This window comes from Heteronotia binoei, chromosome 6, assembly GCF_032191835.1.
Source record: "Heteronotia binoei isolate CCM8104 ecotype False Entrance Well chromosome 6, APGP_CSIRO_Hbin_v1, whole genome shotgun sequence".
NCBI lineage: Eukaryota > Metazoa > Chordata > Lepidosauria > Squamata > Gekkonidae > Heteronotia > Heteronotia binoei.
In genome coordinates this window covers 131,719,507-132,006,361 of record NC_083228.1, presented here as the reverse complement: position 1 = coordinate 132,006,361, position 286,855 = coordinate 131,719,507, and the positions used below count along the sequence as shown (strand labels likewise).

At 47.0% G+C, this 286,855-nt stretch overlaps 3 protein-coding genes, 3 non-coding genes and 1 pseudogene across 11 annotated transcripts; 4 read left to right on the top strand and 3 right to left on the bottom strand.

Moving 5' to 3' along the window:
• The first annotated feature begins 2,290 nt into the window (after positions 1–2,290).
• On the top strand, positions 2,291–31,759 carry LOC132574250 (methylcrotonoyl-CoA carboxylase subunit alpha, mitochondrial-like). Its single transcript, XM_060242586.1, has 13 exons — positions 2,291–2,443; positions 2,728–2,839; positions 4,001–4,082; positions 4,843–4,970; positions 6,682–6,865; positions 10,103–10,212; positions 12,363–12,579; positions 18,056–18,142; positions 21,030–21,079; positions 23,512–23,649; positions 25,346–25,453; positions 29,059–29,130; positions 31,529–31,759. Exons 1-13 carry the CDS (start codon positions 2,325–2,327, stop codon positions 31,646–31,648), a joined length of 1,527 nt encoding a protein of 508 aa, XP_060098569.1. The 5' UTR covers positions 2,291–2,324; the 3' UTR covers positions 31,649–31,759.
• Positions 10,759–10,860, top strand: LOC132574534 (U6 spliceosomal RNA). The gene has a single exon (XR_009555612.1). It is a non-coding gene; the product is annotated as a U6 spliceosomal RNA (small nuclear RNA).
• A 12,142-nt stretch (positions 31,760–43,901) lies between the features above and the next one.
• DCUN1D1 (defective in cullin neddylation 1 domain containing 1) lies at positions 43,902–71,984 on the top strand. The gene is made up of 7 exons (XM_060242585.1): positions 43,902–44,054; positions 57,587–57,803; positions 58,585–58,753; positions 62,157–62,287; positions 63,923–64,005; positions 69,221–69,317; positions 71,593–71,984. Exons 1-7 carry the CDS (start codon positions 44,052–44,054, stop codon positions 71,670–71,672), a joined length of 780 nt encoding a protein of 259 aa, XP_060098568.1. The 5' UTR covers positions 43,902–44,051; the 3' UTR covers positions 71,673–71,984.
• Positions 71,985–79,466: 7,482 nt separating this feature from the next.
• On the bottom strand, positions 79,467–212,392 carry ATP11B (ATPase phospholipid transporting 11B (putative)). 6 transcript variants are annotated; one of them, XM_060242583.1, is made up of 31 exons: positions 212,058–212,392; positions 187,949–188,065; positions 184,586–184,675; positions 177,060–177,140; positions 173,176–173,283; positions 172,589–172,717; positions 169,956–170,059; positions 167,918–167,965; positions 163,583–163,647; positions 161,125–161,206; positions 159,605–159,755; positions 157,337–157,534; positions 154,760–154,918; positions 152,821–152,996; positions 150,882–150,950; positions 146,870–146,943; positions 146,416–146,519; positions 137,187–137,368; positions 134,101–134,304; positions 133,103–133,256; positions 132,156–132,258; positions 130,751–130,896; positions 129,701–129,760; positions 127,423–127,550; positions 126,031–126,169; positions 120,362–120,427; positions 118,300–118,403; positions 115,739–115,904; positions 108,903–108,988; positions 91,859–91,992; positions 82,462–82,660 (listed from the first exon to the last, which is right to left on the bottom strand). In XM_060242583.1, the coding sequence occupies exons 1-30, from the start codon at positions 212,082–212,084 to the stop codon at positions 91,890–91,892; spliced, it is 3,423 nt and encodes a 1,140-aa protein (XP_060098566.1). In that variant the 5' UTR covers positions 212,085–212,392; the 3' UTR covers positions 82,462–82,660; positions 91,859–91,889. The 6 variants fall into 6 exon arrangements, with proteins under 6 accessions (XP_060098561.1, XP_060098566.1, XP_060098567.1 ...); XM_060242581.1 differs by lacking the exon at positions 82,462–82,660 and adding an exon at positions 84,755–84,879; XM_060242578.1 differs by lacking the exons at positions 82,462–82,660; positions 108,903–108,988 and adding an exon at positions 79,467–79,828 and having other exon boundaries at positions 212,058–212,391.
• Positions 135,792–135,974, bottom strand: LOC132574545 (small Cajal body-specific RNA 16). The gene has a single exon (XR_009555622.1). It is a non-coding gene; the product is annotated as a small Cajal body-specific RNA 16 (non-coding RNA).
• On the top strand, positions 187,701–187,772 carry TRNAG-GCC (transfer RNA glycine (anticodon GCC)). The gene has a single exon. It is a non-coding gene; the product is annotated as a tRNA-Gly (tRNA).
• A 6,423-nt stretch (positions 212,393–218,815) lies between the features above and the next one.
• On the bottom strand, positions 218,816–227,457 carry LOC132574354 (tubulin alpha-1 chain-like; annotated as a pseudogene).
• Positions 227,458–286,855: the final 59,398 nt, after the last annotated feature.

Sequence of the window (286,855 nt, the reverse complement as noted above, 5' to 3'; positions counted from 1 at the left end):
AGGGCCAGCAACAGGGCAGAGAGGCCGAGGCCTTCATAAGAACATCAGAAGAGCCCTGCTGGATCAGACCAGTGGTCCACCTAGTCTAGCATCCTGTCTCACTCAGTGGCCAACCAGTTCCTTTGGAGGGCCAACTACAGGGCAGAGAGGCCGAAGCCTTCATGAGAGCATCAGAAGAGTCCTGCTGGATCAGACCAGTGAGGGTCTACCTAGCCCAGCATCCTGTCTCACACAGTGGCCAACCAGTTCCTCTGGAGGGCCAGCAGCAAGGCAGGGGGGCTGAGGCCTTCCCCTGATGTTGCCTTCCTGTCACTGGGATTCAGAAGTTGACTCTGAGTGTGGAGGTTTTCTTCAGTTCCCATGGCTAGGAGGCACTGATAGACTTGATTTATCTAATCCGCTTTTACAGCTCTTTGTTCCTAGGGCCAAGACTGCAACTTTTGGTAGTGAATTCCACATTTTAATCCCTTGTTGTCTATGTAAAGTAAGTCAGTGCGGCATCTAATAAACAGTGTGCTAGGACCAGGATTACAGAAGTTTGAAACAATAGAAAGAATATTAGACATGATCTGCCTAAAAATGCAGAATGTGGAAGTACACCAGTGGAATAGAATGAAGAAAGAGCTAGACCAGTTTCCCACTCGCCTTATGCCTCTCTCATGCTCCTTTTCTCAGTGGGGCTTCCGTCCGATTTCACACTACCTGCTCCGGGGCTGCAACTAGCTTTGCCTTTTTCACGCAGCAAACAGAAACTGGTTTTTGGAGGTTTCTGTTCACCATGCGAAAAAGCCGAAGCTAATTGCAGCCCCAGGGCAGGTAGTGTGAAATCGGATGAAAGCCCTGCTGAGAAGAGGAGCGTGAGAGCAGCGTAAGGCGAGTCGGAAATCGGTCCTAGATAACACTTAAAACAAGAGCTAATGCATAGCATACACAGGGGTCCCCAGCCATTCTGAGTCTGTGGGCACCTTTGGGATTCTGACAGAGGGTGGTGGGTGCAATCTCAGAATGGCTGCTGCAGGGGGTGGAGCCACATTGTCATGATCCTGGGCCCAGGGAAGCCTGCTTAGGAGTTACTGGGAAAAGCCTACATCTCCCAGGATCCCCTCTCCCCCGCTGATTGGGTAGCAAGGGAAACAAGCCCAGAGAGGGGTGGGGCCTAGGAAGAGAATATATAAAGGCCAAGCCTAGGAAGTGGGTGTTCTTTCCCTGGAAGGCTTAGCTGGAGGCAGGCTGGCCTGGAGAGCTGGAAGCAGGGGAAAGGCCCTTACCCAAGGGGGTAAGTGTTAGTATTAGTTTAGGGACTGTATACATAGACGTGTTGGGGCATTTGTTTATTTTCCCTTCACCCTTTTACTGTTTTATGCACCTTGTTAATTTATATTGCACTGAAATAAATCTTTTTGTTGTCGTTTACTCTGCCTGGTTCTCATGCCCATTATTTGGCCTAGCTAAGGGAGGTCTGGAAGGTCTTGGGAGGGTACTCTGGGCCTTCTCAAGGGAGACCGGTAACCCAGAGTTGTGGCTGCAATTGGTAAGACCTCCCTGAGCTGTGACACACATGCACAGAGGGAAGCACAAGTGCCAGGAAGAAGAGGCGTAATAAAAAACGCACTGGGAAAGAGGGGTGGGAGCATAAACCTGATACTTCCCTGGAAGCTGCCCCTCATTCAGTGTTATTTTAATCTGTATAGCTGATCTCCAATGGCCAATCAGACAAGAGCCCCATCTCTTCCCCACCCACTTCCTAAGAACACTTGGAGGGCACCAAGAAAGGTGTTAATGGGCATCATGGTGGCTACAGGCACCATGTTGTGAACCCCCGGCATAGACAGTGGTACAGTCCACATTCCTGTTCCCTTTATAAAGCACCTTCCAGAACCTCTCTGTTATTGTAGCCATGACCCTTCTTTCTCCTGTGCAACCTCGTCAAGAACTCTGGGATACCTGCCATACTTTCTCTGTTTTATGAGCTCACTCAGTAGCCACTGATTTGTAGTTAGCAGGGGTGGAATTCTAGCGGGAGCTCCTTTACATATTAGGCCACACACCCCTGATGTAGCCAATCCTCCAGGAGCTTACAAAAAGGAGCCTTGCAAGCTCTTGGAGGATTGGCTACATCAGGGGTATGTGGCCTAATATGCAAAGGAGCTTCTGCTAGAATTCCACCCCTGGAAGTTAGTAAGTTGTACTGATGGTCCCTGGAGCTAGCTTAGCAATAAATATGCTTGCTTTGGGAGATCCTGTTGCTTTTTCTCCCCCCCCCCCCCCAATAACTCTCCCATTTCTTGTTTTTGTAACAAAGTGGCTGTGTTCCTTCCCAGGGCATGAGAATCGCTTTCTCCGAAAAAGAGTTTCAGGAGCAGTTGGAATCGGCCCGGAGAGAAGCAAAGAAGTCTTTCAACGATGACGCCATGTTGATAGAGAAATTTGTTGATAATCCAAGGTGACCAAACAATCTTACCCCGTGTGTAGTCCTTTAAGGGAATGTGCAAAGAAGGAGGGCAGCCAATGCGTGAAGGTTTCAGGTCAGAGAGAGTAGGAAAGGCATCATTTCCAAACATAAAAGACACAGTATGCAAGAAGCACACCAGCTTACCAAGCAAAAGCATTTGTTCAGCATTGTTCTGGTGGCATCTTAGTCTGCTCTATCAGAAACAGTTTGCATTAGTGAACACAGTTGCCATTGTCATGATCCTTCACTCATTTATTTTTTAAAAAATGCAACAGGCATGTGGAAGTTCAGGTGTTCGGCGATCAGCACGGCAATGCAGTCTACTTGTTTGAAAGAGACTGTAGCGTACAGAGAAGACACCAGAAGATCATTGAGGAAGCTCCAGGGGTAAGCAGCCATTTTCTGAAAAGACCATTGAAGAACTTGCAAATCCCCCCCCAAAACTTTTTTTTTTTTTTGCTTCTCTAATTGGCAGAATTTTGGTTGCTTTTTCCTTGTGCTGCCCGATTCACAGACCCCAAAACATGGGAAAGGGCCTTAACACGGAATTTCTTTTTTAGTTGTATTTAATTTTAATTGATGGTCTAACCCAGCATTCTATTTCCAGGCAATATGTAACTCGTCTCCCTAGAAGCACCAAGCAAATTGGTCTAGCAGATTCTGATCATTTATCGGTGGTATACTTGGCTGTCAGAGGGTGCAGTTAGATTTTTTTTGGGTGGGGGGAGAGATCTGTGACTGGATGTTCTGGTGTGTAGTTTCAAAAACAGCTGCGGGGAGAGGCATTGTAAGGAGAGGTGGGTCCAACCAGTTAACTTCAGGGGTCAAAATAAAAATAATGCAAGTGATGCCACAGAGAATGTATCAGCAAAATCGAGATGACCTTTGTGGGAGAATTAAGTTCTGTTCAAATAGAAGCGGACAGCCCTGTCCATGGCATGCAGTACACAGTTCCAGGCATGCTAAAATTGTAGTGCAGTCATTTACTTCAGGGGTCTCCCAAGATTTTTGGGAAGTATTGCCAGGTTCCACAGTGCCCTCAGGCAGCATGTTGCAGAACCTTGCTTTACTTAATACTAACAGGGACTTCTCCATAGCTCTGATATCATAACTGTCCAGCAATTGTGGTCTACAGCCACCTGCAGATGACTTCGAATCCAAGAGTTGGAAGGGGCCATCCAGACCAACCCCCTGCTCCATGCAGGATCAGCCTAAAGCATCTCCGACAAATAATCATCCAGCTGCGTTTTGAAGACTGCCAATGAAGGGGAGCTCACTTAGGACTTCTTAGGCTTCAACTTATACGTTAAAGACTTTTATTGTATTAATGGGTTTATTTTATTTTATTTTAACAGAGTTCGGGAATTGGCAAGTCCAGTTAGGTACGCCTTCTCCATAAGTCTAGTTCTCTGTGGATGGTCATATGTTGAAATGTAGCCTGTAGAACTATGTCCAAAGACTAGACAACATTTTAGTATCCATTTTTGCTCTGTGGCAAGAACAGAATGCTGCTCTGTGTAATCAGACCCCTGTCTCATTTGTTCCTAGCCAGGAATTAAACTTGATGTGAGAAGAAAACTCGGAGAGGCGGCTGTCAAGGCTGCTAAAGCTGTGAATTACGTTGGGGCAGGTACTGTAAGCTTCCCTGGATGCTCCTGTGGTGTTGGGTTCATGCTTTGGTTGTAGTTTGTAGATCTGCTCTGCTAATGGCCGTGCTCACTTCCAGAATACAAGAAGAGACCTGCCAGGTCAGACCAGTGGTCCATCTAGTCCAGCATCCTGTCTCACCAGTAACTCTGAAGGGCCAACAACAGGCCAAGGCCTTCATGAGAACATGAGAAGAGCCTTGCTGGATCAGACCAGTGGTCCATCTAGTCCAGCATCCTGTCTCACACAGTGGCCAACCAGTTCCTCTAGAGGACCAACAACAGGCCAAGGCCTTCATAAGAACCTAAGAAGAGCCCTGCTGGATCAGACCAGTGGTCTATCTAGTCTAGCACCATGTATCACACAGTGGCCAATAATTTCCTCTGGATGGTCAGCAACAGGCCAATAACAAGACCTTCTGATGTTGCCTTCTGGCTCGGGGTTTCAGAGGCTTAATGCCTCTGGATGGTGGGGGTGAGCCACCATGGCTAGGAGCCACTGATAGACATCCTCCATGAATCTATCTAATCCCCTTTTAAGCCTATTTATATTTTGATATTTGAAAGACAAATACTGATATCATCTTCTTTTTCTTCTGAAGGATTTTGAAGCTCATTGAGATTATCGTTTTGTATTTCATTTAAGATGAACTTTATGCCAGGGACAATGACTGTGTTACTTTTGGACTTACCTGGAGAAGGCATTTCCCACCTCTGTAATATTCCTTTCCTTAAATATTCCAGGCACGGTAGAATTCATCATGGATAGCGAGCACAACTTCTACTTCATGGAGATGAACACTCGGCTGCAAGTGGAGCATCCAGTCACAGAGATGATCACGGGGACTGACCTGGTGGAGTGGCAATTGAGGGTAAGGACTGGCAGGTAAAATGCAGGAAGCATCAGTGCCGAGGTCATGTCCAGCAGCCCTTATTTTGCATATGCAAGCTCTCCCCTTTGAATTGTCACTGAATTTTTGCTCCTCTTGCCTGATTCTGAATTGAGCAGGGAATGAAGAACTGTGAGTTGGATCTTCTCCAGATTGTGTCTTAGTGACTTCTCCTTCTCCCTTCTCTTCCCTGCTTTGCTAACAATGTAGAGCAGAGGTGGCCAAACTGTGACTTGGGAGCCACATGTGGCTCTTTCACACATATTGTGTGGCTCTTGAAGCCTTCACTGCCCCATCAGCCGACTTGGAGAAGGCATTTCTCTCTTTAAAACATTTATCCGAGACAAGCCAGCCAGCAGCTTGGAGAAGCCATTTAAAGTTAAAGTTGCTTTCTTTCCACCTCTCCCTCATCTATTTCCTTCCTTCCTTCCTTCTTTCCTTCCTTCCTTCCTTCCTTCCTTCCTTCCTTCCTTCCTTCCTTCCTTCCTTCCTTCCTTCCTTCCTTCCTTCCTTCCTTCCTTCCTTCCTTCCTTCCTTCCTTCCTTCCTTCCTTCCTTCCTTCCTTCCTTCCTTCCTTCCTTCCTTCCTTCCTTCCTTCCTCCTTGCGGCTCTCAAACACCTGATGTTTATTCTATGTGGCTTGTACATTAAGCAAGTTTGGCCACCCCTGATGTCGAGTAAACCATCATATCAATTATTGAGGTGTAAGATAAAGGTAAAGATAAATGCTTGCAGGGAGCATGGGATGTCCTCCTGTCCCTGGAATAGGGTGGTGGTGGGAGGTGCCAGCTGACTTACCTGACTGACAGCAGGAGGAGTGGTCAGTTGACCTAGAAGAGAAGGAGAACAGACTTATCTGTTGAACTGCTGTATACATTTTATGGATTAGTTGTCCCCTTCCCGTTCATATGTGATGTTCTGTCTTTATGAGATGTAAATTTTTGCGATGCGCTATTAAGAAATTTAAGGTTATTTTTTTCTAATTTTTCAGTATTTTGTATTTATTTCTTTAAAAGTATTGCTTGGATATTCTACACAGAAGCGCAGTTTCTCCTCTTTGCCTCATCTAGGACAGCTTAGCACAGAGACATTTTGAATCTGACAAAGGGTAATTAATAACCCCTAATGGAAGACCGTTGATCTCTGAGGCTCCAACTGCAACTGTCTATACAACAATTGTAAAAGCTGGAGAGTGTCTAAATATAAATGTGAAGGAAATACTGGGTGTTTCATTATTGAATTCAAGGCTTTCCCTAGTGTACTGCAGCCTGAAGAAGGTGAATGAAACGGATAGTTAACTAGGCAATCCATTGCTGCTGCTGTAGCTGTAACATCAACCTTCTATTGTAATTTTGCCAATGTTAAAATCTGGCATCTAGTGTGTAGGGTTTTTCTGTCAATAATATTGACAGAATAATAAATTGTTTGTTTCAAAATATAGAGTAGCAAGCCAAGACTTGCATCAAAAGTTGTTACTTTTATACAGGTTTTTTTTCCTTTTGTTAACAATATCACTTTTCTGTATAGCCATCTCTTTCTGTGTATCATCTAGGACAGTGGCTGTAATTCTTCAAATCGTAGTGTAAACGTTAGTTATTATTCACGGATTTTTTTAAATCAGTATTTCAGTTTGCGTTGTGTTCTTTATCCATGATCCTTTGATATCAGGACTTCCTCTTGCTTCCCTTTGTAGGTTGCTGCAGGAGAGGAACTCCCTTTGACTCAGGAAGAGATCTCATTCAAGGGACATGCGTTCGAAGCCCGGATCTATGCTGAAGATCCCAACAACAACTTCATGCCAGGCGCTGGTCCTTTGTTGCATGTGTCCACGCCGCTTGCCGACAGCTGCACCCGCATAGAAACTGGGGTAAGACAAGGTAAAACTGGAAAGCCTTCACTGGGAAAACGTGCAAGGAAGCCTTTTCATGCTTAAACATAGTTTCCTTCAGAACTTTATTGGTGGTTATTAGCCATCAGTGGCTATCAGCCACAGTGTATTGTTGGAACTCTCTGTCTGGGATATTCTTGGTGCTTGAGGGGTGGGGGAACAGTGGGAGGGCTTCTGGTGTCCTGGCCCCGCTGGTGGACCTCCTGATGGTGCCTGTTTTTTTGGCCATGTGTGACACAGTGTTGGACTGGATGGGCCATTGGCCTGATCCAGCATGACTTCTCTTATCTTCCTTCCTTCCTTCCTTCCTTCCTTCCTTCCTTCCTTCCTTCCTTCCTTCCTTCCTTCCTTCCTTCCTTCCTTCCTTCCTTCCTTCCTTTGGAGCAGAGGTCCATCAGTGGCTATTAGCCACAAGAAGAAGTTTTTGGATTTATATCCCGCCCTATACTCTGAATCTCAGAGCGGTCACAATCTCCTCTACCTTCCCCCCCACAAAAAACACCCTGCGAGGCAGGTGAGGCTGAGAGAGCTTTTACAGCAACTGCCCTTTCAAGGACAGCTTCTATGAAAGCTATGGCTGACCCAAGGCCATCTCAGCAGGTGCAAGTAGAGGAGTGGGGAATCAAGATAGAACTCTCTCTCTGGGCCAAGTGATGCTCTGTATTCTTGGTGCTTGGTACTTGGCGGGGGGGGGGGGCAACAGTGGAAGGGCTTCTGATGGACCTCCTGATGGTGCCTGTTTTTTTTGGCTATTGTGTGACACAGAGTGTTGGACTGGATGGGCCATTGGCCTGATCCAACATGGCTTCTCTTATGTTCTTATGTGACAGAGTGTTGGACTGGATGGGCCATTGGCCTGATCCAACATGGCTTCTCTTATGTTCTTATGTGACACGGAGTGTTGGACTGGATGGGCCACTGGCCTGATCCAACATGGCTTCTCTTATGTTCTTCTGTGACTCAGAGTGTTGGACTGGATGGGCCATTGGCCTGATCCAAGATGGCTTCTCTTATATTCTTATGTGGTGGTAGAGGAAGATGCCACCAAGTCACGGCCGAATGATGGCAACCCTGCAGCGTTTTCAAGGCAAGAGACAGTCAGAGGTGGTTTGCCGTTGCTTGCCTCTGACTTACAGCGACCCCGATGGGGTTTTTAAGTCAAGAGTTGCACAGAGGTGATTTGATATTGCCTGCCTCTGTGTAGCAACCCTGGACTTCCCAGGTGCTCTCCCATCCAAGTACTAACAAGGGCTGACCCAATTTAGCTTCCAAGATAAGGCTAGCGTGGGCTAACTAGATCAGGGCATTCTTCTGTGTAAGAAGAAGAATTGCAGATTTATACCCCACCTTTCTCTCTGAATCAGAGACTCAGAGCAGCTTTCAATCTCCTATATCTTCTCCCCCCACCACAGTCACCCTGTGGGGTGGGTGGGGCCAGGAGAGCTCTCCCAGCAGCTGCCCTTTCAAGGACAACCTCTGCCAGAGCTATGGCTAACCCAAGGCCATTCCAGCAGGTTCAAGTGGAGGAGGGGGGAACAACAGAGCATAGAGGCTGAGGCCTTCCCCTGATTTATCTCCTGGCTCTGGGATTGGGAGGCTGACTACCTTTGAATGCAGAGGTTTCCTTTAGCCCCCATGGCTAGTAGCCATTAACAGATCTGTCTTCCATGAATCTGTATAATCCCCTTTAAAGCTTTCTATCCCTGTGGCCAGGGCTTTTTTTTTTAGTAGAAAAAGCCCAGCAGGAACTCATTTGCCTATTAGGCCACACCCCTTGACACCAGGCCAACCAGAACTGCATTCCTGGGCATTCCTGCTCAGAAAAAAAGCCTTGCCTGTGGCCATCAGTACATGCTCTGACAGCCTTGCTATCCTATGGGACCTTGCTGGGTGACGCTGGCCCCGTCACTCCTTCTCTCAGCCTGACCTACCTCACAGGGTGGTTATTAGGATAAAATTGGAGAGGGGAGAATCATGTCGTAAGCAGCGTTCCCTGTAAGCCGAGTTCGTTTTTTTAGCCTCTGGCTCACACGTTTTTGTCTTAGCTCAGCCTGCTCAGGAAGGAGGACCCCAGAGCGCACCAATTTATGCAGCAGCAGCTCACGGTTTTAATGCCAGTAGCTCACAAAGTAGAATTTCTGCTCACAAGACTCCACAGCTTAGAGGGAACATGGGTTGGAAGCCACTTAAGAGCTTCATTGTTTGTTTGTTTTGTTTAATTCATTTGTACCCCACATGGTGGAGAAAGGTAGGGTGTAAATATCTCATGACAGCAATAATCCAGGACTATGGGAGAGTGAGCAGGCAGCATGCTGTGTAGGGAGGCTGAGGCAGCCATATCCCCATTCAGATAGGCAGTGAAAGAACTGCCCCAGCTGCAGGCCACAGGGCAGATCTTGGAGAGCACTGTGGAGAGCCAGTTTGGTGTAGTAGTTAAGTGTGTGGATTCTTATCTGGGAGAACTGGGTTTGATTCCCCACTCCTCCACTTGCACCTGCGGGAATGGCCTTGGGTCAGCCATAGCTCTGGCAGAGGTTGTCCTTGAAAGGGCTGCTGCTGTGAGAGCCCTCTCAGCCCCACCCACCTCATGGGATGTCTGTTGTGGGGGAGGAAGGTAAAAGAGATTGTGAGCCGCTCTGAGACTCTTCGGAGTGGAGGGCGGGATATAAATCCAATATCTTCTTCTTCCCAGACAGCTTCAGCCTTTTGTCGGTTCCATCCATTGTCTAGAGAGAGCCAGTTTGGTGTAGTTAGTGCATGGGCTCTTATCTGGGAGAACCAGGTTTGATTCCCCACTCCTCCACATGCAGCTGCTGGGTGATCTTGGGTCAGCCACAATTTCTCTCAAGGCTGTTCTCTCAAGAGCAGTTCTCTCAGAGCTCTCTCAGTCCCACCTACCTTGTAGGGTGTCTGTTGTAGGGAGGCGAAGGGAAAAGAGATGGTAAGCCGCTCTGAGACTCCTCCAGCTAGTGAAGGGCAGGGTATAAATCCAATCTCGTCTCTCCTTTTTCTTCTTCGTCTCTTCTAGTACAGATTTCAGTCCACCAGGTATGATAACACAATCTCATCAAATATTTATTTTATTATTAATCAGATTCTTCTTACTTTAAATTTCAGATTGATCAGATTTATCAAATAAAATGGGAGTCCCTAAGCAGGGAAAGTTTGCATAATTCCAAGGGACTTTTTCTGTTCAAATTTGCTTTTCCATGCCTTTTGATTGCAGGAGATGAGGTTTCCATACACTACGACCCTATGATCGCTAAATTAGTAGTTTGGGCAGAGGATCGTCGAGCAGCCTTGAGGAAGTTAAGATACTGCCTTCGACAGTACAATGTGAGTATCAGAGGTCCAGCAGGATTTGAGAAGGAATTAGATTAAAAAGTTACTGTGTATGGTGAGAGGCCATTTGTGTAAGCTTGTGTGTTTGTGTGTATGTGTTGAGTGACATCAAGTCTCTTCCAACTCACCGTGACCCTATGAATCAATATCCTCCAAACCGTCCTGTTGTTAACAGCCTTGCTTGGATCTTACAAACTTGAGGGCCACGACTAACAGCTGCCTAAGTAGTGATAAAGAAACAACAGCAAAAGCACAGTAAAATTGAAAGCGATGTTAAAATGTCTGGGGCCAAAACAGCATAAATTGAAGCACATAAAAAGCTGAGCAAAAAGTTTGAGCGGATTTTCTTAGCACCTGCAGAGAAGTCATCTAAATAACCTGGTGGTGGTTGTCGGAAAGGCGATGGATTATTTTATCTACCACGGAACTCGAATCTAGCCTGGCTGAAGTGATTCATGCTGAGTGGTGAACAGAGCCAGTGCGGGGCAGTGGTTAGGGCGTCAGACTAGGACCTGGGAGATTCCGGTTCGAAATCTGGGAGCCAAGCACTTTGCCAAGTCCTAAGTTTGGAACAGTACAGAGAAGGTTAGCATGGCCCCTGCTTAAAAGGAATTGAGTCCATTGGATGAAATCCATGTTGCTAGAGCAAATAAATGTTGCCAAAAAATTGTAACGTTTCCAAGTTGTTCACATAATTAGGCCTCGTTATATTTGGAGAGCCGTTTAAATCCATACATTGAATTAAAACTGAAAGTCTGGGTAAGTCTTTTCCCTTCTAACTTTAAGGGACTTATTTTCCCCTCCTGACTATATTGAAAATGATTAAAATTCCACAATATTTTTTCACAGTTCAAATAAGATTCAATAGGGCTGCGTTCAGGTGCCATGATGAAGTTCCCGATTAGCGTCAGTTCATGCTGAGTGGTGAACAGAGCCCGTGTGGGGCAGCGGTTAGGGCGTCAGACTAGGATCTGGGAGATTCAGGTTCGAATTTGTGCTCTGCTGTGAAAGCTGGCTGGGTGACCTTGGGCCCTTCACACGCTCCCAACCTAACAGGCCTCATAGGGTTGTTGCGAGGATTCAATGGAGGCAAGGAGAAGGTTGTAAGCCACCTTGGGTCCCCATGGGGGAGAAAAGTTGGATATAAATGAAATGAATAAGATTAATTGTGGCTAACAGTACTATTTATTGAATCTGATCACATTTAGTGATCCAGAATGAACCCGCCTGCCTGGAAACTTAAGTAAGAAACACAGTTTGCCGGCTGCTGTTGAGAGCCAACAGCTGCAGGAGTGGCAAAGGGGGTTTTGTGCCTCTCTGGCACTGTGGCGCTGTGCCCTGGGGGCAGGGCCACCAAACAAGCTAGGATTAAGCCGGGGTTCCCGCATCTGGATGAAAATAACCCGAGTTAGGCTAGAACTCAGGATCCACGACCAGTTAAGAATCCTCGTTTGTGGGCCTCTTGCTAACCAGAATTTCTGGGCTGAGCAGCATACGGACATGCTAAACCAAAACTTATTAGCCACTTCTGAACGCAGCCTGGGTTTCAGTTCGCACCCACACCGATTTCCCACTAGCCTGACCTCGCTCTCGCGCCCCTCTTCTCAACGGGGCTTCTGTCGGATTTCGGACAAGCTGCCCCGAGGCTGCAACTCGCTTTGCTTTTTTTTTGCACAACAAACAAGATCTTCTGAAAAACAGTTTCTGTTTGCCGTGCAAAAAAGGCGAAGCTGGTTGCAGCCCCAGAGCGGATAGTGTGAAATCTGATGGAAGCCCCGCGGAGAAGAGCATGAGCGCGGCATAAGGCCAGTGGAGAAAACCCAAGACACCATCCGCAAACACTGGCAAAGATTCTCGCACCAGGCTGGGTCTAGCAGAGAGAGGCATCGGCTTCCAGAGAAGGTTTCTGCCGATGCTGAGGAGCTCCTGGAGGGGTTCCTGTGCTTCAGTGTGGAACATGCCTTACCAGCGTAAGACATTTAAAGAAATGTGTTTTTAACATGGCATTCATATGCGAGCGTCCCATTCATGACTGCTGCGTTATTAAAAGGCGTGTCTGCTCATAGAACGTATGAATGAAAAGTCCTTACCTGAATTCTTGTTTTCACCTAGCGCTTCTCTCCCCCCCCCCCCCCTCCGCACAGATTGTAGGGCTGAGCACCAACATTGATTTCTTACTGAGTCTCTCGGGCCACCCGGAGTTTGAGGCTGGGAACGTTCATACCAGCTTCATCCCTCAACACTACAAGGAGCTCTTCCCGCCCAAGGAGGCCGTCTCTAAAGTGGCCCTGTGTCAGGCAGCCTTCGGGCTCCTGCTGAGAGAGAAGGTGGCAACGGATGCTTTTGGAGTGCGCTCCGGAGGTCAGTCGTGAGTCGTCTTTTTCCTTTTAGAGCGCATGGTGCCTCTTACCATCGTGGAGAATGTTGTGTGTGTGTGTGCCATAGGGCTTTCAAGGCAGGAGATGAACAGAGGTGGTTTGCCAATGCCTGCCTCTATGTGACGCCCCTGGTATTCCTTCGAGGTCTCCCATCCAACCACTAACCGGGGCTGACCCTTCTTAGCTTCTGAGATCTGACAAGATCAAGCTACCCTAGGTTATCCATGTTGGAGGTGTTAAGAAGGGACCTGGTATGGGGGAGGGGGGGGGGAAGGACAGACAGGCATTTGAACATAGTATTTTTTTTCCTGACCCAATAACAATTTACAGGAACTGGGGTTAAGAGTTAACTTTAGCTTGGAGAAACGTCGACTGCGGGGTGACACGATAGAGGTTTACAAGGTTATGCACGGGATAGAGAAGGTGGAGGAAGAAGTACTTTTCTCCCTTTCTCGCAATATGAGAACTCGTGGGCACTCAATGAAATTGCTGAGCAGTCAGGTTAGAACTGATAAAAGGAAGTCCTTCTTCACCCAAACGGTGATTAACACATGGAATTTAGTGCCACAGGAGTTGGTGGCGGCTACAAGCATAGCCAGCTTCTAGAGGGGATTGGATAAACATCTGGAGCAGAGGTCCATCAGTGTCTGTTAGCCACAGGGTATAGATGGAACTCTCTGTCTGGGGCAGGTGATATTCTGTATTCTTGGTGCTTGGGGGGCAACAATGGGAGGGCTTCTAGAGTTCTGGCCCCACTGGTGGACCTCTTGATGGCACTTGGGTTTTTTTGGCCACTGTGTGACACAGAGTGTTGGACTGGATGGGCCATTGGCCTGATCCAACATGGCTTCTCTTATGTTCTTAAGAGCAGCCATATCTTAGAGACCAAAGAGAATCCAGCAGGGGGGACGGGGGGGAAGGTCCAAGACGCAAAGCTGCTTTCTTCAGACTCGCTAAAACATATCCTAAGAAACCTTGTTAATCTCTAAGAACTGCTGGACTCTAATCTAGCTGTTCTGCTGCTGAGTAACAGTAGCTGCTCTCTGATCAGAACTGGGGTTGCGAAGCTCACATGTACCCAAATCCTTTGCTTGTAAAAGCTGTCCTGTGTATGTCAATAAAAACTTCCATCTGAATGTGCACACGAGGAAGGGTGTGCGTTTAGGTGGATTGGGCAGGCCCTGCTTGCAACAGTTCCACGCACACCTCACAATGCGCACGTTGACCACGTAAGAGAGTGGCAAACAATACAGGCACAGTTGTCTACTGTTAAACTAGGATCTCCTGAAAAGAGTTCACACTTGTAGGGATGCCAGCCTCCAGGTTGGACCTGGGGATCTGCTAGAATTACAGCTCGTCCCTAGATTACAGAGCTCACCTCCCCTGGAGAAAATGGATGTTTTGGAGGGTAGACTCTGTGGCATTGCACCCTGTTGAGGTCCTGCCCTTCTCCAGGCTCCACCCCCAAATCTCCAGGAGTTTTCCAACCTGGATCTGGCAACCCTAGTTCACAGAGGTATCAGCAGGACACATTCAAGATGGACGACCTCGCTTGGGCCTGATTCAGAGAGAGAGAGAGAGAGAGAGAGAGAGGTAGATGCACTTAAGATGCCCTAGGCATCTAGTTAACTTCCTTAGATAATTTAAGTCCTGGCAAGAGACATGCCTCAATAACGTTTTAAGTTCATTATGGGTACAGCAATAAACAAGTGATACTGTTAGAGAATCTTTGCTTCCATTCCAGTGCTTTATTACAGCATAACTGTTTTGTATTTTTAACTCAGTAGACAATTAGAACACATTCCTAGCCCGACTCCCTTATAACCTATGCAGGAAGAGGGGTCACCAAGCCACCATCACCCATCCACCCGCCCCCCCGCCCTCCCCCCCGCAGCAAGAGCAGCCAACTGCATTGAAAAAGAAGATTTCAAGAAGGTTTGGGACAGTGTTCCCTCTACGCTGAGTTAGTGTGAGCTAGCTCACAGTTTTTTAGCCTCCAGCTCACACATTTTTGTCTTAGCTCATGAAGGATGGCCCCAGAGCACACTGATTTATGCAGTTGCCATATCGCTCACTTACAACTTTAATGCCAGTAGCTCACAAAGACAAATTTTTGCTCCCAAGACTCCACAACTGAGAGCTGAGGTGTTAAACACACGGCCCATGGGCTGGATCAGGCCGCAGAGGGCTCCAATCAGGCCCTCCAGCAACTGGCTGTCATCTGCTTCATTTTCCATTGCCTGCTTTTTTCTGTTGCCATTTTGTGTTTCTCCCTGGATGCCAGGCAGCAAAGCAGCCTTTCCCTCTCCCCCCTCCCTTTTCCCAAAGGAAGGAGGGAGGAGCAGCCTCAGCCAATGAGGGAGCTTGGCTCTATAGCTCTGCTGGGTGATTAAGTTTGCCAGGCTCAATTAATCACCCTGCAGAGCTACTGAGACAAGCCTCCCTTCCTTCTAATGAATGGCTGAGGCTCCTCCCCCTCCTCATGCCCCGGAGAAGGAAAGAAAGAGCCAGAGCATCCTTTGCATAGTCCCCACCATCAGGAGAGCTACAAAGAGTGTTTTTAAGACTAGCAACGTTTTAGTGAAGGTATGAGCTTTTTGCATTGCTAGAGAAAGAGAGAAAGTTTTATTGGGCTTTTTATGGGTGTATCTGGGTTCCCCTCCTCTTTTTCACTGTACTCATGCCCTCCAGTCTTTCTCAATAGGAAAGCATGTGGACTATTTAGAAGAGAAATATCAGCATTAGGCTGAGAGTGTGTTCCACCCCACATTTACTCAGCAGATGTTCCTTAATTTTTCTTTCACATTTTCCTTTGATTGGGGGTCTTGAATTTAGACTTCCCAGATAGTAGGCTGACACTGACCACTGTACATGGCTGTCTCTCTGTCCTTGTAGTTATTTTTTGATGGGAAGTTGTATTTTTTTTTAGTTAGTCATTTTTCTGGGGAAAATTATAGTTTTGTAGGCAAGCACATAGCCTTCAGTCTGTGCCATGGTGCCTTCACATGTTCTTGCCTAGTATGGGAAGCAACTTCTGTACAAAAGCTCACAATGCCCAGCTGCTTCATGTTCCTCTGGGTCTTAGGCTCAAAGCATTGACCATGAGATGTCTGTAATGAATGTCAATGAATCAAAAGTAGGTTTGCAACTTACAGATGTGCACACCTGAACAGTACATAAGAACATAAGAGAAGCCATGCTGGATCAGGCCAATTGCCCATCCAGTCCAACACTCTGTGTCACATAAGAACAGAAGAGAAGCCATGTTGGATCAGGCCAATGGCCCATCCAGTCCAACACTCTGTCACATAAGAACATAAGAGAAGCCATGCTGGATCATGCCAATTGCCCATCCAGTCCAACACTCTGTGTCACATAAGAACAGAAGAGAAGCCATGTTGGATCAGGCCAATGGCCCATCCAGTCCAACACTCTGTCACATAAGAACAGAAGAGAAGCCATGCTGGATCAGGCCAATGGCCCATCCAGTCCAACACTCTGTGTCACATAAGAACATAAGAGAAGCCATGTTGGATCAGGCCAATGGCCCATCCAGTCCAACACTCTGTGTCACATAAGGACATAAGAGAAGCTTTGTTGGATCAGGCCAATGGCCCATCCAGTCCAACACTCTGTGTCACATAAGAACAGAAGAGAAGCCATGTTGGATCAGGCCAATGGCCCATCCAGTCCAACACTCTGTGTCACATAAGAACATAAGAGAAGCCATGCTGGATCAGGCCAATGGCCCATCCAGTCCAACACTCTGTGTCACATAAGAACATAAGAGAAGCCATGCTGGATCAGGCCAATGGCCCATCCAGTCCAACACTCTGTGTCACATAAGAACAGAAGAGAAGCCATGCTGGATCAGGCCAATGGCCCATCCAGTCCAACACTCTGTGTCACATAAGAACAGAAGAGAAGCCATGTTGGATCAGGCCAATGGCCCATCCAGTCCAACACTCTGTGTCACATAAGAACATAAGAGAAGCCATGCTGGATCAGGCCAATGGCCCATCCAGTCCAACACTCTGTGTCACATAAGAACATAAGAGAAGCCATGCTGGATCAGGCCAATGGCCCCTCCAGTCCAACACTCTGTGTCACATAAGAACATAAGAGAAGCCATGTTGGATCAGGCCAGTGGCCCATCCAGTCCAACACTGTGTGTCACATAAGAACATAAGAGAAGCCATGTTGGCCCATCCAGTCCAACACTCTGTGTCACATAAGGCCAGTGGCCCCTCCAGTCCAACACTCTGTGTCACATAAGAACAGAAGAGAAGCCATGTTGGATCAGGCCAATGGCCCATCCAGTCCAACACTTTGTGTCACATAAGGACATAAGAGAAGCTTTGTTGGATCAGGCCAATGGCCCATCCAGTCCTACACTCTGTGTCACACAGTAGCCAAAATATATACACACTGTGGCTAATAGCCACTGATGGACCTCTGCTCCATATTTTTATATAACCCCCTCTGCATATTCAAGCCTGGTACAGCACAGACATTGTCTGCAGTTTTTGATGCAATAATTCATAGCAAGAGGTGACATTTATCAGAGACTGTAAAACAAAATATTGCAAGCGTGCTAATATTTTAAGCATGTTTTATTTTAAGTTTTAAAAAATCTTTAATTGTGTATCTGTGCCCTTTATAAAGTTTATATGTCCGCTGCCTGGCATTACATTTTATGACACACATGGCCCGGCCCAACAAGGTCTCATTTATGTCAAATCTGGCCCTCATAGCAATTGAGTTTGACACCCCTGGCTTAGAGGGAGCATTGGTTTGGGATAGGATCACATTGGAACATAGAGCCAGTTTGGTGTAGTGGTGAAGTGTGCGGACTCTTATCCGGGAGAACCGGGTTTGATTCCCCACTCCTCCAGTTGCAGCTGCTGGAATGGCCTTGGGTCAGTTATAGCTTGTGTAGGAGTTGTCCTTGAAAGGGCAGCTGCTGTGAGAGCCCTCTCAGCCCCACCTACCTCACAGGGTGTGTGTTGCGGGGGGTGGGGAAGGTAAAGGAGATTGAGCCGCTCTGAGACTCTTAAGATTCAGAGTATAGGATGAGATAGAAATCCAGTATCTTCAATAGTGGGCTTGTCTTGATAGCACCTGTGCCTGCAGTGGGTTTTTCCTTGGAAGCTCTTCCCTTAAGTCATGGAGACATTTCTGCATTGTCTCACTGGTCTCTGCAACGGAGCACCAGCTCTTGCTGTGTTTTTCCATCTCTTTGAGTTGGAGTTCAGCTTTGTAACGAGGCTGCTTTTGAACCATGATGGCTGAGGCCAGGTACAGCTGCTACAGACAAGACTGACAGTGGGGTGACGGAGCTCCGGATCACGGCTGTGTATGTTTGGGAAGGATGTTGCTGGGGGGGGCGGTGTATGTTTGCTTTTTAATCTGTTGTCTTTAAAGCGTAAACTTTGCGTTTTTGAAAATATATATTCTAGATAAGTTCTCACCATTTGCATCCAGCAGCGGCAGGAGACTAAACATGCCCTTCGTTAGAAACCTGATTCTTCGAGATGGTGAAAACGGTAAGTGGCTTTAACGGTGAGTAAAGGGAATTTGACTGACGGGTTTTGCTCCGGTTTGTGCATAGGAAAGGAAGGCAAAGAGATACGAATATCAACACAGTGTTGTTATGAACGCACAGCTTGCAAAGATCGCTCAGCGCTTCTTGGTTGGCGCAGCACTTGGCATGTCTTGCACACAGATGTCCCATTCTTTTCACTTCCATAACCACCTTCTCTTGCAAATCCCAGTTTTGTTTATGCTGCTGCTGCTGCTACTACTATAGGTTTTTCTATGTTTCTTAACATACATTTCTATCTTTCTTCCTGTTTTTTTAAAAAAAAGACTACTGGTAGAACTTACAGTCAAATAGACTAAAAAACAAGAATGAATGCAGTGGACATACGAAGCCCCAAAACAATCAGCTTCAGTAAAACAGTCAAACCGTAACAACTTTCAGAAGGAAGGAAGGCCTTAGTGGGCCTCCTGCATGCTGGTAGTCAAGCCCCTCTGAGCAAGGTGTTCCAAAGAGGGGGCCCATGGCAGAGAAGGTGATCTTTAGTTAGTCATGTAGTGGGCTCTTCAATACTCCCATTTTTGTCACACATGGCTTCATTTTTTTTCTTTTCTGTATGTGTTTTGCTCCCTCTACTGGTCAGTTTGATATTACATGGCTATATCTCCAGCCTATTTTCCTGCAGCTTTACACTGTAAATATGCTGGAAATATGTGATGTAATATTGAACCAGCCACTAGAGGGAGCCAAGCTTGTGTGTGTTTGGAATCTGCCCCCTCTTCCATCTGCGCAGTTCATATTAATAGAAGAGGCAGGAAGGGCGATTTCCTTCCCCACTGCGCTGCAACCCTCTAACCCAGGGGTGGATGTCAAAGGGGACACCTCCTTCCTCTATCACCAGCAGAAAAGCTGGGTTGGATTCAAAGTCCATCTTCCGTTAGCAGATTGGAGTAGGGGGCTTTTGTTTGTGTTAGCCTCCCGCTGTTTATTGCACAGTGCTTTGGGGTTCCCTTGACGCCCTCCCCCCCCCCCCGAGCATTATTTCCAGGGACCTGGTGGTGCAGGGGAATGCAGCAGGGAGGGGGAGCAGCAGGAAAGTTCTGCTCTGCAATCGGAGAATGCTGTTTATGTAATTTTGGTGCTGGTCCATAGTTTTTTTCCAGTTCACTAAAGGTACTTTGGAATTGCTGCTCATGTTGAGCACTCTCCTTTCCCTTTTCTTTCTAGTAAACAGGTTTTGTGGGTTTTTTGTTTTGTTTTGTCATCTTCTCTCACGACCACCTTTGTGCCTTCTGCTATGCATTACCTTCTGCCCAAGACAGCTTCTCTGTCTATCATTCTGTTTTTCCTTCTTCCCCCTCTGAAGAGAAACCATTTTTCCAGGAGCACTGCATGCACAGACTTTTATCCTATCACCCTTAATTTTATCAAGGTCATGGCACTGGGCCAGGAGCCTCCCTCCCTCCTTTCTTTCCTCCCTTCCCCACTTCCCTCCCCTCCCCTCCCCTCCCTCTTTCCTGATCTAAATCACACACCACTCTCCACAACTGTAGTTTATTCCACTGGGGGAAAGTGGGCATTTTACTTGGTGGAAAGTGCCAACTAATGGCAACCCTGTAGGATTTTCAGGGCAAGAAACATTCAAAGGGTGGTTTGCCATTGCCTGCCTCTGTGTAGCGACCTTGGACTTCCTAGGTGGTCTCCCAAGTATACCCTATGGCCAACTCAGCCTAGACAAGATCAAGCTAGCTGGGGCCATCCGGGTCAGGGCCTTTTCCCTAGTTAGGCAAATAGAAGATGAAGATATTGGATTTATATCTTGCCCTATATTCTGAATCTCAGAGTGATCACAATCTCCTTTCCCTTCCTCCCCCACAACAGACACCCTGTGAGGTAGCTGAAGATACTGGATTTATATCCCGCCCTCCACTCCGAAGAGTCTCAGAGCAGCTCACAATCTCCTTTACCTTCTCCCCCCCCCACAACAGACACCCTGTGAGGTAGATGAAGATACTGGATTTATATCCCGCCCTCCACTCCGAAGAGTCTCAGAGCAGCTCACAATCTCCTTTACCTTCTCCCCCCCCCACAACAGACACCCTGTGAGGTAGATGAAGATATTGGATTTATATCCTGCCCTCCACTCCGAAGAGTCTCAGAGTGGCTCACAATCTCCTTTATCTCCCTCCCCCACAACAGACACCCTGTGAGGTAGATGAAGATACTGGATTTATATCCCGCCCTCCACTCCGAAGAGTCTCAGAGCGGCTCACAATCTCCTTTATCTCCCTCCCCCACAACAGACACCCTGTGAGGTAGATGAAGATACTGGATTTATATCCCGCCCTCCACTCCGAAGAGTCTCAGAGCGGCTCACAATCTCCTTTCCCTTCTCCCCTCCCCACAACAGACACCCTGTGAGGTAGATGAACATACTGGATTTATATCCCACCCTCCACTCCAAAGAGTCTCAGAGCGGCTCACAATCTCCTTTATCTCCCTCCCCCACAACAGACACCCAGTGAGGTGGGTGGGGCTGAGAGGGCTCTCACAGCAGCTGCCCTTTCAAGCACAACTCCTACGAGAGCTATGGCTGACCCAAGGCCATTCCAGCAGCTGCATGTGGAGTGGGGAATCAAACCTGGTTCTCCCAGATAAGAGTCCACACCGCTTAACCACTACACCAAACTGAAGATGGAGTGAAGCTTTTAAATAGAATGGATGATCCTAAGTCTGCATCTCACTAGGTGGGGTGGGGGAAGGGGATTTTTAAAAAGTCAAAAGTTTACTGATTATATGTTATATAGGATAGTTCAGGTAGTTCTATGTTGAGCTGATATATTTTAGTAATTTAAATTGAATGTCAAAACTTTTTTTTGTTTTGTTTTTAACAGATGTGAATGTAGCTATAACCTACAATCACGATGGGTCATACCACATGCAGGTAAAAGTCTCTGAAGTATAATTAAATTTTCCTGGAGAGGGGTCACAGGGGGCACCTTTGAAATCCTGCACCGTCTTTCTTTCCCCGAGTCTTGCCTTTCTGTGTTGTATCAACCAAGGTGAAGTCACTGACTTCACTCAAGGGATTTTGGACAAGAACATTATGAAAGGCGGGGAGGGGGAGGCGGTCAGCCACGGAAGCACTGAGGTGGGTCCTGCTCCACAGAAAAATGCCGATGCATCTCTTGCATTGCTGCCTTCTGCACAGTGTTTGCACAGCTTGCGCAATCGAGCATGTTTAGTTGCATGTCTGTAAAATGGATCAGCCAGGCCGAGGGATGCCCCCCTGCATTTCTCAAAGCTCTTTGCAGGAACGGGAAACAGAGAAATTCTAGCTAATAGGATTTTCCCATGCTATATGATGTGGCAGCGCTGAAGGACCATCTCCCCCCACAACGTTCCTTTCCAGGAATTAAGATCACAGGGAGAAGCCCCCCTGACTGCGCCATGAGTCAAAGCAGCTCGTTTGGTGGGTGCATGAGAGAGGGCCTTTTCAGTGGCAGCCCCATGATTATGGAACAGCCCGTCTGGAGAGGTGTGCCTGCCTCTCTCACTTTTGATCTTTAGGCGGCAACTGAAGATGGTTTTATTTAGAAGAAGAAGAAGATATTGGATTTATATCCCGTCCTCCACTCCGAAGAGTCTCAGAGCGGCTCACAATCTCCTTTAACTTCCTCCCCCACAACAGACACCCTGTGAGGTGGGTGGGGCTGAGAGGGCTCTCACAGCAGCTGCCCTTTCAAGGATAACCTCTGCCAGAGCGATGGCTGTCCCAAGGCCATTCCAGCAGGTGCAAGTGGAGGAGGGGGGAATCAAACCCGGTTCTCTCAGATAAGAGTCCGTACACTTAACCACTACACCAAACCGGTTTATTTAGGGCTTTATTTAGGGCTACAAGTGGCTGAGTAGCAGTCCTGAGTAGCAATTTTAAATTTTGGTTTTATGTTTCGAATGTATTTTATTCTGTGTGTTTTATATATGTTTGTAAGCCACCTTGAGCCCCGTAAAGAAGAAAAGTGGCTAATAAAGTTTTAAATGAATTAAGTATTAAGTGCCTTCCCCAGAGTTTCAAAAGGGCTTTCACTGAGCTGGAAGAGAAGAGCAGGAGCGTAGTGGTTGGAGAAATGCAAGTTCTAAGCATGCAGTTTGTTGGATTCTGGTGGGGCTGAGTGTCTATCCTGGCCAGTGTTCCCTCTAAGCTGAGTTAGCGTGAGCTAGCTCACAGATTTTTAGCCTCCAGCTTTGTCTTACCTCAGGAAGGCTGGCCCCAGAGCACACTAATTGATGCAGTAGCTCACCACTTTAATGCCAGCAGCTCATAGCTTTAATGCCAGTAACTCACAAAGTAAAACTTTTGCTCACAAGGCTCTGCAGCTTAGAGGGAACATTGTTCCTGGCCATCCTAACCAGAATTGCACTCTTCCAAGCAGGGCTCTCTTTTTTTGGTAGAAAAAGCCCATCAGGAACTCATTTGCATATTAGGCCACACCCTGTGATACCACCATTGTTTCACACAGGGCTTTTTTGTGTAGAAAAGCCCATTAGGAACTCATTTGCACGTTAAGCCACACCCCCTGGCACCAAGCCTGCTGGAACTGCGTTCCTGCTCAAAAAAAACCCTACTAAGTTCACTGATATTGATGGGCTTCAAATGGTGTAACTTTGCTCTGGATTGCACTGTATAGGTGGGCATGGAAAGGACATACACTCCTGTGTATCACCCATGGGGGTTGGTGTGCATGGGTTTAAAGTGCCATCAAATCACAGCTCTTAGGAGGTTTTCAAGGCAAGAGATGAACATTTGGTTCCATCGCCTGCCTCTTTATAGCAACCCTGAACTCCTTTGGTGGTCTCCCTTCCAAGAAGAAGACTGCAGATTTATATCCCGCCCTTCTCTCTGAATCAGAGACTCAAAGCGGTTTACAACCTCCCTGTATCTTCTCCCCCCCCTAACAACAGACACCCTGTGAGGTGGGTGGGGCTGAGAGGGCTCTCACAGCAGCTGCCCTTTCAAGGACAACCTCTGCCAGAGCTATGGCTGGCCCAAGGCCATTCCAGCAGCTGCAAGTGGAGGAGTGGGGAATCAAACCCGGTTCTCCCAGATAAGAGTCCGCACACTTAACCACTACACCAGACTGGCTCTCTAACCGGGGCTGACCCTGGTTAGCTTCTGAGATCTGACAAGATGAGGCTAGCCTGGGCCATCCAGGTCGGGGCATGGGGGTTCGTGGGGTGCACTTATTAGTCAGATTACTGACAGAGGAAGAAATGTGTCTTCCGCAGCACATCCACCCTCCAGATGCAGGCATTTGGCCATCCCCAGCTTGCTTGCTCAGAAAGGGTAAAAAGCTGTGAATACAAAATGTATTTCAGATCCAGGATCAGTCTTTCCACGTTTGGGGGGACCTTTCAGGCGAGAACGACTTGGAATGCATAAGATGCTCGGTGAATGGAGTCGTTCATCAATCCAAGATGGTCGTCGCAGATGATGCCGTTTACCTCTTCACGCTGGTAATGTTTCCTACTTCATTTATCAAGGGAATGAAACTCCCAAGCCGTGGAAATGTAGCTAGATCGATAGAAGCCGCAAGCAGCGATGGGTTTAAATAAATGTTTAAATTTGTTTTTTTTCCCCAGTAAGTAGCCCATAAGCTTTCTGTAATCCTCGACAATTTATGGCTTCAATTACAGAATGCTGTTTAGCCAGTTTTGAACCTTTCAGGGAATAAATTGGCCAGGAGAAACTGAGCCCTGCTTAATCTCACTTATGCAAGTTTCAGTTCTGCAGAAGGGATTGGGGAGAATATTCCAGATCAGGGGTCCCCAGTCTTTTGGAGTCTATAAGAACATGAGAGAAGCTATGTTGGATCAGGCCAATGGCCCATCCAGTCCAACACTCTGCGTCACACAGTGGCCAAAACCTGGCGCCATCAGGAGGTCCATCAGTGGGGCCAGGGCACTAGAAGCCCTCCCACTGTTGCCCCCCCCCAAAATGGCTGCCACAGGAGGTGGAGGGCAGCCAATAACAAGCCCTGCCTTACAAAGGCCCCTCCTACTTTCTTTAAAGTTTGACAGATGCCAGGATGCCTACGGGCACCAAGTTCGGGGAGGCCTGTTCTGAACAAATTGCAACAAGTTACAAATCTACGTGAGCTTTCCCGAAATGGGAAATAGCCATATTAGGAATTTAATTCACAAAAGGTTAAAACGCTTGGGGCTCTTTAGCTTGGAGAAACGTCGACTCAGGGGTGACATGATAGAGGTTTACAAGATTATGCATGGGATAGAGAAGGTAGAGAAAGAAGTACTTTTCTCCCTTTCTCACAATACGTGGGCACTCAATTAAATTGCTGAGCAGTCAGGTTAGAACGGATAAAAGGAAGTACTTTGTCACCCAAAGGGTGATTAACACATGGAATTCACTGCCACAGGAGTTGGTGGCGGCTACAGGCATAGCCAGCTTCAAGAGGGGATTGGATGAACATATGGAACAGAGGTCCATCAATGGCTATTAGCCACAGCATATTGTTGGAACTCTCTGTCTGGGGCAGGTGATGCTCTGTATTATTGGTGCTTGGGAGGGGCAACAGTGTGAGGACTTCTGGTGTTCTGGCCCCGCTGATGGACCTCCTGATGGTGTCTGGTTTTTTGGTCACTGTGTGACGCAGAGTGTTGGACTGGATGGGTCATTAGCCTGAACCAACATGGCTTCTCTTATGTTCATATGTTCTTAAAGATTGATTTCTAATTCATCGTATCACAGAAAGCACATGGCACATTATAAAATTGGAACAGAAACATGTTACTCAACTAACATGCATCATTTCGTGATACTTGGCTTTTTTTGTGCATTGTATTTTGTCATTCCCATTATCGTTAGCACAGCATAGGTAAGGGCTGGGGAATAAATTCAGATTGATGTAATAAATTACGTTGGTAATTTTCTGCACTGCTTTTGCAATCCTGTTGATAAAGTGGAACATTTTTCGAGGCATTCTCAGAACACTGTTGGCAGTTGATAGCTGTTGTTCCAATAACTGTGATTTAAGGCTAATTAAAGTGATTCTATGACGAATGTAAAAGCTGTGTCACTAAATCATGTATTTAATTCCCGTTCCATTAGCGTCTGTCCTTGTGGAATTTTTTTTGTGTAAGTTGTAGAAGTGTTGTAATGTTACCTACACTGGCCCGATTTTGTTTTCTCTAGGAAGGCAGAGAGCAGATTGGGCTCCCAGTACCAAAATACTTATCTGGAGTGAGTGCAGCCGGAGATCCGGGTGGGGCTGTGGCCCCTATGACGGGAACCATAGAAAAGGTAATTCTGGCAGGCGGGGTGGGGGAAGCACAAGAAGCATTTGCTCCCAAGATGAGTAACTGTTTCTGCCTCTTTTTGCCCCATAAATAGTACAACAAAGCAGTTTACAAGGATGCTGGGCACGCTGTGTATCTGGCACTTTTCCTGTTGGTCGCTTACAGTCTGTCCCTACTTATATTTGAATGAAATTGCCCTGAGGTTTGTCCCTTAGCTTGCCACTAGCCTCTGCTTTCAAACTCTTCGTCTAAGAAACCCACTGATGGGTTGCCATCTTTGAGCTGGGAAAATTCCTGGAGATTTGGGGTGGAGCCTGGAGAGGGTGGAGTTTGGGAACTCCGGGAAGGTGTAGTGCCCTAGAGCAGGGGTGTCAAACATGCGGCTTGGGGGCCGAATCAGGTCTCCGGAGGGCTCCTGTTAGGTCCCTGAGCAACTGGCTGTCATCTGCTTCCCTCTTCCTCTCTCTTGCTTCCTTCTGCATCACAGCTTGCTCAATCACACAGGAACTACAGAGCAAAACCTCTGTTTTCATTGGCTGAGGCTCCTCCCTTGGGGAGGAAGCGGGGGGGAGGCAGAGCTTGCTTTGCCAGGCTCTCTCAATTGCACAGCAGAGCTACTCAGCCAAGCCTCTCTTCCTTCTATTGGCTGAGGCTCCTCCCCCTCCTGGCCCCTTGGGGAAGGACAGAAAGAGCCAGAGCTTCCTTTGTCCAGTTCCCTGGATCCCATGGGAGAAATACAAAGAAAGCACCTTTAAGACCAATTAGTGCTAAATGTTTTGAGCATGTTTTAATTCCCCCCCCCCCTAAAATATTTAATTGTGTTTTCTGTGCCCTTTATAAAATTTATATCTCTGCTACCTAATCTTAAATAGGTACACACACAGCCCGGTCCAACATGGCCCGGCCCAGCAAGGTCTCATTTATGTCAGATCCAGCCCTCTTAACAAATGAGTTTGACACCCCTGCCCTAGAGTCTGACCTCTGAAGCAGCCATTTCTCCCAGAAAAACTGACCTCTGTAATCTGGAGACCAATAGTGATTCCATGAGATCTCCAGGTCCCACATGAAGGTTTGGTTTCCTTCACTGAGAATCTAGACCACCTGCATCACTGGTTGGACTCATGCCTCTGTGGAATTGCATTTTGAGCAGTCGTCTCAAATGTGATGGTGATTTGAAGAAGGGAGAGCCTCTGGAAACATGTCTGGTTTAAACCCAGGAGACGTGTCATCACTTATCTAAAGCCGAGAGCTCAGAGGAACACCCCTGGAAATTGATCAGTTTTTTTGAAACTGACTAAAAACTTCTAACATGGACTTCTTTTCTGCATTCTAGACATGAATTATGGCTCTGGAAATGTAACTTTGTATTGTTGAGTGCATGAGCGTGTGAATAACAATGATAACAATCTGATTTAAGTAAGATACAGACAGTGTTGTTTATTTTGTGGTTGCTCAGCATGTACACTGTAGTTTCGTGTTTTGCTAAGTACCCACTTGAAGGGGGGGGGCAATCCTACCCTGCTAGCCTCTGTTTGCAGCAGATTCCAGGGCAAGCCCTGGGGCAGTTTGGTGTTCCTACAGGGCACTGCTCAGGCCCCTCATGTCTCAGGGCTGGTGCACACGAATGCAGGGCGGGGTGGGCAGGCTAGCCATATATCCAGGGCTCTTCCAAGCAGAGATGTGAAGTTTCCAGAAATTCTGAAGCTGGGGAGGAAAAAAACTCAGCACTATGCTTTTTATTTCTGGGAAAGATGAAAAGATACGGTATACTTACTTTCCTATCAAACCCAGAGCCATTACACTGCTTTAACAAGATAAAATGCATCATGTATGACTTAGGATATAAAATCATATTACTTTGCACATCGATGGGTGTTAAAAAGCATGAGTGCCTTAGTTCCTCTACAAGCAAAATTGCAAATATATCTGATACCAAAATGAGAGAGCTGTAAATAGCTGCCCTCTGTGCTACTTGAACACATTTCGCTCATCCCCAAAAGAAAGGAGATTCATGGGCATTTCCTTCAGAGCTCTCTAAATTTTCCAATAGAAAAGGTTGCAGATAGCCAGTGTGGTGTAGTGGTTGGGAGTAGGTTCTGAGAGGCCTTGGTTCGAATCCTCTGCCATGGAAGCTCACTGGGTGACCTTGGGCCAGTCACACTCTCTCAGCCTAACCTACCTCATAGGGTTGTTGTGAGGAGAGGGGACAATGTAAGACTCTTTGGGTCCCTGCTGGGGAGGAAGGTAGGGCATAAATGAAGTAAATCAATAAATGTACGTTTTGATTGACTAAAACTTTGTCTTAAAAAGTATTTCACTCAGTCTGGGGAGAAAGATCATGGGAGATCGTTCATTGGTCCCCCAAATATCCCAGTTTTCCCAGCTTGTATCTTATTGCTTTGATAGGCCAGTGTACACAGTCAACAAAATCCCATGGAAAAGCTTTTGAGCTACAGCTGAGAAGTCACATTTGAATACTTCCCTGCGAATGAACGCCAGTGTGGAAAAACAGAGGATATCCATGAGAAGATGAAGCTCATCCCTTATCCTTCTTAATCATTTTCTGGGTGCAGGATGGTTTCTCCCCCCCCCCCTCCCACATTCAGACCTGCAGGTCCCAGCATTATGTAGCTCAGAAAAGCTTTACCATGTGATTTGGCTGATTTGTGCAAACTAGCTTTGCGCTTTGTTCTGCTTTGAGAACTTAACCTGTGTTTAGAACCGAGAGTAAATGCAACAGGTACTTCTTGGATGAAGAAGAACAGCTCCTCTGCACATTACTTGACTGGAAATGCATGGTTGCTATTGCATGCATGTGCAGACAGGAACCACACCGAGAGCCAGTTTGGTGTAGAGGTGAAGTGTGCGGACTCTTATCTGGGAGAACCGGGTTTGATTCCCCACTCCTCCACTTGCACCTGCTGGAATGGCCTTGGGTCAGCCATAGCTCTGGCAGAGGTTGTCCTTGAAAGGGCAGCTGCTGTGAGAGTTCTCTCAGCCCCACCCACCTCACAGGGTGTCTGTTGTGGGGGGGAGGAAGGTAAAGGAGATTGTGAGCCGCTCTGAGACTCTTCGGAGTGGAGGGCGGGATATAAATCCAATATCTTCATCTACCTCACAGGGTGTCTGTTGTGGGGGAGGAAGGGAAAGGAGATTGTGAGCCGCTCTGAGACTCTTCGAAGTGGAGGGCGGGATATAAATCCAATATCTTCATCTACCTCACAGGGTGTCTGTTGTGGGGGAGGAAGGTAAAGGAGATTGTGAGCCGCTCTGAGACTCTTTGGAGTGGAGGGCGGGATATAAATCCAATATCTTCTTCTTCTTCCTGTCTCTCTGGTACCTGCATCAAACTGTGGGAACACAGGGATTTTTGCATGCTCTTGTTACATTTGTATGAGCACATTTGTATTGGTGCACCTAAAATGGTGTCCTGGTGGGGGAAGCCCTTCCAGGAAGCGCACTCAGAAGCTGCTGCTCAGCTTTGCATAAGGAATCTTTTGTCCGCCTCCTCCTCCTCTTCGTCTGCAGAGAACCCTCCCCTGGTGATGTCCGTATAGCAGGAATGTGACACCCTGTTTCGGCTGTTCTCACTCTCTTCTCAATTCGTAGGTGTTTGTGAAAGCCGGCGATAAAGTCCAAGTTGGGGATCCACTGGTTGTGATGATAGCTATGAAAATGGAGGTGAGCATCGCGATAACACTTTAATTGCTAAAGATAATCTTCCCGGCTTGTTCCTGCCGTGACAGACCATGGCAGCTCTTCACATCCCACCGATGCCCCTGAAAACACTGTTGCATTTTCGTGTTGGCACAATTACTCCTTGTAAGTGGCACAAAACCTTTGCAGAGCATAGTGCGAATCAGTTCTGCTGGGTTCCCTGAGTGGTCGGTAATAACCTCAACTACCATTTGCTCCGTTGGACGTACTAATCAACACCAAATTATCATCTTGCACACTGAGTGCTGTATAAATAGCAGTTGTTTTGTGCCAGGCTGTCTAGTGGGTCATCTTGATGCTAACTGAATCTTTTCCTCCTATCTGGTGCTAATGTTTGATCCAACCGCTGGATAATTATTTGTGCGTGACTCATGTTCAGTCGCAATAATTAGCCTCGGAGCACTCAGCCCAGCCTCCAAGGGGAAGAGAAGTTCCCCACCGGTGGAGACCGCCGATGAAAAGCACGCTGACGGATGCTTCTGCATTCCACCAGAAAACCTGGCTGAAGCGTCGTTCGCTCCTGCTGCAGCAGCTAAATCCTGGCGTACATAACCCATTATACGATTTGCAATAGTAAAGCTGTGAAAGTTAGTGGGCCAGTCTGCTGGTCTCGCTCCAAGGTAGCGTGATCATGGCAGTCACTCACTCCAAGGTAGCATGATCATGGCAGTCACTCACTCCAAGGTAGCTTGAACATGGCAGTCACTCACTCCAAGGTAGCTTGATCATGGCAGTCACTCACTCCAAGGTAGCGTGATCATGGCAGTCACTCACTCCAAGGTAGCGTGATCGTGGCAGTCACTCACTCCAAGGTAGCGTGATCATGGCAGTCACTCACTCCAAGGTAGCTTGATCATGGCAGTCACCCATTTGGGAAGTAGGAGGAGGCACCTTGCATGTCAATACTACTTCCTCCCCAGCAGATGATCCAGTCATCTGAGCAGCTAAGTGGGAGGAGTCACTTGCTGACCACCAGGGCTTTTTTTGTAGCAGCAACTCATTTGCATATTAGGCCACACCCCTCTTATGTAGCCAGTCATCCTGTGGAGCTTACAGGGCTCTTAGTCTGTACTGTAAGCTCCAGGAGGATTGGCTACATCGGGGGGGTGTGTGGCCAAATATGCAAAGGAGTTCTGCTGCAAAAGAAAGCCTTGCTGACTTCTATATAAAAGATAATCGGCATTCTGTTCCCAGTTCTCTGAGAACTCTCTCAGCCCCACCTACCTCACAGGGTGGCTGTTGTGGGGAGGAGGAGGAGAAGGAGATCGTAAGCCGCTCTGAGACTCAGAGTGAAGGGTGGCTGTAAATGTAGTCTGCTCCTCCTCCTCTTCCTCTCCTTTTTCCTTTCCCTCCAGCCCTGCCAATAAGTTCCCTAGAAGCAGTGCAGGCTGCTCTTACCTGTTTTGGGGAGGGAGAGGAGGAGCCTGAAGTGAGCCTTTGATGCGACTGGCTGTCGTTTTCTGACCAACAGAGGATGTAGCATCGCCAGCACAATGCTGGCGATCAGTGGGAGACTCGAGGTGGGGAGGGCTCTCAGAGGCAACATGGTGGCATCATGTTCAGGCGCACAGGAAGTGATGTCAGCACGTCAGGGCGCTGCTTGTCACCCTTCCCATTTTCCTCCTTATTGTATTCCTGTTCCCCAGGTAATTGGCAGTGGGAAGGGGACGGGATTCTCTGGCCCCAGCAGGAACCTCATAGTCCTAAGAATGTGTTATACGACACATGTGGGGGATGTTGGAGGTGCTAGTTTGATGTAGTAGTTAAGTGTGCACAGACTCTTATCTGGAAGAACCAGTTTTGATTCCCCGCTCCTCCACATGCACCTGCTGATGTGACCGCGGGTCAGCCACAAGTTCTCTCAGAGCTGTTCTGCTTAAGAGCAGTTTCTGTCAGAGCTCTCTCAGCCCCACCTACCTCACAGGGTGTTGCCTGTTGTGGGGAGGGGAAGGGAAAGGAGATTGTAAGCAGCTCAGATTCCTTTGGTAGTGAAGGGCAGGGTATAAATCCAATCTCCTTCTCTTCTCCTTCTTTGCATCCTGCTTAACAGTTTTTCAGCATGCTCACCCCCCCCCCCAAAAAAAAGCAGGATTTAATTTGGATATTTAGGGCTGAGATTTGCTGGATTTTTTAGAACATTTGCCCCTGCATGTCTCGATTATTTCCTTTGAGCATTAAGATGCTTGTAAGCATCCTGCCCACCATTGCATGTCCCACTCAGGCATTCTGAACTCAGTATAGGAATATTCTGCATATTTTAAATCCTGATTTCATGTGTGATACTCATTTATAACGTCATGTTGCACTGGGCTGGAGTTACAAGAAAGCAAGACTGATTTACAGTCAACTTCTTCCTTTGCAGCACACTATCCGGGCCTCGAAAGCTGGGATAATAAAGAAGGTTCATTACCTGGAGGGATCACAGGCCAGCAGACACGCTCCATTGGTAGAGTTAGTGGACGAAGACTCGGAATCGGAATAATTCCCAGTGAATCAAGGTGGTACATGTTGATTCGATCTTTTCCCCCTCGCGAAATCATCTTAAGATTTTTTTTTTATTTATTTGATTACTAATAAAAGCATTTTCCTATGCTCTCTTGGTTATTTTTCCATCCTGGCTTTGTTCAGCTACCTCAAAGGAGCGAGGTTTGCTGATGTTGAATGAAAGATATGAACACTCTCAGCCACCTCCTCTCCAGGCTGAACATGCCCTGCTCCTTCAACCTTCCTTCAAGTCCTAAAGAAAGGTTGAAGGAGCTGGGCATGTTTAACCTGAAGAGGAGATGACTGAGAGGTGATATGATCACCATCTTCAAGTACGTAGAGCAAGCGTGGGGAACCTCTGTCCGACGCTCGAGATCACTTGGTCCGGCCCTCGGGGATTGCGGGGCTGAGCCAAGCCACGTGGTGGCCTCCCTGGGGCCTGGCTGGCTGGCAAGGATTGTGGGGCCCAGCTGCTCTATGCAGCAGCCTCTCAAGGCCCCGGCTGGTCAGCAGGGATTGTGGGGCCCAGCTGTTCTGGTTGGCGGCATCCCTGGGGCCTGGCTGGCCAGCCGTGGTTGTTGTGAGGCCTGGAAAAGTCACTGTCACAGTTCAGGTAAGTTTCCCCCTCATTTATTTATTTCCCTTTCTATTTCTTCCCTCCATTTCTTTGTTTCCCTTAATTAATCTTTCTTCCCCCTTTCTTTATTTCCCTTTCTTCCCCCCTTTCTTTATTTTCCTTCATTACCCTTTCTTCCCCCATTTATTTATTTTCCATTCTTTCCCCCCCATTTCGTTATTTTCCTTTCTTTCCACTTCTTCCACCATTTCTTTCTCTCTCACTCGCTCTTGGAGCAGCTGCAGTTTCTGTGTGAAAGGAGGGAGGGAGGGGTGGCAGAGGTGCGGGGTGGGAGCCAGCTACCACCAGTTCAATTTGCACTTGATTATCCCAAATGGTGTGGCCTAATATGCTCATGAGTGTGTGACCTTATATGCTAATGTGGGCTAATATGCTAATGAGTTCCTGCTGGGCTTTTTCTACAAAAAAGCCCTAGACCTAGGCATTTGCCTAGGGCGGCGGGTCAGGGGGAGGTGCATGCCAAATTAGGCTCTCCCCACATGACTTCAAATAGAAAAACAATTATTTACATTAATTTTGTAAGCCTGAATAGTTCTCTCTCGGCGGAGCACTGTTTTTTAATTTGATAATTTTGTATGGCCCGCAAATGATGTTATAAATATCCAAATGGCCCTTGGCAGAAAAAAGGTTCCCCACCCCTGACTTAAGAGGATGGTGTGGAATTGTTTTCTGTGGCCCCAGAAGGTAGGACCAGAACCAGTGGGTTGAAATTGCATCAAAAGTTTCCGACTCAACATTAGGAAGAACGTCCTGACCGTTAGAGTGGTTCCTTAGAAAATCTACAACAACCGGTGGTCTCCGGCCGTGAAAGCCTTCAACAACATATTGTCCTCCTCTATATTAAAAAAGTTTATTCCCATCAAAAGCCAGCATTTGTGGGAGAAAGGTTCTAGGCAGGCCTTCTGGATATGCTAGCAGTTTCTACCAAAAAAAGAGGATAATTTTTAGTATGAATGGTTTCCATACTAAATTTGTAAATTTTGGCAGAACAGGAGAGGGAGGACAGGACAGGATGAGCCAGGGTAGTGCCAAATGCCCTTTTGGGGTTAGGAAGGAATTTTCCTCCAGGCCAGATTGGCCCAAGGACCCTGGAGGGTTTGTCTTCCTCTGGGCACAGAGCAAAGGGTGGCTGAGTTTCCTCTGTTGTGCAGGGGGTTGGACTAGATGACCCATGGGGTCCCATCCAGCTCCATCTTTCTGTGCCTTTTGAAGTGGCATAACAAAGAACCGGCATCATTTAGTGTATATCGCGTCAGATGAAGATCTGGGAACCCAGGTTCAAAACACCACTCTGCTATTAAGTGTACTGGGTGACCTTGGGCAGTCACTCACTCTTAGCGTAACCTACCTTATAAGGTTATTGTGAAGATAAAATGGATATCAGTGTAAGCCACTCTGTGTTCCCGTGGGGAGAAAGGCACACTATAAATAAAACATGTAGAACTATGTGATTCTGTTGCATGTGTAGATCGATGTCACCTAAGATGGCTTTTAAAATGATAATACACGCCCATGGAATCAAAAGGCTCAGAGGGCACATTAGCTGCAATGTACTAAGAACGACAAATGGAAGGAGGCTAATTGCTGGATGCTGAGAATCAGCAGGGGATTCCCATTCTCTACCATGCCTTGCTCGGAAGCTCCCCGGGAGGTCTGCCGGAGGAGAAACGCAAGTGCTGGTCTAGCTATGTCTTTGGCCCGATCCCCAGCAAGCAAGTTTCAGGTGTGTTGGACGAGGATTATGATTCTGAACCGCACAGAAGCCATATAGACAAGAGGGCTTGCAGTAGGCCAGAGAGGTTTGGCTGAGGGGGAACTAAGCGGCAGGACTCGGGCACCAAAGCCAAAGGATGCAGGAGGGAAAGGGGCTGAACGTGAGGGATGAAGCGGTTATTTGAGACGCAGCAGTCAGAGGATGCAGTGGACCATTTTAGATCTATTGTCAACTATGATTGACAGCTCTGGGTTGGGACATCCATCCCTAGTGATTTTGGAGGTGGAGACTGGGGAGGGCGGGGACTGGGGAGGGACCTCAGTGGGGTCTAATGTCACAGAGTCCACCTTCCAAAGCAGCTATTTTCTCTGGGGAACTGATCTCTGTCTCCTGGACACCAGTTGTAAACCTGGCATGCCCCCAGCAACCCTATCAGGGATTTGCCCAGGAAGATTTCTGCGTCATTCAATGGTCATGTTAATGCTTAAACTTGGTCTTGGCTCCATTGCCAGGTTTCCAAGCCATATTGCTTTCATTTATTGGAGGTGCCTGTTGAATATATATGATGTAGATCAGGGGTGTCAAACATGCAATCTGGGGGCCGAATGAGGCCCCCGAGCAACTGGCTGTCATCTGCTTCCTTCTCCCTCTCTCTTGCTTCTTTCTGCATAACAGTTTGCTTTGCAAGGCTTGCTCAATTGCACAGGAGCTACAGAGCACAACCTCTGTTTTCTCCATTGGCTGAGGCTCCTCCCTTGGGGAGGAAGGTGGGGGAGGCAGAGCTTGTTTTTCCAGGCTCTCTCAATCACACAGCCAAGCCTCTCTTCCTTCTGATGGCTGAGGCTCCTCCCCAGTCCCCTGGGGAAGGAAGGAAAGAGCCACAGCTTTCTTTGCCCAGTTCCCTGGATCTCATGGGAGTAATGCAAAGAAAGCACCTTTAAGACCAACGAGTGCTAATGTTTTTAGCATGTTTTAATTTTAAATATATATATATATATATATATAATTGTGTTTGTATATTTTATAAAGTTTATCTCTTTGCTACCTAATCTTAAATAGGTACACACATGGCCCAGTTTGACATGGCCGAGCCCAACCCAACAAAGTCTCATTTATGTCAGATCCGGCCCTCATAACAAATGAGTTCGACACCCCTGAATTGTAGACTACGTAATCCGCCTTGAGTCTCACCGATAAAGGCAGATTATGAACGTACATGAATAAATGTCACTCAAACTATCTGTAGAGGGAATCTTTTTATTTACACACACTTCATCAATACAGTCTCCTCCCACACATTCAGGCTATGTTTATCCTAAGGCTCTTCCTCATGGTGAAATTAATTTTTTTTCTTGTTTTGACAGAATCATTAACAAGCATGCAACATTTAATATTCTTTTTTTCCCTTTTTTGCAAATATGCCTATTCGGTCTTACTAATGACTAGGAAGAACACACAACTAACATTACAGCAGACTCTCATTTGTCACACTTCACACCCAGATTACTTAATGGGTTTAGTACGTGGACATCAATCTGCGTTATGTTACCCGTCGCTGTTATTTCAGCCCAGTTAACACTAACAAACACCAGACCCCGACTTGTGCTTCTTTTAATCTGCTAAAAAACATTTCCATGACTCTGCATACTAACTCACTGCCCATTCTCTATATTTAGGACTACTTGCCATCCCGTACTTTTGTCTGATGACGCGTGCTTCTAGCACACGAAAGCTTACGTTCTGAATAAAACTCTGTTGGTCTTAAAGGTGCGACTTGACTCTTGCTTTGTTCTACTGCTTCACACCAACACGACTGCCCACCTGGATCTATCCGACACACACTGCGATTGAAAGGAACGCTCCAAGAATGCCATTCCTAAGCAGACATTGAGACCAGGAGAGATTTGGGGCTGGGGCTCCTTTGTGTGTTCTGCTCATCGCTGCCCTTGCTTCGGTTATCGGTTTTGATTCCCAAAGCAACACAACACAGTACCAGCACCCGCCATTTAAGACGGACTCCCAGTCTGCCGCTCTCTAATCTGCCATCAATTAGTACCTGTATAAATCGTAATCGTTCTGATTAATCTATCCGGCTGCGGGATTGCGTGCTCCTTGGAGGAAGGGCGGACTGCAGCTGTAATGAATAAATAGGCATTATTTCAAAAGAGAGGGGGGAAACCCAACCCTGGCAGCCTCGCCTGATGTTAATCAGTGACTCTGCCTCGCGGAATCTGCCCATAGCAGAAGGGTAATTAGGTAACAACCGGGAAGAATTCTGTGAGGAAGCCCTGGTGAGATGAAACGAAGCGTGAACACCCTTCCCTGTGACCTACAACCTTATAAACCTGGAATGAGTCCTAAGCTAGAGGACTCTTCAGAGGAAACAGGAAGAAATGGCTTGTGCCAGTCCTTTGTGTTGTTTTGAGTGCCAGTTTGGTATAGTGGTTTAACTGCATGGACTCTTATCTGGGAGAACAGGGTTTGATTCCCCACTCCCCCACTTGCGCCTGCTGGAATGGCCTTGGGTCAGCCATAGCTTTCGTAGGCGTTGTCCTTGAAAGGGCAGCTGCTGTGAGAGCCCACTCAGCCCCACCCACCTCACAGGGTGTCTGTTGTGGGGGGAGAAGATAGAGGAGATTGTGAGACGCTCTGAGTCTCTGATTCAGAGAGAAGGGCGGGGTATAAATCTGCGGTCTGCTTTTGAAGGGAAGGGCCTTAGTTCGGTGGCGGGGCATCTGTTCTGCAAGCAGAAAGGCCCAGCTTCAATCCAGTTGAACAACTAGGCAGTTGGTGATGGGGAAAACCTCTGCCAGAGACCTGGGGGAGCTGCTGCCAGTCTGAGCAGACAATATTGACCTTGATGGCTCAGTGGTCTGATTCAGCAGGAAGCAGCTTCATGCGTAAGGACTGTTAGCGCTGCTTGAATTAGTTTCAGACTGAAATTGGCCTTAAGGTTAAGTGGAGGGCAGGAGTAAAGCACACTACTGTGCAGTTTGTATAGGTGAGTGGGCCAGTATCAAATCTCGAAGAGGAAATGGAAAGGTAGGAAATAACTTTGCATGTTTACGGTGGAAGCACAATTGCTTTCCTTTCTTGAGCATTACGGACCACAGATGACAGTGCTCTTGTTTATCTTTGAAATCTGGCTCCTTCACAAGACTGATAGGTCCAGAATGTATTTTTAAAGAGCTGATTGCCAAATTGCTGGGGGAAGAGTAAAATGACATTTCCTCCTAACAAAGGGGGGGAAAAAACAGTACAAAGGAATCACTGCCATATAAGACAGTGTAGAATTAGAGGTGGGCGACCCAGGTACAAATCGCTTCTGAGCCAAGAAGAATTGCAGATTTATACCCCACTCTTCTCTCTGAATCAGAGACTCAGAGCAGCTTACAATCTCCTTTATCTCCTTTTTTAGAGCCAGTTTGGTGTAGTGGTTAAGTGTGCGGACTCTTATCTGGGAGAACCAGGTTTGATTCCCCACTCCTCCACTTGCACCTGCTGGAATGGCCTTGGGTCAGCCATAGCTCTGGCAGAGGTTGTACTTGAAAGGGCAGCTGCTGTGAGAGCCCTCTCCAGCCCCACCCACCTCACAGGGTGTCTGTTGTGGGGGAGGAAGGTAAAGGAGATTGTGAGCCGCTCTGAGACTCTTCGGAGTGGAGGGCGGGATATAAATCCAATATCTTCTTCTTCTATCTTCTTCCCTCACAACAGATACTCTGTGAGGTGGGTGGGGCGAGAGAGCTCGCCCAGAAGCTGTCCTTTCAAGGACAACTCTTGCGAGAACTATGGCTGACCCAAGGCCATTCCAGCAGGTACAAGTGGGGGAATCAAACCTGGTTCTCCCAGATAAGAGTCCGCACACTTAACCACTATACCAAACTGGCTCTCAAAGAAGCTCCTTGAGTTACCTGCATTTTAAGCCTACCTGGCAGGAATGTTGTAAAGACAAAGCAGGTATGGTCGCCCTGACTGAACAGAAAGGCAAGATATAAATTTTCTAAATCAAATAAATGGTTATTTAAGAACATAAGAGCCCTGCTGGATGCCCTAGATCAGGGGTGTCAAACATGTGGCCCAAGGGCTGGTTCAGGCTCCTAAAGGGCTCCCATCAGGCCCACGAGCAACACACTGTCATCTGCTGCCTTCTCTCTCTTGCTTCATTCTGCATCACAGCTTGCTTTTCCAGGCTTGCTCAACCACACAGGAGCTACAGAGCAAAGCCTCTATTTTCTCCATTGGTTGACCAGCACATGAAGCAGCTTACGTACAAAAGCTTGCAATGCCCAGCCATTTCATGTTTTCCCCTGGGTATCCGGCTCAAAACATTGCCCATGAGAGTTCTGTAACGAATGTCACTAAATCAAAAGTAAGTTTGCAGCTTGCAGACATACATTTGAACAGCATACTCAAGATTGCTACAGCACAGACGATGCCGCCAGATTCTGATGCAATAATTCAGAGCAAGAGTTGTCAGTTATCAGGAACTGTTAAGCAAAATATTGCAGGAGTGCTTATCTTTTAAGCATAGCTTGTTTTACGTTTTGAAGAAATCTTTAATTGTGCTTTTGTGTGTCCTTTATAAAGTTTATATCTTCACTACCCAGCATTATGACACACACGGCCCAGCCTGGCAAGGTCTCATTTATGTCAGATCTGGCCCTCATAATGAATGAGTTGGACACCCTGCCCTAGAGAGCCAACAATAGTGCATAGAAACTGAGGCCTTCCCCTGATGTTGCCTCCTGGCACTGGTATTCAGAGGTTGACTGCTTCTGAACATGGAGGTTCCCTTTAGTGATCCAGGCTAGTAGCTATTGATAGACCTATAACCCATCTTAAAAAAAACCCAACAACTCTTAATGCTGAAAAATGCTTTTGAAATGACCAGCAATGAAAGGGAGAGAACATGCAATAAAATAAAGAAATGGACTGCCATAAGATCTGATTATCAGTACAGCCCTATGTATAGTTACTCCACTCTAAACCTGTTGACATCAATGGACTTAGAGTGGAGCAGCTCCGTATAAGATTGCTCCGTAAGTAGCCTCGTTAATAGCCTGCACACTTCTCCAGTTTGAATCACCGAATTACCAGGAACCAGAAGGATCCAAGGCAAGATCTGTTCTGCAGTAGCTGAATCAATCCAGTTCACACTGTGCCTTAAGTGAGGAGCCCTGTCTTGCTATGTTAGGTTCACCAACCCTATCGGGATTAATGGCTTTACGTGGGCCTAACTTTGCCCTGCCCTGGATGGCTCAGGTTAGCCCTCATCAGATCACAGAAGCTAACCAGGTTCAGTCCTATTTAGTGTTTGGATGGGAGACCACCAAGGAAGTCCAGGGCTGCTACTCAGAGGCAGGCCAAGGCAACCCACTTCTAAATGCCTCTTGCTCTGAAAACCTTACATGGTCACCATGAGACAGCTGTGACTTGATGACCCTTTCTACCACCGGCTTTGCACAAAATACTATTTGGTACCTCCAGACTACATATTCTCCTCCAAGGCAACTTGGAAAGATGAGAACAAAGGCTAGAACAGGGGTGGCCAAGCCTGCTTAACGTAAGAGCCACATAGAATAAGCGTCAGATGTTTGAGAGCTGCAAGACATGAACATCAGAAGTTTGAGAAGAAGACTGCAGATTTATACCCCGCCCCTCTCTCTGAATCAGAGACTCAGACCGGCTTACAATCTCCTGTATCTTCTCCCCCCACAACAGACACCCTGTGAGGTAGGTGGGGCTGAGAGAGCTCTCCCAGAAGCTGCCCTTTCAAGGACAACCCCTGCGAGAGCTATGGCTGACCTAAGGCCATTCCAACAGCTGTAAGTGGAGGAGTGGGGATTCAAACCCGGTTCTCCCAGATAAGAGTCCGTGCACTTAATCACTACACCAAACTGGCAGGAAGGAAGGCGAATAGATAGGGGAGAGGGAGAGGTGGAAAGAAAGCAACTTTAACTTTACATGCATTCTCCAAGCCACCAGCTGCCTTGAGTTGGAGAAATGATTTAAAGAGACAAATGACTTCTCCAAGCCGGTTTGTTTCCCCGTTTGTAGTCAAACCAATAGCAGATGCGGACTGGGCGTGTTTGGAGAAACTTTTGGTGGATGTAAGTTCATCTATCTCTAGACAGATAGCTAAATTCTTGTGAAGTTCCATACCAAGAAACAAGAAATTGTAGGTTTTGTATGATCTGTTTGAATTTTAGGTTATAAACGATTTTATATATTTGGATTTAAAGGATTTTATATTAATTTGAACTGATTCTGGATTTTAAAATTGGTTATATTTTAGTTATCCCCGACCTGTATAGGTGCGGAAAAGTTTTATGCATTTTATTGTATTTTAGGAGGGTTTTTTTACATGATGTGTTATAGTTTTTATATTGGTCTATGACCGTAATAAAAAGTTCTCTCTCTCTCTCAAGCTGGCTGATGGGGTGTCAAGAACCATACAATATGCATGAAAGAGCCACATGTGGCTCCCGAGCCACAGTTTGGCCACCCCTGGGCTAGAACATGTCAGCAGGCTCCTTTCTCTTACTTTGGCGATTGTGTGTTCCACTTTCAAACATTCCAGGTATTGCAGAGAAGAGGTAGGATAGCTGGAGGGAGAGATCCAGCAGGAGGTGGGGCTGAAACATCACTGCTACCTCTAAAGGCAAAAATTAAGGTGTTAAGACTTTCTGTCCAGATAACCACTTCTGGAATACTTTCCCAACACAGGAAAACAAAAAAGAACCTTGTGTCATCGTAAAAGACTAAAAAAAATTTGCTGAATAATCTGATAAAATGGGTTTTCATTCAAAAGAGTCTATCAAGGAGTACTCTTTCGCTCCCAAGGGTGACCTAATTCAAGTTCAATGGAATGAGCATCCCCCCATTTCTCAGTACTCCCCATGGAGTCAGGATTCCCCCAAACCAATGTCCTTCTAACTGTCCTTCTATAAGTGCGAAATGCTGACTCTGCAAGAATCAAGGTCTGGCCTTCATTCTTGGCAATCACATGCCCTCACCCAAAACCTAGAATCCCTTCCTTTTACCCCTGTAATAAAGCATATCTTTGCTGTTGCCTTCAACAAGGTTGGGGTTTTCTTCTCCCCAGAAAATGTGAACATGAGCTGCCCTTCTGGATCAGAACAGCAGCCCATTTAATTCAGCATCGTTTCACACAGTGGTCAGTTTGTTGCCCTGATGGACCAATAAACAGAGCAGAGACTAAAGGCCTTCCCACTACGCTGTTTTCTAGCGCTGGTGTTCATGTTTACTGCCTCTGGATATGGATGTTCACTTTGATCACTACGGCTAGTACCCACCAATACTCCCTCTAAACTGTGGCGTCTTGTGAGCAAAAATTCTGTTTTGTGAGCTACTGGCATTAAAAGTTTTGAGCTGCTGCATAAATTAGTTTGCTCTGGGGCCATTTTACCTGAGCGAAGACAAAAATGGGTGAGCCAGAAGTTAAAAAAACTGTGAGCTAGCTCACACTACCTCAGCTTAGAGGGAACATTGATGTCTACACATTGAAGTGCTGTTAAGTCACAACCGATGACCCCAGCAAGGGGCTTTCAAGGCGAGTGAGATGAAGAAGTGGCTGGCCATCGCTTTCCTCTGCAGAGCCTTCCTGGGTGGTCTCTCATCCAAGTACCAACCAGTCTGTCAAATCCCCCTGTACATCAGTTGACACTGTCAGCCATTACTACATCCACTGGAAATGAACTGCAGTTTAATTATTTGGTGGGTCATTATGCCCTCCCTTGTGCCCACCCCAAATTTTGCCTGGGCAACCTTGCAAAAAGGAGGCAATGCTCTACTTTCTCCATCCCCTGCAAAACTTTGAAAACCTCTATCATGTTCCCCTTCACCTTAGCCTTCTTTTTTCTAAATGGAAAGGTCTCAGATTCTCCTCATAGCTTTTCCTCATAGGAGAGGTACTCCAACCCCTTATTCATCTAGGTTGGGAAATGCATGGAGAAATGTCGACTGCGGGGTGACAAGATAGAGGTTTACAAGATTATGCATGAGATGGAGAAAATAGAGAAAGAAGTACTTTTCTCCCTTTCTCACAATACAAGAACTCGTGGGCATTCAATGAAATTGCTGAGCAGTCAGGTTAAAACGGATAAAAGGAAGTCCTTCTTCACCCAAAGGGTGATTAACAAGTGGAATTCACTGCCACAGGAGGTGGCAGCGGCTACAAGCATAGCCAGCTTTAAGAGGGGACTGGATAAAAATATGGGGCAGAGGTCCATCAGTGGCTATTAGCCACAGTGTATATGTGTATAATATATATGTGTGTGTGTGTGTGCATATATGTGTGGATATGTATGTACACACATATTGGCCACTGTGTGACACAGAGTGTTGGACTGGATGGGTCATTGGCCTAATCCAACATGGCTTCTCTTATGTTCTTATGAGATTGGGGGAGGGGGGAGACCCTGGGCAGGGTGGGGTACGGAAAGGGAAGGAGAGCCAGTTTGGTGTAGTGGTTAAGTGTGAGGATTCTTATCTGGGAGAACCGGGTTTGATTCCCCACTCCTCCTCTTGCACCTGCTGGAATGGCCTTGGGTCAGCCATAGCCCTGGCAGAGGTTGTCCTTGAAAAGGCAGCTGCTGTGAGAGCCCTCTCCAGCCCCACCCACCTCACAGGGTGTCTGTTGTGGGGGAGGAAGGTAAAGGAGATTGTGAGCCGCTCTGAGACTCTTCGGAGTGGAGAGCGGGATATATATCCAATATCTTCTTCATCTCAGCAGGGTATAACGCCATAGTGCCTCCCCACCTCCAAAGCAGCTATTTTCTCCAAGGGAACTGATCTCTGTATTCTTAATTAGGGTTGCCAACTCTGGATTGGGAAATGCCTAGAGATTTGGGGAGGGAAGAGCCTGGGGAGGGGAGGATATAGAAAGGGGATTACCTCAGTGGGGTATAATGCCACAGAGGTCTCCCTCTTGCTGCTATTTTCTTCAGGGGAACTGCTCTCTTTCACCTGGAGATGAGTTGTAATTCTAGGAGATCTCCAGGCCTCAAGTTGGCAAAATGACACCTCCGGGAGATCTCTAGGCTCCACATGGAGACTGGCAAGGCAACCCTGCAGACTAACAATACCCCCAGGGGGTCGCCAGGATAGACCCTCCCCAAGCAGGGGCTATCCCTCTCTTTTCTTTCCTCCCCAAGCAGGGGCTATCCCTCTCTTTTCTTTCCTAGGGTTGCCAAGTCCAATTCAAGAAATATCTGGGGACATTGGGGGTGGATCCAGGAGCAAGGCTGCGACAAGCATAACTGAACTCCAAAGGGACTTGCACATCTTTCAAATGCCCTCCCTCCATTTGGAAACAATGGAAGATAGGGGCACCTTCTTTGGGGGCTCATAGAATGGCACCCGTTAGTCCAATCTACTTGAAACTTGGAGGGTGTTTAGAAGAGAGGCACCGGATGCTATGCTGAAAATCTGGTGCCTCTACCTCAAGAAACGGCCGTCCCCCCCCCCCCCCCCGAAGCTACCAGATACCCACGAATCAATCCTCCATTATACCCTATGGGAATCGGTCTGCATAGGGAATAATGGAGTGCCCAGCAGACACCCCCTCCGCGCTTTCTGATGACCCTGAAGCGGGGGGGGGGGGAGGGCCTCCAAGCCGGCGGATCCCCTGCCCCCACCTGGGGGTTGGCAACCCTACCTTCTCCTTCCCTCCGAGGCCTGCCCGCTGCTTCCCGCTCCCTCCTCGGGGCCTTTCCCTGCTGAGGCGGCGGTTGAGGGAGGGAGGGAGGGAGGGAGACCGCCGGCCAACCTCATCCCCGGCTTCCCGGGCCCCTCACTCCGCCGTCGCCGGCGCGCCCAGCCGTCTCTTCCCCGCCTCAGTTCTCGGTTCCCCAGCCCGGGGCGGCCTCGCCGCAGTGCGCATGAGCGGGTCGGCGGCGGAAGGCAGGGCCCGCGAGGAGGAGCCCCGGGAGCCGCCGCCGCCGCCGCCACCGCCTCCTCCTCCTCCTTCCCTCCCTCAGTGTCCGCCCGAGCCGGCCCGGGAGGGGAGAGAGGCCCGCAGCCCCCACCATGGTGAGAGCCCGGCCCGCGCGGAGGCCCAGGAGGGAAGCGCCGCCATCGCCTGGCAACGCGGGGCCTAGCTGGGGCGGGGGTGGGAAGCGGGGCTCCCTCAGAGGCACCCGGGGGGGGAAGGTGGCGGTGGGGGGGGGATAGCCGTTTCTACAGGTGAAATGGGGGCGAGGGGTATACGGTTGCCAATCCCCAGGTGGGGGCAGGAGGTCCCCCGGTTTGGAGGCCTCCCCCTCCCCCGCTTCAGGGTCATCAGAAAGGGGGGGGGAGAAGGGAAGTGTCTGCTGGGCACTCCATTAATCCTGATGGAGAATGACTCCCTTAGGGTAGAATGGAGAATTGAGCCGCGGCTATCTGGGCTGGGGATGTTTTTTTTGAGGCAGAGGCACCAAATTTGCAGCATAGCATCCAACGCCTCTCCCCAAGATGCCCTCCGAGTTTCAAAAGGATTGGACCAGGGGGTGCAATTCTAAGAGGCCCCAAAGAAGGTGCCCCCATCCTTCATTGTTTCCAATGGAGGGAAGGCGTTTAAAAAGGTGTGCCGTCCCTTTCAATGTGATGGCCAGAACTCCCTTTGGAGTTCAATGATGCTTGTCGCAACCTTGCTGCTGGCTCCACCCCCAAAGTCTCCTGGCTCCACCCCCAAAGTCCCCAGATATTTCTTGAATTGGACTTGGCAACCCTAAGGGGGGAGCTGGCAGGGCCTCCTACTTGGGTTGGGGGCAGGTAGCTGCACTCCAAAGTCTGAGGCAGATGGTCTTTTTGGGGTGGGGGGAACCAAGGGTAACTTTTCTAGCTGCAAGGACTGCTGTTGCTAGCGGGGCAGTTTGACATGGGGGGTCTGTCCTTTGCTTGGGGGAGCTTGGGCCTCTCTCTCATTTTGTCTCTGGAGGAGAAGCCTTTTTATGGACCTCTCTGTGTGTCTTGTAGGTCCGTCTGTTGGTAAATGTATAAAGTGTGTTTGTGTGTGTTCCAGACAGGTGGCTGCAGCCAAAATGACCTCTCCAATACAGTTTTGTGGCGCTTTAAAAGGTCATGGACGATATCATTGTGGGAGAAGCTTTTTGTGGCCCAGGGCCTGTTTTTGTCGGAGGGGTGAACCTTCACTGGGCAGGGAAAAAAGGGCATTTATTGTCATGCTCTAGTAGTCTGAATCTGGCCTATAACAGAGCAAGAGAAAAGAGCAAGAGTTCAGTAGCGCCTTAAAGACTAACAAAATTTGTGGCAGGATAAGAGCTTTTGTGACACTTCATGTTTCAGATACTTCAAGTGAGCAGCGATTCATGAAAGTCACAAATTTTGTTAGTCTTTAAGATGCTACTGGACTCTGTCTATCATCTCTATCCATCCATCTATCCTGTATATCATCAATTTATCCTGTATATCATCTGTCTATCATTGATTTATCATACTGCTGCAGACAGACTAAGTTGGCTACCCATCTTGTTCTGTAGTAGAACAATTAGATTAAAGTCCAGTAGCACCTTAGAGACCAACTAGAGTTCCGTGGTCCGCTGGACTCTGACTTTATTCTAGGGTTTCACGGTATAAGCTTTTGAGAGCCAAAGCTCCCTTCATCAGACACTAGGGCAGAAATGGAGCTCTGAGTCCTTTTATCCTCGTCAGAAGGGGGGAGAGGTGCCATAAAGAATGTTTGTAAAGGAAACTATCCTATAGAAACTATCCTCAAAACTGCAGTGCAGGTGATGAAGCAGACTGTTTTGAAGAGGCATCTATTACAGGGCAGACCCAGAGGATAAAGTGAAAAAACACCACTTGTTGGCACTCCTGATTGGAAGCAATGCCTTTAGTGATCCAGTTTCAGAGGGTAGCTGGGTTGGGTCTGCAGTAGAACAGCTAGATTTGAATCCAGTAGCACAGACCAACAAGATTTTCGGGGCATGAGATTTCGAGAGTCAATGTGTTGGTAGAGGGAGCTTTGACTCTTGAAAGTTCATATCCTGAAAATCTTACTGGTTTTAAGGTGCTATTTGGACTCAAGGTCTGACCTGGATGTCCCAGATCTGGTCATAGAATCATAGAGTTGGAAGGAACCTCCAGGGTCATCAGCGCATAGTGTGGGAAATGCACAGATACCTCTCCCTCCATACCCCCAGTGACACCTGCTCCGTACTCAGAAGATGGTCAGGTCTCAGAAGCTAAGTAGGTTTGGCCCTGGTTAGTACTTGAATGGGAGACTGCCGTGGAAGAGCTGGGTTGCTACGCAGAGGAAGGCAGTGACAAACCACCTCTGAACTTCTCTTGCCTTGGAAACCCTATGGGGTCACCATAAATCAGCTGCCACTTGATGGCAAAAAGAAGGACTTGAATCCAGCTGTCTAGCAATTCAGTGATGGTGGGCCTTCCTTGTCTTTGGATTGGATCTGGTAGAACATTCCTATTGATGGCAGGGAGTTCTGTCAGCAGAGATTTCTGCCAGCAGAACAGCACTTCCTTAACCACCCCCCCCCTTCTGCAGTTTAAAATGCCCCCTGAAATATTGCTTCTGGGAGTACAGGGAAACCCCTAGGAATAGCATAAGAGGAGAGTTAGAGGTCTGTAGCGGAAAGGGGGAGATTGGCAGAAATCAACAAACTCATTAGCCAGCTTTTCAGGCAGCACTATGTTGCAGATCCTGACAGCATCCGTCACAGCGTCAAGAGAGGCCCAATCGCCTGCTCCATCTTTCAGTGTCATAATTGACATCACCCGTTGATGCCCTTCAGTAACAAGTTCACCTATGTGCAAGAAAATAAGTGGACGTAAATCTGACTTAAAAATGAAAATGTACACAAATGAGTGGGAGAATATTTGTGTCTCCCAGGATAATCTGTTGCATGCCTCAAGGTCGCTATCAACAGAAAGATTTCAAGGAAATTGCTGCTTTAGAGTTTATTAGTAAATTTGATTCTGTCAATGTGGACTTAATCTGGTGGGGAGGGTTCCTTTCTGAACTGCTGCACCGTGTTAGCATGACATAATAGTATTCTCACCAGTAACAGCTGTTGTGAATGGGTCTTTTTGTTCTTCTGTTGTACGTACATGGATTATGCACGGAAATATCACAGACCCACAACAATTGCCTTGTAGTTCATGGTCTTTTGGCTCTGTTTACAATTTTTTTCACTGACCTCAGATGCATGTGATTGTCAGAAGAAGAAGAAGAATTGCAGATTTATACCCCGTCCTTCTCTCTGAATCAGAGAAAGAGAGGCTTACAATCTCTTTTACCTTTCTCCCCCACAACAGACACACTGTGAGGTGGGTGGGGCTGAGAGGGCTCTCACAGCAGCTGCCCTTTCAAGGACAACCTTTGAGATAGCTATGGCTAACCCAAGGCCATTCCAGAAGGTGCAAGTGGAGGAGTGGGGAATCAAACTCGGTTCTCCCAGATAAGAGTCCATGCACTTAACCATTACACCAAACTGGCTCTCAAGACATAAGTCAATGGGAGTGAAGTTCTGCCTACTGAAGATAATCCTTCATCCATACAAATGGTATGCCACACTATAGCCGCTACTCTTCAATACCAAAAGATTCTAAACTTTTTTGTTTTGTCTGTATATTTATGTGTTGTGTAGGAGAGTCAGTTTGGTGTAGTGGTTAAGTGTGCAGACTCTTATCTGAGAGAACTGGGTTTGATTCCCCACTCCTCCACTTGCACCTGCTGGAATGGACTTGGGTCAGCCATAGCTCTGGCAGAGGTTGTCCTTGAAAGGGGAGCTGCTATGAGAGCCTTCTCAGCCCCACCCACCTCACAGGGTGTCTGTTGCAGGGGAGGAAGATAAAAGAGTTTGTGAGCCGCTCTGAGATTTGGAGTGGAGGGCGAGATATAAATCCAATATCATCTTCATCTTCTTCTGTATATGCCTATACATTTCCTTCTGATTTTGGTGGAACTTCCATTCAAAAAAGTGTGATCCAGGCATCAGTCCTTGGTGTAAGTCTAATGGAACCTAGTGTGTATGATTTTCAAGTAAGTACACTTAGGATGGGGCTTTAAGGCAAACTTGCATTTGTTTACCAGCATAGCCAGGTTATTGAAGTAAAGGTGAAGAATGCTTTAATTCCCATTTATTTTCTTGCCTTTAGAAATCCTTAATAAAAGAACAAAAGCAGTTTTCTCTAGACCAGTTTGGCCAGGGGTACTGGAGGTTTTTTGCCATCTTCTGGGCGTGGAGCAGGGCTCATTAGCCTTGGGTGTGTATGTGAGGGAGGTATCTGTGAATTTCCTGCATTGTGCAGGGGGTTAGACTGGATGACCCTGGAGGTCCTTTCCAGCTCTATGATTCTAGGGGGTGTGTGGAAAGGGAAGACTTCTTAATAGCTGTTTTATAGGTTGGCATCCCCATGCTACTTTTGAGTAACCCCTTTCAAATCAATGGGACAGTGCTGTATCAAGTGGCTCGAAAACTGCAACCACGGTAGTTTAGTTGCAACAGAAGATTGTTTCAGAGGGTAGCCTTGTTGGTCTGCAGTAGAAGAACTAGATTTGAACCCAGTAGCAGAGACCAACATGATTTTTGGAGTATAGGCTTTCAAAAGTCAAAGCCCCTCTTGTCAGTTATCTGACAAAGGAGCTTTGCCTCTCAAAAGCCAGTGCCCTGGAAATTGTGTAAGGTCCCTAAAGCGCCCCTGGAGATGAATCTAGCTCTCACTTTCAAATTATTGTATTAATGGACTTTTGAGATTCCTTTGAGTGCCGTCTCCTGATTGCTTGACCTTGCTACTTGTTGCTTCAGGTGTGTTGCATAGGGTTCAAAACATCGCATGCGACATTTCAGGAAGTACAGAGGGGAGTGTTATCAAGGCTCATGTTCTACTTAAGGTGCTTGAATGCATTTAACTTTGGCCTCGGAGAACACACCCAGGATGTTTTAGCCTTGACACTAATTTGTTGTCAACATATATATTAAATGTCCAACTTCCTGGGAAGAGGCTAACACAATGGAGCGTTTATCCAGTGTGCATATAACTATCGACAAGGCACTTTTAGGCCTTCGTAGGTGTCTCAAGTGGAGCAGGGTGTCTTCCTTTCATCCTCTGAAAGCAGTCAAGGCAAATAACCAGGAAACAATTCAGTGTGTCTTGCCCCCCTTCAACTTGTTTGGCTATACAATAAGAGTGTAACGGTTTGTTCCTGCTGTCAGAACTTGAAGTTACAGTAAAAGGAAAGTCAATATGATGCATTCTTCCCTTGCGCACAGGATGGCTTGGAACCATGTACCACAGAATAAGTCTGCTGTTGGTTGCAAGATGACTATGTGTTCTTCCTGTTTATCCCCACCTCCCTTCCCCTCCCATTATGCTCCTTGTAGCAAGTTCTAGACCACGGGTGGCCAAACAGGGGCTTGGGAGCCACATGTGACTCTTTCACACATATTGTGTGGCTCTCGAAGCTTTTCTGCCCCATCAGCTGGCTTGGAGAAGGCATTTGTCTCTTTAAATCACTTCTCCAAGCCAAGCCAGCAGCTTGGAGCGTGCATTTAACATTAAAGGTGCTTTCTTTCCACCTCTCCTTCCCTCTTCCCATCTTCCTTCCCCTCCCCTCTTTCCTTTCTTCCCTCCTGGCTCTCGACTTCTGTTGTTCATGTCTTGTGGCTCTCAAACATCTGATGTTTATTCTGTGTGGCTCTTATGTTAAGAAGAAGATGAAGAAGATATTGGATTTATATCCTGCCCTCCACTCCGAAGAGTCTCAGAGCGGCTCACAATCTCCTTTACCTCCCTCCCCCACAACAGACACCCTGTGAGGTGGGTGGGGCTGGAGAGGGCTCTCACAGCAGCTGCCCTTTCAAGGGCAACCTCTGCCAGGGCTATGGCTGACCCAAGGCCATGGAAGCAGGTGCAAGCGGAGGAGTGGGGAATCAAACCCGGTTCTCCCAGATAAGAGTCTGCACACTTAACCACTACACCAAGCTGGCTCTCCCATGGTTTCTGTTAAGAAAGTTTGGCCACCCCTATTCTAGACAGTGAGCACCTCAGAGCAGGGGTCTGTCACCTTATTTTCTACAGAATCTTTTTGCGTTGAAGGCGTTATATGAAAAAAACTGTCTGGATGTTCTCTAAGGATCCAAAATCATCCGGCAAATTTTATGGGATCAACCACTGGCAGACTGTCAGGTTGCCAGATTACATCCTGAGAGCTCCTGTGCGGTTTTAAGTTCCTCAGTGCAGGCTACGGGCGGGGTCCCAGCTTCTCCCATCCTTTTCCTGGCCTTGTCTGCTAACTCTGTCCCCCCCCCCCCGCCCCCCATTCTTATGCAGGCGAGGAAGGGGGGCAGATGGTAGGGAAGTGGGTGGGAAAAGCCACAGTTGCCACATCTTCCACTCACTTTAGGAATTCAAAGTCTATGTGTTTCCGGGTTGCAATCTGGTATTCTCAATAGGGCAGGGTATATGTATTGGTTATGCGGTATCTTCCTGAAGCTTCGAAAGAGTTTCTGCTACTCAAAGGCTACCTCTTTTGCTTTCAGAATTGGTAAAATAAAGGGTCTCTCTGGGGGGGAAAAAAGAAGAAGGTTCAGCCTGTTCTTATCTAACTGCTACAGATCAGTAACAGGTTCTTTGAAATGGTTCTTGTGGCTGAGCAGCTGGCAATTGGGAAGGCAGACTTTCTGCAGCAGGGATCTGAATTTGGTTTAAAAGCTTAATGGCTTGTACTACTGCAGGGGTGGCCAAACTTGCTTAACGTAAGAGCCACATAGAATACATGTTAGCTATTTGAGAGTCGCAAGACATGAACATCAGATGCTTGAGAGCTGGGAGGAAGGAAGGAAATAGAGGGGGGGAGAGGGGAGGGGGGGAAGATGTGGAAAGAAAACAGCTTTAACTTTAAATGCATTCTCCAAGTCACCGGCCAATGGGATGGTGGGAGCTTTGAGAGCCACATAATGTGTATGAAAGAGCCATATGTGGCTCCTGAGCCACAGTTTTGCCACCCCTGCACTACTGGAAAGGCACTTCTGTTTTCACAAGGAGAGCAGGCTGACATGCCAATTACCACTTCCTTTGGTAGTGTGTCAACCCCCCCCCCCCACCATTCCCAGGGGTCCCTTGATCCTCAGGACCTTTTTACAGGCAGGATAGGGATCTACAGCAGAAAGATGTAGTTAGTTGAGCTCCACATGGCAGTAGAAGAAGAGGAGATTGGATTTATACTCTGCCTTTTACTCGAGAGTCTTAGAGTGGCTTACAGTCTTCTTCCCTTCCTCACCCCACAACAGACACCCTGTGAGATAGGTGGGGCTGAGAGAGCTCTCAGAAAACAGCTCTGCAAGAACTGTGGCTGACCCAAGGTCACCCAGCAGCTGCATGTGGAGGAATGGGGAATCAAACCTGGCTCTCCAGATTAGACTTCGCTCACTTAACCACTAATACCAAACTTGTTGGATCCAAGCCAGTGTCTTGATACCATATTGTCAGATACTTGAGGTTCATGACATCACTTTTGAAGTTCAAAGATGAATGCCTGTCTGTTTATAAAGTCACTATGGTTGGATAGAGCCAGTATGGTGTAGTAGTGGTTAAGAGCAGTGGACTCTAATCTGGAGAAGTGGGTTGGATTCTCCTCTTCTCCCCATGAAGCCTGCCGGGTGACCTTGGGCCAGTCACAATTCTCTCAGAACTCTCTCAGCCCCACCTACCTCACAAAGTGTCTGCTGTCGGGAGAGGAAGGCAAGGCAATTGTAAGCTGCTTCGAGACTCCTTAGGGTAAGTGGGTAGGGTAGATATACCTTGGGGGGGGTATACCTTTCTTCTCTACTGTTTAACTCTCTGCAGAGCCAGTTGGAGTCTGAATACCCCAACATGCCGGATACCTTTCTAGGTGGACATCCTGTGTTGTTTTTTTTCCCCCATTGTAAAAATTTTTGATCCCTATTTCTCAAACTGGAGCCCGAGGACTGTGCAAGACTGATGCTGTTGCCATCTTCCTGTTTTTGGGCTTCCTAGAGGTAGCTGACTTGTTTGGCGTGACCTGGTCCGTGGGATCGCAAAGAGTCGGACTCGACTGTGCGACTGAACAACAAAAGAGGTAGCTGGCTGGCCACGCTGTGCGAACAGAATGCTGGGCTTAGATGAGCCTTTGGACTGATCCAGCGGGGCCTTACTCCAGAAGTTCAGCGACTCCCACCTTATGGAACGGTCTGCCTGAGGCTGTTAGGAAGGTCCCGACACTTCCGTCATCCCACAAAATGTGCAAAACAGAATTGTTCAGATGGCAGTTCCTGTAGAGGGAGTAGAGCTGTGATGTCATGGATGAACTTAGGAAGCGAATTCTGTTAGCAGTATTTGTATATGTGTGTGTGTGTGTTTTTGGGGGGGCTGGTTCTTCCAGTTCCTCAATCCCAGTCCCTCTGTATTATATTGTTTTATTAGGAATCTTCGCTGCTAGACTCAGATATTGCCATATTTCGAAACTGGTTTACCAATTGACTGAATAGTTGTGTTGTATTTGTAATCTGCCTTGAGTCCCAGTGAGAAAGGTGGACTGTAAGTGAAGAATGGGGATTTTTTTTTTTAAGGACAATGGGTGAGCCCCTCTCATATCTATCTGGCTAATGCAAAAATTGAGCCCTCTCAGTTTTCTTGGAATGGGCAAAGACTCTCAGGGGAAGGGACAGAATTGGCTTCATCCCTTTTGAAGGGGAGGCACTCAACAGAACCATTGTTACCTGGCTTCCAGATCTCCTTGAAGTACTTGCTTAAAAATAATTCTCTTAGTTGCCAGGATCTAGTGGCTCCCTCCTAAGACATCAGATTGGCTTAGTGAACGCCAAAGGAGTCCTGCCATCGTAAAATCCTCATAGACCCTTCAGATATGAAGTTGAATTGGTTTTCCTGGTATTTTCCAAGGAAAAGGATTTTCCCATTGAGAAAGCTGCAGTCTCTCGTTCATAGACAGTAATAGCCAATGGCTGTTTTCCACTAAATGGTGGATGTTCAGGTTTTGTGCATGTCCTCTATTTCTGTGGCCACTCTGAAAAATCTTTACAGGCCCCTTCCCACCCCTGTTCAGCCATCCTCTGGACAGACATCATTAACCAATAACAAAATTTCTTGCTGTCTTTTCCAGTCAAGAGGTGGAGCAAAACTTGGGAGGCACCACACCACCTCTTCCGCCCATCTGGGTCCCAGGCAGATGAAAGAAGCAGCGCAGCCTCACTCCCAAGTACCACCTCTTTAACTCACTCCGAAACACCATCTCTTTAATTCACCTGAGTCCTGGGTGGGTGGGTGGGTGCGGGGGCAGCACAGCAGTGACCTCCACCTACCCCTCATTTAAAGACCCCCATGGGGGCGGGCAGGGCCTTTAGTCCATACCAAAATGCAGGGCCTTTGCTCAGCTGCTTTCCTGGTAGGCCATGTAAAGACTGGAAACGTTTTATTTCTGAAACTTGCTTTTAAAAGTGTAGCTGGTAATAGACCTCTGTATTGTTTTGATATTAGAAGATGGAGGCCTCCATGGGGGGGGAGGGGGGCGAATGCCTTGCCATGCACTCTCGAAGAAGGTTATGCTGTTGAAGGGAGCAGGAGAGGGTTTAATGGTCTGAATTTAAAAAAAAAAATCGAAACCAAGAGGTCTTCAGGTTGCTGAAGTTTGAGAACTGTTGTCTAGGGTGATTTCAGAACTGTAATCTTTTGGCTTTTGTGTATTAGTCTTGTCCTTGAGGGAGGGACGATGACTCGGTGGTAGAGCATCTGCTTGGTAAAGCAGAAGGTCCCAGGTTCAATCCCCGGCATCTCCAACTAAAAAGGGTCCAGACAAATCGGTGTGAGAAACCTCAGCTTGAGACCCTGGAGAGCCGCTGCCAGTCTGACTTGAATGGACAGAGGGTCTGATTCAGTATAAGGCAGCTTCATATGTTCCTCTCCTCGAGCATTGTTGTCTCCAGTCATTTTTTGGCAGGGAGACCCCCAAGGAGTACCAGGGTGGCCATGCAGAGGCAGGCCGTGGCAAGTCACCTCTGAACATCTCTTGCTTTGGAAGCCCCACTGGTTGCTATAAGTCAGCTGTGACTTGATGGCAAAAACAAATATTGTGTTTTGCAGTCATGAGTGTTGAAAAATCCATTTCCCACCATGTACGTCTTTCTCCATTTCCTTTGGTTTACAGCAGTTCAGTATAATATAGTGGAATTTGGGGGTCATATGTTTTGTACGTTACTTGACCCAAGTAATTGTGGGTACAGCAGAAGAATGGTTTGTTCCCTGCTGCCTCAAAACAAGGCTTTCAGAGGAGGAATTGGAAAGTAGTTCCACAGGTGTTAATCCATCTCGGGATATAAACTCCTCTTTGCTCAACAGCCTGTCCACAGCACATCTGTTGAGAAGCCGCTGTGGCTACATTTGGGGCAGTGATTTGTAAACCAGATAGTGTTATCCTCAGCTTCGTACTCCACACCCTTATTGTGTGACACTTTGGAGGTGATTCACAGGTCCTTACACTGAGGCGAGCTCATTAAAATAATGTTAGAGCCAGTTTGGTGTAGTGGTTAAGTGCGGGGACTCTTATCTGGGAGAACTGGGTTTGATTCCTCACTCCTCCACTTGCAGCTGCTGGAATGTCCTTGGGTCAGCCATAGCTCTGGCAGAGGTTGTCCTTGAAAGGGCAGCTGCTGTGAGAGCCCTCTCCAGCCCCACCCACCTCACAGGATGTCTGTTGTGGGGGGAGAAGATATAGGAGATTGTAAGCCGCTCTGAGTCTCTGATTCAGAGAGAAGGGCGGGGTATAAATCTGCAGTCGTTCTTCTTCTTAAAGGACAAAACTGGGGACATGAGGTCACTGCCCCCAAACAGCCATGTTGTGGGAACCTCACACTGTTCTTTCTTCTGCCAGCTACCGGTGTGGTGTTGGGGAGGAGAATAACAACATGGGGATGTCAAAACATGACTGATTTATGGGTGGAAAGGGAGAGCTTGCCAGGGGGGGTGCCATTTTCAGTGGCATCTTTGCGGCTTCACCCTCAGAGATCTGCAGAACGCCTCCTAAGAATTCAGGTTGGCACTGCCATCTTCAGATCACTGCTCAGGTGGTTTGGGCGTCGCTGGAAGCTCCGTTAATGAAGGCGTTCAGGTACCAGTCTTTTCCACCCACCAAACAGACCGCATGAGGCTCATTCATCTTAAAATACATTCTTCATAGAGAAGAATACAGTAGATGATTTCTGGGTTTCCCCCAAACTCATCTGGAAGTTCTAAATTTGTATTGACCAGCATTCTCACAGTGCAGCTGGAATCTCAGGAATGACATGACTTATTCTGTGTGTTCGAAGTGGATTTGGCCTTCTGTTTCTCTGCCACCAGTCCGTACCTAAATGCAGGGCTTTTTTGGAGCAGGAATGCACAGGAACACAGTTCCAGCTGGCTTGGCATCGGGGGTGTGGCCTAATATGCAGATGCGTTCCCGCTAGGCTCTTGCTTTAAAAAGCCCTGTGTGAAACGGTGGTGACATCAGGGGGTGTGGCCTAATATGCAAATAAGTTCCTGCTGAGCTTTTTCTACCAAAAAAAAAAGCCCTGCCTGAATGTGATGGAAGGTTGACAAGTAATTTGTCATATGGCATGGGAAACCTGCCTTTCAAAGAAAAATAAGTCGTTCTGAGCACTCTTCAGCTCTGGGCCTGTCCATAGGACTCTGGCTTGCTAGAGCTGTATCCTACGATAAGCGTGTTATCACTCCTTTCCATGCGTGAGTTGATACAGTAAACATGCGCTTTAAAAACACAGCCACACTGCAGCCTTCAGCATTTTGGAGTCTGCCTGGCATATTTTGTCCCTTCCCATTTTGTTTGGGTGATATTCTGTGTTTCCCACCTTTTGCGCTTTATTTGTAAACTGGTTTCTCTTAAAATACACAAAGCAATCTAAATGAGGGGTAGGCTAAGGTCACAGCAGCACTGCCCCTTCTGCCGGCCCGGGACCCGAGTGGAGGAAAGAGGTGGTGTGGCCTTACTTCGAGCAAGGCCCTGCTGCCTCTTTAGCCTGCCCCTCACTTATAGACCTCCACCGATCAGCTGATCAACGGGGGGGTCTTTAAATGGGAGGGGGAAGCAAAAGCAGCCCCAATCTCCCTCCCATTTAAAGACTCCTGTGGGTTGCAGGGATGTGGCGTGGGTGGGGGGGGGCAACCTGGGGTGGCAAACTCTCCGGCGCTGCCTCCCCCACCGGCCCATGGAAAAATTGTCTTCCACAAAACCAGTCCCTGGCGCCCAAAAGGCTTGGAGACACTGAATTAAAGGACATGAAAAGGAACACATTCAAATGAGGTTCTGCTTATCTCACGCGTGGCTCTACACATAAAGCAGGAAAGACCTAGTAGCCATATAGCGGAAAGGTTTAGTGGTTTCTCACTTTTGTAATGTAGGACACCACTTGTTTTATCATGTGAAGCCTTGGCAGAGTAAAGGTTCTGTCACCTGGTGATGCTATTCTGTGTCCTTGTTTTCTGGTAGCTGCAAAACACTCCCCATCCCAATTAGATAGAATGCAGAATACATTGTTAGTCTATTCCCGCATACTTCAGAGTCTGCAATACTGGGAATTGTGTTTTTTTCCAACAAGTGAGATTTCAGTTAAAGTATATGCTATGATCCATAGGGACTTGGGTATGTTTCCTCCATGCTTTTGAAATTTTTTTTGTTTGGTTATCACACTTTTTTTTGGATGTTGCCGTCTAGTATAGCCCCCAGACAGAACCGTTCTTTAAACTCCGCTTGGTGGTTTTTGAGACTTTGCATGAGAACATTTGAAAGGGAAACTTGCCGCCTTGGGGACCCTGTTTTAGGGGAAAGGAGATGCAGAAATGTTTAAACTGCTTCCAGGCTGCATTAGGGGTTCCCCCCCGGGGTCCCTTTAAATTTATGAATTCCCAAACTGTCTTTTGAAACTGGGGCAATTTAAAGAGCACTTTGTAGATTCCACAGCCTTTTGTGTCACAATTTTGCAGTCCTTCTCCAGTTACCTGATGTGTTTTTTGTGGGAGTTTTTGAAGATGTGCGATGTAAGTATTTGTAGAGTTGCTTTTCCTGTCACAAACAAGGAGGATGTAATTCAAGGTTGTAGGGAAGAAGCAATCTTACACGCAACAGCATCAGGGGTGGAATTCTAGCAGAAGCTCCTTTGCATATTAGGCCACACACCCCTTATGTAGCCAATCCTTCTAGAGTTTACAAGGCTCTTTTTCGTAAGCTCTTGGAGGATTGGCTACATCAGGGGTGTGTGGCCTAATATGCAAAGGAGCTTCAGCTAGAATTCCACCCCTGAACAGCATGAACCAAGTTTTGCATGTTCTCTCTCTTATTCCATTATGTGAACTTGTGTGCAGGATTCAGCAATGTTATTTGGAATTAGATCCTTAAATAAATAAAATTTATTTATTATTATTATTAAATAGAAACAGCCTGGACAAGATGAGGAACCTTGTGCAGGCATTCACATGAGGTTTTTGGGGAAAAGTTAGATGTTAGATGTATCTCTCCAGATAAGCACAGAGGGAAGTTTTTAACCAGCGTGCCATCTGATATATATTTCTAGAACAAGTTGAAGTCATCGCAGAAAGACAAAGTTCGCCAATTCATGATCTTCACACAGTCCAGTGAAAAGACCGCCGTGAATTGCCTGTCTCAAAATGACTGGAAATTAGATGTTGCAACAGATAATTTTTTCCAGAATCCTGAACTGTATGTACGAGAAAACATAAAAGGGTCGTTGGACAGAAAGAAGTTAGAGCAATTATATAATCGATATAAAGGTAAGTACCACATTCTAATGTACAGCTCTTAGCTTCAGATGCGGTACCCGGGGCAGAGTGTTTTTCAGAGCACCCCAAGAAGGGGGATGCAGAAGAACAAGCATGATGTGGTGGTTATAAGAGGCAGACTAATCTGAAGAACTGGGTTTGACTTCCCACTCCTCCACTTGCAGCCAGCTGGGTGACCTTGGGCTACTCACAATTCTCTTTGAACTCTCTCAGCCCCACCTACCTGACAAGGTGCCTGCTGTAGGGAGAGGAAGTAGATATGATTGTAAGACTCATTAAGGTAGAGGCCAGTGGGGTATAAGAACTAACTCTATCTTCTTCCCCACAAGTAGGGTCTGATGAGGGGAGCTTTAATTCGCGAAAGCTTCTACCTTGGAAAATTTTGTTGGTCTCTAAGGTGCTACTGGCCTTGCATTTTTTCCCTACAAGTGATAAACCATTCCTCCCCACCCCTTACCACAGTGCTGTTAAAATTACAGCCAAGGAATCTAGTTTGCTTTCCTCAAAATTGTATGATCAACGAGGGCTTTTTTTTGTAGCAGGAATTCCTTTGCATATTTGGCCACACACCCCCTGATGTAGCCAATTCTCCTGGAGCTTACAGTAGGCCCTGTAAGAAGAGTCTTGTAAGCTCGGCTACATCAGGGGGCGTGGCCTAATATGCAAAGGAGTTCCTGCTACAAAAAGAGCCCTGGGTGCCTGACTGCATTCCTCTTAGTAGAAAGGGACTTCAATGAGTTGGTAATTCTCCTTTATTTTATTTCACTTCCAGATCCCCAAGATGAGAATAAAATCGGTATAGATGGTATACAGCAGTTTTGTGATGACCTAGCACTGGATCCCGCCAGTATTAGCGTGTTGATCATTGCCTGGAAGTTCAGAGCCGCAACTCAGTGCGAGTTCTTGAAGATGGAATTCATGGATGGGATGACGGAATTGGGGTAAGTGTTCCACTAGAGTGTACAAAACTCACCCAGTCGTGAACTGTGGTTGTGCAAGAAGCAGAATCTTTTGCTAGCAGATATGGGGAAGGTCTGCTTAGCTGTGGGCACACATGCTCAGCAAATGCACACACCATCGATTTCCTAATGCTGATTCCAGGCAGACTTTTGCGTGGGCAGTCACAGCCCTGAATGCTCCAGGCTGTCATGCAAGGAACTTTGGCAGTTCGCTCTGCCCTGCTAAAGCCCATCATGACTCTGAAGCTGGGATCGTTCTTCCAAATCCTGTGTGTCCAAGCTCAGTAGAGAGAGGACAGGGCTGCAAATTGAAATGCAGAGAAGGTATTCGATATAGCCTGCTCCTATGTGCACTTCGGAATGTAGAAAGTCACAACGCCTTTATTGGCATAACAAGGCAACACCATATGGATAACAATAGAGTCCATGGTCATAACTTCGGTTCATACCAAACACCAATTGCCAACTGAACTTTGGGTGGTCCCCTACTTGTCGGCAGATGTCAATCCTCAAACCGCCTATTTTGTTACAGATTTTTTTAACAATAATTTTATCTGTAAAACGGCAAAATCTGGATTGATCTGATTGTAATAGAATCTGGTATATATTTAGGTGAATGATAGGTTTTATTAGAAATTCCTGTTTTAATATTTTATTCACTTTGAGTAATGTTGTATATCCATATATGTTTCGATAATTGATATATCCTGGTTGAGCTTAAGACATTTGGTCATGGAAGCTAATAAAGGAAAAGAAAAGAGTCCATGGTCAAAAAGAACATCTCCTCTTGGAAGCATGGTAAAAGAATTTTGCTACAGATTCAATGCTTTCAGTCTTGTTTGGTGTCATGAGCCCTGATGAGGAGGAGTTGGAAGACAGACCTGGAAGCAGCCAGTTCCTCAGCTGAACAAACAGCAGCTGGCCCATCAATCACTCTCCAGGCACCAGTGTCAGCTGTTGACGATCAGTCTCCTCCAAGCTCTCCTCCTTCCATCTCAAGAGTTCGAAGCAGGCTCTGGAAAAAACTTTCAGAGCGCAGACATGAGGCACGTCGATGCTTCAGATCTCTCAGCTCTGAGTTCCAGCAGAGTCACTGCCACCCAGGGAGCAGGCTGATTGAGACTCCCATATAGTTCCCACCCAGGACCTGGTAACCTTGTAGAAGCAACAAGTCTATTCTCTGGCTTGCATCCACACTCCTTCCTGGTTCCTGATCCTGACCTGCTTGATTTCATTGACACCCTGACCTTTTGGCTTTTGGACATTGACTTGTGATTCTGCATTGGTGTCTTGGCTCCTGCTTGACTTCCTGGACTTTGACCTTGGACTGGCTTTGGACTCCTGCCTGCCTGCACCCTGAGAACGTGACATTTCAGGCCACTTCAGAATGAATGAGAATATATATAAGTAAAGGTAGTCCCCTGTGCAAGCACCAGTCGTTTTTGACTCTGGGGTGACATTGCTTTCATGGTTTCATGGCAGACTTTTTTACGGGGTGGTTTGCCATTGCCTTCCCCAGTCATCTACACTTCCCCTCCAGCAAGCTGGGTACTCATTTTACCCACCTCAGAAGGATGAAAGGCTGAGTCGACCTGGAGCCGGCTACCTGAACCGGCTTCTTCTGGGATCGAACTCAGGTCGTGAGCAGAGGGCTCTGGCTGCAGTACTGCAGCATTACCACTCTGCACCACAGGGCGCTCTCTCTTGGAGCAGAGGTCCATCAGTGGCTATTAGCCACAGTGTGTGTGTGTGTGTGTGTGTGTATATATATATATATATATATATATATATATATATATATATATATATATATATATATATATATATATATATATTTGGCCGCTGTGTGACACAGAATGTTGGACTGGATGGGCCATTGGCCTGATCTAACATGGCTTCTCTTATGTTCTTATGTTCTCTTTCTCTCTCTCTATAAGTATATATTTTATAGCATCGAATTTATTGGTATGAGGCACGTGAGCTTTGAATTGTAGAAAGAACATATGGCAGTGCAGCTGCCATTACACTCCTTTTGGTATTCTTCAGCCCATCTCTGTTCATAAGAACAGGGCAACGAAGCACCCCGAGATCATTTGAATCCAGTAGCACCTCTTCTGCCCCCAGTAATTTCCCATCTGATTACAATGTGCGTTGTTCCTTTCCATTCTGAGTTCCTTCTTTGCAACACAAAGGGAGTTTTGACTCCTGAAAACTCATACCCCCAAAATTATGTAGGTCTCTTAAGATGCTACTGGATCCCAATCTGACTTGTACTGCAGTCCAGACCAGCTACACTCAGGAACTAGCTTGAATTAAATAGTCACATTGCTAAATACTGTACTTTAGATATTGGCTGGATTTTTTTGTTTTCTGCTGTGTGCCTCTGTAACCATATTCACGGTTCTGAGCAAAGGAAGCATTAGAGCCAAAAAGAGGGGGGTTCTTGGTGTTTTTAAAATTTATTTATTTATTTATTTGTTTAGCCCATCCTTCCCATAGAACAGGCTCAGGGAAGGTTATGTCATAAAAACAATCAACACTAAAAACAATAAAAGACCAATTTAAAATACATAAAATCTAAAACTACAGAGTGACAATAGAGACTAAAATGGCAAATTCTGCCACACAGACATGGCCTGTGGTCCAGGTCCAGCAGATCTTACAGCTCTGCGATGGAATGAAGAGGGGAGGCTGGTAACAAGTGCCTCAGCTGAAAGCCTGGCGAAGGAGCTCTGTTTTACAGGCCTGCGGAATTGGAGCAGATCCCGCAGGGCCCGGATCTCCAGGGGGAGCTCATTCCACCAGGCTGTGGAGTGAGCCAGATGGACATCTCCGGGGCCTTATCAAGGCCACAAGGACATCTCTGGGGCCAAGTATTACCAAAAGTTGTTGGGTCGCTGATTGTAAAGGCCTGCGGGGCTCATACAAGGAGTGGCGGTCCTGAAGGTATGCTGGCCCCTGGCTGTATAGGGCTTTAAAGGTAAGTACCAACACCTTGGGCCAGATCTGGTACTCAATAGGTAGCCAGTGCAGTTTACGCAGCACAAGATGGATTTTATTTTTGTGAAAGGGGCCTCAGCTTGCCCATCCTGGAAACAGTCCGGTTTTTGGCAGCTGACGTAAATTGGTGTTGTCCTAAGATCATGAGAGAAGCAGCATGCTTGCCAGAGAGTGGTTTGGACTGTGTGGACCCATTTCTGCCAGCGATGGTGCTTTCTGGAGGAAAAGGGCTGCACAGGATCCAACTTAGTCTCTCTCTCCCTCTGCCCTTTATTAATGCAACTGTTTATTCATAAATACAGTCTGTAAAAGGTGCTTTGAAAACACTGCGTGGCGTGACATCTCACGTACAGATTTTTGTTCCCCCCTCCCAACCCCAATACAGATGTGACAGCATAGAGAAACTGAAGGCCCAGCTTCCTAAAATGGAGCAAGAATTAAAAGAGCCGGGAAGATTTAAGGATTTTTATCAGTTCACTTTCAACTTCGCAAAGAACCCAGGACAGAAGGGTTTAGGTACGTATACTTAGCTGCTGTCCTTTCCTGGTCCCGAAACAATGGGAAGGGACAGTGGCTCAGTGGTAGAACACCTACTTGGTAAGCAGAAGGTCCCAGGTTCAATCCCTGGCATCTCCAACTGAAAAGGGTCCAGGCAAGTAGGCGTGAAAAACCTCAGCTTGAGACCCTGGAGAGCCGCTGCCAGTCTGAGTAGAAAATACTGACTTTGATGGACCGAGGGTCTGATTCAGTATAAGGCAGCTTCATATGTTCAAGTGAGCCAAACAGTGCAACGTATCCCTGCAGGGCTGCTGTGAAAGCTGCTGAGCGAAAAGGCCCTGCATCTGGTGATCAGAGCGACATCAGAACAGAAGCAACCCACACACAAAGCTGCTTTATACTGACCAGGGGTGGAATTCTGTCAGGAGCTCCTTTGCATATTAGGCCGCACACCCCTGATGTAGTCAATCCTCCAAGAGCTTACAAAAAAGAGCCTTGTAAGCTCTAGGAGGATTGGCTGCATCACGGGGTGTGGCCTAATATGCAAAGTTGCTCCTGATAGAATTCCACCCCTAATACTAATCCAGACCCTCGGCCCATCTAGTTGAGTGTTGTCTGCTCAAACTGGCAGCGGCTCTCGTGGGTCCTTCACATCACCAGCTACCCGATCCTTTTAACTGGAGATGCCAGGAACTGAAACGGGCCTGCTGCATGCCAAGCAGAGGTTCCTCCGCTGAGCCACAGTCCCTCCCTCTGAGCTTCCTGGCCTAACGTTTCCTTGGCCCTCCTGAACATATGAACATATGAAGCTGCCTTATACTGAATCAGATCTTTGGCCCATCAAAGTCAGTATTGTCTTCTCAGACTGGCAGCAGCTCTCCGGGGTCTCAAGCTGAGGTTTTTCACACCTATGTGCCTGGACCCTTTTTAGTTGGAGATGCCGGGGATTGAACCTGGGACCTTCTGCTTCCCAAGCAGATGCTCTACCACTGAGCCACCCTCCCTCCCCTCCTGGAAGTGTTCACCTTACCTGATCTCCTGCTCTGGCCTCAGGAGCTGTCAACAAAGCTCTGCGTGCCTCGTGGCGCTTTCAGATTTTCTTTTTCCGACTTCCTTTGCCAGTGGACAACTCATTCCACGGGCTTAATGCCAGTTCAGAATGCCGCCTTTACTACTGCGTGAAGAGCTACGAGGGGTGCAGAGTGAAGCTCCAGCTCATCGCGTAGAGCCTGACCCACATTAGCTACAGTCTGTAGTTGCAGCTGTGGCAGAGAAGCAGCTTTACAGATCTTGGGGCCTTTGGCGCTCCCGTGCTGAGCTTTCTTTGGTAAGCTGCAGCCAGTTTGGTGTAGTGGTTACGTGTGTGGACTCTTATCTGGGAGAACCAGGTATGATTCCCCATTCCTCCACTTATCAGCTGCTGGAATGGCCTTGGGTCAGCTGTAGCTCTCGCAGAGCTGTCCTTGAAAGGGCAGCTTCTGGGAGAGTCCTCTCAGCTCCACTCGCCTCACAGGGTGTCTGTTGTGGGGGAGGAAGATAAAGGAGATTGTGAGCCACTCTGAGATTCAGAGTGAAGGGGGGGATATAAATCCAGTATAAAATACAGGCTTTGTTTTATGTGGTTTCTTTATTAACCCACGTTTTACGTTACAGATTTAGAAATGGCCATCGCCTACTGGAATTTAGTACTTCACGGAAGATTTAAATTCCTAGACTTGTGGAACAAATTTTTATTGGTAAGCTGAAATGTTAGTAGCTCTCAGATCTTGCCTTCTCTCGCTGTCCGGCTGTTCCAGAAAAGACGCAGATCAGCCTTTGCCCTCAAGTAGCTGTCCGTGGCTGAGGTCTTTAAGGCGGAGTGTGGCCATTGTCACTAAGCCTTTTCTTGATTTTAAGCTCACATGACATGAATTTGCCTTATACTGAATATCAGACCCTTGGCCCATCAAGGTCAGTATTGTCCATTCGGATTGGTAGTGGCTCTCCGGGGTCTTCTGCATCACCTGTTACTTGGTCTGTTAACTGGAGATGCCAGGGATTGGACCTGGGACCCTCTGCGTGCCAAGCAGGTGCTCACCTGCTGAGTCACAGCCTCTCCCCAAAGCTCAAAAGAGGAAGGATGGGTGTGTGGGATTTTTAACATGGGACTGAGTCAGAATCCCCAAGCTGAATGTACCCCACATGACATTAAGGTACCTGCCTGCATTTACTGTTTGACCGGGCTTGCAAAACCAGATGGAAATGTGAAACACCGCCTGACAAGTGACACTGTGCGAGGTCATAGGTCAGGTCAGAACGCTGGCCCATCCAACCCAGTGTTGTCTTCTGGACAATGACTGGCAGAGGTTTCCAGGGTTCTGGGCAGCAGGCTTTCTTGGTCCTAATCCTTGAGATCCTTTTAACAGAAGATGCCTGTAGTCCTCTGCCAGCCCCCAAGCCAAAACATTTTGGGCGGAGGGACCCAGGAGCGAAAAAATTTGTTGGGGGGGCCGCGGGACTTGGCCGCTTCCCTCTCTCCCTTGCTGTTGTGCTCTCTCTCTCCCCCTTGTTCTCTCTCTAGCTGCCCCCCTCTCTCTGCCGCTCTCCCCCTCGCTTCCCCCTCTCTGCCGCTCTCCCATTCTCTCTTGCGCCCCCCCTTTCTCTGCTGCTCTCCCCCTCGCTTCCCCCTCTCTGCCACTCTCTTGTTCTCTCTCTAGCTGCCCCCCTCTCTTTGCCGCTCTCCCCCTCGCTTCCCCCTCTCTGCCGCTCTCCCATTCTCTCTTGCGGCCTCCCCTCTCTCTGCCGCTCTCCCCCTCGCTTCCCCCCCTCTGCCACTCTCCCATTCTCTCTTGCGCCCCCCCTTTCTCTGCTGCTCTCCCCCTCGCTTCCCCCTCTCTGCCACTCTCTTGTTCTCTCTCTAGCTGCCCCCCTCTCTCTGCTGCTCTCCCCCTCGCTTCCCCCTCTCTGCCACTCTCCCATTCTCTCTTGTGGCCCCCCCTCTCTCTGCTGCTCTCCCCCTCGCTTCCCCCTCTCCTGTTCTCTCTCTAGCTGCTCCCCTCTCTCTGCTGCTCTCCCCCTCGCTTCCCCCTCTCTGCCGCTTTCCCATTGTCTCTTGCGGCCCCCCCTCTCTGCCACTCTCCACTCTCCTGTTCTCTCTCTAGCTGCACCCCTCTCTCTGTCGCTTTCCCTCTTACAAGTTCAGCCAGCGAGGGAAGTTTACAAGCTCAGGCAGCGGTGGTATGCTCACACAGCACACCCTGCTACCGGCTGCCGTAGCTCCTCCTCACCACGTCTGTGCTTGAAGCTTGAACTGAAGCACAGATGCAGCGAGGCAAGCGGGGTTGTGGCAGCGGGGCGCGCTGTGCAAGTCGTGGCGCTGCTGGCTGAGCTCGCCCACATTGAGGGCAAGGGTGGAGGAGGGGTGCTGTGTGCTGGGCAAGGGCGAAGAGGGGATGCCGTGCCTGGGGTGCCGGCATTGCCTCCAACGGTGGGGCCCTATAGATGGAAGGGGGGTTAAATAGAGTGGCCAGCCCCCCACAATAGCTACGGGCCTGTCCTGTGCAAACCACCAGTCTCCCTGTTGACGAGGAACAGTGTAGGGAGGAACAGCGGTCATGAACATGAATAGTTTGCACAGTGCAAACAAGTAGGAAACGACTGCACACCCTCCCCATGACCACTAGTGTTCAGAAAGCAGCATTGCTCGTCACATGTAGGGGTGGGATCCATGCGGGCACTTCCTCTATGCGCTCGTGCTGGGCAGGCGATTCGGTGATTGCACAGAAGGGGGCGGGGCCAGCGTGCAGATGCCTGCTCTCTCCCCCCCTGTGGTGAATCATTGCGAAGACTCGTTGGTTGCCTGGGGCTAGAGACTAACCGTGTATACCTGCAAAACATGTGGTCTGTCTTACTTGAATGTAGAGACCTAGAACTGGAAGAGACCTCAAGGGTCATCTAGTCCAACCCTACACATTGCAGAAAACCCACAGCTTCCTTCTCCCTCCACAGTGACCCCTGCTGTATGCCCAGAGGAAGGCAAAAAAGGTTGCCTGGGCCAATTTTATCTGGAGGAAAATTCCTTCCTGACCGCAAAGTGGTGATTGGCATTCCCCTGGGCATAGAAGAAAGGGTCCCAAGAGCCAAGCGCCAGCTCATCCCTTCTTGCCCCCTTCTCTTACGCTCTCCCTAAAGCCACAGAATAAGCACCGCTGTCAAAGGGCCAACTAACCCCTGCTTAAAAACCTCCCAAGAAAGAGAGCCTCTCCTCCACCTCTCGAGGGAGCGTGCCCCACTGAGGAACCGCTCTGACTGTCAGGAAGTTCTTCCTCATGTTTAGCTGAACATCAGGAGAAAGCTTCCTAAAAGAAGCTTCCTTCCTATGAAGAAAGGTTAAAGCGCTTGGGACTCTTTAGCTTGGAGAAACGTCGACTGAGGGGTGACATGATAAAAGTTTACACGATAAAGGTTTGCATCTGGATAGAGGTGGCTCGGCAGTGCTGATGTTGTTAGACCTGTCGGCAGTGTTCGACATGGTCGACCATCAGCTACTGACCTGTTGCCTCGCCGACGCTGGGTTCCAGGGGTTGGCCTTGAAGCGGCTCTCCTCCTTTCTCCAGGGTCGGGGACAGAGGGTGGTGTAGGGCCTGCAAAATGGCACTCTTCTGCCAGGCATTTACATGAATGGTAACATCTGCAGCAATGGGACTGGCCCATAAGAACACCACCAATGGCCTACGTCACTTCTGCAGATGTTACCATCTGCCGTTTTGCAGGCCCTGCGGAACTGTAAGAGCTCTCGCAGGGCCCTAACCTCCACCGGCAACTCACTCCACCAGCTAGGGGCAGCAACAGAAAAGGCCCTGCCTCTCGTTGTTTTGAGCTTTGCTTCTCTGATGCTGGGAACTGTCAACAGGTTTTGAGACCTGGACCGAAGTGCTCACTGGGGCATGTGCAGGGAAAGGTGGTCCCTAAGGTATGCAGGACCCTGACCATATAGGGCTTTAATGGTAATAACCAGCACCTTGAAGTGAATCCGGTACATTATCGGTAGCCAGTGCAGCGCTTTCAGCACAGGCTGAATGTGTTCCCGTAAAGGAACTCCCATAAGCAGCCTGACTTGTGCTAACTATTTACATTTATTTACAAGTTTTACAGTTATAAGGCGGCCCCGTGGCGCAGAGTGGTAAAGCAGCAGTACTGTGGTCTGAGCTCTCTGTCCCAGCGGAAGCTGGTTCAGGAAGCCGGCCCAAGGTTGACTCAGCCTTCCATCCTTCCGAGATCAGTAAAATGAGTACCCAAGTTGCTGGGGGGAAAGTGTAGATGACCGGGGAAGGCAATGGCAAACCACCCTGTAAAAAAGTCTGCCGTGAAAACGTCGTGAAAGCAACGTCACCCCAGAGTTGGAAACGACTGGTGCTTACAGTTATGCTGGTACACACTGACAAAGTTCTTTGCCAGACAACACGATGGAGAGCAGAGGTGAACTGTACAGTCTGTTCACAGTTATATACATGCAGCAATACAGAAGCACCAATCAGCACGCAATGCTGAGTCACCCTGCGTAGGCACAGTAGTCTGGACAGAACTGGTACGAACCAGATAATGGAAGCTGTCAGGAAGTGTCACAGATCACTGGCATCCAGCAAGCATATGCTGACAGGGCAATCCTGAGACCTCTGAGTATAGCTAACCGCCAGAATTTAAATTGCTGCCTGAAATTATGATTGTCGCACCCGCAATTGTTTTAAATTGTTTTTATGTTGTATGGTTTTATTGTTGTTTTATTGTATCGGTCACACTAATGTGTTTGTGTCGACCCTTGGTTTGTGAGCCGCCCTGCGCCTGCCTTTGGTGGGGAGGGCGGGATGTAAACTAAATTAAATAAATAAATAAATTATGCATGGGATAGAGAAGGCAGAGAAAGAAGAACTTTTCTCCCTTTCTCACAATACGAGAAGTCGTGGGCTTTCCCATGAAATTGCTGATAAAAGGACGTACTTCTTCACCCAAAGGGTGATAAACACACGGAATTCACTGCCGCAGGAGGTGGTGGCAACATTGTAGGATCTTAGCGTACAGCTATGTAAATAAAAAAAAACGCTATGAGACACCATAAATTTTAAACCACAAGACAGTGTAACGTAGAGGTCATTGGTGTTCTGACCAAGCTTGCACATGGAACTTCAAATAGACAAGAGCATGTAGCAAAAAGACATTCACAGAAGACAGTTCAATCACAAAGGGAGTAACAATATCCCAGTATTTAGTTAATAGGACTAAAAGAAGCCCTTCCAAAGACGTCTGTTCTAGATATCAAGATGTTCGTCTTCCTTCACTTTGGAGGCTTATTTATCACTGGAACCCAGTCTTTACAATACATTCACAGAAGACCCAACAAGGTTCACACCAGCAAGGTTCAGAACACGTGTTAGATTTCCAAGCTGTCCACCAACAAGGTTCAGAACATGTCTGTTAGACTGGATAAGCATATAGAACAGAGGTCCATCAGTGGCTATTAGCCACAGGATATAGATGGAACTCTCTGTCTGGGGCTGTGGTGCTTGGGGGGCCACAGTGGGAGGGCTTCTAGTGTTCTGGCCCCACTGATGGACCTCCTGATGGCACCTGGGTTTTTTTGGGCCACCGTGTGACACAGTGTTGGACTGGATGGGCCATTGGCCTGACCCAACACGGCTTCTCTTATGTTCTTAATGCGAAAGCTGCTTGACAATGGATTCGGTTACAGGGGAGAGAGTCAGAGGGGGCACAGGGCGTTTTCTCTCGCTGCAGGTCTTTATGCAGCCGCTGGACCTCCCTCTGTAGCTTTGGATATCTATCAGTGAACAAGCACTCTAAAGCTCTGGTTTGCTGCAGTTTCTGTGTTTCTACGGTGGCCTCTCTTTTGGGCCCACGGAAGATTTTGTGCCTAGATCTCCCTTCTGATGACGGCAGCCTGCTTTTTCCCACCCGCAGGAACATCATAAAAGATCTATACCGAAGGACACTTGGAACCTTCTTCTAGACTTCAGTACGATGATAGCGGATGATATGTCAAATTATGATGAGGAAGGTAATGTTACTCCCTTAAGACCTGTTTAATATTTAGAATGCTTTTTGTTCATGTCCCCCAGCAGCACCCTAGTCCAGGGGTGTCAAACTCATTTGTTATGAGGGCTGGATCTGACATAAATGAGACTTTGTCAGGCCGGGCCGTGTGTGTACCTATTTAAGATTAGGTAGCAGAGATAACGAACTTTTTAAAGGTCACAAACAAACATGACTAAAGATGTTTAAAAACATTCGCACTTGCTGGTCTTAAAGGTGCTTTCTTTGTATTTGTCCCATGGGATCCAGGGAACTGAGAAAAGGAAGCTCTGGCTCTTTCCTCCCTTCCCCAGGGGGAGGAGCCGCAGCCGGTAGAAGGAAGAGAGGCTTGGCTCAGTAGCTCTGCTGTGCGCTTAAGAGCCTGGCAAAGCAAGCTCTCCCTCCCCCACTTCCTCCCCAAGGGAAGAGCCTCAGCCAATGGAGAAAATAGAGGTTTTGCTCTGTCACTTCCTATGCAGTTAATCGAGCCTTGCAAAGCAAACTGAGATGCAGAAGGAAGCGAGAGGGAGGGAGGGAAGCAGACGACAGCCAGTTGCTTGGGGACCTGATAGGAGCCCTCCGGAGGCCTGATTTGGCCCCTGGGCTGCATGTTTGACACCCCTGCCCTGGTCCTTCAGTGCATAAATTTTCCTTCCTTGGGACTTCTGCAAAGGTTCATCAGTGGCTATTAGCCACAAGGTATAGATGGAACACTCTATCTGAGGCAGTGATGCTTTGTATTTTTGGTGCTTGGGGGGCAACAATGGGAGGGCTTCTGGAGTTCTGGCCCCATTGGTGGCCCTCCTGATGGCACCTAGGATTTGGGCCCCTATGTGACACAGAGTGTTGGACTGGATGGGCCATTGGCTTGATCCAACATGGCTTCATATGTTCTTAACCTTCTGAGGCACCCTGTGACCTCTTCATGGGTCCCACTAACTTCCATTACAGGCCAGTCACCTGTAGGGGCAGGGGATGCATTGGGAGCCCAGGGAAGTCTTGCCCCAGGTACTCCTTTATAAGAGCTGCCTGGGGAGGAGGAGGCCAGGTCTTGTCCTCAACAGCAGGGGGCAGGCAGAGAGGGACCCGAGGTGAAGGAGTGTGTCCCTCCTCTCCACTGCTGAGCCTTTGCTCACAGACATGCTGGAAAAGAAGCTGGAAGACAAGCACCTTCTGGACTCCACTCCCCAGTCGGCGGAGCCTGACAAACATTGGTTATTCTAGCAAACGCCATGAACAGATCGAAATATTTTAGGAAGTTTTGCCTCAGAGAGACAGGTCACGTTTGTTGGGTCGGGACTAAGAGATCTGCATTCGAGTCCCTGTCCCACCGTGAAACTCGCTGGTTTGACTGTGGTCCCAGGCACTTCCTCTCTGCCTAACCTACCTTGCAGGGCTTTGGTAAGGAGCAGTGCAGGAGGAGGAGAGAAATGCGTGTGCTGCCCAGAGCTTTTTGGACTAAGGGTGGGATAAGAAATAAGTTGGATAGGAACACAGTGTGACTACGGGTGGGGTGGGGTGGCCTTCCTTTAAATTGGCTTAATTTTAACGATGGATGATGTCCCGCACAGCAAAGAGAACGGCTAGTTTTGAGTCCAGTAGCATCTTGGAGACCAGGGGTCATTTTGTAGCAAAAGAGGTACTAGAGCTCATTAGCACAACTCATTTGCATGGGCCGCACCCTCCTGACATCACCGGAAGGTGTGTTAAATTGTATCAGCTCAGCATCTACCTCAAATGCTTCTTGAATTAGAAGGGTCGTCATAAAACCTTACTTCCCAGCACACTTTTGAAATTACTTTCTCCTGTGGCACGATAAAAGATTTCCATCTATCTGCTTTCTATGTTTTGGCTGTTTCCCCATTGTTTTGTGGGGGGAAATATGAGAAAGTTTGTTAAATCTTAGTGTTCGGCAAAATTCTCACAGGGGGGCTTGAACCATGGAGCCCAGAAGCAATTATTGGGGGGGGGAGGGTTAAGAAAGAAAGAGCACAATAAAATTTAGAGGTTCCAGAGCTCTGCTCCTGTGAGCGGCTGCCCAAAGTGAGGTCTATTGGAGACCACGATTTTCACAATATGAGTTTTTGGGAGTCAGAGCTGCCTTCATCAGATTAACAAAGGGAGCTTTAACTCTTGAAAGCTGATACCCCAAAACTCTTCTTTTTCTCTGAGGTGCGCCTGGTGCAAGGGTTTCCAGTTCTCTATTTTGTGAAACGTTTATCGAGGCGTACTAAACCTGTCCGCCTTTCTCCTCCTTTCAGGGGCCTGGCCGGTTCTTATTGACGACTTTGTGGAATTTGCACGCCCTCAAATTGCTGGGATAAAAAGTACGACAGTGTAGCGCTAAACGAACCTTCTGGAATGTACATAGCCTTGTACAAATAAAAATAAACGAGGACCGATTGCACAGTCGATTTCCGCTGGCAGGACTGAACAGGACTGAAGACCAATCCTCGCAAAGTGAAGGCTGAGGGTTGAGACCAACCTTTTAAGGATCTCCCTTGGACCATATCAGACTGCGGCCATCTCAGGCTCCTCTCCTAGCCCGGGCCAGCCTGGCTTATTTAAAGAAAAAAACAAAAACTCCAGCAGTGTGGACTTTTTTTTTTTTTAAATGGAGGACCCTCATCATTCCCATAAACCTTAAAATGTGTTGGGTGGTCATTATTTTTGAAATTTCTGGTTCTGCATCGAGCACATCCGTCTTCACCGAGCAAACTCTTGGGCAAAAGAATTCCACAGATGAGTACCTCGTGCCATTTGGGGTTGTTTTTATTTTGTCATTGGCTTTTTTTTCCCCTTTTTTTTTGAACAGCTCTTCTGAGATAACGTACTTCTGGGCTAGCTGCAAAGACTCCGCCGACAGCGGACACCCTCCGAGAGTGACGAGGTTGAGGATCTTGGTTTCTTAGGGGCAGTGCTGTCAAAGTGAGCGGCCAAGTGGGGCTTTTTTTGTTTTGTTTTTAAAGCAAATGTAGAAATGCTTCAGCAAAAGCCCGGATTCTCCCCTTCCTCCCCATATCGGGCTAACTAGGTGCTTGAGTGAAGTCTAATTGTATCCATGACGATCCCCTGTAGAAAACACAGCACAGATAACACTGTTGCCCGTTTTAATAGCATAGTCAGAAACACTGGGTGCCTAATGTCAAACGCTGACTCCACCCTCTGGGAGGGGGGGGGGCCCTGACCTCTGGTAGCTGGGTCCCGCAGGGCTTTTTTTGTAGCTGGAACTCCTTTGCATAGTAGGCCACACACCCCTGATGTAGCCAATCCTCCTGAAGCTTACAGTAGGCCCCCTATGAGGGGCCCTGTAAGTGCTTAAAGGATTGTCTACATCAGGGGTGTGTGGCCTAATATGCAAAGGAGTTCCTGCTACAAAAAAAGCCCTGGTATCCTGTATAACTTAAGTTTCTCCCTCTTATTGCTGGTGCGCCCCCCTCCCTGCCTTCCATTTTCTTTTCAGTGGCTCCCCGTATTGTTCTTTGTAATACTTCATGAGCAGTATGAAACGGAGCTTGGCTGGAACTGGGGTGCCTATAGCCGCCAAGATAATTTGGTGCACGGGACAAGTGACCCACCCCGAGCCTCTGTGGGTATAACTCAGTCTTCTGTGTAGTGTAATTGGATAGCGCTGTTCTAGGGCAGGGTTGGGCAACTTTTTCAGGGAACTGGGACATTTCCCCCCTCTCCCTTTGGCCCTCCAGTTATCGGGGCTGGTTGGTATCGCCGCCTTCGTTTATCTGACGCTACTGGATCTGTCCTCCCCCTCGCCCCCAGTACATTCAGCGATGCCGATATGCTCAAAAGAGGCAGAGCCACAGAAATATTGTTTGTAACTGCCAGCGCGGTCGGCAGTTGCCAAATGAGGACTAGCTGGTTTCCTCTGGAACGCAGGTCACACACGCTCACAACTGGCTCTTACAGTTGCCCAATAAAATGACGTATTGTAAAGCTCCTCTTCCTTCAGAGCATCGTCTTCTCTCTCCCCCCCCCCACTTTAAGTCCTACTGAAACGTTAAAACTTGAATACAATACTGAATGTGTAATCTTTTATTACACAACGTAAACCTCTCTGTTAGAACCAGGGAAAGGTTTTGATAGTTGGACTGGAATGAGGATGAGCGTGATGTGAATCTCTTCTGCCGTCACGGCAGGATAGACGTCTTGATGACGCCGGTGGGACTGCTGTAACGGATGATGCAACTCGATTTTGTTTTTATTTTTTTTAAATGCAGATTACTGTGGTTGCCAAAGAGGAGGCAACAGTTACCCCGCTTGACCTGGAGCTTCAGGGGAGCTCTAGTGCATACGGGGCTCCTTCCCGGCAGCAGCAGGGGCTTCTCTGTTCACATCAACGTCAGCAGCCACGCTGGATAAACACACAGGGTGGTTGCCGATGTGGGACGAGCCCCTGCCCAGGGTGGGGGTGGGGGCTGCTTAACTGGAGCCCCGTGGGTCAGTGCGGAGGGGGGCTGATTTCACTCAAGCAAGTATAGACCCTTTCGAGCGGCTGAGCACTTTGAAATCCAGCTTATTTCAGTGGGAGTTGAGAATGTACCCGACTCATTAGTTGAACTCTTTGTAACTTTAAAAACCTCGCCTCACTTTGGCTCGGTGCAAATAGAAACACCTCTCTGAGCTCTTAACCGTAAGAAACGAGGGCCGCCACCTTTCCTTTTCAGCATTATCGTGAGTACCGAAATATCTGCCCCAAGAGGAATGTTGAATCGCCTCTAGTTTCTCATCGCAGACTGAAAGTAGAATTAGGAGCTAATTATAAATCCTGCTCAAAGTTATCTGTAGCGTTAACTCTAGCCCAGATGTAATGCTGAAAAGGGAGAGAAGGAAGCCCCAGGGATCTCCACGGTTCAGAAATTGGGAATTGTTAGGTCTGTACCGGGCCTCTGTATTCTTTAAGTTGCCTGTACTGGCATTGGTACTGTATAGAATTTGGGTCGCTCGCTCCAAAGCACGGTCTTATTTTGTGTGTGCGTGTGTGTTTTTGTACAAAAGCAGCACTTGAAATGCCTCTGGGCTACAACGTCATTGAACTCCATGAGGAAGGAATTTTCCCCTTTTGAGGCATTTAAAAAATCCATTTGAATCATTAAGATGGAGATGTTCAGTCTCCGTCTACTCCACGGTGCCTCCACGTCTGATTCTCATTTCTCCTCAGAATTAGAAATGCACTTTTATGCAGGCAGTAGAATAATTTTAGGGAAGGGGGGGGGGAAATCCCCTTTAGTATTAAACTGCTTAATACTTTAAAAAGAAACGAACCAGCCAGAATGATGCCTTCCTCCCTCCCAGCAGCATCCTCTGATAAAGCTTAGGATCGCGTAAATTTGTGGTCATCACGGAACAACACTGGGGATCTCTGCTGGGAGCGGCAGTCGGAGATTTTGCTTCCCTGCTTTCAGGGTTCTCCCCCCCCTTTCTCTTTCCTGTGTAAATATTGGCGGAGACTTGAATTTACGAAAAGTTTGCCAAGTGCATACGCGCCGGTTTCTGTCTTCAGGAAATTTTGGGTACAACTTTTCCGGGATGATTTGTTGATGTATGCTGTGTATTTGTGTGTGCGTGTTAGTGTTCATGGTATTTTTTTTTCCCCTCCTCTTTCAATGAAACGTACTTAACTCTCTCCCTGTGCAGGAGTCGTAGGTTTGGGGGCATCAACACCGTGCTTTTTTTTTCTTTTTTGGGGGGAGGGGGGGAGATTCTTCCTTTTGCAACGTTGAGGCCTTTTTTTTTTTACGCAAATGGATTTTGCCATCAGTTTGGTACTACACGATTTATAATTACTGTGTAATTATAAAATTGCATTACATAAAGCATTGCTGTCTTAAGTAGCAGAGAAACGAAGGTTGTTTTGTGTGATTGCATCTTTGGATTTCTAAGGGAGGGGAGGCCCGGCCCAGAGAGCACAGGTGGGCTTAACCTCTTTAGGGGGTGGAGGGCACTCAGAGTTGGGTGGTCAGAAGCAGAAATACTTGGTTTAACGATGGTTTGTTTCTGCACATCAATGCCTGACTCCAGGAGGTGCAGAAAAATGCTTATGTGTGCGCGAACGTGCTTGAGTTGTTTTTTTTTTGCTTAAAAGTTACTGTGACCTATTTGACTTCACTATTCATAAAACCAACTGACGCTTCGATCTGGCAGTAACCTACACAAATCGTTTTCCCTTTTGCCAAACGTTAAGGAGGGGGAAAGAGTAGATTTAAAAATAAAAAAATTAAAATTAAAAATAGGATTTTTAAAATACTAAAATGTAGAATTAGAAATAGCCAGGGCGTTTGGGAATCACGGTTTAACTTCCATCACACGACCAGCGTTGTTTTGTAGGCTGAACTGTAACTTCTTAGGGAAATCCCTCCGAACCACACACGACAAAGTTCAACCTCCCAGCTATCCCGGTCGAAACACGTACTGAATTATTTCAGTTAACATTGGTAATTAAAAAAATTAAATCATAGCAAGTAGGCCGATGAGAGAGTTGGAAACTGCTAACAGCATCCTGCTCGCCACGAAATGTGAAGATTGCAGTGGGACGCTGTCAATATTCTTCTTCTCTCTCTCTGTGACGCATCGGTCTAAAATACCTAATACTGGTGGGCGGGGAAAGGGATGGAACATCTCCATGTCGAATGCGGCTGGTCCAAAGCTGGAACTTCATGATTCTTTTGAACCTGTTAAATAAAAGTAACTTATTTCTTCAAAACCTGTTTTATTATCCTTCCGCAGAATGTTTTTAAATTTAATGTAACTTAAAACTCTTTTTAAAAATAAGACTTGTTCTCAAAAGATGTGCAGGTCAGTATAGGATCCCCTGACACAGTATATCGAGGCTGGTCCGTACTTGTCACTGACTAGTGTACAGAGAGCTGCAGCCACTGACTTCCTAACAAGCATTCCTACCTGGCACCTGTGTCCGTACATTCACACGTTTCATTTTAAGAAGCATTCTTAAAATGCACACACCTAAGGACATAATGTGGAAGTGGTCCTTAGATTCTCGAAACATGGGAAGAACAGGCAGACCAACTGGAAAAATGGCTTTAGAAATGGGGGGGGGGGATGAAATCAGTAGAGCTGTAGATGCTTGTGTCTTGTTTCGTACCAAAGGTTTCTATCCTTTAGAGCCATTTTGGTGTAGCGGTTAAATGCGCAGACCTGAGAGAACGGGGTTTGATCCCCCACTCTGCTGCATACACCTGCAAGTGTGAACTTGAGTCGGTCACAAGTTCTTTCAAAGCTGTTCTGCTCAAGAGCAGTTCTGGGAGACCTCTCTCAGCCCCACCTACCTCACAAGGTGTCTGTTGTGGGGAGGGGAAGGGAAAGATTTGTAAGCTGCTCTGAGACTCCTTTGGGTAGTGAAGGGTGGGGTATAAATCCAATCTCTTCTCAGTGGGGAGTTAAAACAGCTTATGTCTTTGTTCTCCCATACTTTGCAACCATCACTTTGTGAGATAGGCTGAAGAATGTACGACTGGCCCAGGATCACACAGTGAAACTTCTGTGACAGACCGGGGACTTGAACCTGGTTTTCCTCGACCCTAGACGGACGCTTTGACCACAGCCTCATGCTGGCTCTAGCTTTTGTTTCCCAAAGTACAACTACCATCCCTAAATGGCTGTGGGTTACTGTGAATCTAATCCTCGGCAGTAGCCAGAGGCGGTTCTCCAGGTGCGAGCATTTCCCAAGGGAAAATGGCCGCTGCTTCTTGGGGACGACATGCATCCACTTCCCAAGGTAACACAAGTACTAATGCAAGAATCTCATTTACTTGGGCTGCCAAACCTGCCGTTGCCACTGTGCAGTTTTTATGCCCTCCTTTTACTCAAATGGTATAAGCAATGTTAGTCTTTCCACTAGATGATGGAGCGTATGCGTGATCGTGTGTATGAACTGCAGCCCAAGCATTTGGCTTGGTATTCTGTGCATTAGGTCACCGGCTGCCTCATCTGGGTATCTGTCCAATGTTTGTGTTGCACAAAGAGCCAGTTTGGTGTAGTGGTTAAGTGCGCAGGCTCTTATCTGGGAGAACCGGGTTTGATTCCCCCACTCCTCCACTTGCATCTGCGGGAATGGCCTTGTATCAGTCATAGCTCTGGCAGAGCCAGTATGGTGTAGTGGTGAAGTGTGCGGATTCCCATCTGGGAGAACCGGGCTTGATTCCCCCACTTGCACCTGCGGGAATGGCCTTGGGTCAGCCATAGCTTTCACAGGAGCTGTCCTTGAAAGGGCAGTTTCTGAGAGAGCTCTCTCAGCCCCACCTACCGCACAGGGTGTCTGTTGTGGGGGGGGGAGGGGAAGGCAGAGGAGATTGTGACCTCTCTGAGATTCAGAGTATAGAGCGGGATATAAATCCAATATCAATATGCCCCAGCCTGTATGGGACTATGAATACACCCATGTTGTGCAGCCCCAAATGTAACCAGCGAAAGCTCAGAGGTTCAGGTTTCTCTTGTGAATGTCCCAAGTGTTCCTTCGAGTATACTGAAGCTTTTTTGAGCATTCTGACATTCCTGTCGCCCAGTAACACACCGTCCAGTCCTTCAGAACCAGGGAGGTTTCCCCTTCCGTCAGGCAATGGATGATTGTTCCACAAGATGCATGCATTTAGTCACTAGAGGCTGCTGTTGTTTGTGTACAGACAGAGCAGTGCATCATCCCAGACTGGTACGCCAGACAAGAACACGAAGCGCTCAGGCATTCAAGCTCACAGAGGATGCCCTATTTAACCCAAAGCCTGCAATTTATTATAGGTAACTTTATATGCAGAGAGAGAGAGAATCACAAGGCTGGGCAGGACTCCTCTCTCACCCCCGTGATCACGGAAGTAGCTGACTGTGACATGTCCCTAAATTGCCTTTTAACTCAGGGGAGGAGAGATTACTGTGAAGGTATCTTCAAAAAGTGGGAAGCGGCTGCAGCTCAGGGGCAGGGGCTGTTGAACCCAAGGCTCGTGCCTTCTCTGATCGCCCCTTAAGAAATTTGTCTTGCCTTGTCAATGTCCTAATTAAGAGAAATTGAGGTAGGGCTTCTGTTGAGCAGTAGAGCACCTGCTGGGCATGCCAGCGTTCCCAGGCTCCGCCCTCAACACCTTCAGTCCAAAAGAGCAGGCAGCTGATGTGGAAGACCCTGGAGCTGCCGGTCAGAATTTAAAAAAATGCCAATGTTGACAGACCAATGGTTTGACTCCGTACAAGGCAGCTTCCTAGGTTGCAAAGGCAAAAGGCGAAAAGCCAAAGAGCCTTAGCGAAACTCAGAAGTGTCTCCCTCTGCACCCTGAAAAAAAAAAACCGCCTTCCTTGGAGGTTTTTAAACAGAGGCTAGATGGCTATCTGACAGCAATGAAGATCCTGTGAATTTTGGGGGAGGTATTTGTGAAGAGCCCCGTGGCGCAAAGTGATAAAGCTGCAGTGCTGCAGTCGGAGCCCTCTGCTCACGACCTGAGTTCGATCCCAGCAGAAGCTGGGTTCAGGTAGCCGGCTCAAAGCTGACTCAGCCTTCCATCCTTCCGAGGTCGGTAAAACGAGTACCTAGCTTGCTGGGGGGGGGGGGGAAGTGTAGATGACTGGGGAAGGCAATAGCAAACCACCCCATAAAGTCTGCCATGAAAATGTAGTGATGCGACGTCACCCCAGAGTTGGGAACGACTGGTGCTTGCACAGGGGGACGACCTTTACCTTTTTATTTGTGAGTTTCCTTCATTATGCAGGGGGTTGGACTAGATGTCCCTGGAGGTCCCTTCCAACTCTACGATTCTGATTCTAACAAAGTGCTTCACTTACTGACAGCCGTTGCTTCATGCGCTTGTTTTATTTACTTATTGAAAACGGGCATGGTGAAGGGCTTTTCAGACCAGGCATAACCTGTTTACTAGGCAGAAACCCATTTGCCCCACTTAAGGCTATCTGCAAGCATCTCACGTGTAAACTCAGAAACTGAGGACAGAAGCTGGATTTTGCATCTGGGGTGGGACACTATTCGGAACACCGCATTACCCTCAGTGGGATGTGCGTTCGATGAAGATTATAACAGCAGGGTCCCTTTGGCCCGATTGTGTGGAAGTTTGTGTGCAACATAAATCAGACATGCTGCTCTCAACCAAGAAGAGAATTTACGCCGATCAAAAGTCCAAAGTTTTATTCAATAAATATATTTTCCATAAATGTTTTGTAGATGCCTTCATTGACAGAGCGGTATGACAAGCATGCTGTATTAAACTTCCACAGAAGATCTAAAAAGGACATCTGAGGTTGAGGCCACAGTGTCTGCGGTCAGAGTTCTTGGTATCAATTATTGCTAAGGTTTCCACTTGGCAATGCTTCTATGATGCTTAACTTGCAAAGTTCAGGATTCGAACACCTCACGCGAGTTGCATGGAGCACCTTCTGCGACTGGATCATTCAGAGGCCTTTTCGAAAGGTGACCGCGGCACCCCAGCCTCGCTTGGCTCTGGAACGGAGGGTCTCAGTGTTGGCTCGTGGCTTCTTTACGCCGATAAGGGCAGAAACAGTCAGCAGCAAAGTCAGTCAAGCACATTTTATAAAATACACTCTTTGGCGCCGTATGGACAATGTCTCCTGTATATCTGAAGAAATCCTCATTTGAGGAGATAAAGAAACTTTTCCTGGCTGCTTGCAGAAAAGAGAGGTGGATATCTTTCATTCCACTAAACGAGGCCCTTTTACAGTGGTGATTCCTTTTGCAAATGATGGATGTAAACTGCTTTATAGTATAACTGAGACTGCTTATCTCTGAGCACATATTTGGCCCAATCTCAGACAGGTGGGTTTTCACTGAAAGGAACGGGACTTGATCGTGACGAACCTGTCCCCCTGATTTCGGTAGCATATTTATGTGGGATTCATGTTCTTGAGAGCAGAATTACAAGGAATGTCAAAAAGCATTCATGTTTTACGTTCTTGGTCACCAGCATGCATCGCTGGGTGCTTTTTTTTTTTCAACTAGAGCTAGCTTTCTGCTCTTATCATCTGTTATGGAATTTCAATGCAGTCACAACACAAGGTGGTCAGAATAAGAATAAGGGGAGAAAACAAGATAAACTCACAGTGCTGGTGATGTGACCAAGCAAATGTTCAGGAGCACTAATAAGGGAAAGCCTGTCCACAAATACTCCATTCACTTAAATGGAGAGGGTGATGTATGTCCTGGGCCATAACCATTAAGAGGGAAGCCCATTGCCATAGAAACTGGGGAATTAACACAAACATTCGCTCTCTGTCTTGAAGTGAGGTCCATCTGAAGGTCACCTGCTATTGGTTCCCAGCACTGGGGTACTGAACAAGCGGTTCTATCCTATCACCCATTTCCCGTCAAGAAACTGAGCATGTGTTTAGCATTAAGGGCAATGGCTATAACCAGAGGTGGAATTCTAGCAGGAGCTCCTTTGCGTATCAGGCCACACCTCCCTAATGTAGCCAATCCTCCAAGAGTTTACAATATTTTTTTTTCTTGTAAGCTCTTGGGAGGACTGGCTGCACCAGGGAGGTGTGGCCTAATACGCGACGGTGCTCCTGCTAGAATTCCACCCCTGGCTATAACTCATCGGACCAAGCAGTTGTCTACATGTCACTCCATATGGAACCACCCCCCCAACGTCTGTAGGGATGCAGCTGCCTGCAGGATGTGATGTTGGATTTGCCGTATCCCTGGCTACAGTTCACATGGCAACTGCATCCTGGGTCAGGCCAAGTTGCCGTGTCACTGCACCCTGGAGGAAGGCCAGGTTCCTTGGTGTGGCTGGTAGTATCTGAACAGGTTCTCAGTCCTACTGCAAACCACAGAATCTTTGCTGGGGATGGAGTCTCCCTGCCCACCCCCTACCACCGGGGCCTAATATATCAAACCTTGTGCCCTAAGCACTCTATGAGCAACCCGGCAGAAGAAGTGCAAGAATACCCCTTTCCTTCCACTTTGTGCCACCTATGGCAAGGTTTAAATCCATTACGTAACTTGCATTCCAGTTACCGAGTCAGCGGAGTGCAGTGTTCAGAGCAGCAGAAGGAAGCCCAAGTTTTGTTAGTGATAGCAAGATACAGCAGGCGCAAAAGCCAGAATCCGCCTGGGATCTTTGAAGCAGGGGGCTGCCACCAAATTTGCTCCTGAGTGGACAGAAGAGCCTATTTTACCACCAAGGGTGGGTGGGGGGAAGATAATTAATCTATTCAGAGACGCTAAAGCCACCCAGAGAACAATCCACAGTGGGCCGCTTTAGGTAGAGAAGATGGAGCTGTTTCTTGCATTACGTTTTGCGGAGGGGAGGAGTTCCTGAGACGCCTCATCTCCCCGCCACCCGATGGAGCGGTTGTGCGATTTGAGCCGCACAAGGACAGCCAGTAAATGTGGGGGTGAGAGTGTCAGCCTTGAAGCCGGGACATCTCTGCATGCTTCGCTGCGAAACTCGATGGATGACCTTGGGGTCAGCCACTCTCCACGTAACCGACCTAACAGGGCTGCTGTGAAACTATAGTGAGGAGATGCTAACTACCCACGCTATGCTGAGCTCCTTGGGAGAAAGGAGGGATAAAAACATGCTCTCTCTCTTGACGGGCAACATGTGGCTTAGAGGAAACTACCGGCCTTCCCACGGGCTTCAATTTCAGCTCCTTGGGTCACATGCCCCTGCAGTGGTCCTCCGCACTGATGCAAAGCGGAAGCTCTGATGGAGCACCATACGCACGTTACGTTCCCTGAGAGCTTTGGACTGGCAATCCTATAGAAACTTCTGAGTTCTGGACTGCTCGGTGGAACTAGCCATGTCGCCACGGCCCAAATTCCTAAGCAGGGAAAAGATCTCTTAGGGTTGCTCTAGAGTGACTCATGGAACCCATCCCACCTCTGGGGGGCGGGGGGAGAACAGCAACGCACGAGCTGCTCGCTTCTCTTCTCTTGGCTCAGTGCAACAGTTACCATTACTGAGTTTGCTATGTTGTAATTCATTAACTCCATACTGAGTTCAATGATTCCTTTTGCTCTGCCCATAATTCTGCCTACGACTGAACCTAAAACAAAACAAATCAAGTTATCAAAGTACACAAAAATACATTTTTCTTTTCTTTTTTTAAAAAAATGGTGAAATTATGAAAGTATTAGTGGTTCACAACAAAATATATTTGCTCAGCTTCCATTTGACCCGCATTTCTGTTTATCGTACAAAGACCAATGATACGATTAAATAAACCCTTAAAAGTGTGTTTGATGTCTCTCGAGTAGAAAAAGATACCTGCCTCGGACAGATGGATTCTTATACTTTTCCTGACCATGTTTAAATGCATGCGTCTTCAGTCCCTTTACATGCACTGAGGAGGGTAGGAGAAAGGGGAAGAGATATGGGAGAGTTTAAAAACAGAACAGAAAGGTCAATCACCTATCTGTTAAGAACTGGGCATCCTCGGTACAAAAATATTCCACTTCTGATTCTTTAAATAAAATGAGAAAAACACACAGATCCCAACTGTATGATATGGATCTGAAGAAATGCTTGGAGCTGGGTTATTTTCCAAGCCTCAAGGTTCTCCTCAGAGTTTGCTTGAAGGGGAAAAAAATACAACAAACAAACATGGCAACAATATTGATGGATGAATGATTAGTGGAGAAATGGGCCTCTTTTGAAAACATGATGTTGGGCGGGGAGGAACGGAAACCAATAAAGTGATGTAACGCAGCAGATATCAGATCCCCCCCAGGGACACAATCGACTGGGAAGTTTTCCCAAGAAAGCACCATTGCTATGACCAGAAGTTGTGCGAGAGACTTAGTGCATGCACCGAAAGATCAGATGTATTCCACTATGGGTTGAAATGAGCTGAATTATTCCTTCATCTTAAGGGGGGAAAAGGCCACGGGAAAAACTAACTCCAAGGCCTTCCACAGACTACAGATATATGGCTCAATGGGGAAGAGCTGTGGTTCAGCGGCAGAGCGTCTGCGTGGCATGCAGAAGGTCTCAGGTTCGATCCCCAGCATCTCCAGTTAAAGGATCAGGTTAATAAGAGATTTGAAAGACCTGTAGCTGAACCTCTAGAGAAGCACTGCCAGTCTGAGTAGACAATACTGACCTTGATGGAGCAATAGTTTGATTCAGTATAAGGCAGCTTGGCATGTTTGATCTGGAAGGCTTTTTTTGCAGCAAGAGCTCCTTTGCATATTAGGCCACGCACCCCTGATGTAGCCAATCCTCCTGGAGTTTACAGTAGGCCCTGTAAGTCCTTGGAGGATTGGCTGCATCAGGGGGGATGTGGCCTAATATGCAAAGGAGTTCCTGCTGCAAAAAAAGCCCTGATATAATGTGCTTTGGGAACCAGGATTTGGAAGGAATCTCTCGCTAGAGAAGGTGTCTTCAGAACTGAGAGAGAAGGAAGAATGGCAGTAGGCAGGATGCATGGCTGTTGGATAATGTCCAGCGAAAGAAGACACAGATGTCATGCTTGGAATTTCCCAGTCCCTCACAAATGGTGCCCCATGAAGTAGCAGAAGAAAAATGGGATGCTAGGCACTCATGTCACACATCTTCTTTCAACCGACATCACCCGAGAGATGCAGGAAATTTAGTGCCAGGGGGAAAAAATTAAGGAACCTATGGGGCATGTACACAGGCAGTTTGGGGTGCCCAAAGACAACTCTTTTTTGTCCGGTGGCTGTTATTTTGTAATACAAGCTCTTACACAGCTCTGAGTGATGATGTGGGTTATGATTCGTTTTGCAACCTTGGCAAAAAAAATGAGAGGAATGTGAGAACTCTCACCAGGAGTCCAGCACAGTGAAATATATTCAGAGAAACAAAAGATATACAAGATCTTTCCCCAAACAATGCACTTTTAAAAAAACAATTTGGCCTTTTTGAAGTTTCGCCCTGTTCGAAATCTCTCCACGAGGAATATTCAGTTCCCACCGAGTGGAGAAGATGAACTTGCTACTTTTAAGAATCCTGGAATTAACTCATCATGATCTCGTTTCTCTTCATACCAGCTACGAATATTTGGACAGTGGTTCATCTCTCTCTTTTTAGGGACTCCAAGATACTATTCGCCGCCGACTTGACCCGGGAAAAGGAAGTGTGTCCTCAAGTCTACCAGCCTATGTCAATAAATGGCTTTCCCAACGGTGAGTGTTATCAACCGTTACTTGGGACTTTCTAATCCTAAATTTTTAAGTGGAACATTTCCGACATTGCCTTATGGTGATATTTCAAGCAAAATGCTGCTCGTTCTTCTCAAGCCGTTGCCATGGCAACTCTGAGATAACAGGAACCTATAAATCTTCTCTCTGATCCTTCTGGGGAAAGAGGGGTTGTTTCCGTTTCCATTCTTACAGTGCCCTGTTCAAGGCTGTCATGTTTGCCAAAAGGGGAGGGGCACAGTCCTGAGCCTGCTCGTAACCAACCTAACACAGCGGTGCGAGCCACATATTTTCCCCCACAGCAAACTGAGAAAAGCCTCAACATGTGACTGAGTCCATTGTGGATAGTGTCAAGATGCTGCGGTCGGTGGTATAGAACGGATCCGAAGTGCTCCATGATCTAAACGACAACAAGAAAGAAGTTTTGCTGACTAAAAAACTGTTATTTTGGCGCAGAACTTAAGATAAAAATGTAAGAAGATCAAAGGGTAGAGGGAAAGCAGAGGCCTGATCAAGAGCCTTCTGCTTGTTTGGATGCCCCTGGTCTTCAAAATCTCGGATACCGTTCGGTTGCCTGAGGCGGGTACCTGTGCATCCAAAGCGCAATTTCCCTGTAGTTTTGTGTGCGTGCTGGGAACATCCTTACTGTGAGACCATGGCTATGGAGAAGACTTTCAAAAGGAGATCTCTTCCGGACAGTGGCCATGATCCAGACCTCAGTACACGTAGAAGTTTCCCCCAGAGGTACTTCTACGGTGTGTGGAAAATTTCCACCCCACATTACAGTGTGCAAAAAAACACCACCCCCTCTTTGCATGCATATTGGATTGCACCAAGTATGTTTCAGGAGAGGGTGGCAAACAAGCACAACTACTAGAATTTTTTTGGAGGGGGGAACATGAATATTTGGGACCAAAACAGAAAATAATCTTGGAAGAAAAGTGCCTCCCTCTTTGGTCCCGCCCACCTGAAATCTGCTGAGCACACGACAATGGAACATGTATTGTTAATGGAAGAAAAAAAAAAAGAGCAGATGTTAACATTCCAGTGACCGACATAATGACAAACAGTTTGATGGAAGACAATTGAGCAACATATTTTGGCAAGTTAGAAAAGCCATGCAACACCTTTGGCTTGGAATTAGAAGCCCAAAGCGCGTTTTCAGAACATCAGGGAGATTTCAAGGACCAAATATATTGTCCCTCTGCTCCAAGCATTAATGCACCTTTGGATGCAATTGAGAGTTTCCATCCAGAACACCACAAAGCACTGATTTCAGAGACCGCTCCGCATATTTGACAGAACACGAAGGGCAGAAAATGCATCGGTGGGAATGCAGCTTCTCAAGAGCATCGCGGACCATGCTCAAAGGCTGGGGGCAAAGCTCTTGGCTTGATGGACCTCGTACCTGTGAAAACTGAACTGCAGCTTCCTGATCCGCACATGTTTGTACTGCAGGGGGGAGTGCGGCTATGCTGGGAGCACAGAACAAAATTAAGAGTCCGGTGGCACCTTTAAGACCAACCAAGTTTTATTCCAAGTGAGCGTGTGGTCAAAGTGGGGTGCCATTCTTAGTCATGCAGCTGCCATTAAATTGAAGCAAGGGTCTTTTCTTCCATGCTCTCAGAGGGAGCCAAAAAGGAAGAGTTGGAAAACGTATTCCGTTCGACGACAGGCACAACTTCTGTTGAGGGGCAGGCTGGTAAGTTCGCAGCCTGAACGTAGCATGACCCAGCCGGATTAAAAACCTGTTGCCCAGACCTAACGATGCAAGGAACATCCTCACCTGGAATAGTTTCCCCATTAATTTCCATGTATGTTTGCTGCAGTGGTTAAGTGTGCCGACTCTTATATGGGAGAACCAGGTTTGATTCCCCGCTCCTCCACTCGCAGCTGCCGGAATGGCCTTGGTCAGCCACAGCTCTCACAGGAGGTGTCCTTGAAAGGGCAGCTGCTGTGAGAACCCTCTCAGCCCCACCCACCTCACAGGGTGTCTGTTGTGGGGAGAGAAGATATAGGAGATTGAAAGCCGCTCTGAGTCTCTGATTCGGAGAGAAGGGCAGGGTCTGCAGTCGTCTTCTTCTTAGTTTGCAGCCTGAATGTAGCATAAACCAGCCTGATTAAAAACCTGTTGCCCTGACCTAGCCATGCAAGGAGCTCCCTCACCTGGAACAGTTTCCCCGTTCATTTCCATGTTAGGAACCAACGAGAGTGAGGTCATGAGAAGGGGCCATCTTCCGTGGATATGAACAGGGATCTTGCATCCGTTAGAGATCATTCTAAATGCACACCTCTGTGCTGGCGTGCCTGCCAGCAAAAGGGAAAGAAATAATGCACCCCGGTATTATCTTGACTATCCCGGATCACAGTGATTTGGGCAACAGAAGATGATGATATTGGATTTATATCCCGCCCTCCACTCCGAAGAGTCTCCAAGCGGCTCACAATCTCCTTTCCCTTCCTCCCCCACAACAGACACCCTGTGAGGTAGATGAAGATATTGGCTTTATATCCCGCCCTCCACTCCGAAGAGTCTCCGAGTGGCTCACAATCTCCTTTACCTTCCTCCCCCACAACAGACACCCTATGAGGTGGGTGGGCTGAGTGAGCTCTGACAGCAGCTGCCCTTTCAAGGACAACCTCTGCCAGAGCTATGGCTGACCCAAGGCCATGCTAGCAGGTGCAAGTGGAGGAGTGGGGAATCAACCCGGTTCTCCCAGATAAGAGTCCGCACACTTAACCACTACACCAAACTGGCTCTCTTTCACAGCCTGGTGAAGCAACAGTACCAGACATGTGCTTCTAGGCAATCTTCCTCTACTTGAATCTCAACAAATGAAACAACCTCCCTCCCCCCCATTTGTACTACTAAAGAACCTGAGTTGGCTCACAGCAAAGTTTAGAGCCAGGATTCCAAACCGCCTGATGAGAGGCCGATTTCGCACTCACCCTTACACCGCTCTCATGTCCATCTTCTCAGAGCGGCGTCCTCCCCATTTCCCACTATTCTCATCGCGGCTGCAGCAAACATCGCGGTTTTCACGCAGAAAACAGAAACTGGTTTTTAGCAGTTTCCGTTTGCTACGCGAAAACCGCGATGTTTGCTGCAGCCCCGGCACAAATAGTGGGAAATCGGGAGGACGCGCTGAGAAGACGGACGTGAGAGCAGCGTAAGGGTGAGTGCGAAAGCGGTCAGAGACTGGATAAAAACGGCCATCACTGCTGTCATGCCTGAATCTCCATGTTCAGGGGAACTGCACCTCTGAATGGCAGCTGCTGGGAGCAGCAACAGAGCAGGGGAGCTTGGGCCGCTGTGGTTCTCTGATGGAGAGGGAGCTCTGGTTTCCGAAAGCTTATTTCCTAGATATCTTGTTGGTCTTGAAGGTGCTACTGGTCTTGAAAACTCTTGGAGGACTGGCTACATCAGGGGTGTGTGTGTGTGTGTGACCTAATATGCAAAGGAGCTCCTGCTAGAATTCCACCCCTGCTGCTGTATGACTTTGCCATGTCTTTGGACAAAACGAAAACTGGCCCCACAGACCTTCAGGAACGTGTCTACGCTGCTGAAGCCAATTGCAGCTGAATGTGAAGCCAAGCACTGAAGAAATAGGCTTTGCCAGATCAGACCTACATGGCTTTTTCGATGGGACATGAAACTATGACAGCGGATAGGCCCGGAAATGTTCTGTTATGTCAAATATGAGGCTTCAAGCACATCAGGCTGGTTGCCCACTTACAAAACGTCCCAAAGAAGAAAAGGAAAAGCCACCAGAACCCTCATCCAAAACTGAACGCAAAGCTGATTCCTGTACCTACCTTGTGCTAGGAATAGCCAAAAACCGACGTGGGCCTGCTCTCTGACAGTGGAAGGGAGAATGAGAGCAGGAGGAGGAGGAGGGGAAATTAGCCTGACCAAGCCTATCACAGCAGAGTGGAAGGGAAGACTGGGAGGAGCGTGGGATTTCCACAATTCTTGATTCTCTTCCTCTTTGCAAGCCTCCAAACTGTAATTGCCAAAACTGCCTCTTGACATCCTGTCATGCTCTATTCGTGGCCAAGAAACAGAACCATGGGCAGGGTTATGTAGATGGGGGCAGACGCAAGCCTCCTCCACTGGGGTCATTGGTGCAGGAAGGAGGGTCAGCTGCCCCTCCAACATTTCTCCCAAATGTGCCTCTTTACTTTCTCACACGCAAGTGAGCTCTTGTCATATGCTGCTATGGGGAGGGGGGGGGGGGAGAACAGCACTTAACCATCACTCCTGACTCTGGGAAGGGGCAACAGTGTGAGGACTTCGAGTGTCCTGGCAGAGTGTTGGGACTGGATGGGCCATTGGCCTGATCCAACATGGCTTCTCTTACGTGCGGATGACACCAGATGGGCTACCTGTCACCAGTGTTCCCTCTAAGCGGAGTTAGTGTGAACTAGCTCACCGTTTTTGAGCCTCTGGCTCACACATTTTTGTCTTCGCTCGGGGAAAAACGGTCCCAGAACAAAGTAATTTACGCGGCGGCTCACAATTTTATCGTCGGTAGCTCACAGCTTTATTTCCAGTAGCTCACAAAGCAGAATTTTTGCTCACAGCTTAGAGAGAACACTGCCTGGCACTGACAAGGTGCCTGTGTGTGAGTGTGTGCGGGTCTTGTAATACATCTCTGCACTGAATGAGATACACTCTGCAGCCTCCTCCTGCCGAAGTATCCCTGCTAGGGTTACTAGCTCTGGGTTAAGAAATACTTGGAGATTTGGGGAAGGTGGAGCCTGAGGAGGGGAAGGGTTGGGGAGGGGAGGGACCTCAGCAGGGAATAATGCCACGGAGTCCAGCCTTCAAAGCTGCCATTGTCTCCAGAGGAACTTATCTTGGTTGTTTGTAGATTCACTGTAATAGTGTGTGTGTGTGTGGGGATCCCCAAGACCCATTTGGAGGTTCGCACCAGTGTTCTCTCTAAGTGGAGTTAGCGTGGGCTAGCTCACCGATATTTAGCCTCCAGCTCACACATTTTTGTCTTAGCTCAGGGAAAATAGCCCCCAGAGCACAATAACAGCTCATAACTTTAATGCCAGTAGCTCACAAAGTAGAATTTTTGCTCACAAGACTCTGCAGCTTAGAGGGAACATTGGAGGCACCCCTAACACCTGCCATCTGCAGGCTCTCCAGACATACTCCACACAATTGCAGGCATTTCAGTAGCCGAAAGTAACCAAGAGGCAAAAATATACTTAAGCTATAGGAAGGTTAGTGTCAAAACCATCCCAAAGTGTCTCTTTAAAAACAAAAACGTCTAGTAAAAACTTTTTAAACTTTATAACACCCGTGCCTGCTTTCTATACCACATGAGTTTTAAAAAATATATATATATTATATAATATAAAAATTAAGTTACTCAGAACAAAAATGTCAAGAGAGGGAGCCACAGACATTGGGGTTAATGCAAGTATTTTTTTTTTAAAAAAGAAGACGAAACAGAGAAACAAACGACAGAGGACAAAGTTAACACTGGAAAGTAAAGTCAGGACAGACAGTAATGGCAGAATGGATCCATTAATTGCTTTCAGTCACACAAAGGATGTTGCAGCTTTTACCCTTCCAATGGCTGCTATTAACCTCTCTGGGATTTTTCCTGGCTTTTGCTGGAACCGGAAAAAGGGAAAGCTCACCCAAGTGGTCTCTCGGAATAAACTGGAGCATAGTGTTCATGGAGACACCACTCCTGTCTTTGTGTTCACCCATAACTGAGCATTAGCTAGCTGAAGGGACCCTCTTTGCATCAGTCAAAAAAGCTGCCCTGTTGGATATGTGTCCAACTGGAAGCGCCAAAGCTGGGTGGCAAATATATATATATAGGGGTGCAATTCTAGCAGGAGCTCCTTTGCATATTAGGCCACACACCCCTGATGTAGCCAATCCTCCTGGAGCTTACAAGGCTCTTCTTTGTAAGCTCTCGGAGGATTGGCTACATCTGGGGTGTGTGGCCTAATATGCAAAGGAGCTCCTGCTAGAATTCCACCCCTGTATGTGTGTGTGTGTGTATATATAAGCTCTTAGCAGACCCTTTGATCCTCTTTCGAGAAAGACAGACCCACGTGTCAGCTGGGCGTTAAGTAGCGGAACGCCAAGATGTGAATCAGAAGCTTTTTTTCAGGCATCAAATGCCAAAGGCGGTTTTTGTTGAACTGCTCAACTATTTCTGGTCGTTTGGCTCTCTGTCACTCCCACACCCGCCTGGAAAGGGCAAGGCCTCGACTCTGCGGATTGCAAAACTGCTGGAGACAATAAGACTTTTGCGGGGGCAGGTGTTTTTCTGAAGGGAGGCTTCCTCATTTCTTTATGGGTTGTCTATATGTAGCATGTATTTCTGAACGGCACTCAAAACAATAGCAGAAGTACAAAAAAGGCCTGACTCGCTTTTTCATCAAAAGTTCGGGAGGCTTTGGCTGTCTAGTTTTTTCGTTTTTTAAGAAAGAGTATAAAAGTAGTATTCCATATTCTTTTTTTAAAAAAAAAATGTTTTACACTGCCAATGAAAAACAAAATCCCTCAAAGCAAAAACAAAAACAAAACCCCAACCCCCTAAAACTTTTCCTTTTGCCAAGGAAGTTATAGTTCAGGGGAGAAAATACAATTCTATAACGGCAGAAGCAGAAGCTGCAACGTGAACCCTTATTGCATACACAGGGATCGATCAAAGGCAGGTTGATGGTTTTGCTGATTGGTGAAGCCTAGAAAAGGTGAAATCAGGGAAATAAAACAGGCAGCAGTCAAACTTCGAGGAAAAAGGGGAGGTACAAAACAGAGGGAGAAGACTGCATTTGTGCACACACACACAAAGCGATGTGAAGCTCCACGCGGCTGTTTTTGTGTAGGCAAACACAAAAGGATGTGACGGGAAGCTCCACGCAGGCGTACTTGTGTATGCACACAAAAAGGATGCAATGTGGAGCTCCACAGGGCTGCGGCGCACGCGTGAAGCTGCGCACAAGCAGGAACTCTCTGTTCCCATCACCGGCATGCACGCAGCTCACCGGCTGATTCCGCAGAGAACGGGAGAGCCTCTGCTCGTGCGGAGCTTCACGCGTACGTCCAAATCAACGCAGGCAATCGCTGTATTAGTGAGAAGACCTCACTGGGAAGAAAGTAATTCAGCAGCAAGTCTTCAGGGAAAAGAAAGGAGAAAAAAAAAGACACCTCCCTTCTTCTCTCCCCCTCAAAAGTGCTCCCCCAAAGCAAATATACTGATTTTTAGGATCCCCGAGTGCCTATGAGCGGCACGCCATGAGACCTGCTGCCGGTTTGCTAGACATCTATAGCCGCAGGCTCGTCGCGTTCCAGTTTATAGGAGAATCGTCTGCAGCATAAGCAATTGAGAGAAATTCCACACCTGTTGACACGGGCCGGGCTGCACCTTCCCATCACTCGTTCCAGCATTCTTCTAAGAGATGCGCACGCTGCTTCCCCGTCTGAGATGCAGCACATGGAGTCCAGGCAGCTGAGACCTGGGCCTGTCTCAGTAAGCTGAGGGGGAGGGGGCGGGGGAAGGAAAAGGGCACGTTAGCAGGAGGGACCAGCTTTCCCCCTTTCCCTCCCCGCACAGCTCAGGTTTGTCTGAAAAAGCAAGGCTAATCTCAGGAGCACAGATGCGGGATTCTCCTAGCTTACATGCATCCTCCTTGCAGATCCTGCGGCCTTGGCCGTTTCTGCATTTTATAAAGCTTACAGATGTTGCCGCAGCAACGGCAGGGGAGGGCAGGCAGAATTCGGCCACCTTCCTGTCCGCTCAAGCCCTGGCAAAGAAGCTGAGATGCAACAACGAAAACGAGTGTATTTGAGAGAGATGCCGGCTGCCTACCTCGGAGGGAAAGGCAATGTAAGATTGTTTGGAATCAATCCACCGATCAACGACATACTATTGCGGTAACAGGACCTGTTCACTAGATGCACAATGCGGTCCTAAGTTTAAGTCCAGTGGCACCTTTAAGACAAAGTGCAAAGAACTCTGTTGGTCTTAAAGGTGCCATTGGACACAAAACTTTGTTCTGCTGCTTCAGACCAACACGGCTGCCCCATCTGAATGCAATCTTAGGCAGTGCTATTCCAGTCTTAAGGCTACTGATTTCAATGGGCTTAGGCGGGAGTCACTCAAGACCCATCGCAATGCAAGCCTACGTGGTTATTCCAATCTAAGCCTCATGTGCTTAGGTTGGAGGAACTCTGCTTTGGACAGCTCTGTTACACTTGCTTAGGTCTCAGCTGCCTAGCCGAAGTCACTTGCTCATCTAGAGCAGGGGTGTCAAACATGCAGTCCGTGGGCAAAACCAGGCCCCTGGAGGGTTCCTATCAGGCTCCCGAGCAACTGGCTGTCATCTGCTTCCTTCTCCTTCTCTCTTGCTTCCTTCTGCATAACAGTTTGCTTTTCAAGACTTGCTCAATCACACAGGAACTACAAAGCAAAACCTCTATCTTCTCAATTGGCTGAGGCTCCTGCCTTGGGGAGGAAGGGGAGGAGGGACAGCTTGCTTTGCCAGGCTCTCTCAATCACACAGCAGAGCTACTGAACAAAGCCTCTATTCCTCCTATTGGTTGAGGCTCCTCCTCCTCCTCATCCCCTGGGGAAGGAAGGAAAGAGCCAGAGCTTCCTTTGCCCAGTTCCCTGGATCCCATGGGAGAGCTACAAAGAAAGTACCTTTAAGACCAATGAGCGAGAATGTTTTAAGCATGTCTTAAGTTTGCTTTTAAAAAAATCATTGTTTGTGTCCTTTATAAAGTTACCTAATCTTAAATAGGTACACACACAGCCCAGTCTGACATGGCCTGGCCCAACATGGCCTGGCCCAACAAGGTCTCATTTTTGTCAGATTCGGCCCTCATAACAAATGAGTTTGACACCCCTGAGTGCCTGAATTTTTTTCAGACCCTACATATCATCCATTTTTAAATTATGCCAGCATCCTGAGACAGGCAGAAATAGGAGACCACCAGGGCCTTTTGGGTAGCAGGAACTTCTTTGCATATTAGGCCACACACCCCTGATGTAGCCAATCCTCCTGGAGCTTACGGTAGGCCCCTGTAAGAAGAGTCCTGTAAGCTCTTGGGAGGACTGGCTACACCAAGGGATGTGTGGCCTAATATGCAAAGGAGTTCCTGTTACAAAAAAAGCCCTGGATGTGGTGACTCAAGAGGCCCGCATAACCCAAATTGTGATGTTTTGGGCATGCCGAAAACATAAGAAATGCTCAAACACATTACTGCAGGTTTCAGCTGGAAGAGCCCTCTGCATCCACAGGTGTATGAGAGAGAGCTGGGGAGAGGAGAGCTGCTCTCTGAACGCTCCTTTATTTGAATATCTTTCTAGTACAAGGCACAACTCAAAAGTAAGGTGCATCACTACATTCTCTAGAATGGGGGTCCCCAACCCCCAGGCCCTGGACCGGTACTGGTCCTGGTCTGTTAGCAACTGGGCCGCGGAGTGAGACAGAGGCGCTGCACCACTCCTTTTGACCGCCCGGGACCTGGGCAGACGAAAGAGGCAGCACTGCCTCGCTCCAAGAATGAGGTAGAGCAGCCCCGCCACCCCTTCTGCCTGCCTGGGACTGGGCAGACAAAGGAGGCAGCAGGACTCACTCTGAAGCACCACCTCTTTCATCTGACCAGGTCCTGGGTGGGTGGAAGAGGCAGCGTGGCAGCAATCTTTGCCTACCCTTCATTTAAAGACCTCCATGGGAGGCAGGGATGGGATGTGGGCAGGAGGCAGCCTGGGGCTGCAAAACCCCCCATCACTCCCCCACACTGGTCCGTGGAAAAATTGTCTTCCACAAAACCGGTCCCCGGTGCCAAAAAAGTTGGGGGCCACTGCTCTACAACAGTGATCTTCAGCCCACAGGTTGGGGGGACTCTCTGGTTCGTATGGGACAAGCTTCCACAAAACTGTGCAAGTGTGCCACATCTTCCACCTCTCGTTGCAGGAATGCGGGCAGAAGCCACAGGATAGCTGGCAAGCTCAACGGTAAAAAGGCTGAACTCGCTGGCAGACACTTCCTGTTATATGACAGTAATGTCATGGGACTTCCTGCCATAGGGCCACCTGAGGTTAAAAGGAGGTCCCGAGTCTGGAAAAGAACACTGCTTTAGAATACCTGGGCCTCTCTTCACTGTTGACTATATTGGCAAACTCTGGACATTACAAGCACACTATGGTTTGTCGCTCCTCCCTGCACATACACAGAGTCCTCAGTTTCAAATGGGGAGTTGTACTGTCTGATGCCAAATCCACACACATCTGCAGCATTGTGAAGCTTCTGCTGCCACGAGAGAGTGCAAAGACCACTGGGCAGATGGATAGATGTCCTAAATCCGCGCAGAACGGGCTTTTTGCCATTTATCGGCCCAGAAAAACAGATGAGCGTGTGATTGTCAACCAAGCCAACTTGCGTGCCCATTTCCAAAGTTTCCTCAACCGTGGCAAACTGGCCTTGCTGGGTGATTTTACAGGTCACTGTGTCAGAGAGGAGCCAGGGTTCAAGTCTGTTGCTTAGCCCTAAAGCTCACCTGGCAACCACGGGCCGGTCATTCCCTCTCAGCCTAGCTCCCCTACAAGGTAGATGTGTGCAGGCCTCAGATTCAGTGGGAGCTCACAGGAGCGCAGCCCCTGAACCTTTCTGAGAGGATCCGCCTCCTCCTTCTGAGAGTTCTGCCTCGTCCATTGAATAGTAGGTGCCGCTGCATAACAATCCCTAGATGAGCTCCACCACCTATTTTTCTACAAAATGATCCCTGGATATGTGGAAAGAAAGCTGATGGCTCCTTGTATGGCATATTTTAAGCTCTCTGCAGGAAGTATAACAGCACAAGAAAAAAAGCAATACATAATTAGCTATAATTTCATCTTGTGCAAAACAATCCTAATTCCAATAGGAATTATTAAACAAAGGCAGGTGAGAACAAGGAAGAAGCATGGTCTCTCTCTGGAAATAAAACAGTAATATTTTACAAAAGCCAGTAACAACCCGGGGGGATGAATGACAGCAGAATCTACAAAACTGCAATGAAGGAAAAGGCATATGGCTTATCAGTTAGTATGAAACTTGACTAGTACAAAGAAAAACACCAAGGATTGTTTCTTTAACATTAGTAAGGAATAAAGTAATGATTACTCGCATGCTTGTGTTAATATCTGGAACGGTAATCCTTATCCGGAACATTTGTAAACTTCAAATACTTGTTAGGACAACGACGAATGTTGTAACTATCATAACGGAGCACCCGTTTTCTATTATAATAACCATGGGAAATGCCTTTTCCAACGTGATGTTCCTCGGTGGTAGTGCATTCCTTGCCTAGGTTTTGAGCTGGAAGATCCAGCCATAGTGCCAGGTGTTAGAAGATAGTTAGCATGACCACATGGATGGTTCTAGCATTTAAAGAACTACCTTGGTAGTCTCCCGGGTAGAGTGAAAAGCTGTTCCCTGCTGGGGAAGTGACCGTTTTTTGGACTGGTAGACAGAGAAGATTCTCAGGCTGAGAAAGACGTCCAGGAGTATCACCTTACATGGAGGTCTTAGAATCCTGTTCCAAATGAGTGCTACCCAACTGCAGTAACTTAGCGTATTTAAATCTGAACCATACTAATACAGACAGAGTCTGAGGCTTGGCCCACAGCTGCTAGTACAGTGAGAAGTCGGCCCCACAAAAGGAGATGAGCGGGGAAAAGAATCAAAACAGGGCAGATGTGCGATGGTGATGGAAGAAAGTACCGTCTAGTCACAGCTGAATTATGGCAACCCTGTAGAGTTTTTATGGAGACGGTCAGAGGTGGTTTGCCATTGCCTGTCTCCACATCATCACAACCCTGGTATTCCTTGGAGGTCTTCCCTTCGTTTACTAGTCAGGCATGACAGACCCCTGTATTTCCCCAACTCAACAGGCACATTTTTCCAACCAAAACATCAGTTCCCTACTGCGACTAAGTCGCCCAAGAGTAGCGTGTGTATCTACTCAACTGAAATAAATGTAAACTGTTGCACACTCTGTTTAGAGATGGGTTTAGGCTTTTACTCAGCACAGGAACGTGAGGGAAAACAAACGAGCTATCTTGTCATGTGTGTAAAACACTTATTGAAAACGGCACTTGAGGCAATTTAACTTTCAAAACCAGGATGATTTTATTAAACAGGCAGGGAAAACATATATTTTATGAAGGAGTCAAGGTTTAGAGACTGCTGAGGTAAAAATTTCCTAATATATACAGATGTAAATTCTTAGAACATTCCAGAGAGTGTAATTGTGGTTTAGCTCAGCTCTACTGCAGTTCTTAATGTTTCTTCTGGAGAACAGTGTTTATAGTTCCTAGGTTTCTCCCCTCAGAAATCTAGTTTCTCCCTTCAGATGTTATAGGTTCCAAGTAACTCCCGAGGTTGTTCAAAGCTCAGTCTCTCTCTCTACTCCAGACTCAGGTGCTACTCTGAGCAAACCATATTCACTGGCAGAAATTATTCTTCTTTTCACTATGAAGAAATAATAACCCTTCCTATTTGGCTTGATTGGGAGTTTCCACCTATCTGTCCAGTCAATTCTTGCCAAATCTATTTCCAGTAGTTTGTCTGAGTAAAGCAGTTTTGTAGCTTTCTTGACTGAGAAACTGAATTCTCACCCAGAGTAGTTAAAATATAGTAAAGACAATGGAGGCTCTCTCTCTTCTTCTCTCTTCAGAAGGACTTTTTTGACTATCCCCATCAGAAAACACTGCCTCTAAATGTCTCCTCCTTCAGAAACCAACTCTTTGGCTACTGAGTCAGATGAAAGACCAAAGGCAAAAGACCCTTTCCCCTCCAGAACAACTGTTTTTATTTCTCTAATAGCTGATGCTGGCCAATCAGAGAGCATGTAGAGCAACCAATCACATTAGCCCCCTACTCAAGGAAAGATTAACTCCAACTCCCTGACTCTCTGAAACAGGCAGTATTTTAATAGCTTTTCCTAGTGCAATCTGTCACATCAGGGCCGACCTTGCTTAGCTGCCGAAATTCAATGAGATCGGGTACATGCTAACAAAGCAACCAGATCCCTGACAATATTGATCTTAGGGCGTTATGCTGTTTCCTGCTGATTGGCTCTCTGGGATCTCAGCCAGAGAAACAGGGTTTCTCCAACATCTAAGACTTTTTAACTGGAGATGCCAGGGACTGAACTCGGGCCCTTCTGCATGCAAAACAGCGTGCATGGCCTCTTGAACCTTCCTGGTGAACCCAATGGTCCCACCATTCTGCAACAGGTCTTGAAACACTACCCAAATTTATAGAAGGTGGTAGCAAAATGAGCAGGCAAAAGCCTGTTTTTGTATAGCTTCCTGTGGTCTAAAAAAAGAGATCACCTCTCTTCATCCACTGTTGCCTTTTCCGATTTACTCACGGTGTTTTACTCACATGCATGAGCCTGTACCTCTAACTTCTCGGGGATCTTAGGTCAACAACACATGCCTGAAAGTCCTGTCCCAAGGAGAATGCAGCTCTTCTTCTCAAAATACCTGCATCCGTTCTGCTTGTATAGGCATTTGCAAGAGCCGCGTACATGTAAGATGCAAACCTGACACGCATGCCCAAACAAGGATGTGGACAAGGTTATGCGTTCATCCAATGGCCGGAACCCTCTCTAGAGAACAAACCCCACCCCACCGCTGCTTCTTCCTGGTGGTGGTGGAAAGTGCCGTTGTCACGTTCCAAGGTGGTTTGCCGTTGCCTGCCTTTGTGTCATGACCTTGGTATTTCTTGGAGGTCCCCCTTCCAAATACTCATCAGGGCCGACCTTGTTTAGCTTCCAAGACTGGGCTATCCAAGTCAGGGTCTGAGAATGATCAAGATCCACACAGCTGGATCCAAAGAAACACAAAGAGCCACTAGGACTGCTCTGCAAATGCACAAGGACTAGCAGAACAGTGTGAGCAATATCGTGTTAGGCTGGTTCTACAGTTCTCTTCAGGAAGTGACGGTGGGAAGTTATTTCCTCCTTATAGCATAACATGAGGCAGCACTCCCTTACAGACAGGAAACACCTTCCAGATGAGGAAGGGCAGACTGACTCCAACCTGAATGTGGTCAGGACAATGGATCAGCGGCATCCTTCGGGTACTTTGAGTTAATCGGAGTTACAAGAAAGAGAGACACACGTAAACATCAAATCACGATTTGCTGCCATGTCGCTAGCGATGCCATATGCAGAAGTTACAATTATCAGGATAGACTCTGGAAAAAAAGGGAAAGTTAGTGTGACGTAGTAGTGGATTAGGCACACTGGATTAGGATTTGGGCTTCACGCGTCCCCTCTCCTGTGATGCTTACTGGCTGATTTGGGACTAGTCAGAGACCAACAAGACGTACGAATTTTTGAGAGTCAAAGCTCCCTTTGTCAGACAGGGAGGGAGTTTTATAAATTGAAATTAAAAAATGAAAGTTTTGACTCTTGAAAGCTTGCACCTTGAAACTCTTCTAATATCTTTTGTATTTCTTCATGGATCGTCATCCGATATTTGCTGGCTTTCTGCAGGACCACCACATAAGACAGAATGGTGAATCTGCACTCCTGCATCTGGCACTGTAGCTCTTGTTAGCTTTTGCAATTTCTTTGGGTGCGATGTGCCATCTAAAGAACATTTTGTGCCACTTCTCCCTCAAACTACCGGATGCTACTGGACTTCAATCTTGCTGATGTACTGCAGACCAACATGATTTAATCCCCCCCCCCCACCAAAAAAACCCCTGTCTTCTTGGAACAGGTCAGTCCCTTTCATCCTGACCTGTCTCACTGGGTGGTTGTAGATGATTTTTAAAAAAGGAATCCTTACATGCCACCATGACCTCCTCCTTGAAGGAAAGGTATAGCTAAAAAAAGACGAAGCACAAATGGCTGAACCTCCTTCTTGTAAAAAAAAAAAAAAAGATCAGTTTTCTTCTTTCATCAGCAAAAGCCTGACCTCGTTGCCAGGAACAACACAGTAGCAAGTGGAATTCTCAGAAACAGAAGCTGCCTCACAGAAAGGCGGCCCATTAGCCATCTAGGTCAGTAATGTCTACTTTGACCGGTGGCAGATCTCCAGGGATCTCATGCAAGGAAATCTCTTTCCAACTATCAGCACCACTTGATTTGGAGGTAATCTTTTATTTAGTGTCAGCTTAAGTCCCACTCGTGTTATCAGGAAGGCACAATGACTGCCTCTTGGTGTTGGGGAGTTAAAGACAGACAATGACTCCTATTCACAGGCAATGCTCCCTCTAAGCTGTGGAGTCTTGTGAGCAAAAATTCTACTTTGTGAGCTACTGGCATTAAAGTTGCGAGCTGCTGCATCGATTTAGTTGCCCTGGGGCCATTTTTCCTGAGCCGAGACAAAAATGTGTGAGCTGGAGGCTAAAAAAGTGAGCTAGCTCACACTAACTCAGCTTAGAGGGAACACTGCTCGCAGGGTAATATGCCCAGGATGAAGCGCCTTCTGTCCCATCCTTTTTCATCAATAAGATGAGCTGTGGTGGCACGCATCCCATCTATGGCATGTACAACCTGGCACTGGCAAATGTCCTCTCTTTCAAAGGGGTTCGAAGCTACTTTTGAAAGGACTTGCAGATGAGCAGTACTTTAGATGCCTGGCAAGTACGAGCCCCAGTTGTGGATTCTCAGATTGTCACATGACGGTTTTTCACACACAAAGAAAAATGCACTGTCAATCCATGTTCAATGCACTTTGTGAAATGGCAAAACCTGCTTGCAAACGGTCGCTATATGCGTTGAGAGTGCCTACGAAAGTGGACACGGTTTGCTGAGGAAGATGGAGCTACTTTTTAGGGAGCCTCTTCCTGATGAAACTGGGCTTGAGAAGGCAATCGCCTGGCTCCTCAAGAGTCCAGTAGCACCTTTAAGACCCACAAAGACCATAGAAGAAGACCATAGATTTATATCCCGCCCTTCTCTCTGAATCAGAGTCTCAGATTGGCTTCCCCCACATCAGACACCCTGTGAGGTAGGTGGGGCTGAGAGATCTCCCAGAAGCTGCCCTTTCAAGGACAACTCCTACTAGAGCTACGGCTGACCCAAGGCCATTCCAGCAGGTGCAAGTGGAGGAGCGGAGAATCAAGCCCGGTTCTCCCAGATAAGAGTCCGCACGCTTAACCACTACACCATTATTGAGAACGGCTGCCCACCTGGATCTATTCTCAGAAGCTGGTTACTGCTATCAAGACATACACTATGTGCAAACTGATAGGTATACAATGGGAAACCACCACCCCCCGCCCCCCCAAAATGAGGTCTAATCTAGGAAAATAGGAGAAGCGATTATGCCATGTGCAAAAAATAAAATAAAAATCTAGCGCTATTAGGGAAGGGCAAAAATGTATGGACAAGTATAAGCAGAGCTCGGTCAGGGGTGCCCAACTTTTCTCAGCCAGGGGGCACAACTTTGAATTCTGACCACAAAACGTCTACTGCAGGAGGTGGAGTGCAACCACACACATAGAGGAAAGACCATGGACTGGGTGGGGGGTTTTTTAAAAAAAAAATACTCTGGGAAACGATGTAAAACCAATTTCATGGCGGCAGCTGCCACTAAAACAACAGGCCTCACTAAACCAACATTCAAGCCCACCACAAGGCACTGGACTAAGCTGATGTCCTTGAAAAAAGCTGAAAGAACAAAAGAAGTAAGCCGTGTAAAGTTTTTTTATCCTCAGAAGACGCTGCACAAGTTTCTCATAATGACTTGTCTGCAGGGAAGCATTTCAACATTGCGATGCTTTGTAGCTCAAAAAGCACAGAACCGCCTTGTTCGTTGCTTGCATGCATGCTCTTAGAAATAGCTTCTTTTACCCCTCTCACTCTCGATACCTTTTCAACTAGATTGTATTTAGGCCATCTGCCCCAGGCTCTTTAGAACCACCCCTAAGATAATTTACAATCTAGTACAGCTGTGGGGTGGGGCACACATCTGCCCCCCCCCGGTACTCTTGCCACTTCAAAAGGCAAGGGACAGTGCTCCATGCTGCGGCACTGAAAAACCACTTTAAAACTGAGACAGTGATGGTGGCCACGAGTTATTCGTCACCTTCAGCTTGGCTCACAGAGAAAATCTTTGAGAGAGAAGGAAGTTGCCTTCCCTCTTTATTTATTTTGCCATCAAGCTGCAGGGTTTTCTAGGCGAGAGACATTCGGAGATCTGCCAGTGCCTACCTCCATGTTATGACTTTGGTATTCCATGGAGGTCTCCCTTCCAAATAACGACCTGGCTGATCCTGCTTAGCTTCAAAGAGCCGACGAGATGGGGCTGAGCCTGAGCTATCGGGTTAGAGCAGTTTTCCTCTATAGCTTGGGGGAAGGGGAAATTTATCAGAAGTGCAAAACGCTTCCAACTGTAATGGTGGACTTGCCGCACTAAGAAGACTGCAGATTTATACCCCGCCCTTCTCTCTGAATCAGAGACTCAGAGTGGCTTACAATCGCCTATATCTTCTCCCCCCACAACAGACACCCTGTGAGGTAGGTGGGGCTGAGAGGGCTCTGACAGAAAATGTCCTTTCAAGCACAACTCCTGTGATAGCTATGGCTGACCCAAGGCCATTCCAGCAGCTGCCAGTGAAGGGGGAGCGGGGAATCAAACCCGGTTCTCCCAGATAAGAGTCCACGCACTTAACCACTACACCGAACTGGCTCTTAACAATACTGGGCCAATGCTAAGCATTGGCACTTGAGCTTTCAGCGACTTTTCTGGTGGATACAGACCTGCCTGGCCTCCATGAACTGCCTGACCTCATGTGCTTCTCTTACCTTTGTCTCTGTTGCTACCACCCAGGGCCCCTGCCTAAATGTGACATGTTTTCAGTCAAGCACTACAACCATCATTATATAGAAATTAAGACACTTCCAGAATAGGGAAGCCCAGGGCTTTTTTTCGTAGCAGGAACACATTTGCCTCTGATGTCGTCAATCCCCCAAGAGCTTGCAGGGCTCTTCGTACAGGGCCTACTGTAAGCTCCAAGAGGATTGGCTACATCAGGGAGGTGTGGCCTAATATGCAAAGGAGTTCCTGCTACAAAAAAAAGCCCTGGAGCCTCATGGAAGGCAGTGGCAGGCGTTATGGCGCCAATTCTAAGTGCTGCATGTAATGTTCTAAGCTCACGTGTACACGCTCAAGCATTTCAATGCCAACGCCTGACTTGTTCTCATTGGTTTTAGGCCACTCAAGGAGAAGGGGTCCAGACAGAAGGCAGGAGTGCGCCTCTTGGTGTTCAGGGCTTTGCTAGGCCTTAGGGCGGGGTGGGGGTGGTGGTTTCTCCTCAACTTCGGGCATCTTCCAGCAGAAGAGAGCTCTGTTAATAAAGGACTGCCTGAAATACAGCACACTTGTTTTGAGAAAACGTTTGATAACATGAGGTTTGATATGAAGGCATGGAACTGGGAGGGGTGGGGGAGAAGATGGGACAAATTGAACCCAACACAGGAGAGTTAGTGATCCAGCTCGTTAGCGAAACACAAAAAAGGTAGGAAGCATGCCGGCGTGTCAAATATACCACAGGGAAAGTGCAGGACAGAGGAGGGCCAGAGATGGATCTGTGACGGTGGAGACAATTGAGAGAGCCAGAGTACTACCTAGGGCAGGGGGGCACTCCCCGGCCACCTAGCAGCGGCAGTCAGCGGCGGCCTACCGCCCTCCCTTCTGGGCCCGCCTTCAGCAAAGTCCTACGCTGAGCTGACGGAGCCCATGTCCTCTTCCTTCTAGAGGAGGAGAGGAAAAAAACAGCAGACCTTTATAAAGCACCACAAATCCTCCGCTCGGGCAAAGACACCGAACGACGATGCCGAAGCCCACATTCCTACCTGGCGGTCGCCGTCCACAATGTGCCCACGTAAGTTTGCTTACCACGAACTGGAGGTGCCATTCTCTGGGAGACAACTTGAGCAGAGAGATTTAAGTGGCTGGTCTGAGACCGTTGCTGAACTGACCTGGCCACAGCCTTGAGTTCTGGACTACCGGTGGTAACTGAAAGCCACTTAGGCATGTTACCTGAGAAGTGGGGCTGCGCTCCCCACCCCATTTTTATATGCAGGAGTCGCTCAGCACCGGCAGTGCATGGATAATAACGTGTTTAGGAGAGTACATTTTACTGGATTTGGGACAAGCGTAAGTCTGCCTTACAGTCTCCACATCGGGAGACTAGACATAAGGATGTCCCACTAACTGAGGGAAGTGGGGGAGTGATGTCTGAGGGAAGAGGGGAGTGGAGGAAACGGGCCAGTTTTGAATTTGGTTAGCACACCCTTATGCTGGCCGCCTTTTGATGCACCTAAGGCTCACCCTTCTTTGGAGGTTTTCAAGCAGAGGCTAGAGGGCCATCTGACAGCAGTGCTGATTCTGTGAACTTAGGCAGATGAGAAGAAGGGCAGGAAGGGATGCATCAGTTTTTAGTTCTCATGGCCCTTTCTTACACGCCCAGGGAAATGCTGGTTGCCACTTCGGGGTCAGGCAGCAGTTTTTCTCCAGGCCAGTTTGACCAGGGATCCTGGAGGGTTTGCTATCTTCTGGGCATGGAACAGGGGTCATTGGCTGTATGTAAGGGGGGGGGGGAGGCATTTCTGAATTTCCTGCATTGTGTAGGAGTTTGGACTAGATGACTCCGGAAGTCCCTTCCAACTCTGATTCTATGAACTTATAAATAGTAACAAGACAACAATTTAATACATTTTCCGAACATATATGTCTTTAAACAGAACTGGAAGGCCAACAGCGTAGGTACCGGTTACCTCTTTTGGGGATTCTGCAGAAAGGAACTACTAGAGACAAGAATTTAGATGGAGCCACTCAAAGTTTGAAGAAGCTTGGTGTTAGAAGAAGCTGGAGCGGTTAGCACCACTGCTGGACTAGAGAGGCCTGTATTCAAATCCCTACTCTTTAGGAGCAGTGTTATGGCAGTTCATTAAGAGCCCTGTGGTGCAGAGGGGTAAAGCTGCAGTACTGCAGTTGGAGCCCTCTGCTCACGACCTGAGTTCGATCCCAGCGGAAGCTGGTTCAGGTAGTGGCTTGAGGTTGACTCAGCCTTCCATCCTTCCGAGGTTGGTAAAATGAGTACCCAGCTTGCTGGGGGCAAAGCGTTAGATGACTGGGAAAGGCAATGGCAAACCACCACGTAAAAAGTCTGCCGTGAAAACGTTGTGAAAGCAACGTCACCCCAGAGTTGGAAACGACTGGTGCTTGCACAGGGGACTACCTTTACCTTTTATGGCAGTTCACCACTCTCTCTCAGCCTAATCCACATCACGGGGATACTGAGAGGATAAAATTAGGAGGGGGAGGGAGAGGGCAAAGTGCCACCATGGTCCTTCGGAGGAAGGGCGAAGTATCAAACATGCTGTCTTCACTACAGCTCTACCCATGAAATACATTATTCAACTTCAGTTGATCACAACTTTGTTTAAAGGCCTGTGATTTCCTAACAACTTGAAAGCAGGGCTTTCTGTTTTTGAGCAGGAACGTACAGGAATGCAGCTCCGGCTGGCTTGGCATCAGGGGGTGTGGCCAAATATGCAAATGAGTTCCTGCTGGGCTTTTACTACCCAAAAAACGCCCTGCTTGAAAGAATCCAGGGCTTGTCCCGTCTTAGCTTTTTTTTTTTTTAAATTGCTGGTCCTTTAACCAAAGTGTTCTGTGAAGCACAGTTGGGTGAAGCAATGCTGCAACCGGGGGGGGGGGGGGGGGAGTGGACCAGAAAACTGGGGCAAGAGTGAGAAAGGGAAGTTAAGGGAATGCAAGAAAAATGCAGAAAAGGATGTGGTGGAACACAGGGGAGGAAGAGAATTTTCCTCCCTTGAAAAAGTCTCCCCTTTGTCTTTTACTGATTTATCACAGCCCAGCTGAGAAACATTCACACTTACAAAGCAAAGAATCACTTTAAAAAAAAAATCATTTGAAAATACTAAAATACACAGTTGCTGTCAAAAGCAGAGCTTTTCTCTGAGCAGGAACTCAGTTTTGGCTGGCTTGGCATCAGGGGGTGTGGCCTAATATGCAAATGAGTTCCTGTTGGGCTTTTTTCTATTTAAAAAGCCTTATGAGAAACAATGGTGTCAGAGGGTGTGGCCTAATATGTAAATGAGTTCCTGTGTGGCCTTTTCTACTAAAAAAGCCCTGTTCAAAAGGTATTTGATTCCAGTGTACAATACTTTAATGAAATTATTTCCATATAAACTCTGGCCTTCTCTAGCCTGAGTAGATAAATACTGAGCCAGATGGGCCAAACAGTAGGCCCATATAAATGCTGCCCTAACAGAAAGATCTGCAAAAATGTCCCACTGCTTGCTTAGCTTAGAGCAGTGACCTCGGAGCTGTTGGTAAGATCAGCATGTTAACACTGCTCTATCTTTCTGGTTAGACCTCCCTTCACCCCTTCGTTAACACCCTGCTATAGCAATGCTGAAGATGCTGGCAACAAATGGTGCAGTTTCACATGTGCTCAAAGAATTGCAGATTTATACCCCGCCCTTCTCTCTGAATCAGAGACTCAGAGTGGCTTACAATCTCCTTTATCTTCTCCCCCCACAACAGACACCTGGTGAGGTGGGTGGGGCTGAGAGAGCTTTCACAGCAACTGCCCTTTCAAGGACAACCTCTGCCAGAGCTATGGCTGACCCAAGGCCATTCCAGCAGGTGCAAGTGGAGGAGTGGGGAATCAAACCCGGTTCTCCCAGATAAGAGTCTTCGCACTTAACCACTACACTAAACTGGCTCTCAACAATACACAGGATGCAAACTGTCATAAATTATGTCACTAGGCTTAAGATCTAGGCATTTATAAGCGAGCCTCAGTAAACAAACATTTTATCGGCAAATAATGAAAATGGAACAAGAATTTGGCAAATGCATGTGGTAGTTCTTGGGTTTTACTGCTCTACACAAGTTGCTTGACTTTCCCACATGGCTAAGAGTGACCAGTAACTCTTAACACTAGTCATGGGGACTAAAGAGATTCTCCATGTTCAGAGGCATTAAACCTCTGAATCCCAGAGCCAGGAAGCATCGCTGGGGAAGAACCCATCCATCTACGCTGTGTTGCTGGCCTTCCAGAGGAACTGGTTGGCCACTGTGTGAGGCAAGATGCTGGACTAGATGGACCACTAGTCTGGTCTAGCAGGGCTCTTATGTTCTTATGAAGGCCTCAGCCTCTCTGCCCCGTTGGAACTGGTTGGCCACTGTATGAGACAGAATGCTGGGCTAAATTGACCACTGGTCTGATCCAGCAGGACTCCTCTTATGTTTTTATGAAGGTCTCGGCCTCTCTGCTCTGTTGTTGGTCCTCCAGAAAAACTTGTTGGCCACTGTATGAAGAAGATGGCGACACTGGATTTATATTCCGCCCTCCACTCAGAGTGGCTCACAAGCTCCTTTATCTTCCTCCCCTACAACAGACACCCTGTGAGGTGGGTGGGGCTGAGAGGAATCTCACAGCAGCTGCCCTTTCAAGGACAATCTCTGCCAGAGCTATGGCTGACCCAAGGCCCTTCCAGCAGGTGCAAGTGGAGGAGTGGGGAATCAAACCCAGTTCTCCCAGATAAGAGTCCACACACTTAACCACCACACCAAACTGGGTCTCAACTCGCTCTAAGACAGGATGCTGGACTAAATGGACCACTGGTCTGATCCAGCTGGACTCTTATGTTTTTATGAACACCTCGGCCTTTCTGCCCTGTTGTTGGCCCTCCAGAGGAACCGGCTGGCCTCTGTGTGAGACACTGGATGCTGGACTAGATGCACCATTGCTCTGATCCACCAGGGCTCTTCTGATGTCCTAGGAATCATGAGCTAATTTCCCGCCCCTGAACTTCCAAGATTCTCAGGAGTTTAAAAAGAGGCAAGACAGCCTGGGAGCCAAAATGTTCAAACTCTTCTAAGCATCATCTCAATGCTCCAAGATATGACAGCCACTGTTGGCACATGCATAGTTCTTAAAGGCCAGAGAGACCAAAGCATCTGAAATCCATACTTCTCAGATTGTATGTTTACTTACAGCAAAGGCTATGGTTTATACAGGTCCTCTGAACTATACGCCATTCTAGATGCTTCTCATACACTAGCTTACAGTCATAAAAATTTGCCTCAAGAACCAACAACTGGCTGAGAGGGATACAAATTTGCAGGGCCTTTTTTTTTTTAGCAGGAACTTCTTTGCATATTAGGCCACACACCCCTGATGTAGCCAATCCTCCAAGAGCTTACAGGGCTCTTAGTACAGGACCTATTGTAAGTTCTTAGAGGACTGCTACATCAGGGGGGCATGGCCTAAAATGCAAAGGAGTTCCTGCTACAAAAAAAGCCCTGCAAATTTGTGAACAATTCAGGACTACAGACTTTTAAAAACCTAAGAGGTTCCAGTGGTGCCAGGCCCTCAATCTGGCTTTCAAGAGTCAGCTTCAAGAGGGGATTGGATAAACATATGGAGCAAAGGTCCATTAGTGGCTATTAGTCACAGCGTATTGTTGGAAGTCTGTCTGGGGCAAGTGATGCTCTGTATTCTTGGCGCTTGGGGGGGGGCACAGTGGGAGGGCTTCTAGTGTCCTGGCCCCAGTGATGGAATTCCTGATGTCACCTGGGTTTTTTGGCCACTATGTGTCAGAGTGTTGGACTGGATCGGCCATTGGCCTGATCCAACATGGCTTATGTTCTTTCCGCATTGCATAAAAGTTACCCATGCATATTCTTCAATCACTCAGGAATGTCATCCATTGACTTCAAGCACGTTTTGCAACATGTAGGGACTTGGACAATCCAAGGACACCATTTCTCATCCACCCCGATCATAACGACCCGATCATAACACGCCAGTGTTGCAAATATACAACCGCACAAAACATTACACAGAACATAAGCAAACACGGTAAGGTTCGCCCCCTTCCCCACCCCCCCGCATACAAGCCACGATCAAGTGAGCCAGAGTAATTGACCCAGAGCAGTTTCCTGCGATGCGGCTGCTGCCGTCCAACATGCAGAAAGCCCAATTAATGACATGGATGGCTTTTGTTAAGCAGAAGCGCTGGGAACATGCTTGTGCGTTTTTAGTGGCTTTCACCAAACGGGAGTGGGGAGTCAACGTGGATTCTGGAGGTGGATCCCCATGCTGGGAATCTGCCCCCTGCCCCATTAGAACTATCCCAAAAAATTAACACGCATGCTAGCACTTGGCCTGCAAACACAGAGCAAAACTGAAAGGGTGGGTGGGGCGGGTAGCGGGATTGGAGGGGTGGGAATATGTCAGGAAAGTAACATGTTGCACCGTTGCTACTGCCCTCATGTCCACACTAACGCACATGCCTTCTCCTCCTCTTTCTCTCTCTCGGAGCTGGGTTAGCTAACCTCGAGCATGCATAAAAAGGTCGACGTGAGGATGTGCCCCCTCCTACTCTACCTAATTCTGCTCAGCTGACTCGTTGCCCTGGACAATGGCTGCAGTGCGATGCATTCGTCACTTAAAGCCACTCGGCTGGAGTACATCTACAAGTGGACAAAAGGGATGGAACACACACAGGTCAGTGAGAAGTCATTACATAGGATCTTTTACAGACAAACATTGTTCTAAGCAGCTGGGACAAAAAGAAAACCCCTCACAGGCGGTACATATATGCACAGAGCCACTGGTTTGTGAACACGCTGGTAAGACAGGATTGGGCATGAGCATCTGACTCCCCAGAAACCCTGCTCTGAAGAGAGAGCAAAATTTCTAGCCCACGTGGGTTGGGTGGGAGCTGGTAAAACTCAACATTGGGAAGAATCCAAATGGGACTTACACAGGGGCCAGGGAGAGGTTGGTTACCATTTTACCTGATCCCTTTTCCCTAGAATATCTGGGACCTGTAATCCCTTCTCAGGTTCTTGTTGTTTTTTCTACCTCCCCATTGTTTTTCACAAGACAAAGAGCACCTATCCCTGCAGAGGTGGTCATGACTTGTTAAAAGTTCCAGCTTGTGTTCACAATCTAAAAAATTAAACATCTTCATCAATTATGGGGAACATGGGGGCAGATTTGCAGAACGCAACCTTCTAAGCCACAGTAATTTTTGAAACTATGTTGAAAACCAGTGTCCCTGCACACGGGAGACTAATACAAGCAGGTTGGTTCCTAATGTTACCCGTAGGATTCAATCTTCAGTGTTACCTACCTCCTTTCACTTGGTTATTTACAGAGGGAGGGAAGGGGAAAATAAACAGAAATGCAACAAAATTCCTTTCTACAACACTGTCTTGTGCAACCTTAATAGAAATCTTCACCCAAACTAGCATTTTTATCATGTGATTAACTGGTCATTTCTTCCCATGGGAGAGCACTAGCTAAAAGGTATTCCTTGGTGAAAGCAGAGGTGGAATTCTAGCAGGAGTTCCTTTGCATATTAGGTCACGCACCTCTGATGTAGCCAATCCTCCAAGAGCTCACAAAGCTCTTTTTTGTAAGTTCTCGGAGGATTGGCTACATCAGAGGTGCGTGACCTAATATGCAAAGGAGCTCCTGCTAGAATTCCACCCCTGGGTGAGAGTAAAGTCGAGTTAGAACAGAGGCTCCGCCCCCCGTTGGAACAAGGAATGAGCATGTCACGGACAGACAAATGTGATGGGAGAGCAGGGAAATGGGGCTTTCAGAAAACATCGGGAGCACACACTTAACGGGACTCGCCAACCTTGAAAAGTCAAAGCAAAGTGTTCTGCCCAGGGAGGATAATGTGCTGGATCCCTAATTATGGCACTGGTCACTGTCATTTACAGAATGGATTCCTGTGATTCCAACCCACTGAGTAGCATTCGTGTTTATATCCATATGGTAAACCATGGTAAGCAAAATGACTTACCTCTGAGCAATAACTTTCAATGAGAAGTGTAACTGCTATTGACAAACAACTGCTGTACCAAAAACTACTTCACGTTTCCCAGAGCGTTCTTTCCCTCCGGCAAAAGCCAACCAACTTTATTACGCAAAACCACTGTAGCATCTTGGCAGTTATGGGGGAGTGTTTGTTCACATAGCTGTTCACACGTCACTGGGGCTTTTTTTGAGCAGGAATGCAATCCCGGCTGGCTTGGCATGGTGTGTGTGTGTGTGTGGCCCAATATGCAAATGAGTTCCTGCTGGCCATTTCCTACAGAAAACGCTCTCTGTGATACAATGGAGATGTCAGGGGTGTGGCCTAATATGCAAATGAGTTCCTGCTAGCCATTTCCTACAGAAAATGCCCTGTATGTCACTCCAGAACTGGCAGATTTTATGTTTTTCACCCGAAAAAAAAAATGAGCTGTGGGCTGAGGAAAGGTTATGTCACCACAAAGACTGGTTTTGACTACAGAAGACTGGCATGATGGGATTTTTCACTCTATGGCTCAAGAGCCAAACCAATAGGGAAGACCCTCAGCTGGCCTTTCAAAAGAGAGATGATTTGGGGCATTATTCTCATGTCCTTTCATTGGACTTTCAGAACTTCCCACTTTAAAAAGTCTTCACTAGACTTGAATAGCTCGACATTATTAGTTTAGATTTAAAACAACAACAACCTAGATGTACAACTGATGGAAAAGCTTCTGCCTTCAGGAATTCCAAGCAAATTTATTTGATTATACATGCCTACATGCCTAAAAGTACCTATCTGCTCTTAAAAATGCAAGCCTAATTAAGGCAGCAAAAACCTGCATTTGGGCTGCATTGCTTCAGATTACTGGTGGGTGGGTGGGTGGGGTCACATGATGGAACATTTCATACACAAAAGAATTCCCTCTGCATACAGAGATGGCAGGGAGGAGTGTTCCAAGCCCCGCCTTCCCCCAAGATATGCTACTTTTCTACATACAGGGAACTGTTTTGAATAGAGAAACCCTTCGTCAAGAAAAAGAAGAGTTGGTTTTTATACCCTGTTTTTCTCTACCTTAAGGACTCTCAGAGCGGCTTATGATCACCTTCCCTTCCTCTCCCCACAACAGACACCTTGTGAGGAAGGTGCAGCTGAGAGACCTTGAAGATGATGATGATACTGGGTTTATATCCCGCCCTATACTCTGAATCTCAGTCTCAGAGCGGCTCACAATCTCCTTTACCTTCCTCCCCCACAACAGACACCCTGTGAGGTGGGTGGGGCTGGAGAGGGCTCTCACAGCAGCTGCCCTTTCAAGGACAACCTCTGCCAGAGCAGTGGCTGACCCAAGGCCATTCCAGCAGGTGCAAGTGGAGGAGTGGGGAATCAAACCTGGTTCTCCCAGATAAGAGTCCGCACACTTAACCACTACATTAAACTGGAGAGAACTGTGACTGGCTGAAGGTCACCCAGCAGACTTCCTGGGGAGGACAAGTGGGGAATCAAACCCGGTTCTCTATATTAGAGTCCGCTGCTCTTAACTACTACGCCATGCTGGCTCTAGGGAAGATCCACTAGCAATCTGTCAAGCCAAGCCCCGCTAGCAATCTGGAACTGCGCCAGCCTGAGCTCTTAGTTCACCATCTCAACGGCATCTAGGCAATACGCTGTGGTCAAAGTTGGTGTTTTCGCATACACCACCTTGAGCTTGGAAGGCAGCCTATAAAGAGTTACAGGTCTGAAGGATGGAGCGAGCCATTCGTATCACGGTGCTGGTGGAAAATACCATCAAGCCGCTGCCAACTTAGGCCACCCTTCGTGGGGTTGTCAAGGCAAGAGTTGTTCAGAGGTGGTTTGCCCTCGCCTGCCTCTGCATAGCAACTCTGGACGTTCTTGGTGGTGTCAAAAACATGGTGGGCAGGGTGTTTCTGTGGGGAACAACCGGAAGTCCTCTTGAACACATGAACCTGCCTGCCTTATACTGAATCTGATTCCCAGCCCATAGAAGTAAGGACTTCCTACTCAAACCTAGCAGTGGCTCTCCAGGGTCCCAGGCTGAGGTCTTACCGCGTCACCCCTACCCAATTCTTTTAACTAGAGATGCCAGGGATTGAACCTGCATGCCCAGCAGGGGCTCCACCTCAAAGGGCAGCCATTCACTTCGCTCTTATGAGAAGGCAGTTCTATCGGGGGGGTTCCCCATAACAACGTCGTAACATAGTCAAGGATCCATCCAAGCCTACGGTACGTATTCTGACATTCCTTGTGCTAAAAGTAATTGGCAAGTAGCTCCAACAAAGCACTGTTGGATTAGACCCAGAAGGGAGAAGCTGAATTGGATTTGGCTAGTCTTTATCCCAAAAAAGACATGACCGAAAACCAAAACTGCAGTTTAAATGAGAAATTCGATACTAGTTAACTGCAGCGGGGAGCCAAAAATTACTAGAGGAGCATGAAAACCCTGGAAGAGACCTACTAGCCAGTGATTCACAATGTCACCCAGTGTTTTAGCAATCTAACTGTGAACAGTATCAGGAAATGGACACTTGTAGAGCGAGCCAAAACGGCAGCACGTACAGTGGCAAAGGCTGGTTAGACAGCTTACCATGCATAAAGGATGAGAAAAGGCACCCGTCTACGCACTTCTGAACGCCAAAAGGTTAAGAATGGTTAGCGCCACTTTCTCCTGGAGGTACAAATGGTATAAACCATCCATACGAGCCCTCATCCAAAACATGCAAAACATGAGCAGCTCACACCAAAATGCTAGGTGAGGCCTCCTTTAGTGTATAAATCTGTAAGGAGAACGCAGGTTTTATCTCAAGTGGGCACAGAATGCTCTTCTCTGCCATTAAAGCTCCCTGTCCCTTAAAAAAAAGAAAGAAAAAGCATTAAGTGCAATGGATGTTGCTAACAAGGGCAGAGGATTAATGCACATTCTGAGCAGCCCCCGAAAGACCTAAAGGCACTGCTGCCTTCTGAATGCAGAAGACTTACTACATTAAATAAGGACAGCTCTTCACTGTCTTCCTCTATTTCCATGGGGCCCCTAACACAGTGAAGCAGCTACCTGCAGCAGAGCTTCTAAAGGACAAAAGAGAGAGGCTCAAGGAAACTTCCAGGAAGGGAGTGCTGAAGCTAGTGAGGAAGAACTAGGGTGGTTCAAGTGCTGGTGGTTTCATGGCAGAAGAACAGCCAACTTGGCAAGAGCTTCAAGAGGGGATTACAGTTTCAAGTGGGGATTGGATAAACATATGGAGCAGAGGTCCACCAGTGGTTATTAGCCGCAGGGTACAGATAGAACTCTCTGTCTGGGGCAGTGATGCTCTGTATTCTTGATGCTTTGGGGGGCGGCAACAGTGGGAGGGCTTCCAGTGTCTTGGCCCCACTGATGGACCTCCTGATGGCACATGGTTATTTTGGCCACTGTGTGACACAAGAGTGTCGGGACTGGATGGGCGACTGGCCTCATCCAACATGGCTTCTCTTATGTTCTTATGTGACACAAGAGTGTCGGGACTGGATGGGCGACTGGCCTCACCCAACATGGCTTCTCTTATGTTCTTTCTTATGCCGTTCACTCCATGGGAGAGCCAGCTACCAGAAGAGAAAGAAGAAACAGCTGTGCCTCATCCTTCTTGCGCAGTTTGCTTCTACTACACTCCCTTTCCTGCACTGCTCTCTGGGGAATTACGCCCCCGCATGTATTGCTGTCTGAAGAAAACTGTGCACAACCCGCACGTGTAAATGTAGCCATACCCCCAGGCCAATTTTAAAATGGCTGACTCTGATGAAGATGACTTCCGGGGGGGGGGGTGTGTTTGTGTGTGTGTCATGTTTTCAGAAAAGTACCACGATGCTTAAAGCCCTGTTGCTGTGACTCACAGCACCAGCCGGTTGCCCTCTGCTGCTGCAGCGTCACAATTCACAGTGCAGGCTGGTCAAAGGAGCCAAGCTCTGACTGGCTCCGCTGACTAACAGCACGACCTGGCTGCCTCCACAAGCCGCTGGCATACAGATGCTAGAAACCATCACAAATCGGATGCTAGAAATCACCGTTTTTAGTGGATAAGGATCAAAAAAAGAAAGCTGTAGTTATTCAGGACGCCCCGCACCCAGAAATGTCAACGAGGTGTCCTCTCCCCTTTAATCAACTTCAGACAGATTCCAGACTGCTTGGGTTGTGGCCCGATCCGCCTTTATCATTGGTGTTCCCGGAAACTCTTCCCACCAAGACACGCTTTTAGAAAAATTAGCAGGGGCAAAGAGGTCGCGCCATGCTGGGAATTGAAACCCATGATGGGCATCCATGAAAAGTGGGAAGCCGTCAGAAAAGAGCTGGTGTTGGCTTTAGTGGTTCTGGGTGCTGTGGCGAATGCGCACCACACAGGGCTTTTTTTGTAGCAGAAACTCCTTTGCATATTAGGCCACACACCCTTGATGCAGCCAATCATAGAGTTGGAAGGGACCTCCAGGGTCATCCAGTCCAACCCCCTGCACAATGCAGGAAACTCACAAATACCTCTCTCTAAATTCACAGGATCTTCATCGCTGTTAGATGGCCACCTAACCTCTGCTTAAAAACCTCCATCCTTCTGGAGCTTACAGTAGGCCCTGTAAGAAGAGACCTGTAAGCTCTTGGAGGCTTGGCTACATCAGGGGGTTGTGGCCTCATCTGCAAAGGAGTTCCTGCTACAAAGAAAGCCCTGATGCTACAGCTAGGCCTCCCATTTACCCACCTAGGATGAGGCATTACCAGTCCCCCAGCCCTGATTTCCTGCTACTGAGGAATCAGAGCGGGAATAATAGCCTCCACATAGTGACACACAAATCCACAGAGACTAGGGAAGCCAGTTCAGAGTATCACATCCTCCCCAGGTCATTGCCCACCCCCAAATCTCTGGGCATTCACCAAGACAGTGTTGGAAACCCTGACTACAGCATCCAAGGGATTTACCTAATAGGTCTGTCCCAGATAGAAGCTGGTCTGGTCACCATCAACAGCAAGAGGCGGCAGTCACAGCGATCTCTGTGCTTTCCAGTCATTGGCTGCCAATGGCTGTGCATGTCCCCACGGCCGTAAAAATTCACAGGGTCTCAATTTAAAAAATAAAGATTTATTTTTTGGCTCTGAAGTTTTCATCTTTGGCAACATGAACGTCTTCATGTACATACCAACTTAGTCAAGAGGCAGAGAGACTGCCATTTCTCATTTTTACAAAGCCCGCCATATACAAAATATATGCATTCAGCATTCCTGGTTTTATATACTTAACACCATTCTAGTAGTTTAAGCAACATGATTTCAAATCGAGCCTCAACGCGGACAGAAAAGATAGCAAATCTCTGGGGGGGGGGTCCTCTCTACTGAAGCCGCTGAGCGTTAAAGGTATTGCATGTAAGAACGCATTACCTGGGCCTTTTCTGTGCACGTGGGCTGTAAGTGTCTGAACAGCACTTTTTTCACAACGTCGAGAAACAGACACGCAACCACGATGATGATTATGGCAAACCAAGCAGAGCCGCTAGACAGCAGCTGGACAAAGACAAAGTACATGTCTTGGGTGTGCAAAAACGGCCTGGAAAGGAGAAGGGAGGAGGAAACGTCAACAAACAGAAATCGCTTCTTTACAAGTTGAGCCCCTGCGCCTACAGTTATGGAGGCAGCTTTTTAAAATTGCTGGCTGCGTTCCAAAGAATGGCTTCCGAAAACGTCGGGCATCACCTAATAGTTTTTTGCACTCCTTATCTCCACCACCAGTCCTCCTTATCTGAAAAAGACTGTATTAATTTGTATTGGAAGTTTATAGGACTCTGTAGGTGGTAGACGGGATGTTCCGTTTCCATTTAGCTGTAATGGCTAATATTGTAATACTTGTGAGAATTATATAAGGTTTTCTACTATTACGGTGTTGGTTATTTTTGAGGCTGGTTATCACGGAAGCCTCTGGCATACATCCCCGTCTCTATCTCTGTGATTCTCTTTTGTGTTGCACAGCCTTCAGGTAGGGCCTGGAGGTCTCCTGCGATTTCCAACTGATCTCCAGACAACAGTCCCCCTGGAACAAATGGCAGCTTTGGAGGGCGGGTTCTATGGCATTGTACCCTGCTGAGGTCCCCCCGTCCCAAACCCCAGCCTCCCCAGGCTCCACCTCCCAAATCTCCAAGTATTTCCCATTCCAGAACTAGCAGCCCTATGCATCATGCACAAGTATGCAATTCCACAGGCTTGTCTCCCTCCTTCTCCCCGCCCCCACACCCGGTCCCCAATACACAGCCAAACAGTAAATGCTAATTAGGGTTTGTAGAATCTTTCGGGCTCAAGTGCCGTGTTCTACTGGAGAAAGTTTTCCTTCCAGACGTTTCGTTCTCAGCTGCGGAGAACATCCTCAGTGGCGCTGCAGCCGGAGCAGGCGCTCAGACCTTCTTGGCTGCTGTGCATTGAGTGGGGCCAGGGCTGCTGGAGAGCTGCTATTTTCCAGTTAGCCAGTTTCCTTATCACTGCCCTTCCAGGAAGGCCCACCAAACAATGGGCACATCCGCAAACCAATTGCCCTTTCATCACACCCCCTCCAGCCTAGAAATAGCAGCTCTCCAGCAGCCCTGGCCCCACTCAATGCACAGCAGCCAAGAAGGTCTGAGCGCCTGCTCCGGCTGCAACGCCACTGAGGATGTTCTCCGCAGCTGAGAACGAAACGTCTGGAAGGAAAACTTTCTCCAGTAGAACACGGCACTTGAGCCCGAAAGATTCTACAAACCCTAATGATGTTACCAGCCGTGAAAACCTGAAATCTTTGATAGTAAATGCTAAGTCTGTTAATACATTCGAACTCTTAAAGCACAACCAGATCTGCTGTAGAAGAAGAGAAGACTTGTAGATTTATACCCCGCCCTTCTCTCTGAATCAGTCTCCGAGCAGCTTATACTCTCCTTTATCTTCTGCCCCCTGTGAGGTGGGGCTCTCACAGCAGCTGCCCTTTCAAGGACAACTCTGGCAAGAGTTATGGCTGACCCAAGGCCATTCCAGCAGCTGCAAGCGGAGGTGTGGAGGAATCAAACCCGGTTGCCTCAGACAAGAGTCCGCACACTTGACCACTACACCAAAATGGCTTTCCAAACTGTAAAAGTTAAGCACTCCAAGTCTGCTTTAGTTTCAAGGAAATGAAACCATCAGGGACAGTGGACTAATGGCCCTGCTTTTGACACCAGGGCAAGACATGTTGCTATTGAACTCAAACAGCAAGAGATGATCCTTCAAGCTGTGTGAGGTGACAAGGAGAGCGAGCCCCAGACAATGATCCAGGGAGCAGAAACTGGTTGCTACAACTGGACAAGTGTGCCCCCATTTTCTTTCCTGAAAAGATAGGAAGAACAAGGGGAAAACAATGGGGCTTATCTAATTTTAATTTCATGGGCCAGAACGGTTTTGTCATTCCTCTTAGGGGGGTTGTCTACAAGGCCACGTCTAGCTGATCGGTCAAGCTTCTCTGCTGATCCTCCGGCCTGCTTGTCTTCCTTTGTTTAAGGCCAGGGGTGGAGATGGGGAGCTTTCGCTTGTATCAGGAATCAGCAGGGGTGGAATTCTAGCAGGTCCTTTGCATATTAGGCCGCACCCCCTGATGTAGCCAATCCTCCAAGAGCTTACAAAAAAGAGCCTTGTAAGCTCTTGGAGGATTGGCTACATCAGGGGTGTGTGGTCTATTATGCAAAGGAGTTCCTGCTAGAATTCCACCCCTGGTAATCAGAAACATCAGCGGGAGCTGCCGGTCTAGAAGTGCAAAAGGAGCCAACAAGCAGCCCCGCCATGATACAGTTGCAGAATATGCTCCCTCCCCCAGCCATACTTGCACAAATTATATTATGGGATTTATTTCAACAGCTGAGTGCTAGGAAACTTCCTTACGCTCTATGCTCGTAATGAGTATGGTTACTGCATATAATTATACTCTATGCTCATGAAAAGAATCTGCTCACCATATAATTCCCCCATAGAACAAGGAGAAGACAAAGTAAAACGCGATGGAGCCCCAGGTAACAAAATGATTGATCCAAGTCCAGAAATGAGTCTCTAAAGCCATCTAAAAACAGGCACAAGAATGAGAAATTCTGTTAGCGCAGCCAAGATTTAATTAGCATAAATTATTTTTCAGTAGTGGAGCCCGCAATGGAAATACATGGTCACAGGATATCTGGAATTTTACGTATTTAGCACACGCGTCACATCATTTTAACCATGTTCTGGAGCTGTTGATTCCCAGACCCAGCTTCTTAGAAAAGCCTGAAGACCACCTAGAGACAGGTAGGGACATCATTTGACTGGTCCAAGCAAAATCTACAAACTTGAGTGAAGAGCACAGCTGCAAAATGGCTACTGCAGGAGGTGCAGCCCATTACAAAATGGCTGCCACAAGAGGTGGAGCCAGCCACAAAATGGGCATGGAGTTCATGCATAACTTTAATAGCGACTCTTCAGCATTTCGTGAAGCCTTTTAGAATGGCCAGAGCTTGGTCAAAAAGATCTCCCAGGACAGGGTCAGCTCAGCTAGACTGGAGAGCTTCCCAGGTCAGAGACTTCATGGCTCTTACAAGATTGAATGATACTGGATTGGGGGTGGGTTTTGCCTAAAGGAAGGCACTTCCATCAGCAGAACAGAACTTTCCTGAGTACCCCTTTCCACTGCAGCCAACTGATCTCCCAAAAACACCACTCAAGGGAAACTGGAAGAAATGATATCTCCCCCACCATTGGTGGAAAACTAAGTCCAGATGCAACACACAGGCCTGAGTGAAGGAATCTTTCACAAACTGATCCCTCTGGAGCTAAGGCTGGAAAGCTTCTTCTGTTATGCCCCCCCCTAGGGTGCAGTGGAGTCTACAGATCTAATGTGCCTTTTATGGGCTCTAATGTGTCCTTTATGGGCTTCTCCTGAGAACATCACCAGCTCCAAGGCTGCAGAAACGTCAATTACTAGATTTGCATAGGACACATTTTCCCCCAGTGAAAAAACAGTTACTGAAAGAGAAGCTTTCATGGGGTGGGGTGGAGGCGGGGGAGACTGCTGACAATTCAGTCCATCTCTAATCTAAATTTGAAAATCATTCTTCCACCTGAACAAGCTGGGCCAACTCTAGAACTAAACGTTATGCTTAGGATCTCTGGTCCAAAGAGCTTATTAACAAAAAGGCACACTGGAAACAACCTTTCAGACCCTTGGAATTCTGGCACAGAGTGGAGGGCATAACCACAAAATGGTTGCCGCAGGAGGCAGATCCAATGCCAAAATGGCTGCCGCAAGAGGCGGAGCCAATCACAAACCGTCATGGAGCTCATGCATAACTCTAATATAGTGGCTCATCAGCATTTCATGAAGTCTGTCGGAATGAACATATCGTTTAAAAATATTTTCTTACGTATACAGAGCTTCACTACTTGAGCGAAGATCCTTGTGCTGCGGTGGCAGCTGCTGCAGCAGCAAGCTTTTTTTAAAAAAAACTGCACAGCCAATTAAAGGGCCTGCTGGGCAGCAGCACCACTTGGCCCCTCCCACTTCCTAAAAATACTTGGGAGGGCACCAGGAAAGGTGTTGATGGGAGAAACAATGTTGCAGACCCCTGCATGAAGGCTTCAGTTTCTGGTTACTGCAGTTAATGCCAAGACAACAGAATTACATGCAGAACATGTAATTAACATGCGATTAACATGTGGAATTCACTGCCACAGGAGGTGGCGGCAGCTACAAGCATAGGCCGCTTCAAGAGGGGAATGGATAAGCATATGGAGCAGAGGTCCATCAGTGGCTCTTAGCTACAGCTTATTGTTGGAACTCTCTGTCTGCGGCAGTGATGCTCTGGATTCTTGTGCTTGGGGGAGGGGGGCACAGTGGCAGGGCTTCTAGCCCCACTGGTGGACCTCTTGATGGCACTTGGGTTTTTCCGGCCACTGTGTGACAGAGAGTGCTGGACTGGATGGGCCACTGGCCTGATCCAACATGGCTTCTCTTATGTTCTTAACAGAAGGAGAACAGTTCAACTATACCTTCATCGTAACAGTTATCACCATAACTGTGAATACCAGAGTACCAAATGTCCAGTTTCCAAACATCTAAAGGAGAGCAGAAAAAAAAAAACTGATGCGGTTAAACTGGTAAGGATGGAGTGTTTTAGATAGCTAAGGCAACTAAGGCTATTGAAGCTATACTAATACTAGTTCTACTGGAAGCTCAGGAACGCGGCCTGCTCCCACGTCTGCTCAGTGAACATTAGTAAAAATTTAGCAAGAAGGGGAAAGCAGCAGGCAAAACAGGGAGAAACAGATGCCATCCGGTAGGAGTGACAAAACTTGACATCCCAAACGGACTGAGCAATCTTCCTCCACAGCTGAATACGCAAAACCACAGATTCATAGGAACAAGTTTAAAAATCCCAACGGAAAGAAGGTTCTAGGGAAATGTTATTCAACAGCTATTTATGCATAAATAGGCAGCTAATGAAGACTACCAGAGATATTCTACTGCAGTGAGAAAGCAATTAGACTCTAATTACAGGTTGCTGTAGTTTTCTTTCAATGCAGCATCGTGCGTGTGGGCTTGGGTTTCAAATTCAAGACCCCGGGCTCCAGATTAAAAAAATAAATGGTGGATTTACTGTTTTAGAATTTTTAAAGTAGCACTGTTCGAAGGTTTGCTGAACCGAGGGGTGGCGCTAGTAAATCCATGCATATTTCCCCCCAGGAAAAATAAAGGAGTACATGAAGGAAGTCCAGAAGTATCTGGATTCCTGCTAAAAATAAGCTAAATCAACAGCTCAGTCTGAAGAAGTGTGCGTACACACGAAAGCCTTACACCCACATGAACGTATATGAACATATAGTTATACTGAATCAGACCCTTGGCCCATCGAAGTCAGTATTGTCTCCTGAGACTGGCAGCGGCTCTCCAGGGTCTCAAGCTGAGGTTTTTCACACCTTTATGCCTGGGCCCTTTTTTTTTAGTTGGTGATGCTGGGGAATGAACCTGGGACCTTCTGCTGGTCTTAAAGGTGCCCCTGGACTTGAGTTTTGTTCTGTCGCTTCAGACCGACACAACTACCCACCTGAATCCAAGCTTGCTTGAGCATGTCAGCTGGACACAGCTTGCGATTTTCATAGAGTCATAGAGTTGGAAGGGACTTCCAGGGCCATCTAGTCCAAACCCCTGCACAATGCAGGAAACTCACAAATCCCTCCCCCTAAATTCACAGGATCTTCATCGCTGTCAGGTGGCCATCTAGCCTCTGTTGAAAAACCTCCTAGAAAGGAGAGCCCACCACCTCCCGAGGAAGCCTGTTCCACTGAGGAACTGCTCTAACGGCCAGGAAGTTCTTCCTAATGTTGAGCCGGAAACTCTTTTGATTTAATTTCAACCCACTGGTTCTGGTCCTACCTTCCGGGGCCACAGAAAACAATTCCACACCATCCTCTATATGACAGCCCTTCAAGTACTTGAAGATGGTGATCATATCACCTCTCAGCCGCCTCCTCTCCAGGCTAAACATGCCCAGTTCCTTCAACCTTTCTTTGTAGGACTTGGTCTCCAGACCCCTCACCATCTTAGTTGTCCTCCTCTGGACCCAGCTTGTCTAAATAGGTTTAGGGTTCTTAGCAACCAGGCCACGGAGCGAGGCAGAGGTGCGGTACCGCCCCCACTCGCCCAGGACCCGAGCGGATGAAAGTGGCAGCACGGCCTCACTCAGATGATTGGCGGGGGTCTCTAAATGGGAGGGGGAGGCAGACTGGCCTTCTGCCACCTGGCCACCTAGTGGGGAGGCGGCAGAAACAGCCCGCCTCCCCCCCCATTTAAAGACCCCCACTGGAGGCAGAATGGGGCCTGGGCGGGGGGGGGGGGGGAGCCTGGGTTGGCAAAAACCCCAGCACCACCCCACCTAACGGTCCGTGTAAAAATTCTCTCCCATGAAACTGGTCCCTGGTGCCAAAAAGGTTGGGAGCCACTGATATAATTGATGGCTTGTCTGAGGCTCTTTCCCTAGGAAACCAGCAGGCATTGTTTATTACTGCTGGTTGCTATAGTAATTTTATTCCAATATTTCCTGGGGAAGAAAGAACAGGATTCATGCTAACATGCTAACTGAAAGTGAGTGCTGCTACCCTTGAGTAGTCAGACTCCTTGCTCCGTGTTCTGCATGATTTATAAAGCAGGACACGCTTACCCTTTTAACCCTTAAGAGCCCTTGAAGAATAGCCTGGGCTCAGCCTAAGTTGAAAGCAAAAACCTATTTCTGAAAGCTGATACTTAAAAGGCTGAGCCATTATGACTTACTATGAGAGCACCCCCCCCCCCACACCAAAAGGTCACGATCATCTGAAGTTATGCCACCATTTATTTTTGGGGGGGAAATGTTGAAGCAAGAACGGATGCTGCATTCATCGACAGATACAAAATATTGTATCTTCCATGTGTTTTTGGTCCTACGAAAGAGACTCTTACCATTTGCCTGTTAGGTTTCAATATCTGGTTGACATGCACAGCGAGAAAAGAGGGGAGGGGGGCGGAAAAATAAGACTAGAAGGTAAAATTCACGTACAGTTTTACAACGGTGAGTGCTGCAAAGACACATATAGACATACAGCTTCTTGTTTGGAATACTCCCGGTGGGGTGAAAATTAAGGGTTAAGTGGCTAACTTTCCATCCAAAACAGGGTTGGGAAGACGGAGAACCAAGTTTCCTTGACGCCAGAGCTTAAAACAGAGTTTTTCATACCACCTCTGCTAGTACAGGTGCAATGTCAATTTCCTGGCGATGTGAGACCCAGAGCTTCTATGAGCAGCTTCCCATTTGAGAACTCTCCCTTGGGATTACCCAAGGTGGTGACGGCTGCCAAAACAGTCAGCTTCAAGAGGGGACTGGATGAACATATGGAGCAGAGGTCCATCAGTGGCTATTAGCCACAGAGTATTGTTGGAACTCTCTGTCTGGGGCAAGTGATGCTCTGTATTCTTGGTCTTTGGGGGGGGGGGCAACAGTGGGAGGGCTTCCGGTATCCTGACCCCACTGGTGCCGCCTGGTGTTTTTTTTGGCCACTGTGTGACACACAGTGCTTGACTGGACAAGCCATTGGTTTGATCCAACACAGCTTCTCTTATGTTCTTACCAGCAAAAGGGGTGCCTGGATAGGCAAAATGGGGCATCTGGAGTTATACTGTACTGAAGAAGCTCATCAGGTGCGACCTTTTAGTGCCAATGCTGCACCACCACTTGATGGTGAAATACAAATATGGCCGCCAGCAGGGTGTACTGGAGAAGTGTGCTAACCACCAGGGCGACCTCCAAGTTCACAAAGCGAGCTTGGGCCAGTAGCTCTCTCAGCCTAACCTACTTTCACATGGGTAAGGAGATAACACTGGGTGGGAAGGGACCATGTACACCATCATGAGTTCCTCGGCGGAAGGGTGGAAGTCTACCGAGATCTAACGGTGCCCTGGGACGCCGTCTCTCCAACTCATCTCCCACAACTCCACAAGCAGCAGTAACAGATCAAGATGTGTAGCCATCTTAGTCTGTCTGAAACGGTACAAAAGAGCCAAGAGTCCAGTAGCGCCTTAAAGATGAAGAAGTGAACCGGGACTCACGAAAGCTCATCCCTGCCACAATTTTTTTTTTAAGTCTTGAAGGTGCCACTGGACTCTTGATCTTTTCTACTGCAAGTAGAATATTCTCTACCATGGTTCCAAAGACAGATGTCTCCTTTTCATATGACATATGAAACTGCCTTATACTGACTCAGACCCTCGGTCCATCAAAGTCAGCATTGTCTACTCAGACTGGCAGCGGCTCTCCAGGGTCTCAAGCTGAGGTTTTTCACACCTATTTGCCTGGACCCTTTTTAGTTGGAGATGCTGGGGACTGAACCTGGGATCTTCTGCTTACCAAGCAGATGTTCTACCACTGAGCCACCATCCCTCCCCAAACTTTCAAACTGACTGTACCATCAAGGAGTATTCAAGGAGTCACTCTCTCACATCCCTTCACTTCTTTGCTTTAGGAGAACACTGACTTGACAGAGTTCTGTTAAGAGCGTTGCACGAGTATTAATGCCACTGCTGCATCAAGGTAGAGACATGCACGACCACAGTACTTTTCAAGCTGGGCAAAAGTTGGGTTTCAACGTTTCTTGACTACTGGAAGTATCAACTAGGAACGCCTGCCAAAGTAGATCTACAGCCACTGTGACCTGTCTAGAAGGAAGTTTGATTCATTTTCCATGCATAAGTGTTCTCTTGTTGCCGTGTGGCTCAGAACTTACACTTCTGAGCACAGGGCATGATTAATCTAAGCCTGTGAGTCAATTTCAAGACAAGGCCTCTATTTTAATGTGTGTGTCAAGAGCTGTTTTACGATATCAGTTCTACTTTAACTCTGCCTCAGAACATTCACAGCAAACCTAAACTCCCTCTGGAAGCTGAAATGACTAAACGGAGGCTGTCGTATTTTGGTAACATGATACGACAAGAGTCACTGGAAAGGACAATAACCCTAGGAGAAACTGAAAGCAGCAGGGAAAGAGAAAGACTTAGCCAAAGATAGACTGACTCAATCAAGGACGCCACAGCCCTCAGTTTGCAAGACCTGAGCAAGGCTGCTAATGAGAGGATGCTTTCAAAGTCATTAACTTATAAGAGTCGCCGGAAGTGATTTGATGGCACTTAACACACAAAGCGCCCCCCCCCATGTGTCTACTAAATGCACAAGAAAGAAGAGCAGGTGTGAATGCCCAAGCCCCACCACCTGCCTCCGCATGACCACCTGTTTGCAAGATGCGACCGTGCAGAAGCAGCCATGAGACAGGACCCCTCCCCGTGATGATGGTGAAGATGGTGATATTGGATTTATATCCTGCCCTCCGTTCCCAATCTCAGAGTCTCACAGAGCGGCTCACAATCTCCTTTACCTTCCTCCCCCACAACAGACACCCTGTGAGATGGGTGGGGCTGAGAGGACTTTCACAGCAGCTGCCCTTTCAAGGACAACCTCTGCCAGAGATATGGCTGACCCAAGGCCATTCCAGCAGCTGCAAGTGAAGGAGTGAGGAATCAAACCTGGTTCTCCCAGATAAAGAGTCCATGCACTTAATTGCTGAGCAGTCAGGTTAGAATGGATAAAAGGAGGTACTTCTTCACCCAAAGGGTGATTAACATGTGGAATTCACTGCCACAGGAGGTGGTGGCGGCTACAGGCATAGCCAGCTTCAAGAGGGGGTTATATAAAAATATGGAGCAGAGGTCCATCAGTGGCTATTAGCCACAGTGTGTGTGTGTGTGTGTGATACAGAGTGTTGGACTGGATGGGCCATTGGCCTGATCCAACATGGCTTCTCTTATGTTCTTATGTTATGTTCTTAACCACTACACCAAACTGGATCTGTGACCATGCTTTCTGAACACCACTGGTCACATGGAGGCAGTCACTTCCTCTGCGTGGTTGTACCCTGCATATGACCAGGTGGTTGCTGGAGGCGAGGCTGGAACACCCATGCCTGCTCTCTCCCTCCACACATTCAGTGAACACTAGGGTCTATCACAAGTACTGTATTGGGTGCGCAGGGCTAGTAACTCAAGGCCTTTCAGGGTTTACCTATCTCTGCCAGCAATTTCACTGAACTACAGTTGCAAATTGGCTACATGTGCTTTAAACGTTCACAATCTACCTTACCTGGCCATTCCCCAGCAAAGATGTGTCTTCCCCCATCAGAAGGTAGGACCCATAGAAGAAAACAAAGGCATGAGCGAATCCCAGGAAGGTCCAGTAAAGGAAAGGCTTGTAGCCCAAGTGGGCGTTTTTACTAATGTCTCTGTAGAGGGGGGAAAAGAGAGGGTACAAGGTCTTGAACTTTCCAACATCAGAGCCAACTTTCTAATATTTCTTTCAGTCAATTTCTAGGCTGGCTTGCAGCCACCACTGGGCCACCACTGAGGCAGCTCAAAGCCATCAGGGTACATACAAATCATTATAATAACCAACTGCAGGAGACTATGAAACAGAGCAGGGTGCTTGCAAGCACTCAACACAAAGGCCTTCCAGAACAACCTTCAAAGGTCTTCCAGAGAGACTGCAGATTTATACCCTGCCCTTCTCTCTGAATCAGAGACTCAGCTCTATATCTTCTCCCCCCACAACAGACACCCTGAAGTTGAGGTGGGGTTGAGAGGGCTCTCCCAGCAGCTGCCCGTTCAAGGACAACTCCTGTGAGAGCTATGGCTGACCCAAGGCCATTCCAGCAGGTGCAAGTGGAGGAATGGGGAATCAAACCCGGTTCTCCCAGATAAGAGTCCGTGCACTTAACCACTACACCAAACTGGCTTAACCACTACTCCAAGAGTCCCCCAATGCGGTGCCCATGGACACCATGGCACCTTCAGACAACCTTCCTGGCGCCCACCCAAATGTTTTTCAGAAAACGGGTGGGGCAAATCAAAGTAACATTTCAGCAGCACCTGCCACCAGTGCTGGTTTTATTCTCTCTCGCTGATTTCTTCTGGTATATTTTCTTCCACGTACTTCGGCTTCCTCTCTCTGTTTGGCTCCACCTCCTGCAGCTGCCATTTTGAGGCTGTGCCAACCATTCTGTGTCTGAATTCCAAAGGTGCCCACTGGCTCAAAAAGGTTGAGGATCCCTGCCTAGAGCCCTTCTTAAAAAGCCCAGTAGCAGACTTTCCAAGTTTGACCTGGGATCTTTTCTGGAGACGCCTGGGTCCTTTCAGCATGCAGCTCTATCATTTGGACCATCATCCATCACTCTGACCACTCCCAATTTTTTTTTTTAAAAAAAGAAACTCAACTACTTGTGCAAAAGCAGGTGTGGATGAACAACAACCTTACGGAAAGACAACTGCAACGTGCTGGCAGCTTCACATGGGCTATTGTTTGAGCCAGGGCTTTTTCCGCAGAAAAAAGTCCAGCAGGAGCTCATTTGCATATAGAGCCACACCCCCTGACACCAAGCCAGCTGGAACTGTGTGCCTGTGCATTCCTGCTTAAAAAAAACAAAACCCTGGTTTGAGCCCAAAAGGAGCAAAATAAATAATGAAATAAAGCCATACATACCGGTAGAGCGCTGGCTTGCTCTGCAACACATGAGGGTGCACGTGCTGCTCAAAAAGACTGTACATGAGGACCGGCAAGGAAGTGAAACAAATGTTGTACAAAGTCAGGTATACACTGTCATATAGAGTCTGAAAATTGAGGGGAAAAGGTAAATTAATAGTTTTAGATGCAGGAATTGAAAGAAAGGCCTTCCAGGGAAGATGGTTAGTTGATGCACGAGCGAGATTTTATATTACAGCCTACGGCCTTGACTACAGTCAACGCAACAGCACTAACGCAGGATGTGTGTGCGTTCGTTCCATCAATCAACCCAGCCTCCCCATTTTGGGCTATAATGACATTTCAGTGTTAAAAACCGTCATGCCTGAAATCAATTTCAGTTTACTTGAAGCAAACTGTTAGTAAAGGACGAGCCCGCCTATGTTGTTGCAGAACAGCACCATAAAATGTTTTTAAATGTTTTAATTGTATTTATTGTTTGAAATGACGATTGTGGATGTTTGAACTAATGGTTAGCCACCCTGAATCCGCTTACGGAGAGGGCGGGATAGAAATCTAAGGTAATAAATAAGTTTGCTAAAACCCACACTTCTAAAAAAAGCCATAAATCTAATGCAAGGATACATTTTCTCATGTTCTCCCCCACCCCCTTGCATAAGTATTCTGTTACAGTTATTTTAGGAACAGTTCTTATCAGTAGGACAGCAAACTAGCACACCTAGCTTAAGGTCTTGAGAATTCAGATGGTTCGAAAAGGTGAGGGTGCCGTTTAAAGTTCTTCTACCTCTCTTTACAGTCAACCCGTTCTGATCATCACATTGGGGGTGTTTATGAACAATCTAGACTGAGATCCCACTTAGCCATCCACTCCTTTGGGCAGGTTCGCTCAAGGTGCTCTCAGAATGCATGAGAATTACAAAAAGCCTACAGATGTTTTTAGATTCTTTCATAAACAGCAGGAAAAGCCACACATCTTTTCATGCGTGGCAAACCCAGCGGCCGGAGAGTTACCTCAGCCAATCCTAGCACTCAGGCTGTGAATGGAAAGAAGGATGGAAAACAAATACCCCCAAAGTCCAGCCAGTGCTGCAAAGTGCCTGAAGGTAAGTCACCATGATGGCTCAAGGGCAGGACAACTGGTATCATAAAGTCCAAAGAATTCAAGAGTTGTTAACACAACAACATTCCTTCCTATTCAATACCAGGCAGAAAGGTACTGGCTGTATATTAGGATTTATTTATTGTTACAGTTAAGAGTAGTTCAGCAGTGGAATGGGCTGCCTAAAGAAGATGATGAAGAAGATATTAGATTTATATCCCGCCCTCCACTCCAAAGAGTCTCAGAGCGGCTCACAATCTCCTTTACCTTCCTCCCCCACAACAGACACCCTGTGAGGTGGGTGGGGCTAAGAGAGCTCTTACAGGAGCTGCCCTTTCAAGGACAACCTCTGCCAGAGCTATGGCTGACCCAAGGCCATTCCAGCAGGTGCAAGTGGAGGAGTGGGGAATCAAACCCGGTTCTCCCAGATAAGAGTCCGCACACTTAACCACTACACCAAACTGGCTCTTACAGTAAAGAGGTGGTGAGCTCTCCCTCATTGGCAGTTTTCAAGCAGCAGCTGGATGAAGACTCATCAAAGGATGCTCTAGGACTGATCCTGCATTGAGCAGGGAGGGTTGGACTAGAAAGCCCCTTCCAACTCTGGGATTCTATAGCTGCCAATGTGCCATTTGGGCTCCGCCAAAATCCATTAGACAAAAAGCTCTACACACACCCCTAGGAAATTTACACACTTCTCTCATTTCTAGCTGTCCCCCACTGCCACAGAGGAGAAAAAAACAGTGATGCCTAACCAACAGTCAAAGAAAGGCATTACTTTCCCCCCACACAGCAGGGCCAAGTCCTTAAATCACCCTCAGAGATTATTTTCACCTCCCACCCATGAAAATAAAATGCTTCTTCCCAAAACCAGGACAGGTCTGTTGTTCCATTTATAACTTTCTCAACCGCTTTAAAAGGTAAATACAGGGGTGGGTTGGGTGGGGGGGGGGGTGTTTAAGGAAGTGATTTGCTGGCATAATATTAACAAGGTTTCCCATAGTCAGTAATCAGCTGCCATTAAATTTCTATTGCTATATATATTCTAACAGCACCTCTTGTACAGCTGGGTTTTTTTTGCTGGCTACATGTTCTCAAGAAAATTGATTTTAAAAAAAAAAAACTTTCCTAACCCAACCATGGCAGGGGAGGGGAATAGTAAGACAGAAAAATACGTACTTGTTGTGAAAACAAACAATAGAACTGATATAAAAATTGTGGTGTAATAAAGCACACATTCTGCAAAACAAAAAGGGAGAATTGCTGGTTAGTGACGCAAGACACCACGTCCGGAAAGGAAAAACAAAAAAATGTCCGAATATCAGAATGGCAAAGATTTCTACATTTACATTACTGCAAACCAATACATAACTCTGAAAAGAACTTTGGGGGGGGGGGGGAGGGAAGCGACTGTCCCCTCTACACAAATTTCCAGCGTCGTCACATCCAGAATTAGAGCAGTTCTGATATACATTATTTGTTAAAGAACATTTACTGTGTGTCTTAAAAGCTAGCTACGCTTTAAAGCAGGGGTGTCAAACTCATTTGTTATGAGGGCCAGAGCTGACATAAATGAGACCTTGTCAGGCTGGGCCATGTGTGCACCTATTTAAGATTAGGCAGCAGAGATATAAGCTTTATAAAGCACACAGACAAACACAATTAAAGATTTAATAAAACTTAAAACATGCTTAAAACATTAGTACTTGTTGCTCTTAAAGGTGTTTTCTTTGTATTTCTCCCATGGGATCCAGCAAACTAGACAAAGGAAGTCCTGTCTCTTTCCTTCCCCAGGGGACCAGGAGAGGGAGGAGCCTCAGCCAATAGAAGGAAGAAAAGCTTGGCTCAGTAGCTCTGCTGTGTAATCGAGAGCCTGACAAAGCAAGCTCTCCCTCCCCCCCTTCCTCTCCAATGGAGGTGCCTCAGCCAATGGAGAAAATAGAGGTTTTGCTCTGTAGCTTCTGTGTGATTGAGCAAGCCTTGCAAAGCAAGCTGTTATGCAAAAGGAAGCAAGAGAGAGGGAGAAGGAAGCAGATGACAGCCGTTACTTGGGGGCCTGATAGGAGCCCTCCGGGCCTGACTCAGCCCCTGCACCATATGTTTGACACCCCTGCTTTAAACGCTTGGACCACAGTTGTGGTGTAGTACTTAAGAGCGGTATTCTCTAATTTTAAAGTGAAAACACCCTGAGATAAAAGGAGTCTCCCAGGACAATCTGAAGAAACATACCTTGTAAAAAAAGTACTGTACAAGGGTTGCTATTCTAATATAATAAAGGTGGCCATGGGCAAAAAGCAGCTTCGAAAGGAATTTAAATCTTGCAATTGCATAGTCACTGTTTCTTACAGCTTGCCGCCCTTCTTTGCCCATGATACCTGTAATACAGGGGAGATAACAGACAGATACGTAAGAATACTTCAACAGAATACAGCTCACGAATAGATAACTCTAGGTCAAATGAAATTCAAGCATATGAAGACAAGCACATATGGCCAAACATGCATGAAGTCCCTTGATACTGAATCCTATCCTTGGTCCATCAAGGTCAGTATAGTCTACTTATACAGGAAGAGGCTCTCATGCAGAGCTCTTTCACATCACTTACCTCTTGAGGCTTTCAACTGGAGATGCTGGGGATTGGACCTGGGACCTTGTGTGTACAAAGCGGATGCTCTACCACAGACCCTCCCCAACAAGCCAACAACATCCAGTCCAGAACCCCATTTAAGGCCCCCTAGTCTCTTTGTTGTGAACGAGAGTGCTTTTTGTGAGCACAGGAATGTTTCCCAGTGCAACTAGGAATGATTAAAGGGCAACTAGAACGATTAAAGGGTTGGAACACTTTCCCTATGAAGAAAGGTTAAAACGCTTGGCAATCTTTGGCTTGGAGAAATGTCGACTGAGGGGTGACATGATAAAGGTTTACAAGATTACGCATGGGATGGAGAGGGTAGAGAAAGAAATACTTTTCACCCTTTCTCACAACAGAAGAAGTTGTGGGCACTCAATGAAATTACTGAGCAGTCGGGTTAGAATGGATAAAAGGAAGTCCTTCTTCACCCAAAGGGTGATTAACACATGGAATTCACTGACACAGGAGGTGGCGACGGCTACAAGCACAGCTTCAAGAGGGGATTGGATAAACATATGGAGCAGGGGCCCATCAGTGGCTATTAGCCACAGGGTATAGATGGAACTCTCTGTCTTGGGCAAGTGATGCTCTGTATTCTTGGTGCTTTGGGGGCAACAGTGGAAGGGCTTCTAGTGTCCTGGCTCCACTGATGAACCTCCTGATGGCACCTGGTTTATCTGGCCATTGGCCTGATCCAACATGGCTTCTCTTATGTTCTTCTGTGACACAGAGTGTTGGACTGGAGGGGCCACTGGCCTGATCCATCATGGCTTCTCTTATGTTCTTCTGTGACACAGAGTGTTGGACCGGATGGGCCATTAGGCTGATCCAATACGGCTTCTCTTATGTTCTTATGCTCATCTACTAGCTATTAACAAAGAAAAGCAGCTGCATACTGCACCTGGAGTTTCCGCCCAAGCCTTTCAGAGATGCACCAGATACCCAACACTGGCTACACCATATCGATGCATACCCAAAGAAGCAACCCAAGAAGTCCCTCACCTATGCCGACGTGGGCTTCTTGTATCATGCTAACGTCATTAGCCCCATCACCAATGGCTAACGTGATCGGTTTCTCTGGAGATGTTTTTATCAGTCGCACAACCTGGAAGGAAAACACACTTTAAAAGAATTGAACCTATGCAGGAATTCCAGTTACTTACCCCTGCGCTACTTGTGTAGGAAAGAGCACCAATGAGGCTGGCACATGAGCACTGTCATAAGAAATCCACCCTCCCCAAAATTAGGCGGTGAACATATTTGCTGGCAAAAGTCCCCAACCATTTTGAACCTGAGGTCACTTTTTGGAATTCTGACATGGCATAGTGGTGGGCAGAGCCAGAAAACAGATGCTGCAAAATGGGTGACAAGGGAGGTGAAACTCCCTTGCCACTATTTACCTTTAGTCACACAGCGAAGATCCTTGTATTGTAGCGGCAGCTACTGCCAAAACAACATTTTTAAAAAATCTACACAGCCGATCAGAAGCGTTGATGGAGAAAAGCCCAACCTGGCCTCATCCACTTTCTAAAAACCACTTTGTGGGCACCAGGAAAGAACATGACGACTGCAGATTTATACCCCGCCCTTCTCTCTGAATCAGAGACTCAGAGTGGCTTACAATCTCCTTTATCTTCCTCCCCCACAACAGACATCCTGTGAGATGGGTGGGGTTGAGAGGGCTCTCACAGCAGTTGCCCTTTCAAGGACAACTCCTGCCAGAGCTACAGCTGACCCAAAGCATCAGGGTGTGTGGGCTAATATGCAAATAAGTTCCTGCTGGGCTTTTTCTACAAAAAAAGGCCCTGCCTAGTCCTATTTGTTCCTGAGAACTCTTACAAGAAATGGACAGAAAATTCTTTCTGGAGGGTGAACAGGATCTGGGTACGGTGGCTTTATTCGGTCTCAGCAGCAGAACCCCCACTGATACCAGATCTCGAACAAATTACCTTTGCCTTCTGCAGAGGCGCCATGCGGCAACATAGCACTGCAGAGCAATTTCGACAGACTTCCATGAAGAGCTTCTCGTGCTGCCTGAGCGCCAAGGACAGGCTGGTCCCATCCACCACCAGTCCATGCTGGATGACGTGGTCGTCCTTTATCCTAGCAAGGGAAGGGAAGAGGGCTCATTGCTAGTAATGAACTACAGTTCTGGAAAGAGCACAAAATGCTTAGAACAAAGAGCAGGCCAAGGTGTACTTAGGTCTAGGGGTGGAATTCTAGCAGGAGCTCCTTTGCATGTTAGGCCAAACCCCCAAGAGCTTTCAAGGCTCTTTTTTGTAAGCTCTTGGAGGATTGGCTACATCAGGGGTGTGTGGCCTAATATGCAAAGCAGCTCCTGCTAGAATTCCACCCTTGCTTAGGTCAGCTCACATCATTCTCCTCCCCTCTATTTTAACTTTGCAACGACCCTAAGAGGAGGGTTAGGCTGAGCATGTGGGATTGGCAAGGGGCTATCCAGCTTTCATGGCAAAACGGGAGGGGGGGGGAGGGTGGTATTCGAAGCTGGGTCTCCCAGATCCTAGTCTGCTGCCCTGACCACTACACCACACTGGCTCTGAAAGAGAACCTCAGACCACGGACATTTGATTACCTCTCCTCGATTAGAAGACCACCACCATAGGTTTATACCCCGCCCTTCTCTCTGAATCAGAGTCTCAGAGTGGTTTACCATTTCCTTTATCTTCTTCTCCCTTGTGAGGTAGGTGGGGCCGAGAGAGCTCTCCCAGAAGCTGCCCTTTCAAGGACAGCTCTGTGGGGGCCAAGGTTGACCCAAGGCCATTCCAGTAGCTGCAAGCGGAGGAGTGGGGAATCAACCCCTGTTCGCCCATATCAGAGTCCACACACTTAACCACTACACCAAACTGGCTCTAGCAACAGGTATGGTAAAAAGCAAATGTTTCCTTTAAAATGATAACAGGTAAGTCCAGCACATGCACCACAATACCTCCTGGCCAGCTGCCTCAGCTGCTCTGCGCAGGTACTGTCGGACTTGTGTTGGACAAGTTCCAGGATGTTCATGGTTCTGTGGAAGTGCCCGCAGGATAAGCTGACGCTGACCGCCGTCTCATGCTTGTCACCGGTGAGCACCCACACTTTGATGCCTGCCAGCCTCAGGGCTTCGATGGTTTCTTGCACTTTGTCTTGGAGCCTGCAGAAAAGCGAGCCGTCAACAAACGAAGTTTACCGATTTGCTCTCTCTTGCTACTGCAGCCGACCTTTTCGCCAGATAATCTGAATACCTGGTGTAGAGGTGATAGTCAATATTTGAATATGTGTGTGTGTGTGTGTGTGTGTGTGGATAAAGGGCCATCAAGTTGCAGCAACCCTGTAAGGTTTTCAAGGCAAGAGATGTTCAGAGGTGGTTAGCCATTGCCTATCTTTGCATGGTGATCCTGGACTTCTCTGGTGGCCTCCCATCCAAGTACTAACCAGGGTCAACCTGCTTAGCTCCCGAGATCTTATGAGATCAGGCTAGCCTGGGCCATCTGGGCCATTACTCATATCTATTTTGTATCAAAATATTCAGTAATCTTTAAAGATGCTTATGTTACAACACTGGGAAGATCATCTTCCTTAATTCAATGAACTCTTATCTGCTTTAAAAGAGGACTGAGCAGATTCCAGGAAGAAAGGTCTATCAATGGCTACTAACCCTGGTGGCTGAGGGGAACCTCCACATTCAGAGGCACTAAGCCTCTGAATACGAAAGCCAGGAAGCAACATCTGGGGAAGGCCTCAGCCTCTCTGCCCTGTTGTTGGCCCTCCAGAGGAACTGGTTGGCTACTGTGTAAGACAGTATGCTGGACTAGAGGGACCATAGGTCTGAGCCAGCAGGGCTCTTCTCATGATTTTATAAAGGTCTTAGCTTCCATGCCCTGTTACAGGCCCTACAGAGGAACAGGTTGGCCACTGTGTGAGGCAGAATGATGGACTAGATGGACCACTTGTCTGAGCCAGCAAGGCTCTTCTCATGTTCTCATGAAGGCCTTGGCCTCTATGCCCTCTTGTTGAGGAACTGATCAGCCACTGTGTGAGACAGGATGCTGGACTAGGTGGACCACTGGTCTGATCCAGCAAGGCTCTTCTCATGTTCTCATGAAGGCCTTGGCCTGTTGTTGGCCCTCCAGAGTTACTGGTGAGACAGGATGATGGACTAGATGGACCACTTGTCTGATCCAGCAGGGCTCTTCTGATGTTCTTATAAAGAACTAATGCCTTTACCAACATCTGAATGTATGTATACAGATGACAGGTGCACAAGGACCCCTTTTTTTTAGATATTTGGAAGACTTGCCACCACTGTTGTAACTTTTGTTTCTTTTCTGTTTGAAGGATGTAATTTTTCATTTAATGTTTTTATTAATTTTGATGTAAACAAGTAAATATCAATATGTGTATAAAATTAATTAATCTTATGGAAACAAGTTAAAAAACAAGCCCAAAGACACATACATATAATAAAATATGCAATTTTTACATAAAATTTGATTCTTTGGAAAAAAATCCCACTTTCTCAGCACGCACAGCCCTGCATGTTCGCTTATGCACGGGATGAGGGGCTTCTGCATCCAAACTATCTCTCTATTCAGATCCATTTCAAAGAAAAATGATGTCCATCCAGAAATCTTTCAAAAAGCCTGTGTGCAGTATCATACATGACCATCAGAACACTGGCAGAATGCTCACACCTGCTACCGCACAGGGCATCTCCCCCATGGAGGAGTCTGCCCAGTCATTTATCTAGGGCAGGGTCAGGCTGGCTGTCACTGGGCTGAGCCCTGGCAGGCCCCGCCCCACAGCAACCATTTCCCGGCCCCACCCCACCATACATTTTGATGCAGAGCCCCAACGTAAAGCCTATTTCATACAAGCCAGCAGCCTGCCAACTCCCTTCCTGCAGACTTTTCCAAAAAAGGAAACCCAAACAAAAGCAGAACACAGCGTAATGCAAAACCACAAAACTGTGAACCAGGTTTGAATGACGAGGAATGATATATCTATGAAGAATACATATTCTGCAAATCAATCCAGGATCTATATTGTGGATTGCTGAGGGGAGAGTATGAACTTTTGATCACACGCCACCATTGCCTATACACTTCATGCAATTGCATCCTTGTGGACTGAAGACAGACTTTAGATTCATATGTGGCTAACAAAGCAACACTGGTGAATCAAAAGGTAAAGGCCGTCCCCTGTGCAAGCACCAGTCGTTTCCAACTCTGGGGTGATGTTACATCATGACGTTTTCATGGCAGACTTTTTACAGGGTGGTTTGCCATTGCCTTCCCCAGTCTTTTTACGCCTTACCCCCAAGCAAGCTGGGTACTCATTTTACCAATCTCGGAAGGATGGAAGGCTGAGTCAACCTTGAGGAGCTACCTGAACCCAGCTTCAACCAGGATCAAACTGAGGTAAGCAAGGCTCCTTATATGACGATGGAAGCCACTCACCTGGAGCTGTGAGAACTGCTGGCTGTTCGGTGTCTTCCCTACCATTATGTATTGATTTGAAGAATATGGAGTTTTCATAGATATATCACTCATCACTATTCAAACCTGATACATAGTTTTGTGGGTTTTGTTTTTGTTTTGAATTTTTCCAACAAGACAGACTGGAGATCAAACCCGGGATCTTCAGTGAGCGAAGCAGGAGCTCTGTCGCTGAGCCACTGCCCCTCCCAATGCTATTCCTTCCCTTCTGCTAGAAGGGCGGGGTGTCAATTCTCTCCCCCAGGTTCCGGAAACAGAAGACACACACGGTCAAACGGCAGAGGCCCAATTTGCACTTCTCCAGCCAGTCTGAAGGGAGAAGCATCACAGGGCTTGGGCTGCATGCGCAAAGTCACATTCAAGGTATGTGGTGGAGAGAGAGAGAGGCATATCAGCTTCCTCTTCCTCCAGAAGGGAGTCAGCAGCCTGCTGGATATAAAAACTGAGGCTGTTTCTCCAGATTGCTCTGTGTGAACAAGCACCTCTCAGGCAGCGAAGGGAATTGCATTTCTCACAAGCGAGTACAAACAGCACCTACTTATCTTCCACTCCTGTAGCTCCCAGCAGTTCCAGGTCTTTCTCTATAAAGTTAAATGCTTCTGCCAACCGTTCCTCCCGCTGCTGCAAGGCGGTTTTTGCCTCGTAAAGGCGCTGGTCTACCTCCTCGTATTCCTCGGGCGTGAATCTTCTGTAGGCCACACAGAGAGTTCTTAACCCTTTCTGCGAAAAGAACCAAAAATGACTTAACCATGATGAGGGAGGATGTTGAGAAGAAACTGAATTTGCTGAAGGGGTCCACTGCTAAAAGAAAACAGTTTTAAGATACAGCTGAAGGTCTGTCTGCTTCCATACGTCCCTCTGCACCGACTATGATCATTAATGGCTATCCCATCTTTGGATCGTCCATCAGGCATCAACCACCAGGTGGACTTTTTCACCACTGTTCTGGTTCTGTGGAACAGGCTCTCTGATGAGGTGAGGGAAGGGCCATTTGGTGCAGCAGTTAGGTGTGCAGACTCTTATCTGGGCTCTTATTTCCCACTCCTCCACTCACAGCTGCTAGAATGGCCTCGGGTTAGCCATAGTTCTCGCAGAGCTGTTCCTGAAAGGGCATCTGTTGTGAGAGCTCTATTAGCCCCACCTATCTACCTCATAAGGTATCTGTTGTGGTGGTGGTGGGGGGAGAGGTACAGGAGATCATAAGCCACTCTGAGATTCAGACTGAAAAGCAGGGTATAAATTCAATAGAATCCTCTTCTTCTGAAGATCTTCAGGAGGAACCAAAAGGCTTGCTTGTTTGTCAGGGCTTTTGAGGGGTGTTGAATGGCAAAAGCATCTTTGACAGGGATGAGGGAATTCTGGGCTTATTAATTAAACTGAAAATGTTTTAAATATTATAGCAGTCCCCTTAGATCACAGGGAAAGAACGAGAAGAGCAGAGATTAGATTTATACTCTGGCCCTTCACTCAAGAGTGGCATAAAATGCCCTTCCCTTCGCAACAGATATCCTGTGAGCAAGGTGGGGCTGAGAGAGCTCTGACAGAAACTGCTCGAGCAGAACAGCTCTAACAGAGTTAGGACTGACCCAAGGTCACTCCGGCAGGTGAAGGTGGAGGAGTGGGCAATCAAACCTGCTTCTCCCGTATCAGAATCTGTGTTCTTAACCACTACACCAAACTGGCTCTCAGGTAGGATTTTGTTGTTGTTCAGTCACACAGTCGATTCCAACTCTTTGTGACCCCACGGACAAAGTCACACCAGGCAGGATATGTTTTAATAAATACTAATATAACTTCTTATATAAAGTCCCAAGTTCAGTCACTAGCATTTGCTAGATCCAGGTTGGGAAGTTCCTGGAGGTTTTGGGGGTGGAGCCTGAAAAAGGTGGGGTTTGGGGAGGGGACTTCAGTGTGGTATAATTCCATAAAATCTACCTTCCAAAGCAGCAGTTTCTCCAGCTAATTGATCTGTCACCTGAGAATCAGTTGTAATAGCTGGAGATCTCTATCTACCAGTTAAATCCATCTCCATCTAGTTAAATGGAGTTTAACCAGTTAAATCCATCTCCATCTCCATCTACCATCTTTCAGTTAAAACCAAATTAATAAGCCAAGAATTTCCTCATCCCTGTCGAAGATGCTTTTGCCATTCAACACCCCTCAAAAGCCCTGACAAACAAGCAAGCCTTTCGGTTCCTCCTGAAGATCTTCAGAAGAAGAGGATTCTATTGAATTTATACCCCGCTTTTCAGTCTGAATACAGTCTGAATTCAGTCTGAATCACAATACAAGAACTCGTGGGCATTCGATGAAATTGCTGAGCAGACAGGTTAAAATGGATAAAAGGAAGTACTTCTTCACCCAAAGGGTGATTAACATGTGGAATTCACTGCCACAGGAGGTGGTGGCGGCCACAAGTATAGCCACCTTCAAGAGGGGTTTAGATAAAAATATGGAGCACAGGTCCATCAGTGGCTATTAGCCACAGTGTGTGTGTATATATAATTTTTTTTGCCACTGTGTGACACAGAGTGTTGGACTGGATGGGCCGTTGGCCTGATCCAACATGGCTTCTCTTATGTTCTTACCACCTGGAGTTTAGCAGCCCTATCAGTCACCTTACCGGAAGACAAATAATATAAGAACATAAGAGAAGCCATGTTGGATCAGGCCAATGGCCTATCCAGTCCAACACTCTGTGTCACACAGTGGTCAAAACCCAGCTGCCATCAGGAGGTCCACCAGTGGGACCAGGACATTAGAAGCCCCCCCACTGTTGCCCCCCCCCCCCCCCCAAAACACTAAAAATACAGATCATCACTTGCCCCAGACAGAGAGCTCTACCTATGTCATACACCAGAAATAACTGACCTGGCTCAGATGTAATGCCAAGTCATGAATTAGCAAGGAAGCTTCCTGGTGTGAATTTTGCTTCCTCTCTCCCTCCACGTAGCAAGGTAAGTTATTTCCACTTTGCCTTGCTGTGAATTGTTCCAGTTTGGGGGCAGAAGGAAAATGAGGGTTTGCAATTTTGCTGACAAAACAGGATTTTCAACAGTGGTTTCTTCTTGGTTTCAAATCCTGTCTTGCACAAAATCCAAAACTGTAGTTTGCCTGCCTGGATGCAACAACGTATTGTGGTTTGCCATGAAAGCAAAGCAGCCAATTACTTGGCTGCATCCGAGGGGAAAACAGAGAGGCTAGAGGAAGCTGCCTTATACGGAACCGGACCGTTAGTCCACCCAAGTCAGCACTGTCTATTCAAGACTGGCAGCTGCTCTCCCAGCAGGGTCTCAGGCAGAGGTCTTTCACATCACCTACTGCCTTCTCTTTTCAATTGGGGATGTCGGAGATTGAACCTGGGACCTTCCACATGCCAAGCAGATGCTCCACCCCTGAGCCAAAGCCCCACCCTGAGGGGAGAGCATAACAACAAAGCTCCAATCATTCAAAATCATGACGAGATGGTACAATACACCTCTTAAGATCTCACATATGATACCATCCCAAAGCCCTAAAAGTTGAAAAGATTGTAAACGTATATTCATTTTTGGTGGTACTGTGAAAAAATACAGAAATTCTGACACCTGGTTTTTTTGGCCACTGTGTGACACACAGAGTGTTGCACTGGATGGGCCACCGGCCTGATCCAATATGGCTTCTCTTATGTTCTTATCCCAAATTAAATTGATATCTGGGTGTGACATTCCACTTAGATGGACTACTGGCCTTAAGGAACATATCCTCCAAGCAACAAAGACCTAACAGATATAATGATTGTAGCTGCCAGAACATCAACTGCCACCAAATGGAGAAATCAAGCAGCACCGTCCTAGCCTTTCTCTACGGTATTGCAAACTGTGGGTTCAACGTATTTGAACATATTTCAGTTAGAATCTACAGAACAATGCAATTCCCTAAACAAACTAACTTTGCTGAAAAAACGATGGCCTCTTACTGGACTACTTGGTAAACAAAAACTTTATACCACTTAGTTGGGCTCAACTACAATAAAAATTGCTTTTCTAGGACTTGAAATATTATCACTCTTTGTTACAAATACATATTACTGGTGTGATACTTTATACCTCTGTAACTCTGCATAAGCTAAGTTACTGTGTACTGACTGTTGTCTGTGCAATTCTTATCTCAACTTTAATAAAGTTAATTAAAAAAAAAGACTTATTTAAGCAGCTATATCACAGAAGTGCTGGATGTGGCCCGTCCACAGAAAGTAGAATTCCCCAGAGGAGACAAGGGTGTACAGCCTTAAACAGCCATCAGAGTGGGAAGAGAATTATATTGTGCTGTGTAAATATCTCCTCGCCTGCTTAAAAACAACAGTCTTGCAAGAATCTAGTCAGGAGGGCAATGGCAGGATGACAAGGTCACCATCTTAAGCAGGGGACAAATGAACTCTCAGCAAAAAAAAAAACGGCCCTGCGAGGAATTCTATGAGGTGACCTCCATCTGTACTTGCCAGTCCCTGAGAATTCAGGACGGTTTCGATACCAAAGGAAGGTTTGTATCTTACACTTCTTTCAAGAACAGCTTGTAACGATCTCTGGAGCGCTTCGATGTGGTTCTAATCAAGATTTAATTAGCAACAGATAACATTTACGTATAAACATTGAAGATTTCAATGCAAGCCTGAGCAAGCAATTTGAAAAGAAAAGAAAAGAAAGAAACTCAATATGGCCCTCTGCAGCAGTTACCATCTCTGAGGATCAGGAAAAACCACGGTGCGATGGTTTCAGAACACAGGACACTCTAGGGCTGACACTCTGAAAGGGTGGCACTGCTTCAAGCGGCTGCCATCATGGAAGCTCAGAGGGGCAAGGGAACTCCAAACATCCAGAAGATGCAGCTCACATAGAAGGCCTGTATATATGCTTACTTCCAGGGGTGGAATTCTAGCAGGAGCTCCTTTTGCATATTAGACCTGATGTAGCCAGTCCTTCAAGAGCTTAAAAAAAGAGACCCTTGTAAGCTCTTGGAGGATTAGCTACATGAGGGGTGTGTGGCCTAATATGCAAAGGAGCTCCTGCTAGAATTCCACCCCGGCTTTACTTCATAGAATCACAGAGTTGGAAGGGACCTCTAGGGTCATCTAGTCCAACCCCCTGCACAATGCAGGAAACTCACAAACACCTCCCCCAAAATTCACAGGATCTTCACCGCTGTCAGATGGCCATCTAGCCTCTCTTGAAAAACCTCCAAGGAAGGAGAGCCCACCACCTCCGGAGGAAGCTTGTTCCACTGAGGAACCGCTCTAACGGTCAGGAAGTTCTTCCTAATGTTGAGCCGGAAACTCTTTTGATTTAATTTCAACCCATTGGTTCTGGTCCTACCTTTTGGGGCCACAGAAAACAATTCCACACCATCCCCCATATGACAGCCCTTCAAGTACTCGAAGATGGTGATCTTATCACCTCTCAGCCGCCTCCTCTCCAGGCTAAACATCCCCAGCTCCTTCAACCTTTCCTCATACGACTTGGTCTCCAGACCCCTCACCATCTTCGTCGCCCTCCTCTGGACTCATTCCAGCTTGTCTATATCTTTCTTAAAATGTGGTGCCCAAAACTGAACACAATATTCCAGGTGAGGTCTTACCAGAGCAGAGTAAAGCGATACCATCACATCATGTGATCTGGACACTATACTTCTGTTGATACAGCCCAAAATTGCATTTGCCTTCTTAGCCACCGCATCACACTGTTGACTCCTGTTCAGTATATGATCCACTAAGACCCCTAGATCCTTTTTGAACATACTACTGTTAAGACAAATCTCCCCCATCCTATAACAATGCTTGGCTTTTTTCTACCTAAATGCAGAACTTTATATTTATCCCTGTTAAAATTCATTTTATTGATTTTAGCTCAGTTTTCCAGCCTGTCAAGGTCATCCTGTATCCTGTTTCTGTCTTCTTCTGTGTTTGCAACCCCTCCCAATTTAGTATCATAGGCAAATTTAACAAGCATTCCCTCTATTTCTTCATCCAAATCATTTATAAAGATGTTGAACAATACAGGTCCCAGGACAGATCCTTGAGGCACTCCACTTGTCACTCCTCTCCAAGAGGATGAGGAACCATTCATAAGCACTCTTTGGGTGTGATCTGTCAACCACTTACAGATCCACCTAACGGTAACAGGATCCAAACCACGTTTTACCAACCTGTTAACAAGGATAGTACGTGCAGCCTTACTGAAATCAAGATAAACAATATCTACAGCATTCCCCTGATCCAGCAAGGTAGTCACTTTTCTCAAAAAAAGAGATCAGGTTAGTCTGACATGACTTGTTCTTGCGAAAACCATGCTGGCTCTTAGTAAACACATCAATTCTTTCTAAACGTTCCAGGACCGACTGTTTGATGATTTGTTCTAAAACTTTTCCAGGTATAGACATCAAGCTGATGGGTCATTAGTTACCCAGATCATCTTTTCCCCCCTTCTTGAAGATGGGGACAACATTCACCTGCCTCCAATTTTCTGGCACCTCTCCTGTTCTCCAAAAATTCTCAAAAATAATAGCCAGAGGCTCAGAAATTACACCTGCAAGCTCTTTTAGAACCCTTGGATGCAATTCATCTGGCCCTGAGGACTTAGTTTCATTTAAAGAAACTAGGTGTTTATGTACTAATGCTATGCTGATCCTAGGTTGGAACTTCATACCCTCCTTATATGTTCTGTTTTTGCCATGTTGAGCACCATTTCCCTCAGAAGAGAAGACTGAGGAAAAGTAGGAATTGAGCAGCTCTGCCCTCTCTTCATTACCTGTTACAATTTCATTTTCTTGCCCTCGCAATGGGCCTACCATGTCCTTGTTCTTTTTCTTACTCTGAACACAAGAAAAGAACCCTTTTCTTTGTTTTTAGCATCTTTGGCCAGCCCAAGCTCATACTGAGCTTTAGCTTTCCTAACTTTTTCTCTACAAGCGCTGGTGATTTGTTTAAATTCATCCTTGGTTATAAGGCCCTCCTTCCAATTCCTAAATGAGTCTTTTTTATTTCTCAAGTCTTTAGAGAGCTGTTTATGGAGCCACTTCGGCTTCTTTAGGCTTTTTCTATTTTTTCTTCTCATAGTCTGTGATTGCGCTTTCAGTATTTAGCTTTTAAGAAACTCCCACCCCTCCTGAACCTCCTTCCTCCTAAGTATTTCTGACCATGGGATTTTACCCAGCATAGTTCTAAGTTTATCGAAGTTTGTGTTTCTGAAATCCAACCTATAAGTCTGACTACGTATAGCTTTTCCCTTCTCTAAGACTGTAAATTCCAAAATCACATGGTCACTACTGGTCACTACTGCCCAGGGTGCCCACTATTTCTACTTTTTCAATCAATTCTTCCTTGTTGGTGAGAATTAAATCCAAGACAGCAGATCCCCTCGTTTCTTTCCTCACTTTCTGGAAAAGGAAGTTGTCAGCAAGACAAGTCAGCAATCTATTTGACTTTTCATTTTTAGCAGAGTTGGACTTCCAACAGATATCTGGGTAACTGAAATCTCCCATGATCACGGTATCCATCCCTTCTCTTGGAGAACTTTGCAAACTGCTGTAGACGTATCTCATCCAAGTCCTCTGCCTGACTTTGTGGTCTATAGCAGACCCCCACAATAATATCAGTTATTTTATTTTTACCCAGAGACTCTCAACTGAGCTGCCATGCTCGGATGCACATATTTCCTCACATATATATACCTCCTTCACATATACTGCTACGCCTCCACCCTTTCTCATTTGCCTGTCCCTTTTAAATAAGCTGTACCCCTGAATCCTATTATTCCAGTTGTGAGTGTCATCCCACCAAGTTTCAGTAAGGCCTATTTATGTCATAATCTCTTTCCTTTATTAGGACTTCCAGTTCCTCCTATTTGTTTCCCATACTCTGTGCATTAGTGTAGAGACGTCGGAATCCACGTTTTATGCATCCCGAGGGTTTAGTTTCTGTACAAGCCTGCAAGTTAACATTACCTAGCGTATGCGCCACTCTTTGCACATCTTTAATGTTCTTATCCCCAGTTTCTGGCATTATATGAGGCTTTGAATTATTGTCTCGCTCCCCCATACAATTTAGTTTAAAGCCCTCCTTATTAGGTTAGCAAGGCTGTTACCAAACATCCTTTTTCCTACTGCCGTAAGGTGCAAACCATCTCCCGATAGAAGACCACCATCTCGAAGTGTAAGCCATGGTCCAAAAATCCGAATCTTTCCTGACAACACCATCGACATAGCCAGTCGTTTATTTGAAGTATTCTTCTTTCTCTTCCTAAGCCACAGCCTTCAACAGGAAGAACTGACGAGAACACAACCTGTGCACCCAGCTCCTTCACCTTCTGACCCAGAGCCACATAGTCTTTTCTAATACGTTCAGGGCTATGACAGGCAGTATCATTCATTCCCACGTGGATCAACAAGAAAGGATAGTAATCCATGGGCTTGATAAATCTTCCAATCCTTTCTGTAATGTGCTGGATGCATGCACCCGGCAGACAGCAGACCTCTCAGGATGACAAGTCCAGTTGGCACACTTTTGGCTCCACCCCTCTGAGCAATCACCACTTTCCTCTTCCTATATTGGGGAGCAGAAGCTCCAGGCTTCTTATCCACAGGATCCTGAGAAACTTTCTTCAAGCTTTGTGGAGGCTGGGGAAGTAGCCCTTGTTCCAATGGTTCAGAATCTGTTACTGTGGAGAGATCCTGGAACCTATTGCTGAGCAGCAGGGGCTCAGAACATCTTCTGATTTTCTTTCTCCTTCAGGCTACATCTTCTGATTTTCTTTCTCCTTCGGGTTACATTTCTTTCTCCTTCGGGTTACATCCAGGAACCCTTCTCCTGTGTTGGATTCTTTTCTAATTGCTGAGATACCATTTCCTCTCCCTCCTCTTGTCCTTTCAAGAGCGCCTCATGAGTTTTGTCAAGAAAATCCTCAGCTTCCTTTATACACTGCAGTGTGGACAATCGTGCCTCCAGTCCCTGTATCTTCTCCTCCAGCAGGGCCACTAACTTACACTTGCTGCAAGTGTAATTCGTGCTACTCTCAGGTAGAAATACAAACACCTCACAGTCTTTACACGTCACTGCCTCTGCTCCCTCACCAGCCATACTGCTGCAATCCATTTCAAAATTTTCGTTATCTTCCCTTCTCTTTAAATCCCACTGCCAATTGCCACTTGAAACTACTTGTGGGTAACTACGCACCTCTCTACAGAACCCCCAGGCTAAGAGCCACAGGCCAAGAGTCCTTCGGCTCGCTCCAAAGGCTCATGCCTCTGGCAAGGATGAGCCTTGCAAATTAAAGGCTCAAGCCCCCACCCACCTCTGACTCAACAGCCAGAGCAACAGCAGAGGGTGGGGCCAACAATTACCCCCAGGCAAATAAGCTCTCCTCACTCAGCAACAGCTACACAAAAGACACACAAAAGCAATCAGAAACCCCTTTCCAGCAGGCACCAAGCACTCACACAGTTACCTCTCACAGCAACCCTAGGTAATGTTCCCCAGCAGTTTTAGAAAAGCAAATCAAGTCTCACTCACCTTACCAGCAGCTCTGTTCTAGATCCAAACACCTTCTACTGCAGCTGAGCCACTTCCTCAGCTACAAAACTCCAACCAGTGGGAAATCCATATGCTTCCAGAGGAGCTTGCAAGGGGACCACTGAACGTATGAATAAGCTCTTAGCCCCACATTCGAGAAACTCGAGTCTCCCCCCCCCCCCCCCCATGTCGGTTCTCAGGTTCAAAAGCAGTAATAGTCACGTACCAAAGCAAATTCATCAACGTGAACTCTCGTTTTTTCTATTTCTCCTCTTGTACTGTAAGGAAGAATTGCCGATTCGGCCCCCTTGGTGAATAACAGCTTGTCACCTGCGAAGAAATGGTTTTAAGGGGAAAAAATTAAGATGTACACTTGGATAGTCAGGGCTTTTTTTTTTTAAGCAGGAACTCCTTTGCATATTAGGCCACACACCCCCTGATGTAGCCAATCCTCCAAGAGCTTACAGGGCTCTAGTTACAGGGCCTACTGTAAGCGCCAGGAGGATTGGCTACATCGTGTGTGGCCTAATATGCAAAGGAGTTCCTGCTACAAAAAAAGCCTTGGTTACAGTTACAGTTCTCTTTTTCTCGATGAGACGGGGTGCAGCATTAAAAGGAAGCTGCTTCAGTATCCCTTCGGGGACAAAACTAAAGAACACCCTCAATAACTTCCATCTTACCTGATGGACTCTCTACAATGACACTCATTCTTCTGCGACAGGGATCAAACTCCAGGACATGTAATAATTTGTATCTTTAAAAAAAAAACGGAAGAAAAGAAAGAAAGATCAGATTTTCTGCTGCTTCCCCAATTTTTGTATGACAAAGATCCTGAATCACACGTTTGACCTAAGGAGTGTGGAAGGGAACTTCAGGTTATGCTCACGGAGCCCCGGAGAGCAAAAGAAAAGACCTTCCTAGCTGAGAAACTGGAAACTGCGTGGGCAGAGGAGGTAACACTGAGTACTCAGATTGAAGATGATGATGATGATATTGGATTTATATCCTGCCCTATCTTAGAGTGGCTCACAATCTCCTTTATCTCCCCCCCGCCCACAACAGACACCCTGTGAGGGCAACTCCTTTCAAGGGCAACTCTGAGAGAGCTATGGCTGACCCCAGGCCATCCCAGGAGCTGCAAGTGGAGGAGTGGGGAATCAAGCCTGGTTCTCCCAGATAAGAGTTCACACACTTAACCACTACACCAAGCTAGCTCTCCTGGGAGTGGAGGGGGGAGAGGTTTCCTGAGGATATTCAAGGGAGGAGGGGAACAGAAGCAAACCAGTTTTTTTTAATGCAACCCCTGCCTCACCACTCTCCCAATCACCTGGTCTCTCTCTTTTCCTTTTCAGAACTGCCGAACATCCAGATTGGAAAGTGCACTCAATCCCTTAATCCTTCCCCAACAATATATATTTCGCCATCAAGTCACAGTTGACTTGCAGACAGTGACCCCAAAGGTTTTTCAAGACAAGAGGTGGTTTGCCATTGTCTCTGAGTGGACATCCACTAGACATCCCATCCAAGTACTCACCAAGGCCTACCCAAGGTTTCGCTTAAAAGATCTAACATGACTGGGCTTGCCTGGCCTACCTAGGTCAGGCATCTCGACAAAATAAGGTTCAAGAATCCCAGATCACCGCTGATTTACAGATTCAAGATAGTCCTCTTCAATGTTACATATAATGGAGAAATAAGCCTTGCTGTACCTCATTCCCTATGAGATGTTTTGTTAGTTTGTTCTGTATTTAGCCTAAATTTAGGACTGCAGATATTGCTATCTTTGTATTTTATTTGGTAAATCTTCACAACTTTGTTGTATATCGTATTTCATTTGTATTGTGATATAATTCCCATGCTGGGAATTATTAGGAAGGGAATTGAAAACAAATCAGTCAGTATCATAATGCCCCTGTATAAAACGATGGTGCGGTCTCATTTGGAATACTGTGTGCAATTCTGGTCACCGCACCTCAAAAAGGATATTATAGCACTGGAAAAAGTGCAGAAAAGGGCAACTAGAATGATTACAGGTTTGGAACACTTTCCCTATGAAGAAAGGTTGAAACGCTTGGTGCTCTTTAGCTTGGAGAAACGTCGACTGCGGGGTGACATGATAGAGGTTTACAAGATTATGCATGGGATGGAGAAAGTAGAGAAAGAAGTACTTTTCTCCGGGGTTTTCTCACAATACAAGAACTCGTGGGCATTCAATGAAATTGCTGAGCAGTCGGGTTAGAACGGATAAAAAGAGGTACTTCTTCACCCAAAGGGTGATTAACATGTGGAATTCACTGCCACAGGAGGTGGTGGTGGCTACAAGCATAGCCAGCTTTAAGAGGGGATTGGATAAAAATATGGAGCAGAGGTCCATCAGTGGCTATTAGCCACAGTATGTATGTGTGTGTGTGTGTGTGTATACATATATATATACATATATATATATATATGTATGCGTGTGTGTATTTGTGTGTGTATATACACACACACACACACACACATATATTGGCCACTGTGTGACACAGAGTGTTGGACTGGATGGGCCATTGGCCTGATCCAACATGGCTTCTCTTACGTTCTTATGATTTTTTTGTCATTCTGTTTTTCTATGTACATTATTCTTAAATCAATGAAGCTGCATTTTTCTCTTTAAAAAAACAAAAACAATACACAGCTCTGAAAACCAGAAGCATCCTTCACATTCGCCTAGGCGTGTTGTTTGTGAGCCAGGTTCTAGAAGCTGAACCCTCTTCAGGTGGGACCAGCTCAAGCTGACAGTTAACAAACCAAGTTTCTCTACGGTTTCTTAAAAGGCTCCCGAATGACAAGTCCTACCCTGGACTGATGCATGCAAGGCTGAGAGCTCCCGATGAATCAATGCAGTGGGGGATAAACTACTGGGAACTTCTCCCTGCCTCCAATATAAGACAATACTGCTGAGCTCTGGGGCCACAGTTGCCTCTTACGCTCAACAGTTTGACACCATAATGAAACTGACCAGATTGATGGAGTTCAAGGCCTGGGAAGTAGGAGCTGCTTGCGTACACTACTGTAACTAGAAAGGGGTAAAGCAGGGTGGGGAGCATGTTCTGCAGGCCTGAACCACGCCCTCCCCCCGCCCCGGCCAAATAATACATGTATTACTAAGATTTGTGCTGCAATAGAAAATCGTGCACGGAGTAGAGAGAGCTGAAAAAGAAAATACTGTATCCCTCACCCAAAATACTAGAACTCGAGGGCATCCAATGAAGCTGATGGGCAGGAGGTTCAGGTCGAAAAAAAAGAAATACTACTTTACACAGAGAGTGATTAAAATGTGGAATTTGCTGCCAGAGGAGAAAGTGATGGCTACAGGAATAGACAGTTTTCAAAGGGGATTAGACAGATTGATAGAGGATAGGTCTACCAGTAGCTACTAGCCATGATGACTGAGGGGAGCATTCACATTCCTTCCTTGGGGGTTTTTAAACAGAGGCTAGATGGCCATCTAATAGCAATGAAGATCCTGTGAATTTAAGGGGAGGACATAAGAACATAAGAGAAGCCATGTTGGATCAGGCTAATGGCTCATCCATTCCAACACTCTGTGTCACACAGTGGTAAAAAAAAACCAAGTGCCATCAGGAGGTCCACCAGTGGGGATAGAAACCATCCCACTGTGCTCCCCCCAAGCACCAAGAATACAGAGAATCACTGCCCTGGATAGAGAGTTCCAACAATACGCTGTGGCTAGAGGCCACTGATGGACCTCTGCTCCATATGCTTATCCAATCCTCTCTTGAAGCTGTGTAGCTGTCACTACCTCCTGTGGCAGTGAATTCTACATGTTAATCACCCTTTGGGTGAAGAAGTACTTCCTCTTATCAGTTCTAACCCGACTGCTCAGCAATTTCATTGAATGTCCATGAGTTCTCATATTGTGAGAAAGGGAGAAAAGTACTTCTTTCTCTACCTTTTCTATCCCATGCATAATCTTGTAAACCTCTATCATGTCACCTCGCAGACGACATTTCTCCAAGCTAAAGAGGTATTTGTGAGTTTCCTGCATTGTGCAAGGGGTTAGACTAGATGACCCTGGAGGTCCCTTCCAACTCTATGATTCTATTATTCATTCAGATAAACTAATCTTCTGAGTCTCAGAGCCAGAAGGCACAATCAGGGGAAGGCCTCAGCCTCTCTGTCCTGTTGTTGGTGCTCCAGAGGAACTGGTTGGCCACCGTGTGAGACAGGATGCTGGACTGGATGGACCATTGGTCTAATTCAGCAGGATTTTCCTTATGTTCTTATGGGGTTAGTAAGAGGAACTATGGCCATAACACCATATAAATCAACCATGGAGATGGGCAGGATGTGCATGGGATGAGACAGTAAGAGGCAGAACACATTCAGCACTCAAAATCCAAGTCTGCAATTTAACTCTTACTCTTCAAACCTGGACACCAGATGTGTGTGATTTTGGGCAAAAGTCTTTGTCCCTTCTTGCATACAAGGGATCAAAACTGGGGTGTTAACAAAAAAACAAAATATGTGCCTTTCCAAATTTCAGCTCTTCACTAGAAACACGAATGGTTCAAAATTGCCAAAAAGTAAGGACTTTTGCGCATACTGGTACATGCATACTGATAATCTGAGAATCTGCCCAGAAAGAGTAAACCAGTCTTAAGAAATACAGCATTTTAATAATATTTTTACCTTTCTGGATGCCCAAGGCTTTTTATCTCCATACTTTCTCCATCGGTTCCAGTAAACACCACACCAATCCTAAAAATTTGAAACAAAGGCCTTCAGCACAAAGAATAAATGCATCAAAAGTGGACACCTCTACAGCAGCTGTGACAGAAATAAGTACAAATTCTGAAAAAAACAGAGATCTCCTCTCACCCCAGCCAAAGTTAACATACTAAGACAAAATAGGAGTCCATTGCACCTTTAAGACCAACTTAGTTTTATTCAGAACATATGCTTTCGTGTGCTCTAAGCACACTTCATCAGACGAGGAATCCGGCACAGTGAGCAGAGCCACACACAGCTGGTAGGCAATCTGTACCATTTTACATTCTGAGCCACTGCCTACCAGCTATGTGCGGCTCTGCTCACTGTGCCGGATTCCTCGTCTGATGAAGTGTGCTTAGAGTGCATGAAAGCATGTTCTGAATAAAACTAAGTTGGTCTTAAAGGTGCAATCGACTCCTATTTTGTTCTACTACTTCAGACCATCACAGCTGCCTACTTGGATCTATCTACATGGAATGCAATACTAAGATTTGTGCTGCAATACTGCAGAGATCCTGTGGAGGGAGCCCTTGTAAGAGAAGATGCAGTCCACGAGGCACAGCTGCTACCCAACCTGTCCACTGGATCTCACTGCCAACTGCTTCTCTAGTGCTGATGAACCATCCGCCCACCCCATTAGCATTCCAATAGCATTGGGGGTTGAAAGTGCCATCTAGCTGAAGCTGACTTTTGAGACCCCGCCGGCTTTTCAGAACAAGAGACATTCAGAGGTGGTTTGCCACTATCTGCCTCCGGACTTCCTAGCCATTCTTCACTCCAAGCAGTAGCCACGACCAACCCTTCTTAGCTTCTGAGGGTCGCTGAGATCAGATTAGCCAGGGCCATCCAGGTCAGGGCCCAAAGGCCACATTGTAAGATTAAATCACAATGAAGGCAGAAAGAACACCCCAGGATCTTCCTGCACAACCATCTGCTTTCTCCCACCTCCCTAGAACCTCCCTAGGGTTTCAGGACAAGAGACATTCAGAGGTGGTTTTACTGTTCCCTTCCTCTCTGCACAGCAACCCTGGATTTCCTTGGTTGTCTCCCCCAGAGGTGGTCTGGCCATTCCCTGCCTCTGCACAGCAACCTGGACTTCCTTGGTGGTATCCCCTTTAAGTATTAACCAGGGCCAACCCTGCTTAGCTTCCAAGATCTGCCAAGATCAGGCTAACATGGTGCAATGATTGTAATGGTCCAATGACCATTAAATCAAGGAGAAAAGGACACCCTAGGACAGGGGTGTCAAACATGCAGCCTGGGGGCTTCTATCAGGCCCCTGAGCAACTGGCTCTTGTCTGCTTCCTTCTCCCTCTCTCTTGCTTCCTTCTGCATCTCAGCTTGCTTCGCAAGGCTTGCTCAATTGCACAGGAGCTGCACAGCAAAACCTCAATTTTCTCCATTGGTTGAGGCTCCTCCCCCTCCCGGTCCCCTGGGAAGCGAGGGAAAGAGCCAGAGCTTCCTTTGCCCAGTTCCCTGGATCCCATGGGAGAGATACAAAGAAAGCGTCTTTAAGACCAACAAGTGCTAATGTTTTATTTTAAGGGTTTTTTTAAAAAAAAATCTTTAGTCATGTTTGTCTGTGTCCTTTAAAAAGTTTATATCTCTGCTACCTAATCTTAAATAGGTACACACATGGCCTGGCCCAAAATGGGTCTCATTTATGTTAGATCCAGCCCTCATAACAAATGTGTTCGATACCCCCGTCACAGGATATTCTTGCACAGCCTTCTCCCACCTCCCTAGAACCTCCCCTTCTCCCATCTCCCCAGCACCCTTTGAAGACAAAGATACAAAGCTTCCCTCCCTCAGCCTGCATTGCCCTTCCTGCCCATGGATCAGTGCACAGATTCCTCACCTGCAGGCAGCTTCAACTAAAGCCTTCTCATCCGGGGAAGAGGCATAGTACTCCAGCTGAGAGGCTATGCTGTTGGTGTGCCAAGGATTGTCGCAAATGCCGTCAGCTTGGTCGTTATTAATCTGCACTGTATGACAGAGAGAAACAGCTTTCAGGAAGAGTTCCTCCTCTTGTGCCTGTTTTTTAAAGAAAAAGTTAAAGGGAACTATTACAAAGATTAACAAAAATGGGTCAAGTAATTTTTTTTTTGGTTCTTTGTTTCATTGAAGAAACGTGCTGCTTCAAAAGGTGGATGTGCCCCTCTTTGAAGAGCGGGACAAAAAAACAACAACAGGGTAGGCAGTTTTCAAGCAAGCGTAAGGATGAGAGGGTTGCAGAGCTGGGAAAAGTAAAGAGGAGGCAAACCCAGATGATTAGGCAGTTGGGAGCACCTTCCCTTTGAAGAAAGGATGAAGAGTCTGGGACAGCGGTTTGGAAAAGACACTACACGGGGGATATGAGAGAGGTTTATCAAATTATGCCTGGTTTATAAAATTATGGGGAGAGTGGATAAAGAGAGATTATCCTCCCAAAATACTAGAACTCGAAGGCATCCAATGAAGCTAACAGGCAGTAGGTTCAGAGAGTGATTAAAATGTGGAATTCGCTGCCAGAGGATGTCGCAATGGCCAGATGAATTAACAGCTTTCAAAGAGGATTAGACAGATCCCTGGAGGATAGGTCTATCAGTGGCTACTAGCCATGGGGACTGAGGGTAACTTCTGCATTCAGAGGCGCCAATCCTCTGACTCCCAGAGCCAGGAGGCAAAACCAGGGGAAGGGTTTGGTCTCTATGCCCTGCTGTTGGCCATCCAGAGGAATTGATTGGCCCCTGTGTGAGACAGGATGCTGGACTAGATGGATCACTGGTCTGATCCAGCAGGGCTCTTCTGATGTTCTTATGATTCAAATTCTTATTGTACGTCTTACCAGGATTATGTGTTTGCTGTCAGATTTTCAAAAAAAAACCCCCTTCCAACTCTACATACTCTGTTATCCAGTCGCTGAAGCAGAAAATTGGTGCGGTTAATGCAAACTGAGCGCTACCAGCCCCCATAAAAATGTGCACCTTGGATGTTCACAAGGCAACTTTTAATAAAATCAGATGGTCATCAAGACACACACGCCTTATCAATTGCCTTCTTTTATTTACAGCCTGCTGTTCATACTGAAGACGGGTTTGTAACTTATTATTTTTGATGCCAAGTAGCAGCCAATTCAAGGTGACCTTGTTGGGCTTTCAAGGTGGTCTGTCATTTCCTGCCTCTGCATAGAGACCCTCTGTGACTCCCATTCGATTACTAACCAGGGCTGACCTTGTGTCGCTTTCCAAGTTCTAATGAGATTGGGCTAGCCTGGGCTACCCAGGTTAGGGCAAAGATGGATCACACAATGTAAAAACAATGCAATCAAAAAGCAGGAGAGCTCTAACAAGCGACGCAACGGGACAAGGATTACAAAAATTAGAAACAGCGCAAAAGTATCACGTGATTACAACAAGCAATGCAAAATCACTGAAGTCGAAGCCAATGCAGTAAGGGCAGCGTAATGCTTGCAGAGGCTGAAATCCTATGCTCGGTTTTAAAAAGGCGTGCTGAAATTAGGCAAAACTCACTGCTAGGCAAACATGGGACACACTTTAGCAACCCAAACACACACCTATTTGGGAATAAGCACCACTGGAATTTGGCAGAACGTGGCTTCTCAGTTTCCTACACAAGCTGGTTAGTTGTTGGTCCACAACCCACACAAGTTTCTCACTAATTATTTCACTGCCTCCTCTATTATACTTCTTAAAGACTTCCCAAACCACAATCACTTGAAGTACATTGCGTTGTTCGTATAAAAGGTTCCACAAACCTGCAGCTAATTATAGTAGGCAAGGGAGAGACAGACTTACCAGACCGGGTCTTATTCCATCTGGAATGTCCTCAATCAGCCCTTCTGGAACCAGCTTGCCATTGATCTCGTGGTACTTGACACCATTAATGGAACACTGCTGAAACTGCATCTCGTTTTCAGTTAATGTGCCTGTTTTGTCTGTAAACACGTACTCCACCTGGCAGCGAGAAGTTGAAAAATTTATGCAAGAGCCACGGTGATTTTAAACAGATTTCAAAAGCGCTGCAACTAAAAATGCTCCCCCCTGCCTTCCCCAGCAGAACGTTGCAATGGCCTGCCACAGGGCTTTTTTTGCAGCAGGAACTCCTTTGCATATTAGGCCACACACCCCTGATGTAGCCAATCCTCCAGGAGCTTACAGTAGGCCCTGTAAGCTCTTGGCAGAATGGCTACATCAGGGGTGTGTGGCCTAATACGCAAAGGAGTTCCTGCTACAAAAAAAGTTCTGACCTGCCAGTCACAGAGCTATACTTCAGTCCCAGGACACAGCAGCAACCATACTAAAGACTCCTGAGCCAAGTCACTCTCTGAAAGTTCTGTGGCAACACCGTGACGGAATCCTACAATTTCTTATGTTCTTATGGAGCAGAGGTCCATCAGTGGCTATTAGCCACAGTGTGTGTGTGTGTATATATATATATATATATATATATATATATATACACACACACACACATACATACACACGCATATATATTGGCCACTATGTGACACAGAGTGTTGGACTGGATGGGCCATTGGCCTGGTCCAACATGGCTTCTCTTATGTTCTTAGTTATGTTAAATAATAAAATGCTACATGCAGCTAACTCAGCTATGCCAGCACATTGGGCAACTGGCACATTATCGGGGTGAGGCAGTGATGCACCAACAGTTCCAGAGGGCAGCCGCGTTGGTCTGAAGTAGAAGAGCTGGGTATGAGTCCAGGAGCATCTTTAGAGACCAACAAGATCTCCCAGGTGTGAGCTTTTGAGAGCCAAAGCTCCCTTCTTGTATTTGAAGGGAGCTTTTGATTCTTGAAAGCTTGCCCCACTAGGCATGGGTGTTCTATGCTTCTATCTATGAAACCAAATAAACAAATTACGTCACCGGTGGCCAGGCGCACCATGAACCAAGTCAAAAAGTCAATTCTGAATAAAAGGTAGCATGAATTCAATGATGTGAAAGGCTGGAGTCAGTCACTTGTATCTGTTCAAGCGAACAGCCATAGGTTTGCTTGCTCTATTCGGCAGGTTGGCTGACTTAAGAGTATCACAGTAAGAAGCGGGTGGATCACTTTTGAAGCTTCGGAATTCAGAAATGGACAAGCACACATGAATTTGAATGGACTGTGAATTTTGACAGTATTTTGTACCTAATTTTGTATCTGATTGTTTGAGAGAATGGTATTTGGATTAAGAATAGTATAAAATATACAGAGATTTTGTTACAAGTTTTTTGTCTTATAGCTGTTTTACTTTAAGAGGTTGAATAGTATATACTGGTCATTTTTTCTCTTTCTAAACGATAACTCGTTAATATTCCACAGTCTTTTGTAGGTTTTTATTCAGCAGGTTAGCAAAACGGCCAAGTTTTAAGTTGCTGTCTCTTCTAGAAATTCTATGGAGTCTTCATTTGCCCCGCTAGAGCTTTAGCCTGGAGAGGGTGGCCAGGAAGCCTGCAGGAGGAAATCCTTTTAACACAGAGAAAAGTTCTGGTGGACCCCAACCATTACATTACTCACGTGTGCAGACTCGGTCATATAATTATGACTACGCAACTCCTTTTCTGTTAACAAGTATGGTGTGGTGGTTAAACGTCAGATTAGGATCCGGGAGACCCAGATTCAAACCCCCACTCCGCCATGGAAGCTTGTTGAGTGGCCTGGGGCCAATCACGCACATTCAACTTAGCCTGCCTCACAGGGCTGTTGTAAAGACAAGGAGGAGAGGAGAATGATGTAGGTCGCTTTGGGTCTCCACTGGGGAGAAAGGCAGGGGGGTATCAATGGAGTAAATAAAGCTTCTTGCAGGTAGGAACATAAGAGAAGCCAAGTTGGATCAGGCCAAGGGTCCATCCAGTCCAACACTCTGTGTCACACACTGGTCTGATGGGAAGTGCCATCAGGAGGTCCACCAGTGGGGCTAGAAGCCCTCCCATTGTGTCACCCTCCCCAAGCACCGAGTATACATAGCATCACTGCCCCAGACAGAGTTCCAACAATACGCTGTGGCTAATAGCCACTGATGGACCTCTGCTCCATATGCTTATCCAATCCCCTCTTGAAGCTGGCTATGCTTGTAGCTGCCACCACCTCCTGTGGCAGTGAATTCCACATGTAAATCACCCTTTGGGTGAAGAAGTACTTCTTTTTATCTGTTCCAACCCGACTGCTCAGCGATTTATTGAATGTCCACAAGTTCTCGTATTGTGAGAAAGGGAGAAAAGTATTGCAAAGCCTTCAAATCTCTGTTTCTCCCTGGTAGACATAAAAGGATTTGCGGCAATATGTTCACAGTGAGATTCTGGAGAATTTAAAAAGCTACCAATTAAAAGCCTTTTTTTTTAAGTGCTTTAAAAAAAGTATTACTTTATACCTGCCCCAGCTCTTCATTTAGGTCTGAGGTATTCACTTGGGCCTTCTGGGTTGTTTCTTCGTGGTAGAGGTCCAGATCCCAACCGATAAAGAAAGAGCCAAGAAACTTCTGCATCTCGACCGTCACATAAAGCGAAATGGGTATGATGAAGTTGTACAGGACCATGAAAGCGAGGAAATCTGAAATAAACGTCAAGATCTGACAGAGAGAGAGAAAGGAAGGGAAAGGACCTGGATTAGCACACCAGAAATTAAACTTGCTCATTTATAGACAACCGTTTCCACTGGGTAGCTCTGCTGGCCTGCAGGAGAAGAGCAAGATTTGAATCCAGCAGCATGTTAGAGACAAACAAGGTTCCTCCCAGGGTAGGAACTTTCAAGAGTCAGAGCTCCCTTTGTCCCTCCCTCTCTCCAGCCTTATCTGATGAACAGACTGTTAACTCAACAGCTTATACCAGAGGTGGCCAAACTGCTGCTCAGGAGCCACATGTGGCTCTTTCATACATACTGTGTGGCTCCTGAAGCCCCTACCACCCCATTGGTCAGCTTGGATAAGCCATTTCTCTCTTTAAATCACTTCTCCAAGCCAGCCAGCGGCTTGGAGAATGCATTTAAAGTTGCTTTCTTCTCCCCCCCATCTATTTGCCTTCCTTCCTTCCTGTCTCGTGGCTCTCAAACATCTGACGTTCATATCTTGTGGCTCTCAAACATCTGAAGTTCCTGTCTCGTGGCTCTCAAACATCTGACGTTCCTGTCTCGTGGCTCTCAAACATCTGACGTTCATATCTGGTGGCTCTCAAACATCTGACGTTCATATCTGGTGGCTCTCAAACATCTGACGTTCCTGTCTCGTGGCTCTCAAGCATCTGATGTTCCTGTCTTGTGGCTCTCAAACATCTGACGTTCCTGTCTTGTGGCTCTCAAGCATCTGACGTTCATATCTCGTGGCTCTCAAACATCTGACGTTCATATCTCGTGGCTCTCAAACATCTGACGTTCATATCTCGTGGCTCTCAAACATCTGACGTTCCCGTTTTGTGGCTCTCAAACATCTGACATTCCCGTTTCGTGGCTCTCAAACATCTGACGTTCCCGTTTCGTGGCTCTCAAACATCTGATGTTCCTGTCTCGTGGCTCTCAAACATCTGCTGTTTATTCTATGTGACTCCTGGCTTGTACCCTGGAAATCCTGTTCGTCTCTAAATCAGTATTGGGGGTACTCTGGGGAGGCTCGTGTGTCTTTCAGAGAAAGCAGACTGCAGACACAGGCCTAGAGGCATACTAGGCAACTATGGCAGCTTCTTCAACAGAGGCATGATAGGTTCCTGCCAACTGACAGCCAATGCCAGTGTGGTTGCAGTATTTGCCACCAGCTGAAGGTTCCTGCCATGTGGCAGTCACCACCAGCTTGGCTACAGTCTCTGGCACCAGCTGCCGTTTCTGAAGCATCTTCAAAGGCAGGCGCCACATGCAGTTTCACCTAGAAGCGACAGGGAGGAATGATGGTGGGTAACTTCCCCTCTCCCAAGAGAGGGCTGCAGCTAATTTAAAAAATGGCAATGTGGGGCAAAAAGCAGATCAAGAACCATCTCTAAGCTGCAAACCAGATCGTTCAAGAAAGACCTGACAAATCACTGCTCTGCCCCCCACCCCCTCAAAACACACACACCTGTGTGCTACAGGTTCCATCCTCCAGAGAAGAGGATGGACTCCTGCAAGAACTTGAGAGCCTTTTTCAGAAGTATGACGAGGAGGAAAGTGAGGGAGGGCAGCCCCGCAACATCTAGATTTGCAAATCTGAATGCCGTTTGAGCACAGTGCAAAAACCAGGAAAGGGTATTCTACGTGGAGGAGTGACAGAAAAAGCCCAATGTCTACCATTAAGAAGAGCCCTGTGGCGCAGAGTGTTAAAGCTGCAGTACTGCAGTCCTAAGCTCTGCTCACGACCCGAGTTCGATCCCGGCGGAAGCTGGTTTCAGGTAGCTGGCTTGAGGTTGACTCAGCCTTCCATCCTCCTGACGTCGGTAAAATGAGTACTTAGCTTGCTGGGGGGGAAGCGTAGATGACTGGGGAAGGCAATCACAAACCACCCTGTAAAAAGTCTGCTGTGAAAACATTGTGAAAGCAACATCACCCCAGAGTGAGAAATGACTGGTGCTTGCACAGGGGACCTTTCCTTTTCGTTTTCCTACCATTAAGCCACAGAACTTTTTTGCAAATGAAAATTGCCACCATCGCAGCTTTTTTTTAAAAGAAAAAAACACACTACCTTGCTGCTATTTCTTTCATGTTCAGTTTTCTGGTTATACCAGGGCTCGTCCCATCTTTCTTCAGACTGCCAGGCGTATTTCAATATTGTACTTAAGATGGCTTCAAAGAGGAGGATGATTAGATAGATGATCAAAAAGGAATTCATAGACCTGTCAGAGACAGAATATAGAGATGCCCGTATTAAAGGCGCTCCGTAAAAAGATTCCGTAGGCAAACAAGCGCATTTCCCCTAAGAAAGCAAACAACAGCCATCGCTAAAGACTAGTTAAGGTAGTTAAGAAAAGACTAGTTAAGACTAGTTAAGACAGTTAAGATTCTGTAGGCAAACAAGCACATTTCCCCTAAGAAAGCAAACAACAGCCATCGCTAAAGACTAGTTAAGGTACTTGGAGCTCAGCGTGAATAGAGAAACTCCAGTGTTGAACAACCAAGGCTTGTAACCAAATCTCCCACCAACCCCCATCCGCTTCTAGCTGTCCCCGGACTGCAGAACAGCTCTTTACAGGGACAGAACAAAGCTGCAGAGTCAGGAGAAGGAAGATCTTGGGCTTCTACAGCTGGTGGGAACGGAGGAGCTGACTCAACAGGAAAGAAAGAAAATAAGTGGTGGCTACAAGAAGACTGGGGACACTGACACCATCATTTCAAGTATAATATCACTCGGCTTTTTTTTTAGCAGGAACACACAGGAACGCAGCCCCAGTTAGTTTGGCATCATGGGGTGTGACCTAATATGCAAACAAGTCCCTGCTGTGTGAAATGACGGTGATGGCATGGGGTATGGCCTAATATGCAAATGAGTTCCCGCTGGGCTTTCTCTCTCCAAAAAGTCCTGATAGCAATATAGTGTACTACAGCTCAGATTTTAATACACACACACTTAAATTAGTATCCCACCTTTCTGTTCTTACAAGGGCTGCCAAAGCAGCTAGCAAAAAAGACTGAGTCCAGTAGTACTTTTAACCTACATATGCATCTTGGCTCTAACTAGCCCTTCCCAGCAACTAACCCCACTCCCCTGCCTATATGTACGGCTTCAGGAAATCTGTTTCAACGTATCTTCTTGAATTATAATTGTCATAATAAAACCTTACTCCCATTGCATCATACGGACACAGCCTGGAAAATCTACAAAAACTAATGAACTCCGGCCATGAAAGCCTTCGAAAACACACCGAACACACTTTGCAAAAAGATAAGATAGAAAGTATTACTAGAGCCAAAGGAGGAGGCCTGGTTATAAACACACCTCAAGCAATTCAACAGAAACTAAATGAAGGTTTTCCAAACAATATATTGAAGGCGAACACATTAGGAAAAGGCAAAGTTATGAAAATTCAGTTCTGTTCTCCAAAAGCTCAATAGAAAAAAGACAAAACACATTTCTTTTGTTTCAAGAAAATGGGTATCCTTCTTAGGCCAACTACCTCAAGTTTTGAAGTTCACCGCATAGACTTAGTGGATGCTTAATACATGACTGCAGTCTATAATTAAAATGCAATACTGCCCAACACGTACTTTTCCACTGCTGATCGTTTCTGTGATTTGCTCTTGTAATTTAATGCCATCTTGGTCTCCATTCCTGTGTACACCGCGACACCTACAAAAAAAAAAACCCCACACAAAAGCAAATTTTCAGCACTTGGGTGTAAAGAACGGGAGCTTTGAGAAAATGAGTAGAACAGTAAGAAAGCCTCTGATTTTCAGCAATATTCAGTTGTGACAATCTAAGGTTGAAACAGCATCTTCCCAGCTATATGAATTGGTTCTTAGTGCTAAGTCTGTGCTATAATCCAGCAGGCAGAAGGTAGCCAGGGAAATTCCTTTCAGATCACCTTAAACTCCATCAAATAATCTTCAGCTGCATTACTCTATAGTTGTTCAGAAAAATGGACATTTGTATCAATTCGCTGCAAAAGCTGCATCGACTCCTTCAGCCATTTTATATTAAAGCGGTGGCCTCCTTCACTAATGAAAAACTAAAAACTAACTAATGAAAAACCAGTAGAGGGTAACTGGTCACATTCCATGGGTGGCAGAACTATAACGAAGGTGGCTCATTCTATGTCCAGAATCCCCAGTCTTTCCTGCTGCCGCCACATTTATTATTTAATTTGTACTGTCTTTCCCCAATCCCCTGCAAACTAGGCACCCAAAGCAGCTTAGATCTTTCTCCTCTCCTCTGTTTTATTTTCACACCAACCTTGAGAGGTAGGTTAAGCTGAAAGAGTGTGACTGGCTGTCACAAGCAGGGGACCAGGGAGGGCCTTCTACTGGCTGCCACCACTCTGGTACGGGTCCGTCTGGGAGGGCCCAGAGCACCCACCTGATCTTTTTCTCAGAAAGCAACTTTTATCTGTGACTGAAAAGGGCGGGCAGACCCAGGAAGGATAACAACGATATTTTATTGTAAGCACTCAAGAACAAACAATTGTGATTTTTTTGTCCAATAGTGAACATGGAAAACATGGTACAAAGCAAAATAAAAAGCCCCGACACTACTAACCATACGTTCTCTTCCTCTAATTCCAGCTGTCTCACCACTCTTTGGATGAGGGAGCTCTCATGACTGCAGCCTTCCTCCAACCCAGCCTTTCCAGAGAGAATCCTCCTGACTGCAGCTTCTCCAAAGAGAACAACCCTCTCTCTCTGGCTGGGACTTTTATTTCTCTTCCCATATGCCCCCCAGAGAGTGCTGCGATCCGGCTCTAGAAATCTGCTTGTAATCCCCGGGCCAAAGGAGGCCCGGTTGAAGTCAACTAGGGACAGGGCCTTCTTAATCACAGCCCCTTGCTGGTGGAATCAGTTACCGGAAGAGGTCAGGGCCCTGCGGGACATTGGACAGTTCCGCAGGGCCTGTAAGACAGTCCTCTTCTGGTTGGCTTATAACTGACTGGCATTGAAATATTGAAATATTCTGATGGAAGACTATAAGATAGCACACTGAGACTGACTGATGTATTGATATATTAGTTGTTTTAATTATGTAAATTATTATTGTATTTTAATCCTTGAATTTTATTGTTAGAATTTTTATGTTGTGAGCCGCCCTGAGCCCGCTTTGGTGGGGTAGGGCGGGATATAAATCAAATAAAATGAATGAAATGAAATGACATTTCCTTTCTTCCAGGTCTCACCCTTCTGGTCTCCACTGGGCAATTTTTCCCTCCAAAACTGCTGCCCATCCAGTCAAAGGGACAGAATGGATCCTGGGAAATGTAGGCCCTGTAGCTACCCTGATACAGGCTTCTCTGGAGCCTGCAGCCTCACTAGGCCTAGGAGCATGACATTGGCCCAAGGTCACTCAGTGATCTTCCGTGGCATGAGTAGAGTTGAACATGGATCTCCCAGATACAATGCTCTTAACCACTACTCTAAGTTGCCTCTCCCAAGCATCACCAGGACGTTACAATATTGTGACACCTGATAACACAAGGCCCAAGAGGAGCTACAATGCAGCTTAACCAGTTTGGTGTAGTGGTTAAGTGTGCGGACTCTTATCTGGGAGAACTGGGTTTGATTCCCCACGCCTCCACCTACAGCTGCTGGCCTTGGGTCAGCCATAGCTCTCGCAGGGGTTGTCCTTGAAAGGGCAGCTGCTGTGAGAGCCTCCTCAGCCCCATCCACCTCACAGGGTGTCTGTTGTGGGGGGAGAAGATATAGGAGATTGTAAGCCACTCTTGAGTCTCTGATTCAGAGAGAAGGGCGGGGTACAAATCTGCAGTCTTCTTCTTCTTCTAAACGAGACCGCCAGAGTTCACAGGGCTATTTAGCCATGGTGGCTTGCCACTGTCAAGACCTTGTGCTGACCTAGGCTGTGATGGCCAAGTGAAGGAATGCACCAAGCCCAACCCCCAAGGAACCCACCTCCCCCAATCACCAAGGAACCCCCTCCACCCCCCATGACCAAGTTCCAAGAAGGATCAGGGCTCACAAACATAGGAACCTTCAAGCAAATACTTATTTGGCTACAAACCAAAGATTTCTTTAGTGTTTTTTAGTCTTGCTCCTCGAAGTAAGAGACTTTCAGGTCCAAGAGGTCTGGAAAGGGAAAAAAAGAGATCGTTTTCACAAACAGCAGAAGACGTAGCAGCAGATGTTCTCCTGAACTGCCTGGGCTGCCAGATGCTATCAGTTCCAAACAGACTGCTTTAATGAATTTGAACCAGCTGAAGGTAAGCGCCACAGAAATAAAGCTGGGTTCCTTCAAGGCCAAGAATACACGCATCATTTGCTGCAGTCCTTTTTTCATCTTTAGGAACTATCAAAATATTAAGTCAAGCGAGGAAGTTAACGTTCTTATTTCGCCTGGAAGTGCACAAAATAGAATCTGAAATGGGGAGTGGATCACCCTACCGATCAAAGTCAGATGCATGCAAGAGAACACACACACAGGTAAGGCACACACTTAAACAAAGCTGTCTTATACTGAATCAAACCACTGCTCCCCCAAGATCAGTATTGCAGATTCGGACTGGCAGGGGCACTTTCAGGGCCTCAGTCTTTCATATCACCTCCTGCTTAATCCTTTTAACTAGAGATGCTGGGAATTCAACCTGGGGCCTTCTGTATACCAAAATCCCTCTCAAATCAGCGTATTGCCTCATTTTGTGTTTTCCCTTGCACAATTTTTCAAACATTCTAGTATTATTTCAAGTTAATTCCTTCCACTTGGGGGGTATACCGAACTATTGCGGATTTCCCTTGACCTGCTGCTTTACAGTAAACACACACACAAACACCACTTGGAGAGCTGCCCCTGCAGTTCCCTCTGCCCCTTGCAAAGTGGATGTCTGCATGTGTTAAGATTACTGCTGTTTGGAAAGCCAAAAGCAAATCACCCAAACTGGTCCTTTAACACAGATACTCCAGGGTCACTCTGAACTACCACTCCTCCAGTGCTTGCTGGATCAGTATTTAAAGGCATCTTAAGAGTCTAGTGCAAAGGCAACCAGATGCTGGCTTCGGTCAATGAAGGCCTCCTCCCAAAGAAGCAGTGCTTCTCCTCCCACTTAAAGGCTTCTTCTTCTCTTTTTTTTGTTAGCTGTCCTTGCTTAGGAGAAGATATTGGATTTATATTCCGCCTTTCACTTGGATTTCAGTGTGGCTCACAATCTCCTTTACTTTCCTCCCCCACAACAGACACCCCGTGAGGTGTGTGGGGCTGAGAGAGCTCTCACAGAAGCTGCCCTTTCAAGGACAGCTCTGCGAGAGCTATGGCTGACCCAAGGCCATTCCAGTAGCTGCAGGTGGAGGAGTGGGGAATCAAACCCAGTTCTCCCAGATAAGAGTCTGCGCGCTTAACCACTACACCAAACTGGCTCTCTTACTTTCGTATCTGTTGCTAAACTAGAAGTTCTGGATTCTATCATTTTCACTGCTGCATTGTTTCGGTACTCCAACCGCTGCTGGTTTTGTGCACCCCTTTGCTTGGAGGAGTTTCCAGAAGGGAGCTTCTCTTGAAAAGGGTGAAACGTGATTCTCAAAGAATGGCAAAACCCACAAATGAGCCTAGTTCGGCAAGTCAGAGCGTTTCAAACTGGCAGCTGGTATCAAGGAACTTGGGTCGAATGGTCATTTCCATTTTTGGAAGCGGGAAAAGTTTCTTTTTGTTCTCCTCCCAGCTGCAGCTGGAAGTGCTCCCCCCAGGGGGCCCCAGAGGAACAGCATGAGGAGAGGCGAAGATGAAGATGATGATATTGGATTTATATCCCACCCTATATTCTGAATCTCAGAGTCTCAGAGCGGTCACCATCTCCTTTACTTCTCTCCCCCCCACAACAGACACCCAGATGGGGCTGAGAGAGCTCTTATAGCAGTTGCCCTTTCCAAAGACAACTCCTACGCAAGCGATGGCTGACCCCAGGCCATTCCAGCAGCTGCGAGTGGAGGAGTGGGGAAATCAAACCAGGTTCTCCCGGATAGGAGTCCGCACACTTAACCACGACACCAAACTGGGTGGGGGCCCTGACCTGAGCAGCGTGACCTCATCACATTTTGGAAACTAAATAGGGTCGGCTCTGGTCAGTACTTGGATGGGAGACTGCCAAGGCATACCAGGGTCATGATGCAGAGACAGGCGATGGCAAACCACCTCTGAATGTCTCTTGCCCCGAAAACCCTACAGGAGAGCCAAAAGTCAGCTGCAGCTTGGTGACAAAAAAAAAAAAAAGTGGATAAGGATCAGAGCAATGGTCCATCTGCTCCAGAGTTCTGTCTCATGTCGTAGCCAACCAGTTCCTCTGGACGGTCAACAGGGCATTGAGGCCGAGGCCTTCCCTGATGTCGCCTCCTGGCTCTGGGACTAAAACAAGGATTAGCGCCTCCGAATGCGATGGTGTCCCTCAGTCTCCAAGGCTAGCAGTCGCTGACAGACTTCTCCTCCTCCCTGAATCTATCGAATCCCCTTTTCAAGCTGTTTATTCCTGAGGCCATCACTGCATCCTCTGGCAGCGAATTCTATATTTTAACCACTTTCTGCGTAAAGTAGGATTTCCTTTAGTCCATCCCATCATGGACAGGGCCGTAGCCAGGATTTGCTGTTTGGAGGGCCGAGGAGTCACCTGATTTGGCAACCCAGGGTTCTTGGCACTGTAAGTTGCCTCGAGTTCCACAAGCTAACCCCCATTTGCCTGGGCAGTCACAGCAGCTCTGCTCCTCCCCCCCCCACCCCTTTCTTATGTGCCCCTCTCTCAGAAGAGACAGAGACCTCTTGACTCTCCCCCTCCCCCCATTTGTTCTGCAAGGTGCGTTAGGGAAGGGAAGAGAAAAAAGAGAAAAGACCGGCAGCAATGCTATTACTTTCTCAGAGTGGCGGTGAGTAAAAGGAACAGACTGGAGGGCCTCCAATGGAGGGGCCACATAGATGCAGGGGGCAGGGGTGTTGAAAGGATGGGCCTGGCCCCTCCCAGGCCTCACTGTAGCTATGAGCCTGGTTATGGACAACAAAGAAAGACAAAAGTTGCTCTTCTCCTTCCATCAGACTCTGCCCCGGGCCAAACCCAGAAAGAGCAGAACTCACAGCCTGGAGAGTTCTCTTCTCAATTTTAAACCATTTCTGCTACCATGTCATCGAATGAAACGCACAGAGATTAACACCATTCTGAGCAAAGTGGGAATTAAAGACGCTAAAGCGAAACGCAGAATGTTTTCTTCCCCAGCATATGGCAAGGAAGCTAGGAACCTCATACTTGTGTCTCACCAATGGCCAGTTTGCAAGGACTCTTGGAGAGGCTCACGACACAAAACGCAAAACAATTAAAATAATTACAGACAACGATCGGAAGCACAGCAAAACAAACTACATAGCTGAAACGCCAAACTGAAACTCCAACCTGGCAATCTAGACATCTTCCTAAGGAGCCAGGCCTTGGTCTGCCTCCTGAAACTGGCGAGGGAGGGGAGTCAGCCAGGCAGGTTTTTGGAAAAGGAGGAGCCCTGACAAGATGCTGCTGGCCCGGAAAAAGCCCAGTTTGTGCCCACTCACATTCCATCAGTTAGGGAAGCCTCAGGAGGGTTCCTTCTGGAACACCAGGACAGGAAGGTAGCTAGAGTTAGAATTTTTACAGTGTAGCTACTGTTGTGAAGGCTCCAAGGAGCGGAGAAAAAGGAAGTACTCCTTCACCCAAAGCATGATTAACACATGGAATTCACTGCCACAGGAGGTGGTGACGGCTGCCAGCATAGAAAGCTTCAAGAGGGGATTGAATAAATATATGGAGCAGAGATCCATCAGTGGCTATTAGCCACAGCATATTGATGGAACTCTCTGCAGTGATGCTCTGTATTCTTGGTGCTGGCGGGGGGGCAACAGTGGGAGGGCTTCTAGTGTCGTGGTCCCACTTGTGGACCTCCTGATGGCACCTGGTTTTTTGGCCACTGTGACACAGAGCATTACACCGGATGGGCCATTGGTCTGATCCAACATGGCTTCTCTTGTGTTCTTAAAATGGGCGAATTGAGGTATTTTGTGGAGTACTAAAAAACTCCTATGAAATGTTTTCTCTTTAGGAATGAGCAAGGTTTTTTTTGTAGCAGCAGCTCCTTTGCATATTAGGCCACACACCCCTGATGTAGCCAATCCTCCAAGAATTTACTATGCCTAATACGCAAAGGAGTTCCTGCTACAAAAAAAGCCCTGGGAAATGAGCGAAATGCTTTTTATCCAAGTATCTTCAGCCAGGGCTTCAACCGCATCAAGGCAGACCAGCAGACTGTGCTCGCTTTACCGGTTCACACACTGTTAACGGCCTATTCCGAGTACTGCTGTAAAACGCAAGCACCGCCTCATAGCACTGAGTGTTAAACTTACCGCACTACTTCCTCTATCTGTTGACTGATGGTTATTCTTCCGACAAATCTGTGGGAAGGAATGCATAGATCAAGAAGGTGTACTTTGGAAAATGAGGGTCATTACTCCAGGCAAAAAGGTCATGACACAGGAATGGAGTGCAACAGAAGGCAGAGCTCATCTGCAGACCACCTCTGATGCTTGGCCAGGACACAACGGTGCACGATTTCATTATTGTGCATCAAGGAACTGTTGAAGGTGACAAATCATTTGCCTCTCCAGAATATTACGCCAATGAGAGAATTTAAGATGATCTCGACAAAACTCACCAAGGGGAAAACAAAAGAAATGTATTGCTTTAAAAAAATATTAACCCAACAGATTCAATTCCTTGAAATGTCCTGCCTGAAATGCAGGTCTTGCTGCCACATCTGCCCACTATGAGTGACTGAGTGGTTCAATTCCACTTTTAGTCTCGGGACTGTGGCTCATTTGGCAGAGCCTCTGGCAGGCAGAAGGTCCCAGGTTCAATCCCCAGCGACTCCAGTTAAAAGGATCAGGTAGGAGATGATGTGAAAGACCTCACTCAGCCTGAGATCCTGGAGAGCCGGTCTCAGCAGACAATATTGGCTTTGATGGTCCAAGAGTCTGATTCAATATAAGGCAGATTCATGTGTACTAAATCAGACCAGTAGTCTATGATGGTTAATAGTACCCCCTATGACAGGTGGTAATTCTCCAGCGCTTTTGAAGAGCGGTCTTTCACCTCTCCTACTACCCGATTCTTTTGATTAAAGCCGGCAGGGACTGAACTTGGGCCCTCACCCAAAGCAGATGCTCTGCCACTGAATGAGTGTGAAGGAACAAGATTTTCACATTTCCAATACTTTTTATCCTGGCAAGCAATAAACAGCTATGTTTGCTTTTCCTCCCTCCAGAGCAACCCTCTAGTGCAGGGTTGGCCAAACCTGCCTAAAGTAAGAGCCATATAGAACAAATTTCAGATGTTTGAGAGCCACAAGACATGAATGTCAGTGTTTGAGAGCCACTAGAGGAAGGAAGGAAGGAAGAAAGAAAGGAAGGAAGGAAGGTAGGTAGGTAGCTGGAGAGGAGAGGTGGAAAGAAAGCAACCTTAAATGCATTCTCCAACCCACTGGCTGACTTGGCTTGGAGAAGTGATTTAAAGAGACAAGTGCCTTCTCCAAGCTGACCGATGGGGTAGTGGGGGCTTCAAGAGCCACACAATATGTGTGGAAGAGCCACATGTGGCTCCCGAGCCACAATCTGGCCACCCCTGCTTTCCAAGCTATTTTTCCTCTGAGGAGGGATTCTCAGATTGACCAATAAAAATTGATGAAAAGAAAAAAATGATGAAAAGAGATGAAAATTCTCAGATGAAAAACAGCTTAGAAGTTGATATTTGATTCTAGAGAAATCTCAGCACAGGGCAGTGTAAAAGCTACTGGGTGGTAAGGAAGATGACACATCAATCTACTCCATTTATTCACTTGGAGAGGGGTGGGGAGCTAAGTACTACTCTGCACAGCTGTAGAATGCTAAATTCAGTTCTAAAAGTGGCCAACAGACAAATGAAACACTTTGGGGTTTCCACGCTCAGTTTCACCAATTCCTTTGTGACAACAGGAAGTACCGTCTTAATCACCGACTTTTCCCCTTTAAGAATTCTTTGATCAAGGTTTAGTTTTAAGCAGCAAGATGTAAACCACCCCTTCTAAACAAGCTCATTTCAGGAGTGACTGCACTCGAAAGTAACCCAACCTGGAATAGCCATGAACAGGGCTTTTTTTGGTAGAAAAAGCCCAGCAGGAACTCATTTTCATATTAATCCACACCCTCTGACATCACCATTGTTTCACACAGTGCTTCTTTGTAGAAAAAGCCCAAAGGAACTCATTTGCACAGTAGGTCATACCCCCTAACACCAAGCCAGCCGGAACTGCATTCCTGTGCGTTCCTGCTCAAAAAAAACCCTGGCCCATAAACACTTTGCTTTCCAAATCCTCTTTAAAAGTCAAGCATAAATAAAACACACACATACCTGTAGAGATCTGCTTCTGGCTGCTGGCACTCTATAACAGCGTCAAGTTTGTCCAGGTTGGCAACTGACTGCAATACTGCCGTTTGGGAGACTGCAATGTGAGTCTGGAAAAGAGCATAAGAACAGCCCTGATGGATCAGACCAATAATCCATCTAGTCCAGTGTCTTGTCTCACACAGCGGCCAACCGGTTCCTCTGGAGGGCCAGCAGGTCACAGAAACTGAGACCTTCCCCTGACGTTGCCTCCCAGCACTGGGATTCAGAGGATGAACGTGAACATAGGAGGTTCCCTTCGCTCACCACGGTTAACAGCTAGCCATTGATAAGAGATATTCTCGTGAAAGACAAACAGAAAGATAGGCACACAAAAAATATTTTCCATTGGGCAAGGATGAGCAGAAATGTCTCAGCAGCGCATTTAATGTCGACACTGACCCAAAGCATCTGTTGCATCTGAAAATGTGACAAGGGCAGCTAGCTTCAAGTCCAGTAGTGCCTGAGAGACCAACCGAAGTTTCAAGGTATCATTTCCCAAGTCAATGCTCCCTTCATCAGACATGAGTAGAAATGGAGATCTGAGTCGTTTCATGCCGGTCAAACTCAGGAGGGGTGTTGCAAACAATGCTTATAAAGGATGTGAAGGTACTATGCATACTGTAACCAGCTTGCTTAGAACAGAGGGGAAATGCTTGTGGGGGGGCGGGAAAATTAGGATCTGCAGCGAGATAAGAATCCTATGTCCATCGTCAGCCAGTGAATGAAAGTCTGCTGTACTTTCACTCAGGAATAAAGAGTAAGGTTTCTGATTAAAGCAGAACCCCACTGATTACAGATTCAGGTGGGCAGCTGTGTTGGTCTGAAACAACAGAACAAAGTTTTAGTCCAGTGGTACCTTTAAGACCAATGAAGTTTAATTCTAGGTATCAGCTTTCATGTGCATGCATGCTTCTTCAGATACATTGAAACAGACTTCCTCAAGCTTTGCACATAGGCAGAAAGAAGGTCTGCCTATATATAAGGCTCGAGGAAGTCCGTTTCAATATATCTGAAGAGGTGCGCATGCCTTGAAGGTACCACTGATTAAAGTTACTAGGAACAGGCTGCCCAGGAGATAAACAGACCACAGCCTGAAGTCTACCACTTCCACAAAGCACCCAAAAGAGAAGTTTAATCCACGCCAAAGCTTTATATCCAATTACAGTGCTAATGCAGTCACTGTCCGACTAGTCCCTTGATTCCATAGTTAAAAGTTAATGAAGCAAAGGGAAAAAAGTTGGAAACATCTTGGGGCTAGCTGGAGAATATCTGGGCTGAACATCTGCTCCTCATCTAGAGTAGGTATTTAGTGTGGTCAGAGGCTTGGGACAAAGGGCTCGTGGGAGCCAACCCAGTGGATTTAGGATTGGCCAGAAATTGGAATTGTGTTTTTTTCTTTATTGATTGAATTGTTCCCCCTGGTTTTTGTAACCTGTTTTAAGTCCTCAGTAGGGAGGAAGGTAGGATATAAATATCTAGAGGAATAAATAAAGTCATGACAAAAGGTAAGGGGAAGGGCCAAGGCTCAGTGGTAGAGTCTCTGCTTGGCACGCAGAAGGTCCAGGGTTCAATCCCTGGCATCTCCAGCTGAAAAGGACCAAGCATAAGGTGACGTGGAAGGCCTCTGCTTGAGACCCAGCAAAGCCATTGGCCTGTCTGAGTAGACAACAGGGCTTTTTAGGGGAGGGACGGTGGCTCAGTGGTAGAGCGTCTGCTTGGTAAGCAGAAGGTCCCAGGTTCAATCCCCAGCATCTCCAACTAAAAAGGGTCCAGGCAAGTAGGCGTGAAAAACCTCAGCTTGAGACCCTGGGGAGCACTTGCCAGTCTGAGTAGACAATACTGACTTTGATGAACCAAGGGTCTGATTCAGTATAAGGCAGCTTCATATGTTACAGTACGGAGTTCGATATTCTATGTACAGCTCTGTGTATGCATGTGTGCTAAGTGTCATTAAACTGCTTCGGACTTAAGGCAACTGTAGGAATTAATGACCTCCAAAATGTCCTCTCGTTAACAGCCTAGCAGTTTTGCAGACTGAGGGGCTGTGGCTTCCTTGATAGAATCAATCTTTTCCTGCTGCCATCAACTTTTTTCTAGCATGACTGTCTTTCCCAGTGAATACGATAGCCTCAGTTTAGTCATTAGTCATTTAGTCCCTCTTCAAGGGAAGAGTTCAGGCTTGATGTGATCTAGAGCCCACTTGGCTCTAGTTCATATTGAAATATGCCATCCTTAAAGACGCAACATGAGCTGCTTCAGATGTGGCACTACCGAGTTCAGAAAAATATAAACGCGTGTACCAATTGCATTACCACATTCACGCGCCAAGTTTGTTCCCCTCCAATTAAGGAAGTTCCTGGGGGAAGAACCACAATTTGCTTCAAAGTATACTACTAATTCTGATGTTCTGAAGTACACCTGGAGAAGTTTCACGTGAAAGCACCCCCCCCCCCCCCACTTCCCAAGCGCCACTGAAGGAATTAATACCACTTTGCAACAGCTTCCCACCGTAGAAAATCTTTGGGGAAACAGCCTTTAAACCTCATTCCTCAATTCAATTTCAAAAGCAGCAATACAGCCAGGTTGACAAAACAAACCTTAAGATTCGTTTCTCCGTCCAAGCTTGCCGTTGTAACGTGACAAGAGCCATTCGCTCTGTCGGAGGACAGGAGCACGAGATCGGCGGGGAAAGTTTCATCTTTGGCTACTCTGACAATATCCCCTACCTGCGAAGACATACAAAACAATCTCATGCAAAGAAACCCCATTTTTAACCCCCCCCCGGTAGATCAAAACATTCAAAATAGCATCGCCGATGGATCAGCTTCACATTACACTGGGTCCTCTGGGAGTACTTTTGGGTGGAAGTGTTTTAAATAATACACACACAAATTGTATTGCCTTTTATTTTATTCCTGTTTCAATTGTTATTCCTAGTGTTTTTATAATGTTATCTGCCCTGTGCCATCTTTGGGATAGGGCGGACTGCAAATGATCTAAAATAAATAAATAAATAAACAAACATAAGAAAAAGATTGGAGTTATACCCGACTCATCACTACCCAAAGGAGTCTCAGAGCGGCTTACAATCTCCTTTCCCTTCCCCTCCCCATAACAAACATTTCACACTGAAGGGGAACCAGATGGGATGAGCGAAACCATTTCTCGCAACTGAGGCACCTACCCGAATGTTCTTTGATCTAGTTTTCACAAGGCCACCGCTGCGAACGACATAAACTGGAGCTCCGTTCACTTCATTGTCTGATTTATGCCGTAACCAGTCTTCATAACCCTGGGGAAGTGGGAAGGGAAGAATCAAAAAAGCTTGCAGAACTTTTAAAAAAAAAACTTTTTAAAAAATCCACTAAAGGAAATATAAAACACAAAGATACATAAATGCATTACCACCCCTCTCCTTTTGACAGCCATGGACACAGACATCCTTTTGTCAGCATAGGGCAATTATACTATTAATTCAGTCTATTGTATTGCTACTCTGACCTGGATAGCCAAGGCTGCCCTCTTTTTCTTACTTTATACCCCATCTTTCTCTTCAACAGGAACCCCAAAGTGCCTTACACCATCCTCTTCTCCTCAATTTTACCCTCACAACAATCCTGTGACTGGCCCAAATTCCTCTGGCAAGCTTCCAGGGTGGAGTGGACATTCAAACCTGGGTCTCCACCGCATCAGTTCTCCAAAAATTAAAAAAATAGCCAAACGTAATTGAAAACAGCACCGGGGTGGGATTCTAGCAGGAGCTCCTTTGCATATTAGGCCACACACCCCTGATGTAGCCAATCCTCCAAGAGTTTACAAAAAAAGAGCCTTGTAAGCTCTTGGAGGACTGGCTACATCAGGGGTGTGTGGCCTAACATGCAAAGGAGCTCCTGCGAGAATTCCACCCCTGAGCAGATGTATTTAGGGCAGTAATAACCAGTTCAGCAGGGCATGGGGAGAGAGAAGGTAACAGTGGCATGATGAGTAATCATGCTAAGCCGACATGGAGAAGAGCCATAGAAAGCTGGAAGAAATTGAGTCCACTGGAGCTCTCAGACAAAAAAAAGTTGGCAAAAGAGCTTCAAAGCAGCTCTGACATGTGTTCGCAGAGCTTTGACATATGATGCAGCTTTCTTCGGTCCATAAACCATTCCATCAAAACCTCCTTCTCCTACTGAACGGATCGCTCCTTTGGATAAGTGTGAAGGGGGGGTTGGGGGAGGCACTGATAATAAAAATAGACATCTAGAGCCTCAGCACGAACTTTGTATGTCAATCCATCACCATCCACTTAAAAATGTCACTCTGCGTCAACAAGCACATGGCAACTGGACAGACAAAATGTCCTGGCTATAACCCTGCGATGTTAAAGGCTTGTTTCCAGCTAGCAGTTCAAATCCATGGGGGGAGGGGGAGCAGTTATATTTCATGAATATATGAAAAGTTGTGACAGCAGCAGTAGAGAAGACCAGGACTTCCCTGTGTTCCTGTTCATGCCAGTTTGGAGAGTCAGTCTGTAGTGGTTAAAAGACTGTGGACTCTGGACCTGGGAGAACCAGATTTTATTCTCCACTCCTCCACATGCAGCCTGCTGGGTGACCTTAGGTCAAGTCACAACTTCTATCAGAGCTGTTCTCAAAAGAGCAGTTTTCTCAGAGCTCTCTCAGCCCCACCCACCTCACAGGGTGTCTGTTAGTGGAAGGGGAAGGAGATTGTAAGCCACTCTGAGACTACAAGCATAGGGTGAGTATAAATCCAATCTCCTCTTCTTCTTAGCACACTCTGTTACATCACAGCTTGAACTGGCAACCCATAAAACATTTCTAAAACAAAACTAGGTGACTCACTGGTCTGATTGGAAGTACACCTGCTGAACTGGAAACTCATGAACTAAAAGTCTGAACGTATTTATAGCTAACAGGAAACCCCTGACAGACTTTTTGCAGGAAAGAAGAAAAAGTGAATGGATGATTTAGGGGCTCGAAGACTAAGAAGGCAAGACATGAATTACAGATAAATGAGAGGCCTCTTTTCTTTTGTGGATCTACAGAGTGTCAATGGAGAATAAGGATACACCAGTCACAGAAATATATTTCCTCTTTTCCTTCTTTCTTTTCTAGAATTTTTCCTTAATTATTTTCCCTGTGTATTCTATTTTATATATTTTGATCAAAAGCTTAATAAGATTAATCAACTGCAAGTTTGTACCTCAAACTAAGACCCTCAGCTATGCATTTCCTTCCTAGTTTCTCCTTTTGCTATTCTGTAAGCACAAAAATTCTGTAAAGAAGTATTACAGCCAAAAATACATAGGGCTGCTGCTGAAAAGTGAGCAGGGCTCCATACCTTGTGTGGAGACAGCATATTATGCCATATAAATGAGAGGTAGTGAAAAGGTCTATGTGATGTTACAATACAGAGTAAGAGATAAGGATAACTAAGATAAGAAGGATAAGTGCGGAGTTCTACATCTGGGTAACAAAAATGAGCTACAGGCATACTGAATGGGGGATACGCTTCTGGGCAGCAGTGTGTGCGAACAAGATCTTGGGGTATGAGTGGACCGTAAATTAAATATGAGCAGCCAGTGTGATGCAGCAACAAAAAGAGGCTAATGCCATCTTGGGGCATACCAACAGAGGCATAACATCCAAATTGCAAGATGTTATAGTCCTGCTGTACATTGCGTTGGTCAGGCTGAACCTGGAGTATTGCGTCGTTCTGGAGACCTCACTTCAAGAAGGATGTGGAGAAAATGGAGCAGGGTGCAGAGGAGAGCGACGAAGATGATCAGGGGCCTGGAAACCATGCCCTAGGAGGAAAGGCTGAGGGACTTGGGAATGTTCAGTCTGGAGAAGAGGAGGTTGAGGGGGGCCATAAATGCTCTCTTGAAGTATTTGTAGGGCTGTCATTTAGAGGAGGGCAGGGAACTGTTCCTGTTGGCAGCAGAGGAGGGAACTTGAAATAATGGGTCTAAATTAAAGGCAAAAAGGTGGATATTAGGAAAAACTTTTTTTTACAGTAAAATTTGTTCAACAGTGGAAGAAGCTACTGAGGGAGGTGGTGAGCTCCCACTCACTGGCAGTCTTCAAGCAGCAGCTGGACAAACACTTGTCATGGATGTTCTAGGCCGATCCTGTATCATAGGTGTGTCAAATATGCAGCCCGGGGGCCAAATTAGACCCCTGGAGGATTCGTATTAGGCCCTTGAGCAACTTGCTGTCATCTGCTTCTTTCTCCCTCTTTCTTGCTTCCTTCTGCATAATAACTTGCTTTGCAAGGCTTGCTTAATTGCACAGGAGTTACAGAGCAAAACCTCTATTTTCTCCATTGGCTGAGGCTCCTCCCCTTGGGAAGGAAGGGTGGAGGCAGAGCTTGCTTTGCCAGGCTCTCTCAATCGCACCGCAGAGCTACGGAGCCAAGCCTCTCTTCCTTCTATTGGCTGAGGCTCTTCCCCCTCAGGAAGGGAGGAAAGAGCCAGAGCTTTTTGTCCCTGGATCCCATGGGAGAAATACAAAGAAAGCACCTTTAAGACTGAGTACTCATGTTTTACTTAAAAAAAAGAATCTTTAATTTTGTTTGTCTGTGTCCTTTATAAAGTTTATATCTCTGCTACCTAATCTTAAATAGGTACACACATGGCCCAGCCCAACATAGCTTGGCTCAATAAAGTCTCATTTATATCAGATTCAGCCGTCATAACAAATGAGTTTGATATCTCTGAGTATCAGATTCGATAGCCTGCACGGCCCCTTCCAATTCTGTGATTCTATGATTCTATCTTGTGCATGGAGGATTGTGGCAACAATGAAAATTTGACACAGGGATGTCATTTTCAGCGGCAGTTCTTACACCTCATGTATGAGCTTAGACCTTATGGAAACTTCCACTGACAGAAAGGATTTCCATCATTTTCTTGCATTCCCCCCCCCCCCATGCTCCTTGGGACCCCTAGAACAGCATGACAACGAAACCTGCTTTCCGTTGGTAGAAATGCTCTGCTAGATCCAACCGACCATGCAGTTCTGCCCCACAGAAATGTCTCTGCAATAAACCGCATCTCCTTACCTGCTTTATGGCAGTCACAGTGATTACAAAAAACAATGGCAATCCACTTGTCACAGGACTTGTGGGAGTATCTATCATAAGCTAGATGAGAAAGAAATGTGAAGACAGCATCAGACTAAGCCCAATTGGGGGGGGAAGACATCCTTAAAGACGTATACACCAAATGACAACAGCTTCATAGACATTGGGCATGGCATTCGCACACTGTAAGCATGATGGAGGAGCATATGACATCTTCAGGGAGGAGCCATGGCTCAGTGGTAGAGCCTCTGATTTGGATGCAGAAGGTCCCAGATTCAAGCCCCAACATCTCCAGTGGAAAGAATCAGGTAACAGGTGATGTGAAAGACCTCCCCACCTAACAACCTGGAGAGCTGCTGCCAATCTGAGTAGACAACACTGAACTCGACCAATGGTCTAGGTAGGACATTATAAGGCAGCTTCCTGCATCTCTCTGCACTGACCCAAATGTACTCTTTGTGGAGGGGATGGTACTTCATTCAGCTGAAGATCTAGGGATTTGCTCCCAAGATTTCCTCTCCCATGACAACGCAGAACAACCCAAGGAACTGTAAGGAAAAGGTTCTGTGCATAATGGAATTCCACCATGATAAAAGAGACCAAACCTCCACAGTGCTTACATGACATAACTTAATTCTGAACAGGGCATCTATTTCTATTTCTTGATTTGATTGGTTTCCCCTGTTGGCATTGTCATCTATAAAATAGAATAATATCTGCCATTTTTATGGGATAACATCTTGTCATGACGTGAGATGGCCAGGCTGGACAATATTGTGATGAAATGGAAATTTTCCTGAGTTGCCTGTTCATAAAATGTTTTTATTGTATTTTATTGTTTTATTATATGTTGTGCTTTTACCCTGAGCCCTACGGGGAATGAGCGGAATAGAAATATACTAAAATAACTAAATAAAATCTTTTCTGTCCACATCATGATGGTTTCTTTTGCAACCTGCCAGATTATTGCTGTGGCACTATGTGCAGCAGGACAACATTAACAAGCGCTACTCCTATTGCTTTCCAGGCTGCCAGAAAAAGAGCGCTGTCTTGCAGGATATGCTGCGTGTGTTCCGGAAAATCTCCAGGACAGACATTATCCTGAAATTCTAACATTAATCTGAGAGCCTGATTACCTTTAAGGAGGATTTAAAACATTCATTAGAAAGCCAGAAGAATAGCTTTTAGGCAAATTATCAGGGTGAAGACATCTAGTAGCCTGTTCCTGTAGCGCAATTTTGGATGAAACACCAGCAATCTGTGATCCAGCTGACATAACTGGAATCTCACTGATACAAGGAGCTTGGCTGTGCTATTTTGTATGAGGTCAGGTTGCCCTATTGGCAACTTTGCTACGGAATTGGTTTCAGCTTTGGTACAGGATTGGAATCACAACCACTGCTTACCCTCTGAAACCTTTCCCTTAGACCAGGCCAGTCCCCACCTGAGAGAGGGACTGTGGTTCAGTGGAAGAACCTCTGTTCAGCATGCAGGAGGCCTCAGGTTCAATTCCCGGCATCTCCAATTAAAAGGCAGCAGGTGATGTCAAAGACCTCTATCTGAGACCCCGGAGAGCTGCTGCCATTTGGAGATGACAATACTGGCTTTGATGAACCTATGGTCTGATTCAGTGTAAGTCAGCTTCATGCGCTGAGGGGGGGTGTTCACCTCCTCAGTGTTGCCGCTTGCCAAATTATGTTCAAAGATTTACAAAATATGTCAATGTGGGTGCAGGGGCTAGAAATGTAAATGAAACCAGAGAATCACTCCTAGGGACCAAAGTCCCAAGAGCTCAACAGCAGAATCTACACTTACAAGCAGCCAGAAGTAGCATGGTGTCAACACAATCCTGATCTTATTTACCTCTACCAAGAATGTACTGTGTAATTAAAAGTCCTGAGTTTATGCGGAGGATGAGAGAATAAAATTTAAACCACCAATCTGATGATTTCTTATCAGTTTTCCCCCACAATTTTCCAGGATCTGGGTGGGGTGGGGGAATTAAGTAATAATTAAGAAACATGAGAACAAACAACATGTGAGCTTGTGATGTGATAATGCTGAAACTAAGCAGGTTTAACCTTAAGTACAGCTTAATCCACGGTATTCCAATTTATTTCTCTTTTAGAATAGTGTATATAAGAGTAACGTTTTTTGTATTGACATACTCAAATAAGGGATATTGGCTGTTTTATCTCATTACATATACTAACTCCATCTCCCACTATAAAAAGAAAATCAGATGGACAGTAACACCTCTGGGAAAGACACGCTCCCAGTAACAGTTTCACCCATACTTGAATGCAATAGCGCAATTAACAGACTGCATTTATTGCCTTATAACATTCTTACCATCATTCTCCCATACTAATATGTTCCTGCTTTATTGGTTCTTTATTGGAGAGCCAGTTTGGTGTAGTGGTTAAGTGTGCGGACTCTTATCTGGGAGAACCGGGTTTGATTCCCCACTCCTCCACTTGCACTTGCTAGCATGGCCTTGGGTCCGCCATAGCTCTGGCAGAGGTTGTCCTTGAAAGGGCAGCTGCTGTGAGAGCCCTCTCCAGCCCCACCCACCTCACAGGGTGTCTGTTGTGGGGGAGGAAGGTAAAGGAGATTGTGAGCCGCTCTGAGACTCTTCGGAGTGGAGGGCGGGATATAAATCCAATATCTTCTTCTTCTTCTTCTTCTTTCAATTTGTTCATTTCACGATTTTGCCATTGGATTCTAACTTTGTACCACTTTGCATTCTTAACCACAGCTCTATGTAGCTCTGCTCACTGTACCCCATTCCATTGTTTGATGAAGCACGCATGCACACGAAAGCTGACATTTTGAATAAAACTTGGTTGGTCTTAAAGGTGCTGCTGGACTCCTACAGGTTTAATCTTGTAAACTGGCTAAGATGGGAGGAGACCGATCTGAAGATCACATGGGAGAACAGTGGGCCATGAGAAAGAAATACAATCAGGACACAATTTAATGAAAAAATAAACCCTATTACCATTCTACCAGTACCAATTCTAACCTTATCGGTAAGCGGAAGATACGCTGCATGCAGAAAGTCATTTGTGAATTTCATTTCCTAGCAGAAAGAAGGGTTCTGATGTACACCAGCTGGGACACTGGCAAACTGAAGCAAGGAAACACATCACAGCTAGCACATATCGGCATTGCTGTTAAGCACTGCTCAAATATTGACATCTGCACACCACTTTTCAGCAGGCCTGAGCTACGCAGTAGGAATCCCTTCCTACCAAGTTCTATTTATAGAGTAGGAAAGGCTTCAAAAGAACCCAGGAAGCTCACAGTGACAAGCTGAGTGGAAAGCCGGGCAAAATGACTCATCTGGTTCTTGATGGCATGACTGTACACTAACCTGCAGAGACAGGCAGAGTGGGTGCACCTCAAAAGGGAGGGGGGGAAGAAGGACTTTCAAGCACATCACTGAGAACCCAGTCTTCCAGGTGCAGTCAAAGATGTCATCATTACATATTAAAGAGAAATGGGGAAGAGAGTTTCCTTCTTTCTGAAATATTTTTAAGGCACTCTCCTATGTAAAAATCCCAGCACACCGGTCAGATGAAGGCACATGATATAGGGTGCAGCCAGTGGTTGGAAGGGATAGAAACATAGAGCTAGAAGTAAACAAAACCTCTCGAACCACCACTTTTGCAAAGGAAGGTTCAGGCAGGTCCAAATGGACCCCTAATGCCAGGTACCATCAGCACCAGCAACTTGCCCGAACAGCCATGCGGAAAAGACAAATTCCGAAAAGTGGGGAAACACTGAAAACTCTATGAATGTTTCATTCAAAGATTTTACTCACTCAAAGCGCTAAGAACTTTGCAGCATGGATTGGAGGGGCGAGGGGGGGGGAAGGGTAGGCCAATAATCTATGTCATTAGATAATCCCTGTGCAAACTGCTGACATACAAAACAGTCAAAGTGTATTTCTGCATGCAGTAGTCAGCAGAGTTCAGCTGAGATGCACAAAGCCAGAACTCTGGATCTGCTGTTTTTGGACCTGGGCCCTGTGGCCAAGCTTTCCACCACTTTTCAAAGGACTGTAGAACTAGACACTCTGTTACAGGGGAAGCAGCTTGCTACTCTGCTGGTGTATGAGAAAATCAGGAGAAGGAAGACCAGCTTTTGGTGGGGCGCGGGGGGGGGGGGATAGCAAAGTCTCAGAAGAGCAGGGCTTTTCTTTGTAGTAGGAACTCCTTTGCATATTAGGCCACACACCCCTGATGTAGCCAATCCTCCTGGAGCTTACAATACGCCCTTTACGAAGAGCCATGTAAGCTCTTGAAGGATTGGCTACATCAGGGGTGTGTGGCCTAATATGCAAAGGAGTACCTGCTACAAGAAACCCCTGCGGAAGAGGAGGCCAAATATAACAAAAACAAAGATCCATGTCACACACAGTGGCCTAGTTTAATTCTACCAACCTGCCTTTGGGACCCACTGCTCTTGCTAGCATACATAAGAGGCCGTACAATAGCAAGAGCAAGACTTTTTGCTACTCCCCAGCAAGGAATCCCAGCCACTCTCTTGCTACAGGTTACTTCTGCTTGGAGCACCAAGGGAATCTGGCTGGAGCCAGGCTGAAATCCACAGCCAAGGGCAAGTACTGTTTACAGAATTCAGTGGCTGCACCTAGTAATTCCTGCAGCTTTGCCTCTAGTTCAAGGATAATGTTCGGTGCAGGAAAACACACAGAACGTTCTTGCCCAGGAATGAAATGCTGAACTGTGTTCCAAACAGTGCAAAGCCAAATGGGACCAAAAATGAAAGAGATAATTTCAGATGGTGTCCATTTCTTAAAGAAGAAGACGACAACTGCAGATTTACACCCCGCCCTTCTCTCTGAATCAAAGACTCAGAGTGGCTTACAATCTCCTATATCTTCTCCCCCCACAACAGACACCCTGAAGTTGAGGTGGGGTTGAGAGGGCTCTCACAGCAGCTGTCCTTTCAAGGGCAAGTCCTGCAAGAGCTATGGCTAACCCAAGGCCATTTCAGCAGCTGCAAGTGGAGGAGTGGGGAATCAAACCACCACACTTAACCACCACACCAAACTGGCTACACTTAACCACCACACCAAACCCCTGCACCAAACTACACCAAGCACGGAGACCTTCAGATACAAAAACAAAACAGTTTGGGAGCAGTACTCCCACTAAGCTGTGGAGTCTTGTGAGCAACAATTCAACTTTGTGAGCTGCTGCATAAATTAGTTTGCTCTGGAGTCATCCTTCCTGAGCTAAGACAAAAATGTGTGAGCTGGAGGCTAAAAAACTGTGCGCTAACTCACACTAATTCAGCTTAGAGGGAACATTGGGAAGTGTTCAGAAGAGTTCCCAATTTCCAGACAGTGGCGTTAAGAGCTGTCACAGTTTAATCAGGCTGTCAGGAAAGAAAAACAAGGGCATGAGAAACAGCCCTCTCCTAGTTATCATATTGCCAAGTGGGGGGAACTGCCTAGATCCACAGTGGTCTCCTGCACGTTTGAGCAATGATACCACTTATTGACAGGACCTCCCCAACCAGAATACCAAAGCAAGCTAGGAAGATGCCCTCTCCTTCAACAGCGATGCTAATTCATGTCACTTCCCATTTATGTTCTGAAGCCCAAGCCTGACAACCTTCGTTTCTACAGCCACAAAGTTCTAGCCTGCATATTCGCATTCACTAGCTACCATATACAGTGTGTGTGAATTTTACAAAATGGAAAGGAGGTTTCTTTTAGCAATGAAAGTATTCTCTGAGCTGGGCTAAAACAGTACTTCAAACATAGTTAGAATGCTTTGCAATTCTTAAAATGGTAATAGGTTAGACACTTTGTGATTGAACCTGGGACCTTCTGCATGCCACACAGATGACTGGCCACTGACCCCGCAGCCCCTCCCATCCGGCTTAGCAAGAATCGAGCATGAAATTTATCTCCCCCTTCAACAATCCGAGGCCAACAATATTTACTGTCTCACATTCGCCAGTAATGGCTGCTTAGCAGACTCCCGGTTTTCTTTGTTTCCTATTGGGAATGGGCACCAAAGCCAATAGACCAAACCACAGTTTCCCAATACCATTACCGTAAGGAACACTGTTGCCATGTGAGGCAAACCAGCAACTGTTGCGCCCGCCCCCCCTTTCATTCTTGCTGCTACCACCCCAGGTTAAATTTAGTCCCTCTTGCTAGCGGAATCGACCGAGACTGACACCACCAGGGAGTTGGATCCAAGTGGGCAGCCGTGTTGGTCTGAAGCAGCAGAACAAAGTAGGAGTCAAGTCGCACCTTTAAGATCAACAAAGTTTTATTCAGAATGTAAGCTTTCGTATGCATGCATACTTCAGACGAGGGAATAGGTTTCAGTGGGCTGAAATACATGTAGCTGGTGGGTTAAGAGTGCAAACTGATACAAAGGATCAAATGGCAAAATGGTGTACTAAACTGGAAGACCATTTGGCCTGGATAGAAATAAAAGGTAATAAAAATTGCCTGTTAATTGCTGTTGCTAACAGTCTAGGTAAAACAAAAGGACATGTATTTCCTAGTTCTTGTCCACCTAATTTACTTTTTAACATTATTCTACATATTATAAACATCATTCTAGTTTGCCATTAGAAAAAAAAATACAAAGAATGAAAATGCGTTAAGTCTGTGTAATACGATAAACAGCCAATATCGCTTATTTGAGTATGTCAATACAAAAAATTATTCTGATATCACTTTCAGCATGCCAAGTATCCAGGTGGGTAAGGAAATATGCAGACTGTCTTAATTAAACAACGTTGTTTCTACAAGACACACAATATTAGGTGCGCTAAGCAAAACAAACAAAAGAAAAGATACTAGGTAGGTGCTTACAATCCATGGCATATCTGGTCTTGGTTAGCTGACTGATGCCCCCCCTCTGCTCATCTGCTAACATCTGCTAACGCCTCTAGCATCATTACCTTTTCATCCAGCCAAGACACGCCCAAAAGGACCGACTCACAGCTCACTCTAACAAACTGTTCGCCTTTTCAGACCCCGCCCCTGCCATTGTGGACAACTGGGGCCTTAGCCAATCTGGGTGCCAGGTCCTAGGGCTCAAGCACGACCCCTCCAATCAAGAGCTGTTAAAACATCAAAAAGCTAGGGCATTTTCCCTGCTGGTTGTAAAGGATGCTCTCTATCCAGAGGAGCACCCTTCCCCAGTCAGAGATGCCAGTGTGACCTTCCACCACCATAACTGTCACAGCATCTCTTGCCCTGTTACTTATCCACTGGAAAAGGAAAGGAAAGGTCCCCTGTGCAAGCACCAGTCGTTTTCGACTCTGGGGTGACGTCGCATCACGACGTTTTCACAGCAGACTTTTTTACGGGGTGGTTTGCCTTCCCCAGTCCACAACAATTACATTAAAAGAAACGAAGGCCCCAACACATTAGATTACCTCCCATGTTGCTGTCCCCATGTTTCAATTAAAAATTCTTAAGAGTTACCAGAATTTGTCCAACTTACCTGAACCAAAAATATAATAAGAAAATAAAAGTTGGCTATCCTTCTGAACTGTTCAAATAGATTTTTGGGAACGAAATTCCACACGGTATACTGCAAGAGGTTAAAAAAAGGAGAGAGAAGTTAGTTGCAAGGTAAATTTCATGGTACAGGTTGCATGAAGATGCCACAAATCTGCTAACATAAATATAACTATTCATCTGGTGTACACATTAAAAAACAAACTTCCTGTCTCAACAGCACTTGCATATTATGAGCCCCACTGGGGCTATTACTAACATTCATACCCTGGGTGGCAGAATCTGGGCTTGAGTGAGCCTGGGCCTCTTCTGTTTTAGGCTATGTAAGGACTTGCTACAGCTAACTGCTGCTTTGGTTCTGTACTCCCATAAGCCTTTGTTCTTTAGTTGGCAGCCGAGGCGTCAAAACTAAAGCCTTGCCTTGTAGATGTACTTTTGCCCAAATTCATGCTTGACATTCCACAGCTTTCCAACCACCAGGCTCCAAAGCCTAAACATACCTATGTCTTTCTGACATCGCACTTAATAAAATATATCTGGGCAAAAGTTCGTACTAGCAAAAGTGCATCTTATCAGCTTAGGATGGGTTGGTATTTGGCAAGTCTGGTGCATTTTTAATTGACTCCTCCCTTGATTCCTGTTGGCTGAAAAGAGTACAAAAAGGATGGCTTGGGCTTTGTGTGAGGCTATCTGGCCAACACCCCACCTAGGCTTGAGTGGTATCTTGGTCCACAGTTCAGAAATATTCCTCTTTCTTTCTGAAGTGTACACTACATCAGGTATTGGGGTTTTCTGTATGTTACAGGGTACTGCTACTGAGAGTTACTTGTGTATGGTTTTAGAATTAAATACTTTTTAGCTAAAGGCAACTATTCTCTCTGTGTTTCTTTTCCTCCAGAGAGCTGAGTTCCCTAGCCAGACTCCATCTACCCATAGAAAAACAACCTAATAGGGTTGGGGATCTCAGGCAGAGGCCTGGACCCCTAAAATTCCCCTACACTCTTGCCTATTCCCATTAACCACTCACTTATGACATCTAATGCACCAGAGGCAGGATATAAATCAACGGAAATAAAATATATGTAATGTTCAACCTCCAGTATGCTTATGCACACCCTGACCTAGATAGCCCATGCTAGACCGATCTGGTCAGATCTCGGAAGTTAAGCAGGGTCAGCCATTGTTAATACTTGGATGGGAGTCCACCAAAAACATCAGCTGAGTTGCTATGCAGAAGCAGGCAATGGCAAACCACCTCTGAACATCTCTTGCCTTGAAAACTCCATGGGGTGCCATGGGTGTGACGTGACAGCAAAAGAAAAAGCACATGCACAGCGCCAAACAACTTCTCTTTCAAGCAAGAGTCAGTGCGGTAATAGATATGGCAACTTGGTGAAAACTGCCAGTACTGAGGATTTCAGCTTAATGGAGGAACTTCAAACAGAAATCATAGAAAGTCTGTAGTTAAGCCACCTGATTTTAAATTGTTACATTTTAAAGCAGTGTTAATTGCTGTGTGGGCCATGAGATTGTTATAACAGTGAGTTCCAAGAGCCCATTAACTATGTATAATAGGAATACACACAACTACCTGCAACCCTCTTGATATTGACAGTTGCCATATTGTATGGACAGAGCAATGTGTGTCTTTTCCACGTGCATAAAAATGTTCATAATATAATTGAAAGACCGATGACTGAAAACTACACAGCTAGCATATGGACCTTATGATCTGCTGGTGCTGAGCTATAACAACATTCGTAGGTGATTTCACTGAGGAACAAAGCTCACAAAAGTTGATGTAGCTGCAATTCGTATCATCTTTGTAAAAAGCTATATGTAAGACTAGTATTGCAGATGACACCCAGCTCTATGACACCCAGCTCTATCTACTAATGGACGGCTGGCCCGACTCCGCCCCAGGGAATCTCAACCGTGCTTTACAGGCTGTTGCGACATGGCTTAGGCTGAGTGGGCTGAAGCTGAATCCAGCGAAGACAGAGGTCCTTTGTGTGGGTCACGGCGCCCTGAGAAGGGAAATAGCTCTCCCGGCCTTCGATGGCGTGCCATTGAAAGCAGCGCGCCAGGTAAAGAGCCTGGGTGTTTTACTGGAGCCTTCATTATTGATGGGAGGCCCAGATAGCAGCCACTGCCAAGTCAGCATTCTTCCATCTGAAGCGGGCGAGGCAGCTGGCCCCTTTCCTTGAGCGCCGGGACCTCGCAACAGTGATCCATGCAACGGTCGCCTCAAGATTGGACTACTGTAACGCCCTCTACTTGGGGCTACCTCTGTGCCGGACTCAGAAACTGCAGCTAGTGCAGAACGCAGCGGCCAGGCTGTTGTTGGGACTCCCGAAATGGGAACATATACAGCCGGGGCTGCGTGAACTGCACTGGCTGCCGATCATATACCGGGTCCAGTACAAAGTGTTGGTCATTACCTTTAAAGCCTTATATGGCCGAGGACCCGCCTACCTGAGGGACCGTCTTTCCCCATATGAACCCCAGAGAGCACTGAGGTCAACCGGGAAAAATCTAATGACTATCCCTGGGCCGAGAGAGATTAGATATCAAAAGACCAGAGCACGGGCCTTCTCAATAGCGGCCGCCGCCCTTTGGAACCAACTCCCTGAGGAGGTGCGGGCCCTGCGGAACCTTGACCAGTTCCGCAGGGCCTGCAAGACCTCCCTTTTTAGACTTGCACATTCGGACTGCTAGAGAGGACCGTAAATCAAGGATCTGCCAAATGCGGTTTAAAGATCTATACCGCACTGCTGGTACTAGTAGAACTAGCGTCAATTTCCATCAGTACTGGCAGATGAAGTTATTAACTGTATCAATTGTATTGACTGGTTTTTAAAATTGTTAAGTTTAATGTCTTATAATGTTTTATATTGTTAAATGTAACTGTTTTGATTATTATTGTATGTTTTTATGAAATGTTGTTAGCCGCCCTGAGCCTGCCGAGGTGGGGAGGGCGGGATAAAAATAAAATATTATTATTATTATTATTATTGTAGGGATGCTCCTAATTCGGAGTTTTCAGGAATTATTAGGTTATTTAGCGTTGGCCAGACCTCAAGTCAAAACGTAGGGGAGGAGCTGTGGCTTAGTGGTAGAGCCTCTACTTGCCACGCAGAAGGTCCCAGGTTCAATCCCTGGCATCTCCAGTTAAACGACTAGGTAGCAGGCGACGTGAAAGACCTCAGGCTGAGATCCTGGAGAGCCACTGCCAGTCTGAGTAGAGAATACTGACTTTGATGGACCAACAGTCTCGTTCAGTATAAGGCCGTTTCGCAGGAATGCTCCACAAAGCAATCACACAAGTAAATCAGGGTTCCCTTACCTTAGAGGAGATGATTCTGTTATCTGCAAACTTCTGAGGAACATAATGACCATGCTGGGGAAAACGATTTGCTATATAAATAGTTCGGGTATCACTTTGATGTGGTGGGTCAAAACCCTGCAAGAAAGAGACAATGATGTAATGAGGCCTTGCCTTCTGCACAGAAATCATAATTGGAAATAATTTCTACATCATTTAGCAGGCACACTGCTTTCTAAATCTTACTTTGAGCTCATGGGAAATTAGACCAAAGAATCCTGATTAATGCCCAACGGCAGCCAATGAATTTCACCACTGAGCACAAATGTGAACCCAAGCTTTACATCTGACCTGAGTTCTTTTCCTTAGACTACAAAGGTCACTTGCTTTTTTAATAATTCCTAAATCCTCCTCTCATGTTAATTGCCAAATGGTTATAACAAAGCAGCAGACTAGAAAGCAGAATATATCCACCACTCGTGCCTAAATTGCTCCTTGGGTTAATTTAAATACAAGGATGAATTGTATTCTTTTAGCCTCTGTGTTCTAATAATTTTGGACTACAGCAGCATAACTGCATCCGTGTGTGTGCCAGAAGATACCCAAGTAGAAAAAGAAAGCAACACCTGCAGGGAAAATCTACTGCTTCGCAACCACAGCACAGATGAAGCAAAAGATACAGGAACTAAGGTTATGGGGCAGGAAGGAGGATGTGGTGAATAGTAGTGGAAATGAAGACTCAAAGACAGAAGTTTGAATTCTGTAATCTTGAAAGAAACAGTTGTGGTCATTACTGTTTTAGCACAGAATATGAATGAGGCGTCAGAAACTGTGGATATCATACTTTTATCTAGATTCCCACCTTATCAAGTACTGCTCTACCCCACCCTTCCTCCACAGGGACGCATACATGGTTTTTCCAGGATCAAGGAAGCATGTATGGTTCTTCTTCTCCATGCCACAGTCTGCAATTGCCAAGTTTCCCCTCCTACACTTACCAAAAACCCTACAATTTCTAACAAAAAAAAGATTACAAAAGGGGAAAGGAAGCCAGCAAGGTGAGAAGGCCCCCCCTATGCTTATTCCAGATGTCACTGCCCTTGTGCAGCAGCCCACACACACTTTCCTCCCTCCTCCTGAGCAGAGAGGAACAAACTGCAGATGCTTGGCTTGCCAAGTGACACTGCAAAGTGACACGATGGCAAAGTTAGCTACTGGTCAAAGATGTGAGGACACCAACACACCTGGAACAACACACCATGGGGCTTAGTTCAGACAATGGGCAAATCAAAGGAAACCTGCTCACAGGAAACTCATTTGCACATTAGGCCACACCCCCTGACATCACCACTGTTTCACACATGGCTTTTTTGTAGAAAAAGCCCAGCAGGAACTCATTAGGCCACACCCCCCGGACACCAAGCAGCTAGAGCTGCATTCTGGCTCAAAAAAAGCCCTGCTGTTCACCTAGCTGCTCAATAATCGGGAAAGGTGTTGTAACTTTAAAATGCCCTCATGAACAGGTCTGATACTTCTGCCAACTACAAACACAATGTAATTTCACGTGCACAGTGGAGCCTTTGGAACTCTGACATAGTGCACTGGCACAGCCATAAAATGGCTGCCACAGAAGGCAGAGCTAGCCACAAAAGGCTACTGCAGCTTACCTTATGAACATATGAAGCTGCCTTCTACTGAATCAGACCCTTGGTCCATCGAAGTCAGTATTGTCTTCTCAGACTGGCAGCGGCTCTCCAGGGTCTCATGCTGAGGTTTTTCACACCTCTTTGCCTGGACCCTTTTTAGTTGGAGATGCCGGGGATTGAACCTGGGACCTTCTGCTTACCAAGCAGATGCTCTACCACTGAGCCACCGTCCCTCCCCAAATAACATGAAGGAAAGGAGAACATAAGCCTTTTCTGAGACCCCACTGGGGGGAAAAGCCAAGCAGAAAGAAAGCAAGGAAATAAAACCCGCAGCACTGAGAACTCAGTCACTGGAAGCTTTGTACACAGGCTGCTCAGGCTCCATGATGGATACTCCATCTAATCAAGGGAGAAAAAACCAGTATCTAGATCTTACTTAATGCAGACTTTTAAAGGAAGTGATCAGATAGAAAATGAGGGTTGCCGTGCTGCTTACGGCATACTAAAGATACCCTCTGGGCACAGCTCTGCATAAGAACTGCAGCGTTTAATATTTCTGCTTCCAAGCCATAAAGGAAATTAGAACCTTTCCAGCTCCCTTAGCAAAGGAGTTTCAGTATGCAAATGCTGCCCACTGAAGGCACATAAATCCTCTCCTAAGTCCCGAGTTCTATTACTGTATCCATAAAGAAAAATGCTAAGAGCCAAGCAAACAAGGCACTAACCCAAAATCCAAGACAGCTCTCTTATTGAATAGCTGCATTTCAAAAGCATCAGAAAGTTTGGGGGATCTGATGAGAGGGGAAATGTGGCAATCCCTTTTTCAGCAAAAAGAAAAAAGTGCCCTTTGCTTGCTAAATATCTCCACCCACCCACCCTCACCTTCAATTTTTATTTGTTAGTGGAAGAGAATTTTTACATAAAACAGAGCTAAGCGGCAATTATGTCACCTGCAGCTTTGCCAGGCAAAGTTGACCTTGGGTTTTTAGAAGCGCTTCGTCAGATCAATTCCGCTCCTGTTATCTGTTGGCTCTTGAAACCTTCACGCAAGCGATTAGAAGATGGTGGATTTTTTTTAAAAAAAGGTATCACTACAGAGTAGTTTAAAATGCAAAACCATGGCTACCGAGGACAGTAGTTTGGTGTAGAAATTAGGTCAGGGAGGAGACCCTACTGAATGCTACATGTAAGATGCTATAACACTGAGGCTTGTAATTTGAGTTTTTAGGATCACTATTTAGATATTGGATTTAGATACTGGATTTCGCCCTATACTCTGAATCTCAGAGTCTCAGAGCGGTCACAATCTCCCCCACCCCCCACAACACCCTATGAGGTAGGTGGGGCTGAGAGACCTCTGACAGAAGCTACCCTTTCGAGGACAACCTTTGCGAGAGCTATGGCTGACCCAAGGCCATTCCAGCAACTGTACGCGGAGAATCAAACCCAGTTCTCCCAGATCAGAGTCCGTGCACTTAACCACTACACCAAACTGGCTCTATTCATTACACCTACTGGTAGAAAACAATATTAACAAGCAATAAGTATCAATGGCAAGAACACAAAATATTTTATTGTCAGCGTTAAGAGAGCTTCTGAGCATGTGTCAGCCTCTTGTTAAAAAATTCTTGAACCTCTGGTTTCGTTTTAGTTGAAGAAGAAGATATTGGATTTATATCCCGCCCTCCACTCCGAAGATTCTCAGAGCGGCTCACAATCTCCTTTACCTTCCTCCCCCACAATAGACACCCTGTGAGGTGGGTGGGGCTGGAGAGGGCTCTCACAGCAGCTGCCCTTTCAAGGACAACCTTTGCCAGAACTATGGCTGACCCAAGGCCATGCTAGCAGGTGCAAGCGGAGGAATGGGGAATCAAACCCGGTTCTCCCGGATAAGAGTCCGCACACTTAACCACTACACCAAACTAGCTGTTGAAGAGCTCAAAGAGCTTCTGAGCATCTGTCAGTCTCTTGTTAAAGAATTCTTGAACCTCTGGTTTCGTTTTAGTTGAACTGACAGATCTTACTATTGAAGAGCTGTACTCGTAATTACTATGACAACCTGCAGGAAGGCTAACAAAAATTAAAACTTGGCTTTTTCAATCCATTGCAGACAAAAGCTAAGCCAGTATTTCTGCACAGGCCTGAACCGTTGTTAAAAACTATAATAGCCCAGACTCACATGAGATGCCATCAGAGCTTGGAAATGAAGTCAGGGCAGGACTTGGATGGGAGACCGCCAAGGAAGACTGGCTGGGAAAACCAGCATCAAGATTTGGCGGGGTGAGATCTCAAAAGAGGCAGATCAAGTTGTGGTTCTGTGGCGACTTGTGCGAAATCCAGCGGCATAACCGGACCAAAAAGGTGAGTGATGCCGGGACAAAGCCTAGTGCAAAATCGGTCTGGGACTGATATGTAGAGGAATGCAGTGGAAAACCGACTCTGCTCATCTCTTGCCTTGAAAATCATATGAGGTGGAACTTCGTAAGCCCACCTTGAGTTGGTTGCGACTGAGTGGTTTGGTTTACCTTCGCTTTTCAACTTCTACCTTATATGTATGGACTGGAAAGTTTCCTTTCACTTTGCCTGAGGAAGTGAGCATGCGTGCAAAAGGTGACACTCTGAATAAAAGTCTGTTGGCCTTAAAGGTGCCACTGGACTCCTGCTATGTTTTATTCTAAAGCTGTTCTCTGTCCCACCCAAAGGCAACAGCTCTGGAAGTTAAGAGAGGAAGGCTAGAGTCCTTCTCCGTTCCTTGACTTTAAAAGTTGTACTGATTGATTTCAGCAGCGTTAGCTTTTATTTCAAAAAGAGCTTATTCTGAAAATTAGCTGAAATACTTGGAACAAACAGAGACAACGCTGTGATGAGTAACAGCCTCTGGTCACAAGTCGCTTGGGTTGTACACTGCTAGAGGCAAACACTTTATCCCTGTTCACAAGTCACAGTGAATGCACATACACTTGGCTTTCCTCTATACAGGTGTTGAATAACTCTTGTGCTATGGTTGATGCTTGTACAGCTGAACGAGTGATTCAAACCCCATCTTATCTAGGTACCATGGAAGCCTACTATCGTGGTGGCCCTTATACGGGCAAGTGGGTGGGATACAAATTCTGTATATTAATAAATATCAGGGCTTTTTTTGCAGCAGGAACTCCTTTACATATTGGGCCACGCTCCCCTGATGCAGCCAATCCTCCAAGAGCTTACAGGGCTTTTACTGGAGGGCCTACTTGAGGATTGGCTATATCAGGGGTGTGCGGCACGATATGCAAAGGAGTTCCTGCTACAAAAAAAGCCCTGATAATCCAGGAAGCTGCCATGGTACAAAAGCGATACTCTTTACTGCTTTATTAATTTGAAGGAAAGGTTTTAGAGAGTATTCTTTGAAAAGATATTATTAAATGAGGCAAACCAGCAGTGGTGGATTTCCACAGCCTGAACGGTTCAAAATCCCCTAAAAGAACTAACTGGGTGCCTTGATCTAGATAGCCCAGGCAAGCCTGATCTCGTCAGCTCTTGGAAGCTCATGGGGAGTGAGAGCCCAAAGGATAGCAGCAGCAATGGCAACTAGAATGGGAAGAGGGATTTCCTTGTCCTTCACAAGCAGGGGTGGCCAAACTTGCTTAAGGTAAGAGTCTCGTAGAATAAATGTCAGATGTCTGAGAGTTGGAGAATAAATGTCAGATGTCTGAGAGCAGGCGGGCGGAAAGGAAGGAAGGAAGGAGATGGGGAGGGAGAGGTGGAAAGAAAGCAGCTTTAGCTTTAAATTCTGGCTTGGCTCACCTAAGTGACTTAAAGAAATGCCTTCTCCAAGCCAGTGAGGGTTTTGAGAGCCACACAATATGTGTGAAAGAGCCACATGTGGCTCCTGAGCCACAGTTTGGCCACTACTGTTCACAAGTATCTTGGATCCCCACTTGTGCCAGTATATTCTGATAACCATTAGATGCCATATAAGCTACAGAATGAGGCAACCTGTAGCACGGAAGGACTACTCACAGTGGAGGCACTTCAGGAAAGCATCTTTTTAGTACTCCTCACCTGCACTACATACACCGCACCCTGCAAAGAGGCTTGGCATCACTTTGTGCCAACATGGCCTACAATTCAAATTTGAAGACTGACAAATATTGAACACTGGGCACAGGAAAGAGATTTGGAAGCTTAAAAAGGCAGACTGAAAAATGCACTTGGACGTTTCTCGGCTGCATCCAGACAACTTGCAAAAGCAGCCGAAGAGCTTCTTATTGACAGCTAAATGCATTTTTCAAACTCATACCCCCAAGAAGAAGGGGGGAAATTTCTCCCACTGTTTGTTTTGTTTTTCATGCAGTGTGTTCATACAAAAGCAGACAAAGACAAAGTGAACGCTTCTAGAACAGACAGCTCGGGGGAGAAAATGACGACATCAGATGCCCAGCTCAACAACAAAAGGGCAACTAAAATGAGAAAGGAGTTCATGAATTGAACATTTATAACAAGACACAAACAAAGGCAATGCTCCCAAGCAACAACATCCAAAACAAACGCATCCCTGCCCTCCCCCCCTCTGCTGTGCCCACACCCACTTCCTCACCACCAGACTGCCGCCCCCCAAACCCTCAGTACAGAACAAACTGAGCAAGAAGAGTGAAGGCAGGCAGATCTTTCGACAGCTGTTACGAGCCAAACTCATCCTCAAATGTCTCTCTGCTTGTGATAATGTTACTGGGTAGCTCGAGAGGCCGCTGGGAACTGACCGAGCCAAGGCAGGGATATCCTGTATTCGGCAGCTGTAGCCAGAACCTTCGCCATCTGTCCCACATAAATGATGCAACGAATACCAGGATCCCCAGCTGAATGACAGGCAGCAAACCCCCCCTACAAGATGACTTTCTGCATATTAGTAGGCTTTATTCCACTGCGCCATTTTTTTTTCTTTCTGCTTTACCAGGACAAGCTGAAATCCGAACTTAAAGCTCTGCTAGCAATAGAGCAATTAACAGACAACATTTATTGCCTCATTCTCCCATTCTGACATGTTACTGTTTTATCGGTTTCCCACACAAATGCTATCCAGACCAGATGTTCTTTTAAATTTAGTAATTTCACTATTTCGCACAGGATTCTAAACTTGTACCGCTTTGGATTCTTAACCACTGCCCACCAGCTATAAGTAGCTCTGCTCACTATTGTTGTCCAGTCGCACAGGTGAGTCAGACTCTTTGCAACCCCAAGGACCAAGTCACACCAGGCCCTCCTGACTTCCACCATCCTCCGAAGTCTACTCAAATTTGTGTTAGTTACATCAGTAATGCCGTCCCAGCCATCTCCTCTTTTGCCGTCCCCTTCTTCTTTTGCCTTCTGTCTTTCCCAGCATCAGGATCTTCTCCAGTGAATGTTCCCTTCCCATTTGGTGGCCAAAGTATTTGAGCTTCAGCTTCAGCATCTGACCTTCCAGGAAACAGTCAGGGTTGATTTCCCTTAGGACCGACTGATTTGATCTTCTTGCAGTCCAAGGGACTCTCACTTTACCCCGTTCCATTGTCTGATGAAGTATGGATGCATAGGAAAGCTTGCTGTCTGAAAAAAAAACTCTGTTGGTCTTAAAAGGTGCTACTGGACTCCTACTTTGTTCTACTGAACTTAAAACTGTCGTGGAGATTCTTTTTACAGAACTTTAGTAACAGCTTCACGTTCAAATTTCAGTGGTATTTGATAATGCAAAAATAAAAAAAAATGCTGCAGTGCAATAAAGCCTGCTAATATCGAGAAAAGTCACTGTGTAGGGGGTTTTGCTGCCAAATAGGTAGGCAGATCAATGTTTTATGGCGCACTGACAGCGCGCTGCACAGAACAACACGGTAAATTTTAAAAGCCGACGATGACATTGTAAACAAACTAAACATTAACAACAGCCTCGGGCAAGTCACATTCTCTCAGCCTGACCGACCTCGCAGGGTTGTTGTGAGAACGGAGGCCAGGAGAATAATGTAAGCCACTTTGGGCCCCCATAAATGAAGTATATAAAACAAAATAGACTCTGGTGATGTTGTGGGGCGGAGAGAGGCAGGAAAGTCCACTCCCATAAACTTTGCACTGCTTGCTATTTTGGAGTTGTGTATTTGAGTCACCTGCTAAGGGCTCTCCACACAGGCATTTGCAAAGTGAGCTCTTAATTCATATGCTGCTGAGATAACCACACATCTATCTTCACAGCAATTTTGTTTTTGTGAAGAGGCAGCGCAACCCCCACCCCCCCCCCCAGCACTCAGGCCAAACTGTCTGTTCCACTTTTGGCAAGACACAAAAGAACAGCATTAGGGCTGAAGTCTGCTCTACCCAAATGGTTTATCATTTAATAAATTCAAAAGTGTAGACTATTTTTTTTTGTGTAGGGTCGCCAGCCGTTCCCTATTATTCACCATGGTATGCCTAGTTGTTGGGATCAGGCTTGGACACGAGTTTTTTCTTATTGGGAACAGATCAATTAAAGATCATGTACAATGCCTTGGGGTAATTTTATTTCCCCTTTGCCAGCTGTACAAGGTTTGCCACAGGTTTCTTAAAGTACAGTTTCATGGGGAGAAGTGCTATTGATGCAGAGCAAAAATATCTTTTAGGGGCAACTCCATGCAAAACAAACCACTACCATTTAGGAATGATCAAAGTAGGAACTGGAGGGGTGGTGGTGGAATAAAACATAACTGTAAGCTGGTAAATCAAACTATCACATGGGAAAGAGTTCCTTTCAAAATGGTGGCCTGTCAGCCAAATCTTTTGAAGAAGAAGAATTGTAGATTTATACCCCGCTCTTCTCTCTGAATCAGAGACTCAAAGCAGCTTACAATCTCCCATATCTTCTCACCCCACAACAGACACCCTGTGAGGTGGGTGGGGCTGGAGAGGGCTCTCACAGCAGCTGCCCTTTCAAGGACAATCTCTGCCAGAGCTATGGCTAACCCAAGGCCATTCCAGCAGGTGCAAGTGGAGGAGTGGGGAATCAAATCCGGTTCTCCCAGATAAGAGTCCATGCACTTAACCACTACACCAAACTGGCTCTGAAGTTGTTCACAAAAAGCAGCAACAAGATAAAAAGTCAGTAACAACAAAAACAATAAAGAACAGGAAACAAAATACAACATGTAAACACTAGAAACAATTAAAGCTACATTTAAAAGCCAGCAGGGACACTAGCAAGCATCAACAATAAATGAGTACCAAATGGCTCAGACAACAAAATATCTTTGCCAGCCACCTAAAACTTTTACAAAGCAAGTGTTTGATTACTTGCTGCACAGAAGGTGCTCCACAGGCAACATGCCATCACAGAAAAGGACCATGACAGAAAAGTACGTCTCTTGCGGGCATCCATCTCAGTTAAGGGGCACATGCAACAGGGTGTCTGATTACCTTAGCATATGGACAAATTTGTGCAGGGGGGGTATTCTTCAGGTATTCTTCAGTGTTTTTAAAAGGTACATACCAGCTCATAAAATTATGCTTAGCTCAGAGGTGTACGGGGAGAAAAAAAATCTGATTTTTGTCTTCATCCCCTCCAAACTCCTCCCACCTCCTGCCATTTTGCTAATGGAAAAACTGAGGAATTTGAAAAATTAAGTTTTGACTTTCAACTCCTACCTCCCTGCTTTTCAGACATATGTGCTAAGGTAGCACAGGGTGGAACAGTTTTCAGCTCTTTCAACTACAGAAAAATAAGGCTTTTAATACCTTTAACTTTCATGTATACATGAATTAGTACAATTTTGTATACTAGTTAAGTTATAAAAGATGCATTTTATGCTGCTAAAGCAGCATAATGAATTCAGGTTAGTTTCTTATCAAAGTATTGTGCGTACTTCAGTTTTTTTCTAACGCACCTGGAAATTTTACATATCGCATTTTGAAACAACCAGCAGCTTGTGAACTTTCCCCTCATGTTTGCACAACTGCTTTGTGCCCCAGTTAGAGAATTCCGTAACATTCTTCAAAGGCAGCCCTGTGTAGATCAGACCAGTGGTGCATCTAGCCCAGCATCCTGTCTCACACAGCGGCCGCCAGGTCCTCTGGAGGTCCAACAACAAGGCATTCAGGCCAAGGTCTTCCTTGTTGTTGCTTCCTGGCATTGGGTTTCAAAAGCTGACTGCCTCTGAACAGGGAGGTTCCATTAAGTCACTCAATGACATTGCTGAGCAGTTGGGTTAGAATGGATAAAAAGAAGTACTTCTTCACCCAAAGGGTGATTAACACATGGAATTCACTGCCACAGGAGGTGGCGGCGGCTACAAGCATAGACAGCTTCAAGAGAGGATTGGATAAACATATAGAGCAGAGGTCCATCAGTGGCTCTTAGCCACAGCGTATTGTTGGAACTCCGTCTGGGGCAGTGATGCTCTGTATTCCTGGTGCTTGGGGAGCGGGAGAACAATGGGAGGGTTTCTAGTGTCCTGACCCCACTGATGGACCTCTGATGGCACCTGGGTTTTTTGGCCACTATATGACACAGAGTGTTGGACTGGGTGGGCCTGATCCAACATGGCTTCTCTTATGTTCTTAAGTCACCATGGCCAGTATTCACTGATAGACCAATGTACGGTATAACACTGAAGTAACCTAACCCTGATGTGATCAGGGTCTTAAAACTGCAAGCAGATTCTGCTTTCTCAAGAAGCATCACAGCTGGCAAAAGGTACCATTTGCTACATGAAACCTGAAGAGCTGGTGAATCAAACAGCTGGACAGGTCCCTTCAGCAGAGTGCAACTCGTTCCAGAGAAGGGAGAACCATCTTCCCCTGGATACTGACCAACAGTACTTCAAATCTTGTCTGAATTGAGCTTCAGTTTGCTGGCCCCTTTCCAGCCCATTCTAGCTACCTGTATGGGCATCTGCTACACTAACCTGAAGTCCAATGACTAATAGCATTTAGTCTAGCACAAACGTTTGTGAGTCAGAATTAACTTTAGCAAAGACACAGAGTGTTTTTACATTCAGTTTGATCCAAATCGCCTGCCACTGTTCAGCTTTAATTATTTTCCTTTTACATTTAAGCATTTCAATTGGGGGGGGGGGGGCGATGTCTGTGATCAGAGGGCAGCCGGAATACCAGTGCTTACATGATTGCTTGGAAATCGTGTCAACACTGCAAAAACAATACAAATTTAAATTACTAGATGAGGCAAGCAATGATATGTAAAAATTTCAAGTGCTGTCAGTTCTCATGCAAATTACTGCACCTTGTGGTGGCTTTTGGAGGAGTCTTTTAAAACGCATGAAAACTTCTACAAGTTTGAAATGCCTGTAGGGAAAAGACCAGATCAAAACTAGTGTGGAGAAAAACGTTGCAGGAGCAGCTCCAAAACTCATCTCACTGAAACAAATGTAGATGCTTCCGGCAGCAACGATACAAAACAGTTGTGAGAATGTTAGGCAATGTAAAAGGTGAGTTTCCAATGCAGTGATAGAGAGTCGCAAACTGCCAGTGTAAAAACACCCACAGTGCTCATTCCATCCCACTCGACTGGATTTACTGCCACCCATGACTGACTCTGCTAAAAAGAAGAATCATTATGATATCATCTATATCATGACAGCTTTACTCCCAACCTCCGTATCACTTGAGGTAGCAGACAGAAAGCAAAATAGAGCTCCCCACAAGAACCCTATGGCACAACTAATTCACTTAATTTATACCCTTCCTTTTACCCCAATGGGGACCCAAAGTGGCTTAAATCATTCTACTCTCCTCCATTTAGCTTAACAACCATATGAGAGTATGTAACTGGCCAAAGGTGACCCAGTGAGCTTCCACAGCAGGGCCGGAATTTGAATCTGGGACTCTTGGATTCTAGTCTGATGCTCTAACCATCACACCGCACCCGCTCTGATGCCATGGACTGAGCAGCATTGCATCCTGGCCAGAAGTTTTGGAACAGACTCTCTAGTAACCTAATACTTGTCTCTTCCAGCCAACTGATGGTGCCACTGGCCACTGAAACATCCAAGACAATTGACAAGATCGCACTCCGTGTCTCTCTCCTGGCAAAGATCAATCACAGCAACAAAAGACAGCTTCAGTTCCAAAATGAGGCTTTAAAAGCCAGGCTGAAAAAGGGTCTAGAGAATTCTTTCCCTCCTTGAAAACTTGGGGCTGGTCAACCATGACCCAGTTAACGTTATGACAAATGTAGCGCTCTCAGGAAGGGGCTCGTTTATTGAAAATCGGAGAGAGGCGTTATAGCAGCTTGCTTTCTACCATATGTAGCTGTCAAACTGATCAATCAAGATAGGTAGGTAGGCAGAATGTCCTCCAAATGCCAGTGCTCCTTTATCTTATTTGGTGCAGGATGAAGATGTAATATATGCTGCATTGGTCTGGAGCAACAGAACAAAGTCTGAGTCCAGTGGCACCATTAAGATCAACAATGTTTAATTTGGAATAAAAGCTTTTGTGTACATGCACTCTTCTTCAGCTACAAGAACTAGTGTGCATGCACACAAAGCTTATACCCAGAATTGAAACTTTGTTGGCCTTAAAGGTGTCACTGGACTTAAAATATATGTTTGCTTGCTTTTTTTTTTTTTACCTGGAGCTCCAAGTTCAAAAACCTGCTTAGCCATGATTTCCTAGAGCAGGGGTGGGGGAAGAATCCAATGTATACTGCAAGAACCTGGCAGAAAGTTATCTTCTGTAGAGCTGTACACTGTACACTGGAATTTCTTGCTAGCACTTATATACTGGCATAAGCACCAAACCAAAAAATAAATAAAGTAAGTTAGAAACCAAGCATGCAAACCCCTGCTCCAGTAAGGAAGTGCCCCACGTGGCAGCAGAATGAAAATCAGTGTGGTATAGTGGTTAAGAGTGTCAGGCTAATATCTAGAATACCTGGGCTTGAACCCCTGCTCATGCAGTGTAACCTTACTGGGTAACCTCGGGCCAGTCACATGCTCTCAGCCTAACCTACCTCACAGGGATGTTGTGATGATAAAATGGAGGAGAGGAGAATGCTGCAAGTCACTTGAGGTCCCCATTGGTGAGAAAGGCAGAGTAGGAATGAATAAAATAACAGAATATAAAATAAATTAGAACACTGGTGCAAGTAGTCATCTGCATGCTCACTGGGACCCCAAGTGAACTAAATGGCTCCTTTCACGACTGTAGGGCTGTATAAAAAGGCAGTCCCCTGTGCAAGCACAAGTCATTTCCGACTCTGGTGTGACGCTGCTTTCATATTTTTCACTGTCTAAAGCCACCACTTCTTCTGCATGGTTAGCAGCACAAGACTAGAGATGAATCCAGAACCCTCCATGTAGAGACTGACTTACTAAAAAAAGAAAGGTGGGGGGAGGGAAGCAAGTTCAATGTGAAACAGGGACCTTCAAAGATATCTGGAATCTATATTACTGCTTCTGGAGTAACGCAAAGCAGGAATTTACTCTACAGAGCTCATAAGCCTCAAGGGCCCTCTGATTCATGACAGAGAGCACTGTCCCAGCTTCCTTGCTTCTGCGGTTATCGAGTGCCGTATTTGCATTTGATGAGATAATTTCCTCTGCTTCAAATGCCACGTGAAGTTTCCTAACAGACTCTTCCCCTTGTACTACTGAGCCAGGGCAGCTGCTGGCTTGCTAACGGCTGGATTCTTCTGCACACAAACAGCTGCACCTAGCCTGTTACACAACACTTGAAATACTCACTCAGGCAAGAGCTAGATAGCAGCGCACTGACTCCTTCCCTGGTGATAAGCAACAGTTCAGATTCATTTACACACCACTCCTTATCTCAGTCATCCACGCAATGACCCAGCAGGATCACTGCTCCTGCCTAAGGAGAGAAGGCAAACCACGGCTGAGAAGGATCTTTAATCTAAGGCCAAGGCAGCATTTGAACCAAATAAAACCATTCACGGTTCGTATGATCAGCTCTAAGGTGACACTGAGAACAGCTTCCCTCGACAGCGGTGATTCTCAAAATACCTTTACCACAGGAATTTTTTTCCACACAGGACACCACAGCCTGCATATCCAACAGTGCTTCAGTTCTTGGGGGAGGGAGAATCGTTTAATCAACCTATTGTTAGTCTAGAACTATTTGTTTCCTCGTTTGTTTACTGTAGTCAGGGCCAGTCCTAGACTGTCTGGCACCGTAGGCAAGGCTAATTTCTGCCCCACCACACACTGATAACGTCACTGAGTCACACGGGGGGCGCCCAACTTGGCACCCCCAGAAGGCCAGCGCCCTAGACAATTGCCTAGCTTGCCCAGTGGCAGGGCTGGCCCTGACTGTAGTGCCACTTCCAACACTCTACTACAGCAAGTCCTAACAATCCTTAAAGCTGCAGCAAGCCTCTGCATACGGCGTCGGGACTATTAAAAGAGCTGTTATTCCAATTTTGGCAATTCCAATAGCAGCAAATGCATTTATATCCTGTTTTAATTCCATTTCTCTACTATTTTTTTATTTATTTTATTTATTTATCTATGACTTGTATCCCGCCCTTCCCACAAGTGGCTCAGGGCGGCTTCCAGCAATTGATCGACATAAAAATTAAACAATATTTAAATATATAAACCATTAAACATTTAAAACAGTTAAAACCTTAAAAACCAGTAAACGTTCCAAATACATATAAAACATATAAAACAGAAGTCTGGCAAGCTACATTGAGTTCTCATCTTAGCTAGGTGTAGGCTAGCCGGAAGAGGGTCGTCTTACAGGCCCTGCGGAACTGGACAAGGTCCCGCAGGGCCCTCACCTCCTCCGGCAGCTGATTCCACCATGTAGGGGCCATAACGAAGAAAGCCCTTTCTCTGGTGGATTTCAAGCGGGCTTCTTTTGGCCCAGGGATAGTGAGGAGATTTTGTGTTCCTGACCTCAGTACTCTCTGGGGAACATGTGGGGAGAGACGGTCCTTCAGGTAGGCAGGTCCCAGGCCATATAACCAAAGGTAATAACCAGCACCTTGTACCGGACTCGGTATATCACTGGAAGCCAGTGCAGGGTCCGAAGATCCCACATGCACAGAAGACTTACCCCGCACAACTATAATGCAGGATTTGTGGTGTATTGACAGCTATGTAACAAATACCAAACTTGTCCGGCAGCTGTGCAAGGGGGCTTTTGGTTGTAAAGTTTTACTCCAGCTGCAATTGAGTGGATTGAAAATCTAGGTATCTGTATTTAGGGAGACTGCACAATTGGTCTGCATACCCACTCTACCAACTTGGTTGCATGCTGTATATTATTGTATACTTCCTGTGTGTTAGCTCTGCAGTAATAACTCCTCTACAGAGAGTCTGAATTCTCCCAAGAAGCTAAAAGAGCCAGTTTGGTGTGGAGAGCCAGTTTGGTATAGTGGTTAAGTGCGCGGACTCTTATCTGGGAGAAATGGGTTTGATTCCCCACTCCTCCACTTGCACCTGCTGGAATGGCCTTGGGACAGCCATAGCTCTTGCAGGAGTTGTCCTTGAAAGGGCAGCTGCTGTAAGAGCTCTCTCAGCCCCACCTACTTCACAGGGTGTCTGGTGGGGGAGGGGACAGTAAAGGAGATTGTGACCACTCTGAGACTCTGAGATTCAGAGTGTAGGACAGGATATAAGCCCAATATCTTCTTCTAAATGAGGCTATCATACTTTGGTCACACCATGAGAAGACAATGCTCACAGGGAAAGACAATAATGCTAGGGAAAGTGAATGCAGCAGGAAAAGAAGAAGAGGCCCTGCCTGAGATGGACTGACTCAATTAAGGAAGCTACTGCCCTCAGTTTGCAAGACCTGAGCAAGGCTGTTAGGTAAGGTTATCGGTGAGAGGTCATTTTGGAGGACAACCATTCATTGGGTTGCCGTAAGTCAGCACTTAATACATCCATCGATTGCCTAGAATTTCAGAAAATAAAAGCCATCGCTATGAAAGGCAAAACAAAGTTTGAGTCCAGTGGCACCTTTAAGACCAACAAAGTTTTATTCTGGGCGTAAGCTTTTGTGTACATGCACGCTTCTTCAGATAACAATGAAACAGAAGTCACTTAGGGGGGAAGGGTGGTGGCTCAATGGCAGAGCATCGGCTTGGTAAGCAGAAGGTCCCAGGTTCAATCCCTGGCATCTCCAACTAAAAAGGGTCCAGGCAAATAGGCTTGAAAAACCTCAGCTTGAGACCCTGGAAAGCCACTGCCAGTCTGAGTAGACAATACCGGCTTTGATGGACCAAGGGTCTGATTCAGTAGAAGGCAGCTTCACTTGGTTCCCAATGGAGTTACAGATTCCTAAAGCAAACAGCTTTGTGATCTTGGCACATGTTCGGTTAGCAAATCTGTTTGCTTCTTACTCTGTTCTCATTCTGTTTGGACCTGTTGAGAGCAGCTTGTGGCTTGTTTGTGCCCTGTACTGAAAGCAAAGAGTTCATCCTTTTATTCTCTCAAAGAGCAGCGCAACACTTGGAACCGGCTCCTTTTCAAGGCACAGAATGCTAATAAGTTAGCTGTACATTTTATAGTGCTTGTGTGGCAAAATCAGCCCCTCCAAATAAAATAACGTTGAACCTTCAAGATGCCCAGAAAGCCAATATGAACTACTCTTACTACACCCCACTCCAAGGAAACAAACTGCGCAGTACAAGCACAGCACGGACCAAACTTTTTTTGCAGATGGACCCAGATGTGTTTACCATGATCAAAGAAAGATTGATCACTGTGCTGATCTTGAAATTATTCTTCCAACTGCGTTTGCACGCTCTGCCACTCCCTAATGAAGGGCCGCTCACGTCAGTCTGCCATTATGCTGCCAAGAATGCTAATTCTGATTTTCAAACCTGTGTGGAATCGCTATCTAAACCATGCCTTGACCTGGATAGCCCAGGCTAGCCTGATCTTGCCAGATTTTGGAAACTAAGCCCCGGCTAGTGTTTGGATGGGAGACCTCCAAGGAATAGCAGAGTCGTGACATACAGGCAGGCGATGGCAAACCACCTCTGAATGTCTCCTCTGCCTTGGAAACCCTGCAGGGTCACTGTATAAGTCTGCTGCGACTTGACGCCAAAAACAACCGCAAATCTAAACTGTAAGGTAATTCAGCTTTTAAAACAGATAATCAACTCTGCCCGGTGCTACTGCTTGAAGTGTTCCGTATCCCCAAATCTGACCTTGATCCCACACTCTGAGGTTTAAGAAAGAAAAAACAAACACTGGGCACCATCCAGAAAGAGCCAAGCAATGCTGACTCTCCCTGCCTCATCAGTAGAGGCAGCCAATCCTTGGCAGGCTCACTCACACTGAGGCTCTGAGACAAGGTCCCAAGGTCACATGGCATCTACTGCCAACACCGCTAGGATGATCACAGCAGTTTGGAATGGCCTCCAGCTTAAAGAAGGTGCTGTGGACGGCTAGCTCCTGGACCTACGGAATGGTAGTTCTCTCTCACCAGTCACAGAAGTCTGTGGACCATGTAGTACCAGGACCCCAATGCATGTTTGGGGTTTTATCAGGGTTGACGAGATGCCTGAATTCAACCACACTTCATTGATTACATCTATAAATTCCCTGCCTGGCTGTATTTCAGTGCCTCTGTCAACTTTAACGTATCTTCTTTTTTGTGCCGTCAGTGCTTCAATTACACACTGCTTCCCAACCTGTACAAGTTGTATCTTTTCAAATCTGAGTTGGCCATGATACTACAGGAAGAATGTCTCGACTGAGCCTGCTGATCATGTACATCTAGTCTCAACCGGCAGCTGCCTCTTCCCTATTCAGGAAAGTTTCATTCCCACATCCTTCAAAAACTACAATGATCCTTTACTTAAGCAACTGTTATTAGTTGGAACACAGACTTCCTGACTTAACACACACTTCCTCACCTTTAATATGGCTATCCTGTTGTCAGTATCTTTTCTGCATATTCAAACTCAAACATCTGTCTGAGAAAGGGCTCCCAAACGACAAGCAATACAAGGCTGCTGGGAGCAGAAAGCAAGGGGCTTGCAAACCAGTTCGTTTCGTGAACCAGTATACTGATTTGTGGTTCAGCCAAAAAACATGAACGGAACTGCAAGACTGCGGCTCATGCCCACCCTTGCTTCTTTATACTACATGGACACCAGCTTTACCGAAGGGAAAAAAAGCACAATATTCTAGGTGTACCTTGCTGGCTGACTTCTCTATTTTGCTTGAAATATTCAGCATCCCCAAATCTGACCTTGACTCCACACTCTGAGGTGTAGATGAGCCCCCTGAAGCTGGGCTGAGGGTGCACAGGGCAGAAGAGCTAAATAAGTAGTGACAGGAGGCCCACAGTGTGGGAGGCAACTGCTGTGAAGGAAATGGCAGCCCTGCCAGTGTTTACAGCATAAAAAGAACAAATGAGCACTTTGGTGCTGGAATGATACAGCGGAGTGCTCAGCCTCTGAAGAGGTTTAATAAAGCAAAGCTTGGTTTCTGGGACATCAACACAACCACGCCCCCACACACCCACGAGTACAATAGTTGGGGACAGAAAAAAGATATTTATGGCAGACAAACTTAATTTTTTAGTGGGTCTGAGCACCTTTCCTATGAGGAAAGGCCAGCGAGTCGGGGGCTTTTTAGTTTAGAAAAGAGACAACTAAGGGAGGGGGACATGTTAGAGGTTTACAGAGTTACACATGGGGTGGAGAGAGCTGAGAAGGAGAAATTTTTCTCCCTCTTTCAAAATACTAGAACTTTAGGGCATCCAATGCAGCTGATGGACAATAGGTTCAGTACGGAATAAAGGAAATGGTGCTTGACAGAGAGAGTGATTAAAATGTGGAATCTGCTACAAGAGAATGCAGTGAGGGCCACAGGAATAGACAGTTTTAAAAGGGGATTAAGCTAGATTTATGGAGGACAGGTCTATCAGTGGCGACTAGCCATTGTGACTGAGGGGAACCTTCACAGTTAGAGGCACTCAACCTCTGAATCCCAGAGCCAGGAGGCAACATCAGGGGAAAACCTCAGCCTCTATGCCATAGGATGGAAAACCACCGCCTTCCCAAGATTGCCCTGTATGGCGAACTCTCCACCGGCCATCGAAATAGAGGGGCACCAAAGAAGAGGTACAAGGACTCCTTGAAGAAATCCCTTGGCACCTGTCGCATCAACCATCACCAGTGGTCTGACCTAGCCTCAGATCGCAAAGCATGGAGGCACACCACCCACCAGGCTGTCTCTTCCTTTGAGAACGCACGCATAGCTGGTCTTGAAGACAAAAGGAGATTGAGGAAGAATCGCACTGCTACAGCACCAACCCCAAATCAGACATTTCCCTGCAGCCACTGTGGCCGGATCTGCCTGTCCCGCATTGGGCTTGTCAGCCACCAGCTAGCCTGCAGCAGACGTGGACTATTGCACCCTTCTTAAATCTTCGTTCGCGAAGCCAAGCCGAGAGAGAGAGATGCCATAGGTGGGGAACGTTAGGCCTGAGATCACTTGGTCTGGCCCTTGGGGATTGCTGGGCCAAGCCAAACCACATGGCGGCCTCCCTGGGGCCTGGCTGGCAAGGATTGTGGGGCCCAGCCACACTGTCCAGTAGCACCCCCCCCCCAGGGGCCTGGCTGGCTGGGACTGCAGGGCCCAGCCAAGCTGCACGGGCTCACCCCCCCCCCCCATTTCTTTATTTCTGTTCCATCCTTCCTTGCTCTCTTTCTCTTTGTGGAGCCTGAGTGGTGGGCATTGTGAAGGACTGCTGCTGGGGTGTGTGAGTGCCTTTAAGGATCTGTTGGGAGCAGCTGCAGTTTCTGCATGAAGAGAGAGAGGGAGGGAGGGATGCACTTGATCATCCCAGATGGTGTGGCCTAATATGCTAATGAGTGTGTGACCTAATATGTTAACATTAGGGAATGTGGTCTAATATGCTAATGAGGTCCTGCTGGGCTTTTTCTACAAAAAAAGCCCTGGAGCTAGGTATTTGCCTAGGGCAGCAGGCTGGGAGCTGGGAAGGAGTAGGATCACCCCACATGACTTCAAATAGAAAAACAATTATTTGCATTAATTTTGCTGGTCTGAATTATTCTCCCTTGGCGGAGCACTATTTTTTAAGTTGATAATTTTGTATGGCCCGCGAATGATGTTATAAATATCCAAATGGCCCTTGGCAGAACAAAAGGTTCCCCACCCCTGCTCTATGCCGTACTGTTGGCCCTCCAAAGGACTGCTTTGGCCACTGTGTGAGACAGGATGCTGAACTAGATGGACCACTGGTCTGATCTAGCAGAGGTCTTCATATGTCTGGAACGAGGCCTGGCTTTTAGGCCCAAATTTACAGTAGCACAGTATCTAGTTATACCTGAACTAACTTAATTTTACTTAAGTTGGTCTATCATATAGAGGATGGCGCAGAATTGTTTTCTGTTGCCCCAGAAGGTTGGGCCAGAACCAACAGGTTGAAATTACATCAAAAGAGTTTCCAACTATACATTAGGAAGAACTTCCTGACCGTTAGAGCAGTTCCTCAGTGGAACTGGCTTCTTCGGGAGGTGGTGGGATCTCCTTCCTTGGAGGCGTTTAAGCAGAAGATTGATGGCCATCTGACGGCAATGCTGTTTCTGTGAATTAGGCAGATCATGAGAAGGAGGGTGCGAAGGGTTGCATCAATGCTTAGTTCTTGCGGTCCTTTCTTACATGCCCAGGGAAATGCAGACTGACAGTTGGCGTCAGTCAGCATTTTTTCTCCAGGCCAGTTTGGTGAGGGATCCTGGAAGCTTTTGTCATCTCCTGGGCATGCAGCAGGAGTCACTGGGGATGTATGTGTGTGAGGGGGAGGTATTTGTGAATTTCCTGCATTGTGCAGGAGATTGGACTAGATGACCCTGGAGGTCCCTTCCAACTCTATGATTTACTTTATTTATACCCCACTTTTCTCCCCAATGGGGGATCAAAAACAGCTTACACTGTTCTCCTCTCCAGCACTTCACACTCACTACGCTATTAGGTTGAGCTTCCATGACAAAGCAAGGATTCAAACCTGGTCTCCCACACCCTAGTTTGACACTCTAACCACCGCACATTGGCTCTTTTAGGCTAGTTCACAGATTACTTTAGAAATCACTGTTTAGCCGTGTGCAAGTAACCAGAAGACATAACGGAATAAGCACGCAATGCTGGCCTTAAATAGAAGAAAGCACAGTTAATTACATGTGCTGTGACTGAATATGATACCTCTGAGCCCCTCAAAGAGCATAAGTGTAAAAACCCTATAGATTTCAATGTGAGATACTTAGCCTCAGATATGCTGGTGCATTTGCGTGAGACAATGTTCTGGCCATGACCACACATAGGACGCAGCTCAGGCTAGAGCAAGAGATCATACAAAGATGAAGCAAGACAGCCGCCTCCGAAGACACTGCTTTAGATTCACACGAGTCAGTAAATTATTTCTCACAGGGCATTCGCTGTTGTTTCTTGATGTGGAGTTTGGGGATTATTGCATTAAAAGAGCTACCAGCTGCTTAACTCAGACTATCAAGGTAGCTGGTAAATGTGTATGTATGCACTGATGATTCCTGATGGAGTAATTATAAAGCAATAACAGCTACCAGACACAACCTATGCTGCTAGACAAAGCTGGGGGGGGGGGATGCAATGTATAGCAAAGAACATAATTTCCCTATGACATAGAAGTTGTTTCCTTTTGGTACAATATGGCTCCAGCATTAAACCCAAACAATAAACAGCGTGATCGACAGTCAACGGAAGCTTTACTTCTGTGCCTCAAACTAGGGTAGCCCTTTTTGTTTCTAAGTCAAAAGGCCACTCTCCTTTTTAAACAGCTTGAAAAATTACATAAACATCCTAGGAGTATTGAAACAACTCATTTCATGTTACTTTAGCTTCTTCTCTAAAGCTGAAAACCCATCCAGATATAATCAATTACAAAACAAGCTAACTGTAAAACATAATGGTAGCATCTCCATGAAGTGCCTGAAGCATTTTCTCCTCACTCAGCGTGCAGCGTTTCTATAAATTATAAGATTACCATTAAGTGCTCCTGCAGTTTATATTATGGACAATTCATAAAGAGGCAATCAATACCTGGACGTTTACTTCTTTTGTGAATGGGTTGCAGACTTTTCCATTTCAGTTACTGTATTTCATTACACTTATTATCATTGTGTAAATGCACAACTCATGAGGGGGGAAAGCCCCTCTCCAGTTGTACTTTCTTAGCAAATTGTTTGCTATAAAGCACAGGAAGGCTGAGGCTTGGTTAAAAAAAAAAATCACATGCTACTTATTTTATTGTAAATGTTTAAAAGCTGGAGGACTGAGTACTAAAATGGGAACTAGAACAAGAAATATGCAAAAGAAAACCATCCAGACCTGCCACTCAGATCAAACAGTTTACCAAACCATTCAAAAAGTAACAGCCAAAGATGTCTAATCCAAATATTTACAAATTTCCCATCGCAGACCAGCCCAATTTTACTTCAAAACTGGATTGCTGGTTTGTTCATTAAAAAAAATCCTTAATCCCAGCTAAACAATCTGGGAATGTTGTGTTTGATGAGACTCACTGTAAAAATAAAAATGATTGTTATTGACAACAGTGAAATCTTTGAAGTCTTGTTTCAAAAGCCAGAGCTTGTTCTCAAGGGCGAGCTGACTGCGCCAGCCCAAAAGCTGCCAAGCTCAACTGAAGAAATGAACACAGTTCTCCAACTCCCAGAAGGAGGAGCGCATCTGTGTTGTAACACTGCTTTCACAATTCAATCTTGCAATTCCGTGGTTCTTTTCTGTAACTACTCTTAAACTGAAAGGTCTCTGTTTGTGATTTGCCAGGAATTTTTCTTTCAGCTGCTGGCAACCCCATTTTCTGACAAGGATTACCTCATTTGCCCACCTACTAAGCTAACTCAAGACACCTGAGTGGGAGGGGAATGTGCCCTGTGGGGACACAGGAGCAAGAGTGTGCAAGCGGTAGAACAAGGAGGTGTCAAGAGAGTCCCAGAATACACAAGGGGAAAGGCTGGTTCATGCACTGCACAGATCAAACTCTCCCTAGGGAGCTGCAGCCAATCCCTGCTCTCAACCATGTGTGCTTCCAGACACAATTTGTCACGTGCACACTTGACATTTTCAGGTGCAGGCTTTTAACACCTTAAACTCCACACTCAAGAACCGCAGAGATGTTTTCCAAGAATAAAACAGACTGGGGAGGGGGGACTCGCACCTTGACAGCACAAGTCAAGCGGGGAGGAAGATGGTTTTGTGAAAGGCATCAAGCCCTCAAGCCCGAAGGCAGGGATTTATGCATAAACACACCCTTGGGATCCTTAGGAATAACAGAAAGGGCAGGGTTCAAATGTAAAACATGTGCTTTGCATGAAAGAAGGTCTCAGGTTCAATCCCTGGCATCCTTATCTAAAAAAATAAGATATAAGAAGGATGTGTGAAACCTCTGAGCCCTGCACAGCAACTTCCACCCAGCATCCGCCTTGCTACTCTACATATGGCAGCCAGAAAAAAAAGTATGGTCTCAACTTTCCTTCAGTGATTTAAAATACACTCTTACAGGGTAGAAGGAAAAGACAGAGAAAGAGAGACGTGAAGAAGAAAGCTTTAGAAGTAAAGGATGTGTTTTATGGAAAATATTTCTACCTTCTCTCTCCCCAAGAGAAAACCCCAGAAAGCATAAAAGACAACCAATTTGAGACAGACAAGCTGCTTTGGTCCATGCCTTAAATAGAGGGGTGGGGGAGAAAAAGAGCTCAGCTATAGGAATTAGCGTAAGTTTTTCCTAACGAAGGGAGCTTTGACACTCGAAAGCTCAAGACCCAAAACGCTTTTGGGTCTGCAACGTGCTTGCTGGACTTAAATCCACGAGGAAGAAAAGGGCAAAAGAGCAATGTTCCCTCTAAGCGGAGTTAGCGTGAGCCAGCTCAAAGATTTTTAGCCTCCGGCTCACCCATTTTTGTCTTCGCTCAGGAAGGATGACCCCAGAGCGCAATAATTCATGCAGCAGCTGGCAAAGTAGAATTTCTGCTCACAAGACTCTGCAGCTTAGAGGGCACGTTGCTGCCTGTCTAATTTTGAAGAGAAAGGGTTTCCCATTTTTCAATATACAACTTCTGGAAGAAATTCATATCGTAAATTACCAAAGAGATCCTTGACTTTGATCTGCTATTGATGGTTTATCTGTACGGCTAAACCACCTAAGTATTATTTTGCAGTCTTGCTCAATTTCGTTTCAGTTTCCGCTCTGTAATTTTGAGGCTTACTTTTAAAAAAAAATTAATATTACTTTTGAGATATTAATAAACTATTTAAAACTCAAAAAACCCCTCCAAACAAACAACAACGCCAACCCAAGACTCTGCAGCTTAGAGGTAACATTGCAGAAGAGAGAATAGCCCTACCGAGGAGGAAAAAAAGGAAAGGAATCAGGGGGGGGGAGGAGAAACTGAAGAGGCGTTTCTCCCTCCCCAGATGGGGGCGGAAAGAGTTGCAGAGGAGGGAAGAGGGTCCCGGCCAGCCCACCCCCCCCTCCCCACTTACCAGCTGCTGACGGATCCACCGCCACATCCCCTCCCCCGAGCAAGCGAGCGAGCCGGCCGGCCTGGCGGTGGGTCCCAGCCCCCTGCAAGCGAGGCTGGGCTTGGCTTCCCTCGCCTCTCGCTCAAAAGCGGCGCTGCTGCTGCTGCTGCTCTTCCCGCCGCCCGCTCCCGCCGCTGCCGCCGCTCCCCATCAGCGCAAAGCCCCGGCGCTTCCCTCAGGAGCAACGCGGAAGTCCCGCCGCCTGCCGCCACGCAGGGCCCCGGAGTCGTCGCCGCCGCGGCTGCAGCCCCGCCGCCATCATGGAGCCGCTCGCTCCGCCCTCCCTCTCGTCACCAGGGGGCTCCCCCGCGGTCCGCCTCCTCCTCCAGGAAGTGACGGAAGGGGAGGGGGCGGGGTTTGGAGGGGTGGGGGAGGGCGGGGCGGAGGGGTGGGGACTGGGCGAGGCGGGAAGGGAGGGGACGGGGGAATCTGTGGGTGGGGGTAGGGTTGCTAGGCAACGTGCGTGGCGGTTGAGAGCGGAAAAAGACGTTGCCGGCCAACGGAATGCTGGGTTGCCAAGGAGGGTTGCCAATCCCCAGGTGGGGGCAGGGGATCCCCCGGTTTGGAGGCCCTCCTCCCGGCTTCAGAGTCATCAGAAAGCAGGGGAGGGAAATGTCTGCTGGGCACTCCATTATTCCGTATGGAGAACAATTCCCATAGGGAATAATGGAGAATTTATCTGGCGCTCTGGGAGGGCTGTTTTTTTGAGGTAGAGGCACCATATTTGCAGCATAGCATCCGGCACCTCTCCTCAAAACACCCTCCAAGTTTCAAAAGGATTGGACTGCGGGGTCCAATTCTATGAGCTCCCAAAGAAGGTGCCCCTATCCTTCATTATTTCCAAGGAGAGAAGGCATTTACAAGGTGTGGGGTCCCTTGAAGTGTGATGGCCAGAACTCCCTTTGGAGTTTAATTATGCTTGTCACACCCTTGCTCCTGGCTCCACACTCAATGTCTCCTGGCTCCACCTCCAAAGTTTCCAAACCAGGGGTGGCCAAACTGTGGCTCAGGAGCCACATGTGGCTCTTTGACACATATTGTGTGGCTCTCGAAGCCCCCACTGCTCTGTCGGCTGGCTTGGAGAAGGCGTTTCTCACTTTAAATCACTTCTTCAAGCCAAGTCAGATGGCTTTGTAGAATGCATTTAAAGTTAAAGCTGCTTTCTTTCCACTTCTCCCTCCCTTCCTTGCAGCTCTCAGACATCTGGCATTCATGTCTTGTGGCTCTCAAACATCTGATGCTTATTATACTTATTATACAAAACCGTATACTTATATACGGCACTTACTTTAAGCGAATTTGGCCACCCCTGTCCCAGACATTCTATACCAGGAGGGAGATGCTGTTTTGGATTGTTTATATGAAAAAAGGCACTTTGCAAATGAGAATGATGATCACGTAGCAGGGTGAACATTTCTAAATTTAGCTAGTTTTTAGCTTGCAAAGGGGGGGGGGGGTTGTTTTTTTTAGGAATGTTCAGTGATGAACATCCCCACCTGGCTTCACAATTCTGTCACCTCTTTCCACTGGATATGAAGTCCAGATGTTGGTGGGGATGGTTTGCAGATTGCAACCCACCTTCCCCTGCAGTACCCAACAGCTGGGCGAGAAAACTTGCTGAGTGTTTTCTATGGAACATTCGCAGGCTATGAGGTCTGGAAGGCCTTTGTCAGCATTCCCTGTGAACAGACTGTGGCCCTGTTAATAAATCTGTTAATAAAAATCTGATTAATTTTTAAAAAATCAAAAAAAGAGAGAGAGAGAGACATCTCTTAGTTCTTCTCTGTCAACTGCCTTCAGAAAGGGCTGCAGGGCTCTTGCGGCCTCACGAAAGGCGCTATCAACAGCCCACACAGACAGCAAGTGAGCGCCTTCACTTGAGTGGGTGAGAAGACAGCCAGGCTGGAGGGGGGCACTTGCCCAGAGGCCTTTAGTGGTACCTTTCCAGGTTGGTGGGAAATTCCTAAGGGATCACTATAGGCCTCTGAGGGCCTTTCCTCCTGGGGAACCACTGTTGCTAATCTCTAGGTGAGGGCTGGAGATCTCTCAGGGTGATGTCAGACAGCTAGTTTGGGGTGGCTTAAAGCTGCCCCAAATCAAGCCGGCCAGAAATAAAGCACCCCGGGGCTTGCAGATGGCGCTGGAAAAAGGGCAGGCCGTGGGCGCTGGAGGAGCATCTGGAACACTCACATGTCGCGTTCGCAGCTCCCCAGGCACTCTTTAGGCGCTTCTGATCCACCCCAATGAAAAGGCACCACTTTTGGTGTGCCTTTTTGAGGCAGGTAGAGCGGCTCAGAGGACGGGGTGAGGACAGGATCGGTACGCCCACCAGATGTTTGCATATGGAGGGGGTTTTTTGGGTCACCTCCTGAGGCATCTCTGGGTCGGCCCCAAATGACGGCCTGTTAGCAGCCTCTGAATCACAACTGCTCTCCAGGTAGATGGCAGAGATCAGCTGCCCTTGAGGTCATGTGGGAGGGGATTGTGATTGCCTTCACTTGGGTGGGTGGGAAGATAGCCAGGATGGTGGTCGCACTCAGCCAGAGGCCTTTAGGTTGCTGGGAAATTCCTAAGGGATCACTATAGGCCTCTGAGGGAAAGGCCTTTCCTCCCGGGGAACCACTGTTGCCAATCTCAAGGTAAGGGCTGGAGATCACTCAGAGATCAGCTCCCCTTGAGGTGGGGGGAGGAGTGAATGCATATCTTCACTGGGGTGGGTGGGAAGACAGCAAGGTTGGGGGGGGGCACTCTCCCAGAGGCCTTTTGTGGTACCTTTTGAAGTTGGTGGGAAATTCCTGGAGTTTCTGTGGTGGAATTTGAGGAGGACTGTAAGCCAAAAATGCCCTCAAAAGAGGTTGGGGAATTGACAGGTGGGCACCATTGGCTTAAAAAGGGATCTAGAATCTATGTATACAGGATTCCACTTCCAGAAATTATTGCTATTTTACCAAGGACACTAATTAAAACAATTATGCTTTTATTACAGAAACTTATAGAACACACACATACAAGATAATAGACTCATATAACACACATACAGTCCTAATAAAAATAGAGAGAAATGCATAGAGGTAACATAAGGATGGACAAATAGGGTGATAATTACCGATTGTAGTCTTCAAGGAAGGCTCCAATGGCGACAAACGAGGACTAGGGGGAAGGGGACCCTCAACTGGCCAAGAATCGGGGATGTATCTAAACAGCAGGAATGGGGTACCACTAAATGCACACCTGTGGGGAGCTGGGTCACAGGTTATAAGGACTACCCTGAGCCCTTTGGGGATGGGAGGTACAGGGGTGGATGACAGGTGGTCAGCTGGTACATGACCTCAGAAAAAGGGGAGGCTCCGCAATGACTATAAGGGCTGGACTTATGCGGTAGCCAATAGCCAGTTTATTGGGGGCACCTGATTGGATGCGCATACCTGGCCAATGAGCAGACTTGGCCCTGGTTACCTGATTGGACTTCCCGGTAACAATGGGCCAAAGAGGGAGGCTCGAGGATGTCCATTAAGGGAAAGACTGGGAGAAATTATTGGGGTGGAGGGGATTAAAACTATCAATACTTATCTAAAAGGTGACAATAGATAGCCAAATTGATACCTAAGGTGACACCCGATTTATACAATAACTGTGGCTCTGAGTGAAGCTGTTCTTCCTCTTCTTTACTCCTCTGCTGGCACCATCCTTTGTCTTGGGTTCTGTTGGACAAAAGCTTAGGCAGTCTGGCAGGATCCACACCTAAGATAAGCTTGATTGCCTTATGCAGAAGTTGAAGCAGCTGTTGGATACGTGAGTCTCTTGCTTTGCTGTATGGAGTCAGGAAAACAAGATGGATTCTGGTGGTGTTAGCCTTTGGTTCATGGAAACAGGCTGGAAACTGTTTGCCTGTACAATTCATGGCAGCATGGCTTCTTCCACTGCAACGGCCGAGATTGTGCATGCAAGGAGCGGCTGGAGGCTCGTCTGTAGTTCTGGCTAACACCCATCCAGAGATGTAGAATGCTGCTGCAAAGCTGAGGCTTATAGTATTCACATAAGCCTTAGAAACTGTGGGCAAAATCCACTTCTTAGAGCAGATGTGTGTGAGTGAAAACTCCAGGCACCCTGGCAACCATACTGGTGATCACGATGTCCATGTGTATGAAAAGTAGGGGGCTTTTTCTTACAGGACATATAAATTAGGGCTTCAAAGTGGGATCTGCCACACACAGGTTCCTGCTGTGGAAGCTGACTGGGTGATTTTGGACCAGGCATAGACTTCCAGCCTAACCTGCCTCTCAGGGTTGTTGTTCAGATCACATGGGGGGAGAGGATGCAAACTGCTTTCCCCCCCCCCCCCCCACTGTAGAAGCTGCAGAGAGGGGGAAGGCAATGGAAAGCTGAAGTCAGAGGGGCAGATAAAGGAAAGGAGATAGGGTTGCCAACTCTAGGTTAGGGGTGGGGCCTGGAGAGGGTGGGGTTTGAGAAGAGATAGAACCTCAGGCAGGTACAATGCCATTTCCTTCTGGGGAGGTACTGGAGATCGCTCAGATTTACAGCTGTTCTCTAGATGGCAGACATTAGCTCCCCTTGAGTGGTGGTGGTGGGGGTCAATGCCTTCATTTGGGTGAGTGGGAAGACAGCAAGGGTGGCAGGCACTCACCCAGAGCCTCCTTCTTGAGCCCGTTGTATTTTTCTTCACAACAGGCCTTAATCCTAGTATGTCAATAAATCTTGAAGGTGCCACCAAGGTCCTGTTTATTGTTGCTGTGACCAGCTAACACATGTTAGGAAGGGCTACAGATGTGGCGAGACCTGGGTGGGTATGGAGACTGTTGGGGAATGAAACCCTCCCCATGACCACAGCGTAGTTAACAATCGGTTAAAACAATTTTTAAAAACACACTATTGGAATCACAGCTATCTCAACCAGTCTCTCCTTATTTATAGCTAGCAGGATTTGTGGTTAGTTTAATAAAAGTTTTATAAGGCTTCTGAATGATGCTTGGGTTTTGACAAGTCTCCAGGCGAAGGATATTCCAAAATTGCCTCTCTCTGCGTGCTCTGGCAGTCTTGCTAGTGTCTTTTCCGTGACTCCACATTATATGCTTAAGGCGTAAAGTTGTGGGTTAATACAGCAGCAGTGTTTATGTGCTTCATTAACCCTCACTTTTGTAGTGCTTTTACACATGGTGGGTGTTGCCTGTTTAATTAATTTTATCTTTCCACTTTTGCCACTGGTTTTAATTTCCTGCTGCTCTATAAATAAAGGAAATCAAAATACAAATTATAAAAATGATTACATCGTATCGAGCGGGTTTTACCTCTGCTGCCCCTTATCGGCTGTCACTCTTTTAACTATTTTAAACTGTACGTCACTTGGGGAACAAAACTGAGATGGCAATAGAGAAGACTGCTGAATGCAGCCGGTTCATAGGTGCAAAGGCCACCTCTACCTGAATTGTCCAGCTTGCCACTTAAGATCCTCTTTCCAAATCCTGCAAGGTGAGGCTGTGTCTTAATGTTATGAGGAGCCTCTTCACATACAGAAGGTCCCGGGTTCAATCCCCAGCAACTCCGGTTTAGATAATAGGTAAAGTGGAAGATCTCTACCTGAGACTCTGGAGAGCTGTTGCTAATATGAATAGGCAATACTGACCCTGATGGGTAAGGGTAAAGGTAGTCCCCTGTGCAAGCACCAGTCGTTTCCGACTCAGGGGTGACGTCGCAGCACAATGTTTTCACGGCAGACTTTTTATGGAGTGGTTTGCCATTGCCTTCCCCAGTCATCTACACTTTCCCCCAAGCAAGCTAGGTATTCATTTTACCAACCTCGGAAGGATGGAAGGCTGAGTCCACCTTGAGCCAGCTATCTGAACCCAGCTTCCACCGGGATCAAACTCAGGTTGTGAGCAGAGCTTTGGACTGCAGCACTGCAGCTTTACCACTCTGCGCCATGGAGCTGGTTTGATTCTGTATATGGTAGGTTCATACAGATCTGTGCCCCTACCTGTAGAAATGAAGAGGGTGGTGATGAGAGACTGCTTTTTCTGTAGTGGCAGCTTGCCCTACCCCTTGAAGGTTTACCTGGTGCCTACTCCACTTGTTTCAACACCAGGCTGATGAGGAAGCATCTGTTAAGAAGAAAAAGTGGCAAGATGACTGAGCACACCCTGAGGTCTTGCTGCATTGCAAATAACATTCACTCTTTAAAAAAAAATCTTCTCAAGAATCAAAATATATGAGTATGATCCAGTCAGCGTTAATCTTTCAGAATCCCATTGCGTAAGTGCTATCCAACCAACTTACAGCAACCCCAGCATAGAATCATAGAGTTGGAAGGGTCACCTAGTCCACCCCCCCTGCACAATGCAGGAAACTCACAAACACTTCCCCTGAAATTCACAGGAACTTCATTGCTGTCAGATGGCCATCTAGCCTCTGTTTAAAAACCTCCAAGGAAGGAGAGCAAGGGGCTTTCAAGGCAAGTAAGAAACAGAGGTGGGGTGGCTGGCCCAGAGACTTCCCTGGTGGCTTCCCATTCGAGTACCACCCCTGCTCAGCTTTTGAGAAGTGATGCGATTGGGTTATACCACACCCTCTTTCCTCCCACCCACCCAAGTATCAACCCTGTTTAGTTTCCAAGGTCTGATGAGATCAGGCACCTCCCCCCCCACCACTCCACCCCGGCCCCGTTGATTTAACTGGGAGAATATTATGTGTGAAATACTGTTTTCTCATTTAAAGCAGTCTGTGGTTAATGTCTCAACTGATAGGTGTTTCCGGTAAACTCTGTCAGCAGAAATTACTGGGGCATAAGTGACCAGGTGGAAATAAAGCTGAGAGAATGGCACTAAGTTGGTCTGGAATTCTGTCAAATGTACATTTAGGGCAGCATCAAATCCCAAGGACGCTGTGATGGAGGACACAATTTGACCAATCAGGTGATTGACGTCAGTATACAATAGTACACAATAGCCTTTGGCTACCCAGCTCCCTAGTGTAGATTACATATAGGGCCCCATTGTACATTAAAATGGCCAAGCTGGAATTTTCAGTGGTGCCATGTGGTGCTGTAGGGTTCAGCTACACAATTTGAGATATTAGCAGACAGGAAATATAGACAGCTGTAGCTTGGATATTTTGCCCCAGTAAGCGGACAGCTGCTCCATCAGCCTTGTTGCGAATCCTGATCCTGTCTCCTCACCAAAGCCATGCAAAACCAGGAATCCCTGATGACCAGTGCACTGGTCAGCCTCCTTCCTTAACCTATCTTAAACTAGGTCACTTATATTTTCTGTCCTGTTTCCTTGGGCATAGTTACTAGCAGGTCTTTTTTTTTTTAATCAGGAATGCACAGAAATGCAGTTCCAGCTGGGTTGGTGCCAGAGGGTGTGGCCTAATATGCAAATGAGGTCCTGCTGAGCTTTTTTTCTACAAAAAAGCCCTATGTAAAACAATGGTGGTGTCAGGGTGTGTGGCCTAATATGCAAACGAGTTCCTGCTGGGCTTTTTCTACAAAGAAAGCCCTGGTTACTAGCATCTTCCATACCGCTAATGAGCTGGTCATTATGGAACAGTTTTGGGTGGGTTCCAGTGTAGATTTAATCTATGATGATACATTTTAGGTCAACAAAGAATGACTGGGGGACATTCTGTCCCCCCACCATCTCCATGAATATTGATTGTAAGCAATGTTCCCTCTAAGCCGCAGAATCTTGTGAGAAAAAATTCTACTGCATTAAAGTTGTGAGTTACTGGCATTAAAGTTGTGAGCTAACTGCATAAATTAGTGTGCTCTGGGGTCATCCTTCCTAAGACAAAAATGTGTGAGCTGGAAGTGAAACATCTGTGAGCTAGCTCATGCTAACTCAGCTCAGAAGGAGCACTGTAAGTTGTTATTAATGCCAGACTCTAGCTAATTTGCCCATCTGGCTGAATCGCATGCTCAGGACAGGTTACTTCCCAGCAAGCATTGCTGAGCTGGACCCCATCCTGGCCCATGTGGTCAGAGATAAACTCAGACATGATAAGTCAATGATAAGAAACAACTCGTTGATCCTGAACTCAAGCTCCTTCATCTCTCCCAACCCGCCTAGGGCATCTTAAATGCATCTGAATCAGCCCTGACCAGGGTCATCCAGAACAAAACACAACTAGCAAATAGTGCCATGTCAGTCTGAATGCTGGTATATAAAGGACCGATTATTTCCTTTGATCAAGTGATACAAAACTAGACCTTCAAACTGTCCGCTATAGCAGCATTTTTAGATAAGGCAGGCATTAAGAACATTGTGTTGACCCTCGAGGACCCTTAAGACTAGAGAGCTTTTTGCCTTTGAAGATGTGCTGGCAAAGAACAGAAGGAAGGTTTTAGTAGCAATTATCGCTCCAGCAGTATGAAAATGTACTTTTAAAAAAAACGGCCATAGACTAGAGCACAGTGATTTCAGGTCATAAGCGGGCCTCATCCTAGAATAATTGTTTAGGTCCTCTGTTAGCTGCAACATTGAAAGAGAGCTGAATGGTATTTAAAGCCAAACTTGGAACATTTGAACTCAGAACAATCTTCGTTGTTGGATGTAGGGTCGCGAGGTCTTTCCCAGCAACCAGCAGGGGATGGGAGGGCGTTGCCCAATCCAAGTTGAGAAACTCCTGGAGATATGAGGATGGAGCTGGGAAAGACAGGGACCTCAGTGGAGTACAATGCCATAGAAGCCACCCCCCCAAAGCAGCCATTCTCTCCAGGGGAACTAATGTCAGGTCCCACATGGAGGCTGGCAACCCTAGCTGGATGTATGCCAGTAAAGTGCTAAGCAGAGCTACACCCTTCTGAACATCATTATAGGGATGCCAACCTCCATGTGGGACCTGAGGATCCCCTGAAATTACAGCTCCTCTCCAGACTATAGACATCAGCTCTCCTGGAGAAAATGAATGCTTTGGTGAATGGAATCTATGGTGTTATACCCCACTGAGGTGCCTGTACTCCCCAGGCTATATCCTCAAATCTCCAGGAGTATCCCAGCCTAGAGCTGGCAACCCAACCCCATCCACCAGTGGGGCAATCCTAAACTGGGTCAGGGCTGGCCTTGCCACTAGGCAAACTAGGTGATTACCTAGGGCACTGTCCTTCTGGGGGCATCAAATTGGGTGCCCGCTGTGTGATTCAGTGATGTTATCAGTTACGGGGAGGGATCAGAAGTTAGCCTTGCCTAGGATCCCAGACAGTTTAGGGCCAGCCCTGAGTGGGGTATCTGCTTAAGACTGCGTTGTGGGTCATGTAAGAAGGATTTACTGCAAACATTGTGCATTTGTTATAATGTGAAGATGTTTTGGAGGCTGGCATGAAACTATGGAACATAAGAGAAGCCATGTTGGATCAGGCCAGTGGCCCATCCAGTCCAACACTCTGTGTCACATAAGAACATAAGAGAAGCCATGCTGGATCAGGCCAATGGCCCATCCAGTCCAATACTCTGTGTCACATAAGAACATAAGAGAAGCCATGCTGGATCAGGCCAGTGGCCCATCCAGTCCAACACTCTGTGTCACATAAGAACATAAGAGAAGCCATGCTGGATCAGGCCAATGGCCCATCCAGTCCAATACTCTGTGTCACATAAGAACATAAGAGAAGCCATGCTGGATCAGGCCAGTGGCCCATCCAGTCCAACACTCTGTGTCACATAAGAACATAAGAGAAGCCATGCTGGATCAGGCCAGTGGCCCATCCAGTCCAACACTCTGTGTCACATAAGAACAGAAGAGAAGCCATGTTGGATCAGGCCAATGGCCCATCCAGTCCAATACTCTGTGTCACATAAGAACATAAGAGAAGCCATGCTGGATCAGGCCAGTGGCCCATCCAGTCCAACACTCTGTGTCACATAAGAACATAAGAGAAGCCATGCTGGATCAGGCCAATGGCCCATCCAGTCCAACACTCTGTGTCACACAGTGGCCAAAAACCCAGGTGCCATCAGGAGGTCCACCAGTGGGACTAGAATTCCAGAAGCCCTCCTACTGTTTCCCCTCAAGCATCAAGAATGCAGAGCATCACTGCCCCAAACAGAGTGTTCCATCTATAAGAGCGTAAGAGAAGCTAATATCCAGTCCAACACTCTATGTCACACAGGGGCCAAAAAACCCAGGTGCCATCAGGAGGTCCACCAGTGGGGCCAGGACCGTAGAAGCCCTCACACTGTTTCCCTCCCTTCCCAAGCACCAAGTAGAAGAATAACAAATGTAATAATCTCAGCAGAGTCTTATACATTTTATTTTTCTGGATAAAGAGATATGGAATTAATCTTCCAACAGCATCTACAATCATCTTTTATGAGAAGAAGATCCTTCCACCTTTAAAACAGTGGTTAAAGGATATGGAGCCTTGCTGTTTCAATGAAACTGACTTCCTATTTGAGGGTTTGGGAGGGTGAAACAATTGCAAACGGTCTTTTACAATGTTCTTTTACAATACTAGTCCTTATTTACATTTTGGAATGGCATTTTTATGATCACGTAAGATTCTTCTACTTTATTTTCTCTGTTAAAAGAAGCCCAATAAAAGTGCTATGAAACTTGGACCTGGACTATTTCTTCCGACCAAGCAGCATTTAAAGTTACAGGGAGAAGGCTCCTTACCTTTCCCCCTATTGGGTGAAAAAGCTGCTGGGTGTAGACAGTTTTAAGAAGCAAAGGAGAAGGATTCCAGAACTAAGAAATCCCTTCCCACAGAGACAGTGTGGCGTAGTGGGGTAGAGCTGGGAGAATCATTTTCCAATCCTCACTCTGTCAGGTAAGTTTGCTGAGTGACCTTGGGCCAGCACACATTCTAAACCTAATCTAACGTACCTCAGAGAGTTGTTGTGAAGACATGATAGAGGTTTACCAGATTATGCATGAGATGGAGAAAATAGAGAAAGAAGTACTTTTCTCCCTTTCTCACAATACAAGAACTTGTGGGCATTCAATGAAATTGCTGAGCAGTCGGGTTAGAACAGATAAAAGGAAGTACTTCTTCACCCAAAGGGTGATTAACATGTGGAAGTCACTGCCACAGGAGATGGTGGTGGCTACAAGCATAGCCAGCTTCAAGAGGGGATTGGCTACATATTTGGAGCAGAGGTCCATCAGTGGCTATTAGCCACAGCATATTGTCGGAACTCTCTAGGGCAGTGATGCTCTGTATTCTTGGTGCCTGGGGGGGAGGGGGGGCAAAGTGGAAGGGCTTCTAGCCCCACTTGTGAACCCCTGATGGCAGTTGGGTTTTTGTTTTGTTTTTTGCCACTGTGTGACACAGAGCGTTGGACTGGATGAGCCATTGGCTTGATCCAACATGGCTTCTCTTATGTTCTTATACAGTGAAGAAGAAGAAGAAGATATTGGATTTATATCCTGCCCTCCACTCCGAAGAGTCTCAGAGCGGCTCACAATCTCCTTTACCTTCCTCCCCCACAACAGACACCCTGTGAGGTGGGTGGGACTGGAGAGGGCTCTCACAGCAGCTGCCCTTTCAAGGACAACCTCTGCCAGAGCTATGGCTGACCCAAGGCCATGCCAGCAGGTGCAAGTGGAGGAGTGGGGAATCAAACCCGGTTCTCCCAGATAAGAGCCCGCACACTTAACCACTACACCAAACTGGCTCTCCCAGTGGAGGAGAGGAGAAATATGTAAACTGCTTTGTGTTCCCATTGGAGAGAAAGGCAGTGTGTGTGTGCATATACATACACTGCCTTTCTCTCCAATGGGAACCCAATCCTAAAATATTACTATTATGGATTTATTAGGCTGCCCTTCCCTGCAAGCAGGGCTCAGGGCGGCTTACAGCGAAAATAAGTATAATAAACAGTTTCCTGGCAGTTGATGATGTGAAAGACCTCTGCCTGAGACCCTGGAGAGCCGAGCTGCTGCCATTCTAAGTAGGCAATACTGACTTTGATGGACTACAATAGCTTTGTATGCTTTTGAGTAGCATGGCTATTGGCAATTATCTGTATTTACTAAGGTTGACATTGGCCTAGAGAGAGAAAAAAGTCCCATCTCTTTAACAGAGGCTTGATGGGATGCTATTTACCGGGTGAATATTATTCTTGAAAAGCTTCACCTGCCCATTTCTAAATATTAAGCCTCTGTTAAAGGGGCCGGACATTTTGTCCTCCAAGCTCTTTGGTAACCTTGATATTTACTGGGGAGCAAGGCTGCCTTGAATGGAATGAGATTTATTTTTATTTTATTTAGTTCCATTTATATTTCGCCCTCCCCATCGAAGCGGGCTCAGGGCGGCTTACATATTCATGCATATGCATGGGTATAACATAATAAATAGGATAAAAATCATAAAACAATCTAACAACCATAAGACATAAGCATTTACATTTCTACATTTCGGTGCTATGATCTTACGATCAGATTTATGTTTTCTGTAAGCCAGTCTTAGATGGTCCTTTCCGCTGCTGCTATTCACCTCTGAGTAAACATGTAGGATCAACTGTCTGCAACTGATCTATAAGGACTCTTCCTAAGTAAGTCCCATTGAGCCCTGTGGGACTTCTTTCAGAGTGAACAAGTCTAGCAGTAACTTGATTATATCATGAATTTTCTTGCGACATGCATGCTTTCCTATAGTTGCGACCGCATATCATGTTCATCTATTGGTCAGCTCTGATTGCATAAGGGTTTTCTTTTATCTTTGACAGTTAATGAAAAGAGTTACTGAAACATTAAGATTTATTGCCTTTCAAGAGAGTTTAAGAGTTAGCTTCGGCCTCCTAATCTGCTTGAAAAGATAATGAGCAGGTATCAGATGTATTTTTGGATGCACCTGCTTGATTATCTCATGAACAGTTAAGAACCAATCATTATGTAGACGATGATCACATGTTTAAGTTAGAAAAGATTTCGGGTAACTTCTGCTTAGCTTGCTGGTAATAATTCAGAGAACAGAACTCACAATGAATTCATTTGTACCATAAGAAATAAAGAAATAAACTTTTCACAGCCAGATCCTGGACAAATCTGGGGCTTAATGGTTTCACAGAGGAATTCTTGGAGAGTTAATTAGTACAGATTCTCTATTTGGATGTGAGAACATATAATCTCATCCCATAGAGCTGCCCTGTTACTCCCTACTAAATTACTTATGAGCACAGTCTAAAGTTCAAATTCATTGTTGCTGGATTGAATCCAGTATATTGTAGTCAGTGTTCCCTCTAAGCTGAGTTAGTGTGAGGTAGCTCACAAATTTTTAGCCTCCGGCTCACACATTTTTGCCATCTCAGGAAAAATGGCGCCAGATAAATCTAATTTATGCAGTAGCTCACAACTTTAATGCCAGTAGCTCACAAAGGAGAATTTTTGCTCACAAGACTCCACCGCTTAGAGGGAACTTTGATTGTAGTACAGGACCACCAATTTCTGAACATTTGTGCAGATATTTTTCCTAGTCTGCCCAGGCCTCATTTTGGGTAGGAGCTCACAGGAGCGAAGCTCCAGAACCTTTAAGTTTTACACTGAGCCTATCATATTGTGCTCAAGAGTTACTGGAAAAGACAGTCATGCTGGGAAAAGTTGAAGGGAGCAAGAAAAGTGAAGGACCCGACATGAGCTGCATTGACTCAGTAAGACACTTTTGGAGGTAATTAATTCATAGAGTTGACATAAATTGAATGCAACTTGACAGCGTTACACACACACACAGGGTTTGCAAGGCAAGAGATGAACAGAATTGGTTGGCCATTGCCTGACTCCCGCCCTCCACTCTGAAGAGTCTCAGAGCAGCTTACAATCTCCTTTACCTTCCTCCCCCACAACAGACACCCTGTGAGGTGGGTGGGGCTGGAGAGGGCTCTCACAGCAGCTGCCCTTTCAAGGACAACCTCTGCCAGAGCTATGGCTGACCCAAGGCCATGCCAGCAGGTGCAAGTGGAGGAGTGGGGAATCAAACCCGGTTCTCCCAGATAAGAGTCCGCACACTTAAGCACTACACCAAACTGACTCTCCCTGACCCACCCTGCTTAGCTTCTGAGAACTGAGCAGATCAGGCTAGCCTGGAGCTGTAATTCCAAGGAATCTCCAGGTCCTAGCTGGAGGCTGGCATCCCTGGATGGTACATTAAAAAAAATGAGCCACAAATTTAAAAAGGTATATGGGAGCTGAAGAATGAAGCAATTTTCACAATATGTTTCCTTTGCTGATTGCAACAGAGCAAACATCCTTACTCATACGCTACGGATTGAAAACAGGCCAATGGTTGCAACATTTGAATCATAAAAACAGTTGGATGTTGAAAAATCTATAAATAAAATGTACACAGTTCCAACAATGCCGAGAGAGGATATGGAATTTCCTTCCTTCATTGTTTCCATGACAAAGTTGGCCAGGCACCTGTGTGAAGGCTCTTGGCACGGACACCTTGCTTCAGGTGTGTGTATGGGTGGGGAGATTATTTATTAATTTGTGAAAATATTTCCCCCCGGCTTTTCCTCTTGGCTCAAGGCAGCTATTAGATGATTCATTAGGAACCAGCCCATTTTGTGATTCTAAATCAGGCCTTAATATGAGTTAGGCTCTTTATGCCAGCTCCTCTGTAGTCTGGAGATCAATTGTAATTCTACAGGTCTCCTATCCCCATCTGGAGCAATAGCAGTCCTACTATATGGCCGAGGACCTGCCTACCTGAGGGACCGTCTCTCCCCATATGAGCCCCAAAGAGCACTGAGGTCAGCAGGGAAGAACATGCTGACTATCCCTGGGCCAAGTGAGGCAAAATTACAGAGCACCCGGGCACGGGCTTTCTCTGTTACAGCCCCGTGTCTCTGGAATCAGCTCCCAGAGGAGGTGCGGGCCCTGCGGAATCTGGACCAATTCCGCAGGGCCTGTAAGACCATTCTTTTCAAGCAGGCCTTTGTAGACCGCTGACAAGATGGCTGTTCAACCCACCAAACGATTTATCTAGTGATCTCTGCCATTATATAAATGCACAGAATAACATCAGGAACATCACCGCCGCCGTTAAATTAAACTATGGAATGGCTTAGACAACCGGAACTGGTTTTAGATATTGTTGTTTTAAATTATTGTATAATTTAAATGCTGTTTTAAACTTATTATATATTGTATAATTTTATTGAACTTGTTGTTAGCCGCCCTGAGCCTGCCTAGGCGGGGAGGGCAGGATACAAATAAAATTTATTATTATTATTATTATTATTATTATTATTACTCAAGTGTATTATGTGTCTTATGTCACAGACTGCAGTGCTCACCCGTTATGGATAGCTGATTGTATGGTGTGCTGGTGTGATGATTTCACTTCTTGTGTGATGCCAGCAACATGGCCGGGGCCTTCCACTTTCTCCTGGTATATCCCACCCCCCATCCCCACCAGTACCAGGAGGGATCTGGCAACCCTAGTGAGAATGCACATGAGCAACCTATTTGAGACATATTTTAAGAGAGATTTTGAGTGCTCAGGTTTTTTGGTTTGTTTTAAACCTGTTTTTTGGAGCGTGAAAGGATTCTGCTTACGACTGACCATGAAATATTGATTCAAGCTGTCGAGTGTTTTATCACTTTTTTAAACATAGGGCTGCCAGCTCGGGGTTGGAAAACACCTGGAGATTTTGGGGGAGGTGGAGCCTGGGAAGGTGGGGTTTGGGGAGTGGAGGGGCCTCAGCAGGGTCCAAAACTAAAAAGTCCACTTTCCAAAGTGACCATTTTCTCCAGGGGAACGGAGATCCGTTGTAATCCCAGGAGATCTGGCTACCCTATGAGATATGGGAAGGTTTAAAACATTTTATTTCATACAAATTCTTCCCCATAAGCAAGCAGATAATGCTACAGTGAAATCCACGTAACTGCTTTCAGGTTTGGGACATTCTTATTTTACAACAAACAGCATTCTTACAGAACGTTCTAGCAGCACTTAAGGAGGTAAATCTGGTTCTTGACTACTCTAGTTTAGATTGCAGGATTGCCAGGTCTGTGTTAGAAAATATTTGGAGACTTTGGTGGGGGGGGGGGGGGTCTGGGAGAGGGCGGGGTTTGGGGAAGGGAGGGGCCTCAGAATGGTACAATGCCATAGTAGAGTCCACCCTTCAGAGCAGCCATTTTCTCCAGGGGAGCTGATCTCTGCCAGCTGGAGATTAGTTGTAAAAAACAGGAGATCTCCAGGCCCCACCTGGAGGCTGGCAACCCTAACTAAAGCAAGTAATACCAGCAGTCTTTATCTTACTATATGTTGAAGGTGAAGCTCACTCTTTGTTCCCCAGATGTGGAGCAGCCGATTTTCAAATAGCATTAGGGGGGGGAAAGCAATTGATTTGGGGAATCAATCAACTTCCAGAACGCCAGAATGCCTTCATAGCAGTGGCATTCTTGTCGGTTTTTGTAAAAGTTCCTAGCCAAAAACGCAAACTGATCACATCAGCATTCTCATGCTTGCCTTTCAGAAATGATGGAATGCACTACATTCTTTCCCCCCAAAAAGGATAGCTGTTATTTTCTGAACCTTGGCCAAAACCTACATTCTGCCAATGTTGCTCAGATAATTTCCTTCATAATATTTACAGTAGTGCTCAGTGAATCAAAGCATCTTATATAAATATAAGCTGGTAGACTTACAAGACAGCACCGTGTCCTTTTGCTAGTGAAAGGGCTAATAGATTTGGCAGATAGTGCTACAGTGAAATCCACGTAATTGCTTCCAGGTTTGGGACATTCTTATTTTACAACAAACAGCATTTTTTACAGAACATTCTAGCAGCAGTTAAGGAGGCAAATCTGGCCCTTGACTACATTAGTTTAGATTGCAGGATATGTTTGGAAATTCCTGGAGATTTTAGGGGTGCAACCTGGGGGAATCTCAGCAGGGTATAACGCCACAGAGTTCACTCTGCAAAGCCATTTTCTCCAGGGGAACTGATCTGCTTTGAAAGGTGGACTCTATGGCATTGGACCATGCTGAGGCCCCTTCCCTTCCCTCCCCAAACCCCGCCCTCTCCTGGATCCACCCCCAAAGTCTCTAGGTATTTTCCAACACTGACCTGGCAACTTCAACTAGAATCTGAACATAAGGGTGAACGCAATACCTCAGGGAAGAGGTCCTTAGGTAAGTGTGGCTGAGCCCAATAAGTCACACCAGTGCTGGGAGGACCAAGTTGCATAGGAAAAAGTACTTTATTTGCAAATAAGGAAGCTACCAAAGAGCTTCATAATGCAGTAGTAACACACAGTTTTTTACCTGAGGTTGCCCCTCCTCTAAAACACCTCCTTGTGACATCATCGGGCATGCTCAATTAAACTTCCTTTGTTTAAAACTTGAACATGCCTACCAACAAAACATATTTGTCAGCATTTTTTAATTGGTGGTACTTTTGACCCCACCAATAATATGACAAAAGAAAACCTGTGTTTTGAGCCAAAATTTCAAACCATGGTTCAAGGTTCCATTTCCGGACACTTAATGAGCAATGCAAACCATAAATTTAAAATAACGAGGGTTCACAAGACATACAGCTTACATAGCAAGTCTTACTATAGCTAATTAATGAAGAAGACACATGTTGAACTCTAGGTGATCTTCCTTTCCACATCTCCAATTATGTGCAACAAGTGTTCTGTCTAAAAGCCTCATTGTGGACTAGAGTTGGCAAGCGGCTTCAAAAGACAGTTGCATGTCTGTATTATATAGGGCTGCCAACCCCTGATCCGGGCAAGGAATCTCCTGCCCGGGAAGTTCTCAACCTGCTGGCCCACATTGGGCCAGCAGGGGGAGCCTTCCCCTGTGTCGCTGGCGTGATGACGTCACCCGGAAGAGATGCCATCAAAATGGCAGCGCCCGAGCAGGGCCGCTCTAGGCATTTCTGAGAAAACCATAGAGCCTCTAGCCATTTGGGAGATAAAAGTCTATCGTACAATAGGTACCATAGAGTTTTAACCTCCCAAATAGCTAGAGCATCTGGGAAAACCATAGAGTTTTCCTGGAAACGCCTAGAGCAGCCACGTACGGGCACCGCCATTTTGATGACGTCACTCCTGGGTGACATCATTTCATTGCCCACGTGCACATTGCACACGCGAATGTCTCCCACTGGGGGATGAAGAGGACTTGGCAACCCTATCTGTATAGGAAAATTTATTGTTTCAAGGCTATATTTTGAAGCTTATTAAAAGTTGCCTTCCTTTTGTCTAGAGAGTTCATGTTGAAAGTTCAGGCCTGTCCTTTTGCTTCTAGCATCTGATCTGAATTGTTAATCAATAATAAATATGAAGCTAGCAACAATATTCTTGGGAGGGGTCTCTGACCGTTACAAGGGCATAGGAAGAGCCCTGCTGGATCTCCAACACAATGACCAACTGTTTACTATGGAGGTCCAACAATGTGGCAAAGAGGCTGAGGTCTTCTCCGGATGTTGCCTCCTGGCACTAATCTTGGTCATCTGGAGACTTTCAGGAAATCTCCAGGCCCCACTAGGAGGTGCAAAATAAAAAGAGAACCCTGGAAAACAAGCCAGTGAAGAGACAAAAAATCCGTGAAAAATTACTAATGCAAGTTGTAGTCAAAATTCAGTCACAATTCATATGAAAATTCATTAATTTATGGAAAAAGCCTGAAAGACCACAGAAATGTCTCCACTTCTGGTGCAATGTCTCCACTTCTGAGACCTTGTGCTGGACACTCTGTAAAAAAACCTTTATTGAAATTTTTGGTGGACTTTCCAATATATCCCTCCTTGATGAAGATGTGGTCTCATTGAAATGTGAATACGCTGGCTATCCATGTTGAGGGTCTCTTCAGGATGTCTGAACATGACTTGAAAATGTTTGAGGACTTTATCTAAGTATTACACCAGCACTTTGTCTATGTAAAACTTACCTGTAAACACTTGGGCATTTTGTGAAGATATATAAGAAATTCCTGTGGTCTTTCAGACTTTCCCCATAAATTATTGAATTTTCATATGAATTGTGACTGAATTTTGACTACAAATTGCATTAGTAATTTTTCACAGATTTTTACTCTCTTCATTCCACCAGGAGGTGGGCAGCCCAAGCTGAAACTAGGGCTGCCAGATCTGTGCTGGAAAATACTTGGAGACTTTGCAGATGGAGACAAGAGAGGGCGGGGCTTGGGGAGGGGAGGGGCCTCAGCCTGGTACTATGCCATAGAGTTCACCCTTCCAAGCAGCCATTTTCTTCAGGGGAGGTGATCTCAGCCAGCTGGAGATCAGTTGTAAAAGCGGGAAATCTCCAGGCCCCACATGGAGGCTGGGAACCCTAGCTAGAACTCTTCTTCCTGACAGAGTTTCTGTTGCCTGAATGAGACATTGTTTGCTTCTGTGATCCCTCGCAGAAGCACTGGTTCCCTCATCATTCTAAGCCCTCTGTGTTTGGAGTTTTGGCCTTTCTCCTCAGGCTCTTCAAACCAAGCTTCCAGAAGTCATGTGGTTTTAGGAAATAAGAGTTATTGCTTTAATAATAATGTCCTCAATGATGCTCAATGAGACCAGTGGGATTTATATAAAACGTAGCTTGCCCATGTAAATATCATTTCATTTAGATTTTAAAAGACTGCTTCCAAGAACTGCACAAATGCTGACACAAAGCACAACGAGTTAGGCATATGTTCTATATGGCCTTCCGCAGGATAATGTAGCTAACTGAAGAATAAAGACGATTCCACTCAAAATGGCTTCCAGCCTGCCATCACCACGGAGTGGCCTTTCTTTATACAACCTTCTCCTTTCTCCGCTCAGCCGGGACATTCACTGGATGGCCTCGGTTCAGTCTGTCCATCTGCTATATTTTTCTCCTCTTCTTTAGCTGTGGCGCTCGCAGTAACGTGAATAATGATGTCAGTTCTTTAATGAGCAGTTTCAAGCCTTCTCAGACATATCATTAACAGTAGCCACTGTAACTGCCAAGTACAGCCAGATAGTTATTGTTTTTGATGGATAACTTCAGCCGGTGATACTCAGCAGCTCAGGAGCCATATGTGGCTCTTTGGCACTAGGGCTGCCGAGTTCCTGGACTGGGCAGGGATTAGGCTTCCCAACCCTTCCGCCCTGGCGGGGGACCCCCGAATTTTCAGCCTCCTCCCCCGCTCTTAAAAAATCTGGGGCCGGGGGGAGAGAGAACATACCTGTAGGCATCATGTTGTTTTACAGCTTGGGATCCGTTTTTAAAATGTGTCCCTTTAAGGCTGCACAGGAAACAGGAACGGCCCCTCCCTTTCTTTTCCTGTGCAGCTTGCTTTCGTTTTCACAGCGAGCAAATTCTGCTGGAAGAAGACCAAGTACGGTAAGTATTTGTGTGTGTGTGTGTGTGTGTGCGAGCGAGAGAGAGGGAGGGGGCAGGGAGGGGGATTCCCTGGTATGGAGGCCCCCCCTTTAGAAAGCGTGGCGGGGGGGAGGGAAATGTCTACTAGAGAATAGTAGATGTCTACTAGAGAATAGATTCCCATAGAGAATAATAGGGAATTGATCCATGGGTATTGGGGGCTCTGGGGGGGCTATTTTTTGAGGTAGAGGCACCAGATTTTTAGTATAGCAGCTAGTGCTTCTCCCCAAAATACCCCCCAAGTTTCAAAAATATTGGACCAGAGGGTCCAATTCTATGAGCCCCTATCCTTAATTATTTCCTATGGAAGAAAGGCATTTAAAAAGGCGTGCTGTCCCTTTAAATGTGATGGCCAGAACTCCCTTGGAGTTCAATTATGCTTGTCACATCCTTGTTCCTGGCTCCACACCCAATGTCTCCTGGCTCCACACCCAAAGTCTCCTGGCTCCGCCCCCAAAGTCCCCAGATTTTTCTTTAATTGGACTTGGCAACCCTAGCAGGGATTCCCCCACCCCAGAGGTTCCCAACCCGCCTGCCTGCATTGGGCCGACAAGGGGGATTGTCCCCCAATGTTGCCGGTGTGATGACATCACTCCCAGTGACATCATTGTGCCAGCGACATGGCACGCAGGCCACTCTAGGAGCTTCCAGGAAAACTCTATGGTTTCCCCGGACACTCTAGCAATTTGGGAGGGAAAACTCTATAGTACAATAGGCTGCAGTGGACTTGGCAATCCTATTTGGCACAGTGCCAGAGGCTCTTCTGAACACCATTCCCCAGTGTGGCACCTGCCCTGTGTTTCAGAAAAGTGAGCACAGCCCTTGCTTCTAGTTGACAGATAATTCTCACCTTGAAATAGCCATTGCCAGAGGAATGGGTAAGCTGTGAGCCTTCCTGAGATACAGCCCCCCCATCAGACGGATCATGGTACAGTGGTATAGAGCATCTGCTTGGCATGTATAAGGTCTGAGGTTCAGTCCTTGGCATCTCCAGTTAAAATTACCAGGAAGTAGGTGATATGAAAGACTTCCTTTCAAGTAAATATGATACATTTTAAAACAGTTATTTTAATGTTTTCCCATTCACAAGGGGGTCTGAGTAATCTTGGGGCACTGAGCAAAAGTCCAGAATGGAGTCCCAGAATCACTTTTAGCTAAAATCACTTCCACCAGCCCTGGACCAAGGTAAGGGGCAGTCCTCACCATGTAAGGTGGGTGTAGGGTTGCCAATCCCCAGGTGGGGGCAGGGGATCCCTTGGTTTGCAGGTCCTCCCCCCCGCTTCAGGGTCATCTGAAAGCAGGGGGAGGGGAGGGAAATGTTTGCTGGGCACTCCATTATTTCTATGGAGACCAATTCCCATAGGGTATAATGGAGAATTAATATGTGGGTATCTGGGGCTTGGGGGGCTGCTTTTGAGGTAAAGGCACCAAATTTTCAGCATAGCATCTAGTGCCTCTCCTCAAAACACCCCCCAAGTTTCGAAAAGATTGGAGCAAGGGGTCCAATTCTATGAGCCTCAAAAGAAGGTGCCCCTATCCTTCATTATTCCAAATGGAGGGAAGGCATTTAAAAGGCATGCTCTCCCTTGAAATGTGATTGCCAGAACTCCCTTTGGAGTTCAGTCATGCTTGTCACACCCTTGCTCCTGGCTCCACCCTCAAAGTCTCCTTGCTTCACCCCCAAAGTCCCCAGATATTTCTTGAATCGGCCTTGGCAACCTAGGTGGGTGGTATCTATTTCCCCAGAACCAGCGGCCCAAGTCCTGGACTGGGAGCAGGGGAAGCAGTGCCAGCAGTGGGAGCCTGTTCTTCTTCTTCCACCCTCTTCCATGGGAGTGGGTGGGATTTTAGGTAGTTGCCCCCTCAAAGTGGGGCCTAGTGTTAGCTGCCCCTGTTATTCTTTGCTAAGACTGCCCCTGACCATTCAAAGCGTAGCACTGGAAGCATCTCCCCAAACCACTCCAGATTAGCTCCTGGTGTATATACAGGCTGGCATGGTCTCTGCTATTTGCATTGCCTCGGCGGATCCCTGGTAATTGAAGCCTAATGTTTCGTCCACTTAATCAGCTCTTATTTATTGCAGGCAGCATTCGACTCGACAGACTATTTTCTTTTTTAAACGCTCCACTCATTATCCCATCGTTTAATTTTCCTTTGCCCCACCCTGGAAGATTGATTGTTCTGGGTCATAATCCAAGGGTATATTTAGATACTGGGGGTTGTGATGGGAAATCAGCTGCCCATTTTCTATGTCCCTGGAGCTCACATCCAGTAATTGAAGTCTGGGGAATATGCAGTGCCTTAAAGTAGCTCTTGAGGTCTAAGCAAAACATTTGCACTTGGGTCTGGCAATCCAGCCACTGTTTGTCTGTGGGCAAAAATAAACCATTGGCCTGTTTCTTTAACTCCTCCTTATCAACAAGGGACACAGAAGTAGAGTTCCCAACTCTGGGTTGGGGAATTCCTGGAGATCTGAGGGCAGGGCCTGGGGAGGGCAGAGTTTAGAGATTGGAGGGAGTAGGGTTGCCAGTCTCCAGGTGGGGGGCAGGAGATCCCCCAGTTTGGAGGCCCTCCCCCCGCTTTAGGGTCATCAGAAAGCGGGGAGGGGAGGGAAATGTCTGCTAGGCACTTCATTATTCCCTATGGAGACCAATTCCCATAGGGTATAGTGGAGAATCCACGGATATCTGAAGCTTGGGGGGGGGGGTTGAGGTAGTGGCATCAAATTTTCAGCACAGCATCCAGTGCCTCTGCTCAAAACACCTTCCAAGTTTAAAAAAGATTGGACCAGGGAGTCCAATTCCATGAGCCCCCAAAGAAAGTGCCCCTATCCTTCATTATTTCCAATGGAGGGAAGGCATTTAAAAGGCGTGCGGTCCCTTTAAATGTGATGGCCAGAACTCCCTTTGGAGTTCAATTATGCTTGTCACAACCTTGCTTCCGGCTCCACCCCCAAAGTCTCCTGGCTCCACCCCCCAAGGTCCCTCCCCAGATATTTCTTGAACTGGACCTGGCAACCCTAGAAGGGAGCCCAATAGGGATGTATTACTTAGAGAGCTGCCAGATCTGCTGTTTTCTTCAGGGGGACTATATCTGTTATCTGGGGATCAGGTATCTGGGGACCAGGTGGTAGAGGGAGAAAAACCTATGAGAGGCCTGAAGTATCTGAAACCCCTTCTTAAGGCAAGATTCCCATGGGAGGCCCACAAGACGGACAGTAAGTCATTCCTTAGTAAATGTGTGTTTGAATTTATCCAGCATCTCATTTTCTATGCTGGGCATTCCGTTGCCATGAGCGTTGGCGAAAGTCCACGAGAAGTCAGCTGCCTTTCTGCTGCATGCACAGAGGTCTGTATACCTCCGGATCTACATTTAACCACACCAAAACAAGCTAACGCCCTGTCTTGTTTATCCTTAACCCAATACTCCCCACCAAGTCCGCGGCATTATCATGTAACACTCCGCATGCCAGAAGTAAAAACAGCACTTTATTTAGATAGCTGCATTTGTAATACACACAACTTTATTTAGATAGCTGCATTTGTAATACACACAACTTTATTTAGATAGCTGCATTTGTAATACACACAACTTTATTTAGATAGCTATTTACGATACATGACCACAGTACACAGATTTCCAGCGTACATTCAGTGAAATCCTTGGGCCGAATGGCTAATAGTCAACTTACGTTTGATTCCCAATGTTTACTTTTTAAAAAAATAAGGGCATGGGGGAGAAATCTGGGTTTTTTATCCTCAGAGTGGGTCAATATAAAGAAATTCTTCTCCATGGGATGTCGGAAGCCAACAGAAATGGGGAGAAGGGCTGCCTAAAATTCCCCTCTCCCCAAGTTCTGAATATATCCCTGTCACACAGAAGGGGCCTAGGAGGGCCTTCTACTGGCTGCCACCACTCTGGTAAGGGTCTGCGTGGGAGAGGGCCCGGAGCACCAGCCACCCCTGTATCTTCCTTATTAGTGAACCTCTTAATTGTGACCAAGGAGACATGAGGACCCAAGCAGTATAATAAAGGTAAAGGGAGTCCCCTGTGCAAGCACCAGTCATTTCCGTGTGAGAAAATGACCCCTCTGTCACAAACATGGTTGCCAGGGCGCCTGGAGAAGTAAGCTTGCATCCGCCTGGCCAGTAAATGCGAGTGACGCTACCCAGGAACTACATAAGACTCCCGTGTACCTATTAACAAGTATATAAGCGCTTGAGTCAGGCACAGAGTGTCTGCAGCCGCGCTCTAATGTTTCCCCGCCATCGCGTGAAACCCGCCATGGTAAGGAGGAGGCTACGCCGCCACGGAGCTGTCCAGGCAAACGGTGTGAAGCGCTAAGCATGGAAACCACTGTGTTTTGCTAACACCACATGTAGCCATCTTCCTGCCTGGATGGGATTCATTCCTTCGATGTGGAAACCTCACGTACACACCTTGAGTCATTCCTAGCCCGCAAGCAACCCACCTAGTCTATGAATGGATTAATGGCTCCACTATTAATCCTGATTGCCCAGTGATTTCCTAAACAACTGTCTTCACCCCGGAGAGTTGAGAAAGAGGAAGGATCTCTCCTGATACCACCAAGCCCTTTTTGTCTACACCGGAATACCTAGGTGCATATCTGATTCTCTATTGTCCCTTTCCCAGTTAATCCCATCTCCTCCCAATCACCCAACCATTCCCACATTGATACCAACGGAGCCGCCCCAGGCCCTGTCGCAACCTGGAAGTTTCCAGGATGCCCAGGATGAAGGTGATGTTCATTGGTTGAAGCACACACCCAATCAGGTGTCGCCATTGACCCACCATTGGTCCAGCCGATGTCCAGCCTTCCTGGTCATCAGCAGAACCTCCCATTACCACTCCCAGTCACCTCCCATCCCCTCAGGACTAAGGTGACTCTATATAACCTGTGGACTAGCTACCCACAGGTGTGCCTTCTACTCAGTAAACCCCCATTCCCGCTGGGTAGTAACACCCCCGATTCCTGATCAGTTTCGGGACCTTACCCCTATTCCCTCATTCGTCGCCATCGGAGCCTTCCATTGGAGTCTGCGAGAGGTAGTATTACCCTGTATGTCCATTCCTTTATGTTCCCCTATCGATCTCTCTATTTTTCCTAGACCTGTATGACTGTGTGATTGATTTTGTACCTTGTGTGAACGAACTATTGTTTCAAAATAAACCACAATTGATTTTATTAAATTAGAGTTCTTTATTGAGCATTGACTCTCTGATCGGTTGAGCCTCGTATACACAGATAACAAAGATTCCGTTGTGGGGCTAGCTGTCTCTCACTCTAATTCCCCAACTTTATTTTGAGAGCAGTTTCCCTAACATCCGACTCTGGGGTGACGTTGCTTTCACAACGTTTCATGGCAGACTTTTCACGGGGTGGTTTGCCATTGTCTTCCCCAGTCATCTACACTCCCCCCCCCCAGCAAGCTGGGTACTCATTTGACCGACCTCGGAAGGACGGAAGGCTGAGTCAACCTGCAGCCGGCTACCTGAACCCAGCTTCTGCTGGGATCGAACTCAGACTCGTGAGCAGAGGGCTCCGACTGCAGCACTGCAGCTTTACCACTCTGTGCCACAAGGCTCTCGCAGTATAATAGCAAGTTTATTTACAGTGCTCAAATAATAATGTGGGTGATAAACATTTAGTGCAATAGTGACATTTATTTATTTACTTATTTATACATACACGTCCCCTGCTCTAGTACCAAACTCATCCCTTGGGCAAAGGATCTCTCCTGCTGCCTTCCCTCCTGCAGCCTCTTCCAGAGACAACACACCCTGTCTGTGCTTGGCCCTTTTATGCTCTGCTAAGAGGACCCGCCCAGGGCCGGTGCCACCTAGGGTTGCCAAGTCCAATTCAAGAAATCTCTGGGGACTTTGGGGGTGGAGCCAAGAGACTTTGGGGGTGGAGCCAGGAGACACTGGGGTGGAGCTAGGAGCAAGGGTGTGACAAGCATCACGGAACCCCAACGGGAGTTTTGCCCATCGCATTTCAAGGGACGGCACACCTTTTTAAATGCCTTCCTTCCTTCCCTCCACCCTCCCCTTCTCTGATTTCACCTCAGAGGCGGAGCGGAGCGGGCGATGCCGCTGCACTGCCGCCTCCTCTTCTCTGGTTCACCTTAGCTGCTCCTCCGAGATGGGGCGGCTCGCCACGCTCCTTGGCGCCGTTTCCCCCCTCCCCCCGCTTCCGTTTTTTTCGAGAGCGGGGGAAGAGGCTGTAAATCCTGGGGTCCCCCGCCAGGGCAGGAGGGTTGGGAAGCCTAGCCGGTGCGTGGGAATAGGCCAAGTAGGCAGCCATGAGGCACCATCTCTCTCTGCGCCTGCCACCTCCCTGCCCCCATTTGCCTCTCCACGCTCAGCGCCACCTCCCTGCGCCTTCTGCTACCCACCTCCCCTCGCCCCCGCCCCCCTCTCCATGCTCGCCACCGACTCCTGTCATCCCCGCCTGCCTCTCCTTGCCCGCCTCTCCTCGCCCCCGCCACCTCTCTGCACTTGCCCCCCCGTCCACCTCTCCATGCTCGCCACCACCTCCCCTCGCCCACCGCTACCTCCCTGCAGCCAAAGATGTTTCCCACGAGCCGCAAGCTGTCCCGCCCATGCTTCAAAGGGAGCCAGCTGGCTCCCTTTGAAGCAGGGGAGGGCCATGTGCGCAGCAACTCACTAGGGAGCGGCGGCAAAAAGGGCCTCAGACTAGGGGCGCCAGACCCCCTAGCGCCAGGCCTGGTCCTGCCCCTCCGTGGATGTTTTCCCTCCAAAACCTTGCCACCCAATCAGAGGGACAGAAATGTAGGCCCTCTCTAGCTACTCCTAGGCAAGCTTCTCTGGAGCCTGTAGGCATCACTAGGCCCAGGATCATGACAACCTCCAAGGTCACCCCTGGGGAGGCATTTGGCCCATTTGGAATGCTGTTCTATGTATCCACCACATTTTTGTCCACCCTTTCCACCAACAATCTGATAAATAAACAAGATGTGCAAGATTTTCTCCCCACCCCCACTTTTGGAAGGGGGGAGGTAAGGTTAGCTGCCCAGAAACATTTTTTTTTTCCTGGTGACAGAGGACATAAAATAATATGGTCAGAGGGAGATCAAGCCGTTCCCAGAAATGACAGTATTAAGGCTTCCTGGATTCATTACTTGGTTTTAGCTTTGTACATCGGTTGATTAAAAGATGTGGCGTTTGCAGCTTCTGTAATTGATTTTCTATCCTGTGATTCCAACCCCCTTGTACCTGTAGACAAAGATGGCTTTGTTTTAAATTAATTATCCAGTGCAAATGTATTTCTGCTAATGTGTTGTGCTGTTTCAGCCAGTGTCATCATGAACTGTTGTCTTGTCTCGCGAATTTTCTCTATTTGTTTGAGGAGAACTGTACAATTGAATTACTGGATCAAGCCAAGATCCATTTAATCTAGGATTCTGTGTCCAGCAGAGACCTGCCACATTCTTCTGGGAACACATAAGAAAAGACCTGCTAGATCTGACCAAGGGTCCTCGCACGGCAGCACCCCACTTCCAACTGTGGTTGCCAGCTTCCAGGTGGTGGCTGGAGCTCTCCTGGGGATTACAGCTGATCTCCAGGTGACAGAGATCAGTTCACCTGGAGACAATGGCCGCTTTGGAAGGTGGACTCTATGGCATTAGAGTCCACTGAAATCCCTCACCTTCCCACATCCAACCTCAAAAATCTCCAGGTATTTTCCAACCTGGAGCTGGCCACCCTACTTCCCGCAGTAGCTTACCAGCATTGGAGGAGTAGGGGCGTCTATTGAACCATCATGAAATGGCTGTTGGCCTATTCTCCATGAATTTCTTGCATCTCCTATTAAAGCCATTTAAGTAGTGGATGTCACTACATTTTGCGGCGATGAATTTCGCAAGTTCTTTATGGGCAGTGTACTGAGAGATTTGTCGTGACCTGGATTGCCCAGCCTAGCCCGATCTCGTCAAATCTTGGGAACTAACGAAGCAGGGTCAGCCCAGCCGAAGTTAGTACTTGAACAGGAGACCACTAAGGAAGAAGTCCAGGGTTGCTACTCAGAAACAGGCAACTGCAAACACTTCTTGCCTTGAAACCTTACTGGGCTACAATTTGACAGCAAGGAAAGAGAGAAGGATTTGCCTGACTTGATTATTGTGCATCAGTTTCATTAGGTTGATTATTGTGCATCAGTTTCATTGACTTGATTATTGTGCATCAGTTTCATTGACTTGATTATTGTGCATCAGTTTCATTGAGTGTCCCCCAAGTTCTACTATTACGGAGAGGGATAAATGTCCTTTCTGTCTACTTTCTCCGAGGCATGCGTTTCATGTCCCTCTTAATCTTTCTAAATGGAACAGAGCCAAATGTTTTCAAAAAAAAATTTTCCTTTAAGAAAAGGTACTCCAACTCAGTCATCGTAGTTGCCCTCTTCTTCACTTTTTCCAGCTCTGCAATATCTTCTTAAAATGGTATAGAATGGTATACTACATTCCAAATACAGCTCCAGTATAGAGCTAATCAACAGTATTATGATACTGGCCATTATGAACATAAGAACATAAGAGAAGCCATGTTGGATCAGGCCAACGGCCCATCAAGTCCAACACTCTGTGTCACACAGTGGCAAAAATTTTTATATACACACATACACTGTGGCTAATAGCCACTGATGGACCTGTGCTCCATATTTTTATCTAAACCCTTCTTGAAGGTGGCTATACTTGTGGCCGCCACCACCTCCTGTGGCAGTGAATTCCACATGTTAATCACCCTTTGGGTGAAGAAGTACTTCCTTTTATCCGTTTTAACCTGTTTTCAGTTCCTTTGGGTAATAATCCCTAGCACAGAATTTGCTTCTCCCACCCCCACTGTCTTACATTTAATTGACCTTGTCAGTGTAGTAGCACCTAGCGTTGCCAGCTCTGGGTTGGGAAATGCCTGGAGATTTGGGGGGGGGGCGGAATTTGGGGAGGGGAGGGACAGCGGCAGGGTATACAGCCATAGATCCATGTTTGCCAGGGGACTGATCATCTGGAAACCAATTGCAATAGCAGGAGATTTCCAGGTGTCACCTGGAGGTTGGCAAGTTTAGGAGGACCCAAGATCTCTTTAACCAACAGACTTCAGACTAACCAACCAATTTCAGACTTTGCTATCAATGCATATGTCAAGTTAGGATGTTTGCCCCATTGAGCTTAAACTCATGCTCACTGACTTTGAACTTCATAGTGTGGTTTGTTCAGAAGATCTGGAGAGGTGCTTTTTGAGGTTTCCCCACCCCCCACCCCCATCCTCCTTGGCTGCTTTCATGTCAGGCAGGATTTTCCCCCACGGAGGCTTGAATCCAGAATGGATATTTCTGTGGGTCCAAGGGTGTTGACTCATTGAGCATGATTTTCCCACCTGCCCCTTCCTGCAACAGCCAGGCCACTGATATCCAGTTCCAGGAGGAGAGAGGATCACTGGGAGGAACCTGGGGATTGGAGGGACCTTAGCAAGGTATGTCACAGCAACTGTCTTCCATTTGCTCCTCCTGGGAGTGTCTTAGTCAGCTGGAGACCTGGTGTATTTCTGGGAGACCTCCAGGTGCCACCTGGAGAGTGACAACCCTAAGCCTGCTTGTACTTCCTGCAGTCTCTCCAACCTTCCAAACTCAATAGGAGTCTTGCATGGTGAAAGAGAGAGGTTTGGTCTTGTTGGTGATGCCACAGGCACTAGCCAGTAGATGCCCAGCACAGTGACATATCTATGTACACACACAGCAGTCTCGCTAGGAATGGAAGTGCTAACAGAGGGATGGGGTGGAATGGAGAGAACTGCCAAAATGTATCTTCAGTGCTAGGCTAAAGGGGGGGGGGGGAAGAAGACATTTGTTGTTTTGGTGCAGAGCTGGTCTTCCAGGAAAGACAGACATAACTAAGGCTTTTTCTTGAGCTTTTTTTTTATTTATACCCTGCCCTTCTCTCTGAATCAGAGTCTCAGAGCAGTTTACAATCTCCTTTACCTCCCTCCCACCACAACAGACACCCTGTGAGGTAGGTGGGGCTAAGAGAGCTCTCACAGCAGCTGCCCTTTCAAGGACAACTCCTACAAGAGCTATGGTTGACTCAAGGCCATTCCAGCAGGTGCAAGTGGAGGAGTGGAGAATCAAACCAGGTTCTCCCAGATAAGAGTCCGCACACCTAACCACTACACCAAACGCACAGGAACACAGTTTTGGCTGGCTTGGAATCAGCAGGTATGGCCTAACATGTAAATGAGTTCTTTAAAAGCCTTTTTTGAAACAATGGTGGCATCCAGGGGTGTGGCCTAATATGCAAATGAGTTCCTGTTGGCCTTTTTCTTCCAAAAAAGCCCTGGACATAAGATATCGAGAAAGGCATTGGCTATTGTTACAGAATCCTGGTTCGTGATGAGTAACCAAATAATTATTGGCTAGCACAAGCTGACTTTTAAATAAGAGCTTCGTTGTGTGCCATCATGAATGCTGTTGTGATCCCGTCATTCACAGTCATTCCTATGGCTGTACTGTACTGGGTGAATAACGAATTAGAGCCTTCCGCAGTCCAATTCAGGCCAAATGTTACATAAGTGTATCAGCAGTGCTCATCTTAATCTCTCTCCAGGCCTCTCCCTTTCTCCCTCCTGCCCTGTTGCAGCTCTTAAGCCCAAAAGCTCTTGAATTTGTGTATTTGCATTTGCAGAGCTGTGTTTGTAATGGGGGTGGGGGGAAGCCGCCAATATGTTACTGAAGTGAAAAAACTGGCATCAATTTAATGCCAGAGTGATACCCATCATGGCATACGGCTGCCCACTTCCAGATGAGGATGGGCAACAGTCCTCCTGGAATTATCACTGGTCTCCAGATATAGAGATCAATTCCACTGGAGAAAATGGAAGCCTTGGAGGGGGAACTCTATGGCATCCAGGGCTTTTCTATAGCAGGAACTCCTTTGCATATTAGGCCGCATCCGCAATGTAACCAGTCCTGGAGTTTACAGTAGGCCCTGTGCTAGGAGCCCTGTAAGCTCTGAGAGGATTGGCTTATCAGTGTGGCCGAATATGCAATGGAGCTCCTGCTAGAATTCCACCCCTGCTTTTGCATATTAGGCCACACCCCCCTGATGTAGCCAATCCTCCTGGAGCTTCCAGTAGATCCTGTACGAAGAGCCCTGTAAGCTAGGTTGCCAAGTCCAATTTAAGAAATATCTGGGGACTTTGGGGGTGGAGCCAGGAGACTTTGGGGGTGGAGCCAGGAGACATTAGGGGTGGAGCCAAGATCAAGGCTGTGACAAGCATAATTGAACTCCAAAGGGAGTTCTGGCCATCACATTTAAAGGGACGGCATACCTTTTCAATGCCTTCCTTCCATAGGAAATAATGAAGGATAGGGGCACCTTCTTTGGGGGCTCATAGAATTGGACCCCCTGGTCCAATCTTTCTGAAACTTGGGGGGGGTACTTTGGGGAGAGGCACTAGATGCTATATTGAAAATTTGGTGCCTCTACCTCAAAAAACAGCCCCCCCCACAGCTCCAGATACCTGTGGATCAATTCTCCATTATTTTCTATGGGAATAAATCTCCCTAGGGAATAATAGAGTTCCCAGCAGACATTTCCCTCCCCTCCCCCCACTTTCTGATGACCCTGAAGCGGGGGGAGGGCCTCCAAACTGGGGGATCCCCTGCTCCCACCTGGGGATTGGCAACCCTACTGTAAGCTCTTGGAGGATTGGCTACATCAGGGGTGTGTGGCCTAATATGCAAAGGAGTTCCTGCTACAAGAAAAGCCCTGATGGCATCACATCCCAACTGAACTCCCTCCCGTCCCCAAACTCTGCTCTCAAATCTCCACAAATTTTCCCACCAGGAGTTGGCAACCTGTGGAGAGATGGTTTTTCTCAATTGCACAGGGGTTCTGAGCAGAGAGTGGTCCTCAACCCATTAGTGTTGTCACTTGCCAGCTCCATGTTGGGAAATACTTTTGAGATTTTGGGTGCAGAGCCTTCGGGAGGGCAGGGTTTGTGGAGGGAACACAGGGTTTGTGGAGGGAACACATTCATAATGACATGATGAAGCCCACTGAGGCAGCCATTTTCTCCAGGGGAACTGGTCTCTGGTGCCCAGAAATCCGTTCTAATTCCAGGAGATCTCCAGGCCCCACCTGGGGGTTAGAAACTCTAGCACCCACCCCAAGATGGTACTCTTGTCGGTGGGCAGCCAGGGAAGTTGGGTGGTAGTTTGCAAGATGGACTCCAAGTGCAGCACTTTTTCCTCTCAGGAGTAAATAACAATTTTTTTTAAAGGGCAAAAAGCAAGTGAGTTGCTACCAAATAATGTGATAAAGGACCCACATCGATACCACTGCATGCAGTTAAGATACGAGCTAAATGTATAGAGTGTTTCAAGATATTATGAACATATGAAGCTGCCTTATACTGAATCAGACCCTCGGTCCATTAAAGTCAGTATTGTCTACTCAGTCTGGCAGCGGCTCTCCAGGGTCTCAAGCTGAGTTTTTTCATGCCTACTTGCCTAGACCCTTTTTAGTTGGAGATGCCGGAGACTGAACCTGGAATCTTCTGCTTACCAAGCAGACGCTCTACCACTGAGCCACCATCCCTCCCAATTATATCAAAGCAGTACATATAGCCTCTGAGGAGATCCTCTCTCTCTCTCTGTTTCTCTCTCTCTCTGGTGTGTGTGCACGCAAACCTGAAAGGCATGGCAACCTCTGGTGACTGACCCCTACTGGGGGCCTGAAGGATATTTGGGGAGGTGGCTGAATAAAGCCTGCCCTCACCTCCTGTCTGTCATTGGATCTTAAATTTGTACCATTTTGCATTCTAAACCACTGCCTACCAGCTATCTGTAGCTCTGCTCACTGTACCTGATTCCTCGTCTGATGAAGTGTGCTTAAAGCACAAGAAAGTTTACATTCTGAATAAAACTTCATTGGTCTTAAAGGTGCACCTTGACTCCTACTTTGTTCTCCTGGTATTCCAAGGAGGCCTCGAAATCCAAGTACTTGGGAGAATTGATCCTGCTTAGCTTCCGAGATCTGATGAGATCAGGCTTGCCTGGGCTACCCAGGTCAGGGTGAGACCCTCCTTTCTCTATCTGAACAGGGGAGAAGAAGCAACAAGTTTGGAGGTCCTAATGACTCTCCCGGATTTGGACAAGATGAATGAATGCATCAGTTTGCTAGCCTAATGTCTGTATTTACCAGGCTTAAGGGTCACCAATCCCTTGGACTCTCCCCCAGCAATTTGCCAATCCAAAACGGTTTAGCATCCTGTTTAATTGGGGGCAAGTTCTAAGTGAGGATGTTACAGAACTTTGTGGGAAGAGGTCTTGATATCACTTCTGCCATGGTGTTCTGAAGGCCAAACCAGACAAGACACTGGGAGATCCATAAATGGAACCCCTCTCAAACATTTCTTAAAGGTACGTAGCAGCTGCATGGAACTAGTACAAACTTGCTTAATGTAAGAGCCAGGTGTTTGAGAGCCGCAAGACATGAAAATCAGATGTTGGAGGGAAGGAAGGAAGGAAGGAAGGAAGGAAGGAAGGAAGGAAGGAAGGAAGGAAGGAAGGAAGGAAGGAAGGAAGGAAGGAAGGAAGGAAGGAAGGAAGGAAGGAGAGGTAAATAGATGGGGGAGGGAAAGAGAGACAGAAAGAAAGCAACTTTAACTTTAAATGCATTCTCCAAGCTGCTACCTGGCTTGGCTTGGAGAAGTGATTTAAAGAAAGAAACGTCTTTTCCAAGCCGGCCAATGGGGTGGTGGGGGCTTCAAGAGCCACGCATTCTCAGTGAATCTTGCTATTGTGTTTACATGGGTTAATCATCAACATTTTTACATTTATCTTCCAGCTCAATACACATAGGGATACCATCTGTTGGAGTAAAGGTGACTCAGCAAGCCTGGACACTGGGGTGTGTCTGTGTGCTATATTTCCTTTTGCACTAGACCCAAATGGTGTTAGAGTTGCCAATACCTGGAGATTTTGGAGGTGGAGCCTGGGAAGGGCAAGGTTTGGGCAATAATGCCATACAGCCTACCTTCCAGGGTAGCCATTTTCTCCAGGGGTACTGATCTCTGTTGGCTGGAGATCAGCTGCAATCCCAGGAGATCTCCAGCCTCCATATGGAGGCTGGCAACCCTATGTGATGCCGTTCTTTGTCTATATCAGAAGCTTTTCTTTGACTCCTGCTTTCTTCTGTGGCTTTACTTTCTCTCCTTGTGTTATTTATTTAATTCAGCTCATTGGCCGCTCTTCCCTGCACGCATTACAATATTACAACAATCAGTGGCGAGAAACTTCTGAGGATCTCCCTTGTGCAACCAAGCCAGGACCACACCCACACGTGCAGCTAGAACAGCCGGCAATTTATAATAGAGAATAGTATTGTCAGGGCTTTTTTTGTAGAAAAAGCCCAGCATGAACCTATTCACATATTAGGCCACACCCCTGAGATCACCATTGTTTCACACAGGGCTTTTTTGTAGAATAAGCTCAGCAGGAACTCATTTGCATATCAGATTACACCCCATAATGCCAAGCCAGCTGGAACTGTGTTCCTGTGCATTCCTGCTCAGAAAAAGCCTCACTGTGGACCTTCAAAAAGACAAATCGGTTGGTTCTTGACCAGTGTTCTCTCTAAACTTCAGAGTCTTGTGAGCAAAAAATCTGCTTTGTGAGCTACTGGCATTAAAGTTGTGAGCTATTGCATAAATTATTGTGCTCTGGGGTCGTCCTTCCTGAGCTAAGACAAAAATGTGTGAGCTGGAGGTTAAAAATCTGTGAGCTAGCTCACACGAACCCAGCTTAGAGGGTTAAGAAAATGACCCCTAATTTCAGAACATTGTAGTCACCCGTTTGGTTGTCAGGGTGGAGACTCAACTCATACACATCTGCCAGGAGAACATGGGTTTTGTCTACCAGAATGTAGGGACTTATGTGAGTACAAACAGCCACTACGTTGCAGTAGCACTCTGTGTCTCCGGAAAAGTGCTAACCAGGAGAACAGATGGGTTTCCAGTCGCTCCGTGCGATCACCATCTCAGCCGTTGCAGCGGAAGAAGGTGCTCCGCCATGAACTGTCCAGGCAAGCGGTTTCCAGCCTTGACCATAGAATCCATATGGGAAGGCTAACATCACCAGCAGCTATCTTCCTGCAGTGCCAGACTCCATTACAGCGAAGCGGGAGGCTCACATACTCAACAGATGTCACCTATGCATAAGGCCATCAAGCTTATCTTAGGCGGGGATCATGTCAGACTGCCTGAGTCTTTGTCCAATGGAACCCAAGACAAAGGCTGGTGCCAGTAGAGGAATGAAGAAGAGGAAGAAAATCTTCACCTAGAGCCAAGTGTCTTTGTATAGATCGGGTGTTACCTTAGGTAGCAATTTGGCCATCTATTGTCACCTTTTTAGATACGTTTTGATAGCTTTAATCACCCCCACCCAATAATTTCTCCCATTCTTTCCTCCATTGTTACCTGGAAGTCCAATCAGGGACCAAGTCTGCTCAGTCTGGTCAGGTATGGGCATCAGTCAGGTGCCCCAATTGGGCCCCAATAACTGGCTATTGGCTACCGCGTAAGTCCAGCCCTTATGGTCATTGTGGAGCCTCCCCTTTTTCTGAGGTCATGTACCAGCTGACCACCTGTTATCCATCCCTGTACCTCCCATCCCCTAAGGACTCAAGGTAGTCCTTATAACCTGTGACCCAGCTCCCCACAGGCGTGCATCTAGCAGTACCTCATTCCTGCTGTTTAGATACGTCCCCGATTCCTGATCAGTTGAGGGTCCCTTCCCCCAAGTCCTCGTTTGTCGCCATTGGAGCCTTCCTTGAAGACTACAATCGGTAATTATCACCCTGTTTGTCCATCCCTATGTTACCTCTATGCATTTCTCTCTATTTTTATTAGGTCTGTATGTATGTTATATGAGTCTATTATCTTGTATGTGTGTGTTCTATATTTTTCTGTAATAAAATCATAATTGTTTTACTTAATTATTGTCCTTGGTAAATTTAGCAATAATTTCTGGAAGTGGAATCCTGTATATTCTAGATCCTTTTTAAGCCAAAGGTGCCCACCTGGCAATTCCCCAACCTCTTTTGAGGGCATTTTGGCTTACAAGTGTTCTTGACCAATCCTGAACTCTCCCTAGAAGCTAAAATGACTAAACCGAGACTCTCCTACTTTGGTGACGGCATGGGAAGAGTGGAAAAGAGAATTATGCAAGGAAAAATTGAAGGGAGCAGGAAAAGACTTGGCCTGAGATGGACTGACTCCATCAGGGAAGCCATGGCCCTCACTTTGCAAGACCTGAGCTAGGCTGCTAATTCCTGTCACTGTGACTGAAATATTTTTCCAGTATGTATTTCAAGTTCAATCAATGGGCAGAGTAATAAGGGGACTTTTACTTGTTCTGGGATTATCCTGATGACATTTTAATCAAGATTTAAGGGCCAAACTACATGTTGCAATTTTTAATGCCTTCATTCCCCTAACTTGACTTCCACTCAGACAGATATATATCACAGTGAGAGTCTTTTGTTTCTTAAGTAGGCAGTCCGACAATTTGGGTTGGGGCTAATATCAAAGGGGAGATGGGATTTCAGCCTCCCTTGTGTGATTTTCTCTACCCAAAAGGTTAAAGCGCTTGGTGCTCTTTAGCACATGGAGAAATGTTGACTGTGGGGTGACATGATAGAAGGTTTTGCATGGGATAGCGAAAGAAGTACTTTTCTCCCTTTCTCACAATACGAGAACTTGTTGGCACTCAATGAAATTGCTGAGCAGTTGAGTTTGAACAGATAAGAGGAAGTACTTCTTCACCCAAAGGGTAATTAACAAATGGAATTCGCTGCCACAGGAGGTGGTGGCAGCTACAAGCATAGACAAGACGGGATTGGATAAACATATGGAGCAGAGGTCCATCAGTGGCTATTAGCCACAAGGTGGCGCAGAGTGGTAAAGCTGCAGTACTGCAGTCCTAAGCTCTGCTCATGACCTGAGTTTGATCCCAGCAGAAGCTGGGTTCAGGTAGCTGGCTTGAGGTTGACTCAGCCTTCCATCCTTCCGAGGTCAGTAGAAGAAGAAGAAGATAGATATTGGATTTATATCCACCCTCCACTCCAAAGAGTCTCAGAATGGCTCACAATCTCCTTTACCTTCCTCCCCCACAACGGACACCCTGTGAGGTGGGTGGGGCTGGAGAGGGCTCTCACAGCAGCTGGCCTTTCAAGGACAACCTCTGCCAGAGCTATGGCTGACCCAAGGCCATGCTAGCAGGTGCAAGTGGAGGAGTGGGGAATCAAACCCGGTTCTCCCAGATAAGATTCCGCACACTTAACCACTACACCAAACTGGTAAAATGAGTACCCAGCTTGCTGGGGGGGAAAGTGTAGATGACTGGGGAAGGCAATGGCAAACCACCCCACAAAAAGTCTGCCGTGAAAACGTTGTGAAAGCAAAGTCACCCCAGAGTTGGAAACGACTGGTGCTTGCACAGGGGACTAACTTTTCCTTTATAGATAGAACTCTCTGTCTGGGGTAAGTAATGCTCTGTATTCTTGGTGCTTGGGGGGGGGGCACAGTGGGAGGGCTTCTAGTGTCCTGGCCCCACTGGCGGACCTCCTGATGGCACTTGATTTTTTTGGCCACTGTGTGACACAGTGTTGGACTGGATGGGTCATTGGCCTGATCCAACATGGCTTCTCTTATGTTCTTATGAAATCGGCAAAAGGAAGCACCCTGCACACCACATCACTGCAGTCAAAAGTTAAGTTAAGAACCTTCTGTTTTAAACCAGAGCTAGAACACCTTTGGATTTTACTTTCTCTTTTCAATTTCCTTGTCAAGGAATTCTGTCCAGTAATAAAGAAGCAGAGCCAGGGAAGAGATAACTGAAGTTCTGTTATGAGAATATGCAATGTAACCATATTCATTCAGTCTCTGCTGCCTAAATGCACTAAACTTCCATTAAACTTCTGTTCAACATAAGCATGAGTTATTGTAAATGAACCCAAGGTATTCTGTGCAGAGGGTGGGGAGGCTGCTTGTGTACAGAATGCATTCCCTGGCCCTGTATAACTGAAAACTGAAAAGACCTCATTAAAAATATATGCAGGTTAAAGAATGCATTTGACTGCAGCAGTTTCCAGTTCCAGCCACGGCAAATGGAACCTTTCCAGGCTTAATCCAAAGGGCTGACACAGCATGGCAACAAAATGTTAGGGATTTCTGTTTGAAATTCTATTTCTTTATCTCAAACAGTGCGATGGATCACTGGATCAAATAATCATTGAGAGGCATTTAACATGAAAAAGCAAAAACATATTGATTACTACAGGGAAAGGGTACTGGGAGGTGAAAACAACAAACACTATCGAACTACATCCTCACACTAGAAGATCATGTGCTTAATGGAAGATCACTTCCTCCTTCTTCTTGACCTCTCTGCCTGAACAAAGGAAGTCACTTGACTAACTGACCAAAAGGACAAAACAGGTCCCCCCCCCTTCTAGACCTTGATTGACAACAGTCATACAGACAATAGGGAATCAGGCACAGTGTTAACCCTATAATGACTGGAACTTTAGAACATTGCAAAGGACATACAAAACGGATACATATTTTCAACACAAAAGACACTATTTATGTCCCTAGTTATTTCATTTTAATGTTATTTACAGAGATTGTTATCGCCCACCAAATCAAAAGAGAGAGGACGATTATAATATGATGGAGGGATTAAAGAAAGCGGCTAAACGTAAAAACTGTGTCGTAATAGGTGATTTTAACTACCCGCAGATTGATTGGGTCAATATGTGTTCTGGTCGAGAGAAAGAGATTGAGTTTCTTGATGCTCTCAATGACTGTGCTATGGAGCAGATGGTCTCAGAACCTACCAGGGGTGGGGCGATCCTGGATCTGGTCCTAAGTAATGCCCAAGACTTGGTGAGAGACGTAAAAGTGACTGCGCCGCTTGGGAACAGTGACCATAATGTTATTGATTTCACCATTTGTATAAATAGGGAGTTGCCCAAAAAGACCGCCACAACCACATTTAACTTTAAAAGGGGTAAATTCTCTGAGATGAGGAGGCATGTGAGGAGGAAACTGAAAGGAAAGGTAAATACGGTCAAAACCCTTGGGGAAGCTTGGAGACTATTTAAAACTATAATCCTAGAAGCTCAGATAAAATACATACCACAAGTTAGGAAAGGCACAAACAGGTATAAGAAGAGGCCAGCATGGTTAACAAACAAAGTAATGGAAGCTGTAAAGGGTAAGAAGGACTCCTTTAAGCGGTGGAAAACCAGTCCAAGTGAGATTAATAAAAGGGAACACAGGCAGTGGCAAATCAAATGCAAGACTGTGATCAGGCAGGCAAAAAGGGACTATGAGGAGCATATTGCAAAAAACATAAAGACCAACAATAAAAATTTCTTCAAATATATTAGAAGTAGGAAACCAGCCAGGGAAGCAGTGGGGCCCTTGGATGACCATGGGGTAAAAGGATTACTGAAGGAGGATGGGGAAATGGCTGAGAAGCTGAATGCATTTTTTGCCTCCGTCTTCACCGTGGAAGATGAGAAGTGTTTGCCCGCCCCAGAACCACTAATATTGGAAGGGGTGTTGAAAGACCTGAGTCAGATTGAGGTGACAAAAGAGGAGGTCCTACAACTAATAGACAAATTAAAAACTAATAAGTCACCGGGTCCGGATGGCATACATCCGAGAGTTCTGAAAGAACTCAAAGTTGAACTTGTGGATCTTCTAACAAAAATCTGTAATCTTTCATTGAAATCTGCCTCCGTTCCTGAGGACTGGAAGGTAGCAAATGTCACCCCCATCTTTAAAAAGGGTTCCAGAGGAGATCCGGGAAATTACAGGCCAGTCAGTCTGACTTCAATACCGGGAAAGTTGGTAGAAACCATTATCAAGGACAGAATGAGTAGGCACATTGATGAACACGGGTTATTGAGGAAGACTCAGCATGGGTTCTGCAAGGGAAGATCTTGCCTCACTAACCTGTTACATTTCTTTGAGGGGGTGAACAAACATGTGGACAAAGGAGACCCGATAGATGTTGTTTACCTTGACTTCCAGAAAGCTTTTGATAAAGTTCCTCATCAAAGGCTCCTTAGAAAGCTTGAGAGTCATGGAGTAAAAGGACAGGTCCTCTTGTGGATCAAAAACTGGCTGAGTAATAGGAAGCAGAGAGTGAGTATAAATGGGCAGTCTTCGCAGTGGAGGACGGTAAGCAGTGGGGTGCCGCAGGGCTCGGTACTGGGTCCCATCCTCTTTAACTTGTTCATAAATGATTTAGAGTTGGGAGTGAGCAGTGAAGTGGCCAAATTTGCGGATGACACTAAATTGTTCAGGGTGGTGAGAACCAGAGAGGATTGTGAGGAACTCCAAAGGGATCTGTTGAGGCTGGGTGAGTGGGCGTCAACGTGGCAGATGCGGTTCAATGTGGCCAAGTGCAAAGTAATGCACATTGGGGCCAAGAATCCCAGCTACAAATACAAGTTGATGGGGTGTGAACTGGCAGAGACAGACCAAGAGAGAGATCTTGGGGTCGTGGTGGATAATTCACTGAAAATGTCAAGACAGTGTGCGTTTGCAATAAAAAAGGCCAACGCCATGCTGGGAATTATTAGGAAGGGAATTGAAAACAAATCAGCCAGTATCATAATGCCTCTGTATAAATCGATGGTGCGGTCTCATTTGGAGTACTGTGTGCAGTTCTGGTCGCCGCACCTCAAAAAGGATATTATAGCATTGGAGAAAGTTCAGAAAAGGGCAACTAAAATGATTAAAGGGCTGGAACACCTTCCCTATGAAGAAAGGTTGAAACGCTTAGGGCTCTTTAGCTTGGAGAAACGTCGACTGAGGGGTGACATGATAGAAGTTTACAAGATAATGCATGGGATGGAGAAAGTAGAGAAAGAAGTACTTTTCTCCCTTTCTCACAATACAAGAACTCGTGGGCATTCGATGAAATTGCTGAGCAGACAGGTTAAAACGGATAAAAGGAAGTACTTCTTCACCCAAAGGGTGATTAACATGTGGAATTCACTGCCACAGGAGGTGGTGGCGTCCACAAGCATAGCCACCTTCAAGAAGGGGTTAGATAAAAATATGGAGCAGAGGTCCATCAGTGGCTATTAGCCACAGTGTGTGTGTGTATGTATATATATATATATATATATATATATATATATGGCCGCTGTGTGACACAGAATGTTGGACTGGATGGGCCATTGGCCGGATCTAACATGGCTTCTCTTATGTTCTTATGTTCTTATGAGATACAGCACTGAATATTCGAGCTAGGGGGTTGGGACAGCAGCCATTACCAAAGTTAAGCTTAAACAGCACGATCCAATGCATGTTAGGATCATAGGGTTGCCAAGTCCAATTTAAGAAATATCTGGGGACTTTGGGGGTGGAGCCAGGAGACTTTGGGGGCGGAGCCAAGATCAAGGCTGTGATAAGCAGCATTGAGCTCCAAAGGGAGTTGTGGCCATTACATTTAAAGGACCATCACCTTTTCAATGCCTTCCATAGGAAATAATGAAGGATGGGGCATCTTCTTTTGGGGCTCATAGAATTGTACCCCCTGATCCAATCGTTTTGAAACTTGGGGGATATTTTGGGGAGAGGCACTAGATGCTGTACTGAAAATATGGTGCCTCTACCTCAACAAGCAGCCCCTCCAGAGCCCCAGATACCCACGGATCAATTCTTCATTATTTTCTATGGGAATAAATCTCCATAGGGAATAATAGAGTTCCCAGAAGACATTTCCCTCCCCTCCCCCCGCTTTCTGAGGACCCTGAAGTGGGGGGAGGGCCTCCAAACCGGGGGATCCCCTGCCCCCATCTGGGGATTGGCAACCCTATAGGATCAACACGTGTCCAATTCAGTCAACCTGAAAATGCTAAAACATTAAACAAAAGATTTGTTTTTTGAGTTAGTTTAGGGCAGGGATGGCCAAATTCCATATACGGTTTTAAGAACATAAGAACATGAAGCTGGCTATGCTTGTAGCCGCCACCACCTCCTGTGGCAGTGAATTCCGGGTGAAGAAGAACTTCCTTTTATCCGTTCTAACCCGACTGTTCAGCAATTTCATTGAATGCCCACGAGTTCTCATATTGCGGGAAAGGGAGAAAAGTACTTCTTTCTCTACCTTCTCTATCCCATGCATAATACTGCAAACCTCTATCATGTTACCCCTCAGTGGATTTCCTTCTTTCTTAAAGGACATATTCCCCAAAGCAAAAAGTTGAAATCCTTTAGAAGACCCTGATTGACATACACTTGGGCCTGCATTTGAAAACAGTTGTCTATCATAAAAGGGCTTTTGGCATGGAACTTCCTGATGTGTTTGACCAGGGCCGGCACGAGACTGTCTGGCACCCTAGGTAAGGCTAATTTCTCATGTTCCCCCCACACACTGATAACATCACTGAGTCACATTGGGGGGGGCACCCAATTTGGCACCCCTGAAGTTCAGCGCCCTAGAGCTAGACAATCAAGGCAAGAAAACAATAAAGGAAGAAAGCCTCAAATCCCACCTCCTCTTATGTCATGGTTCTGATTGTGGCTGGTCTCCAGCATTGCTAATTTCTAGATGGGGAAAAAGTGCTGGGAACTTCCTTCACAAAACTTCAAGTGTCTCAGTAGTTTAATCTTTTAATGTAAGAACCCTAAACCTGTTTAGACAAGCTGGGTCCAGAGGAGGACAACGAAGATGGTGAGGGGTCTGGAGACCAAAGAAAGGTTGAAGGAACTGGGCATGTTTAGCCTGGAGAGGAGGCAGCTGAGAGGTGATATTATCACCATCTTCAAGTACTTGAAAGGCTGTCATTATAGAGATAGAGAATGGTGTGGAATTGTTTTCTGTGGCCCCGGAAGGTAGGACCAGAACCGATGGGTTGAAATTAAATCAAAAGAGTTTCCGGCTCAACATTAGGAAGAACTTCCTGACCGTTAGAGCGGTTCCTCAGTGGAACAGGCTTCCTCGGGAGGTGATGGGCTTCTTTGGAGATTTTTAAAAAGAGGCTAAATGGCCATCTGACAGTGATGAAGATCCTGTGAATTTAGGGGTTTCCTGAATTCCTGAATTTGTGAGTTTCCTGTATTGTGCAGGGGGTTGAACCAGATGACCCTGGAGGTCCCTTCCAACTCTATGATTCTATTGGATAGAGCTTTGTTGGAGGTGATGCTTCATAATTTGTCCCTCTTGTGGCAAAGGGTTTAAAGTTATTGGGGAGAAGGAGCTGTGGAGAGAAGGTCAGGCCTTTTAAATCATTACTTTCTCGCCTACCCAAGAAGGAAGGAGCTTTTAAAGAAATTATTGCTGAGACTGAAAAAAAAGGGGAAACTTTGGAATTTGGCTCTCAGGTTCCCCACCTCTGTCCTGCACTGCCACATTATATTACATTTCAGAGTCGGAGTGTTGACTACTACCAGCGCTATTTAAATATTCACCAGGAGCCTGTTGCCAAAACAGATTAATTCACGGCATCATGTCCTAGGCAAGCTGTCAAATTGTCAGAATTATTTCAATTGCCGGTGCCCTTTGTGACAATGTCGGAGAGGAAGAAGCAACGGCTGCCTTAAAGGTCCATTTCTCTCCAGGAATATATGTGTCCCCCCACCCCGGGACTGGTTTCCCTCTCCCCACTTAGAGAAGCAGAAAGTAGCTGGATAAAGCCAAAAACAAGCAGTACATACCCAACAAACCAATTTAGAAGAAGACGACAACGACATTGGATTTATATTCTGCCCTCCACTCAAGAGTCTCAGAGCAGCTCACAATCTCCTTTATCTCCCTCCCCCACAACAGACACCCTGTGAGGTGGGTGGGCTGAGAGGACTCTCACAGCAGCTGCCCTTTCAAGGACAACCTCTGCCAGAGCTATGGCTGACCCAAGGCCATGCCAGCAGGTGCAAGTGGAGGAGTGGGGAATCAAACCTGGTTCTCCCAGATAAGAGTCCACACACTTAACCACTACACCAAAGGCTCTCTCATGTCCTAGGCAAACTGTCATTTAGAAATATTCAGGGCTTTTTTGGTAGAAAAAGCCTAGCAGGAACTCATTTGAATATTAGGCCACACTCCTGACATAACCATTGTTTTACACAGGGCTTTTTTGTAGAAGGCCACACCCCTGACACCAAGCTAGCTGGAACTGTATTCTTGTGCGTTCCTGCTCAAAGAAAAGCCTGAAAATATCTATACAGCACTTCAGAGATGGTGCTGGAAGTACACAGCTCTGCCTCTCAGCTCAGAAAGGGAGGAGGAAGATTAGAGTGATACCCCCTCAGCTAAGGTTGTCAGCCTCCAGGTGGAACCTGGAGATCTCCCGCTTTAACAATTGATCTTCAGATGGCCAAGATCACTTCCCTGGAGAAAATGGCTGCTTTGGAGGGTGGATTCTAGGGCACTGTACCCTGCTGAGGCCCCTCCCCTGCCCAAATCCTGCTGTCCTCAGGCTTCACCCCCCAAAAAAAATCTCCAGGAATAATCCAACACAGAGCCAGGGCTGGATCTGGGGGGGGGGGGGGGCAGAAGGGGGTGCTTGCCCCAGGCGCTGACGGAGAGGGGGGCGCCAAATTGGATATGGAATCCATTGTATTCTATGGGACCATAAGATAGAATGGCTCGTCAAGGGCCGTCGTTTTTTAATTTTGACTCCCCCTCAAAAACCATGTCCTGCACAGAACTCGCAAATTTATGAGAGTCAGACTTAGAAGAAGACCATAGATTTATACCCCACCCTTCTCCCTGAATCAGTCTCAGAGCAGCTTACAATCTCCTTTCCCTTCCTCCCCCACAACAGACACCCTGTTGTGAGGTGGGTGGGCTGAGAGAGCTCGTTCAAGAACGATGGCTGACCCAAGGCCATTCCAGCAGCTGCAAGTGGAGGAGTGGGGAATCAAACCCGGTTCTCCCAGATAAGAGTCCGCACACTTAACCACTACACCAAACTGGCTGTTAGGATTGCCAGGTCATCATTCATCATTTTATTTGTATCCCGCCCTCCCCACCGAAGCAGGTCCTACATGGCTCTGGGTGGGGGTGGGTGCGGCACGATGACATTCCCCAAAGTGACATCATCGCACCAGGCACATGGCGTGGGAGACACTCTAGCAATTTGGCTAAAAACTAAATTTTAGCCAAATTGCTAGAGCTCCCCCCCACACACGTGATGTGCCCGGCATGGTGATGTCACTTCCAAGTGATGTCATTATGCCAGGACATAACACCAGGCACATTGCACACAGGACTCATTTTGTAGCAGAAGCTCCTTTGCATATTTGGCCACACACCCCTGATGTAGCCAATCCTCCTGAAGCTTACAGTAGGCCCTGTATTAAGAGCCTTGTAAGCTCTTGCAAATATGCAAAGGAGCTCCTGCTACAAAATGAGCCCTGGTTGCACGTGACCGAGCTCTTGGGGGGAAGGCATCCCCCTGGGTGCCAGATCCATGCTGGCAGGTTGGGGGGCTCCAAACTGGGGAAAACCCTGCCCCCAGCGGGAGGCTGGGAACCCATTGCTTTCAGAAGAGGTCAACATTTTCTTGACTCGATGGTGTGATTTTGGTGATAGGGCTTTTTTTTTTAGCAGAAATGTGCAGGAATGCAGTTCCGGCTGGCTGGATGTCAGTGGGTGTGGCCTGATATGCAAATGTGCTCCTGCCATGTGAACGCAGTATGTTAATATGAGTGAGACCCTGTTTTGGAGCCTGAAGCAGCAATGAATTTGCGAAACAGCCATTCCAGCTAACGGCCCTGTTGTGAGTTTGTTATGGCCACATTGCAAGGGACAATCAAGTTTATTGATCCTTAGGAGTCTATATAAAGAGAGAGAACCCCTGAATGAACTTTTAATCTCCTGTGGGTCGTGTAGCCATTTCTGAGTCTGTTTGAGTCCATGCAGGGGTTACCATCTGAGTCAAGTTTTGTCCTTGTCATTAACCAAGGTGCTGTTCAATGTTTGAAATGCTTTGAAACTTTTGTACTTGCATCATTTTGACAAAAACCCACCCAAAAGTTTTGAAGCTCTTTATATAAAATCTTTATTTAAGATTTTGGTCTGTAATTTCTGACTGCTGTCCATTTGGCATTTGGCACTATCAAACTGCTGGAATGGCCTTGGGTCAGCCATAGCTCTCGTAGGAGCTGTCCTTGAAAGGGCAGCTGCTGTGAGAGATCTCTCAGCCCCACTCATCTCACGGGATGTTTGTTGTGGGGGAGGAAGATAAAGGAGGTTGTGAGCTGCTCTGAGACTCTGATTTGGAGTGGAGGGCGGAATATAAATCTGATGTCGTCGTCTTCTTCTAACCTCACTCCCTGACATTTTGTGGTTGGCTCCACCTCCTGGAACAGCCATTTTGTTTTTTGGTTCTTGTGGTAGCCATTTTGTAGTCGCGTCTGCCCTCCTGAGTCAGACTTCCATAGGTGCCACAGGCTTAAAAAGACGGGGCACTCCTGGTGTAGGCCTTCAGCCATTTCTCTAGTCATTAAAAAATAAATATCAAAGGGCTGCATTCTCTCTGCCTGCCCTTTCTGTTGCAGTCTTAAAGGTAACACGCTGAGCTTTCCAGAAGAGTTTGTTCAAATGAATTATAAACAGGCAAGCTGATGCCTGGAAACATAAGAGCGCTGTTTGAAGCACAGATTACGTTTCAACGCATGCTCACACTTCCAGTAAACAAACGATAGAATTTTGCCTTTCATTTCTTACCTTACAAAGGATTTCTACTGAGGCGTCCTGTTTATATGCTCACCTTACACCACTGGTCCTGCAATTGGTTCCCGCCTTCTCTTAATTTGCATTAGCAATTCTTAGAACTTACCAAAAAAGTACAAAAATTTAGCTGCCTGCCGTGCCCTCCTTTCAACGTCATTAGAGTTAATTGCTTTGCACCTTCAACCAATTAGCACCTGCTTAGGAGGTTTACATTGAACTTGGAAAAGAGAAAATGTAAACAGAAGTGGGACGCATCTCAAGAAAACACTGGTCAGCTAGGATTGACAGCCGGTTTGGTGTAGTGGTTAAGTGCGTGGACTCTTATCTGGGAAAACTGGGTTAGATTCCCCACTCCTCCACTCGCAGCTGCTGGAATGGCCTTAGGTCAGCCATAGCTCTCACAGAGCTGTCCTTGGAAGGGTAGCTGCTATGAGAGCCCTCTCATCCCCACCCACCTCACAGGTTGTCTGTTGTGGGGTAAGGAGATTGTAAGCCGCTCTGAGTCTCTGATTCAGAGAGAAGGGTGGGGTATAAATCTGCAGTTCTTCTTCTTAGCTCTGGGTTGGGAAATACCTGGAGATTTTGGGGGTGGAGATGTCACGGCTGGGGCCGGGTCAGGCAAAGTCCAGAGGCAGTCCGAGGTCTGTAGCCAGTAAGCAGGAGGGTCCGAGGCGCCAAATCTGAATCACTGTAGAAGTATCGCAGGTCTGAGGTCCAGAAGCCGAGGTCAGGGAGTCCAGAAGTCCAAAGCCAAAGTCAGGGAGTCAGGAACCAAAGTCAAGCCGGAGTGGATGCTAGAATGTCAGGGAGATGACTAGTTGCTTCCACAAAGCTTCCTCCCAAAGCCCACAGCTATATAGCCCTCTGCTGGCTGTTGCCCGTTTGGGCTAATTGCTGGCTCAGGGAGGCAGCCAGGATCCTGTTACCACTCAAGCATCCTTGCTCTTAGAAGGGCCAGAATCCTCTCAGAACTCAGGGCTCAGGGAGCGTCTTGCTTGTGAGCGTGCCGCCCTCCTCCGATCCCTGAGGTCCTGCCGGAGGCGGTCACGCACACGAGCCACCCGAGAGGGCGAGGCAGGGGGGCTGGGATCTTCTCCAGCAGGAGGCAGGGGCACTGGTGCAGGTGGCAGGGGCACAGTTTCCTCATCAGACTCAACTTCCTCTGAAGGGTCCCCAGCACCCATGACACTATCCCCCCCCCCAGGGCCCCCCTCCGTCGAGGGACCTGGAAGGTCGGGGTGGTCGTTGTGGAACTGGTGCACCAAGTCCGGGGCATGAAGATTGTCCTCGGGCTCCCAAGACCGGTCTTCTGGGCCGTATCCCTCCCAGTCCACCAGGTACTGGAGGCCTCCACGATGGTACCGGGAGTCCAGGATCTGGCGCACCTCATATTCTTCCTCGTCATCCACCAACACTGGTGGTGGCGGCGGTGGGGAAGGAGTCCGAGCTGGGTCAGGGGGTGCAGCCGGAACAAGGAGGGAGCGATGAAACACGGGGTGAATGCGGAGGTGGGGTGGCAACTGGAGCCTGAAGGCGACGGGGTTTATTTGTTCAACGACGGGGTAGGGTCCAATGAACCGTGCATCCAGCTTGTGAGACCGACCAGGCCGGCGCAGGTAGCGAGTTGAGAGCCACACCTGATCCCCCGGCTGCACTGGAGGGCCTTCTTGCCTCTTTCGGTCCGCAGCCCGTTTATATGCCTCCTTGGCTTGCTGTAGCTGCTCTCGGAGCAAGTCTTGGCTGGCACGGAGTTCTTGCAGGTAGGCATCGACGGCGGGGACATTCGTGGGTGGTAGGATCGCTGGGAAGAACCGAGGGTGGTACCCATAGGTTGCAGCAAACGGGGTCATTTGGGTGGATGAATGGACCGCGTTGTTGTATGCAAACTCCGCTAGGGGCAATAGAGTGGTCCAGTCATCCTGCTGGTAACAGGTGTAACAGCGGAGATATTGCTCTAGCGTGGCATTGGTGCGCTCTGTCTGGCCATCTGTCTGTGGGTGGTAGGCCGAGGACAGGTGCACTCGAGTACCCAGGCTGGAATGGAGGGCTTGCCAGAACCGAGAGGAGAACTGAGGGCCCCGATCGGAGATCAGATGGGCTGGGAGTCCATGCAGACGAAAGATGTGTTGCAGGTAAAGCTGGGCCGTCTCCTGAGCTGTGGGGAGTTTCGGGCACGGAACAAAGTGGGCCATCTTGGTAAATAGGTCGACGACCACCCAGATACAAGTCTGACCCTTGGAGCGTGGAAGTTCCGTGATGAAGTCCATCGAGATGGTATCCCAGGGTCCTGAAGATGTGGGCAAGGGCTGCAGCAACCCTGAGGGTTTGGCTGGGATGTCTTTGGCCCGTCGGCAGACGTCACAGGAGCTGACATAGCGGGCAACATCAGCGCGAACTCGTGGCCACCAGAATTCCCTTGTCAGCAAGTGGGTGGTCTTATGCTGTCCAAAGTGCCCGGCGGGTAACGAGTCGTGGGTCAGGCGTAGCACTTCTGCCCGCAAGGGCCCGGGCGGCACATAGAGGCGTTCGCGGTGTAGCAAGAGGCCGCCTCGAGTCGTGAACTCCCCTGTTGGGTCATCTTGGAGAGCCTGGAGGTGTTGCTGGACCCAGGGATCATTGGCCTGGCTAGCCCGAATGTCCTCCACGAGTGCTGGTGAAGTGGAGGTGGCTGCAAATACTGAGGGCGGCAGGATTGGAGCAGCGGGCGCGGTCTCAGTTGAGGCAGGGGCGTATTCCGGTTTCCGGGAGAGTGCGTCTGCTTTCCGGTTCTGGGTATGGGGGATGTAGGAGATCCGGAAGTCGAAGCGAGAGAAGAATAGGGACCACCGGATCTGGCGCTGGTTGAGACGGCGGGTGGTCTGGAGGTGTTCCAAGTTCCGGTGATCGGTGAGCACTTGAACAGGGTGGCGAGCCCCTTCGAGGTAATGTCGCCAAACCTCAAACGCCGCCTTGATCGCGAGCAACTCCCTCTCCCAGATGGTATAGTTCCTCTCTGCAGCAGTGAGCTGCCGCGAGTAATAGGCGCAGGGCTGTAGTGGCTGGGACGGCTCCTCGCGCTGGGACAGCACTGCTCCCAGGGCCACGTTGGAGGCATCAGCTTCCACCGTAAAGGGAAGCTGGGGGTCGGGGTATCTCAGGAGTGGCCCGGTGGCAAAGCGAGTCTTCAGGGTGGAGAAGGCGTTATCGGCCTCTGGGGACCAGTGGAAGGGTTCTTTGGGGCGGAGTAGTTGAGTCAGGGGTGTGGTCAGGGATGCGTAGGCCGGGATGAATTGCCGATAGTAGTTGGCAAAACCGAGGAACCGCTGCAGGTCTTTGCGATTCTGAGGAGCCTGCCAGGTCAGGACCGCTTCTACTTTTTTCGGGTCCATGAGGATCCCCTGCGGTGACACGATGTGCCCAAGGAACTCGACGGAGCGCAGGTCGAAGTCGCACTTCTCCAGCTTGGCGTAGAGACCATGGGCTCGTAGGCGCTGCAGGACCTGGCGGACGTGCTCGGCGTGCTGGGCAGGATTGCGGGAGTAAATTAGGATGTCATCCAGGTATATGATCGCGAAGCGGTCGAGCAGGTCCCGGAATATGTCATTCATGAACCTCTGGAAGACAGCGGGGGCATTGGTCAGTCCGAAGGGCATTACCAGGTGCTCGTACTGCCCGTATCGGGTCCCAAACGCGGTCTTCCATTCGTCTCCGGGCCGTATGCGCACCAAATTGTACGCTTCACGGAGGTCCAGCTTGGTGTAGATTTGGGCCCCCTTTAGGCGATCCAAGAGTTCAGGGATCAGTGGTAGAGGGTACCGGTCGCGGATGGTGATCTTGTTCAGGGCCCGGTAGTCATTGCACAGCCGGAGCTCCCCACTTTTCTTCTTCACGAAGAGCACTGGAGCAGATAGGGGAGAGGTTGAGGGTCGGATGAATCCGCGTTTCAGGTTCTTGTCCAGGAAGTCTCGCAGAGCTGCCAACTCCGGCTCCGACATTGGGTACAGACGCCCCACCGGGAGTGGTGCCCCAGGTACCAAATCAATGGCACAGTCGTAGGGCCGGTGAGGGGGAAGCTGATCAGCTCCTGTCTCTTCAAAGACATCAGCAAAGTCCACATACTTCTGAGGGAGCTGAGGACCACCACTCGGGATGCCAGCTGCTAGAGTGGTGGGAGGAGTCAGATGGGGGCATGGGTCTCGGAAGCGTAGTTCCTGCTGGGCCCAGTCCACGATGGGGTTGTGCAGCTTCAGCCAGGAAAGGCCTAGAATCAGCGGGAAGCGAGGCATGCGGGCGACATCAAACCGCAGCTGTTCTTGGTGCTGCTGGACGTGGAAGGTGATGGGACAGGTCTCCTGGGTGACGGGGCCAGAACGGAGGAGGCGCCCGTCAATAGCCTCCACCAGCGACGGAATCCCTTTTGTCTGCACAGGGATCTGGTGCTGCTTCACAAAGGCGGCATCTATAAAACAGTGGGCCGCTCCCGAGTCCAGCATGGCATACACGAACAGCCAGCGTTCGTCAGGCAGACGGAGTTTGACTGGTAGCAGGAATGGCCCTGGGGTATCAGCCCGCTGTTCGGAGGACCCAGCTAGTCGCCCCAGGCTGGGGGGTCCACTTACGCCTGGGGCTGCCCTTTTGGCGGCGGTGGCAGCGAAGGTCCAGGTATCCGATGCTTAGCAGGGCAGCCAGAGGCATAGTGGCCTGCCGTGCCGCAGTAGAGGCACAGATTCTGCGTGCGGCGTCTGGTCTTTTCCTCTGGGGTCAGGCGGGGTCGAGCAGCTCCAAGCTGCATAGGCTCGTCCTTGGTGCTGGTACTAGCTGGGGACGGGCGAGGAGCCAGGTAGCACGGCGCAGGGAGCTGGCGCCCTCTGGTCTTGGCTTGGCGGCGACTTTCCAGGCGGCCATCGATGCGGAGGCAGAGGGTGATAAGTTCTTGGAGCGTGGGTGGCTGCTCCACCCTGGCCAGTTCATCCAGGACCTCCTCTGCCAACCCCTCAGTAAACTGGTCCATCTGGGCAGCCTCATTCCACGCCAAGTCCTGGGTCAGGAGCTTGAATTCAGTGGCATATTGAGCCACCGAGGAGTTGCCTTGTTTCAGTGCCCTGATCTTCCGGTTAGCTGTGGCTGCTTGGACTGGGTTTGAGAAAGCAGCAGACAGGTGGGCCTCAAACCCCTGGTAATCAGTCAGTAGGGGAGAGGACGCGACCAGTAAGGGTGTGGCCCATTTGGCCGCCTGCCCCTTTAACAGACTGATGACGAAACACACCTTGGTTTTGTCATTGAGGAAGTCCCGTGCTCTCAGTTCAAAGTACAGCCGACACTGTGCTAGGAAGGCAGGAAATTCTTCCACGGCACCCCCAAATCTGTCAGGTGGGGGAACTGGGCACTTGGCTGGAGCACTGGCCGCAGGTTGTTGCTGCAAGTGCACTACTGCCTGTGTTAGCTGCTGTACCTGGGCTTGGAGCGCAGCCAGTAGTTCTGTGGTTTCACTTGCTTCAGCATCCATCCTGTGGAGTGGGTGTTTGTCGGTGGAAGCAATCTGTCACGGCTGGGGCCGGGTCAGGCAAAGTCCAGAGGCAGTCCGAGGTCTGTAGCCAGTAAGCAGGAGGGTCCGAGGCGCCAAATCTGAATCACTGTAGAAGTATCGCAGGTCTGAGGTCCAGAAGCCGAGGTCAGGGAGTCCAGAAGTCCAAAGCCAAAGTCAGGGAGTCAGGAACCAAAGTCAAGCCGGAGTGGATGCTAGAATGTCAGGGAGATGACTAGTTGCTTCCACAAAGCTTCCTCCCAAAGCCCACAGCTATATAGCCCTCTGCTGGCTGTTGCCCGTTTGGGCTAATTGCTGGCTCAGGGAGGCAGCCAGGATCCTGTTACCACTCAAGCATCCTTGCTCTTAGAAGGGCCAGAATCCTCTCAGAACTCAGGGCTCAGGGAGCGTCTTGCTTGTGAGCGTGCCGCCCTCCTCCGATCCCTGAGGTCCTGCCGGAGGCGGTCACGCACACGAGCCACCCGAGAGGGCGAGGCAGGGGGGCTGGGATCTTCTCCAGCAGGAGGCAGGGGCACTGGTGCAGGTGGCAGGGGCACAGTTTCCTCATCAGACTCAACTTCCTCTGAAGGGTCCCCAGCACCCATGACAGGAGACTGAGTTGGGGACAGAGGGACTTCAGGGGGGTATAATGCCACAGCATCCATCTTTCAAAGCTACCATTTTCTCCAAGGGATCTGATCTCTATTGCCTGGAGATCAGTTAGAACCCCAGGATATCCCCAGCTGCCCCCTGGAGGTTATCAGGTCAGCAGAGGTGGGGAGGCTCAATAGATAGTCAATTGCTAAGTGGACCAGAATGTAAGAATTCCCACTCAGGAAGGTATTCCACATCTCTGTGTTGAAGGCTACTACATTTAGTTAACAAGAACAGACAAGGCACCCTCCTGGCCTAGTCCTGTGGTTAGGCTTCCATTTACTAGCCTGGGACAGAGAATTAACATCCCCCATCCCCCACACTTTCCCACCCCCCGGAACTGAGGAGTAGGAGAAAAATGGCCTCCACATTATGACACTCTAGGAATTTCCTTTGGTCTCTGTGATGAAGACCATAAAGATAGGGGGCAGCCTAGAACATCACCCAGAAGTAACACTACATTCTCCCCAAATTCTGCCCCCCCCCCAAATATGCTGGCATTTGCCAAGGCAGTGTTAGGAACTCTACAAAGGGTCCCAACATTCTTTTTTCTCAACTAGTTGTCCTGGAGAACCAACAGACATAAGGATAGGGGTACATAGGGATATGGGTGTGTACATAATGTTGTCAGTGTCGCTATATCACTTCCAGATTGACAAATAGTACCTTTAGGCATTGCCAGAAACTCTGTGGTAACCATGGTTTCCAGAAATTCTGAGAGGTACCATTTGTACGATATTGCCAACATTACCATAGAGTTTCTGGCGATTTCTAGAGCTACCCTATGTCACTTCTGGGTTTTATCTGGAAGTGATGTCAGGAATGTCACCATTTTGTATCTTTTGTTTTCCCCACTGCTGTTCAGAGTGGCAGAGGGCAACGAGACTTGCAGCAGGAGGTTGCCTGCCAGGGAAGGAGTCTCTGGAAGCCCATGTATAGCAGAGTTATTTAATTGAGCTTTTCACTGGTTTTTTTGTCTTAAGATCCTGAGTATGCAGGGCCGGCTCTAGACTGGCACCCTAGGCAAAGCTAACTTCTGGCACCCTCCTGCACTGCTAACGTCACTGAGGCCGAGGTCAGGCGCACATAAACTGACGAGATGGGCATAGATGAAAGCCAGATGCATGTCGGATTTTATGCCATTGTCCAAACATCAGCATCTGGCAGTGGTCGTTGGCTCGTTCGTGTCCCGAACTGCAACGACTGAGACGCGGACTTTTTTGATAGTACATTAAATCCGGAATAAGAATGCTTCTGACGACTCCTGCGCGTGCTTTCTATGTTTGAACGCTCCACTGTAGCCGACTCGTCGCAAGCGCACATCCGCTTCCCTCCGAGAGCCCACTCCAAATGATATCATTGCGCCAGCAATTGTTGACTCAGCCTTCCATCCTTCCGAGGTCGGTAAAATGAATACCCAGCTTGCTGGGGGGGGGGGGGAGTGTAATGACCGGGGAAGGCAATGGCAAACCACCCCGTAAAAGGTCTGCCATGAAAACTTTGTGAAAGCAGCGTCACCCCTGAGTCGAAAACGACTGGTGCTTGCACAGGGGACCTTTCCTAAATGGGGGGGGGGCAGATCACCCACATTTGCTGTCTCCCTGCCAGGGGAGGAGGATGACCCACCTTTGCCGTCTCCCTGCCAGGCGGAGAGACAGCAAAGAGAGTTGCTGTGCACCCCCCCATTTAAACACCACGGCGGGGTGTTTAAATGGGGGGAAGGGAGGAAGATCCCACACCTTTGCTATCTCCCCGCCAGGCGGAGAGACAGCAAAGAGAACTCCTGGGCTTCCCTTTCCTTTCCGGGTGTTTAAATGGGGGGGGGGGGGGGGGCAGATCGCCCACCTTCTCTGGCACCTTTAAAAAAAAAAGCCAAGCACGATATCCAATGGTACTGTGCTTGCGCGAGCGCGGAATGCCATCTCAAAAAATGAGGTCCGGTTGAGCACTCTGATCGACCAGCGACAGGACCCACATGAGATAGAACGGGAGCCAGGATGTTGTCTGATCGGGAAATTGGTTGTGTGGATTATAATAGAGGCGCGTTGCAGATGGATTTAATGGTGAGTGTGACCGCACCCTGAGACATATGGGGGGGCCCCTCCAATGTGGCACCCCCAGAGAGCCAGCACCCTAGGCAATCGCCTAGTTTTCCCAGTGGCAGGGCCTGCTCTGTGAGCATGTGTCTTAAAGTTCTTGGAAACCACTTTGAGTTACAAGGACAAAGGAGAAAGTTACAAGGACAAAGGCGGGAGGTATGTGTCTTCAATAAAGAAAGTACAGAAATAAAATACCCAGGCAGACTACTGTTTGATTTTCTTCCCAGCTTCCACAACAAAGGGGAACGGACACAGTAATAATGGAGGGAGGAGAAAAATCCATCAAATGGCATGAGCGCGCCCCCAGCCACATAATGAATCGTTGCCCTGTTTATGTCAGGACATGTACCAAATTAGGGGCACAATCTTTCATAACCATGGCATTGTCCCAGTTTTATCAGCTGGCATTTTATTCCTAATTGCTTCTCTCACAGGAGGATTGTCTGGCTTTCAGACACCTATTTTCTCCCCCCCCCCCCCCTTTGGTATCTTAACCCATTTTACATTTCAAGCCCTGCTTTTGGCTGATCACTTTCCAACTTCAGATTGGCACATTCCTATAGATTTGGGGGTGCAGCCTGTGGAGAGTGGAATTTAGGAAGGGGAGGGAGCTCATAAGGGATGTGATGCCACTCTAGGACTTCAGTTTCTCCTAGACCAGGGGCGGCCAAACTGTGGCTCTTTCACATATTGTGCGGCTCTCAAAGCCCCCACTGTCTCATCAGCTGGCTTGGATAAGTCATTTTTCTGTTCAAATCACTTCTCCAAGCCAGGCCAGCCAGTGGCTTGGAGAATGCATTTAAGTTAAAATTGCTCTCTTTCCACCTCTCATTCTCTCCCCTAATCTATTTGCCTCCTCTCCTCTCTTCTTTCATGTACTGTAACTCTCAAGTAGGGTTGCCAAGTCCAATTAGAGAAAAATCTGGGGACTTTGGGGGCGGAGCCAGGAGACATTGGGGTGGAGCCAAGAACAAGGATGTGACAAGCATAATTGAACTCCAAGGGAGTTCTGGCCATCACATTTAAAGGGACAGCACACCTTTTAAAATGCCTTTCTTCCATAGGAAATAATGAAGGATAGGGGCACCATCTTTTGGGGCTCATAGAATTGGACCCTCTGGTCCAATCGTTTTGAAACTTGGGGGGGTATTTTGGGGAGAGGCACTAGATGCTATACTAAAAATTTGGTGCCTCTACCTCAAAAAATAGACCCCCCCAGAGCCCCCAATACCCACGGATGAATTCCCTATGGGAATCGTTCTCCATAGGGAATAATAGAGTGCCCAGTAGACATTTCCCTCCCCCCCACGCTTTCTAAAGGGGGGAGGGCCTCCAAACCAGGGAATCCCCTGCCCCCTCCCTCTCTCTCACACACAAATACTTACCAGATCTTCTTCCGGAGAACTCTTGCTGTGAAAATGAAAGCAAAAGAAAGGGAGGGGCCGTTCTCCCAAGCCCTTCCTGCTTCCTGCCCAGCCTTAAAGGGGCATACATTTTACAAATGGCTCAGGAGCTCTATAATAACATGAAACCTACAGGTATGTTCTCCCCCCCTCCCCCCCCGCTTCCAGAGTTTTGAAGAGCGGGAGATGAGGCTGCGAACCCAGGGGTCTCCCGCCAGAGCGGGAGGTTTGGGAAGCCTACTCTCAAGCATCTGATGTTCATGTCTTGCGGCTCTCAAACATCTGACGTTCATGTTTGCAGCTCTCAAACATCTGATGTGTATTCTATGTGGCTCTTACGTTAGGCAAGTTTGGCCACCCCTGTCCTAGACTATGGTGTACCATAGAGTCCCTCCAAAGATGCCATTTCTGATCTGATCTCTGTAGTCTGGAGATCAATTATTCTTTCAGGAAATCCCAGGCCCCACCTGGAGGTTGGCAACCTTACTTCTGACACATGTAGTCCTTTAAAATAGAGTTGCCAACCTCCAGGTAGGGCCTGGAGATCTCCCAGAATTACAACCAGTCTCTAGACTCCAGAGAGCACTTCCATCGGAGAAAATGGCTGCTCTGGAGGGTGGAATTGGCATTATATCCTGCTGTGGCCTTTCCTCCTTCCTCAACCCCATCTTCTGTAGGCTCTACCCAGAAACTGGAATTGACAAACCCAGGGGTGGAATTCTAGCAGGAGCTCCTTTCCATATTAGGCCACACATCCCTGATGTAGCCAATCTTCCAAGAGCTTACAAAAAAGAGCCTTGTAAACTCTTGGAGGATTGGCTACATCAGAGGGGTGTGGCCTAATATGGAAAGGAGCTCCTGCTAGAATTCCATCCCTGGGTTTGTCAATTCCAATTTGTGGGTGGAGCCTCCGGAAGATGGGGTTGAGGCAGGAGGAAAGGCCACAGCACCCCTCGACAAACCTACTTAGAAATGAAAACTAAACCTCATAGCTTTTTTAACTGTACAGAATTATTTTTGTTTGTTTCATTGATATTATCTTCTAACTTGCTCAGAGTAGTTTATATAAAATTGTTGGGCGGTCTCCCATCTAAGCAGTTTTTAGGGCCAGGCCCAGGCCTGTTTAGATCCTCAGTTTGTCCAGATCTACAGCAAGCGTGGGCCTTGTGATATACAATTGATATGACATGCTGGGAGTAGGGTTGCCAATCCCCAGGTGGGGCAGGGAATCCCCTGGTTTAGAGGCCCTCCCCCCACTTCAGGGTCATCAGAAAGGGGGGGCGGGGAGGGAGGGAAGTGTCTGTTGGGCACTCCATTAATCCCTATGGAGACTAGTTCCTACAGGGTATAATGGAGAATTAATCCGCGGTTATCTGGAGCTCTGGGGAGACTGTTTTTTGAGGAAGAGGAACTGAATTTGCAGCATAGCATCCAGTGCCTCTCCTCAAAATTCTGCTTCAAGTTTCAAAAAGATTGCACCCGGGGGTGCAATTCTAAGAGCCCCCAAAGAAGGTGTCCCTATCCTTCATTATTTCCTATAGAGAGAAGGCATTTAAAAGGTGTGCGGTCCCTTGAAATGTGATGACCAAAACTCCCTTTGGAGTTAAATTATGGTTGTCAGAACCTTGGTCCTGGCTCCACCCCCAATGTCTCCTGGCTCCACCCCCAAAGTCTCCTGGCTCCACCCTCAAAGTCCCCAGATATTTCTTGAACTGGACTTGGCAACCCTAATGGGAGGGGGGGGGGACAACAGGCATGTCAGCTCTACAAAGTTAAGGTATTAGGAAAGACCCTTTTCTGCCTGAGACCCTGGGGAGCTGCTGCCAGTCAGGTGAGGCAATAATTATCTAGATGGCCCAGTCGAATTGGGGAACAGCTGTGGCTCAGCCATAGACCATCTGCTTTGCACATCGAAGGTGTCAGATTCAGTCCTCCGGTTGCCTGGTTAAAGGAGCAGGTAGCAGATGATGCAAATGATCTTTCTCTACCTGTGCCTCTTGAGAGCAGATGCCGGTCAATCACCCAACGCATTGAGTCCCCCAGAACTCTTAATCAGGCTAGGTATTAAAAACAAGAAAAGGATATGGTTGTGAAGCCTCTCTCTGGGTGTGTATCTTGTGTAGGATGTTATTTCAACCAGCACAGGGTGTGGCTAGCTGGTATCAAGTTGGACCTGCAGCTTGTTGGAAAGAAGCAAACATCTCATAGACCACACAAAAAGATGGGAACGATACAGGGAGAGGAAATGGATCGTATAATCTACTGGGTCAAATCCCAAGAGGCAGGATTGACAGGTCTCATGTAGGGTTGCCAACCTCCAGCTGGCACCTGAAGATCTTCTGCTATTGTGATTGATCTCCAGACTAACAAGATCAGTTTCCGCGGAGGAACTGGCTGCTAAGAAGAAGAAGAAGACTACAGATTTAAACCCCACCCTTCTCTCTAAATCAGAGTCTCAGAGCGGCTTACAATCTCCTTTATCTTCTTTCCCCACAACAGACACCCTGTGAGGTGGGTGGGGCTGGAGAGGGCTCTCCCAGCAGCTGCCCTTTCAAGGACAACCTCTGCCAGAGCTATGGCTGACCCAAGGCCATTCCAGCAGGTGGAAGTGGAGGAGTGGGGAATCAAACCTGGTTCTCCCAGATAAGAGTCCGCAAACTTAACCACTCCACCGAACTGGCTTTCTTAGGAGAGTGGACTCTATGGCTTTCTACTATGCTGAGGTCCCTCCCCAGGCTCTACCCCCAAAATCTCCAGGTATCTCCCAACCCAGAGCTGGCAACCACGAGGCCATGAGAGTCAGGCCTGACAGATTAGTGGGTGGAGTTTGGTGAGGCTGAAGAAAAGTCAAATGAGAGCAGAGAGTGGCATCTGGTCACAAGATGGAAGACCTTGGCTGTGGTCTAGTTGTTAAGGTTGCCATGCTCACTGGCAGGGGGTGGGGTTGCCAGATCCAGGTTGCCAGATCCTGGATATTTGGGGGTGGAGCCTGGGGAGGACAGGGACCTCAATGGGGTACAATGCCACAGAGTCCATTCTCCAAAGCATCCATTTTCTCCAGGGGGACTGCTCTCTGAAGTCTGGAAATGAGCTGTAATTCCAAGTTGTCCCCAGGTCCCGCATGGAGGTTGGTGTCCCTATCTAATCTAGTAGTTAAAGGGTTGGACTAGGTTCCGAAGGAGGGGAGTTTGAATCCTTGCACTGCCATAAAAGCTTGCTGAGTGACCTTGGGCCGGTTATACACTCTCAGCATAAGCTACTGTATAGTGCTTATTATTTATTCATTTGGGTTGCCAGATCTGGGCTGGGAAACACTCAGAGACTTGGAACCTTGGGAGGGCAGGGTTTGGGGAGGGGAGGGGCTTGGCAGGGGTGGAATTCTTGCAGGGGCTCCTTTGCATATTAGGCCACATACCCCTGATGTAGCTAGGCTACATCAGGGGTATGTGGCCTAATATGCAAAGGAGCTCCTGCTAGAATTCCATCCCTGAGCCTTGGCAGGGTATCATGCTATAGAGACCAAAGCAACTATTCCTCCAAGGGAGCTGATCTCTGTCAGCTGGGGATCAACTGTAGCAGCGGCAGATCTCCAGCCACCACCTGGAGGTTGGCAACCCTATAATCCATTGATCTATTTTATTTTTTTTTAACATTGTTTGTAGTCCACTTTTCTCACTGACACTCAAGGTCGATTGCACAATGACAATCAATGCAATCAATTGGGTGATGTCTCTCATTGTGAGGATAAAATGGAGGAGAATGATGTATACCACTCTGGATCCTCCCAGAAGGGAGAGGGGAGGGGTATAATTAAGCCAAATAATACATTCATAAAAGCCCTATGCCTTGGGAAGAGGCTGATGGGCATGGAAGTCATAGCCAATAGCAGAAACTTTCAAGCTCAACCACAAAGTAGCCTGCTCTTTGGTTCTTCCTCTCCTAGAAATCCTCAGGGTTTTGTTTTGAATAGGAATGCACAGGAATGCAGTTCTGGCTGGCTTGGCACCATGGGATGTGGCCTAATATGCAAATGAGTTCCTGCTGGGCTTTTTCTACCAAAAAAGCCCTGGAAATCTTAAAGAGGCGGTTAAAAGCCTGAAACCTGACAACCGTGTGGCTGAACAAGTGCAACTTCATTTTTGCTCCTCACCAAGTAACCACAGTACAACCCCAAATATATGAATCCTAACAACACCCCTGACTTATTTAAAAGAAGTTAACCGCTACTGTGTTGATCTTGAGCAAGAAAGCGCTGAACTTTAATCTAGGAATGAGAAAAGTTGGATTCTCTGCATTCGTTTTCCGTTTAAAACATAAAAGAACCTCTGGATTGCAGTTCAGACCGTGACCGATGGGTTTTCCCGATAACAATATTAAAGGAGGGACTGGGACCCTTGGGTGCTGTATACAGGCCAACCCTTCCTGTGCTGCAAAAGAGATCTCAAGGTGTCCCCCGTGCATCATCTGGAGCAGCTGTCTTGTGGCAGCAAAATGGCTTGATTTTGGAGTTGCCAGCTCTGGTTGGGAAACACCTGGAGACTTTGGGGGAGGAGCCTAGGGAAGGTGGGGTTTAGGAGGGGCAGGACCTCAGTGGGGTATAATCCCCAGTTGGGAGCAGAGGATCCCCCAGTTTGGAAGCCCTGCCCCCCTTCAGGGTTACCAGAAAGTGGGGGTGCTGGAGGTGGTGGAATGTTTTCTGGGCACTCCATTATTCCCTATGGAGACTGGTTCCCATAGGGTATAATGGAGAATCAATCTGTGGGTATCTGGGGCTCTGGGGGAATTGTTTTTTGAGGTAGAGACAGCAAATTTTCTACATAGCATCTAGTGGCTCTCCTCAAAACACCCCACAAGTTTCAAAAAGACTAGACCAGGGGGTCCAATTCTATGAACCCCTAAAGAAGGTGCTCCTATCATTCATTATTTCCCAATGGAGGGAAGTGTGAGGTCACTTTAAATGTGATTCCTGGAACTCCCTTTAGAGTTCTATCATGCTTGTCACACCCTTGCTCCTGGCTCCACCCCAAAGTCTCCTGGCTCCACCCTCAAAGTCCCCAGATATTTCTTAAGTTGGACCCAGCAACCCTATTTTGGTTACTCATGAGCTTCTGATTTTGGAGAAAACAGAGGTTCTTTCACATGTGCCTGTCTTGAGGTCTAGCTGATCCCACCGGCCCCAAATTAAAATGGGTACTGATGGCTAGTTCTGCTATTGAATATTGATTCAAATGAAGCTGTAGGACAGGGATCCCCAATGACTTTGGGTGCCAAGACACTCACGCCAAGTTCGATTCAGGAAATATCTGGGGACTTTGCGGGTGGAGCTAGGAGACTTTGGGGGTGGAGCCAGGATCAAGAGTGTAACAAGCATAATTGAACTCCAAAGGGAGTTCTGGCAATCACATTTAAAGCGACCGTACTCCTTTTAAATACCTTCCTTCCATAGGGAATAATGGAGGATAGGGGCACTTTCTTTGGGGGTTCAGAGAATTGGACCCCCTGCTCCAATCTTTTTGAAAAGTGAGAATTGTCTTGAGAAGAGGCATCAGATGCTGTGCTGAAATTTTGGTGCCTGTAACTCAAACAACAGCCTCTCTGGATCTCCAAATATCCACAGATCAATTTTCCATTAAACCCTATGGGAATCAATCTCCATAGGGAATAATGGAGCAGCCAGCAGACATTTCCCTCCCCTCACTTTCTAATGACCCTGAAGCGGGGGGAGAGCCTCCAAACCGCGGGGTCCCCTGCCCCCACCTGGGGATTGTCAACCCTAACACTCACTAACACCTTTCCTGTTTTGAGATAGTGTGAGGGGCTAAGTGGGGCTTTTCTCTAACAAGGTTTCTAAATGGTCATTTAAGTTTTGTTTTTTTTAATGTTGGTTTGACAGCAGTTGCTGCAGCACAAAAATCTTTACTGTGTGACTGAAGGTGAGCGATGGCAGCCAGCGGCAGCCATTTTGTCACTGCATCCACACCACGCTTTGTCAGAATAGCAAAAATACCTGCAGGCTCAAGCGGTTGAGGACCCCTGCCCTCTGAGATGAAATCCAGACCGAATCCTTGATCATCTACAATGCAGTTCTGCTCTCCGGGGTATGCCAAGAAACATTTCCAAGGCCAAGGCCGAACCCAAGGCAGGCTGCGTCTCTTCCTCCTGGAACTTGGCTGGTTCTGCAATGCCCAAAATAGCAAACTTGCTCATGTCAGCAATGGCAAACAGATAGGACACTTGGAGATCAGATCTGTTAACTAAGAAAGAACTAATTTTTTTCTGCACAGGCACCTTTCTCCCCTGGCAGACGCTCCCACCCCATGCTTCCCTCCACCGTCTGGGCATTTCCATAATGCGGAAAACAGCCCAGAGTGACAAAGGAGGCTGGCTTTCTAGAGACCGTCTAGAATGTATTCTAAATTGCCAGCGACGGTTTTAACAAGATTAAGGCGCAAAGAGCTGAGCTGTCCCGACAAGCTGCTCTTGTGTTATTTCATACAACGTTGTTGTTTGTAGATCCCGAGGTGTAGCTGTGCATCTGATTGAATTACTTCCCCTGCACCACCGCTCAAAGTGATCTGCACCAGGCAACAGTACAGCTGGGTCCAGAGGAGGCTAAAAATAGACCGGGACAGCACAGAGTTAATGAGATCTGATGGACCGGGGAAGAAGGGAGCTAATCCTGCTATCTTTGCCTCTCCGAAAACTCAGTATGTCTCCATTTGGAGATCTGGAGTGCTGATTGTTCCTTCCGGTCTCTGTAAACTTGCCAGGCCTGTAGCAGTTCTTTTGAATGTGGAAGCCAGTTTGGTGTAGCGGTTAAGTGTGCGGACTCTTATCTGGGAGAACTGGGTTTGCTTCCCCACTCCTCCGCTTACACCTGCTGGAATGGCTTTGGGTCAGCCATAGCTTTCTTAGCTTTCATAAAATATCCTTACGAACTTTACAGGCAGCAGCCAAAAACCTTGCATGAGAAGCTGTAGTCTACCCCAGTGAAGTCCCTTCTTTCCCCAACCCCCGTCTTCCTGTTGGGCTCCACCCTCGAAAACTCCAGGAATCTCCCAACCTGGAGCTGGCAACCCCCTCCCATCTGATCGTTATTATTGTAATACATACATATTTCTAAGGCTAGCTTCTAAGATATCTTGCCCACTCGTATTTCTTAGCCGCGTCATCAACGCTTTCTTTTTAAAACCCTTACACAAAATTTCCACCTGAAAAAAAGAAATGCTGCTACTTCAGTATTTCATATCCGTATTTTTAAACTGGGAATTCAGCAACTTCAGTTTCTGATGTCTTCCATTGATCTGTTTGTCTTTAAGGTGACCCCGTGTCTCCTTTTTGTTTAGAGCATCATAAGAAGAGATCTGCTGGATCAGACCAAGAGACCGTCTGCTCTGGGATTTCCAACACAGCCAGCAAAAGGCCTCCGGGAAGCGCCAAAGCAGGGCAGATAATCCTGGGATGAAAGAACATCACTATCCAATGTATTTCTCTTTTAGCTGTATTGACATACTTGAATAAGGGATATTGGCTGTTTATCTTATTACATATACTAAACCCATCTTCCAGCTTCCACTATATTTTAATGTATTTTTCTTCTAATGGCAAACTATATGTATGTTACATGTTAAAAGGTAGTTAGTTGGATGAGAAAAAACTGCTGAGAAAGAAATGCCCTCATTTTGGCCCAGGCTTATAAACAATCCTTATAAACAATATATAATTATAAGCAATTATAAAAACAGCCCTTTGGCGCAGAGTGTTAAAGCTGCAGTACTGCAGTCCTAAGAAGAAGAAGAAGATATTGGATTTATATCCCGCCCTCCACTCCGAAGAGTCTCAGAGCGGTTCACAATCTCCTTTACCTTCCTCCTCCACAACAGTCACCCTGTGAGGTGGGTGGAGCTGGAGAGGGCTCTCACAGCAGCTGCCCTTTCAAGGACAACCTCTGCCAGAGCTACGGCTGACCCAAGGACATGCTAGCAGGTGCAAGTGGAGGAGTGGGGAATCAAACCCGGTTCTCCCAGATAAGAGTCCGCACACTTAACCACTACACCAAACCGGCTCTCTTCACGACCTAAGCTCTGCTCACGACCTGAGTTCGATCCTCAGGAGAAGTTGGGTTTTCAGGTAGCCGACTTGAGGTTGACTCAGCCTTCCAGCTTTTCGAGGTCGGTAAAATGAGTACCCAGCTTGCTGGGGGGAAAGTGTAGAGGACTGAGGAAGGCAATGGAAAACCACCCCGTAAAAAGTCTGCCGTGAAAGCATCGTGAAAGCAACGTCACCCCAGAGTCCGAAAGGACTGGTACTTGCACAGGGGACCTTTCCTTTCCTTTTCCTATAAACAATAGAGTGATTAGGACAAAGTAGGAGTCAAGTACACCTTTAAAAACCAGCAAAGTTTTATTCAGAATGTAAGCTTTCATGTGCTCTAAGCACACTTCATCAGATGAGGAAGAGTTCTTGGAGCACATGAAAGCTTACATTCTGAATAAAACTTTGTTGGTCTTAAAGGTGCAGCTTGTCTCCTTCTTTGTTCTACTGCTTCAGACCAGCACGGCTGCCCGCTTGGATCTATCTAAATAGAACAAAATAGGAGTCAAGTGGCATCTTTAAGACCAACTTAGTTTTATTCAGAACGGAAGCTTTCGCCTCCTCTCTAAGCACATTTTATCGGATAAGGAATCCGATACAGTGAGCAAAGCCACACATCGCTGGTAGTCAGTGGCTCAGAATGCAAACGTACAAATTTAAGATCCAATCAGAGTATAGCAAAATTATCTGGTAGGGAGTGGTTTAGAATGCAAATTTAACATTCAATGACAGAATAGTAAAATTAACAAATTAAGCAAACCTCTGAGATATAAATACCTTCCTTTTGACCCAGGCTTAATACAATCTAGTCATTAACAGACATTCTCAGATTTTGACATATTACTGTTTTATTGGTTTCTCACCCTCATGCTACCCAGATCAAAGATTTGCTCAGTTTGTTAATTTTGCTATTCTCTCATTGAATTTTAAATTTGTACCATTTTGCATTCTAAACCACTGCCTACCAGCTATATGTAACTCTGCTCACTGTACCTGATGAAAGCTTGCATTCTGAATAAAACTTTGTTGGTCTTAAAGGTGAAACTTGACTCCTATTTTGTTCTCCTGGAATGAAAGGTAATTGATACCTGTGTGTGAGTTACTGCAACTCAGTCAAGAGAGACACAAAGAGAAAGAGGAGGAAATGATAGGAAAGCAGATCTTGCGGAGGGCTATGGTCAGGGGCTCTAGGGTTGCCAACCTCCAGGTGGGGCCTGGATATCTCCTGAAATTAGAACTGGTCTGCAGATCTCCTCTATCCCAATTTCTGTGGGGATGATGAAGAAGAAGAGTTGATTTATACCCTATCCTTCACTTGGAGTCTCAGAATAACTGAAAATCTCTTTCCCTCCCTCTCCCCACAACAGACACGCTGTGAGGTTGGTGGGGCTGAGAGAGCTCTTTCGAGAACTGCTCTTGAGAGAACAGCTCTGAGAATGTGACTGATCCAAGATCACCCAGCTGGTTGCATGTGGAGGAGTGGGGAATCAAAGCTTGTTCATAGAATCATAGAATTGGAAGGTACCGCCAGGGTCATCATGCTCTCTCGGCTTGGCTTCGCGAACGAAGATTTAAGAAGGGTGCAATAGTCCACGTTTGCTGCAGGCTCGCTGGTGGCTGACAAGACCAATGCGGGACAGGCAGGTCCGGCCACAGCGGCTGCAGGGAAAAGTCTGATTTAGGGTTTGTCCTGTGCACAATGCAGGAAATTCACAAATACCTCTTCCCACACCTCCAGTGACCCCTGATCAGTGCCCAAAACAACAACAACAACAAAACAAAACCGTCCAGGATCCCTGGGCAAACTGGTCTGGAGAAAAAGTGCTGCGGTGGCTATCAGCATTTCATAGAATCATAGAATCATAGAGTTGGAAGGGACCTCTAGGGCCTTCTAGTCCAACCCCCTGCACAATTCAGGAAACTCACAAACACCTCCCCCAAAATTCACAGGCTCTTCATTGCTGTCAGATGGCCATCTAGCCTCTGTTTAAAAACCTCCAAGGAAAGAGAGCCCACCACCTCCTGAGGAAGCCTGTTCCACTGAGGAACCACTCTAAACTCACAACCACCTCCCCCTAAATTCACAGGATCTTGATTGCTGTCAGATGGCCATCTAGCCTCTGTTTAAAAACCTCCAAGGAAAGTGAGCCCACCACCTCCTGAGGAAGCCTGTTCCTTTGAGAAACCACTCTAAACTCACAACCACCTCCCCCTAAATTCACAGGATCTTCATTGCTGTCAGATGGCCATCTAGCCTCTGTTTAAAAACCTCCAAGGAAGGAGAGCCCATCACCTCTTGAGGAAGCCTGTTCCACTGAGGAACCGCTCTGACTGCCAGGAAGTTCTTCCTAATGATGAGCCGGAAACTATTTGATTTAATTTCAACCCGTTGGTTCTGATCCTACCTTCCGGGGCCACAGAAAACAATTCCACACCATCCTCTAGATGACAGCCCTTCAAGTACTTGAAGATGGTGATCATATCACCTCTCAGCCGCCTCCTTTCCAGGCTAAACATCTCCAGCTCCTTCAACCTTTCCTTGTGGTCTCCAGACCCCTCACCATCTTCGTCGCCCTCTTCTGGACCCGTTCCATTTCCCTGGGTATGTAAGAAACGGCCATGAGAATTAAGCACTGATGCAACCCTTCCTGCCCTCCCTCTCATCATCCGCCTAAGTTCACAGAATTGGCCTTGCTGTCAGATAGCCATAAACCTCTGTTTCAAAACTTTCAAAGGAGAGCCCACCACCTCCTGAGGAAGCCCATTCTACTGAGGAACTGCTCTAATTGTCAGGAAGTTCTTCCTAATGTTGAGCCGGAAACTCTTTTGGGACAAACAGAAAACAACTCCACACTATCCTGTCCAGATTGAGTCCACCGCTTTTAACCACTACACAAAACTGGCTGTCTTCCAGCCTGTCTTCAGGAAACTTACGCTTGCCAACCTCCAGGTGGGGCATGCAAATCCCCCCAAATTACAACTAGGCTCCAGGCTCCAGAGATCAGGTTCCCTGCAGAAAATGGCTGCTTTGGAAGGTGGACTCGATGACATTATACCCTGCTGAGGTGCTGCCTCAGTCAAAACCCCACCTTCCCACAGACTCCACCCCTAGGATTGTCAGCTCTGGGTTGGGAAAGACCAGATTTTGGGGGTGGAGTCTGGAGATGGTGGGGTCTGAGGTGGCTTGGCACAAGTCACAAGCCACCCTCCAAAGTTGCCGTTTTCTCCAGGGGAACTGATCTCTGTAGTTTGGGGATCAGTTGTAAAAGTGGGAGATCTCCAGGCCTCACCTGGTGGTTGGAAACTCTTTCTACCCCAGATCTCCACCTCAAAGCTGGAATTGGCAACCCTGTTAGAAAGACTCCCCTCAATTTTGTATTACATGAACTACCATGATAGGCAGAAAAAGCCCAGCAGGAACTCATTTGCATATTAGGCCACACCTCTGACATCACCATTGTTTCACGCAGGGTTTTTTTGTAGAAAAAGCCCATTAGGAACTTATTCGCCTATTAGACCACACCTCCTGCCAACTATAGTTTCACACAGGGTTTTCTTTTGTAGAAAAAGCCCAACAGGAACTCATTTGCGTATTAGGCCACACCTCCTGACATCACCATTGTTTCACACAAGGTTTTCTTTTGTAGAAAAAGCCCAGCAGGAACTTATTTGCGTATTAGGCCACACCTCCTGACATCACCATTGTTTCACACAGGGTTTTCTTTTGTAGAAAAAACCCAGCAGGAACTCATTTGCGTATTAGGCCATAGCTCCTGACATCACCATTGTTTCACACAGGGTTTTCTTTTGTAGAAAAAGCCCAGCAGGAACTCATTTGCGTATTAGGCCACACCTCCTAACATCACTATTGTTTCACACAAGGTTTTCTTTTGTAGAAAAAGCCCAGCAGGAACTTATTTGCGTATTAGGCCACACCTCCTGACATCACCATTGTTTCACACAGGGTTTTCTTTTGTAGAAAAAACCCAGCAGGAACTCATTTGCGTATTAGGCCACAGCTCCTGACATCACCATTGTTTCACACAGGGTTCTCTTTTGTAGAAAAAGCCCAGCAGGAACTCATTTGCGTATTAGGCCACACCTCCTAACATCACTATTGTTTCATACAAGGTTTTCTTGTGTAGAAAAAGCCCAGCAGGAACTTATTTGCATATTAGGCCACACCCCCTGATGCCAAGCCAGCTGGAACGGCATTCCTGCTCAAAAGAAGCCCTGTTGATGCCTCTAAGCTCCTGGAGAACAGTTTACTGAGAATGTCCTGAGTAGAGACATTCAACAATTGCAAAAAGAAGAGAGGAAGGAGCAATGGTGCATCTCCATTGCTTCGAAGTTATGCTTCTACATACACTCCAGGATTCACCCTGCTCTCCTGTTGGATTTTATTTGCTTTTCTTGCACCATCCAGGTGGAAAGTGCACTGTAAGTGGACCGAAAGTGCATGATTAAGTGCGTGTGATAGCAGCCCTTCACTGAACAGCATTCCCAAATCTGAACTGCTCCCAGCTTCATCTCTGGCATAAATCCCCACCACCATCACCATAGTGAGTTTGTTGACACCTTTTCCAGGATTGAGGTTACAGCACCACCTGGTGGAAGGCAATGCAAGGCACTCACAACTTTCTAGGATTTTATGAGGAAACTCTAAAGCTGGAATAAGCATAGATGCCTTCCTCCAGGCTCAGCTGGTACCCTGTACGCAACTCTGGAGGCCCCCCTCTGCCAGCTGTGGATTGGCTAATTCTATTGGGATCTCTGCTTAATATCAGAGTTTGCCCAGTCATAGAAGTGTGATATTGCATGCAGTTATGGTTGCCAACCTCCAGGCAGGCAGCACCTGGAGGACTTCTGTTATTATAATTGATCTTGAGACAATCAAGGCCTGTCCCCCTGAAGAAAATGGCTGCTTTGCAGGGTGGATTTGATGGTGTTATACCCCCATTTGAAGTCCCTCCCCTCTCCAAGTTCCACCCTCCCCAGACTCCACCCTTACAATCTTCAAGTATGCCCCTACCTAGAGCTGGCAGCCCTAGATGCAGAGAATGAGCTTGGTGTAGTGGTTAAGTGCACTGACTCTTATCTGCAAGAACTGGGTTCGATCCCACCCTCCACCACATGCACCTGATGGATGTTTCAGCCATAAATTCTCATTCTTAAGAGCAGATTCTGTCAGAGCTCTCTCAGGGTGTCTGTTGTGGGGAGGGGAAGGGAAAGGAGATTGCAAGCTGCTCTGAGACTCCTTCCAGTAGTGAAGAGCAAGGTATAAATCCAATCTCTTCTTCTAAGATAACTATTCCCAGACGAATATTGCAAAAACAAAATTTACATTTATTCAAGCAGATTCCGTTCATGTTCAGGTTGCAATCGAAAGGAAATAGAGAAGCTATAGAAGACATTCCCTATCGCCAGTAGCCAGATAATCTGGCGTCACACATGTGTAAGGATAAGAACATTGCTTCTACTGGAGAAACCTGTAGAAAGGTGTGACCCCGCCCCCCATAGACCCATGTGATGAATGGGGTGAACCAGGGGTGGAATTCTAGCAAGAGCTCCTTTGCATATTAGGCCACACAGCCCTGATGTAGCCAATCCTCCAAGAGCTTACAAGGCTCTTGTTTGTAAACTCAGGGAGGATTGGCTACATCAATGGGTGTGTGGCCTAATATGCAAAGGACAAACAAACAGCAAGCCTTTATTGGCATAAAACAGATTTAGCAGTAAAATAGCAATATAAATAATATAAAATCCTAGATTATAGAGTACATAGGGAGCTAAAATACATAAAATAAGTAATATATATATATATGAGTCGAGTTTATCCAAATTAAATAATTAAAACAAATAAAATGTGGTCATTCCAGAACCATCCTCTGTCGTATTTCCATGGCCTGTTGGAGAAATCTAGCCACCATTAAAGTTACCTCAGCGCAAGTGTCATTTAAAAGTTTGTAAACTTTGCCTGAATCAGCACAGCCGAACATATCGGCTAAGATATCTTTCAAGTATATACTTGAATATGCAAAGGAGCTCCTGCTAGAATTCCATCCCTGGGGAGAACAAAGGGCCAGAAATAAAAAGAGAGGCATCCCATTCAAGGGGATTATTTAGAAGGGGATTGAAAACAAATCAGGCAGTAATATAATGCCTCTGTATGAATCTATGGTGTGGCCTCATTTGGAGTACTGTGTCCAGTTCTGGTCACTGTACCTTAAAAAAGAGGGAAAGGTGCAGAAAAGGGCAACTAAAAGAATTAAGGGGATGGAACATCTTCCCTATGAAGAAAGGTTAAAGAGATTACAGCTCTGGAGAAATGACTACTGAGGGGTGATTTGTAGAGTTGCCAAGTCCAATTCAAGAACTACCTGGGGACTTTGGGGGTGGAGCCAGGAGGCTTTGGAGGTGGAGCCAGGAGTCATTGGGATGGAGTGAGAAACAAGGTTGTGACAAGCACGATTGAACTCCAAAGAAAGTTCTGGCTGTCACTTCTAAAGGGACCGCACACCTTTTAAAAACCTTCCCTCCATTTGAAAATAATGAAGGATAGGGGCTCATAGAATTGGACGCCCTGGTCCAATCTTTTGGAAACTTCAGGGGTGTTTTGATGAGAGGTACCAGATGCTATGCTGAAAATTTGGGGCCTCCTTTACCTCAAAAAACACCTCCAGAGTCCCAAATACCCATCCATTGATTCTCCATCATACCCTAAGGGTAGGCTTGTCAATCCCCAGCGGGGGTTCTTCCACTTTCCCAGACTCCTTCCCGCCCCCAGTCAGCTGGCTGGTGGGGGGAAGCCCCGCCCCCAGAGGACCATGTGCTTTTGGAGGCTTCAGTCTCCGATTAAAAGGCTTCCTCTTGGGATAGTGTGTCTGTGTTACTTTGAAGAACTTGGCAGCAACTCGTGAGTAGAGACGCCAATCCGTCGCTTCAGAGTCACCAGAAATGGGGTGGGGGGGGGAAAGTCTGCTGAGCACTTCATTATTCCCTATGTGGAGATTGAGTCTCCTAGGGTATAATGGGGAATTGATCTGGAGGTTTCGGGGGCTATCTAGTGCCTCTCCCCAAAGTACCCCCCAAGTTTCAAAACGATTGGACAAGGGGGTCCAATTCTATGAGCCCCAAAAGAAGGTGCCCCTATCCTTCATTATTTCCTATGGAAGGAAGACATTTAAAAAGGTGTGCTGTCCCTTTAAATGTGATGGCCAGAACTCCCTTGGAGTTCAATTATGCTTGTCACACCCTTGCTCTTGGCTCTGCTTCAAGGTCTCCTGGCTCCACCCCCAAAGTCTCCTGGCTTCACTCCCAAAGTCCCCAGATATTTCTTGAATTGGACTTGGCAACCTTACCTATGGGAACCAGTCTCTGTAGGGCAGAATTTCCCAAACTCCACTCCCCCTGGTGGTCTGCTTATTTTTACACTACTCCTTCATGGCCCACTAAAATTTGGGGAGTGGAGCTAGGAGAATTTGGGAGTGGAGCCAGGAGACAGGAAATGATGTAATTTCCTGTGGTGTCGCTTCTAGGTCAAGGGCCAAGTGATGTCACATCCAGGGTACACTTAACCAAAACTCCACCTCTTCCTGTGATGTCACTTCTAGGGCACTCCCCCAAATCTGCCTGTTCATGTTACAGTGAACACGCAAACATTTTTTGTGATCATCTTTTTGTAAAAAAGAGCCACCATGTATTCACTTTAAAAATGAAACTAGCACTTGTATGAATCTGTGATTTCAATCACACATTCAGCTGTGTGCTGAACATAATGCAGATTACTTGACACACATATAAAGGAAAATCCACTTGCAAAACGCATTATTTGTGTTTGTGTGAACACACGCAGAGTTGAGAAGACACAGAGAGGAAAGAAGGAGCATGCATGCCATTCAGAGCTCCTTAGGTACAAAATAAACTGGATAAAGAGACTCAGGAGGATTTACCTCTCAGTCACTACAAGCATACATGGGATCAGGCAGCAAGCTCTCCCCGAGATCCCCATGCCTTTTCAGAAAACAGCCCAGCATTCCTGTTGACTTGCAGGACTATCAGCCAATCAGGGAACCCACTTCTCTTTGTGAGGACTAGTTGCAGGGATGGGCAACTTCATTTGTCTGGTGGTCAGATGGGACGTTTTAACGGAATTAATGTGATGCAGCCCTGAAAAACCTTTGCCATCTCTTGGCAAAAAGACTCTAATGTCTGTCCCCCTGCACACCGGCCAGGAGTTTTCCCCACCCCTCTCTGATGTTTCTGAACATCAGAGAGGAGCGGGGGAAGGCTTCTGGCCAGCACGCAGTCTCTGTAGTGCTCTCTGAGCATCCTCTGCTTGGAGGATGCTCAGAGAGTGCTACAGTCGGTGGTGACGGTGTGAGGGGCAAGGACTGGAGCACGGCTCCGCAACATGGCGCCAAAGATAAATAGAGAGGAGGAGGGGCGGGGGCTGGAGCACAAGAGGGGAGGGAGCAGTTGGACCAGTCCTGGTGACCCGGCATTGAGGCTTGTGTGGCCCAGTGCCAGGTCGTGACCCTGCAAATGGGAAACGCTGCTGTAGGGTATAATGGAGTGTCCTGCAGACATTTCCCTTCCTCCTTGAAGCATGGGGAGAACCTCCCAACTGGGGGATTGGCAACCCTAGATTTGGGGCTGGAGCCTGAGGAGGACAAGGATATCAATGGGGTTCACCACCACAGAGTCCGCCCTACAAAGTATCCGTTTTCTCCAAGGGAGCTTATCTCTGCCAGCTGGAGATCAGTTGTAGCAGCAGGAGATTTCTGGGCCCCACCTGGAGGCTGGCAATCCTAGTTTGGGAAGGGGCTTCTTTCCCAGGGATTGGAACGTGAATCTCTTTGCAACCATGTAAGATCAGATCAACAACCGCTCCTGCATCTCATGCCCCGACTGATGGAAATGTGTCCCCAAAGAACGAATATTCAGAACTGAGAGCCTTTGGCAGGACAAAGACATTTCTTGCCAACATGATGCAATCCTGCGGAACTCCCAACACATCAATTAGAGGACCATTAGTACGATGGCTGGCAGAGAGGAGGGAAAAAAAACACAACCTTAGCCGCTTAGGGGATTTCAGGCAACGTGACAAAGGGATTTTTTTCTGACAATTAAAACTCCTCTGCACTACCAGCTCATTCTCCCTGTTTTCTCAACTCTTTTGCCTCCCCAAAGGAACCTCTCAGGATTGCTTCTTTTCTTAGCATCATCTCTCGTGCCTCCAGTTCTTTGTTGGAGCGAGCAACTCAGCGTCTAGAGTTGCCACCCACCAGATAGTGGTAGCTGGAGGTCTCCTGGCAAACAACTGATTTCCAGGTGTTTACCAGGAGAAAACGGCCACTCTGGAGGGTGGACTCTGTGGAATTACTCCATCGAAGTCCCTATCTTCCTAGAAATGATGTCACTGCAGCATGGGATGCTCTAGGATTCACCCTATGTTTTTACCATAGAGTTTTTAAAAAAATGTCTGTGCTTGTACCGTAGAATTTTGGTTGAATCCTAGAGTGTCTTCCACCACAGTGATATCTCCTTCAGTTATGTAGCCATCAGTGATGTAGTGGCATCAGACGATTGCCAGTAGGGTAAGTCTTGCCCCTGCCTGTCTCCAGGAGAGCCAGTTTGGTGCAGTGGTTAAGTGTGTGGACTCTTATCTGGGAGAACCGGGTTTGATTCCCCACTATTCCACTTGCAGCTGCTGGAATGGCCTGGGGTCAGCCATGGCTCTGGTAGACGTTGTCCTTGAAAGAGCAGCTTCTGGGAGAGCTCTCTCAGCCCCACCCGCCTTAGTGGGGCGCAATGCCATAGAGCAGGGAGGACCAAACTGTGAGCACATTCTGATTTACGAGTCCTTATTGCGGATGTTTGTG

What these genes read in the sequence shown, in the direction of transcription:
- ATP11B (XM_060242578.1), bottom strand. Translation starts at nt 212,084, where the DNA reads ATGTGGCGGTGGATCCGTCAGCAGCTG. An exon ending in GGTGGATCCGTCAGCAGCTG is followed by an intron (nt 188,066 to 212,057) that starts GTAAGTGGGGAG and finishes TCTTTCTTGCAG; the next exon opens with GGTTTTGACCCACCACATCA. An exon ending in TAAATGAAGAGCTGGGGCAG is followed by an intron (nt 154,919 to 157,336) that starts GTATAAAGTAAT and finishes TCTCGCTGCCAG; the next exon opens with GTGGAGTACGTGTTTACAGA.
- LOC132574250 (XM_060242586.1), top strand. Translation starts at nt 2,325, where the DNA reads ATGAGAATCGCTTTCTCCGAAAAAGAGTTTCAGGAGCAGTTGGAATCG. An exon ending in TGGTGGAGTGGCAATTGAGG is followed by an intron (nt 4,971 to 6,681) that starts GTAAGGACTGGC and finishes TTCCCTTTGTAG; the next exon opens with GTTGCTGCAGGAGAGGAACT. An exon ending in ACTGCCTTCGACAGTACAAT is followed by an intron (nt 10,213 to 12,362) that starts GTGAGTATCAGA and finishes CCCTCCGCACAG; the next exon opens with ATTGTAGGGCTGAGCACCAA.
- DCUN1D1 (XM_060242585.1), top strand. An exon ending in ATTATATAATCGATATAAAG is followed by an intron (nt 57,804 to 58,584) that starts GTAAGTACCACA and finishes TTTCACTTCCAG; the next exon opens with ATCCCCAAGATGAGAATAAA. An exon ending in GATGGGATGACGGAATTGGG is followed by an intron (nt 58,754 to 62,156) that starts GTAAGTGTTCCA and finishes ACCCCAATACAG; the next exon opens with ATGTGACAGCATAGAGAAAC.